A 288358-nucleotide genomic window follows, 5' to 3' on the forward strand; every position below is an offset into this window, starting at 1 on the left:
GGACTAAACCATTAATGTTAAGCCCTTCTTGTTTGTGAGATAAAACCCATAGTGGGTGAACAAACAGAAATATATACATATTTGTGCAAATTTGCAAATAAATAAGTATGTATAAAAAATTTCATAAATATATACATATAAATATACCAATATAAACGTATAAATATGTAGATCATAAAATTCAAATATAAGTTTCTATTGTCTAACCCTTCTAAAAAAACATTTGTATGATAATTCATCCCAAGTGAGATTATCACTAAAGTGTCAAGTGCTATATGTAAACATAATTTGCTGTAAACATTGGCAATATCTATCATTCAATTCCCACAATGTAACAAGGAGCAGCCATCAATGCTAAAGTGCAAAAAAGGAAAAAATGTTAAAGTGTAAAGTGCTAACAGAAATTGTTCGAAACTTGTTTAAAAAAAAGGGAAGAGCCCCTCCCTTTACATTTCATTAAACTGACTAATGTTACCACACAGTCCCATCCGTAAATGCAAAACTATAGAAACGTACCAATGACATATTATTCGTTTTTTGTTATCTCTGCAGTTTACATAAGACCGTATCTTTACTTCTTACTTTACCAAACAGTATATTTATTCTTGTCAGGATTAGGGCAGGGCTATACATAATATGAACTACAGACAAGTGTATAAATCCTCACTGGCGTTAAGACCCCCAGGAGTACGGCTGTTAAGTTCTAAGATATATCGAGTCTCAAGGATCCTCAATAGCCCATCCCTATTTCCTCCTCTCTTTAGAGGTGGCACACAATCTATTGCAAAGTATGTAAGGTGCTTGGGATCATTCCCATGCACCGCTTGAAAATGGCGTGCCACCGGATATGATTGCTCATTGTTAGAGATTGCCCTCAGGTGCTGCAGTATTCTCCTGTGAACCGGCAGCCGGGTACTCCCTACATACCTAAGTTCACAGGGGCACTGCAGCACATAAACGGCAAACTCCGTTTTACAAGATAACTGTTTGGTTATTAATACAGGTTCCTCTTTAAATGGGATGTTGTAACGTGTAGTATTGCATCCATTTTTGCAGGCCTTACAACTTGAACATTTTACAAAACCTTTCCTCAAATCCATAAAGGTTTTAGATATTGGAAGTTCCAAGTGGTTCTTTACTAGCCTGTCTGACATAGATGGCGACTTTCTGAAAGAAAACTCAGGTCTTTTGCCCACAATACCACCAATGACGGGATCCCCCGTCACCAGGTTCCAATTGCGGCTAAAGATACGCCTAATCTCGTTGTGTTGTTGGTTGAATGTAACCACAACCCTTGAGCTATCTTTGGAAATCTTTTCTTGTTCGGCATCACATTTTGACTTGGGAGCCAGGATCTGGGCCCTAGTCATATTGTGTGCACGTTCGATGGCCCTGGCTATGACTTTGGGTGAATACCCCCTAGCCAAAAAACGTGATCTGCTAGATTCCATGGCTCTAAGGCACTCCCCGTCATCACTACAAATTCTTTTTATACGTAGCATCTCCCCAAAGGGGATGCTTTGTATTAAGTGATGCGGGTGTTGGCTTGCTGCGTGTAGTATGGAATTACCCGCAGTGGGCTTTCTATACAATCTTGTCGCTAGGCTACCCTCATGTATGTAGACCTCTATGTCGAGAAAACAGAGCTGCAATTTACTCATGGTTGCACTGAACTCCAGATTCAGATCATTGTGGTTTAAAGCTTTTACAAATTCCTGGGCTTCCAGTAGAGTGCCTCGCCATATGAAGAAAAGATCATCAATGTACCTCACATAGAAAGGCACATGTTCCCTCATAGTGGCCTGATGCTGTACCATGAGGACCTGTTCCTCCCACCAGCCCATGTGCAAGCACGCTAGGCTGGGAGAAAAACAGGCCCCCATAGCTACCCCTCTAACCTGCTGATAAACTTGACTATTGAACAAAAAATAATTTTGCTCTAGACAGATCTTTATCATAGCAGTTAACATGGAATTGTGAGCTGAAAAGCTGATGGATCTCCTGTTCAAAAAGTAATTTACTGCCCTAATACCGTCTAGGTGACGTATAGACGTATATAAGGATGTGACATCTAAACTCATGAGTATGCAGTTCTGCTCCCAAACAAAATTGCCCAATTTTCTGACAAAGTCTGAGGAGTCCTGTATGTAAGAGTCCAAATTTTTTACACTGTCCTGTAAAAAATAATCAATGTAAACTGACATCTTTTCGGTGGAGCTGTTAATCGCTGAGATTATGGGTCTGCCTGGGGGGATATCAGTGTTTTTGTGAATTTTTGGGAGTAGATAAAAGGAGGGAATGACCGGGAATTCCTTCCTCAAAAACCCCAGCTCCTCCTTAGTTATCAAATTGCTGCTTTTCCATGCAATTAATTTGGCCCTCTGATCTTCCCATGCCAACCTTACAGCTCCCAAGTTGCTCCTTCTGTAACACGAGTGGTCTTGCAGTTGCTTTTCAGCTTCCTCAATGTACATCCGGCGAGGCCACAGTACTATATATGTATGTATGTATGTATGTATATATATATATATATATATATATATATATATATATTCACTGAAAAAACCATAGGTTATAGACCATATATAGTTAGGGATTAGCATTTAAAAAACCTTATTTTATTTGCACAAAACCATTGAAATTCCATATATAGTTAGTTGCACTAACTATATATCGCGGACCCGCAATCCACTGCTAATGATGTCACATATTACATCATTCATGACATGGTCAGTGACATCACTGATGACATCACTGATGACATCTCAAATGACATCACTGATGACATCACTGATGACAACACCCAGTGACTGTATGTTTCTGTAAAGTTAAAATATGTCTTACATATTGAAGAATGAGTGGATGTATAAGTGTCTGGATGAAGGATTTAGTAGGTGCATGACTGACTGTATGAGAGAATGATTAAATGTGTCTCACTGAGTGCATGGGTTAGTGATTAAAGTGTCTTAATTTGGCAATCATTATTTATGTTCTTCTGTAAACTGCTGCATGTTTAAATCAGTAGCTATATCAGTAACTATATGGGTTATTGAATGGTTGCCCAAGTATTTGTATGGGAGACTGAGTATGTGTGTGGGTGGCTGGGAGGTGTATAACTCTGTGCATAGATGTGTGAGCAGTTGATTCCCTAGGTGTATGGCTTCAAAAGTGCATGTAGAAACAGCTGTATGGACAGTTGACTGTGTGCATGAGTATATTGGTGAGTGAATGGATATCTCAGTTCTACATGTCAAAGTAAGTACATATGTAAAACACACTCCATGTGAGAGTTGACATATATAAATAACTGAACATAAGAGCCAGTGAATGTGAGAGTGGCTGTATGAATCATTGTGAACTTGTATCAAGGATTGTATAAGACAGTAAATATGTGTTAGTATATGTTTGAATAAGTAAGGTGTGTATAACTGTATAGTTGAGGAAATGGAGGTGTGATTGATTCTTTGCATGACTGACTAGGTGTGTGAGTAACTCCATGGATGTGTGACAGTCTGTGAGTGCCTGTTTACACTGAGTGTATCTAAGGTTATATTAGAGTCTGAAGATGTATTATCACATAAATGATATCATCAGTGATGTAATCAGTAATGTCAAATGAGATGTCAGTGATGTCATCAGTGATGTCATTTGAGATGTCATCAGTGATGTCATCAGTGATGTCATTTGAGATGTCATCAGTGATGTCATCAGTGATGTCACTGACCATGTCATGAATGATGTAATATGTGACATCATTAGCAGTGGATTGCGGGTCCGCGATATATAGTTAGTGCAACTAACTATATATGGAATTTCAATGGTTTTGTGCAAATAAAATAAGGTTTTTTAAATGCTAATCCCTAACTATATATGGTCTATAACCTATGGTTTTTTCAGTGAATTTTCAAGGTTTTGTAAATGCAAATTCCTAACTATATATGGTCTATAACCTATGGTTTTTTCTGTGAATTTCATTGGTTTTTTAAAAGCTAATATCTATAGCTGTAAAATATATTCTTTATTAAGTGACGTATCACATAGCCCGTGAGACGCCTCATGATGCATCGCATAACCGTGACATATCGTCTCTGCAGCGCAAACCAAACCCAAAACGTAAGCGCGCCAAAACACGCTTAAAGATATATATATATTTTTTTAACCTTAATTAGACAAAATCCACACGTGCACATATCACAAACGTTCAAAAACCACAATATGTCGGACTCCCGTTACGCTGCCGGTTAGCTGCCCGGTTAACGTACCAGGAAGCACCTTTACCGCGAAAAATCGCATTTTTTTTTTCACCCCCCAGGGAACTTTAATAGCCCCCTCATCAATCCTAGGGGTTCAGGAGGGGTCTGCCTTACCCCTTTCATTCATTTACACCTTTTTTCCACCTCTTGTCTCTCGATCCCACAGAGAGACAAGATGGCGGCCGCTCCAGACTGTTTACAATGATAACAGCCAATCAGCTTCTCCTCAGACTCCCGTTACACTGCCGGTTAGCTGCCCGGTTCGCGTACCAAGACGCGTCTCTACGGCGAAAAAATCGTATTTTTTTTTTTTGGGCCCAGCGTGGCTCTATAATATCCCCTCATCAATCCTAGGGGGTCAGAAGGGGTCTACCTTGCCCCTTTCCTTCATTTCCCCCTTTGTTTTGGCCTCCTCTTGTCTCTCGATCCTACCGAGAGACAAGATGGCGGCCGCTCCGAACTGTTTACAATGTTGACAGCCAATCAGCTACTCGTCAGACTCCCGTTACACTGCCGGTTAGCTTCCCGGTTAGCTGCCCGGTTCGCGTACCAAGACGCGTCTCTACGGCGAAAAAAACGGAATTTTTTTTTTTTTTTTTTTGGGCCCAGCGTGGCTCTATAATATCCCCTCATCAATCCTAGGGGGTCAGAAGGGGTCTACCTTGCCCCCTTTCCTTCATTTCCTCCTTTGTTTTGGCCTCCTCTTGTCTCTCGATCCTACCGAGAGACAAGATGGCGGCCGCACCGGACTGTTTAGAATGTTGACAGACACCGGAGAGCCAATCAGCTTCGCTTCCCAAAGTTCCGATAAGCGAAAAGTACGCGAACCGGATCGCTGCCCGGAGCGCTGTTACAGATATATATCTTGATTTAAACGTTAATTTCTCAAAATCCACTGAAGCACATATATTGAGACCTAGCAAAGGCACATCGGGCTAACAGTCCCTACAATTTTGCCAAGTTTCGTGCAAATCCATTCAGCCGTTCGAGCTAAAAGTGAGTCCAACCGCCCTATGGAAATTAACATGGGAAAAATGCGTTTTGGGACCCCCCTTTTTTCTCGGCCCCCCCTTGACGGAACCCCCCCCAAATTTTCAGGGGCTGCTCAGAAACAAAATGTGCCATTTTCCTGAAAATTTCAGCCCATTCCGTCCACAAACGCCAAAGTTATTAGACATAGAATTTTCAGAAATCCCATAGGGAAAAAATCCTAACTATATATACCTACTGGCGACCGCCAGTAGGTAATATATATATATATATATATATATATATATATATATATACCTGGTGTGGTTCTCCTTTCATTTGGTCACTGCATGAGATTATAGACTGGTAAAACAAGCTGCTTTACATTCCTTAAAGACAGAGGGGCAGATTTATGAAGGGCTTGCGCCACGTTTACGCCGCCGTTGCGTGACGCAACAGCGTGGAAACGTGGTGCATCCCTGCGCCCTATTTACAACGTGACGCATCTAGGAGATGCGTCACGTTGTACAGCACTGCGCCATGAGGAGGCGTTCCTGCGCAGGGGGGGGGGCGTTCCTGCGCAGGAACGCCTCCTGAAAGTGGCTGAGTGAAATCTATGAGATTTCACTCAGTCACTTTCAGGGCAATGCTGCGTCAAAACCCTGCGCCTGCCTGAAGCAGGCGTAAGGCTTGAGGCAGCATTGAAAGAATAGCCCCCCCAGAGCATTGCTGGAGCTGCGTCGCGCTTGCGACGCAACTCCAGCAATGCGCCACATTTCCAGCACAGATGCGTGACGCATCTGTGCCGTTTTTTCCCCATGGTGCGCCGCATCATAAGTGCGGCGCACCATGGGTGGCGTAGCTGTGGCGCACTGTGGTGCATGTTAACTGCCGCATCCCTTGGGAGTACTAGAACAGAGCCACCCAATAGTCCCACCAGGACTGGGTAATGTAAATCATATAAGCTAAATGTCCAGGTAGGAATCATTCACAGTATAAATTTTTAATCAACAGTGTCATAACTATGATCACTCAATTCAGGAGGGTAACCAAGGGGTTTCAACAACAACAAAAGTGAATAGTATCAAAAATATATTTTTATTTTTTCGTATAGTTTTATATATTTATCACTTTTTGTACAGAAATCCAAAAGTCTGGCAACATTAAACCACCAACGTCAAATATCACAAATCATAGGGTGGTATACAACACCTTTACCACATAATGTGGACACAATGAAAGGACCACATGCACAATCTTATATGTGCAACCTAATTCACACAGTGTTGTTTCAAGTGAATATATACAGTATGGTTGTATAAAAGGTGTTTAGGCGTCGACGTTTCGGTCCGTGTTGGTCACAAAGATCCGGAGGACCATCTTCAGGACAAAAAACGTTGCACAGGGGTATCTAATATAAACATAATTACATAACATTATCAGTGAAACCCTAGGGTACACGGAGATTTATTTGCAGCTCAAAACCAAAAACAAAGTGACAAAGCACTCGGTGTGGCATGCACCTTCAAACCACCACCAAGTGCACCTCAAACAACACGCTGATATATAAGTGCCAAAGAAAATGCCATCCATAGGACCACGTGACTAGTGCCTACATGTCTACATTACTAGGGTGCCAGAAAAATCAACACTTCCACCTCATAGAAATTTGAACGTGAGGTATATATCAAGCTTACATTACCACGTATAGCCTGTCTATAACTTACATGTAGTAAAAACGCCTCACAGGTCGTTCTGGAAAAACCAATAAATCAATGCATTAATAACGCCATGTGAGCTGGAGAGATAGTTATATAACTAAACATGCACGTGGAATCACTTACATACTAGTGGCCGCCCGAACCTCTGAAAGACAGACAAGTCCGTAATCAGGAGAATGCAGTCGCCAGAGTTACTTAGCATCCAATTATAACATGCCTCAAAAACTTACTTGACTAGCCAAGAGACGCCGGCTCAGAAGGAGTCCGTGTGTCTGCGCTGGTAGCACTCGCGGAAACCTTAATATTCCGCAAAATAAACAAAACCGTAATCAGGAGGCTGTACGCATCACAGGTACTTAAAGTCTAATATTTACTCATGCTTCAGACTTACTATGTTTGACGAGAGACGCCGGCTCAAAGGAGTCCGTGTGTCTTCTCCGATTGCACTCGCGGAGCCCTTCAGCTTCCGCAAACAACGTAAATAACGTTGAGCGCCATGACGTCACTTCGGCGGTGAGCTCGGCGGCCATCTTAGAGCGGTCTACCAGGCTAATTTATCTAAGGCTAACAGGACAGTGAAACGTTATTAACAAGGGGGGGATAACTAAAAAAGACTCAAAACTGAAATACAAAAACACATAAAAGTACTCTGCTCCACTCCAGTTACTGATGTATTATTACATACAGCCGTATGTAAAAGTCACAACTCGAAAAAACCTTACATTAAGGTGGCCAAAGAATGCCATTCAATAAAGGTATTCAACCCATTTTCTACAGTGTCGCATAACCAGATCAGTTTGTTTTCCCTTTGAGCAAGCAATTTATCCACATTGGGACGTCTCCTTGTACCCCTTACACACTCAATAACAAACCATTTCAGATCAGTGGGAGCATGTGACATGCTAATTAAATGCTCAACTAGTGGCGCCGTTTGGATTTTGCATCTAATGCGGGACTGATGTTGTGTTATCCGTTTCCTTATTTCCTGTGTTGTTTTTCCCAGGTAATACAGGCCACACGGACACTGGATGCAATACACCACGTTCTTGGACATACAATTAGAATGGTGTTTCAACGTAAACTGTCTCCCATTAATACAGCAGGTTTTTGTTACTTGTGTGGTCGCACAAGCTGTGCATCCACCACAGGGGAAATGCCCGACAATGGGAGCCAGGCCCCATAGGCTAGTTAGGGTATTGATCTTGGGTTCCCTATAGGCTTTGACCAAATGATCACGTAGATTCTTTCCTCTTTTGAAGGCAAATCTAGGGATGGCTAGTTGGGGTTCAACCTTTTGGATCAAATGCCAGTTGCGTTTGATAATTTTTGTAATTTCTGTGGATTCAGTACCAAAAGTCAGAACACAAGTTGTGGGTATTGTGTCTGGTATGATGTTAGGGTTAGGAGGTAGCTTTTTCTGTAGAAGGGCTTGACGGTCATAATACCAAGCACGTTTCATCGCATGCTTTACCAGCCGGTATGGGTATGACCGGGTCACGAGTTTTTCTTGTAAAATTTTTGCCTCCCTGAAATAGTCTTCCCTTTTGGTACAATTCCTTCGAATTCGGAGGAATTGACCGAAGGGGAGGTTGTCCCGTAAATTTCGGGGGTGGTGACTATTGTACCTCAAAAGGGTATTGCGTGCCGTGGGCTTAGTATATAAACTCACGGCAAGTGTCCCTTCAGCATGTATGATATTAAGGTCAAGAAAATTCAGGGCCTCACAGTTACTCTCCAGGGTGAATTGCAGATTTTCATCCTGTGTATTAAGCCATCCGTGGAATTCTTTCAACCTGTCTATACTTCCCTCCCAGACCATACAGACATCATCGATGTACCTTAAATTGTACCTTTTGAGGTACAATAGTCACCACCCCCGAAATTTACGGGACAACCTCCCCTTCGGTCAATTCCTCCGAATTCGAAGGAATTGTACCAAAAGGGAAGACTATTTCAGGGAGGCAAAAATTTTACAAGAAAAACTCGTGACCCGGTCATACCCATACCGGCTGGTAAAGCATGCGATGAAACGTGCTTGGTATTATGACCGTCAAGCCCTTCTACAGAAAAAGCTACCTCCTAACCCTAACATCATACCAGACACAGTACCCACAACTTGTGTTCTGACTTTTGGTACTGAATCCACAGAAATTACAAAAATTATCAAACGCAACTGGCATTTGATCCAAAAGGTTGAAAATTCAGGGCCTCACAGTTACTCTCCAGGGTGAATTGTAGATTTTCATCCTGTGTATTAAGCCCTCCGTGGAATTCTTTCAACCTGTCTATACTTCCCTCCCAGACCATACAGACATCATCGATGTACCTTAAATAGTGAACCAGATTGGATGCATAGGGGTTGTTGTCGTAGATAACTCTTTCCTCAAAATATGCTACAAACAAGTTCGCTATTGTGGGAGCAAAAACTGCTCCCATTGCCACACCCTTCAGTTGGACAAAGAAGTCGTTGTTAAAGAGAAAATAATTTTCTTCAAGAGCAAGTCTTGCACATTCAGTAATGAACCAAGTAGGAACTTGGTGAGGCCGAATACGAGTCTCTAGAGTGTTATAGATTACTTGTAGAGCCTCAGCCTGATGGATATTAGTGTAGAGACTTTCGATGTCCATTGTAGCCAGAATGTTGTGATTAGGGCTAAAATGGACACCCTCCAATTTCACAATTACATCTCTACTGTCTTGAGTGAATGACCTGGTTGTGGTAACAAATGGTTTTAAAAAATGATCTACGTATTCTGCCAAGGGTTGGAGAATAGACTGGCAGCCTGCCACAATTGGTCTTCCCCGCGGTTGCTGACTATTCTTATGAATTTTTGGTAGCATATAAAACGCAGGGATACTGTAGTCATCCTTATTCAGGTAGTCGAATTCCTTTTTGCTAAGCCATAACCCTTCCTGGCCTTTTGTGGTTAGAGTAAGGATAAGTTTACGGATCCTAGCCGTAGGATCACTAGAAGGTTTTTTGTAATGGTCTTGGTTGCTCAATTGTCTATGGGCCTCCTGATCATATGCAGTTTTGTCCTGCAAAATGATTCCTCCCCCCTTGTCAGCCGGTTTAACTACTAGGTCTTCCCGCTCTGACAAGGTTTTTATGATAGACATGTCATCCTTCGACAGATTGAATCTGACATACTTTCTATCTTGGAAGAGTTGTTCAATTTCAGTAAGTACCACATTTTCAAATGTGATCATCTCTTTTGGTATTAGGTTGTTGGCTGGGAAGAATGTCGACGGACATTTAAGGCCACTGATGTTGCTAGGCGTACTAGTAGTTGTTTTATGAAAAAAATGTTTCAATCTTAGGGTTCTAAAAAACCGATGAGCCTCAACTAAAATTGAGAACAGATCATTCCTATTGGTGGGGACAAAAGATAGCCCATGACTAAGAACTTCTATCTCCCTGGAATTCAACTGATGTGAGGATAGGTTAAAAATCGGTACAACTTCCATATTCGGGTGGTTGGTGGTGAGCACACCTATATTGTCAATAGAGTGTGTGGTTACCATTCGTAATAGTTGTTGCGTGTTTGTCTGAATCCCGGGGTGTACTGGTTCCTGAACCAACCTCGTCTCGGATTCCGAGCTCGTCCCCTGTGTGGCGTTTGGCCTCTTCCTAAAAAAGGTGTGGAATTGGTTCCTCTATTAGACCTATGAAAAGAGGCTGCTCTATTGTGGTTGTCGTCAGAGCTTGAAGAACCAGAGTCAGAAAAAGTTGTGTGTTTCGGTGCTGGATTATCTTGATTCCCTGTTTGTTGGAAAAAATCTTTTTTCAAGTATGGATAGGTGCGTTCACAGTTATAGTTCCTCAGGTCTTTTTGTAATTTTTCAGTTTTTTTCAGAATGTTAATACGTTGGAACTCAGCTATGGTCACGTCAAGTTTACTCAAGAAATCGTTTGCGTCAGTAATTGCTGGATCTTCGCGTATTTGTTTTTCCAGATCTGCAATTTCTGCCTTGATTTTATCTATCAGACGTGCCGCTGTCTCTATGCTAAGCACCATCCAACTTCTGGAACACTTGTTGGATACAAAGCTGAATCCAGTCTTGTATTCTTCGTCCTCTATAAAAATACAAGGTATATTCCGCACTTGTAGACCTATCGGAATGATATTATTGGAGAGGCAATCTCTTAAGAATTTCGCATGCAATTCTGTTCTAATCAATTTTTTATGGAGTCTTTCCAAATTATTACGTAGAGTACTCTGTGAGGAATTTAAACTACTAGCATTTGTTTGGGGGCCTAAGAGAGAAGGTCCGCCTGCAATTGTCTTGATGTAATTATCAGTATAAGTGATGGTTTCGAGTTCAGACATTTAAGAATTTCAACATATACAGTTAAACCAACAAATATATATCTATGGCACGATAATCAAAACATACAACAAATACAACATCAAAGAGCTGACATATATACTCTAACAGATAGGACAAACCACTTCTTAAAGGGCCCTTGCAGACAGCGTCTGCGCTTCACAATAGTACTAGAACAGAGCCACCCAATAGTCCCACCAGGACTGGGTAATGTAAATCATATAAGCTAAATGTCCAGGTAGGAATCATTCACAGTATAAATTTTTAATCAACAGTGTCATAACTATGATCACTCAATTCAGGAGGGTAACCAAGGGGTTTCAACAACAACAAAAGTGAATAGTATCAAAAATATATTTTTATTTTTTCGTATAGTTTTATATATTTATCACTTTTTGTACAGAAATCCAAAAGTCTGGCAACATTAAACCACCGACGTCAAATATCACAAATCATAGGGTGGTATACAACACCTTTACCACATAATGTGGACACAATGAAAGGACCACATGCACAATCTTATATGTGCAACCTAATTCACACAGTGTTGTTTCAAGTGAATATATACAGTATGGTTGTATAAAAGGTGTTTAGGCGTCGACGTTTCGGTCCGTGTTGGTCACAAAGATCCGGAGGACCATCTTCAGGACAAAAAACGTTGCACAGGGGTATCTAATATAAACATAATTACATAACATTATCAGTGAAACACTAGGGTACACGGAGATTTATTTGCAGCTCAAAACCAAAAACAAAGTGACAAAGCACTCGGTGTGGCATGCACCTTCAAACCACCACCAAGTGCACCTCAAACAACACGCTGATATATAAGTGCCAAAGAAAATGCCATCCATAGGACCACGTGACTAGTGCCTACATGTCTACATTACTAGGGTGCCAGAAAAATCAACACTTCCACCTCATAGAAATTTGAACGTGAGGTATATATCAAGCTTACATTACCACGTATAGCCTGTCTATAACTTACATGTAGTAAAAACGCCTCACAGGTCGTTCTGGAAAAACCAATAAATCAATGCATGAATAACGCCATGTGAGCTGGAGAGATAGTTATATAACTAAACATGCATGTGGAATCACTTACATACTAGTGGCCGCCCGAACCTCTGAAAGACAGACAAGTCCGTAATCAGGAGAATGCAGTCGCCAGAGTTACTTAGCATCCAATTATAACATGCCTCAAAAACTTACTTGACTAGCCAAGAGACGCCGGCTCAGAAGGAGTCCGTGTGTCTGCGCTGGTAGCACTCGCGGAAACCTTAATATTCCGCAAAATAAACAAAACCGTAATCAGGAGGCTGTACGCATCACAGGTACTTAAAGTCTAATATTTACTCATGCTTCAGACTTACTATGTTTGACGAGAGACGCCGGCTCAAAGGAGTCCGTGTGTCTTCTCCGATTGCACTCGTGAAGCCCTTCAGCTTCCGCAAACAACGTAAATAACGTTGAGCGCCATGACGTCACTTCGGCGGTGAGCTCGGCGGCCATCTTAGAGCGGTCTACCAGGCTAATTTATCTAAGGCTAACAGGACAGTGAAACGTTATTAACAAGGGGGGGATAACTAAAAAAGACTCAAAACTGAAATACAAAAACACAGAAAAGTACTCTGCTCCACTCCAGTTACTGATGTATTATTACATATAGCCGTATGTAAAAGTCACAACTCGAAAAAACCTTACATTAAGGTGGCCAAAGAATGCCATTCAATAAAGGTATTCAACCCATTTTCTACAGTGTCGCATAACCAGATCAGTTTGTTTCCCTTTGAGCAAGCAATTTATCCACATTGGGACGTCTCCTTGTACCCCTTACACACTCAATAACAAACCATTTCAGATCAGTGGGAGCATGTGACATGCTAATAAAATGCTCAACTAGTGGCGCCGTTTGGATTTTGCATCTAATGCGGGACTGATGTTGTGTTATCCGTTTCCGTATTTCCTGTGTTGTTTTTCCCAGGTAATACAGGCCACACGGACACTGGATGCAATACACCACGTTCTTGGACATACAATTAGAATGGTGTTTCAACGTAAACTGTCTCCCATTAATACAGCAGGTTTTTGTTACTTGTGTGGTCGCACAAGCTGTGCATCCACCACAGGGGAAATGCCCGACAATGGGAGCCAGGCCCCATAGGCTAGTTAGGGTATTGATCTTGGGTTCCCTATAGGCTTTGACCAAATGATCACGTAGATTCTTTCCTCTTTTGAAGGCAAATCTAGGGATGGCTAGTTGGGGTTCAACCTTTTGGATCAAATGCCAGTTGCGTTTGATAATTTTTGTAATTTCTGTGGATTCAGTACCAAAAGTCAGAACACAAGTGGTGGGTACTGTGTCTGGTATGATGTTAGGGTTAGGAGGTAGCTTTTTCTGTAGAAGGGCTTGACGGTCATAATACCAAGCACGTTTCATCGCATGCTTTACCAGCCGGTATGGGTATGACCGGGTCACGAGTTTTTCTTGTAAAATTTTTGCCTCCCTGAAATAGTCTTCCCTTTTGGTACAATTCCTTCGAATTCGGAGGAATTGACCGAAGGGGAGGTTGTCCCGTAAATTTCGGGGGTGGTGACTATTGTACCTCAAAAGGTACAATTTAAGGTACATCGATGATGTCTGTATGGTCTGGGAGGGAAGTATAGACAGGTTGAAAGAATTCCACGGATGGCTTAATACACAGGATGAAAATCTGCAATTCACCCTGGAGAGTAACTGTGAGGCCCTGAATTTTCTTGACCTTAATATCATACATGCTGAAGGGACACTTGCCGTGAGTTTATATACTAAGCCCACGGCACGCAATACCCTTTTGAGGTACAATAGTCACCACCCCCGAAATTTATGGGACAACCTCCCCTTCGGTCAATTCCTCCGAATTCGAAGGAATTGTACCAAAAGGGAAGACTATTTCAGGGAGGCAAAAATTTTACAAGAAAAACTTGTGACCCGGTCATACCCATACCGGCTGGTAAAGCATGCGATGAAACGTGCTTGGTATTATGACCGTCAAGCCCTTCTACAGAAAAAGCTACCTCCTAACCCTAACATCATACCAGACACAGTACCCACAACTTGTGTTCTGACTTTTGGTACTGAATCCACAGAAATTACAAAAATTATCAAACGCAACTGGCATTTGATCCAAAAGGTTGAACCCCAACTAGCCATCCCTAGATTTGCCTTCAAAAGAGGAAAGAATCTACGTGATCATTTGGTCAAAGCCTATAGGGAACCCAAGATCAATACCCTAACTAGCCTATGGGGCCTGGCTCCCATTGTCGGGCATTTCCCCTGTGGTGGATGCACAGCTTGTGCGACCACACAAGTAACAAAAACCTGCTGTATTAATGGGAGACAGTTTACGTTGAAACACCATTCTAATTGTATGTCCAAGAACGTGGTGTATTGCATCCAGTGTCCGTGTGGCCTGTATTACCTGGGAAAAACAACACAGGAAATAAGGAAACGGATAACACAACATCAGTCCCGCATTAGATGCAAAATCCAAACGGCGCCATTAGTTGAGCATTTTATTAGCATGTCACATGCTCCCACTGATCTGAAATGGTTTGTTATTGAGTGTGTAAGGGGTACAAGGAGACGTCCCAATGTGGATAAATTGCTTGCTCAAAGGGAAAACAAACTGATCTGGTTATGCGACACTGTAGAAAATGGGTTGAATACCTTTATTGAATGGCATTCTTTGGCCACCTTAATGTAAGGTTTTTTCGAGTTGTGACTTTTACATACGGCTGTATGTAATAATACATCAGTAACTGGAGTGGAGCAGAGTACTTTTCTGTGTTTTTGTATTTCAGTTTTGAGTCTTTTTTAGTTATCACCCCCTTGTTAATAACGTTTCACTGTCCTGTTAGCCTTAGATAAATTAGCCTGGTAGACCGCTCTAAGATGGCCGCCGAGCTCACCGCCGAAGTGACGTCATGGCGCTCAACGTTATTTACGTTGTTTGCGGAAGCTGAAGGGCTCCGCGAGTGCAATCGGAGAAGACACACGGACTCCTTTGAGCCGGCGTCTCTCGTCAAACATAGTAAGTCTGAAGCATGAGTAAATATTAGACTTTAAGTACCTGTGATGCGTACAGCCTCCTGATTACGGTTTTGTTTATTTTGCGGAATATTAAGGTTTCCGCGAGTGCTACCAGCGCAGACACACGGACTCCTTCTGAGCCGGCGTCTCTTGGCTAGTCAAGTAAGTTTTTGAGGCATGTTATAATTGGATGCTAAGTAACTCTGGCGACTGCATTCTCCTGATTACGGACTTGTCTGTCTTTCAGAGGTTCGGGCGGCCACTAGTATGTAAGTGATTCCACGTGCATGTTTAGTTATATAACTATCTCTCCAGCTCACATGGCGTTATTCATGCATTGATTTATTGGTTTTTCCAGAACGACCTGTGAGGCGTTTTTACTACATGTAAGTTATAGACAGGCTATACGTGGTAATGTAAGCTTGATATATACCTCACGTTCAAATTTCTATGAGGTGGAAGTGTTGATTTTTCTGGCACCCTAGTAATGTAGACATGTAGGCACTAGTCACGTGGTCCTATGGATGGCATTTTCTTTGGCACTTATATATCAGCGTGTTGTTTGAGGTGCACTTGGTGGTGGTTTGAAGGTGCATGCCACACCGAGTGCTTCGTCACTTTGTTTTTGGTTTTGAGCTGCAAATAAATCTCCGTGTACCCTAGGGTTTCACTGATAATGTTATGTAATTATGTTTATATTAGATACCCCTGTGCAACGTTTTTTGTCCTGAAGATGGTCCTCCGGATCTTTGTGACCAACACGGACCGAAACGTCGACGCCTAAACACCTTTTATACAACCATACTGTATATATTCACTTGAAACAACACTGTGTGAATTAGGTTGCACATATAAGATTGTGCACGTGGTCCTTTCATTGTGTCCACATTATGTGGTAAAGGTGTTGTATACCACCCTATGATTTGTGATATTTGACGTCAGTGGTTTAATGTTGCCAGACTTTTGGATTTCTGTACAAAAAGTGATAAATATATAAAACTATACGAAAAAATAAAAATATATCTTTGATACTATTCACTTTTGTTGTTGTTGAAACCCCTTGGTTACCCTCCTGAATTGAGTGATCATAGTTATGACACTGTTGATTAAAAATTTATACTGTGAATGATTCCTACCTGGACATTTAGCTTATATGATTTGCATCCCTCGGGATGCGCCAGTTAACATAAATCTGCCCCTTAGCCTGAAGGCTGCTCTCCACAGCTACCACTAGGATAGCTTTCTATAAGGTTTACTTTAACCCACCATTAATAAGGGGTCATTTGGACTGGTGCAAGGTGCCCACTAGAATAGTGGACAGCAGATGCTAGACCAACTTCTCACATTGGTGTGCTGATGTGGGATTCCAGCTTGCCATTGTTTTTACCGGATAATCTCAAGTGTGTGATCATTTGAAAACCACTAAAGGTACCAGAGGTACATATAATACAAGATTAAATACAATAAGTTCTACTGAACTTAGAGTTGTGTGTCAAGAGCTTAAGCACACCCTTTCTACAACTCAAGAGAGGTTTAGTAGGTAAACAACTGGAGTAGGTAGTGCATACACCACACCTCACTAGTTATGTGTTTAGTGGAAGGAACCTGTGGCTCTTTGCCAGATGTCAGTATGGTACAGACATCCAAGTATAACACATTCCCTTTTCTAGAGTTAAGGGCTCTGTGTACTATGAGGGAACTGAAGGCACCAAAAAATGCAACCACATAACATCTCAGAGAGGTGTTAATTCAGGATGACCTTAGAAAGGCTGCAGGGCCTGAGAGGGTAGCCAGTGGGGTGGATGCAACTGAGGGGGAAGAGGCAGGTGGTACCAATCCACAGGATTCAGACTCTGAAGTTGACCAGGAAAGTGACAAGGACCTAGACCTGGAGAACCCACCTCCAACGGAAATGGCCCTGTCTTTGTCCCCCCAGGAAGAGCTGGTGGTGTGCCTAGAAGGCCCAGATCACCTTCAGTGGAATCTGATCATTCTGATACATCAGTAGGAACTTATGTTTCCTCGAATAGGAGGGACACTGTCCCAGGAGAGGAGAGAGAAACAGCTGAGGTTTGAACAAGCCCAGCTGCAGATAAGGAAACAGACAGTAGCCTTAGAAAGGGAGTTCCTAGGCTTTGAAAGACAAAGGAAAAAGAGGGGACTAGAGTCCCATGGTGGCAGCAATGTCCCTAGAGTTAGGGATAGGTCTTATGACCATAAAAACTTAAGCAAGATTGTCCCTCCCCAAAAGAGAGGGGATGACATCCACAAATGGATAACTGCACTGGAGAGGGCCTGCGAAGTACAGAAGGTACCTCAGGGGCAGTGGGCAGCAATCTTATGGTTCTCCTTTGAAGACAAAGGTAGAGTCAAGCGCCTCACTGTCAGAGTAGAGGATGCTGATAATTACATTGTCATGAAGAGTACACTTATAGATGGGTTTAGCCTAACCACTGAGCAGTATAGCATGCAGTTCAGAGATACCCGAAAGGCACAGACTCAGGACTGGGTTGACTTTGTTGATTGTGTTACTAAGGATCTGGTGGGCTGGTTATTGGGCAGTAAAGTGTGTGATTATACAGGATTGTATAACTTGATCATGAGGGAACAGATTCTTAATAACTGTCAGAATCAGCTGTTGCATCAGTACCTGGTAGACTCTGATCTGACCTCTCCCCAAGAATTGGGAAAGAAGGCAGACAAATGGGTCAGAAACAGGGTGAAGCAGAAGGTACAGAACCAAGGTGGTGACCAGAAGAAGCAATATCATAATAAGGGTGGGGAGCAGGGTAAATACCAAAAGTATTCACAAGGCCCCCAAAAGTCTTCTACTGGTGGGGATTCCCAATCTTCTAAGAAAGGAAAAGGCCAAAAGAAACCATGGTGCAAAATCTGTAAGCAGAATAGCCATTGGACTAGTGATTGCACCAAGAAGGATGCAACTCAAACCAACATTGCCCCTAAGTCAACTGTTCTCCCTAGTTTAGCTTCAAGTGGTGGTACTCAGCAGAAGGGTGTAGTAGGGTGAACCCTGGGTACTGAGATTGGCTCTGGCCTAGTCAAAGTTCGAACTCAGGATGTGTTAGTCTGTGATGGAGGCATGGATATGTCCTCCTCTGTGAGCCTGAGTAACCTGGGAAAATACAGACAACAACATTGACATACACAAAGGGTATCTACGGGTCTAGAACCAGAAGTACCTAATGATGTCACAACAATTGTCCAACTCACTAACACACAAAATAAAGACTCACTAACAAACAAAATAAAGACTAAGGTAAGACACAATCAATCTATCGTACCCTAACACCCGACGAAGGATGCCCATCGGTCTCCACTCGGTACCGCACTTCATATACCTAATAGTATGTTGTGCTATCCTTTTGTTGTTACTAGATGGTGACTTAGAAGTGGGTGACGGGGTAGCGGTGCATGTGAAAAGTGATATATATACATCACTGGAGTTTATTATGGACTTTTTGTTGTGCTGTGGCCTAATAGGTCTCCACTACTGTTTCCTTTATACACTGACGTCTTATACTAGATTGGGGTTGGTGCATACGTGACTGTTATTAAGTGACCATACTTTACCTATTCTCTCGCAGTTGCATAGTGTCACTCTAAATAGTAAATAGCACAATTTGTTCATTATCCAATACCTGGTGTAACCCATCTTTTGGTCCCTAAATATCAATCAATCAGTGACACTTATAAAGCGCGCTACATACCCGTGGGGTCTCAAGGCGCTGGGGGGGGGGGGAGCCGCTACTGCTCGAACAGCCAGGTCTTCAGCTTCTTCCTGAAGGAGAGGTGGTCTTGGGTCAGGCGCAGGTCGGTCGGGAGGGAGTTCCAGGTCTTGGCGGCCAGGTGGGAGAAGGACCTTCCTCCTGTAGTCGCTCTTCGGATGCGGGGGACGGCGGCGAGGGCGTGGTTGGCTGATCGGAGGTGGCGTTTGGGAGCGTAGAAGTTGACTCGGCTGTTGAGGTAGCTCGGGCCTTGGTCGTGTAGGGCTTTGTGTGCGTGGGTGAGGAGGCGGAAGGTGATTCTTTTGTTGACGGGGAGCCAGTGAAGGTCTCGCAGATGTCCGGAGATGTGGCTGGTTCGTGGGATGTCGAGGATGAGTCTGGCTGAGGCGTTCTGGATCCGCTGGAGTCTCTTCTGGAGCTTGGCGGTGGTCCCGGCGTAGAGGGCGTTGCCGTAGTCCAGTCGGCTGGTGACGAGGGCCTGGGTGACGGTCTTCCTGGTCTCGGTGGGGATCCACCAGAAGATCTTCCGTAGCATGCGTAGGATGTTGAAGCATGCCGAGGAGACGTTGTTGACTTGCCTGGTCATGGAGAGGGAGGAGTCCAGGATGAAGCCCAGGTTGCGTGCATGGTCTGTCGGTTTGGGTGCGGTGCCCAGGGCGGGAGGCCACCAGGAGTCGTCCCAGGCGGAGGGAGAGGAGCCCAGGATGAGGACCTCCGTCTTGTCCGAGTTCAGTTTCAGGCGGCTGGTCGTCATCCACTCGGCTACCTCTTTCATCCCTTCGTGCAGGTTGGCTCTGGCGGCGGCGGGGTCGTTGGTCAGGGAGAGGATCAGCTGGGTGTCGTCGGCGTAGGAGATTATGCTGAGGTTGTGTTTGCGTACGATGGCCGCGAGGGGGCTCATGTAGACGTTGAAGAGGGTGGGGCTCAGAGATGATCCTTGGGGGACGCCGCAGATGACTTCGGTGGCCTCTGACTTGTACGGTGGTAGGCGGACTCTCTGTGTTCTCCCGTCGAGGAAGGAGGTGATCCACTCCAGCGCCTTGTCCTGGATTCCGACGTTGCTGAGGCGCCGTACTAGGGTGCGGTGGCAGACCGTGTCGAATGCCGCGGAGAGGTCTAGGAGGATGAGGGCCGCTGTTTCTCCATTGTCCATCAGGGCTCGGATGTCGTCGGTGGCGGCGATGAGGGCGGTCTCGGTGCTGTGGTTGGCTCGGAAGCCGGACTGTGAGGGGTCGAGGGATCCGTTCGTCTCGAGGAAAGCGGCCATCTGCTTGTTGACGGTCTTCTCGATGACTTTGGCTGGAAACGGGAGGAGCGAGATGGGGCGGTAATTCTTGAGGTCGGTGGGGTCCGCTGTTGGTTTCTTGAGTAGGGCGCTGAGTTCGGCGTGTTTCCAGCTCTCGGGGAAGATGGTGGTGTCGAGGGATGTGTTGATGATGTCTCGCAGGTGGGGTGCGATGACAGCGTCGGCTTTGTTGAAGACGTGGTGAGGGCAGGGGTCGGTCGGTGATCCGGAGTGGATGGAGTTCATCGTGCGGATGGTGTCTTCGGTGCTGATCGGGGTCCAGGCGCGGAGGGTGGTGGTGGGGGGTGGTTGTTCGGTCATGGTGTGCGTTGGTTGGTTGTTGAAGCTGTTGTGTATGTCCGCGATCTTGTTGTGGAAGTATGAAGCCAGGGAGTTGCAGAGGTCTTGCGATGGGGTGATGTCGTTGTTTCCTGCGCTGGGGTTGGAAAGCTCTTTGACGATGTTGAAGAGTTCCTTGCAGTTGTGTGCGTTGTTGTCCAACCGGTCCTTGAATGCTGTTTTCTTGGCGGCGCGGATCAGCTGGTGGTGTTTCCGGGTGGCAAGTTTGAAGGAGGTCCTGTTGTCCGGTGTCGGTTCCCTTCTCCAGACTTTCTCGAGGGCTCGGCAGTTCTTCTTGGAGCTCTTGAGTTCGTCGGTGAACCATGGGGCTTTCTTGCTGCCGGGTCTGCTGGGCGGGGTCCTCAGTGGGGCGAGTTCGTCCGCGCAGTTGCTGATCCACTTCGTGAGGTTGTCGGCGGCCTGGCTGGGGTTCGCTGAGCTGGCAGGAGGGTGCTGGCTCAGGGAGGTGGCGAGCTGGTCTGCTGTGATCTTGTTCCAGCTTCTGCGGGCGGTCTGTTGCTGGTGGTGGTGGGTCGTTGTTTTCTTGAAGGTGAAGTGGACGCAGCTGTGGTCCGTCCATTGAAGCTCTGTGGTGTGGCTGAAGTTGATGTCCTTGCTGGATGAGAAGACAGCGTCGAGTGTGTGTCCGGCGAGGTGGGTGGGGGTGGACACCAGTTGCTTGAGTCCCAGGTTGGTGAGGTTGTCGAGCAGGGTGCTGGTGTTGCGGTCGTTGTTGTTCTCCAGATGGAAGTTGAGGTCTCCCAGGAGGATGTAGTCAGCGGAGGGGAGGGCATGTGGGCTGACGAAGTCGGCGATGTCCTCGCTGAATTGTGTGCGTGGTCCAGGGGGTCGGTAGATCAGGGTGCCTCTGAGGGTGGTGTTCGGGTTGGTGTGGATCTGGAAATGCAGGTGTTCGGCGGTGGTCAGGGAGTTGTCGGTGCTGGTCGTGAGACGGATGGTGCTCCTGTGGATGATGGCGATGCCTCCTCCCATCTGGTTGGCGTTTCGGTCCCTCCGGACGATCTTGTAGCCCTCTGGGATGGCGATGGCGATGTCGGGAGCTGAAGAGGCGTTCATCCAGGTCTCCGTGAGGAAGGCAACGTCTGGAGCTGTGGTGTCGAGGAGGTTCCAGAGTTCGATGGCATGTCTGTGGATGGAGCGGGTGTTGAGCAGGATGCACTTGAGGTGGGTACTGCTGGTGTTCGGCTTGGTGGGTGCTGGTGCGAGGCAGGTCCGGATGCAGGTGAACTTGCAGGCGTGGCAGCTGAAGGGTCCGTGGGTACGTCGTGGAGAGGCACTACGACCCGTCTCCACTTCTTCTGTACATGCACTGCGGTGGCCTGTTTGTGGTGCACACTTTGTTTATATCACATGACTGTTGTCGTGATGATGAACATCTGCATCTGACTTTTTCCGCGGGTAGACTTATTGCAATGGACGCTTTTTTGACTTCAGACAAGCTTTCAGGGCAATGACTACAATTCCCAAGTCCCCCATAGCCGGTTGTAGTCTCGCGAGATTGCTCCGGCATTGTTACTTGTCTTTTTCATAAACCACGACCGGTTTTATTGTTTATAACAATATCTCGTTTTGGTTCCCATTTGAGCACCATTTGTAGTGGCCTTTATATGAGTTTTTTGATAATTATAACTCAAATATGGATGTATGACGTTACAACGCATACTTTTACAAAGCCTACCTTTACAACGTATTTTTTACACCGCAACATTCATTACAACGCATACCATTACAACGCATGCCATTACAACAAACTCTTTGAAACTACCTTTACAACGCATTCTACTACAACGCATACTACATTTACAACGCATACCATTACAACGCATAGCATTACATTGCATGTAAGGTAAGTATTGGATAGTGTAGGGGTAAAAATTACTATTCTAACTCCAGGGGGTGCAACCGTAGGGTAAGTGTTGGATAGTATAGGGGTTAAAATTACTATTCTAACTCCAGGGGGTGCAACAGTAGGGTAAGTGTTGGATAGTGTAGGGGTAAAAAATACTGGGGCATATTACCAAGCAATAGCGATAATTATCGCTATTGCTTGGTTAGAGACAAAAATTTACTGCAGCGCTGCGGCGATTTTTACCGCAAATAAACCTTGGTATTACCAAGGTTTAACGCAAATGCGGTAAAAATCGCCGCAAAGCATGAATATCGCTGAAAAGTCAGCGATATTCATGCATTAGCGAGCTAATGCTCTTAGCCATGTTATCCACCTCCCATTGGATAACATGGCTAAGAACTGCTCAGGGCAGGTGTTAGCTTTTGGAGATATTCCCGCTTAGCGCGAATATCTCCAAAAGTTGGTAATAGGAGATAGCGATGTTAGCGACTGTTTTCAGTCTCTAACATCTTGGCACGCCCACTTTGCATCTCATTAGTGATAAATATCACTGACATGCAAAGTGGGGCCCAAGATGGTCGCTATCTCCTACTAGCTGTCGCTAACTGGTGTTAGCGACAGCTAGGTAATAGGGAGATAATTTTATCTCCGTTTTCTTGGCTTTTAAAGCCAAAAAAGCGGAGATAAACCCCCTTGATAATATGCCCCAGTATTCTTTCTCCAGGGGGTGCAACAGTAGGGTAAGTGTTGGATAGTGTAAGGGTACTATGTGTTGTAATGCTATGCGTTGTAATGGTATGCGTTGTAATGACTGCGTTGTAATGGCATGCGTTGTAGTGGTTTGCGTTGTAGTGTCATGAGTTGTAATGGTTGCATTGTAAATGCATGCGTTGTAATGGATGTTGCGTTGTAAAAGTTTAGTTATAATGGTAGTGCAGTGTAAAAGTTTCGTTTTAAAGGTTTTTTCCTCTCAAATATACATCTTCTGTGATTCCGTACACACGTATCTGGGTGATGACTACAATTCCCAAGACCCCTTGTGCCTGATTCTGTCTCACGAGATTTGCTCACTCGCTCAGGTATGACTATTCGGATTTATCACAGACCATGACCGGTCGTATTGCCTGATACAACATACTAATCTGGTCCTCATTTAGCACTATTCATATTGACATTTTTTATTGAGTGTTTTGATGACTACTAAACGAGCATAGTTCCTCTGTTGGTCCGTTACTGATGACATCACTGACAGAGGTCATGTGAAATAGGACTAATCAATACCATTGTAACACAATAAATATGGCGCATGTCCTCACGATCGGTACCTCTACAGTCGGCTTAGACGCCGGCGTGAAGTACCGACATAGAGGTGAGTGCTTGCGGCGTATTTCCTTCTTCTCTGGCTAGCCAATTGATTCCATTGCTGGCATTACATTGGTGGTGTATTATATTTACTCCCCATACGTTGTGTACACAGGTACTGGTTTTTTCAGAAGCACTTGTTTTACCTCTATTCTGGCATCATCTACAATATTTCATGCTGGACTGTATCAGACAGGGCCATGTGTGTTTTGTTCTAGTTTAACAAAAGGTTTTGTTTTTTAATTGAGGATATCGTGCACTAACCTTCGTTTTTTTCGGGTATCCTTCATTTAGAGCTGTGCTTCTTCCTCCTGAGCCGCTGCCAGGTGGGGTGAGGCCAACTTTCTCCTTCACTAGAGGTAAGCAGGTCTTATTGAGTACATCTTGAATTTACCAAGTGTCTTTAGATGTGACTTTACTCTAACTTCAGCAGAAAGTTTCCATCTCTGTTAATGCTGGACCCATTTCGGATGGTAGCTGGATCATGATGTCTTGATTACACTGATTCTTTTAAGCACTTAATGATGCATACTTGACTTCTCACACATTGTTATCTTTTTCCCTCCAGTGGCACAAAGCGAGCCATGTGCAGGAAAAAGAGTGACACCTAATATTCCAGGTGATCATGTTCCTTTATTTTTTCCTATTTATTATTTATGTCACTTGCACATTTTAGCAGTAGCATCACTTACAAGGTCCTGAGGAAAGCAGGGACTATTTGTTCCATTTCTGCTGAAACATGTCGACCTTTAATATCTAGGCAGCTATTTGCTTTAAACTGCCTTATGCTATTCTGTTTTTAACCATAGAGGATTGAGCGTTAACCTGAATAAAGTATTTGTTGCTTGATAACCCTATTCTTATCTCACCACCAATCACTTTTCACATGCACTGCTACCCCATCACCCACTACTAAGAGACCATCTAGTCACAACACAAGGATAGCACAATGCACTATTAGGTATATGAAGGACACTCCATCGTTTCCTCAGAGATTACCTGCAGTACGTATGTGTGGCATGTCCTTGAAGGAGTCCCAAATGATGAAGGGCTGTACCGAGTGGAGACTGATGGGCATCCTTCGTAGGGTGTTAGGGTAAGATATATTGATTGTGTCTTGCCTTAGTCTTTATTTTGTTTGTTAGTGAGTCTTTATTTTGTTTGTTAGTGAGTTGGACAATTGTTTTGACATCATTAGGTACTTCTGTTTTCTAGACCCGTAGATACCCTTTGTGTATGTCATTGTTCAATTAGGGATAGTATCTATGATGGGTCTTTAAATATTTCCCTTTGGCCCCCACCCACCTTCTGTTTTTGTTGTTCAAGTACAGACAACAGCCTTTGATTAATGGAAAAGAGGCTTTGGCCTACAGGGACACAGGGGCAAGTGTCACAGTGGTGACACAAAACTTTGTGGACCCTGGACAGATCGTACTTGGTGAGACCTACCAAGTGACCAATGCTAGCAATGTCAGGACCAACCATGCCTGGCAGTTGTTAATTTCTCCTGGGGAGGGGTAACTGGCCTCAAGAAAGTTGTGGTAAGTACAGACCTCCATGTTGAATGCTTGCTTGGAAATGATTTAGAGACTTCAGCCTGGTCTGAAGTGGAGTTTAAGACCCATGCAGAAATGTTAGGGATCTCCGTACATGTGCTTGCTGTGACTAGGTCACAGGTCAAAAAGTCTAACACTGAACAGGCCCTGTATTCTGGAATAATGGACCAGGTGCCTTCCAAGAAAAGGAGCAGTTCGGTTAAGGCAGTGCCTTCCCCCTTGACTCAGTGTGAGGATCAGTCTCTTGAGGGAGCTGATTGTGAGCCTGAGGAAGGAACTGTCCCAGAGGTGATTGAGCCTGATCAGGTTGAGTTCTTGGGGACAGGGGGCCTTTTCAGGGCATATCTGAGTCAGGAGCAGCTGAGCAGCCCTTCTCTTGAACCTCCTCAGACAGCAAGCTGCTGCTGAGGCTGCTGGGAATGCTAGTGGAACCCATAAGATTTATTAGGACAATGGACTCCAGTACTCCTGAGACCCCAAGCCTGGTGCAGTCAGGAGGTCGGATATACCTCTGAAATTCAGGGGCTTCCTATTGACACTAACCCATGATATTCCTTTAGTAGGTCACCTGGGCCACAACAAGACTTGGGACAGAATTGTCCCTCACTTTCACTGGCCCCACATGTCTGAAGACACAAAGGAGTTTTGTTGCTCCTGTGTCACCTGTCAAGCCAGTGGTAAAGCAGGTGGCACCACAAAGGCCCCCCTGATACCACTACATGTGGTGGGGGTTCCCTTTGAGAGAGTGAAGATTGACATTGTTGGACCAATGGACCCTCAGACAGCATCTGGGTACAGGTTTATCATGTTGGTGGTGGACCATGCCAGTAGGTACCCAGAGGCTATTCCCCTTAGGACCACTACAGCACCTGTTGTGGCAAGAGCCCTCTTGAAAGTGTTCTCAAGAGTGGGTTTCGCTAAGGAGGTAGTATCTGACAGAGATGCAAACTTCATGTCTAGCTACTTGACTGCAATGTGGAAGGAGTGTGGAGTGGACTACAAATGCACCACAACTTATCACCCACAATGCAATTATTTAGTTGATATATTCAACAAAACCTTAAAGGGTATGATCAAGGGGCTCCCAGAAAAGCTCAGGCAGAGATGGGACATCCTACTACCCTAACGAAAAACTAAATTTATAGGGGGTCAAGGGAATATATTTACCGACCTGTCGACTCATTTCCCTAATAAATATCAACAAACACAATAAGAGAGAAGACAGGTCAAAGATGTACAGATGTACTGCAGACTGTGAGACTAGACAATAGTGGGTCCCATCTAAGTATCAATTGGCTGAGATATTCCCATCAGACCACCCAGTTGGCAGAGTTACATCATGTGGGATATTTGTAACAGCATCCATCCAGCCGCCCATGTCCATCAATTGATGGTGCGGATATGAATGCGAAGTATATACTCTAGCCAATCATATACTTGTGGGATGGTATTGAGGGAGTGAGGTGCAGTGCTGTGGTGAGAAACTAAAATTAGCGACACAGATCAAAAAATTATTATATTTTTATTCTGGAAATGATCTGTGTGCCAAGATTTAAAAACACGCCAGGTAGTGGAAGCTAATGACTGCACTATGGCGCTGTGCAGAATGATTTGGTCAACATGTTTCAGCCACTCGGTGTATTATCCGGCTTTCATCAGGACCTATGTTGGTAAGCTACTGCAGCAAGAGAACAAGTGTTAGTGAAAAGAAGAAAAAGAAAATTCTTACGTATCTGATGTATCTTACAGATACTATGAACCTGGAGCCCCAATGTTCATAAGGGAGATGTAGATACTATCTCTATCTGCGCATTGCGTGGAAATTGGCCTCACCTCACCCGGCGTCCGCTCGGGAATAGGAGGCCCCGCTCTGTCCGTCGGTACCTCACGCTGACATCCGAGAGGAAGTGGAGGTCCAATTTTAGTTTCTCACCACAGCACTGCACCTCACTCCCTCAATACCATCCCACAAGTATATGATTGGCTAGAGTATATACTTCGCATTCATATCCGCACCATCAATTGATGGACATGGGCGGCTGGATGGATACTGTTACAAATATCCCACATGATGTAACTCTGCCAACTGGGTGGTCTGATGGGAATATCTCAGCCAATTGATACTTAGATGGGACCCACTATTGTCTAGTCTCACAGTCTGCAGTACATCTGTACATCCTACTACCCTGCCTTTTGTTTGCATACAGGGAGGTTCCTCAGAAGAGGGTTGGCTACAGCCCTTTGAACTTCTGTTTGGGCATCCTGTAAGAGGACCATTATGTCTGGTGAAGGAGGGATGGGAGTTACCTCTCAAACCCCCTAAACAGGACGCTGTGTACTATTTACTTGGTCTCTGCGCCAGGATGGCTGAGTACATGAAAAAGGCAACCAAAAACCTTGAGGTTAGCCAGGAATTACAGAAAGCCTGGCATGACCAAAAGGCTGTACTGACTGTTTACCAGCCAGGACAGAAAGTGTGAGTGTTGGATCCTGTGGCCCCAGCAGCTCTCCAAGACAAGTGGAGTGGACCCCACACTATTGTTTAACAGAAGAGAGAGGTTACCTATTTGGTAGATCTTGGAACTCCCAGAAGCCCGCATAGGGTATTTCATGTCAACAGACTGAAACCATATGTTGACAGGGCAGACATGGGCTTGCTCATAGCTATTGATGAATGACAAGAGGAAGAGACCTGCTCTCACAGAACCCTGATGATGGGTCAGTGGATGGAGTAGCCTTGGCAGGCAGCTTCACTGACCAGCAGCAAACTGATTGCAGACAAGTTCTCAATCAATTCAGACATATGTTTTCTCTGACTCCAAGTCGAACCACTTGGCGCACTCATGAAGTGGACACTGGGGACAGTCTGCCTGTTTAAAATAAGATTTACAGGCAACCTGATCATGTCAGGGACTGTATCAGGACTGAAGTCTAGAAAATGTTGGATTTGGGAGTTAAAGAACCCCCAGATAGCCCTTGGGCTAGTCCAGTAGTCTTGGTACCTAAATCTCACACACAGGGTGGTAAGAGAGAGATGAGGTTTTGAGTTGACTACAGGGGTCTCGATGCAGTCACTAGAACTGATGCCCATCCAATCTCAAGAGCAGATTAGCTTATAGATATGTTGGCATCAGCCAAATTTCTGAGCCCATTTGATCCAACTGCTGGCTACTGGCAGATCAGATTAGCTGATGATGCAAAGCCAAAGACAGCATTTTTAACCCCTAGTGGGCACTACCAATTTGTGGGAATGCCCTTTGGTCTGAAGAATGCACCTGCCACTTTTCAAAGGTTGGTGAATAAAGTCCTAACAGGCCTGGAAGACTATAGTGCAGATATCTAGATGATATTGCTGTCTTTAGTTCCACCTGGGAGGTTCACCTGGTCCACCTGAGAAATGTTTTGGAGGCCCTGCAGAAAGCAGGCCTAACTATCAAGGCTACTAAGTGGCAGACAGGGCAGAGTCAGGTTGTGTACTTGTGCCACCTTGTGGGTGGAAGCGAGGTTTAACCATTACAGAGCAAAATCCAAACCATCATGGAATGGGTTGCACCAGATTCAGGTCAGAGCTTTCTTGGGCCTGACTGGGCGCTGCAGGAGATTTGTCAATGAGTATGGTTCCATTGTGACACCCCTGAATTACTTAACTTCTAAAAGAATGCCTAAGAAAGTTCAGTGGACAGTAAGCTATATAAAGGCATTTGATGAATGACCTGTAGGAAGCCATGTGCACTGCACCAATTCTGCATAGCCCTAACTACTTTAAAGAATTCATTGTCCAAACCATGGGTACTCACAAACTTTCTCTCGGGGGCCAAATTTGGTTTGTGTCTGAGGGCCACACCAGTGGGGGCGGGGTCAGTTGGGGAGGGTGCGGGGCTAGAGCAACAAAAAAAACTGACCATGAGGTTGATCACTGGTCCCTGAAGCAGGCACTTTCATCCACTGAGCCACCAGACCAGGCATACACACATCTCTCTCGCTCTCTTTCTATCTCTACCTCCCTCTCTCTCTCCCTCCCTCCCCCCGCTCTCTCTCTCCCTCTCTCTCCCTCTGTCTCCCTCCCTCTGTCTCCCTCACTCTGTCTCCCTTTTCCTCCCTCACTCTGTCTCCCTCACTCTGTCTCCCTTTCCCTCCCTCCTCCTCTGTCTCCCTCTCCCTCCCTCACTCTCCCTCCCTTTCCCTTCCTCCCTCTCCCTCTGTCTCCCTCTCCATCCCTTTCCCTCCCTCCCTCTCCCTCTGTCTCCCTCTCCCTCTGTCTCCCTCCCTTTCCCTCCACCCTCTCCCTCTGTCTCCCTTTCCCTCCCTCTCCCTCTGTCTCCCTTTCCCCTCCTCACTCTGCCTACCTTTCCTTCCCTCCCTCTCCCTCTCTCTCTCTCCTTCCCTTTCCCTCCTTCAATCTCCATCTGTCTCCCTTTCCCTCCTGCCCTCCCTCCCTTTCCCTCCCTCCCTCCCTCTCCCTCTGTCTCCCTCTCCCTCTGTTTCCTCCCTCCCTCTCCCTCTGTCTCCTTTTCCCTCCCCCACTCTCCCTCCCTCTTCCTTTGTCTCCCTTTCCCTCCCTCACTGTCCCTCTGCCTCCCTTTCCCTCCCTCACTTTCCCTCCCTCACTGTCCCTCACTCTGTCTCTATCTCCCTTTCCCCCGTCACTCTGTCTCTGTCTCCCTTTCCCTCCCTTTCCCTCTCTCACTCTGCCTCCCTTTCCCTCTCTCTCCCTCTCTCTCCCTCTCTTTCCTCCCTCCATCTCCCTTCCTTTCCCCCCTCTGTCTCCCTTTCTCTCCCTCCCTCTCCCTCTCTCCCTTTCCCTCCCTCCCCCTCTCTCTCTCCCTCCCTTTTCCACCCTCCCTCTTCGTCATCTCACCCTGCCTGTGTGTGCCCGGGCTGAGACAGCGTCCGGGCACACACACGCAGAGACGCACCCGAGCACTTCACAGGTCTTTAAAACACCATTCACATGTTAATGAGGCTGTGTTGTATTTAACCTTTTAGTGCCGCAGCTCCAGTATGGCTGGCCCCCACAGAGCAGCAGAGTCTCCGAGTCACAATGGTAGATGTCTGCAAGGTCCGCGGGCCACCAGGGAAGGCTTGCCGGGCTGCTGGCGACCCGCGGGCCGTACTATGAATACCCGTGGTCCAAACAGAAGCATCTGAGTTGGGGGTAGGTGCTGTGCTGTCACAATTGAATGATGATGTCATGACCAGCCAGTAGTTTTTATTAGCAGAAATCTGACCCCTAGAGAAAAATGTTGGTCAGCTATTGAGAGAGAGGCCTTTGCTGTGGTTTGGGCTCTGAAGAAGCTGAGGGCAAACCTGTTTGCCACTCACTTTACTGTTCAGACTGACCATAAGCCCCTCTTATGGCTAAAATAGATGAAGGGTGAAAACCCCAAACTTTTGAGGTAGTCCATTACCCTACAGGGGATGGACTATAGAATGGAACATAGACCTGGGAGTAACTATGCCAATGCAGATGGACTCTCCAGATATTTCCACTTAGAACAGGAGGACTCAACTGGTCAAGAATAGTTCAATGTCCCTGCGGTTGGTGGGGGGGGTTGTGTAGGAGATTAGGATCTGCTTACTACGGTTACCCCCACTTTATGCTGGTGTTTCACTGTTTTTCGACCTTAGTATGGCTGGGGCCCTGCTAACCAGGACCCCAGCCCAGCTGCTTCCTCTCTAAATTGATTGCATGTACTTTAGGGACACTCCTGATTGGTTACTGGGTTACCCTTGTGACTCCTTAGTATATGGTACCTTAGATACTAATGGCATACGTATCCCAGCGGCCTACCAGAAGCTGAAGCATGTATTATGCCAACCCTGGGAAGCCTTCCAAAATGGCACCACAGGTCTCTTACTGCAGCCTGGGTAAGGTGGTGCATGCACTCCTTACTAAGATATAGGCTACCTATATCTACCTTATATCCCTGACACATATAAAACTATAAGTCACTCCTATGGCAGGCCTTAACAATCCTAAAGGCAAAGTGCTTGGTTTTGTGTGAGAGGGTGCCCAAGCATGAGCTGAGCCCCTCTGCAGCTTTCTGTATCTATTATCAGTAGCTGTTCTGTGATGCAGCCAGACCATATACTCTTAAGTGCATTATAACCTCGCGGTAAATGCTAACTTTGGAATGGCTGCATGGAAACATGTCGTATTTGGTGCCAAACACTTTGGAATCCTACCCCCACCACCACTCCTGGCGTTTGGGATATGATTCCACCCTTCTAGAGGGAGAAGACATGTACATACTTACTTAAACGTAATAGTTTAACAGAATGGATGTCACAGCCACAGACAGGGGTCTGACAGGGGTCTTACCTTCTGCTGCTGGATGAAACTCCAGCAGGAGAGGCCTGGACAATAGGTTTCCTGTCACAGGGAGGTATAACCACCTCCCAGACAGGCTTTAGTGTATTGGGGCTGGGTGGGTTTATTCATAGAATGCTTTTTCGGACAGTGCTGGGGGCACACCTGGTGTCCCTGTGCATACCCCAGTTCAAACCGTTTGCAGTGGCACTCAGGCCCTGCTCTGGCGCAAAACAAAGGGAAAGGGTATAACCACCCCTACCTTGGGACCTCTCATAGGTGGGACCCTAGAATAAGTCCAACCACAAGCTTAGTATAAGTACAGGAACCCAGTCCATAGGACTTTAGATTACCCTGGACGAAACTCTGCAACATATATCCTGGAACTTCGACATTCTATTTCGAATAGAAGACAGAAGAATCTCCCTTGGGGTCAAGGAGTATCCCCCCTGTTCAAACAGGCACCAAAGAAGCATCTTACCGGTCTGCATTCCCAAGGCTCCTGCCAGATCCCTAGGGATTTGCGACACAGGATCCAGACTTCTCTGAGGCCGACCCGAGATCCCAGCAAAGCTGAGACCCGCAGCCCTCACGAAAGTACTCTGAATCATTATGAGCAGATTATAATTGCAGCAGAGAACATCTCAATCCAAAGATGCAATGTTCTGAACCCAGCAACACTGCTTCCTATTTCAGACAAGTGCTCTAAACACAGGGAAATTAGTGAGATTGATTATGAATCAATGTGAACTGCATAGAAATTACTAATTTGTGGTCACAGCCAAGAACAGACAGTAAAGATACACCTTTGGAAAAGGCTTATCTGACATGGCATGTTGATGGTTCTTGCTTGAGAGTTCAATATGGAGCATTTTGAGCTCCCTATGCAATATGTTCAACTTCTGAGATTCTAGAAATGTAACTCTATCATAAGTGGCAGAATTGGTTGCATTGAAAAGTGCTTGCTGTTTACCAGAGAATTTAAATATGATGATTTATAAAGACAGCCAGTATGGTTTTGGAGTTCTCCATGACAATCATCAACTATAATCGCAAAAGATATTAATGGCATTCTGTGGAGCTCCTATAAAGAATAGCGCTTATGTACTATATTTGTTGAAAGCAATACCCAATTCAAAGGAAATTACTGTTGTCCAATGTATAGCACACAAAGCTGGAGAGGAGCTGGTCACATTTGAAAATAAGTATGGAGACCAAATAGCAAAATATTGTGCATTGCAAGATGGGACAGTTGTACACAAGAGAAAATATAGAGAATCAATAACTAATTCAGTACAAAATACAGATAAAGTGAATTGTTCCTTTATATATTCAATACAGACTTCATTGAGCGAACTGAGAGAGTTACAAGAGGTTTCTTCAGAAAATGAGAAAAGAAAATGGGAAAGACCAGGCTAAAAAAACAATTATCAGGACTTGTTTGTGCATGCTGGGCATAAATATGTTTTATCTGTCTCAAAGTTATATCACATGTGTAAGTACTTTCATAACAGGACCCATGCAGGTTGAGAGAGCTTGGTTATAATATCCAAAAAGTAAAAGAAAGCACAGGTTTCCAAAAGGTTGCTGGAGATATTTGTTGTCAGTGTAGGTGTGCCATTTGAATAATCAAGGCAAAAGAACAATTACTTTGTGAATCATACAGCAAATTGGAAGGCCGATTTACAAGACTCCAAGCAGATGTTTTTGAGGTGCCAAATTGTAACGGTTTGAAGCACGCCTTGGAAGTCATCTTGTTTTCTAAATGGGTGGAAGCATACCCCACAAGAAGAGCCAATAGCCTTACAATTACTAAATTGCTGTTGAGAGAGTTAATACTCAGATTAGGACATCCTACCTCTATTGAGAATGATCATGGAGCCCATTTAAAAAAAATTGGATTTGGCAAATAATCTGCCCAGCATTTGAGATTTCAAAGTGGTTATTGACCAAAATCTTCTGATTTCATGGAGAAAGCAGATGGTATAAGCACCTTTGGGTACTGGAGAAATCCAGGTGCCCAGAGGGTTTGAGAGGTGATAGTAACCAGAGTATATCCTCCCTAGGTAAATTCAGATCTGTAGAGCCCCCTCTCCTCTTATTTATCCAAAGAGCTCCCAACACTGTGATCAAGCCCACCCCGACTTCTAGGGGTCGGGGTGATCCGATGATGAAGCATGACACCACTAGGGTGTGTGAGGGTAATATAAACAAAATAGTTTTTTTCCCTACATTCATAGTTGGGTTAGGTAAAACCTTACACTAGATAGTTCCCCTATATCTCTATTCTCTACCTCGGGTACAGTTTACTTTCTCACACAACTGACCACGACGAGGTCAATTGGAGTATTGTTTGTGATCTGAAAGCAAATGGCACTCTCATGAACAAACTGGCAACTGGTTTAAAGTGGCATGATGCCCTTCCTATGGTTTTGATGAGTATGGGAAGTACTCCTTACAAAAAGACTGGTTTCTTACCTCATGAGATTCTCATGGGTAAGCCAATGAGGGTTGTCTGTGTTCCTGCAGCTGCACTAGATTCTATAACTGATGACATTGTGCTAGATTATTGCAAGGGCCTGGCTGATATGGTGAAATCTGCCTGTAATCAGGTGAATGTCACAACAGAAGAATCCAGGTATATTGCGTGCCACAGCATCAATTCTGGAAATTTGATTGTAATTTGAAAACATATCAGAGAGAGGTGCTTAAAGGAGCGTTGAAGCGACCATATCAGATAATCCTGACAACAAACACTGCCCTCAACTGTGCAAATGGGCCACAGTAAATCCACACTGCTCAAACAAAGAGAGTGAGAGTAGCTGAAGTAGAGGATGTATCAGCTGTGCCTGAGTCAATCTCACAAAGCCAACTTCAGTGACAAGCTCAAGTTTGTGACATGAATCCATAGAAGACAATTAGGGAAAAAAACTGAAGAGGTGAAATTTCAGGTTAGAGAAAGCCCTGAAGAAGAACCTGTAAATCGTAAAGCCCAGGGTCAAAGTAGAGAACAGAGTAAAGAGCAGTTACAGTGCAAACGACAAATGCATGAGTCACAGAAAGAAGTAGTAGTCTCTGATCCAAACAAGGAAAAGGTATAGTTGAAGATCAGCTATAAAGACCCCAAAATGAAACTAGAAGTTCACCGTGAACAGAGCAGACAAAGAGAAAACTGATTAAAATTCAAGTTCAAGTTTGAGCTCAAATGAAAGTTCCTTGGATAGTGAAGAAACTCTAGTGAAGACTTGCTGAAAGAGAAAGAGTTGAGGAAGACATTCCAAGGAAGAGAAATTGTAAAAGTAAGCAGTGTCAGCCAGAAGAATAGCCTAAGAGACAAAGGGATTCTGAAACTCGCGGAAGTGAATCACCAATGGCAAAAATATCAATGGGAAAGAGCGTTCCAAATTAAAAATATGCCTCACCTGAAATGGAATATTTAGCTCCTGTTGTGGAAGAAGAAGAAGAAGATGAAACAATGTTGGATGATTATACACTTGTGAATCAGTGCCAGTACAAGTGAATCACAGATTGAGTTTAAAACAGAAGATCAGCTACCTTGAATCGAATAAAGAAGTGTTTTCAGAAGAATTGTTTTGAGACATCTGTTGATCAAAGTGAATTGAAAGTCATACAGCAATGAACCTTTCGAGTGATCCTTTGAAAAATAAAACTGAAAAAATTAGTTTGAGATTTTGTTTTGGTTATTGTAATAACATAAGAATAAAAAGAACAAAAATAATATTGTTTTAAAGATTATTTTTTTTAATTTTGGATTTTTACCACAATAAACTTTTTTTGCTCAGTAGAAGATTGAATACAGAAATAGTGTAAAATTATAGGGTTAGTATTATTATTAATAATAATAATAATAATATTAGTAGTAGTTAACTGGGACTGTTGTTGTGCTTACTGTCTCTTGTGGGATTTGCTTCAGATTGCTAGTTGTTGATGTTACTACTAAAAGAAATTGGTTAAACAGGATGTACCAGTGCATATAGAACATTAGTTATTGGATTTAGGGATAATGTGTATACTAAAATGATTAGAGAATATGTAGAAATAATGAAGGTTTGTGTATGCTACCTGTGTGCCTACCTTCCTACAACCGCTGGAGAGGGTTAAACTTGCGTACAGTTACCTATTTCTTACTCATTCTTTTGTAACTTATGCATTGCGATTTTCAATCATGATTGGTTCTTTCCCTTATTTGACTGATTTTAATGCCCCCAGGATTGGCCTATGGGACACAATAACAGAAAAATTAACTATGGTAAATGTTTTAGAATGATTGCACAAAACAAGTATTAAGCTAACACCAAACAAAGTTTTGCGTATCTTTTGAGTAGTTATGAGCATAATTTGTTAGAGAATGCAATGACAGAGGACTAAAGGTTATAGAAAACTGACAAGATAGGAGGTTGAATTAGAACATATAAAAGAGGAAGATGAATATAGATTTTCTGGTGTACATCCTAGATTGAAAATGGAAAAAGAGGGAACAGGTGAGTTATATAAGATAAGGTGTGGTTTTTCAAAGGGCGTTAGAGGTGAATTAGTAGGTGAGACTGTGTGAAAGATCTTATAAAGTTAGTGGAGACTATTTGTTAGATGGAGAACATATTTTCAGTTACATTTATTATGTCTGTGAGAAAATTGCTTTGTTCAATTTGCCGAGAAATTGGGTTGGTTCGTTTTCTTTAGCTTTTGTGTTTTCTAGGGACTATCATATGGATGAATAAGATAGTCAACATAGTTTGAAAAGAGTGAGACTTAGTTTTGGACAAGTAGCTTTAGCTATATTATGTGCTAATATTCCTTCTATAGACATGGCAATGAATGATGTGAAAAGTATGCATGTATCTATGGTTGTAGATAGGCTTGCAGTAGATACAGCAAGGTCCTTTAAGTTAGTAGATGCAGCAATGATGGCAATTAGGGCTATGGTGCTGAGAAATTATTTAGGCAAAAGAGGGCAGAGTCTGTAAGGTGATTTGAACCAAGAAATGAAGTAATCAGGGTTCCCAAGGCCTACATGCTCCGAAGATAACCCACTTACACTCAAGAACTGTTGGCACGGAAACTGTAAAAGGCAAAGAACAAGTTTATTAAGACCCCATGGGGTGGTGGTACACTCAAACAGCACCCTTCGGTAATGCAAGAGGTATCACACCGAACACCGGTGTGACCCCAATTTATATACAGTTTTGGGGCAATAAAAGATAGGCGGCACAAGTTAGAACACATTTTAAGGACATATATGGTCATGTTTTGGAATACTGCCAGCTCATTGGAGGGGCACAACTCCGCTGGTCAGTTTGGCGCACATTCCTAAAGGCTTACTGGTCAGTTGGAACTGCGCATGTGCAGGCTGACCAGTACTAAAAATAGCCTGTTGCTGGGCAGACTGAAGTGGTCAGTGGAACGGACAACGGACTAAAGGGCACGCCGGCCACGAGGCCGCTCATGGTCTAAGATGGCCGCCGCAACATTCAAAATGGCGTTTTCATATATAGCCAAGTTAAAGGAGGACAACGTGTAGGTTCAGCTAATCGCTAATGCGGCCATGCCAATTACGACAGAAATGCACGTTCATACTTGACAATAGTGGAATTGATAATTATTTTGTTACTAATCTAACTAATCCATCACATGAGATTACATCTTTAGAGGAATTTGGCTGATGGGAAACTGTAGGTTCATGGTTTAGGAAGTAAGGGAAGAGTTTTGGTAAAGTTGGATAATGGCTAGGTAATGTAGGTGGAAAGGCTTTCCAAGCTATGTTGGCCTCTATGATTACTATAATGATTTGTGCAATTATTATATTTCTTTTACTGAAAGTTCTGAGTGTATGGTTATCTGATAAAAAAAATTAAGGTAATGGTGAAAATAGTCTGAAGAAATGGAAATGGCCGATTGAGGTGGAATTGGAGAGTCTCAAGGAACAGGTTTACAACCAGATAAAAAAGGTAGAAGAAAATTCTCAAAAGCAACTCGAGAATATTACAACGTCTATTAACTGACGGCTGATTGATTTACTTTTATTAATGTGTTTTAGTGATTATTAAAAATCGATAAGTGTGGGAAACTGTCACAGCTTTTTCTAAAAGTGCAATTTTGGGTGATTAACTATTTTTGAATATTAATGATTTGTATGATGAATATATCCCTAATTAATGAATTATTAAAGCTGTATTTGAAATGATTTTATTTAGAGGTTTAGAAGTGTACTAGTTATACCACATTTTTGCACAGAGACATCATTTTATTAATATGGATGCTGCTTTGATGTTCTGTTCATCTTGCTCCTGCTGTTCTTCACCCTTCCCAATCAATGTCCCCTGCATATCTTCTCTCCCCAAAGTCTTCACTGAGGAAGGTTTACTGCGACACAACTGGGTATTTTACTTGGAGAGCACGTTTTGTGAATTAAACTTTCTTAAGGTACTAAATGTATTGTTCTGAAGTACATTTCCTTTGGAAGTTCCAATGTAGCCTTGCTTGCATATGCTAGTGTATGATTCTAAGTTTGAAAATGTTTCATATTGTGTTGTACATCTCTGGAGTGCACTGTTGTTGTGGAAGCTGATGGAATATTTCCTTTACCTCTCCATTTTAATTTGCTCCATGTGCGTTATTGTTAGTTATGCCATGCTGAATTCGCAGTTTTTTCCTATTTCCTACAAAATGTGCATACAAACCCCTGTTTTTTAGGGGAGGTGAGAGCCTTACTTTTATCCCAGAGTTGCTGTTTGTGTTCTTAATGAATTTGACAATTTGAATGTAAGACTTATTCCAATATTTACAATCTTTTTGTGCTGTGTTTGGGTAACAAAAGTGATGGAAAAAAGCACAATTTGTTTTTGTTTGTTATATATTCCAGCGCCAAACCTGTTTTCTATGCAAGTTGTCTAAAAGTAACACAAAGCAGCGTGAAGTTTTGCTCTGTGTAACTTAGCATCAAGTGGGCATTACATGGGTGGTACATGGGCGTTTCCATGCAACAACCTTTGCTTTTTAAAAACAAAATCCTATCTAACCAAAATCTGAGACAGGGCTTTGCATTAAAAAATAACACCACTTAAAAGCAGGCGTTAAAAGAATAAATACTTACATTTCTCCATTTATTTTTGACTATCCATATGTGCTCCACTATACAGCACTGATATAGAGTAAGAAAAGTTGTAAAAGTTGTCTAGGATTAGTATGTTGTACGTAACGGTAACCCTTCCAGTAAAAACTCAATGCTAGACTCATTTACAAATCCCTTGCACTGTGGCACACAAATATATGTGTGGTGCTCAGCAGCAAAATTCTGTGCCAGCGCTAGGGAGAGGGGATGAGAGTGACATAGCTCTGTAGATATGGTGCTTTCCTGCTCTTTCCTTTACACACAGTGCAGCGCCGCTTTTTGGGTCATTTGAGAATTTAGTAAACCTGGCCCTTATTCTTTTCCTGCTGAGACTGCTGCTTGCTCCATTTATGATTTTGTTGCCTGACTGGGATTTAAAATTCTTCTTATTTCTGACTACGCACTCTGTATCTAAGGCTTCATTGTATAATGTATTTTGCTGAATTAGCTATTTTGAATTTTGTGTAATAAAACCCCTTAACTAGTCCAATGATCTAGAACTCAGTTATGGAGAGGTCCCAGTCCATATTTATTACTTTTCTAAGTTACTTTGCAGGTTTGATGTTAATGAAGGTGATGATTCTTATTATAAGATCAAGGGTGCAGGAGCAAAGCTGCCAGAGACAAGTTTGGGGCAATCAAAATATTGGGGTGCAGCAAAATATCAGGCTTGTCTCCCACAACCCTGCATTCTAGGCCATTCATATGCATGTGGACCTTAGCTACCACTGCATTATGATGTTGTTGCTATTATGTAGATTGTTTATTCTGCTATTTTGTTGCCCAGGGTTTTGCTGCCCCTCTATATTCTCCAGCTCCCAAATATTAATGTCATCAGGTCAGTAAGGTTACATCCCTCTTTGCTGCATCTGGCATGGAGATATAATGTTAGTGTTTGGAGCACCATAGTAGTGTATCTGTGCCATATTGCTTTGATAGTTTTATTGGGCTAAAGTGAATGGTCCCTCTTGAGTGCAAAAATGCAAAGGTGAGAGACACCTGGCCTTGTCTACTAGCAGCTTTGCACTGATTTAAATGCTTAAAAAGTGGATATACTGCGCTCGGTTTTTCATAAAGCTGTAGTATGATGGATGCTCTTCAATTGTGCTTGATTGATAATATTATTAACTTTATTGCATGATTAATTACAATCTCACAATTCGAAAATCACCAATACACAACCAATAAAACATATCTATACAATCGAAATCCACTATGGCCCTCAATCAAGCGATACCCGCAATGACATAAAATACATTAAATACACAAATTCAATTAATCATTATTACAATTCATTAATACAAATCTTAAAAAAACTATTATTTACAGGTATAGGTTCATTACATTTGTGCAATATCTCATGTGCATTTGTTCTCTAACTACCAGCAACTCCCATTCTTACTATGCTCGAATCACTGACTTCCAATTTCTTTTCCACAAGGGTCATAAATTTTGCAAAAATTGTAATCATTACTATATACGTTGGCTTGAAACAAGCTAACAAGGCTTGTCTGCCTGATCGTATCCCTCTTTCTTGTGCTTGATTAGCAGAAGAACCCAGTTCATGGGTTAAATTTAAGGATCTCTAGAATTAGAAGTCTCCGAAGCTGCTTCTGAACCCGTCCAGGAGGAGAGTTGCAGTAGGACAGAACATAGGCACCATACCAGTCCTTATGGCACTGCTAGATTGACCTCTAGGAAAGTATGACAACATCAAGTAGGGTTCGAAGGGCTGATGGAAGAAATTATATTATTGAACCCTGAGCAATTGTGTTGATTTCTCACCAAAGCCGGTTTCAATGAGGTTGCGTACTTCACTAGTAATAGTAAATTAAGCTTGAATATACAAGGGAGCTGGTCCTTCCTACATTCATAGTGAAGCAAAGTCACTTTTGCACAGGTAGAATGAAGGAATCTTTCAGCTGCTTATGGACAATTAACTGTTAGGTGAATTAGTAGGTGAGACTGTGTGAAAGATCTTATAAAGTTAGTGGAGACTATTTGTTAGATGGAGAACATATTTTCAGTTACATTTATTATGTCTGTGAGAAAATTGCTTTGTTCAATTTGCCGAGAAATTGGGTTGGTTCGTTTTCTTTAGCTTTTGTGTTTTCTAGGGACTATCATATGGATGAATAAGATAGTCAACATAGTTTGAAAAGAGTGAGACTTAGTTTTGGACAAGTAGCTTTAGCTATATTATGTGCTAATATTCCTTCTATAGACATGGCAATGAATGATGTGAAAAGTATGCATGTATCTATGGTTGTAGATAGGCTTGCAGTAGATACAGCAAGGTCCTTTAAGTTAGTAGATGCAGCAATGATGGCAATTAGGGCTATGGTGCTGAGAAATTATTTAGGCAAAAGAGGGCAGAGTCTGTAAGGTGATTTGAACCAAGAAATGAAGTAATCAGGGTTCCCAAGGCCTACATGCTCCGAAGATAACCCACTTACACTCAAGAACTGTTGGCACGGAAACTGTAAAAGGCAAAGAACAAGTTTATTAAGACCCCATGGGGTGGTGGTACACTCAAACAGCACCCTTCGGTAATGCAAGAGGTATCACACCGAACACCGGTGTGACCCCAATTTATATACAGTTTTGGGGCAATAAAAGATAGGCGGCACAAGTTAGAACACATTTTAAGGACATATATGGTCATGTTTTGGAATACTGCCAGCTCATTGGAGGGGCACAACTCCGCTGGTCAGTTTGGCGCACATTCCTAAAGGCTTACTGGTCAGTTGGAACTGCGCATGTGCAGCTTGACCAGTACTAAAAATAGCCTGTTGCTGGGCAGACTGAAGTGGTCAGTGGAACGGACAACGGACTAAAGGGCACGCCGGCCACGAGGCCGCTCATGGTCTAAGATGGCCGCCGCAACATTCAAAATGGCGTTTTCATATATAGCCAAGTTAAAGGAGGACAACGTGTAGGTTCAGCTAATCGCTAATGCGGCCATGCCAATTACGACAGACGACCCTTTTAGCGCTTAGCTGAATCTACCTCATAGTGAACATAATCAGGATGCTCGTCCTCGATGTCTATTAACATGATTTGTGTCACTTCTTTATGAAGCATCATTTTGTCATGAGCAAGAGCTCGTCTTGATGGTATGCAAGCTGATAGGCACATAGAACATAAGGCTGGGCCACATTGAATACATAGGCATATAAAAAACATTGCTCCCACAATTGTACATAGAATCGTCAACAGTTTCCAGCCCCAGGTAGCAAGCATGGACCAGAACCATCCTGAAAGTGTCCAAGTTCCATTGTCCGGGTGTATCTCAGCTGCAATCTTGTGCAGCTTGGATATGGCATCATAAACAGATGGAGAATTGTCCGGAATGTATACACAGCAGCTGCTTCCGATGATTCTACATGCCCCCCCACGATCAGCCAAAACTACATCCAACACCATCCTGTTTTGGAGCGTAACAATTCTAGAAATCTGTAGTTCCTCAGTGATGTTTCCCAAGGCAATGGCAGTGTCATTCGCTACAGCCTCAACAACACGTGTCAGTCGTCTTATTTTCCGGCTGTTCAGTGCAGCCCCCACGAAGGAGAATAGTCCCAAATTAAAGTCCACATATTGTTGCAAGGCAGTATCAGTCTGGTCAATGTCATCCAGAACAATAGTCCGCTTAACCCTATTCAGGACGAAATCATGATATAAAGTATAATCATTGTGATACATTGGTGGGGCAATGAATACAGGAGGTAGTACAAACGATACATAGCACGTGCCCAACCATCCAAATGGAAGCTGATGGTAACCCTTCGTTCCACAAATAAAATAAGTATTCCGTGATGCTACAAATGAGATGCCATTCGGGCTATCAAAAGTGAGAGTAGTGTTACATTCGCTTTTCCCTACTGCAATCGAACCCTTATTTCTAATGCACAAATCGGCTTTAGTAGCGATAACATTAATAACATGTGCGCTGGATACATTAACATTTCTCTGGTTGCTGTACACACGTGGGGCAGACACATTATCAGGCCTGTACTCCTCCCATTCAAATCGGGTACCCTCAGCCCGCGGAAACCCATCCTTGTCATGGGTGCATACTTTGTTCAAACGGAAAAGCACCCCCCCTTTGGTTGGCCATCTCAAGGTAAAGAGGAGGGTGTACCAGGCGTTGCATGATCCATTGTGCGAAAACGGGAGTGGAATGAGTGGGGTGCCCCCTCTTTTCTGGTGCCCTGGCAACATCCCACACACCCAGCAATTTGAGGTATTGGTCATATTATGTGTGTGGTGCAGAATCTGAATAAAGCTGTTATTCAGATAAGTTTGCCAATGCCGTTCTTCGTGATAGGGTAATGTAAAGTGAAAATGTTCAGAGGGAGCCGGGGTAGTCGGCAGCGAATGTTCACGTACAGGTACCACAAGTTCAACTACCCAGGCTATTACAGCTATCACCACAATAGTCAGGACAAAGAGAAAGGCACCCAATACTTTTTTGTCTCGCGATGCCGTTGATGCCATAGTTCAGGAATGTTCGTGCAAAGTCTTAAATAACACAAATTGTTCACAGAGTCTCAGATACACGTGCGTGTATACCTAAAAAAAGAAAAATGCGGTGCTGAACTCCGAGGTAGCCGTTGTTTTCTTCTCCGGGCCAAGACGGGTGTCGCTACACTGGCAGAACTGATCCCCCCCCTTGGAATTCTCAGTTTCCGTTTCACAAACCTGGAGCGGTAACCAACCAGTCATTAAAAAATACAAAAAATCTTCTTATCGAGGACGCAAGTTGTAGCGCTCTCGTCCAGCAACAGCGTGGTCCGGGAAGGCTCCCTCAACTTCGGCCGAAGTCACAGCTGGGCTCTTTTCTTTCTCCAAAATCTCCTTGTAGTCGGTCAGCACAGCAGGAGTCACCAGATCCGGAGAGACACGGCGGCAGTGTGTCGAATGCACCCACCGCTTCCTGTTGGTCACTCGTACAGCGGTTCGGGTTGCAAGGAGGACCTGTTCGGGGCCCTTCCACCTGGGCTCCAGACTGCTCGCTCTCTCAAACGACCGGATCATCACGTGGTCACCAGGGCGGAGATCATGGCCCTCTCCAGCAGCGTTGTCAGGGAGCGCTTCTCGAACCTGTTGATGAATAGAAAGCAAATCATTTGTTAATCGTGCCAAATAGTCCTTCATCATAACACAAGGCACATCATGTATTAATCGCGGCTTAGGCACCCCCCAGATATTCATGGGGCGCCCAAACACCACCTCGTAGGGTGTAAGGCCAGTTCGTGAATGGGGTACTGATCTAAGAGAGAGCAGTGCTAGCGGCAAAGCGTCTGGCCATTTCAACGATGTAGACGCCACAATTTTGGCCAGCTTAAGTTTCAACGTAGCATTGTACCGCTCAACCAGACCTGCCGACTGAGGGTGGAATACAGCGTGGAACGTCTGCTGAATCCCTAACCCCTTCAGTACATACTCCACAATCTTTCCAACAAAATGAGGCCCATTATCGCTCCACAAAAATTTGCAAACTCCAAAGCGAGGAAAGAATTCCTTAAGCAACACCTTAGCTGTTGTCAAAGCCGTATTGTCTTTCGTGGGGAAGGCCTCAACCCATTTGCTAAAGGCACATACCACCACTAGGACATACTTCAGGTTGTTGCAGCGCTCGAGTTGGATGTAATCCATTTGGAGTACCTCAAATGGTGCAGAGGGTGGAACGAACCCTCCTTTCGGAGTATGGGTCCCCTTTCCAGGATTGTGTTGTAAACAAACCAGGCAGGTCTGCACTACTCTCTTCGCAGTATTAGCAATCTCGGGATGTTCCCAAACTCGTGATAACAGCCGAGTGATTGCAAGAGCTCCGACATGTGCCAGTCCATGCGTCATCTGGACCATCGCCTGCAAGTAAGCCGCAGGCAATTTCCATTTCTCCATGTCTTTGCTTCTCCAACAACCCTCGTCATCTAGTACCCCATCTGCTGCCCATGCCGCAAGTTCAGATTCAGTGGCTGATTTTTGAATGTCCAATATTTCTGCTCTAGCATCACTCCATCGCTCAGCCTGCGATTGTATCACATACATGGGGGAGCTAGTTCGGGACATAGCCGTTTGTCTCGCTATGCTGTCTGCAAAGGCATTTCCTTGGCCCACTTTATCCGTGATCTTTTTGTGGGCACTGCATTTTACTATCGCTACTTTCTTTGGGCCAAGCAACGCGTTTAGGAGATCACGCACTAGCTCTCCGTGCATAATGTGTTCTCCATGAGATGTCAAAAACCCACGCTCTCTCCAGAGTAGCCCGAAGTCATGCGCTACTCCGAAGGCGTACCGGCTGTCTGTATATATGTTCACACATAGGCCAGCACTCAATTCGCAGGCTCTTGTTAAAGCTATCAGCTCTGCTGCCTGAGCCGATTTTTGTGGTATCCTAGCTGTTTCTACCACTGTCTTAAGTGTCGTGATCGCATAGGCTGCGGAAGTCGTACCATCTGGCAGCCTTAAACACGATCCATCAACCCACAGTTCCCCATCCACATCTGGAAGTGGCACATCCTGTAAGTCAACACGACCCTTTGTCTGTTCCTCGGTCAGGAAAACACAATCATGATGTTTTTCTTCCTGACCCTCCTCGGCCGGATAGGGCAATAAAGTGGCAGGGTTCAGGGTAGCACATCTTTTTAGTGTAATATGTGGCGTCAAAAGTGTCAGCTCATATCCCGTTAGCCGTGCACTCGTGAGGTATTGGGTCTTTGTTTGATTTAGCAGAGCATCTACTGCATGAGGAACTAACACCAGCAGTTTGTGCGATAACACTATTCCCTCACTCTGTCGTATGGCCACTGCCGTTGCTGCTACCGCTCGAAAACACCCAGGCAACCCTCGTGCTACAGGATCCAAAATGGCAGAGAAGTATGCACATGGTCTCTGCTTATCCCCGTGTAGTTGTACTAACACTGACAACGCGCACCCATCATTCTCGTGCACGTACAATGTGAAAAGTTTCGTGTAGTCTGGTGTGCCTAACACGGGTGCGGAACAAAGGGCCTGCCTCAACTGTTCAAAAGCCTTCTGACATTCATCTGTCCATGCTAAGGGCATTGGTGTAGCTTTAGACAATAACGCTAGCAAGGGTTTTATAATGTGTGAAAAACCCATGATCCATTGTCTACAAAAGGACGTCAACCCTATGAAGGCACGTACGTCTCTCTGCGTGCAGGGGACTGGTGTGTCTAAAATTGCTTGAATTCGATCAGATGTTAGTGCACGCCCCTCCTTAGACAACAGATGACCGAGGTAGGTCACCTGGTGTCTACAGTATTGGAGCTTCTTTTTCGAAACCTTATGATTGTTCTGTGCCAAAAAGGAAAGCAACGCAAGTGTACTTTCTTCACATTGCGCATAAGTGTCAGCAGCAAGCAGAAGGTCATCCACGTACTGGATGAGAGCAACGCCAGACTGCAATTTAAACGAATCTAGCTGCCTTTTCAAAGCCTGGCTGTAGATGCTAGGGCTTTCAGTATAACCTTGGGGAACACGACAAAATCTATACGATTTATTATTTAACGTGAAGCCAAACAAATATCTGCTATCAGGATGAACAGGAATGGAAAAAAACGCATTCTTTAAATCAATAACGCTAAACGTGGTGGCCGTGGGTGGGACCAGCGTAAGCAAAGTCGTAATATCGGACACCACCGGGTATTGGGGAATGACAATTTTGTTGATCTCTCGCAAGTCAATAATAAAGCGATAGACTTTGTCGTCAGTATCTCGTTTAAGGATCGGAAGAATAGGGCTGTTGCAAACATTATAAGGGACCTCCTCCACTACCCCCGCAGAAATCAAATCCTGAACAATATGTGTCAATGCAATTTCACCTTCTCTCGAGATCTTATACTGTGGTACTCGTGGTAGAGGGGCCCCCTCCTTAACAGTAATGTGTATTGGTGGAATACGCATCTCTCCCACATCCGTATCTGAGGTCGCCCATAACGTATGCGGCAGAGAGGCCAAGGCTGGAATATCCGAGATGGCGTAAAACCTGTCGGGGTCTGGATAATTGTCATTCAGGATAACCCTCACTCCCTCAGGAGCGCAACGTATCGTTGCTCGAAAATATTGAAGCAAATCAATACCCAGAATATTATCTGGCGTATGGGGTGATAACAAAAATTGACCAAAACTGAAATATTTGTCAAGACATAATGCAAGGGGCTTTGACAATGGGCTAGGGGAGGGTGTGCCATCAAACCCTACGCATGTAATCATTTCGCCAGACAGGGGAGCCCTCGGAACCAAGTTTTTCGACAAAGCGCTACGTGTAGCTCCTGTGTCGACTAGAAATTGATCAGTAGAACCCAAAATACCCGCTGTTACATATGGACCCTGCTGATCTACCGGCACTTCAACTGATTCCTTACCCCATCCTACGCAGTCCTATGCATGCACATAATCCTGGTGCTCCACATCCGCACCCTCCGAAATCTGATATTGATTTCCTCTATCAAACGTATTTCGCTCATCCTGGCCACGGCCCCTCTCCTCAGCCCTTCCACGATCACTTCCGCCACCTCTCGCTCCCGTATAACCTCCTCTCGACCTACCGCCTCCTCGACCACGCTGACTACGCTGCTCACGAAGTACCGGACAATCTTCGGCCCAATGCCCAAACTCCTTACAATAAGCACACTGATCCTCTGCTATATCCGTACGACCATACGACGTATTCCCTCCACCTCGTCTACCTCTATCATTCCCTCTACTCTGTGTTCCCCGAACCTGCGCCAACATCACCTTCGTTTTCAATTCCTTCGCCTTTTTCTCAACACTTTCTTTAGCCTCCAATTCCTGCCGCTCATAATACTGAGCCATAGTTAACAAGGACGCAGGGGTCGCCGTGGCCCAGGAACTTTCACTCGACTTCAATCGTTTTGCAATCTCCGGTAGGAGATTAGCCACATACTTATCTACAAACAGATGCCAACCTGTATCGTCTGTTAAGGATTGACCACTGTAATCATGGAATGCCTCCTCGAAACGCGTAAAGAAATCTGAAACCGTTTCATCGGGTTTCTGTTTGCACGAAGTTAGCATAGTCCAATCGATCTTTTAGAGGGAACAAGCGTCTTTAATTTAATCAAGATAGCTGCCGGAAGATCTAGAATTAACTGACAAGGCTTACACGCCGGTTCCCTATCTAAATCGGCAGCATTTATTTCTTTCCATGTGCCCCCCAGTATCGTTTCATCATTATTTTTACGAATTTGTCTCCACATATCAGGTGGTAGAAATAGCCCAAAGAACACATCTATATCAACAAGAGTCATCACACAAGACGAAATAGCCCCTTCCACCCCTTCATAAAATGCCGCCGGATTTTTCCGAAGATCAGGTAGAGAATGTTTCAATGCCATAACATCTGCTCTATTCCAAGGCGTGTATACCCAGTTATATACAAAATACCCTTTCGCATCCTTTGACGATTTATCATCATCTGTACCTTCCCCTTTAGGTGGAACATACAAGGGCGCGGCTTCACGCATAGGCATAACATGCAACGCAGAACTCTTATCTGAACCACGGAGAGAACACTCCTTAATCTGCCCGTTATTCTCCAATTCGGACTCCTTTTGCCTCCTTTTCCGCTCCTCCCGCAATCTCGTCGTTTCGTCTCGCAGCCGGATCAGTTGCGTGAATAGGTCGTCAACATCTGCAAGATCAAATACACCTTTAACCAAATTCTCACGATACACTGACAACGATTTAGGTTCTAACGTGTCTGAAAGTTCACGATACGCGGCAACAACTTCATCTGCCAAACTAGATAAAAAATACATTAATTCAAGATCCGACCACGCCCTTTTCTCCGCAAGCAACTCATCCTGAGAGACACACTTCTTATTCACTTTACGAGCCCAACTACGTAAATGTGCGGACCTCTCCGCAGTAAACCTGAGAGCAGATACACCCTTCTGGTTCGACTTATCCTGTCCATCATCCTCCGGATCTGCAGCTGGTGCCGTCGGCGAAACGTACGGAGGCGGTGACCGATCTAGCAATGAAAAATCATCAATTTCATTATTAAGGACAGGATAAAGCGGTCGACGAATAGGAAATTGACCAGTCGTTTGCAATTTACGTTCCCGATCCTCCCTCTCTTTCTTCTCCTGAGCCTCCTTTTCCTCAAGCTGTAAAGCCTTATCCCGAGCAGCCTTGCGCTGCTCTTTGTCCGCCAAGGCAACTTCACGCTTCATACGCTCACGCACCGCTTTCTCCCACATTCGCACACAATCAAACATGTTTTGTCTAGACCTGCGTTGAAACAAACATTGTTCCACAAACTGTACTTTTCGTAAATCGAACGACCCATGTAGAGGCCATTGCAATTCGGGATCGGCCTTTGTATACTTATGCCATAATTTGCTGTACATAATAGGGGGAAGGCCAAATTTTATGTACATCTCCCTGTTCGGTGTTCCCTCTGGGGGAGCCGGCTGTGCTTCCGCTAACCTAATTGTGGTACCATTTCCCAAACAGCACATTCCTCGGAGTGTGCTGAAAACAGGCATGTTCAAAAAAGTATCACGAAAGCGTGACACCGTACAAAAATGGCACTTACAGTACTTCACACAGATGTGCCGCTCAGAGGAAAAAAACAAAGTTAGAGAAACATCTCTACATGCCTGCCTATGTGAAGTGCACTACACATATAAGTTCAAAATCACAAATTCACAAACGTTAGCTAACTCAAGTCAAATCACAAATCGTAGGACCTCGGCAAGCGTCCGAGGACTACCTTACCGATCACAAATCACAGAACTTCAGTAAGCGTCCGAAGACTACCTTACCGAACACAAATCTTACCCAAACTCTCAAATGTCCAGATTCCAACTGCCAAGGTCTTGTAAGCCAAATCGGCCAAACGGCACTTTCTCAGCAACGCAGACACTCGAAAACTCAGTCGGAGACCGGCGCCGCCTGGAAGGTCAGATCGGAAGGAAAGGAAAAAACACCGTGGCAGCCAAGACTCGGGTCACTCGTGGCAGCGCGCGTCCATGGCGAGTTTCCAAGCCTTCGTCACGACCTCTCCTTCGGGCATCCGAGTCACCGATGAGTCCCTTCGTGGTCGCCAATTTGAAGTAATCAGGGTTCCCAAGGCCTACATGCTCCGAAGATAACCCACTTACACTCAAGAACTGTTGGCACGGAAACTGTAAAAGGCAAAGAACAAGTTTATTAAGACCCCATGGGGTGGTGGTACACTCAAACAGCACCCTTCGGTAATGCAAGAGGTATCACACCGAACACCGGTGTGACCCCAATTTATATACAGTTTTGGGGCAATAAAAGATAGGCGGCACAAGTTAGAACACATTTTAAGGACATATATGGTCATGTTTTGGAATACTGCCAGCTCATTGGAGGGGCACAACTCCGCTGGTCAGTTTGGCGCACATTCCTAAAGGCTTACTGGTCAGTTGGAACTGCGCATGTGCAGGCTGACCAGTACTAAAAATAGCCTGTTGCTGGGCAGACTGAAGTGGTCAGTGGAACGGACAACGGACTAAAGGGCACGCCGGCCACGAGGCCGCTCATGGTCTAAGATGGCCGCCGCAACATTCAAAATGGCGTTTTCATATATAGCCAAGTTAAAGGAGGACAACGTGTAGGTTCAGCTAATCGCTAATGCGGCCATGCCAATTACGACAGAAATGCACGTTCATACTTGACAATAGTGGAATTGATAATTATTTTGTTACTAATCTAACTAATCCATCACATGAGATTACATCTTTAGAGGAATTTGGCTGATGGGAAACTGTAGGTTCATGGTTTAGGAAGTAAGGGAAGAGTTTTGGTAAAGTTGGATAATGGCTAGGTAATGTAGGTGGAAAGGCTTTCCAAGCTATGTTGGCCTCTATGATTACTATAATGATTTGTGCAATTATTATATTTCTTTTACTGAAAGTTCTGAGTGTATGGTTATCTGATAAAAAAAATTAAGGTAATGGTGAAAATAGTCTGAAGAAATGGAAATGGCCGATTGAGGTGGAATTGGAGAGTCTCAAGGAACAGGTTTACAACCAGATAAAAAAGGTAGAAGAAAATTCTCAAAAGCAACTCGAGAATATTACAACGTCTATTAACTGACGGCTGATTGATTTACTTTTATTAATGTGTTTTAGTGATTATTAAAAATCGATAAGTGTGGGAAACTGTCACAGCTTTTTCTAAAAGTGCAATTTTGGGTGATTAACTATTTTTGAATATTAATGATTTGTATGATGAATATATCCCTAATTAATGAATTATTAAAGCTGTATTTGAAATGATTTTATTTAGAGGTTTAGAAGTGTACTAGTTATACCACATTTTTGCACAGAGACATCATTTTATTAATATGGATGCTGCTTTGATGTTCTGTTCATCTTGCTCCTGCTGTTCTTCACCCTTCCCAATCAATGTCCCCTGCATATCTTCTCTCCCCAAAGTCTTCACTGAGGAAGGTTTACTGCGACACAACTGGGTATTTTACTTGGAGAGCACGTTTTGTGAATTAAACTTTCTTAAGGTACTAAATGTATTGTTCTGAAGTACATTTCCTTTGGAAGTTCCAATGTAGCCTTGCTTGCATATGCTAGTGTATGATTCTAAGTTTGAAAATGTTTCATATTGTGTTGTACATCTCTGGAGTGCACTGTTGTTGTGGAAGCTGATGGAATATTTCCTTTACCTCTCCATTTTAATTTGCTCCATGTGCGTTATTGTTAGTTATGCCATGCTGAATTCGCAGTTTTTTCCTATTTCCTACAAAATGTGCATACAAACCCCTGTTTTTTAGGGGAGGTGAGAGCCTTACTTTTATCCCAGAGTTGCTGTTTGTGTTCTTAATGAATTTGACAATTTGAATGTAAGACTTATTCCAATATTTACAATCTTTTTGTGCTGTGTTTGGGTAACAAAAGTGATGGAAAAAAGCACAATTTGTTTTTGTTTGTTATATATTCCAGCGCCAAACCTGTTTTCTATGCAAGTTGTCTAAAAGTAACACAAAGCAGCGTGAAGTTTTGCTCTGTGTAACTTAGCATCAAGTGGGCATTACATGGGTGGTACATGGGCGTTTCCATGCAACAACCTTTGCTTTTTAAAAACAAAATCCTATCTAACCAAAATCTGAGACAGGGCTTTGCATTAAAAAATAACACCACTTAAAAGCAGGCGTTAAAAGAATAAATACTTACATTTCTCCATTTATTTTTGACTATCCATATGTGCTCCACTATACAGCACTGATATAGAGTAAGAAAAGTTGTAAAAGTTGTCTAGGATTAGTATGTTGTACGTAACGGTAACCCTTCCAGTAAAAACTCAATGCTAGACTCATTTACAAATCCCTTGCACTGTGGCACACAAATATATGTGTGGTGCTCAGCAGCAAAATTCTGTGCCAGCGCTAGGGAGAGGGGATGAGAGTGACATAGCTCTGTAGATATGGTGCTTTCCTGCTCTTTCCTTTACACACAGTGCAGCGCCGCTTTTTGGGTCATTTGAGAATTTAGTAAACCTGGCCCTTATTCTTTTCCTGCTGAGACTGCTGCTTGCTCCATTTATGATTTTGTTGCCTGACTGGGATTTAAAATTCTTCTTATTTCTGACTACGCACTCTGTATCTAAGGCTTCATTGTATAATGTATTTTGCTGAATTAGCTATTTTGAATTTTGTGTAATAAAACCCCTTAACTAGTCCAATGATCTAGAACTCAGTTATGGAGAGGTCCCAGTCCATATTTATTACTTTTCTAAGTTACTTTGCAGGTTTGATGTTAATGAAGGTGATGATTCTTATTATAAGATCAAGGGTGCAGGAGCAAAGCTGCCAGAGACAAGTTTGGGGCAATCAAAATATTGGGGTGCAGCAAAATATCAGGCTTGTCTCCCACAACCCTGCATTCTAGGCCATTCATATGCATGTGGACCTTAGCTACCACTGCATTATGATGTTGTTGCTATTATGTAGATTGTTTATTCTGCTATTTTGTTGCCCAGGGTTTTGCTGCCCCTCTATATTCTCCAGCTCCCAAATATTAATGTCATCAGGTCAGTAAGGTTACATCCCTCTTTGCTGCATCTGGCATGGAGATATAATGTTAGTGTTTGGAGCACCATAGTAGTGTATCTGTGCCATATTGCTTTGATAGTTTTATTGGGCTAAAGTGAATGGTCCCTCTTGAGTGCAAAAATGCAAAGGTGAGAGACACCTGGCCTTGTCTACTAGCAGCTTTGCACTGATTTAAATGCTTAAAAAGTGGATATACTGCGCTCGGTTTTTCATAAAGCTGTAGTATGATGGATGCTCTTCAATTGTGCTTGATTGATAATATTATTAACTTTATTGCATGATTAATTACAATCTCACAATTCGAAAATCACCAATACACAACCAATAAAACATATCTATACAATCGAAATCCACTATGGCCCTCAATCAAGCGATACCCGCAATGACATAAAATACATTAAATACACAAATTCAATTAATCATTATTACAATTCATTAATACAAATCTTAAAAAAACTATTATTTACAGGTATAGGTTCATTACATTTGTGCAATATCTCATGTGCATTTGTTCTCTAACTACCAGCAACTCCCATTCTTACTATGCTCGAATCACTGACTTCCAATTTCTTTTCCACAAGGGTCATAAATTTTGCAAAAATTGTAATCATTACTATATACGTTGGCTTGAAACAAGCTAACAAGGCTTGTCTGCCTGATCGTATCCCTCTTTCTTGTGCTTGATTAGCAGAAGAACCCAGTTCATGGGTTAAATTTAAGGATCTCTAGAATTAGAAGTCTCCGAAGCTGCTTCTGAACCCGTCCAGGAGGAGAGTTGCAGTAGGACAGAACATAGGCACCATACCAGTCCTTATGGCACTGCTAGATTGACCTCTAGGAAAGTATGACAACATCAAGTAGGGTTCGAAGGGCTGATAGAAGAAATTATATTATTGAACCCTGAGCAATTGTGTTGATTTCTCACCAAAGCCGGTTTCAATGAGGTTGCGTACTTCACTAGTAATAGTAAATTAAGCTTGAATATACAAGGGAGCTGGTCCTTCCTACATTCATAGTGAAGCAAAGTCACTTTTGCACAGGTAGAATGAAGGAATCTTTCAGCTGCTTATGGACAATTAACTGTTAGGTGTCCGATAGTGGCTAATATTGTCACACAATAGAGGCACCCCATGTTTCCCAACTCAGTGTCTGCTACCGCTCCATGAACTGAAGGCCTCTGTAGATTATCCAATGTATTGGAGATGCCACAAGGTGGAGTTTTAAGGGTCCAGCTCTTCTAAATTAATCTGCATTCCAGTATCCCTCAGGACTGGTACTGCAAGTGTCTGTTGTCAGCACAAGCTGTTGGCCCCTGTTTGTTACAGACGAAAGCACCTGCATCTGTCACATTAAGTGTAAAGTCTACTACTTGTTAGTGTCCCTGATGTCAGTTGGTTCCCAAGTTTTCTCTTTATTTAGGCTTTTTTCAACAACTTACCTAGTCTTGCAGTAGAGTGATTCAGGGCAAAGCATCGAGAGAACACATATTAGACCAAATTTCAATATGAAGTGTCCAGTGACCAGCAGTCTCTATTGTGTGCAATGTGTATGACAATACTACTCAAGTAAACATTTTATGGTCAATTGTCAACTCATTTAGAATACCCTGTTGGATAGTGGAGAGGGAAAGTGAGAACAATCATACTCTATGTCCTACTAAATTGCTGGCTACCACTGCCACTGCTTTCTTTTCCAGAATAAAGCTGCTCAGATTCTGAAGCAGAATCTCCTTCTGTGTCAGATTCTAAAGTAAAAATTAATTCTTCCACCTATATTTACAAAAATAATTGTTTGGTGAAGCCCAAGTACCATTGCAAAGGGCCTGACTCACATCCAATGCTTGCTTTGCACAAGGTTGTTGTTTAAAAATATCCCAGGGCTAATTTTGCTACAAAGTTTTCCACATGCAATCACGTTCTGTGGAACATTATAGCCTGGGCGTAAGGGCTTTCAATGAATAGTTTCCACAGGCAATCCCTTTCTGTGGAACAAAATAGACTGGGCGACAGGGCTTTCAATGAATAGTTTTCAATCAATGGGTATTTAGAAGTCTTGGAAATTACCATCTTTTGTGTGATGTCCCCTCACATTTTTGCTTGACTGTTTATGCTGGCTGTAGAACTCTGTGCATGCTACTTGTGCTAAATATTTACAAAAGGTCCTGTGTTCCTTGTATCAACATGATGAAATGGAATTCCCCTAACTGGAATCTTTAATCTACCTATATTTTTCTAAAGTGTACCCACGACCTGTACATTAATGTCACCACTGAGCTGCAGGACACAATGTGCCACCCAATGCAGTGACGGGCCAAACAAGACTGCAGGCCTGCCAAGTGTAACTGATCAATACTAGAGGCCTTATTTATGAAGGACTTGCGCCGCCGGTGCGTCACTTTTTCCCATGTTAAAAGTGACGCACCGGCGACGCAAGTCCTTCATAAATAAGGCCCTAGTTTACCTCCAAATTCAACCTGTCAAAATAACCCCTTTTGACAGGCATAGGCCCTGCTTTTAAATATTAATACGTCACTCCAAAGTAGGCCTCACTGTTTATGAAGGCAGTGTGCATGGTGTTTAGGAGTAGGCTATGAAAAAGTTTAATGTTAATCATGTTCTTACAGAAGACCCCAAATGCTATTTTATCTGTATCAGGATTAGCTCTCAAATAGAAAAGCACTGGACTACAATATTACTTTTATTATTGCTATCTCAGCTTAGGAAACAGCTACAAAGTTTATTCCTGGACTTTTTGTAAAATGTTTACTATAAACCGCATTCATTGGTAATATCAAATTTTGTAGTAACTATTTTAGTACAGGTAAATTTTAAAAGTTGCCTGTTACCTGCCTATGATGTCTAGAAGCCCATCTGAATGAGCTTCCACCCAATATCCAAGAGCTCAAAAGCCCCTTTGATAAGGTGTAGATTTGCTCCCAAAGCTGACAAAAAGTCTTTCGGTGTGGGGAGGTGTTCTGTAAATCTTTAACAGGCTTTCCATCTGAGTTGTGCCAAGACAGGAACTCATTTAACTTCATAGGGGCCTATCGTGTCATGGGCAGATGTAGTTAACATAAACAAAATTGAATCCACTCAGGTAGTGGTAGTGGTCCCTAAAATGGTGGGGAGCACACAGTGTTGTTTTAAATACCCCTCACACACCAACAGGCCCCTTGGTGTCATGCTTCATCATTGGGGTCTTTGCACCCCTCTACGGGATGCGGCGTGCTACGACTCACGACTGCTTGGGAGCACTTGAAGTGTACTATGTGTTGGTGTGTGTAGGGAAAATAAGTGTGAGTGGTGAGGTGGTGAAATGTGATGGTTAAAAGATACCTGGCTCGTAGGGTGAAAAATAAAATGTATTAAGCCCTCGGCTGGTATCGTTAAAAAGGGTGCAGAGTGAGGTTGCTACTGTGTATTAAGGTACATCAACCTCAGAAAGTGCGTCGACATGTTTCGGAGTGTAAAAACTCCTTCTTCGGGACGCGGATATGCACAACTCTCCTCACATGTGGTGTAGGTGTAAAAGTGAGCTCTACAAAAATTTAAAATTAACTATAGGTGTAATGTTCCTAATAGTGTTTCAATATAGTAGTCTGTTGAGCCCAATTGGCGGTCATAGAACAAGACTTATAAACTAAGGCTAGATGGCCTCATGCGGCAACGGTTTCTGCAAGACCTGGTACGCTGCCTTCCCCTCAATGCGTCGGAGCCGCGTTGAGGGGAAGGCAGCCTACCGGGTCTTGCAGAAACTGTTGCCGCATTGAGCTGGAAGACAACCCCAATATCACGCAAAGGCTCATGAGGCCATCTAGCCTTAGTTTATAAGTCTTGTTCTATGAACGCCAATCGGGCGCAACAGACTACTATATTGAAATACTATTAGGAACATTACACTATAATTAATTTTAAATTTTTGTAGAGTTCACTTTTACACCTTCACCACATGTGAGTAAGGTGAGGAGAGTTGTGCATATCCTCATCCTGAAAAAGGAGTTTTCACACTCCGAAACATGTCGACGCACTTTCTGAGGTTGATGTACCTTAATACTCAGTAGCAACCTCACTCTGCACCCTTTTTAACGATACCAGCCGAGGGCTTAATACATTTTATTTTTCATCCTATGAGCCAGGTATCTTTTAACCATCACATTTCACCACCTCACCACTCACACTTATTTTCCCTACACACACCAACACATAGTACACTTCAAGTGCTCCTACGCAGTCGTGAGTCGTAGCACGCCGTATCCCGTAGAGGGGTGCGAAGACCCCAATGATGAAGCATGACACCAAGGGGCCTGTTGGTGTGTGAGGGGTATTCCAAACAACACTGTGTGCTCCCCACCATTGTAGAGACCACTACCACTACCTGAGTGGATTCCATTTTGTTTATGTAAATTGTTAGGGGAGACCAAATCCACTTTCCCTCTCCCTCCCTCCTTTGTTATACATTTATTCAGATGTAGTTAACACCTGGGCCTGCCCCCTTCCTTTGTCCACCAAATAAGCCAGACACCAAGCCCTATGGGAGATGATCTGCTCCGAGAACCAGTTTAGAGTCATCAAAGAGGTGGTACTCATTTCCATGGATACACTTCTAGGGTGAGTACTGGAGCTGTAGACAGGAAAGAAATGTTCTGTCATATGGCTTTTGACAGAGAGGGGCACTGTGGGATTGTTTTCAGTAAACCACACAAGCAAGAAGTGCTGCATAAATGGGTAGTAGGGTGCACTCAGCGAACCTCTAACCCATGCATTAGGCAGTGGCCAATAGTTTCCCTACCCACGGGCTGTCATTGGGCATGCATGTGGCATACCCAGTACCCTCACCGGATCAGTTCTGGGATTGTTTAACAACAAAAGAGGACTGGACCTGCTGTCTGTAATATAAAAAAAGCTCATACAATTGAACCTGCTCTCTTTTTTGTTCACAGAACAAAGAAGGGTCATAAGGCTGACCTCCTGTTTGGGCCAGAGGGACATAACAAACTTCAAGAAACCTTTGCCAGCATTCTCAGGTGACCAGTTCCAAATGGACGTCCCTTGGATCCTGCTGCTGAACTTTGGTAGAGTGAGTCTTGACCCCCAAGTGCTGCTCCCAAGGTCATGTTCCCATGGCTGATGTCAAAGTGTTCTACTCTTAAAGTGTCCTTAAAGCTGGAGCTTAGAAACCTTTTGCAAAAATCTTTTAACTGGTGGGGGACTAGCACCAACCTGCCAAGCTGATCCAACGAAGACTCGTTGCAGCTGTGCCCAAGTTTCAGTTTGCTTCCACTATGTTCCTCTGCCTAGCAGTAAATCTAATTCAGTGGAATGTCACAGAGAAGGTATGTTGCCTCATGGAGCCCTTTCCACTACAGTCTGGCGTATTGCCATGCTGGAAGTGTCCAAACTCCAAAAAGTGAAAAGTATCCAGCCAGCAAGGGACCTTCTCTGGCTGTCTATATCAAAATTCTTCTGCTTGGAGCTTTCTCACCAAACGTCAACAGCTTTATTAAGTCTCTGGAATGGAAGTCAAAATTCCTCAGAGGGACAAGGCAGCAGGCTGTGGCCAAAGAGGGGTCATCGGATAGCTCCTGAACAAGGTCTAAGTCTGAAAGTAAAACTTTTCACCAGGCTGAGCCTGGTCCTTCTACCCAATCCGCTCTCCATCATGGTCGGAGTAAACCATACCCTTGTCTTGGTCAAGTGCAACCAAGTTTTGGCGTTCGGTACCTAATGCTTTTTGGTGCTATTTTGAATGATAAACTTTAAAAAAACATATTTCTAGCTCTTCTGATTGGATGTTTGTTCATTTTGTGTCATTTAATTTAATAAAATGTACTCTATTTTTCGAATCTTGTTTAAGATTTTTCTTGTGTTGTGTAAGGACTTTATTATTCTTTGAGTACTGCATAAATACTTTACACATTGCCTCTAACTTAAGCCTGTCTGCTGTGTACCATAGCTACTAGGGAGTTGAGCTCAGGTTAATTGAAATACTTTAGGGTTGCAAGAGTTGCGTTTATTATTGGTGGTGCGTACTCACACCCCTCAACTAATACCGTAATTCCGTACAAGGAAGATTTAGTTTCCTTTCCCTTCCACCTCAAGATAGTATATTGCGGATGAATCCTAAAAAAACCAATAATGATATTGAACAGTTAACCACCGAAAAGGTTGCTTTTAGAGAAACCCATATGACAACAAGCCCCTCGAACAAGCATGCTCATACTTGTGAAACTGAAGAGAGTGATGAACGGTTTAAGTACAAGCATTGTGCTGCACACCCTACAGAGCAAGCAACATTATGATTACACCCTACAAAGCAAACAAGATCAGGATTATGGCCTAAAAAGTGACCTAGATCTGGATGTTTAGTAGTCATCTTGACACAGAACTCACGGTAAACTTTCTCTCAAGAGTCAGACACAAATCTGTTCAGCTACACCTCTCATTCTTTTCTGGAAGGATCTGGAGTCTCATCTCATCATGGAACTCATATCCTCAAGTAGCCAAAGCTATAATAAGAATGGACGAAATACTCATTCTATTGGCAAATTTTATTCAATATTGAACAAATGCTCCTGTTAGGTGCTGCTCTATGTGGAAACAATACTGGTAGCAGAAACGGCAAAGAAGAAAAAGCACTAGAATTTGCAGTGGTAATAAAATGTCTTTATTGGCTGCAGAATTAACAAGTTCCATTCATTTTGAAAAAACATTATACATTCCCAGGATTCATCTTATATAAAGATATATTGTAAGGATGTATGTTATCAGCAAATGTATAGATACTCTAATCACCACATCCTGTTGCTACATTGAGCAGATTTACATAAAGTTAATCAGCTGCATTTTCCCTCTGCATATTGAAGGTGATCAACATTTGGCTATTCTAAACTTAAACATTTATCATCAGCCTTGGCATATTCTAAAGGGGTATACATTTCAACATTTTTCACTGGATATTGGGCATTGTAAAAAAAATTGTGCAAAAAGAAATAATAGGATTCTCACTTTGAATGTTTGTTTTTCTTGAAGCGCAGGGCATTTTGATGCAGCAATGGTAGTGAAGAATACAAATGAGAATGGGCCATTATGTTTGATGCTTTCTTGCAAAGAGGCATACAATTCACACGAGAAAATACTATATTCATTTTGTATTTGCAAGCATTTTAAGAGGGTTTGCTTCTGCTCTGCAGTTCCTTTTGAAATAGTATGCTGAGATCAAAAAATAGAAAACTTGCTTTCGACATACCGCCAGTCACAGCTCCTTCAGAGATTCTGCAAAACAAAATGGATGTGTGTGTTTAATTGGCAATTTAGGCTCTTGAACCTCAGGAGAAGTCACTAAAAAGGAGAACGTGAAGAAATGCAAACATAGCCTATAGTGTCACAAAATATGCTTGAATACCCATAAGAAAGCAGTCACTTCACTATTTCTATTGCTAGTGGTTGAGGGTGTGTATTCAAGTATATGTTTATTGATGAACCAAATAACTTTGCATTCCATATATTCACACTTTTACTCATAAAAATGAATGTAAAATGACAAAGTGACTGTTGCTATATGATGTAAAGTTCACTCTTGGAAAGGGAATGTTATTAGAAGTTAGAATTATTAGTTTGCAGTGCTTCCTGTATTGTCTATATAGAGAAAAATATGTAACTTCATTAGCTTTGTAATGTTACACTATTTGCAATTTCTCATTTTCAAATTGATAATAGTTTCCTAGTTCTTTTTTGCCCTGTGTCTGAGTCTGAGCTTGCATGCGAAAAATCACAACAAAAATAATCCGAGTTCACAGGTCAGAAAGAACATAAGGTGGGAAAACACAATATTAGACGTCATTAAAAATATGGAAGTCTTGAAGACAATAATCGAGAATAGGGAAGTGTTGATTTGATTTTTAGTAACACTTTAAATCCCAAAGTTAAATTTCCAATGAACTTGCACACTGGCCATTACCGGTTGTGCTCAGTGGTGATTTTAATTTAAATTTAAATTTACCATATGATTGGTCATCTAAAGATCTTTGGGTTTATAAGGGCCGCAAACCAAAGGTATACAAGGCAGTTAAAGATCTATGTTGTATACATGGATTGGTAGATGTATGGCAATCTACCTCACAATATCCTCATGACTCTGGCTATACATTCTATTCATATCCACATCACACATATGCCAGAATAGATTTTTCCTTTCAGTCCAACTCCTTAAAAACCATAAGTAAAATTAATAAACTTCCAAAAATTCTTTCTGATCACAACCCCTTAATGTGTATAGTGGATATAGGCCCAGCCGAAATGGCATTGAGAACATGGACTTTTGAGAAATCTCTTCTACTTGACCCAATTTATTGCTCACACATGCGGGATTGGATCCCTAACTTTATACGGGATAATATCGGAAGCACAGGAATAGATGTGGTTTGGGATGCTTTTAAGGCAAGGATACGGGGGGAAACATTACAATATTCCGTAAAATCAAACCGTATAGCTCAAAGTAAGTCTCAGGCTCAACTGGAAGAACTCAGACAAGCGGAAGAAGGATTACTGAAGGCAATCAAAGGGCATGCTGGGATAGAAATAATCGAAAAAAAACAAAAACAAGTAGCAACAGCCAGGGTAGCTATTCTTAATGTTATTACAGCTAAAGCAGTAAAGAAAGCTACCACTAATCGGGAGATGGTGTATGAGGTGAACGAACTAGTTGGGCATCAACTTGCAGTTCGTATGCGTCAACTAGAGACTACCAATACAATTCATGAGATATTAGATCGTACAAAAGGTGTAGTCACTGACCCAGAAGACACTTCTTTCAATTTTACAGCACGTTATATACGGAGGGCAGTGACGATAACATAGAAAAAATGACAAAGGAATATCTAGATTTTATAAATCCTGCTAGTTTTTGTGAAACGGATCAAGCGGTACTACAAGAAGATCCAAATTTAGAAGAGATACAACAAATAATTAGGAATTTACCTAAGAGTAAGGCGACAGGTTGAGACAGTCTACCATCGGAATTTTTCCTAACTTTCCTGACGGAATTGCAACACATAATGTTGAAACTATTTGGTTATATTTTGAGAGGGGGAACCCCACCTAAATCCTGGTCTAGTGCAAAAATAATAATATTCCCCAAGAAAAATAAACCCCCGGAACAATTAGGTTCATATAGACCAATTACCCTCATTAATGCAGACTCGAAAATGTACTCGCAAATCGTTTGGCCCCAATTATTCATAAGGTTATAGCTAATTACCAACATGGTTTTGTCCCAGGAAGATCTACTACTGATCACGTACATAGAGTAATTATGCGGTTTGACCAATCAAGAATTTCAAGAGACCCTATGGCCCTCGTACTATTAGATGCTGAGAAGGCCGTTGATAGGGTCTCCTGGAACTTCCTTTGGGCAGCTTTGAAGAGGGTTGGGATTCCCCTAAGCTTCAATAAGGCCATACAACTATTATATGTCAACCCAGCAGCTATAGTTTCGGTTAATGGCAGCCTGACTAAGTCTTTTAAGATATCTAGGGGAACAAGACAAGGCTGCCCTTGTTCTCCTCTGCTATTTGCCCTGTATCTAGATTCCTTTATACAAAGACTGGACAATAATAGGGAGATAGAACCAATTCTAACACAAGATATCTCTACAAAAATTTTAGCCTACGCAGATGACATTGCAATCGTCACTAGGAATCCTGCAACAACTATGCTAGCTATCGTTGATGAGGCCGCCAAATTTGGGGCAATTGCCGGATATGCCCTCAATCAAGGTAAAACCCAAATTGTGATAAATGAAAATGCGGTTTTTGCAGACTCTAGAGTTACACCGAATGCAACCTACTTGGGGATATCTATTTCCGCAAAACTAGAAAATCTGGTTGATCTCAATGTAAAACCTGTTTTAAGGACTATGCAAAAAGATCTCCATAGACTTGATAACCTACATCTTTCCTTGATTGGTAGAGGGAATGCCATAAAGATGTTTTTTTTCCTAAATTGCTTTATTTATTTAGAGCAATATGCCTAGAATTCTCGGATACCTGCCTAAAGTCTATGGAACGTGCTTTTTCAAGTTTTATATGGGCCTATTCCCAACCAAGACGCGCATTAAAATTCCTCACTTTACCAAAGGAACGGGGGGGTCTAGCCTTACCAAATTTACGTTCCTACTATTGGGCTGTAACCCTGATTAATAGTCAAAAGCTTCTTCAAATTGAAATAGTGAGTGAGTTTTCTTGGGGTGAACAAGTAACTATTTATAAACTAATGATAGGTGAAAAAAGTTTAGGACATTTATGGCGTCATTTATATGATTACAAAAACAATGGAGGAGTATCCCCTCGACAGCAGAGAAAAAATTCTCTGGACGTAGGCTTAAGTGCTCTATTCAGCACAATATGCCCCAACCTATTAGCGGATAATGCATATCCTTGTAGAAGACCCCTCACTCACCAACCTAGTTGGTGACATGCTTCATCATCGGGGTCCCACCCCATAGGCCAAGGGCCTATAGGGTGTGCTGCGACACCTGACTACAGTGGAGCTGGTTAGTATTTTCTTTTATGTGTGCATAACGATCAAAAAGTGAGTTAAAAAGGGCCAAAACTACTCACTGCAAGTATTTATGCTTGAGTGCTTGAACCTTTGTTAAAAAATGTGTGGCACCTATGCCTAGTTAGGAAGACTTTGGTGTCAAGAGTAGTGTTTTTTTTAAAAATAGCCAAGTGTGCTATGTGAAGTGAGATATTTACAATGCTATTGATTAAAAAGGTCTACACGTTTCAACCATTGTATATATTCATTGGTTTTCGTCAGGACCGTGTTATTGAACTGGGTGGTCCACACACGCTAAGGTGCGTCCTGCCCTAGTCCAAGTTGGAGTACACAAATTGTGAACTCGTGTAAAATAGTGCGTTTTTCTTTTAGAGAAAAAACGCTTTGTTGCGGCACTACCGCTTCATGGGCACCAGCGCTAGGGGCACCTCCAGCCGGAACCAAGTAGGTTTTCCGCCTGATGATCAGAAGCTGCAAGAGACGGACTCTTGCCGTCTTGGAAGCGCTGGTGCCCATGAAGCGGTAGTGCCGCAACAAAGCGTTTTTTCTGTAAAAGAAAAACGCAGTATTTTACACAAGTTCACAATTTGTGTACTCCAACTTGGACTAGGGCAGGACGCACCTTAGCGTGTGTGGACCACCCAGTTCAATAACACGGTCCTGACGAAAACCAATGAATATATACAATGGTTGAAACATGTAGACCTTTTTAATCAATAGCATTGTAAATTTCACACTTCACATAGCACTCTTGGCTATTTTAAAAAAAAACACTACTCTTGACACCAAAGTCTACCTAACTAGGCATAGGTGCCACACATTTTTTAACAAAGGTTCAAGCACTCAAGAATAAATACTTGCAGTGAGTAGTTTTGGCCCTTTTTAACTCACTTTTTGATCGTTATGCACACATAAAAGAAAATACTAACCAGCTCTACTGTAGTCAGGTGTCGCAGCACACCCTATAGGCACTCGGCCTATGGGGTGGGACCCCGATGATGAAGCATGCCACCAACTAGGTTGGTGAGTGAGGGGTCTTCTACAAGGATATGCATTATCCACTAATAGGTTGGGGCATATTGTGCTGAATAGAGCACTTAAGCCTACGTCCAGAGAAATTTTTCTCTGCTGTCGAGGGGATACTCCTCCATTGTTTTTTTAATTAATCTCGGGGACCAGGAGTTCCCACCTCACATAAATAATTGTAAACTTCCCTCACTCTCTCTTTTGTTATTAAAGTCATTTATATGATAGCTATCGTAAAAAAGTACAATTTAAGCTGCTTCTACACTCATTTAAAATAGTACAAACAATAAGAAAAATTATGGACATTGGGCGAGTTTCATACTATACACTTTTTAATGATAATCTAGAACAGCCTGAAATATTTAGGGATAACTGTATGAAGAAATGGGAAGCAGCTGGAATTACACATTTTGGCAATCTCTGCTCTTCTACGGGGCTTCTCTCATTTGAAGAATTAAGAGGGAAAAATCAAATTAATAATCGAGATTTTTTCAAATACTTTCAAATCCGGGATTATATCACTAGAAGAAATCTTAGTGGAATTATTTGCAAAAAATGTGAGATATTTAAGGCACTGTCGTCCGTAAAAGTAAACTCTATTAGTGAAATATATACCCTATTAATCAACTTGGCGCCTGATGATATAGGAAAGACACATCGAAATGGGAAAATAAAATTGATATATCTTCCGAAGAATTTGGGAGAACTATGGCTATGTCACAAACTTGTCTATTATCCACCAAATTACAGACGCAATTTTGTAAAACTTGCTTCATGCTATATTATACTCCGGATAAAATTGCAAAATGGGGCTCCGGTAAAGGAACCTACTGTCCCCTCTGCCATACTTCTAATACGGACTGTGTACATATAAATTAAAATTAAAACTGGATATGGAGAGGTTTATCTCCGCGGTGGTGAAAAACCCCATAAACCTAAATATTGAAATTATGCTTTTAGGAGCGACAGACCCTAATTGGGCAGGACAAGGGGTGGAATTTATATTTATTTCAATGGCTGTTTTTAGAATGTTTATTGCTTCGGCCTGGTTAGACAAATATGCTCCTTCATTTCAACAATGGCTTGCAAGATTACTGGCCGCATTTAGATTGGAAATTGCAATTTATAAGAGGAAACGTAGAAGGAAACGCACTGTAGGCATGAAAATCTGGGCTCCGTTACAGGAATGGTGTGATTTGCAAAGCAATAACAATCCGTGATTCCTTTAAACCCAACATCGTGACATTTCTTTTACTGTTAGGGTACAATTATTGGGGAACAACTCTTAAAAAAGGCGGATATCTGATGGACGAATTCACGATTGCCTCTGTATTTGATTTTTATTGTGTTTATCTAGATTTAGTGTGGAATAATACTACATAGGGCAGCTGTGTGACTGATTAACCCGAGGTGACACTAAGTAATCCTTGGTGTTAAACATATGTATAATTCGGTTTATATGCTTTTCTTTTCTTTTTTTTTCTACAACTTTGCCTGACTATGGGGTGGGGGGGGGGGTTAGGGGGCTAAAGTGAATATTACCAATGCAAATGTATGTACTCAATGATTATAAAAAAGACAATAATTTTTTTAAAATAAATCATAAAGTGACAGATGAATGAAATGCTCTGCGCACATGTGTAGAACTCATTTAAAACTTTATTGGTTGAATGTGGCGAACTCTTAAAGAGGCAGAGAAGACATTTATGTTTCAGCAAAATCAATGGTTAGCCAAGCTCTGATGAAACAAGCCATAATGGACATGCATTACTAATGAAGATAAAATGACAAGGATTAATAAACAATACATTCATAAAATTGGTAAATTTGACATGAAGCATTGGAAGGCCTTAAAAAGAATTTCTGTAGAGGAAGACTATCTTAAGTATGTCAGCAGATATATGGTAATTTGTGGTGCCTTTGTTGCAGGTAGAAACCATTGATACACTGAAAATAGCAAGGGCCTCACCTTTCTCTCAAATCTGGGTTTACTGAGGTGACAAGCACCACACACACTGACAGGATGAGTCAGAGGTGACAACTCCATTTGCAGTGCCAAGTAGAGTGAGAGTCCGGCATGGCCAGAACCGCACTGTCTAGATCACACAGGTTCTGGTATATGGAAAAGGGCAAGTCTCCGCATTGCATCAGTACCGGGCCTTTCGCAAAATCCAAGATATCACCCTAGACCTAGACAGAAAGAGGATCCCACTGAATGAGATATTGCCTTGATCCACAAGGGTCTGATATTGCCCTGGAACTAATAAATGCTGATGAATGCCATGGGGTTAGGGGGGAGACTTCACTACAACTGCATTTTCTGATAAGGTTCACTAGTGAGAGCACTGGTATAATGAACAGCCTAGAGAAATGTAAGACTTGCTTGAGGTCCCATTGAAGCTTATTAGGCTCCACAGCCACATATATTGGGGGGTGACGCGTCTGAAAGTTCGAGGTGCAAAGAGGATTTCTTTCAACCACGTGGAAGGGCACCGGTAGGGGACAGAAGAGAAATGTCAGAGCAGCCAGAATTTACACAAAGAGGATGAAACTATCAGTGCTCTATTAACGTATTGCAGTCAGATCAGGTGGAGAAGACCTACATTATTGGGGAAATTGTGGAGATAGAAAGAAATGCTTGAAAGGCTACCAGGCAGTGCTTATGTTGTAAAAACATCAGTGGTTGGGGTGTCTTCAGGAGGCCTCCAGCAGCGCCACGTGTAGGTAAGAGCAGTGGGGCCGGGTGAGTGGGATTTCGATGAAGAGGGAAAATTAAATAAATAATGAATTTTCCCTTGTCATCGTCTGTCTTAATCCCCCGCCACCCCGCCCCACTGCCCCACCACTTTTACTGGCACAGGCTGCGGCTGGAGACCGTAGCAGCTTGCACCACCCATTCCTCAGCCAGCGCTGCTGGCCAGGTACAAACACACCTAACTTAACATAGGTATTTGTAAATTGCACGTTCACCCAGAAGTCTCTTGGCGCTGAATAACAGATGTTTATTGTTAACCAACTCAATGGTACTCATTCTAACCTGTGACCATGAGGTTGAACTCAGGCCCCTGCAATGGTCGCATTAGTCCACTGAGCCACAAGACCCAGCACCTAAGAACGTCAAACTCCTTCAAATGTGGCACTTCAAACTATCCCAGGCTCCAAAATCTATAAGAATGGCTTGGGTGGTCGGTACTAGTCATTTTAATGTATGTTAAATTCATAAACAACTGTTGTTGTGCTCATTTCTAAAACACACAAACAGTGCCACCATGTGGCAGACTGTCATAAGACCTGGTGTTGGCAATTAAGTGTCAGTGCTGAGCACTGGAAACCGCAGGCTCAAATTAAGCACTGTTACCAGGCAGTATCACAGGTATGGAGTGGGAGCAGGGCAAAGTGAGAAGCATAACCTTATGGCCTCATTTCATGAAAGGTTTTGCACCGCTGCGTAAAAACAGGATTGCAACACTTTTCAGTGCGTCCTCCTTGAGACATCATGTCACAAGGAATTACAGATACGTCGGTATTTTTGAAGTATCTGTAGGCGCAGTAATGACGCATTGCCAGAGTTTGCCACAAAAGTGACACAACTTCAGCAGTGGGTCATTACACATGGGCAAGTCCCATGTTAAATGCGGTTGCGTCGGTCATACGCCTGCTATGAGGCAGTTGTAAGAGTTTGACCTAGTAGCATCTTAGAAGTGGAGTAATGAAATGTCTAGATTTCACTGCACCACTTCTACGAGGTTTTTTGTGGAGTAACACACACCAGGCACACATTATTTCTGGTTCAGGTATAATGGAGCACAGGGCTTTACAAGGTAACACATCTGCTTTGATGTGTCACTTTGTAAATAGGTTGCAACATTGTGCATTTTTTACGCCGCTGGTGTGCTACAAAAGGAGACGCAAGGTGGTGGAAAGGACTCATAAATAAGACCCTTAGAGACCTAGATTATCCACTGAAGGAGTTGGACGCTGCAGTATAAAATCTGATTTTGTCGGTGACCAATGCATTCAAGGATAACACATTGCTCGATGTAAAAATTCAGCATTTTGATGACCTGATGAGGGGGCACCCACCTGATGATTTTGAAGGTCCCCCAGTCGGTCTGAGCTAGTGTTATTTTTTGGTCGTAGAGGATGTCATAGTGGCATAGGAGAAATAGGAATGATAGTGCATTTAAAGTTATTTTCCTTAACTGTGTTTAAAAGTGCTAATAGAAGCTTATTAAAACTAACAGTGTTTTGAGCAATGCACATAGAATTCATCTGCCACCACAGTGGAGGCTGTACTAAAACTGAAAAAGCATACCAATTTTACAGGGCACATGGCTCTGGGCCCTCTTTATACAAAATTCCAAATCGAAATTATATATAAGAAATTGATTTGCTCCCATCTATATTTTATCAGGCCAAGTTCCCCCCTCAAATGGCTCAATGTCTGCTTTTCTCATACTGCCTTCTGGAAAGCAAGAAAAGCAAAAAATAAGTGTTACAAAGCATTCATGTGTCATGATAGGAGTTTGCTATTCTTTCCGTGGGCATAGTATAGCAAATAGTTTATACCATTGGAAGAAATAAGTCCCTCCAGTATTGTGCCTACTATTGATTAGGTATTTTTTCCCAGAGATCCCAGACCACACTTTAGAATTATGCTGTCTAATTATAAGGAACATTTTGATTTTGCCCAGAAATCAGTAGTGGCTCTTCCGCTATAGTGGAGGATTGTCGCCCCCCTCCGCCAGCACCCTCCCAAAAACGTGAAAAATAAAATGGGTTTTATTGTTTTATTTTTCTTCGGTGTGCCGAGTCTTGGGAGTGGGGCCGGGGGGGGGGGGGTGACAGGCACTGAGTGGGAGTGGTAGGTGCAGTGCCTTCACTGCGCATTATGGTTTGGCCATGTGCAGTGAAGGTGTCTCCAAGCCGAGCTGCGTTGCCGGATTGGAGACAGGAGGCAAAGGCTCCAGGGCTCCCTGGGAGCATAAATCAAGGGTACTCAGTCCAATCCAGAGGCTGCTCTCATTACTTGCGAGTAGCCTTAGGATTGGCCGCAGGTAATTCTAGGAGCCTGTCTGCAAAGGACCAGGAGAGAGCGCAATGCAGCTGGCTGAAGGTAAGGTAAGGTATTATTTTTTATTTCTTTTTGTTTGTGTACTACATTGTCGTCACACTCCCCAGCCCACCATGATGTCCTGCAGCTTTGCAACTCATCCCAGGCAATAGCGCTGCTGCCTGTATTGAAACCAACTGTGTTTTGCATTAATCAGATCTCTTCACTATACCTCAGGTGCTGCAAATCTAGGGTGAGGGTGTGTTTTCACTTCTCTAGAGCAGCAGGGCCATTTGTGCAAGTGTCTGGCCTCTACAATTTCGGAAAAGTAGTTGTGCTAAAGTTATGTGCCTTTTAATGTCCCGTTAATGTTCTGAGTCAACAAAAGCGTAAGCTGTCTCTGGGGAAGCTGAATGAACCAATTTAGTGTACATTAACTGTATTCCGTTTGACTGTATGCAAACAACAAAACTAGGAGGGGGCATTAGGTGAAGTAGTAGAGCCCTAATTAAACTAATGTGGGCTATTTTGAAGTAAAGAGATAACTATTACCTAACTCAATTTTTAGACCTGGATTTATTACTGTCCAAAAATACAGTATTTCATTGAAAGCTCTAAACATATTTTACAGGCACTAGAGGTATTGTTTAAAACATTAACATGTTTTCTGTGGTGCCAAGAAAAAGTGTCTTTATAAGATAACAACAGTATCCAGTAAAAGTAAAAACATATACCAAGAAATTTTAAAATAGCGAAAGGGGCAATTGTGGTCACTCAATGTCACCCTCAGGGTTTCCTCAGCAATGTATTCCTGCTCGAGAAGAAAGGGGGCGGGTCCAGGTTGGTCTTGAATCTCAAGGAGTTCAATGGCTGGATCGTTTATCGCCATTTCAAAATGGAGGGTGTCCACCTATTACGCGACCTTCAGCAGGAATGGGATTGGATGGTCCAATTGGACCTGAAGGACGCATATTTGTCCATCCCCATCTATGCCCCACATTGGCGTTTCCTTCAGTTTCCCTGGCAAGGTGTCTATTATGAATACACTGTCCTTCCCTTCACAAAACTCCTTCGTCCTGTGGTAGAGTCCCTGCGCGCGCGAGGGGTACGTCTGATCGTCTATCTAGACAACATCATCCTCATGGCACAGTCACCTCAACTAGCGATTACTCATCTGGAATGGTCCATACCGCTCCTTCCGAGCCTCGGATTCATGGTGTACTCCCAGAAGTCAGTCCTGATTCCCAAGCAATCCATAGAGTTTCTGGGGTTTCAAGTGGATTCCCGCAGCTGCCAGCTTCTCCTGCACTCCTACAAGATCAGAGCGATCAAGAAAGAATTGAAATTGATTGTGAGCAGGCAGATTGTGTCCTTGAGGTCCATTGCCCAAGTAGTGGGGTTATTAGCCTCGTCGATCCAGGCAATCTTCCTGGGTCCCTTCTCTACCGCGCACTCCAATGCTTGAAGATCCAACATCTCCGCAAAGGCTTCGGTTATGCCGAAAAGATTCCTATTTCAGAGGACGCGAGGTTGAAAATGTTGTGGTGGTTAGATCACATGGGGACGTGGAATGGGAGAGCCATCTTCGACTCGAAATCCGAGGTAGTGATTGAATCGGACGCCAGCCGCTGGGGCTGGGGTGCCCGCTGCGGTCCGATCTCAACTTGGGGCCGATGGTCTTCGGAGGAACTCTCTCTCCATATCAACTGCCTGGAGTTGCTGGAAGGTTCGTTCGCCATCCACAGCCTTTCCCCGCAGAAGACAGACTGTTGCATCCTGTTGCGGATGGACAACTTATCGGCGGTTCGATACGTGAACAAGATCTCGTATCCTGGCCAAAATTGCCTAGGATTTTTGGCATTACTGTCTACACCACAGACTGTCAGTAGTGGCGGAATACCTTTCGGGACGCAAGATCGAAGTGGCCGACTGGCACTCTTGTTACTTACGGGAATAAAGCGTTTGGCGGTTACACCCTCAAGTTTTCCGATGCTGAACCTCTTATGGCGTCCTTGTCAGTTGGACCTATATGAGTCAGGTCTGAACAAACTGAATCGCTACTTCGGGCTCACTTCATCGGCATGTCCCAGATGCGGCCTCCTGGACTCGGACCTCCTACATGCACTCTGGAGCTGCGCTCATCTTACCTCGTACTGGTCTGCGATCACGGGTATGTTAACAGCGGCCACGGGCGAAACCCTCCCCACGACGTGGGAAGTATGCCTATTGGGACTCTACAAGAGAACCAAGCAGACCAAGCTACGGGCACGCTTCTGGGACTTGGGCCTCATTACGGCCAAGCGTCTTATCACACGACGTTGGAAGAGTCCTACCCCGCCGCGCCCTGCAGACTGGCGTCGCTCTTTTGCCAACTGGGCCTGTGCGGAGAGTGTGTCACTCCATAGAGAGGAAACCGCGGGCCTACGGAAATACCCGATCGCCCAGGACTGGGACGCTGCCCTGATTGCATATCACAGCGCGTGCACCCAAGCCGGCATAGAGTACCGACTCGACGCAGAACAGAGAGGGCCCACTTGATTGCTGTCTGCACCTGACACAGACTCCACCGCCCCTCTCCCCCCCCCTCCCCCCCTCCCGTCCTCCCCCCCGTCCCGCGCGCCTCCCCTCCCCCCTCCCCCCCCCGATGACTGGGGCCTTGCGCGATGGAGGTGTCCCCTGCCGCTCTCGCCCCCCCGCCGCTCACCCCCCCCTCTTGCCCTACGGCCGCGGCGACGCCGCCTCCTCCATTGTCCCCGCCCCTGCACGACCCACACAGGGTGCACCACACACAGCTAGGATACTATATGCACTACCACACACACGAATACTAGTATAACGGTTATTGAAATGTTCCTCCCCCCCCCCTGTTTTCGGCTACCCAGTTAATTCTTTTGGTTGACACAGAGGCCGTTCATACTATGCTCTTGATAACGCCCGACCACCCTTCCTCGTCTACATCTCATAGAAAGCTGCTTAGATGCGCCCAGGACTAGGAAGCGGGCACCCAGCGACCCATACGACATCGGAGGGTATGATGCTGCCTCTATCCTCGGCTACATTGACCAGGGAACTCCATTTCAAACAATGACTGTTGACTTTTCGTTTTGAACACGCTAGTTCCTTGTTGCAGTGCTATGAACTGTGGGCACTGCACCATGAGTCATTTCCTGGCACCGTCATTTATGAACTGATGCACTTCCACCAGCAACTGTTTGTTTTCACTCATGTGTAACTGATATGTCGACATGTACTATCTGCTGGGTTAATGTTTGTAGCAATAATCCGTTGTTCTGACACTGTATGAATAACTACTGGCTTATCTGTGAAACTGAATAAAGTTTGGGACCGTTGGTCTTAAAAAAAAAAAAAAAAACGAGTCAGGTCTGAACAAACAGCTCCCGGAGTTTTACAGCTGGCGCCCAGACTCTGATGCTTTGGTCTTGAATGCGTTCCTTCAGATGTGGCCCCAAGTCCGTTGTTATACCTTCCCACCCTTTGCCATGATCACCAGGGCACTGGCCCAGGCCAGGCGGCAATGGGTGGAATTGGTGTTAGTGACCCCTCTGTGGAGAGCACAGGCATGGTTCCCGATGGTGTTGGGAATGTCTTGTGCTGTACTAGTCCTCCTCCCTCAGAGGTGGAACCTGTTGCTGGACCCTCACAAGACCCCTTATCATCTAATAGATGTGGGTCAACTGCCACTTGTGGCATGGCGAGTTTCCGGGACAGATGGCACGTCCCAGACATTTCGGCAGACGCTTATTATTATTATTATTATTATGAGTTTTATATAGCGCCTGGTTACCAATAGGCATCCCAGCGCTCAACAGAGAATTAAACTACAGAGTAATGCGGGGGTTAAGCAGAAAACAGAAAAGTTTTTAAAAGCTTGCGGAACCGAAGCAGACTAGCTTCCGAGCGAAGTTGTAGGGGAAGGGAGTTCCACAAAGTGGCTACATTTATCGAGAACCTTCTGCCACCAGTTCTTATCTTCTTCACCCTCCCAACCTGCAAAAGATGTTGGTGGTCAGACCGGAGAGAACGGAGGGCCTTGTAGGGCTGAACCATCTTCCCCAGAATAGGTGGGCCTGCCCCCTGCAGGACTTTATGAGCGATACAGAGTGACTTGAACTTCACCCTGTCCCTCACAGGGAGCCAATGCAGCGCCTTAAGCGCAGGGCGAGCAGAATGATGTCTGGGGTGACCCGTCAGGAGCCTGGCGGCCGCATTCTGCACTTGCTGCAGTTTGTTCATGGTAGATTCTGGAGCACCCAGGAACAACGCGTTGCTGAAATCCAGCCGCGAGATGATAAGCCCCTGGATGAGAAGTCTCCTAGTGGCCGCTGGGAGCAGCAGTAGAATCTTCCGAGCCGAGCGGAGCAGGCCAAAGCACACGCCAGCAGTCTTTTTGGCATGGGTTTTAAATGACAGGTCCTGCTCAAGCCAAACCCGAGGCTCTTAATCTCCTGCTTGGGGGTGGGTACAGGTCCGAGGCAGTCGGGCCAGCTGCTGGGAGACAGAGATGGAGAGGTGTTTCCCAGCAGCATCAGCTCCGTCTTGGAGCCGTTGAGCTTTAATGCTGAGCTGCACATCCATGTGTAGATCTTCTCCAGACACGAGTGCAGCCGGTCAGGATGGTGAGCCGACTGGAAAAGGCCTACCACCAACTGAGTATCATCAGCATAACTGATGATTTTAATACCCAGCGGCAGTACCACACTCTCCAAGGGGGCCATATAAACGTTGAATAACGTAGGGGTCAATGAAGAGCCCTGTGGCACACCACACTGGAGAGGGATAGAAGACGATTTTTCATGGCCTTCCCATACCCGAATGTACGACCTTCCAAGAAGGAAGCAAACCACTTGAGGGCCAAACCGGTGATCCCCACCCCTGCCAGCCGTTGGAGAAGCACCTGATGGTCCACGGTGTCAAAAGCAGCACTGAGGTCCAGGAGGATCACTGCCACTGATCCCCCCGAATCCAAAATGCTCCTAACATTCTCCACAACCGCCAGCAGGGCGGTATCAGTCCCCTGACCGGGACGGAAACCGGTTTGGGAATCACCTAAGAGGGAGTTGACCTCCAAGAAGTCCGACAGGCGGCTGTTGACCAGCTTCTCAGCGACCTTACTAAGGCCCGGCAGCAGGGAGATAGGCCTAAAGTTGGCAAGGTCGGGGGGGTCCAGATTAGGCTTCTTTAAAAGGGCCTTCACGACCGCCCCTTTCCAACTGGGGGGTACTACCCCATGAGTGAGGGACAAGTTTATAAGGTCCGTCACTGGGCCGACAATGGTAGATGCAACCTGTTTTAGATATTTAACAGGTGCCGGGTCTTTCGGGGAGCCATTCTTCATGGTCCTCAAAATCGAGAGAACTTCCTCCATAGTAGCAGTACCAAAAGAGGCCAGCTCCACTGATCGCATCCTGCCCTGAGAACTGGGATTATCACCCAGGGAAGATGCCTCACCTGGGCGGGGAAGGGAAGCCAGTATGTTATCGATTTTTGTTTTAAAAAAGGACGCCAGTTCTGTGCATTTTTTGCGTGGGTCCTCATGGATGATCTGGGGTTCGGGGGTGTTCAGTAATTCCTTAATAACCCTGAATGATTCTTTAGAAGAGTTGGCCGCAGAGCCTATTCTCTCTTCAAAGAATCCAGATTTAGCCGCACGAATGGCGGATTTGTATACACTCAGGGCCTCCCGATATTCCTTCCGCTTCGTTTCACTCCAGTCTTTCCTCCAGGACCGCTCTAGCCTCTTGCATCCCTTCCTTAGGGATCTCAATTCGGGCGTATACCAAGGCGCCGAACCCACTCTCTTCCCCTTCATGAGTTGTTTCTTTTTGGGTAGGAGGATATCTAACGAATCCGTTAGCCAGATGTGTACATTCGCTTCCGCGACTAACGGGTTAGATCCAGGAGGGGGCCGCATTGCCTCCAGATATGCCGCCCAGGTGTCAATCGGGAGCCTCGACCAAGCTCTTTCCAAGGTATGGACCCTTGGGACCGTTGCAGCTAGATTATCAAATTGCCACACTGCGGACACCAAAAAATGGTCTGTCCAGGGCAGGGGCAGCGCCGGAGATGGATTAAAGTGGCCGAGGTTAGAGAATATAGGGTCCAGCAGGTGACCCTTCTCATGGGTCGCCCCCGGGTTGGCCAGAGTGATCCCAAACGTTTTGAGATCATCCAACAGATCTACTCCCGGGGCGTTAGAGGGGTCGTCAAGATGGATATTAAAATCCCCAAGGGCAACGAAGTTGGTAGTTGAGGAAGCAAGAAGTGTGGTTGTTTCTAGGAAAGAATTGGAGAAATTTCCCAGAGAACCAGGCGGGCGATAGATCAGCAGGCCCGTCAGAGACGCCGTAGATGACTTACGGAGGGTGAACTGACAACTCTCACAATCAGCCACCCCTCCGTTCTGAACCTTACAAGCAAGCGTGTCTCTAAAGAGGATAGCAACTCCTCCTCCCCTCCCCACAGGTCTGTCTAGGTGGGATATGAGATAGCCTGGAGGGAGTGCTCTGACCATATCAGGGCCCGAGCTGGGGGAAAGCCAGGTCTCAGTGAGAAACAACACGTCAAGCTCGTGGTCCAGAATCAGCGAATTAATTTCAATGGCGTGACTCAGCAGTGACCGGCAATTCAATAGCGCCATGGAAAGAGCAGACTTCACAGCAACAGAGTTATGACCGGTAATGCAGGCTCTGCACGGTAGAAATGGAGTAGTTACCTCTAGTGCGAAACAGCAGGTGGAAGGGTGGGACGGGCGATAGGACAAGAGAGCCTCCCGCTCATATTGATACCTATTGGTAGGTGGTGCCAAGGAAATGGGCATAGTAACAGGCCCTAGGCCCGTCCGGGCCCGGACGGGCTGAACTCTGGCGTAACTCCGGCGTCATTACGGCTTCCCCGCTGCGCGTGGCCACTGCGCAGCAGCATGGCTGCCTAAGTAGTCAGCGAGCAAGATCAACAAAGGACTACTAACACACTGCTCCCACTCACCAAAGATGGCCGCCTCGAGACAGGGCGAAGGACCCGCAAAGCGCGGTGAGTTTGCCTATTAGAGTGCGAGTAAAGGATGGCAGAGGTGGGGGTATGTGGGCCAGGCTTTTAAGAACAAGGGAAAAGTGCTTCAAACAAACTTTAAATAAAATAGCAAAACGGGAAGTTAAAAGCAGCGGAGCTGCCACCACACACACGCTACCACAATAGCGCCACACGCTGGAAAGAGCGCGCTGCCAAACTTGCCTTCCTAAGTAGTCAGCGAGCAAGATCAACAAAGGACTACTAACACACTGCTCCCACTCACCAAAGATGGCCACCTCGAGACAGGGCGAAGGACCCGCAAAGCGCGGTGAGTTTGCCTATTAGAGTGCGAGTAAAGGATGGCAGAGGTGGGGGTATGTGGGCCAGGCTTTTAAGAACAAGGGAAAAGTGCTTCAAACAAACTTTAAATTAAATAGAAAAACGGGAAGTTAAAAGCAGCGGAGCTGCCACCACACACACGCTACCAAAATAGCGCCACACGCTGGAAAGAGCGCACTGCCAAACTTGCCTGCCTAAGTAGTCAGCGAGCAAGATCAACAAAGGACTACTAACACACTGCTCCCACTCACCAAAGATGGCCGCCTCGAGACAGGGCGAAGGACCTGCAAAGCGCGGTGAGTTTGCCTATTAGAGTGCGAGTAAAGGATGGCAGAGGTGGGGGTATGTGGGCCAGGCTTTTAAGAACAAGGGAAAAGTGCTTCAAACAAACTTTAAATTAAATAGCAAAACGGGAAGTTAAAAGCAGCGGAGCTGCCACCACACACACGCTACCACAATAGCGCCACACGCTTCTGACTTCATCAAACAGGCTTGGTCAGATAATACCCACAAGCAGTATTCATCAGCATGGAATAGGTGGCGCAGCTGGTGTGTTCAACGGGACGTTGATTCCACTACAGCTGATGTCTCCATGGTCATGAATTCCCAGCTTCTTTGACTACCTCGGGCTCAGCGTATAGGACAGTTAACAATTTTGGGTCCGGAGTTTTGGCAGGACATTCTCCAATTGAGGGCAAACCAGTGGGGGAGCATCCCTTGGTTTGTAAATTACTTAGAGGCATTAGGATGGTCAGACCACCATGCCCCAAGTATTCGTTTCTGTCGGATGTGTCAGTAGTTCTCCGGTTCTTAGAAGTTTGGCCAGCGAACAAGTATTTACCTTGAAAGCAGCTTTCGGCCAAGTTGGCTATGCTCTTATGTCTAGTTTCTTGCAAACGAGTTTCCGACATCAGACCTTTGGATCTGGCTGGTCGCCGTTTTTCCCCAGAGGGGGTCACTTTTACTATCTCTAGACGCACCAAATGTAATTCTACCTCAGTGTCTTATCCAATGTTTCCAGATAATCCCAAATTATGTTCTGGTGCAATGTTTAAAAGCGTATGAGGTAAGTACCTCTGAATTTCGTTCTGATATGCAAGGTCAACTGTTTATTGCGCTGCAAAATCCTTTAAGGCCAGTGACTCCAGCTACTTTGGCAAGATGGGTACATTGGCTCATGAGTGAAGCTGGCATCGATGTATCAAAATTTGTCGCCCCTTCTGTTCGGGGCGCAATGGCGTTTAAATCCTTTTCATTGGGAGTAAGCCTCGCTGACATCATGAATACAGCCGATTGGTCAACGGAATCTATATTTATATTTTTTTATTACAAACCTATTGGGGATGTTGCATCGGTGGTGGTGGCTCAGCTTTGAACAAGCATAATCGGAGTCTCCGGTCCTGACATAGAATTAAAAATTTACGAACAACGGAGGCAAGGATTATCCCACCCAGTAGTTATGTGTTTATCCGCATATTCATACAGATGTGAAAGTACATTTTCTGTCTGTTTAACGCTCTAATGGCATGATATTAAATATCCCCCCCCCTGTGATATGTTTTGCTGTTGGTATATAGTTCAAGGATAATCGTTATTACGTAATTTTCCTTTTGTTTCAGATTCAAATGGCAAGTGAGAATCGCCCTTGTTGGCTTCAGTTTACCGCGAAGGGTGATTTTCCCTCTACGAAGTTGGTGTTTCTTCACCAGAGTTATGGATCAAGAGTTGGCTTATCGAATCCGAAATTTCCCTGTGATTCTTTGGATTATCTGGTTCTTATGAATGTTTTTTCTCACGAACGGTGTGCAAGAAAGAGGACGTGTGTGCCTCAGTGGGACATTATATAGGCACAGTCTCTATGGCTGGGCAGTACAGTGTGCTCATGGGACTTGTAGTTAATGATGATATGTTGAATAAAAAAGATTGTTTTTTATTGGCTGCTGTAATAAAGCAAAGAAAATAAGGAGCATAATCCTCACCTCCGTTGTCCTTAAAAGAATTGAAAATTCTTGTCTTGAATGTTCGCAAATTTTTTATTCTAAACGTTGTATTGCAGAACAGACCTTGTCATCTGTTTGCCACTTCATCAAGCTTATCAAACGAAATTGGCACATCAGGGCTTGAATGCCAGTATTGAAAGTTAGATATATATATTTTTTTAAACTGTGTATGTGACAACTTATGAGGGCACAGTTTAAACAGTTATTAGCACACTTTTATTTTGGATTGTAACTTCTTCAGTGTTGAAATTTTAAGTGGCAGAGTTTGTCATATCTATATTGTGAAGTGAGTAATGCAAGATTTATTTACTACAAGAAATATTGACTTCACTGATTTTGATACTGAGCTTTAATAATTTTCAGGGTGATCAATTCCAAAAAGTGTTCACTGCATTACAAAAAGAATTTAGAATTTATATTAGAGATTTAATTTTTCGCGTGCATGTTAATTTGCTTACAGTCATTTTGGTAATATTGTTGTGATACGGAAAAAAAAATGCAGAATGTTGCACAGGCACCTTTTTTATTGACAAGTTCGGGAGAAGCTACTATTAAGTGGCAAAAGTGGGAAAGAAAATGTAAGAACTATGCAAGAGTGTGTGGGACAAACTTAAGTGCGGAGCGAAAACATTCATTATTTCTTCACTGTCTTGGAAGAGAGGGTCAGGAAGTTCTTGAACATTTGCCAGAGCTTAGTGCTGCTGATCAGAGGACTTAGAACGAATATGAGATTTGAATTCTTCAATTATATTGACACTATCTGCCTGGTTTAAGTACTATTATGGAGCGAGATCATTTTGGTTTGCATGAACAAAAGAAGGATGAGTCTGTAGAAGAATTTGTCACAGGATTAAGAAAACGTGCTGCCTCATGCAAATTAGGTGGTGCAGTGGAGGAAAGTATTAGGGATCAGTTTGTATTAAAATGTACTCATTAGAAAATTAGAGATGAACTGTGGTTGAAGGATGAGCCTCCCTTAGATGAGGTTTTGGCTATTGCCTAGAAAGTAAAACACATGATGAAATGTGTTGATGAGTTAAGCTCGGAAAAAAACAAGTCTAATTTCATGAGTAATAGTGTTGAACAATTAGTGTGTCAAGTTAAAAATAAAACTTCAAATGAGGGAGACAGTGATGGAGACAAATCGTCTTGTGTTGCTTAAGGTGTCTCTTCACTAGATAACAATAGTCTGTTTTAGATGTGGGAGAACAGGTCACAGAGCAAATGCTACATTCTGCCCAGCTCTACATTTCAGTTGCAATGGGTGTGGGAGGAAGGGTCATTTTGCCAAGTGTTGCATAAGCAAGATAAAAAGGAGGAACCAGTCTCAAAACAAGGTTCAACCACAGGTAAAAGAGATTATGTATAAGGTAGATGATAAAAAAACCATCCTTCCCATGTTGTCACCATTGAAGGTGTTGAACTAGAAATGAAGTGTGATTCCTGCTCGCATCTCACCGTGATTTCCAAAGACATTCATGATACACATTTTAGAGAGAAAGTTAAACTTCTAAAAAATTATGTTTCTCCTGTTGGTTAAGGTGGTCTACCGATAAAAATGCTAGGGTAGTTTCTAGCATATATTGAAGTGAGTAGACGTTTGACTGCTGGTAAAGTATATGTGGCCAAGAAAGGGGATGCACTTTTAGGAAGGGCTCAACAACGTATGCTAGGTGTTTCCTTCAACACTAATGCTGTCCCCCTAGTCCAAGTTCAGGTGGTGGATGATTCCTTTTTTGTTGTTTTTTGTGTCCTCATTCTGTCAGTTCTCTTGTTGGGAACACCCTATTCCCAATTGCCAAGTAACAAAGCCTGGGGTAGAGCCATTCCTTCCAAGAAGAAATTTTTTCCTCTTCCAACCCTTCACTGGTATGCCCGTAGCAAAGAAGGGACTAGGAGCGACAGTGATTTTCTTTACTTAATCATTGAACCTCCTGGAACTTTGACTCCAAGCGACGGACATTCTCAACACTTCATCCTGACTGCTATGATCACAAGCTATATCTAACTGACTTGTAGAAATTATATTTTTAATACAATCTGATGAATGGGGGGATGCTCCTGATTTCCAGGACCTGCAAATCTTCCGTCTCCCCAGTAACATCGTGTGGAAAATAAATGTTGCGATAACAGTGTTGGGTCGAGTGAGACAGTCCTGACGTAGTCAAAAAATATAAGCATAGGGCTTACCTTGACTTGTAGGCCCGTTACTTCAGTCAAGAACTTACACAGCTCGATCCAATAGTCGGTGAACCTGGGGCATGTCATAAACATATGCATATCATCTGCCAGAGGGCTCATACATCATTGCATACGTACTGAGTTCCTGTGAATCTTGATAGTTTTCCTGGAGAACAATATACACTGCACATAGTGAAAAGGTGAGTATGCTTGGGAAAAGTGGGTTTTACCACCGCTCGGAGTGTTGCAAAAGAATCACGCCAGACCTCCTTGACGTTTAGATTGACTAGATCTTCTGCCCAAAGCTTTGAAATATCTGTGTTCAAATCATCATCTGCCTCTAGTCGAGTAAGATACCACAAAGAGACTTCCTTTTTGATAGGGCCAGTTTTAATCATCTGTTCTAGCGAACTTCCTTCCCCTCCCAGACCTGTCTTACCTACCAGGAGGAGACTTGGCAATATTTTAATCTAGTTAATTGACCCCTGGTGCATTGACTCAGGACTTCCCGGCTGACTAAAGATGATGCTGGTTTTAGGTCCCCCCACCGGTACATCCCTGCAGCTTTCAAGGGAAGACTGAGCAGATGTTTTAAACACTTAGGGGTTCCTGGTGAGTCCCAAATTGGCTCCTTGGAAGAATAGTAAGGAACTCCAAGTTTTTTCCGAATGAGCACCCTGGCTCTTAGTGCCCCTAGCAAAATCTTCAACCTCACTTTTAAAAAAACCTTCGGGTCTCCGTATTTAAACAAAAACTGATCCTGTCCATCCCTCAGTACATTCAATATTGACCCAAAAAGTATTCCTAGTGGAGACCTAACCACTTTTTTTAACAACATCAATTGAAATGTAACTCTGAGAAATCGGAGATTATGTTTTTTGGCTTCTCTATTGATAATATCTGGTGTAATAAGTGGTCCCAGGTTATGTCTCCCCCTACCTCCTCAGTGAAAACGGTAAAAAAATTAGGTTTCAGGCTTGAGAATAATCTATCTGTGAACTCCCAAATTCAATATGTAGTGGGTGCCTGGTTTGGAGTACTTAAGATGCTCAAGCAGTTCCTTCCTCTATTGGCAGTAGCACACAGGAAAATTGTGGTCCAGGCGCTAGTCACTTCTAGGCTGGACTACATCAAAGTTCTGTACTGGGTATCCCTGAATACTTGCTAAATCAACAACAGGTAGTACAGAACTGTGGTGATACTCCTGCTTGGCCCAAGGACTCGGATGTCCTCCACCCTGAATGCTATGCACTGGCTCCCGATCCGCAAGAGATTAACTTTTAAACCAATTGTTTTGGCCTTCAAGGCACTCCACGGCTCGGTGCCCCATATCTAAAGTAAAGAGTCCAATTTTACCACCCACCTGGTGCTTTGAGATTTTTCTGCGCTGCATCTCACGCATATTCCTAAATTCCATTGGGCACGTATAGGGAGTTGCTCCTTTCAGGTGCATGCCGCGCACCTCTGGAATAGTCTCACTAGACTATTCCAGAGCTCTTAGATTCATACAGGACTTTCTGTCCTTTAGGAAGGTATTGAAAACATGGTTATTCCAGCAATAGTATTTTTATCTCAGCGAGCATAGTGCATGTTCGTCAGCCATGACCAGGATGTTTTAGTGCCGGGACATTCAATCTAGTAGCTCTGCGCTCTATAAATACCATATAACATAACATAACATACAGAAGTTTTTTAAAATGAAATGCATACCAATATGTCATAAGATAAGGAAGAGCCAGCCCCCCTTTTCCAACCATCTTAGCTTTTACCAGGATATCCTTGATCCCTTAGAGGACCAGATAAAGCTACCAATCTTTTCCAGCAATGTAAATACCTCTCCTTTATCAAAAGGTAAGGGTATAGAGTTAAAAAGAAACTTATGTATCAACACATTTCCCCTTAGACACAGAATGGGCAAAAACCCTTTGATACATCTGGCCCATTATCTTTGGGAGGACAATCATTTTGATGAGGTTAGCCCTATTGTATATGTTTAAGGGCAGATTCACCCACCTGATCAACAACCTCCCAATCTCCTGACTTGCCTTCTTCCAATTAACTCTAGTCACGTCCACTAATTTCTGTGTGATTATATTACCCAAGTAGCGCATTTGCAACTTGATCCCCAGGGTTAGCCTAGGTTGATTCCAATCCATAATTTCGGTCTTCCCTCTGTTTCCCTTATACCCAGATATCCTCCCAAAAAGTTCAGCCTTAGCCATTAAATTTGGGATAGCCACCTCAGGGTTAACCGTATAAAGTAAAAGACCATCTGCATACAAAGCCAACTTTGCTACTAAACCTGCAAACTTAAACTGAGAGATGGTAGCATCCATTCTAATCAGGGAGGCTAACGGCTCAATATAGAGATTAAATAAAAGCGGGGACACCCCTGTTGAGTTCCCCGCATTATATTAAACCAATCCGATAGCTCCCCATTGACCAATACCCTGGCTCTAGGCAAACAGTACAGGTTTTGGACAGCTCTTACTATATTCTCTGGGAACCCCAAGATCTTTAAAACCTCCCAGAGGTAGGCTAAATGAACTTGATCAAACGCCTTGGTGGCATCAATAGCTACAACTGTTACAGGTAGATTATGGGCTTCTGCCAGCTCCACAACCCCAAGCATCCTGAATGTAAGCTCATTGAGCTGCCACCCGGGAATAAATCCTTTCTGATCTTGACGAATAACCCATTTAGTAATCCGAGTGACCCTAGAGGCCAATATCGCCGCAAACTTATAATGAGTGTTCAAAAGCGATATTGGCCTATAGAAATCTACTGCCAAAGGGTCTTTATTTGGTTTCAAAATTAACGTTACCGTAGTCTCAGCCCAAAACAATGGAGCTTTTTCCCCTTCCAGCAATATTTCGTTAAATAGGCATTTCAGCACTGGTACTATGCTACCAAAAAGGTTAGAATACATCTCAACAGGCAGACCATCTGGGCCAGCCGCCTTCCCCTTAGCCATCTTTCTCAGGTTAATTATTATCCCTGCCATTAAGGCCCTCTTTTGATCATCATTTAAACTAGGGAGTTCAGTCTTCCCCAGCCAGGCCTCTATTTTCGCCCTCCCTGGCAAAATACTGTCTTTATATAACTGAGTCCTGTTATCTATGAGCTTCCATGCCTATTTTTGAGTTGGTATCTAGTAGGGCACCTGTTTCATCATCTCTTAGATTACAAATTTAATTTCTAGATTTATCAGATTTGGCTTTCCAGGCCAGAAGTGCGACACTCTTCTCTCCATATGCAAACTGCTGCAACTTGCTAACTCTATCCAATAGCCTTTTATCAAGATCCCCTTGATATTCCGCTTGGAACTGTTCTAACTCTTTACCCAACAAAGAAACATTACTGGAGCCCTCCAATTATGCCGTTTGGAGCTCCTGTTCCTCACATTTAATATTTTTGGAGGGTTCCTCCTCTTGCTGTTTCATATCTCGCCTCTTTTCAATCATTATAGAAGTGTCTACAGCTCTTAGATATGCTTTAAAAGTGTCCCAGATTACTTGGATTTTTGCTGATCCTATATTAGCTTGAAAAAAAAACAAAGCATCATCTCTTATACTTAATACCGCCCTTTCATTTAGCAGAATAGTCCTATTTAGGGTCCACCTTTTTATACCAGACTTACTGTAATGCCGAAGGGACAAGAACACAGCCGAATGATCCGAGAGGATTGCAGGAAGATGTTTAACCTCTTCAACCTCTGTTAATAACTCCCGATCTACTAACAAATAATTGATACGTGAGTGGTGGCCATATTTTTTATAAGCATGGGCTGAAAATTCATTCAGCTCGCCGAATTTGCAACATTTTGGCAATTTTGCGATCCGCGAATCACATGAAATTGACAAACAATTTGCAATTCGCAAGTTGCTGAATTTTTTTGCTTGTTCACGCTTCAAAAATACAACCTCACCCATGCGGCGTTGACTTACCGTGATTCTGAGTTCGCCGAGTTGTTTTACTCCTGGTTTGCGTGCGCTGCGACATGTTGGATCTGGCTGCGTGATCTGGCGAGACTTTTCGACCGCGAGTATGGCATGGAGTCCCGCCATCTTGCACTGCAACACTTTGAGATCGGGAATACGTCATAAGGGCCCGCGATCACATATCGCGAGAGTAAACCATCGTGAATACGTAGATGCGACGTGCAGCTGACATCAGGCGGGAAATTTGAACCGCTCGCTTTCCTGAACTCGCAAAAATTGCAATTCTGCACAAGAAATCTATCGCAGGCAGCATAAACCTTCTGAAAATGATAATTTGGATCAGAATAACTCCTCAGATTGACATTTGGCTGCACCTTTTTGTGCAATTAGTCCATTTTTGGGGGGGTGGGAGGAAGGAAGTGCCCCAGAGTCTCCAACTTCCTGTTCCTGTCCAGAAGGCTCCTCTCAGTGCTTTGTTCATGTCCTGGTCACTTTTCATTTGGACCTGGAGCTGAAAGGATTACTCTTTGTGGCTGATGCCGGATATTTGTGTTTGAGGACTTTTTGTCTGGATCACTTTTGGATTTGAGAGTAAGTTGGTGTTGTTTGTTTGGGGCAGTGCAGCTGCTGCAACTACAATTTATAAACTTTTTCACAACTTTAAAAAATATATATTGTGGGTAGCCACAGTATCCAGTAGGCCCAGGATTAGTCATGGGTGCATGATAAAACTGTTTCTGTGAGTTTTGTTGAACTTAAATATCATTTACGGCATGGATGGCATGGAATTGAATAGCTCACTGTTATATGTGGAAGTTTTTTTTTAAATTTTGGGGTGTGTGTTAAAGCCACACTAACAATGATAGAAGGGAACTCGCACAGCAAAATTAATCCGTGGTAGAGGGTTGTAATGGGTTGAGGTGTGCTGCAAGAGGAAAACACTGTCTGGCCAGGCAGTGACAAGTGAAGAACTGAAGAGTAGCTCCCCCGCCTAGGGAGAGGACACCTCTGAGCACAACGCAAGTGGGACCAGTTGGTCTATTTCCATACACATATGGTAATTATAAGTTCATACGTCAGTTAAAGATTTCATCTTTCAGGATTTATTTAGACACATTGAAGAAAAGTCTTTGATTCCAAATCATAAAGGTAACTGTAATCCACATATGGTTCAATATGTTATTGTACACACATTATCACACAACCCGATGCATTTCGGGCGGAGCCCTTCGTCAGGGGATTACTCTACAAGAAAACCAGAACAGGACAATGATCACTTAGAAGTAAGGGAATTATTACAAAAAACTAAAAATTATTGAAACGTGAATCTGTTAGAAAAACGCGAGTGCAAATAAATAGCAGTGACCAAGGTAAGACCGAACCCGGTGTGTCAAAACTTCACAAGAAATGGTGAAACTAAGGTAACCAAGGAAGAGTCCCGAAAAATAGATCGGAAAAAAGTGACAGAAAAATAGCGTGGTAATCGAGAATAATGGCCCATACGCTAACGTGAGCTCTGAGATTATGCGGAACACCCGTGAGAGTAACGGTAACAAAAAACCAGTCAAGCACCAGGTAAAGCCGGAAAGAAAGAAAGCTCTAAAGTCCCAAGCACAGTACTTACATGTTTGGAGCTACGCTCAAAATTCGCGGAGTTCCAAGCGGAAAGGATCAGCCGCGAGGCTGTAGTGAGCCGGCATAAGAAGCAATGCATAGTGAACCAACATAGAAAACGGACTGGAACGTCCAAAAGAGAGTGTAAAGAGTAAAGGAGATAGCGGATACTACAAAGTCGCCATGATAGAGTGTGAAAGGTATACAGCCGAATCAATAGTAAGGGATGAAAAGAGATAAGTGATGTAAAGGTGAAAACGAGAAAGTAAGAAAAACAAGAGTATTCAATGCAGATATATTATAAATAACAGAGAAATTCCATCCGATCATTGAGCCCATGGGGGACTATCGTGGACAGAAAACGGATCCAAAAGTTCTCGCGTTTTAATAGAGTGTTCTTGTTGTTCACTGTGATCTGAACTTGTTCCAATATTTGATATTTCAGTTGTGCCACAGTATGTCTGTTCTCCGTGAAATGGGTGGCAACAGTAGACTTGAGGTTCTGGGTTCGAATATTGCTCTTGTATTCTAAGATCCTCACACGGATTTTTCTTTCAGTATGGCAAACGTAGCATTTGCCACAAGGGCATTTTAGAACATAAATAACATTACTGCTGTTACAGGTTGCGTTCACCTTGAGTTTTATAGAGTGGCCTTTCATAGGGTGGTTGATGGTATTTCCAAGGCTGCAGTTATTGCAGTTACTGCAATTATAACAAGGTTTCAGACCAGTGTAGATTGTGTTGGTTTTTTCTCTGCTGGGTTGACTCAGAATTTCTTTTAAGTTCTTGCCTCTAGTGAATGCAAACATAGGAAGTTGGCTGAATAATGCCTTAAAGTCTGGTTCCATAGATAGGATGGACCAATGTTTGCGAATGATATGTTGAAATCGATTAGATAACTTGGAATATTTGGAAACTACCACCATACGGTCAGACGGTGTCTTAGATTTGGGTTGCAATAATGTAGTTCTCAAACATTTCTCGCTCCTCTAAAGAAGATGAATGTAAAAAACAGATCAATATCATTTTGGATCGCCTCAAGGCACGTGAATACCCCACCCCCATACTTGACCTGGCAGCCGAGAGGAGCGAGAAATGTTTGAGAACTACATTATTGCAACCCAAATCTAAGACACCGTCTGACCGTATGGTGGTAGTTTCCAAATATTCCAAGTTATCTAATCGATTTCAACATATCATTCGCAAACATTGGTCCATCCTATCTATGGAACCAGACTTTAAGGGATTATTCAGCCAACTTCCTGTGTTTGCATTCACTAGAGGCAAGAACTTAAATGAAATTCTGAGTAAACCCAGCAGAGAAAAAACCAACACAATCTACACTGGTCTGAAACCGTGTTATAATTGCAGTAACTGCAATAACTGCATCCTTGGAAATACCATCAACCACCCTATGAAAGGCCACTCTATAAAACTCAAGGTGAACGCAACCTGTAACAGCAGTAATGTTATTTATGTTCTAAAATGCCCTTGTGGCAAATGCTACGTTGGCCATACTGAAAGAAAAAGCCGTGTGAGGATCTTAGAACACAAGAGCAATATTCGAACCCAGAACCTCAAGTCTACTGTTGCCACCCATTTCATGGAGAACAGACATACTGTGGCACAACTGAAATATCAAATATTGGAACAAGCTCAGATCACAGTGAACAACAAGAACACTCTATTAAAACGCGAGAACTTTTGGATCCGTTTTCTGTCCACGATGGTCCCCCATGTGCTCAATGATCGGATGGAATTTCTCTGTTATTTATAATATATCTGCATTGAATACTCTTGTTTTTCTTACTTTCTCGTTTTCACCTTTACATCACTTATCTCTTTTCATCCCTTACTATGGATTCGGCTGTATACCTTTCACACTCTATCATGGCGACTTTGTAGTATCCGCTATCTCCTTTACTCTTTACACTCTCTTTTGGACGTTCCAGTCCGTTTTCTATGTTGGTTCACTATGCATTGCTTCTTATGCCGGCTCACTACAGCCTCGCGGCTGATCCTTTTCGCTTGGAACTCCGCGGAGTTTGAGCGTAGCTCCACACATTTAAGTACCCTGCTTGGGACTTTAGAGCTTTCTTTCTTTCCGGCTTTACCTGGTGCTTGACTGGTTTGTTGTTACCGTTACTCTCACAGGTGTTCCGCATAATCTCAGAGCTCAAGTTAGCGTATGGGCCATTATTCTCGATTACCATGCTATTTTTCTGTCACTTGTTTCCGATCTATTTTTCGGGACTCTTCCTTGGTTACCTTAGTTTCACCATTTCTTGTGAAGTTTTGACACACCGGGTTCGGTCTTACCTTGGTCACGGCTATTTATTTGCACTCGCGTTTTTCTAACAGATTCTCGTTTCAATAATTTTTAGTTGTTTGTAATAATTCCCTTACTTCTAAGTGATCATTGTCCTGTTCTGGTTTTCTTGTAGAGTAATCCCCTGACGAAGGGCTCCGCCCGAAATGCATCGGGATGTGTGATAATGTGTGTACAATAACATATTGAACCATATGTGGATTACAGTTACCTTTATGATTTGGAATCAAAGACTTTTCTTCAATGTGTCTAAATAAATCCTGAAAGATGAAATCTTTAACTGACGTATGAACTTATAATGACCATATGTGTATGTAAATAGACCAACTGGTCCCACTTGCGTTGTGCTCAGAGGTGTCCTCTCCCTAGGCGGGGGAACTACTCTTCAGTTAAAGCCACACTAGCCAGTAGGCCCAGGGGTAGTCAGTGGTGCATGGACCAAGTCTTTCTGTGGGGTCTCTTGGATTTTTGGGTGTTGTTGTGGCGTGGTCCAGGGCCTGGCCATGTGGGCGAGGCCATTTTGAGGCCCGGTCTAGGGCCTGGCCATGTGGGTGGGGGTCTAGGGGCCATTTTGTAGCCAGGCGTTGTGCTTTGTGCCATAGGCCTGCACCCAGTATGCCTTGCTTTAATCCATTATGCCCTGGGGTACTCAGTGGTGCATGGACCAAGTCTTTCTGTGGGGTCTCTTGAATTTACAAAAAACATCATTTAGGGCATGGATGGCATTGGATTGCGGTGATTTTTGTGTGTATTTCGATTTTTGGGGTGTTCTTAGGGCCTGGTCCAGGGCCTGGCTATGTAGGTGGGGGCATTTTGAGGCTTGGTCCAGGGCCTGGCCATATGGGTGGGGTCTAGAGTCCATTTTGAAACCAGGCAGTGTGCTTTGTGCCATAGACCTGCACCCAATCTGCCTTGCTTTCATCCATTATGCCCAGGGGTAATTTAAACATCATTTAGGGCATAGATGGCATTGGATTGATGTGATTTTTGTGTGCATTTAGATTTTTTGGGTGTTCCTTTTGCCCTAGTCTTCTTGTAGTTGTGTTGGCCTACCCATGGTGGTGGGGGGATTATTGATGCCAGGCAGATTTTGCCATAGGCCGGCTAGCTTGCAGGCCTTTAGGCCTAGGGTTATGAATGGGTGCATGAAACAACTCTCTCTGTGTGGTCTCTCTTCTATTAATTTAAGCATCCATTTTTGATTAGAATTGTAATTTCTATTTTGGGTCTTTCCGTTTTTTGGGTGTGTTGTGTTAATAAGAACAAATGTCTATTTGCAATAGTATTAATTGAAGCACGACATATGCAACATTTATTTAACTGATATTCCTCTGGCTTCTTTGCTTTTACGTGCACAAAGACTGAGAACCAGGAATCATCCTCATCATCACTTGTTGTAGTGCCAGGAAGAAGTCCTGCTGGGGTGTGTGCACAACATCACATGACATCACGTGTGGCCACAGACAACTCTGCAACTCGTGCAACTGCATCCTGCTGTTCTGACATCTGAAGAAGATGGGCCCAAAGAAAGATAGCCATAGCTCCTCTACCAAGAAAGTTGCCAGTGCCACTGCCAGTAAGAAGGGGCAGAAGAAGCAAGTAGCGCCACTTACCAAGGAGACTGGTGTGCCAACCGCCACTTTTTTGGTGGAAAAAAAACTACGCCTGCAGCAGTGGTGTCCTCCGGGGACCAAGCTGGGAGCAGCACTTCTGCTTCATTGGTCTCAGTGCCACCACGACAAGTTAAGCCTTAGCCCATGAGTGCTGCATAGGCAGCCACTTTAATTGCTCTTTCACCATCGACCAGTGATGTTGGCGTTGACTCATCGCAAAGTAGCATCCAATTAACGCAGGGTGTAACTCATCGGACGAGTGTTCAATCACAACCGCAACGACAACCACAGGGGCAACAAAGAGAGGCGCAAGGAGAGGCGCAAGGAGAGGTGCAAGGAGAGGCGCAAGGAGAGGCACAAGGAGAGCCACAACTGCCCACAATACTTGTTCCTCCAGAAGGAGCGGCACATCAGGAAATCGAGATTCATGCAGAGGTATCAGCCGAGCAAGCCACTCCTGATGATCCATTGTCTTCCAGATCCCCAGCAAGGAAAAGAAGGGCTAGTACAACTTCGTCTTCAAGCCCCCTTCCTTCTGATGATCTATATCTTGATTGGCACCCACCAATTCAGTCTGAGAGGGAGGCACGCCATGAGTCCACAAAGCTAGGGAAAAGGAAGGTTCCCGCAAGGCTTTCAATTAGGGGTGATGAAGAAGAAGAAGTAGAAGTGGTGTATTCTGCTGCTGATGAAGAGTCTGACGATGACAAGCCAGTCATCACCGTCCTCACTCCAGCCCCAGCAGGCATTCAGCAAACAGACATCTTTATCCTATCCCGAAATGCTGCGCGGGAAGTGGGCGGCGTGGTACTGGTACCACCACCAACACAGGTAACTACTACACCAACAAAACCTACAGCTTCCATATTTTCTCTTCAGAAGGGCCGGCAGGGACCTCCATCCAGCTCAATCTCCATTACCTCAAGTAGTGGTGCTGTAAGTGCACAACAGAGTTAAATTCCACCACGCCCATCCTCCACTTCATCTGACATTGAAAGTGGCACCTCCACCACCACCAGAAATGTCAACTCCCCAGTTTGGGACTTCTTTAGTAGTAGCAAAAAGGCGGAAAACCAAGTTATTTGTTTGATGGTAAACAAGTAGTTAGTCGGGGTAAGCTTGGTAACCAACTATGGTACCGGAGGCTAAAGAGGTCATCTCCAAAAACACCACAGCATCCAGTGGGAGGCACACCTAAGTAACATCCGGAAAGCCAAAAGTGCAAATCCAAATGTAGCCATTGATATTGCATCTGATGACGAGGAGCTGATCGTGCAGGGGGGAGGTGAAGAAGCGAGAGACATTTTTTCTAGTACACACAGTAGCCCTGGTAGCAGCACTGCAGTGGTAGCACCCACACCCTCTACCCCAGCAACATCTAGGTGACTCAGTAAGAGTGTGGTAGAGACACCAATGCGAAAAAGTACATCAATGAGCCTAACTGGGTTGAAGAAGTCTGGATCATCATCATCACATATGAAAACGGTCCAGACCACCATTAAAAGCATGATTTGGTCGGAGGCGCCATTGGAACGCAACCACCCAACGGCACGTCTGTATAATGCAATGCTGGCTAAAATGTTAGCGCTGGACCTTCTCCCTTTTTCTTTCGTGGAAGGGGTGGGTTTTCTAGAATTTGTGTCAACAGTCTGCCCTAAATGGAAGGTTCCTAGCCGGTCCTATTTTGCCAGAGTTGCGGTTCCAGCACTACATCAAGATGTGCTTTTTTGAATCGTTTTTGGCCACCACAAGTGTGGCAGGGTATACTCAGACATGAGTCCCTTACTCACTGCACCACCAGGATTCAAGCAAGCCGGGCCGACGACGGCTGAAATGCCAGAAACCGGTCCCCGGAAGCTTGTTTCCTTTCTGGTGAAGAATTGGCTTGGTAGTTTGGTCTGCCCTGTTCCCATGAGGCACTGGGTCAGACTAATTTGCATATAGCCAGGTTCTGAACTGGGGTGATGCAGTGAGCTAAATAACGGTGATGGATCAAGCCCTGATCTCTTGACTGGGTAAGAGTGGTCTGCTTAATTCAGACACTCTGTTCATCACCACCCCCTTTTTTGAATCATTTTTGGCCACCACAAGTGTGGCAGGGTATACTCAGACATGATTCCCTTGCTCACTGCACCACCAGGATTCAAGCAAGCCGGGCCGACGACGGCTGAAATGCCAGAAACCGGTCCCCGGAAGCTTGTCTCCTTTCCGGTGAAGAATTGGCTTGGCAGTTTGGTCTGCCCTGTTCCCATGAGACACTGGGTCAGACTAATTTGCATATAGCCAGGTTCTGAACTGGGGTGATGCAGTGAGCTAAATAACGGTGATGTATCAAGCCCTGATCTCTTGACTGGGTAAGAGTGGTCTGCTTAATTCAGACACTCTGTTCATCACCACCCCCTTTTTTTAATAGTTTTTGGCCACCACAAGTGTGGCAGGATATACTCAGACATGAGTCCCTTGCTCACTGCACCACCAGGATTCAAGCAAGCCGGGCCGACGACGGCTGCAATGCCAGAAACCGGTCCCCGGAAGCTTGTCTCCTTTCCGGTGAAGAATTGGCTTGGTAGTTTGGTCTGCCCTGTTCCCATGAGGCACTGGGTCAGACTAATTTGCATATAGCCAGGTTCTGAACTTGGGTGATGCAGTGAGCTAAATAACGGTGATGGATCAAGCCCTGATCTCTTGACTGGGTAAGAGCGGTCCGCTTAATGCAGACACTCTGTTCATCACCACCCCCTTTTTTGAATCGTTTTTGGCCACCACAAGTGTGGCAGGGTATACTCAGACATGAGTCCCTTGCTCACTGCACTACCAGGATTCAAGCAAGCCGGGCCGACGACGGCTGAAATGCCAGAAACCGGTCCCCGGAAGCTTGTCTCCTTTCCGGTGAAGAATTGGCTTGGTAGTTTGGTCTGCCCTGTTCCCATGAGGCACTGGGTCAGACTAATTTGCATATAGCCAGGTTCTGAACTTGGGTGATGCAGTGAGCTAAATAACGGTGATGGATCAAGCCCTGATCTCTTGACTGGGTAAGAGTGGTCTGCTTAATTAAGACACTCTGTTCATCACCACCCCCTTTTTTGAATCGTTTTTGGCCACCACAAGTGTGGCAGGGTATACTCAGACATGAGTCCCTTGCTCACTGCACCACCAGGATTCAAGCAAGCCGGGCCGACGACGGCTGAAATGCCAGAAACCGGTCCCCCGAAGCTTGTCTCATTTCCGGTGAAGAATTGGCTTGGTAGTTTGGTCTGCCCTGTTCCCATGAGGCACTGGGTCAGACTAATTTGCATATAGCCAGGTTCTGAACATTGGTGATGCAGTGAGCTAAATAACGGTGATGGATCAAGCCCTGATCTCTTGACTGGGTAAGAGCGGTCTGCTTAATTCAGACACTCTGTTCATCACCACCCCCTTTTTTTAATCGTTTTTGGCCACCACAAGTGTGGCAGGGTGTACTCAGACATGAGTCCCTTGCTCACTGCACCACCAGGATTCAAGCAAGCCGGGCCGACGACGGCTGAAATGCCAGAAACCGGACCCCGGAAGCTTGTCTCCTTTCCGGTGAAGAATTGGCTTGGTAGTTTGGTCTGCCCTGTTCCCATGAGGCACAGGGTCAGACTAATTTGCATATAGCCAGGTTCTAAACTGGGGTGATGCAGGGAGCTAAATAACGGTGATGGATCAAGCCCTGATCTCTTGACTGGGTAAGAGTGGTCTGCTTAATTCAGTCACTTTGTTCATCAGCACCCCCTTTTTTGAATCGTTTTTGGCCACCACAAGTGTGGCAGGGTAAACTCAGACATGAGTCCCTTGCTCACTGCACCACCAGGATTCAAGCAAGCCGGGCCGACGACGGCTGAAAGGCCAGAAACCGGTCCCCGGAAGCTTGTCTCCTTTCCGGTGAAGAATTGGCTTGGTAGTTTGGTCTGCCCTGTTCCCATGAGGCACTGGGTCAGACTAATTTGCATATAGCCAGGTTCTGAACTGGGGTGATGCAGTGAGCTAAATAACGGTGATGGATCAAGCCCTGATCTCTTTACTGGGTAAGAGTGGTCTGCTTTATTCAGACACTCTGTTCATCACCACCCCCTTTTTTGAATCGTTTTTGGCCACCACAAGTGTGGCAGGGTATACTCCGACATGAGTCCCTTGCTCACTGCACCACCAGGATTCAAGCAAGCCGGGCCGACGACGGCTGAAATGCCAGAAACCGGTCCCCGGAAGCTTGTCTCCTTTCCGGTGAAGAATTGGCTTGGTAGTTTGGTCTGCCCTGTTCCCATGAGGCACTGGGTCAGACTAATTTGCGTATAGCCAGGTTCTTAACTGGGGTGATGCAGTGATCTAAATAACGGTAATGGATCAAGCCCTGATCTCTTGACTGGGTAAGAGTGGTCTGCTTAATTAAGACACTCTGTTCATCACCACCCCCTTTTTTGAATCGTTTTTGGCCACCACAAGTGTGGCAGGGTATACTCAGACATGAGTCCCTTGCTCACTGCACCACCAGGATTCAAGCAAGCCGGGCCGACGATGGCTGAAATGCCAGAAACCGGTCCCCGGAAGCTTGTCTCATTTCCGGTGAAGAATTGGCTTGGTAGTTTGGTCTGCCCTGTTCCCATGAGGCACTGGGTCAGACTAATTTGCATATAGCCAGGTTCTGAACATTGGTGATGCAGTGAGCTAAATAACGGTGATGGATCAAGCCCTGATCTCTTGACTGGGTAAGAGTGGTCTGCTTAATTCAGACACTCTGTTCATCACCACCCCCTTTTTTGAATCGTTTTTGGCCACCACAAGTGTGGCAGGGTGTACTCAGACATGAGTCCCTTGCTCACTGCACCACCAGGATTCAAGCAAGCCGGGCCGACGACGGCTGAAATGCCAGAAACCGGTCCCCGGAAGCTTGTCTCCTTTCCGGTGAAGAATTGGCTTGGTAGTTTGGTCTGCCCTGTTCCCGTGAGGCACTGGGTCAGACTAATTTGCATTTAGCCAGGTTCTAAACTGGGGTGATGCAGTGAGCTAAATAACGGTGATGGATCAAGCCCTGATCTCTTGACTGGGTAAGAGTGGTCTGCTTAATTCAGACACTTTGTTCATCAGCACCCCCTTTTTTGAATCGTTTTTGGCCACCACAAGTGTGGCAGGGTATACTCAGACATGAGTCCCTTGCTCACTGCACCACCAGGATTCAAGCAAGCCGGGCCGACGATGGCTGAAATGCCAGAAACCAGTCCCCGGAAGCTTGTCTCCTTTCCGGTGAAGAATTGGCTTGGTAGTTTGGTCTGCCCTGTTCCCATGAGGCACTGGGTCAGACTAATTTGCATATAGCCAGGTTCTGAACTGGGGTGATGCAGTGAGCTAAATAACGGTGATGGATCAAGCCCTGATCTCTTTACTGGGTAAGAGTGGTCTGCTTTATTCAGACACTCTGTTCATCACCACCCCCTTTTTTGAATCGTTTTTGGCCACCACAAGTGTGGCAGGGTATACTCAGACATGAGTCCCTTGCTCACTGCACCACCAGGATTCAAGCAAGCCGGGCCGACGACGGCTGAAATGCCAGAAACCGGTCCCCGGAAGCTTGTCTCCTTTCCGGTGAAGAATTGGCTTGGTAGTTTGGTCTGCCCTGTTCCCATGAGGCACTGGGTCAGACTAATTTGCATATAGCCAGGTTCTTAACTGGGGTGATGCAGTGATCTAAATAACGGTGATGGATCAAGCCCTGATCTCTTGACTGGGTAAGAGTGGTCTGCTTAATTCAGACACTCTGTTCATCACCACCCCCTTTTTTGGATGTGATTGGGGCAGCTTTGCAGAAGAGTGCTGTTCACACTATCCACCTGACAACAGTCATGTGGAACAGTTGCCAAGCCATCGATTACATGTGCATCACTGCACACTGGGTCTCTTTTTCGGGGGTTAGAGAGAAGATAGCTGCAGTTGTTGACAGTGTCACAATTTTTCGAGCTACTTAGAAACATGCAACAGTAGCTATATTTGCCATGGAGAAATCTCATACTGCAGTAAACATTTTGGAGGAGTTTAACAGTAAGGTCGTTGAATGGCTGCTGCCAAGAAGGTGAATGATTGGTTATGTTTCCACTGATAATGGCAGTAATATAGTTAAGGCCATGGCTGATGGTGGCAATTTTAGAGTGCCCTGTTTGGCGCACAGCATTAACATTATTGTTCAAGATTTCTTGAAAAAAGAAAACACAGTCAGCAAGTTACTGACCACCTGCCAAAGAATCTGCACACATTTCAGCCATTCTTTTAAGGCCCGGAAGCAGCTGAGGATCATTTAACATGACCATAGTGTGCCAGTCAGAGGACTCATCCAGGAGGTGGCAACACATTGGAACTCAACCTTCTACATGCTTGAGCATCTGTTTGAGCAGTACTTGGTAATCAATGAGTATGTCTTTCATGCACGGGGTGCTTCTATGAAAGACATGAGGCTAGAGGTGGAGGAATGGGACCTAGTTAAAAGCCTGAAAGACATGCTTCGTCCTTTTGAGGTCTTCACACGTGAAGTCAGCAGTGAGGATGGTACTTCCTATTGTTGCGGAAGCTAGAGCACCAACTGAAGGCAGTGTCTTCAACGGTCTGAGTTGATGCTGAAAAACAAGACGCATATCAGTTGGCGGAGAGCTTATTAAGCCACCTAGTTGACAATGCAAGGCTTAAAGCAATACAATCAGAACAACATTACATTTGTGCCACTATTCTGGATTCACAGTACAAAAAGGCACTGGCCAGAATACATTCATTCCTTTTTCTGAAGCAGATGTTTCCAAGTACAAACATTGGCTAGCTCTGTCAGCCACTCGGTTCGAAAAAGAGCAGCAGGAAATTGAAGGAACCACCACAAGTACTACTGAAGCTGCAGGCCATCCGGCGTCAAGGTCCACTTCTGTGGCCGAAGGCAGTCACTTTCCCTCAGAACCGTTACCGACACCAGCAACCATATCATCACCTGCACCAGGCCCAGCCATAATATTCACGGAAGCGGATTGGATAACTCATCAAGAGTTTGCTCGTTCCAGTTTTGATGCAAAGGCAACAGATAGTACGCAAAGTGGAGCACCCCTGGAGGACCTTGAGTGGATGGTGCAGGCCTATCTGGATGACCCAACAGAGGACTTCTTTGATCAGAACCCATTGGTGTATTGGTATGGGAAAAGGCTTCAATGGCCACTGATCATCAAGCTGGCTATAAATTATTTGGCTTGCCATCTCGCAAGCGTGCCTTCTGAACATGTTTTCAGTGCTGCTGGTGCTATTGTAACTTGAAAAAGGACCAGCCTCTCGTCCAAAAATGTGGAGAGTTTAACAATGATCAAGATGAATCAGCCCTTCATACCACCAGATTACAAAATATGTGAATCCATGCAGGAAGAAGAGGACACTGACTTAGGTGATGGAAGTTCTTCTCTGTTAGCTAACCTACTCCAGGTTCAATTCACATAGTTTGAGGATGAGCTCTACTTCCCTGACACCTAGGCTTGAAATACTTACTTTTTTTTCCTGCCCTTATTCACTTTTATTTCTGTGTGCCTTTCTTTGTTTTGCAACTTTTAGCACAACAAAACTTTAATCACAACAAATCCATCAGCAGCACTGTCTTTGTCTTATTTCCATATTGAAGGTGCCGCTGTCTGCATTCCTGAAGGTCACAGGTTCACTACTCAGTCATGCTCCTCTATCCTCCTCCTCAAGACTCCCCCTATCCATTTCCCTCAAGGCAGATGGCCGGATTATGCACAATCAAGAAACTGTTGCTTCGTAGACGAGTCCCCTCAAAAGAAGTGGGACTGGAATGACAGACTATGCTGACTGTTACTTTTGAAATTGACACAAGAGGCTGCCCTGTGGCCCTTCACTTAAGAATAAGATGCTGTCAAAAAGTGGAACAGGTAATGAATGATGAGATAGCATGCAGTGGACAACACTGGCTGTCTGGCTCTGATGAGAGCAATTGCTGTGTGTTTGTTGTGCATGAAATGAATCTTATGTGTTCTGTTATTATTTAATCTTTTACACACTAAATGTATCTTAAGTCTACTCTGTTTACCTTGTTTAATACAAATTTTACTTCTACTGCAGGGGTCACTACGTTGCATTTTTTAATATGGAAAATGTCCTTGGACTCACTGTGTGTAGACTGTGACTGCATGAACTGCACTTTCTCGGAAGACGGAAGACAGAGCACAAGCCAGAAGCCACACGGACGGGCGGGACGAGATCAGACACAGAGAGACAGGCACGCCAGGCTTTTCTGAGAGGGAACCAGGCACTCTGCCAATACCACCCGATCCCAAGACCCCCTTCTTGTTATTAATAGAACACGAAGCAAACAGAGGGTGTCCCCTGCTAAAACAGTAAACAGCAAGCGGAGAGGGACGGAAGTACCAACATTTCTTCAGGTGTGATTGCATCCATGCCCCCATATCTCTCAAATCAGGAATGTTCAATCAGGACTAACATTTTTCAAAGGGGATACTACTTCCAGGCCAAGACAGTTTCAAAACACCATCCATCAATGTACAATGCTTAGAGCGTTAAACCACACAAGAAAGATGATTTAAGGATCTATACATAAAGGCAACCATCCAGTGCCACTGTAGGAGAGTCATAAACAAGATTACAAGTCTTGATAAAGATGGCAATCATCTAAAAAGGCCATCGAAACGCGTCGACGCATACTAGTGCACAATTAAACCACCAAACTCGTCCCAAGAACATCGAAAAGAAGTCGGGTTTTGGTTTGAGTTAGATTGGATATTTAATGTGCATATTCTAATGACAAATTGTGACTGTCTGTGTTTGTTTAATTTCTCTCCCACCAAATGTCTGTCCTATATGTCTTTATATAACTTGAGCAGGTCTTTCTTTCGATTAATTGGTTAGTAATTTTGCATATACATGTTCCATTCATGTTTTTTAACAGATTTATGTGATGATGTTTTTTATTACTTCTGCATAGAGTTGTTTAACTCTATTTTTATCAAGTGTCGTGTTCACACAATTCGGAATTGTTAATTGTTTTAATAAAATATTTTTTATATTTTCATACAAATATTGTTGCCATGTTTATGATTTAACCTGTAGTTATACTTGTGTCCAAGACTAGTATTTGGGCTTCAATACCTATTGAACTGAGCCAAGGGATAGTCTTATTCATACTGTGTGACTGCATGAACAACATTGAGTTTGCCAACACCATGATGATGATCAGTCATGATGACCAAAGATACATAATAACTTCACAGTCACTCACTGAGATGGATGGATCATCATCGTCGATTTACAGAAAAACTATGGCCATTTTGTGAGTGACAAATAGGTAAACAAGTCAACAACAAACACAGCAGACCAACATGTCTCTCTAGTCGGGGTATGGAGTGGTCGAGCCAGTGTAATGTTATGCCAGAGTCCAGACAGAGGTTCATGTAAAATTGCCACTATGTGGCTTGCTGTATAAAATTAGATCTGCTTTGTCTGTCTGTGTCAAAGAGGTATGCTACATGGAGGTTGGTTCATTCAGTGATGCCTGCCTTGACTGTCTGCATGGCCCTGTCCTGCTGTGTGCTAATTATTATCCTGGAATCAGAGACTCAGAGTAGGCACATTAAAAATGATGCATGTATGTAATACTGTTGCCTCTGAAAGTGAAAGTGTTATTTTTGCACAACACACCGTACCCTATATTTTTCCTCCGGGGGGTTTTAATATCCCTTTCAGTTTTTCCATCGAAAATTACAGGCCGGCACTTACCCGGTGTGATGGGGAAAACATTAACTCCGGTTTACCATAGCAATCCGCAATTCCGCATCTGCCAGGCAGGCAGTGGACAGTGTGGTGGCCAAGATTAAAGGACGGAGCGCCCGATGGAATGGAGGAGTACCGCGAATAAGAGTAATGGCTGGATGCATGCAACTTCCCAATTTGACCAGGACAACTACAACATACAGCTACAGTATCCACTTCACTTATCCTTATCTTTTAAATAATGTTAGTGTTGTGGACCTCTATGAGTGCGACTCTGTGCGTTTGCTCTCTGCTTCTAATTCATCCCTACAGCTGTTTGATAAGTTTCTTTGCTATTTTTAAAACTAATGTAATGTACTACTAAGAGTTTATTCTCTCTGAGGGCAGATAGGCAAGTGAAATTGCGTACTTACTGCAGCCCTGTACTGTCTAATTGTTTAGAACTAATTAGTAAGTTGTAGTAAGTACTACTTTTCAGTAACCTAACCATCCATTTCGCAAACAAATTCATGCTTGCACTTCCTTTATGTCCAAAGATTTATTTTTCTTTATTTGTTGTTTGTCCATGCATACTGTGTTTCTTTTTCTCTCTCCAAAAAACTTTCCAAAAAAACCCCCATTCCCATCCATTTTTCAAACCCTAACCCTCTCCCCCCGGGCTGTGTGTTTTTTTTTGAGGTGTGACTAAATAACACCAATAATTCCACACGCTTGCTGGGGAGGATAAGGTCAAAAGCAACAGAAAATCAATTTCAAGGCAGGTCAAGGAATCCAAGGATATATTCTTATTCTGCTTGACACACACCCATGAGTATTTGCAAATCAATTCAGAATTTCATGTCCGCCATCGAGTGGATTCATCATCAACAACATCCTCCTACACGTGACTAAAGCTTACGCTGCTGTGTCCTTCAGTACTAGTTATTGTAGTAGCCATGATCCACGCAACTAGTAGTTAACTTTTGATTGAATACTTTTGCATTGCTTAGGCTACAATTTATGGCACTGTTCTTGTGTACTGTACTATCGTACTGTTCTAATGCTCCTCTCAGGCCACTCAATGTCTCATTTCCTTTTTTTTCATATGCTGCTACTGCCAGTGTGTACCACTACTACTACCACCACAACAATGCCATTTCATCCGTCCAGGATTCCATAGCTAACCTTAATCACCATTTGCCATGCAGCCAGCCCTGTGCCTAGGCCTATTCTCAAACACGAATCACAGGTAAGATAAGCATTTTGGGGGAGGAAGAATAATGGAGTAGGAGGAGAGGAGAGACTGACTGTAGTACTAGTAAAGTAGTAGGACAATTTAATTCACTAACTCCGTCAGTGGCACTTTTGTACAAATTTGGGCGATTACTTACACAATTTGAATCAACTAGCCAGTTAAGTTTCAGGAAAACAAACGTACAGTTAACTCCCCCTGCCTCCCCCACAAAACAGTAAAAACGTGTATGCTAAGTGGAAAATAAATATTTATTTAGACCCCAACAAAAATAAACTATCCCGCAAGACCCGACTCACCCCTTCCCTAACCCCAACCAATGTCCATGAAATAAATGTCCCCAAAAGTTCAAAAACCCCAATTCCCACCCCCCAAAAGTCTTTAAAAAAGGAGCAAGGGACAGTCTCTACTTTGGCCAGTGGTGTACTGTGGCCAGGTAGTCCCGCAGCTCTTTCCGGAGGGCCTTGAGCAGGACTTTTTGCCACTCCACCTCCTGCTCAAGGTGGGCCACTCGCAGGGTTAGGCGGTGCACACATGCCTTGCAGGTACTGTGGGGAGCAGCTGTTGGTTGAGCTGCTCGGCGGCGGCAGGTGGCTGCCAGACCACGGCGCCGTACCGCTGGAAGATTGCGCTGGCTGGATGACCCTGGGGCAGTGAAGGAGGATGCAGCTGCTGTTGTTGACTCCTCGTCCTCCTGAGCCACCAGCCGCCACTATTCAGCGACAATTGCCTCCAGCTTATGGCGCCTGGCCCGGATAGCCAACTCCTTCCTCGATGGTTTAGGAGTATCTATATGAAGAAAGAAAAAAATACTGTAACCAATACCTTTTAAGATTAACACAAAATATTTCAACATAAAGTTGTGTCACAGTAGCACTAGCAACTTGCAAGCACAGTACATAACATTTGTGGCATATATCTATCTAATGTCCCACTTCATTGGTCTCTGCGCTAACATTAGTGGGAGTTTCAGGAATTCTACTAGCACTATGGACTCACTACATTAGACTCAGACAGTACACCAGTCTTCTTCTTCTCTCTTGTTTAGCGAAATTAGTAAGTAAACTTGTGGAAGCCGGCATAATGCCAGCGCAGACAGCTTGCACCCAAGAAAAACAGACGCAAGCCATGATGACGCAGACTAATGTTACTGTTACCAGTACATGCAGGTGGGGAAGCTCTTACTTTTCTATTACGGGTGGCCCTGGCCATACTCTGTTACAACAAGGCTACTGCACAATTAATTTAACTTTCACCCTGTCCTGCCCCTGGCTACTACAAAAGGAAAATGAAGAAGATAATATGATCATATATCCCATCACATGATATTTGCTTATATAAGGATGACTTTAGGTACTTTGTTTTTATTGATTGAGTGAACACCAATAGGCCACACATGAATGACAGAGTTTTAAAAAAATTATTAACATAGGTAGTGAGTGGTCCCCGGAGGAAGGCATTTGTGACTTGACTTGATAATGTGAACTATACAATATAGATACACAATATATGCTGTGCTTGCAAACTACTGTTAGTCAAGGGAGTATTCTGAAAAATTACATCTTCTACTTTCCTCAGCTTTGCTTCTCTGGCACGGACGTGCGGTGTTACATGCTTTTCAAACTAACACTCTTCATCCAGTGACCGTCTACTCTGTCTACTCTACATACACCTAGGCTACCTATGAGGAAGATACTATCCAGGCATCCATCCATTCAAAGTAAATGTCAATCATTCTTCTTAATGTCTCAACTGGACAAACCTTACTTTTTCTCACCGACAAACACCCTTTTTTATTTTATTTTATAAACCACCACCCATCCATCCGTGCTTGACCCAAAGGATATATTGCGCACACATACAGTTTCTGATTCACCCACCCAGGCAGTCCTCTTTTCTTTCTCCGTCCACCCATCCTTGCTTAAACCAGCCATGCATCAGATTCCTACCAGCCACCTCTGCCTGCATTCAAAAACTCATATTATTCTTTGCCAGTCATTCATTTAACTCGCTCATCCTTCCTCCTTCCTTACACCCTTCTTTCCCTTTTCGTTCATCCCATCCATCAAGTTCATTTTTGATCTGGCTTGGCCTCTCGATAAAACGTTCACAGCTGAGTTGAAGTCAAATTTAGAGGAGGCCATTGGTTACTCGTCAACTCCCGCCGCTAATGCTATTGCAAATGTGAAGTCAAGGGTGACTGTCTTCTACCTGGTTGACAAAAACTTAGTTCTAAATTTTTAAGTCTTCTTAACAGTAAAGTGTACTTGTACTGTACAACATACACCCTGCAGGGAGCCTACTCTGCAATCTCAATAAGTAAGGAATATAATAGCTTACCACTGCCTGCCACTACCGAGGCATCCCCCACAGCAGTTCCTACTGGCACTGGTGGCACCGCATGCGCCCCTGGAGTGACCACCTCCACGCTGGCACTGGTGGTTGTATGTGCCGATGGTTTTCCACCTAGAAAAAACATTTCATATTTTTAGATGCCTTATACACCACTCCCTATTTTGTCTAGGAATGAAAACATTTTTTACTACATAAATAAATTTAATTATTTGTGACTCTCTAGTCTAAACTAAAAATTCCCCTTTCCGAAGGGGATGGTGTTTTTTTTTATGCTTAGCCATAACATGCTACACTTTTTGGCACAATTGATGAATGCTTGCTTTTTAACGCGCACCATTTTTATCATAACAGACAAAAGATTCCCTTCTACGAACAAGAGCAATATGTTACTCATCATCATCACCACCAGTACTTTAAGTTCCAACAAGGTGAGGGGTCTCCCAAAATGAATGTGTAAATCTGCCACTGTTCAATTTTCATGAGTTTACCGTTTCTCTTCTATGAAGTTGATTTTAATTAATGTTTTTATATAATGCACAATTGAAAATTAATATACAGAGTACACACAGAGCTAGTTGATTTACTTTTAATAAAGCTTAAAAACGTACATAGACTCTGTGGTTTTTGTTCATGAGTGAGTGAGCGAAAGGGTTTGCAATTAGCAAGCATGATTCCATGACTCTGAGAGGTCGGGACTCTGACTCCGTAGTCTTATGTTCTGGGTTGTATAATCATTGGGGATCATCGCTGCATTTGGGAGCTAAATAATGACTCTGACACACTAGCTAGTCAGTAGGGAGATTGGAGGTTCAACTTCTGTTATGACTGAGGTATGTGGAAAGTCTAACTGTGCCTATTATCACCAATGCCCTATTTCTTGTCCATAGTTATGTATGTGCAGAATAGTCCCTGCAACAGTAGTAGTATGTCCTCCTATCCAATCAAAAAGTAAACTAGTATCTTATTCTTGGTGGCCATTGACATTTTATTGTTGGGAATTGTCAAAGCATAAACATTAAGAAGACTTCAATAGACATTATGGACAACCCAGAGGACTGCACTCAGGGCCTAGAGCTAGTGATGAATAGGAGTTTTGTTTAACACCTTTTGCCAACTGTGCAAGATAAGCTTAGCTAGCTACACAGACAGACTAATAATGATAAATAGTAGTAGCACAGAGAGTCATAGTAGACACAGGATAAGAATTTAGAAACAGTCTACAGGAAGATCATAGACGATTTAGGAAAAAATAGAATTATGATGAACGTTTAGAATATATAGGTGCTGTAAAAGTTATTGAAGTATAATTATTAATATTAACAGGAAAACTTACTGGGGCCAGCAGAAGAGCCCTAGGTGGACCGATCCTGGCCTTCCTGCTCCGCCGGCGCCGCTACCTCTGTCCTCTTGCCCGTGGGAGGTGCTGATGTATATGAAAGAAAGACACAAACATGGATGATTGTTGTCAATGAAATCAAACATTAAAAAAACAATAAAAAATTATTTCGGGGAAATAAACAACAATTGCACTAAATTTATTGAACTATCTGATGTGGTCTACTAGGATATTAGTATTGCTGGATTCGCGTACTGTCTACTTGGAAAGGTATGTAATTCACTAAAACAACTACAAAAAGGTTCTACTAGGACTGGCAGCACTCAGCAGCAAGCAAAGTGAGAGACACAGTCAGTCATGATTGCAGACCACTAAAAAATTTCCTACTAAAGAAAAGTTATAATATACTCAGCCTATCAATCCACCGCCACTATCTCTTCTTAGTGGCAGGAGTACAAAGGAAGGACTGGACTTGAGTCTCTAGTCTCTAGCATTACGCAGTTCTGTAAAGTACACTCATACATAATCACTCAGGCCAAATAAGCACAAAATTGAAAACAAGTAAGCATAGTAGCACCGCCACTGAGCAGGTGAGCACCTGCAATCACAGAAGCTTTTGAGACATAATTTACCTGCAATGTAATCGGCAGCATTCTTGCTCTTCGGAAAAAACATATAGTAGCAATATAACACAGAGCAGAAGAAATCAAAGTAGTTATTAAAGAGCTACTAGTACTCAACAAGCCCAGGGATCTTGACGCCAAGCAGGTCGAGCAGGTCTTGTTTCCAGTCCAGTATGTCGAACCACTGGTGTGTCACCTGGTTGTAGATGCGCCGGAACCCTGACTCCCGATACATGGCCCGGCACACCTTACCCCATAGCTGGTGACGCTCCCGGAGGCCGTACCCTGGACTGGGCCTGACACCTGCTGCGATGGTCTTGGGGAAGTGGTGCTGCACAAAGAAGATGAGTGCGGCCACCTCCACCTCGCTGAAGATCTCCCTGGGACTTGCAGACGCCCCCCTTAAACACCCGGCTGCGAGGTGCGGGACTCTTCCCCTTGGAGTTCTTGCCGGCTCCCTTTGCCATGGTCCTGGGTTAAAGGAAAAATAGGAAAGAATAAGGAAAAAGTAAATAAAAGAAAAGAGAGAGAGAGAGTTACAAAAAAGTAGTTATTAAAGCAACGAAGAGTAGAAAAAAACACAAAATATAGATGTACAAAAATAGAGAGATAGATAGTGAGTAAAAAAGATTTTTAAAATAGTTCAAACAAAGGATTACAGAGATTCAAGCAGGATAGAAAAGGCATGCCCAGAACTCTAGCAATGAATGAAAAACAAGATGGCCACGCCCATTGCAACCGCGTGGGTAAGTTTGCACGATATTTTCCTCGTGAGCATGCTAAAACGGACGCAAGCACTCAATATGCGACCCGGAACAGGAAATGCACAACGCGAGTATGCAACTCGTGACCTGAAACGGAAATACGCAACTTGAACAGTGAAAAACAAGATGGCTGCGCCCCAATGCCACCGCATGAGTAACTTCGCAATCGCCGCAATGAAAAAAATCCTGCGAACTCGCAAAAATAAAAAATCCGCAATCTCGCGAAAGTTCACGTATTTTGTGAACCGTTAGTATGCTTTAGCGTGAATTCGCGTACCGCGAACTCGCCAAATTCGCCCATACTTCATTTTTTTACTGTAAAAGGTGAAATCTTTTGTGTCCCCATCTTACTTCTCCATATGTCTACCAAATTTATATCTTGAATCATGGTCCTAACTACCGCCGATTTTTTTGGGCGGACAGACATATTTAACTTTGTAAGTTCTATCCATTCCCTTATTTTGTACTATATTAAAGTCACCCCAGTTAAAACAAGAGCACTAGCCAGTATTAGACATGCTTCAAGCATAATTAAAGCATCTGGAACATCATCGTTCGGACCATAGTATTTGGCGCAGACTATTGGCATCCCCTGTATCTTCAGGTTGGTCACCAACCATCTCCTGGAAGAGTCTGTCTGATAGCTTTTTAACTTAATGCCTGAATAATTTCATATATTGACTGCCACACCTCTTGTGCTGCCTCTTTGGTCTGAGCACAATGCTTCCTGGACCCAAATCAATGTATTAAAGGCAGTGCCACACTCACCCTTTTATAAATGAGTTTCCTGAAGCAGGATAATATTAGCCTCGCTATTCTTAAGGAATTCTGAGACCCGAGACAACCTCTTCCAGGACTTGTCTTCATAACCCACTCCCCCTCTGAAAAGAGTCAAAAGACCCTTAAGGATCAGAACCATGCTGACATATGACAGAATAAAGATAATTTTTCCATGTTTCCCTCATGCTCCCACCACCCCCTGCAACCTACCACCCACCCACCTTAGGGAACCCTCCTTCCTACCCCTAGGCGAAGGGGAACCCAAACCAAACCAAAATACAAAAAAAGGGTAAGTAATACTTATACATAAGATAATCCTCTAACTCTCTATTCAAGCCTTTATTCTGAGCCTTTCATCTGTGCCAGCAGGGAGTCCACCTCTTGTGGATCACTAATATTGTTTACTTTGTTCCGCCACATTATCCTCAGCATTGCAGGGAACTTGATCTGTACCTGGGCCCCCTTACTGCGTAAGTCATTCATTTTTGTGCCCAGCTCCCACTGCCTCTGGGCTTTTCACTTATGCATATCAGATCGAATTTCTTAACTGAGGTCTCTAAACTTCAAAAAACGATCCTTCAGGGCACCTCCCAGAACTAACTCCTTGACCGAGAAAGAGAGAATGTTTATCAGTATTTTCCTTTGGGTTATTCTTTCCAGGGCTTAGCCTGAATGGGTCTCTATGCACCCTTTGTATTTCTCTGTCCCTATCAATATCCAACCTGTCCTGAAGTAAACCACCCAACAAGTTACACACAAAAACTTTGATATCGTCTTTTTCAGAATGTTCGGCGATATTCAAGAGCCGCACATTATTGAACCTAGCTTTCACTTCAAGCCTCTCCAGTTCCTCTTGCAACAGCTTATTTTGCTTTTTAAGCCCCACACCTTCACTGGTATTTACAGCTGTTGCCACTGACAATGACTTCACCTCGCCTTCTAAAGCTGCAGTCCGTTGGGCTATTCCATCTATTTTCTGTTCAAGTGTCCCACATTTTTCTTTGATGTCCTTTTCAGAATTATTGAATTTAACCAGGATATTTTGTATCAGAGTACAGAGCAGATCTGCCAACTGATTTTCTGAGAAAGACTTTTCCTGTAGACAGTGATCCGACCCTGAACTCTCACCGTTACTCTGGCTAGGACTGTTACCTTCATCCCCCCCACCCGTTATATCATTCTGAACTGCTGGAGTATGGGGTATGATTTCTTCTTGGTTTTCTGCCAATGGGAAAAAACTGTTTTCCAGCCACAATGGCTCAACTTGGGATAATTGTTCCACAGCCTTACTTTCCACCCCCTTTGCAGAACCTGCAACCTGCTCCATGATTTGAAGTAGGACCTAAGGGAGGGGGAGGTTTAGGGAAAGGACGCGTCTCCCTAGCCCCACACCTCTTGGTTCTCCCAGTCCTTCTAGCTGCTTTATTAACAGGGGTTACTGCTTGAGGCTCTCTTACTGCAGGGACATTTGCTGTACCTGCAGCACCTTTCTTCTCGGGCACAGAACGTAGGAGATACCGTTTCCTAACCGGCTGAAATTGCGCCTCCCTAACATCAGCAAACCCTGAAGCTTTTTTCTCCCCTGTGTGAGCTTGGATTGTGAGACTCCCACATCTATCCCCTTCCAACTCCCCATTCCTTAAATTCACACAGGAAGGGAAATCCTGGAGGGGAGGTCATTTTCGATCCACCCCCACTTTACCTTGACCTTTGTGCTATATCACTGTTTCTGTGGCTGAATCTTGTCTGGGAAACGAACAGCCGATCCCTCTCGACCTACTGTATGCTCCCGGTAAACTGAATTTGAGCCTCTACCATGGTTGGCTGCCAAGATTACAGGTCCAGCAGAGGCTGTACAGGCTCTGCCCCGCTTGAGCCCAATCAGCGCTGTCACCGCCCAGGATCTCCAAAGAAACGGCACCACCCAGCACCAATTTCCCTGAGGGTCGGGGCTGTCTTCCGCAACCATGTCTGTGCCCATATGCTGACACAAAACAAAACTCTCGAGTTGACTGGTGCTCACGCCTATTCTTTGCCACTACAGCGTACCATGTTGTTACCCATTACCAGAAAGCTTCACATCCATGGATTCTCCACTCCTCTGCTCAGGAGCTCTCACGACTGACGTCAACCAGCCGCCATGTTCCCCGATCAGGTGGTGGATGACTCTGTTGCAAATTTGGCAGAATGCTTCACTGATGTTTTTGAAGACGAATTAGGGTATCTGAAAGGGTATAAACCACATAAAGTTGAGAGAGGGTGCTGTCCGGGTTGGTGCTAAGGTCAGGAGAGGGCCTTTGAATGAGCAAACCGGTGTGCAGAAAGAGATTGAACGTTTGGTCAACATGGCAGTCATTGGCAACGAAGTGGCTGGCTCCAATAGTTGTTCCTAAGAAGACCAGTGATGAGATACGTCTCTGCATTGACTTACGCTCACTCAAAAAAGAGTAAGTTTGTAGTGATGATGGTCTACACAGGTATGTTGTAATTCAGGATATTTTATTCATGAAGATAACACGTAGTAAAGTTCAGAACATCAAGTTGTTAAGCTGTAAATCAGAGCCCCACCAGGAGCTGCCTGTCAGCTGCTCAGCCCATGACCAACTGTCACTTCACCTCTCTGAGTCCCAACATTCCGAGGCCTCATCAGACCCCAACATTCTAATGAGTCAGAGCACAGGCACTAGCTAAGCAGGGGTGGTAAAATACCTTACAATATAAATGCAGGATACAACATGTATCCCTTTTCCTTCCAACAGAAGAACAAATACAAAATATGATAAAAGATAATGAGAGTGAACAAAGGACAGATAGCAAGGAAGGAACAAGGGAGTGACATGGAGAACATCAAGGAAAAGAGCAAGCAAAGCAGAGCGAGGAAAAAGATGAGAGAAGACAAGGAGGTAAAGGTAAGGTGTTAGTAAGAAAAAGGAAAACCCATCCTCACCAACAGCAAAATAGAAAGAAGGAGAGAGAGAGAAGAAAGGGAGGAAATACGAAATAGAGAGAGAACAGACTTGCCAAAGACAACCCCCAAACATACCCACTGGCCAGGCAGGCAAGAAAGGAAGGAAGAATAAGGCATGACGCAACCCGGACACCAGCCTACACACAGACACAAAGATGAGGGAATAACAGATATCATCCTGAACAGGGAAGGAAAAGAAGAAAATGCGAATGTGGGAAGGCTGGAGACACAATACGACAACAAGCAATGTAAATCCAGAAACCAAGGATGAAAATGATGTATGACATCACAAGGAAAGCTGGACGAAATGGAAAACAGAGAGGAGGCAAAGTAGATACATACAGTATAAGTAATACTTGCCCCCATTTTCAATTAGACAATAACAATACAATATAAGTGTAACATTACGGTATACAAAACAGCAAAGTAACAATGTAGAAAGACAATATCAGCCAATGGGAATGAATCCCATGACCATCCTCTACTCCTATAAAAGGGTGTGAGGAGCACCTTAAATGGGACTGTGACCCATAGTGTGAAAGTCCGTGAAAGGATAACCCCTGTGTAGAGGTCACATGTAGAAAAAGAATGGGACAAAGACCCATAAGACGCATCCTGTGTGAGGGTAGCGAAGTGAGCGTAGATGGGACTGAAACCCATGTAATGGTGCCCCGAGTAGGGGTACCTGTGTGTAGCCCATGTAGGCAATAGTATGTAGGCAAATGGGGCTAGAACTCATTCACATCCCTGTGTAGGGAACATATTGTGAACATGTAAATAGAAACATGGACACTAAGAAGGAAAGTACCCAGAGTCCATACATTCAAGGTGTGGCCCATGTAGGCAAGGGTATTGTAAGCAGAAAGGACAAGAGCCCTTTGCCATCCCTATGAAGGGAAACATAAGGTATAGTACATACATGCGTAAAGAGACAAATGAACCACTGAGAAAAAATTGTCCAGAGTCCAAGAGCGTAAAACACAGTCCCAATGGTGGGTAAGTATGAATAAGACAATCCCCACAATAAATGTTTCAAAAGCCAAAAATAAAATGCATAAGGTGGAAACCTGCAAAACATACAATTGGCAAAAATGCATCCCATTAACATTTGCTGACTGTCAAAAATAATGTTGTGTGTGTCACTGTAGACCTGTTTCACACACTGGAGCTGATAAGCAGTCAGGTTTCGCAGGGATAGTGAATAGTTGACAAGTGTCTTGAAACACACATGAGCATGGGCATTTCGAGGAGTGCGAATAGCGATAGCCACAAAGTGTCATCCAATCTTGCCGGTCAAAGAGTGTGTGAAAATCGGCACCATAGTGTTCAACACTTCTATTCAATAGGTGATAAAAAAAACAGCAAAGATAAGTCTGTGCCGCTTGTCGGCACCGTTGTGTTGAAAACCTCCCTTTACTGGATATAAAACAGCAGAGGTACATCTGTGCCTCTCATTGGCACCATTATGTTATGCACTGACCAGGAACGCATTTCGGTCAGAAGAGATACGATATACAATGCGCTGTGCCCAATGGCTCCCAGCGCGTTGGTGCAGGCAGACACCCACAAGCAGTTAGGACAGAGTTATGAGCCTGACGTCATAGATGGTTTGTGAGGAAAATCCAAGTGGACCTCTAAGTGAGGAAAACAGCGCGTGCAGAAGTCACTCAAGAAGAGCAACGGAATTAACGGTAATAACTGCCGCAATACCGGTAAGGCAATTCAATTATGTAGAGAATGGCAGGGCTGGTATGTAAATGCGCAATGGAGACATGAATGCGCCGGCAAATAAAATTACTTGAATCTCCAGGCAGAACTTGTAAAGCGCGATGAAATGAAGACAATCTTATTAAGACACCAACCAGAATAGTGTCCAAAATATCAATGTCCCAATTGGTGAAACTCCACTATGCAAACATCAGATAAACACCTACCAGGCACAGGAAAATAGTAGGCATAGTTTTAGGTCAGCACGAAGACCTGTAGGAATTCCTCTTCTGTCAAAGACATACCACGTATCTTCAGTGTCAATTACTGCCAAAGTTATCCCTCACCTGTATACATCAGATTTGCCTCTCAAAAATCACAGGAACATGGTAAACAACATTTACCACAAATCTTTTTCCCTGCCGGGAATCACATCCAGCGCACCCCCCTCCGCAAGTCGTTGCTCCGACTTGCAGAGTAATGGTATGCAGAATCACAACGCGGTCGTTGTAACGACCGTGTTGTGATTCCCTGCGGGTAAAAAGACAGCAGGATAGTAACATACATTCCAGGAGCACGGTAGATGAGGGGAGAGTTCAGCATGATGTATGTGGCACAGGTGGAAGCCTTTACTCAGTAGATGATGACACAATAGAAATACGTGGAGAAATATCACAGCAGCCACACTAGTGCAACCCCAGACGAAAGTTAGCAAAATGTGCACAAGGTCAAGAGTTCGGTGAGCAGGTGCTGAGGTTCACACAGCATAATGTAGTAAGAAGGCATATCGTTCAGCAGCCACATCTTAACACTGTTGGAAAATCAAGATGAAACAAACAGCTGTCTGTAAGTTGTAGAAAGCGTGTGGCAGTGTTGCAGAATGAGATAGTAAAGCCAAAGTCCAGGATGAGTAGAGGCTGAGCAGAGCACGCCTGGCTAGGGCTGTGCGATGGGGAGGACTGGTGGGGCTGTAGGGCACAGTGCTTCATCTTATGTGTGTTGTCTTCTTTTCTTTTCATTTTGATGGTAGTTTCTCGCTGGTATTCGTTCTTCATGTTAATTGTAGAGCATACTTGTTTCTTGCTGGAAATGTTCCTTTGCTGTGGATACCTCTGCATTTGTACATTGTGGTAGTAGCCACTGTAGTTTCTGTAGATTGCTCCATCTCCAGGTCCACCTGTGTTCGCCAGGTACCTTAGATCCGCTTGCAACACGTAGTAAAGTTCAGAACATCAAGATGTTAAGTTGTAAATCAGAGCTGCACCAGGGGCTGCCTGTCTACTGCTGAGCCCATGAACAACTGTCACTTCGCCTCTGAGAGTCCCAACATTCCGAGGCATCATCAAACTCCAACATTCTAATGAGTCAGAGCACAGGCACTGGCTGAGCAGGGGTGGTAAAATACCTTACAATATAAATGCAGGATTCTACATAGTTGTTGAAAGTTTTCCACTGCCCAACATAGATGAGTTGGTTGGCACTTTGGTGGGAGCAAAGTACTTCAGCACCCTTGATCTTGCATCATCCTATTGTCAGGTGAAATAAGATGAGTCTTCACAGGATTTTACAGCCTTTGTCACTCCCATGTTAACTTTAACATTTTTAAGGATGCCTTTTGGGCGTGTTGTGCTGTGTCTGTTTTTCAACATATAATGTTGAATGTTCTGAAAGGTCTTTCAGGTGTGAAGTGCTATCAAGTTGATTTGTTGATTTATGGTAGCACCAAGGCAGAGCATTACTCAAGGGTTTGTGCGGTTTTTTAATGTCCGAGAAAAGTTGGTTTGACCCTCAAAAAAGAGAAATGCAAGTTTGCAGTTGAGGAAGTAAACTATCTAGGTTATTGTATCTCTGGACAGGGTGTTTTTCCAAAAAAGAGCTTGTTGACTCCATTGTGAACATTAGTGAGCTTTCTAACAAGGAGGAGTTGTTGTCTTTTTTAGGAATGGTAGAATTTTACTCCAAGTTCATTCCGGGGTATGCAGATAAGACACAAAACCTTAGGAGGTTGACAGGCAAGAGTGTTGTTTTTGTTTGGAGTACTGAGTGTGCCAGAGTGTTTGTCTTTATCAAGGAGAAACTGAAGAAAGCTCCTACTTGCCAGCTTTTGTGTCATGTGAAGAGACTATCATTTTGACTGATGCTAGTGCCCAAGGTTTAGTAGCAGTGTTACTTCAAAAGAAATGCGACATTGAAAGTTTGATTAATAGTGCTTCGAGATGTTTGAGGGGCTTGGAGATTAATTATTTTGTAATCGAGAAAGAATCTTTGGCCATCTTTTTGGCATTAAGGAAGTTTAGAAAATTGGTTTGGGGTACCAAAGTGAAAGTCCTGTCAGACCATAAACCTTTAAAAGAGGTGTTTTCAAAAAAGGTCTGGATTCTATTTCTTCAAGGATTAAGAAGTGGATTATTTTACTTCAAGAGTTTGATTTTCATGTTGATTACATTTCAGGTGTAATCAACAAATCTGCTAATTGTCTTTCTCGTTCAGTACATGAAAAGAGTTCTAATTTGGATGAAGAAATTCTTGTGGATGATGTGATAAATGTCTGCGAGATCACTTTGGGTGCGAAAGATGAGTCTGAGTGGCAAACCAAAATTGGTGATGATCTTGATATCACAAAAGATATTGAGTTGCTTCTATTGGAAAATAACAGACATCTTGAGAAGCCATGGTTCTTAGTTGGTGAGGAATTGTCTGTTGTGGATGGTGTGCTTGTTCGGGGTACAAAACTTGTTCCACCATTGGGTGTGTGTAGTAGGCTTCCTAATCTTGCACATGTTGGACATATTGGTGTCTTGAAAATGAAAGAGTGTTTGAGAATGCAATTTTGGTGGCCAGGGATGGATAAGGAGGTTGAGAGGATGGTTTGTGATTGTCTAGATTCTTGTACTAGTGATAAAATATTGAAAACCAAACAAATGCCCTTGGTCCGAAGGAGTTTACCTGATCATCCTTGGGATGAGATAGCTATTGATATTGTTGTACCTTTGCATGGTGTTAGTGACACTCCTTATTTGATGATTGTTGTTCTTGATCTTTACTCTTGATGGATTGAAGTGGCTTCTGTCAGAGATTTTCGTCAACGAATGTGTTAAGGTTCTTGGAGGAAATATTTAAGAGGGAAAGCTTTCCCAATTGCATTCTCTCTGATAATGGGACACAGTTTGGTTTTCTGAATTCCAGTCCTATCTGAAAGATTGCAGTATTAACAAAAGAGAAGTTCTATTTACCATCCAGAAACTAATGGAGCTGTGGAAAGGGTTAACAAGACTTTAAAGGAAAGCATACAATTGGCCAAGGCAAATAACTTGAACTGGAAATCTGTCTTGCAAGACAGGATCACTGCTTATCGCATGTCTCCTCATATGACCACAGGAATATCTTCCTTTGAGTTATTCAAGGATAGAGCTTCAAACTCTAAGTTATGTCCAGGATGGATGAGTTTGAACAAGGGGTTGGAAGATAATCAAAATGATTGAAGACAAAGAGAACTTAATAAACAGTTGACAAGGATATTGTATTTTGATGTTAAGAAATGTTCCCTATCTAATGATGTTAATGTTGGTGATCATGTGAAGATTAAGTCAACTGTAGGTTGTCAACCCTGGTCAAAATACACTAAAGTCAGAAAACTTGTCCAACATTTTCAAAAATGCGGTGAAAACTGATGATGGCAGAATTTGGAATAAGAATCGGGTGGTGTTGGTCAATTTTAATTTGGTTTCATCCTCTAGTACTAGGAATCTCACTTGCTCTTCTTCCTTATCAATTAATGCTGATTCCTCTCTGATGGGTTCACATTCCTTGCCCTTTACTGTCATAGAGGGGAGTCAGAGGATCCGTAGGTTACCTTAGTATATAAAGGACAGAGGGCCAGATGTATCAAGATTCCGTTTTGCGAATCCTAAATAGCGATTTTTTTGCGAATATCTATTTAGAATTTGCAAAATGGAATGTATGTACAAAATCGCTATTTTTTAGTGATTCCTTATTATTCTTTATTTGCGAATTTGCATTTTGCGAATTCGCAATAAAGAATAATTTCCAATGCATTCCTGTGGGCCAGGAGGCCCATAGAAATGATAGTGCAATAATTCTCAAATTGCGAATTTCGCAATTTGCTAATCGCAATTTGAGAATTATTCCAAGGGTGCAGGGGTGTCTCAAAGACACCCTGCTGCACCCCTGAAATTTACATGTGTGTGCATGTGGCACACATACATGCCCTATGGGCATGTATGTGTGTCACATGCCACCCTCACAAATGCCAAATAGGGCATTTTTAAAAGAAATCACAAATTACCACCAACAACAAGTTGGTGGTAATTTGCGATTCCTTAACACAAAATCTCAATTTCAAAATGTTTCAAACATATCATTTAAGGAATCGCAATAATTTGCGATTCCTTAAATTGCGATTTTATCATACATAAGAAAAAATGCAAAAAGGCCGTTTGCGAGTCGCAAAAGCCTTGATTCATCTGGCCCCATGTTTGTTAATTACTCTTATGTATTAAGGACTATGTTGTTTTATTCTTTTGTTCTCTTCTCTTTTGTTTTGTTAAATATATTATTTGTTGTAAAGACTGAAGATGTGTGACCTCATGCTGAGTTCCATACAACATCTTACCTTTTCATTCTATGTAGAATTCTACTGTGAAGATTCTTTGGTTGTCAGTTACTGGAAGCTGTTGATGGCTGAGGTGAATAAACTGGACCCGACTTCAATTCTGTGTATGATTCTCCTTTACATGTGCAAAAGACACCACATAGTCTTTTTTTTAATTTTTAAAACCTTTATTATAAAAGAGCACACAGCTATTCAGCCTAACATCCCGGAGGCAAGGCAGCATAGAACCAGGAGAACAAAAGTGCAAGGTGATTCACATCAGAACATTGCAGGTTGTTTTTTATTTTTTATGAAAGAGAACTAAAACCAAGAAAAGAAACGCCCAGAGGCGCGTGAGAGTGGCAATGGAATCATCAGAGCTGTCAGGGAGTCGGCAGAAGGCAGAGGAGGACAGGTAGAGAATCGATAAAGGAGGATAAATAATAGGATGGAAGAGGGGAGAAGGAAAAAGCAGGAGCAGTACAAACAGCATAAAACAGTTGGTGTCACAGGTTACGGTGATAAGTGTTCGTCCAGAGGGACAGGTTCTGGCGGCAGGCACACATCGCCCCTGTATGCATTCCATGCCCCCCACACTTTATTCCATGTCTGGGGCCTCCCCCTGGCTACATAGACCGTCTTTTCCCGGAACATGCACCAATCCATGTTGGCTTTCCATTGTACCACCAGGGGGGCTGCAGCAGCACCCCATTTTTGAGCAATATCTCGCTTGGCAACCATATTGCCCAGGGTCACCCAACGAGTCTGCGCCGTGTTGTGATCAGACGGTTCCCAAACGTTGAGGGGACACCTCCGAGCCTCTGCAGCCAAACACCACCCCAGTCACCTCCCCCATAATCCGGTGCACTCTCGCCCAGTAGGGGGCAATGACGGGGCATTCCCACAGAATGTGTAAAAAGGTTGCGAGGGCACCACAACCTCGACGACAAAGTCCGTCGGGTGAGAATCCCATATGCAAAAGTCGAGGGCCGGTGACATACACCCGGTGCAGAATCTTGAATTGCACCAGCCGGAGACGGGAGGAGATAGCTGTGAGAAGTTGGCCCGATATGCAGCGTTCGCTATTCTAGCGACCACTATGTATCGTTCCAAACGACCCTTATGGTGATTGGTTGTAAGTCAACCTAGACCAGCTATCCTAGTAGCGTGGATACGAGCAGTCTTCGGGCTAAACTCTAGAGGGCGTGTTAAGCCAGCTGTAATACCATCACATACCCCTTGAACACCAAGTGAAAGGACACCACACAAGTGTTATGAAAATAAACAGTATATTTATTAAGAATCACAACAGCCCTGGACTCTTTATGAGGACAGGGTACTAAGCACAGAACAAAAGCTCTTAGAAAATACTTCAAGTGCACAATTTAAAACAAGTGCCCGAGTGCACCGAAAGTCTTGTGGTCTCGGGCGGACCCGGTAAGGCAAGTCGGAAGCGAGGGACTCGGGACCCTAGAGTAAGGAGGCTATGCAGGCACCGAAATGCCGAAGTTGCCTAGCCACGAGGGCTGCGGCTGCACAAGTCTTACAGGCGTCGGGGTCTTCGCTGACGAGCCAGGAGCCGGAAGAAAAGGAGTTGCTGGCCGGCGACCAGTGATGAATAGTTCGTAGTGATCCAAGCCTGGACCAGTGATCGTTGATACCTGAAAGCAGAGGGGACCAAGTTCGTACTACTAGCCAGTAGTCAGAGGGTACCAGGAAGGCACCGGATGGCCGTCACCTCGACTAGGTGAGTGGGCGACGCTAGGCTCTGCAGTCTCACGGACCAGGAGGCGTTGTCGGTGACCAGGATGGAGGTGCGAGCTGTCCCACGAAGGTTGATGCTGTCGGCGTCGCTGGGCCCAGGATTGGGGCAACAAGCCTTGGCAGATCTCAGGGCCACGTGGGGGGCCTAAGATGGCGTCTTGAGTGGACCAGGAGGGTCCGGGTTGCTCCTCTCGAAAAAGGGAGCAAGGGCCGATCTGGAGCAACCAGACCAGCAGCGTTGGTTGTCGGATGTCGTCAAAGAAGGGCACCAGCCAGCGGCTAGTGACCAGACAACGTGCTGAGCAGCGAGCAGAAGGGCCCCACGCAGATCGTGGAGATGCTGGGAGACTGCACTTCGGTGCTGGAGCTACTCAGGGTCGGGGCTTCTCGGACCCCAGAGCACTCACCAGAGAATTGCTTCGATGGTCGTGCTGTTTAAGAAAGCGTGCAGGTTTTGATGATGGCCGGTCCCTCGAGGTCTCGTCGCACCCACAGATCTCAGCTGAGCTGACGACGTGGGTAGAGGTCAGAGGTGCCAGGGAAGCCAGTTCTCGTCGAGCTGGGCCGTCGGATCCTTGAGGAAGGACTTGCAGCAAACCACAGAGTTCTTAGATTGTGCCTGCGGATGCAGGGTGACTACTCCTTAGCCACAAGGGAGAACTCTTGAGAAGAGTCTCAAAGTCCTTTCGTAGAAAGTATTCTTGATTCAAAGATGATCTAATTTGGAAGGGTCCCCGCTCCGGCCTTTATCCTAAAGAGAGGGGCGGGTGCATGACTAGGTCCTGCCCTAAGGGTGGGACCAGGAAGGGGGGTAGTTACACCCCTCTCCCCCTGCTGGACTTTCCCCAGGTCAGGGGCTGCGCGCCCCTGGAACTGGTTCTAGCCGGCAGATGCGTAGTGAGCACCGGGGTGCCACTCCGCAGTCACCTTCTTGCAAAGCCCTACCTACCCAGAATACACAAACCCTGTCTGGGACGGTGCGAACACCGCCCTTGACAGGAAACCCTTTGTCCAGGCTCTCCTCGCTGGAAGGACTCCCAGCAGCAGGAGGTCAGACTCGTGTCTGTGGTGGCAGCGTCCATTTTGTGGAGCTGAGGCTTCAGTTGACTTTAACCGGGGTTCACAGTTACGTACATGTCGTGTCCCTCTAGAAGGGCGGAATGCTAACCTCGTCGCCAGGAATGGTGAGAGGGCAGCACCCCGATTCGTATGACACCTTACTCGACATGTCTTGATAACGCGATACCGAAGTTACCGATATGATACGCGTTATCATGGAACAGCCATTGGGTCTTGGTTCCGCAAGCTGCAACCGGGCTCGGCTCGTGCCAGAGCCCAATTCACACGGTTCCATGCACTCTGCCTTCAGGGTTGTCAAGGCCTGCCATAGGAGTGACTGATAGGAACTCGGGTGTCCATTTTAAGGTTAGGTATAGGGATACTACACCTACAGCAACGGGCGAGTACGCCACGTGGCCCCAGCTGTCGTGCAGCCAGTTGTGTCAGATTTAGATGGCCATCCAGGGATGGCATATTACATGCTTCAGCCCCTGGTAGGCCCTGGGGGCACCGATGCCCTGAGTTACAGGGTCTGACAGGGTGGCCCAGTTCCAATTGAGTAATGCACCTAGGGTACACACAGCAATTTAGCGAGAGAACAGCTAGGCTGTGGGTCTGATTAGCAGGCCCACAGCCCGAGAAAGTCGTAAACCAATGAAACAAAAGCAAAAAGTCCGGGTGATCATAGGATTGCAGACCCTACTCTCCTACATGACCCCCCCAAACGTTGGGACAATAAGCTAACCTTGACCAGGTGAGTCTTCTTGTTCTAAGTGGAAATACCTGGAGAGCCCATCTGCATTGCCATGATCAGTGCCAGGTCTATGCTCCACTGTGAAGTCCATCCCCTGTAGGGAAATGGACCACCTAAGCAGTTTGGGGTTTTCACCCTTCATCTGATTTAGCCATAGGAGGGGCTTATGGTCGGTCTGAATCTTGAAATGAGTGCCAAACAAGTATGGCCTCAGTTTCTTCAGGGCCCACACCACAGCGAAGGCCTCCCTCTCTATAGCGGACCAATTATTCTCTCTGGGGGTCAGCCGTCTGCTTATAAAAGCAATGGGCTGGTCATTACCATCAAAATTCAGTTGAGATAGAACAGCTCCCACACCCAACTCAGAAGCATCTGTTTGAACAATGAATGGTTTGGAGTAGTCTGGACTCTTGAGGATAGGTGCCGTGCACATGGCCTGTTTTAGGTCATCGAATGCTTTTTGACAGCTCGCTGTACACTGAACCTTTTTTGGCATTTTCTTACTCGTCAGCTCATTGAGCGGAGTCACAATCGATCCGTAATTTCTGACGAACTTCCGGTAGTAACCAGTCAGGCCCAAGAAAGCTCGAACCTGAGTCTGGGTGGTTGGAGGAGCCCAGTCCCTGATTGACTGTATCTTGCTCTCCAGTGGCTGAACTTGGCCTCCACCGACGAGGTGGCCCAAGTATACAACCTGTGTCTGCCCTATCTGGCACTTGGTAGCCTTGATAGTGAGACCTGCTGCTTGCAGAGCCTCTAACACTTTCCGCAGGTGGACCAGGTGATCCTCCCAGGTGGAGATAAAGACAGCGATATCGTCAAGATACGCCGCACAGAAGTCATCCAGCCCGGTGAGAACGTGATTCACCAACCGTTGGAAGGTGGCAGGTTCATTTTTCAAACCAAAGGGCATCACCACGAACTGATAATGCCCACCAGGGGTAGAAAATGCGGTCTTAGGCTTGGCGTCCTCAGCTAACCTGATTTGCCAATACCCAGCTGTCAGGTCAAACGTACTTAAGTAGTTGGCCGAAGCCAATCTATCGATAAGCTTGTCTGCCCTTGGTATTGGGTGGGCGTCAATCTTAGTGACTGCATTGAGACCCCTGTAGTCTTAGCAGAACCTCATCTCTTTCTTACCGCCCGGGGTGTGAGGTTTCAGCACTAGAACTACGGGACTAGCCCAAGGGCTATCCGAGGGTTCAATGACTCCCAGCTCCAACATTTTCTGCACTTCACTCTTGATGCAGTCTCTAACGTGATCGGGCTGCCGGTAGATTTTACTCTTGACGGGCAAGCTGTCACCAGTGTCAACCTCATGGGTGCACCAATTGGTCTGACTGGGTGTTAGAGAGAACATATGCCGGAAGGATTGAAGAACTTGTTTACAATCCTCCTGTTGATGTTCGGAGAGGCTGCCACAAAAGACAACACCGTCTACCGATCCATCGTCAGGATTCTGAGTGAGCAGGTCGGGGAGAGGGTCGCTCTCCTCCTCCTGTCCCTCATCTATGGCCATGAGCAAACTCATGTCCTTCCTGTCGACATATGCTTTGAGCCTGTTGACATGAAGCACCCTGTGAGGGCTCCGGGGAGTTCCAAGGTCGACCAGGTAGGTGACCTCTCCCTTTTTCTCCAGGATGGTGTAGGGCCCGGACCATTTGTCCTTGAGTGCTGCTGGGGCCACTGGCTCCAACACCCACACCTTCTGTCCGGGCTGGTAAACAGTCAAGACAGCCTTTTGGTCATGCCAAGCTTTTTGGAGTTCTTGGCTGGCCTTAAGGTTTTCGGATGCCTTCTCCATGTATTCAGCCATCCGCGAGCGGAGGCCAAGCACATAGTCCACTATGTTGGTTGCAGGCTTTTTGAGAGGTCTCTCCCATCCTTCCTTCACCAAACACAGGGGTCCTCTTACAGGATGCCCGTACAAAAGTTCAAAAGGGCTGTAGCCAACCCCCTTCTGTGGGACTTCTCGGTAAGCGAATAAAAGGCAGGGGATCAGGAAGTCCCATCTACGCCGAAGCTTTTCAGGTAGTCCATGAATCATCCCTTTCAGGGTCCTGTTGAATCTCTCAACAAGCCCATTGCATTGTGGATGATAGGGTGTAGTGAACTTGTAGTTGACACCACATTCCTTCCACATAGCAGTTAAGTAGCTCGACATAAAGTTTGCACCTCTGTCGGAGACGACCTCCTTAGGGATGCCCACTCTGGAGAATACTCCAACTAGTTCTCTTGCCACAACAGGCACTGTAGTGGTCCTAAGGGGAATTGCTTCAGGATACCTGGTGGCATGATCCACTACCACCAGTATAAACTTGTGCCCTGATGCTGTTGGTGGTTCCATGGGACCGACGATGTCAATCCCCACCCGTTCAAAGGGCACCCCCACCACAGGCATTGGTATAAGGGGTGCCTTTGTTGTGCCACCTGACTTACCACTGGCTTGGCAAGTGACACAGGAGCGGCAAAACTCCTTGGTATCTTTATTCATGTGAGGCCAGTGAAAGTGCGAGACAAGCCTGTCCCACGTCTTCGTCTGGCCTAAGTGTCCTGCTAAGGGAATCTCGTGGGCCAAGGTAAGGAGGAAACCACGCTGAGACAAGGGGACGACCAGCCTCCTGGTCATGCCAGGCTTGGGGTCTCTTGCCTTAGTGTACAGGAGTCCATCTTCCCAGTATACCTTGTGGGTACCTGTGGCGTTCCCAGCAGCCTCAGCAGCAGCCTGCTGTCTGAGGGGTTCAAGAGAAGGGCAGTCTAACTGGTCCTTCCCCAGGTCCTCTCGTGTGGGTCCCCCTGAGCCCAGAAACTCAACTTGATCAAGTTCGAGTTCTTTAGGTTCAGTTTCCCGCAATTCCTGGAGGTCAGCCTCCTCTGAGACCTGATCCTCGACCTGGGGCAAGGGGGAAGGCGAAGCCTTAACCCGACTGCTCTTCTTCTTGGGTGGTGTCTGGTCCGTTGTTCCAGGATCCAGCACCTGTTCAGTGGGGCATCGTCTGACCTGTGACCTGGTCACAGCAAACACGTGTGCTGGCAAGCCTAACATCTCCATGTGAGTCCGTTGCTCCACTTCTGACCATTGTGATGACTCCAAATCATTGCCCAACAAACAATCCACTGGGAGGTCTGAACTAACAACAACCTTTTTCTGGCCATTTACCCCTCCCCAGGAGAAAGCAACAATCGCCATACTATGACTGGTAGTGACGTTGCTGGCATTGGTCACCAGGAAATCTGTACCTGGCATGATCTGTCCAGGGTCCACAAAGTTAGGCATCACCATGGTGACCCTGGCACAAGTGTCCCTATAGGCCTGAGCCATTCTTCCATTTATTAAAGGCGTCTGTCAGTATTTGCCCAAAGTATTGGGACTGACATCAGGGGATATATCCACATACCCTGTACAGACAAGGACAGCCTGAGTGAGTGTACCAGCTAAGCTGTCACACCCCTCAGAACACAAGGTTAGCCCAACCAGTCCCTTGGGAGGCGCACTACTACTGCTGGCTGTACTAGGGGGCACAGGTGCCTTAGGGGCTGCAGTAGCAGGAGTCTGCCCTCCTTTCTTGGTGCACTCACTAAACCAGTGAGTTTTACTTTTACAGTATTGGCAACACCTTTTCGATTGGCCTTCTTGATTCTTCTTTTTCTGGGAAGCCTGACCCCCCCCCCTCTTTGGGTTGTTGGGGACCTGTCGAAGACTTCTGGTCAGTTTGTTCCCCTTTCGAATCTTTACCCTTCTGGTCTGCTTTCTTCCGACCACCCTGGTTCTGGCCCTGGTTTTGCTTAACCCTTGTTCTGACCCATCTGTCTGCCTTCTTTCCCAATTCTTGGGGAGAGGTCAGATCCGAGTCGACAAGGTGCTGATGCAACAACTGGTTCTGACAATTGTTTAAAATCTGTTCTCGCATGATCAAATTATACAATCCTGTGTAATCAGTAACCTTACTGCCCAGCAACCAGCCCTCCAAAGCCTTAGTGGCACAATCTACGAAATCAGACCAGTCCTGAGACTGAGTTTTCTGGGTATCCCTGAACAGCAACCTGTACTGCTCAGTGGTTAGGCCAAACCCATCAATCAGTGTGTTCTTCAGGATCTGGTAATTGTTAGCGTCCTCGACTCTCGTAGTGAGGAGCTTATCTCTACCTTTACCGTCAAAGGAGAGCGACAAGATAGCTGCCCACTGACTCTGGGGGATGCACTGTACAGTGCAGGCCCGCTCCAAAGCAGTAATCCATTTTTGGATGTCGTCCCCTTGCTTAAAAGGGGGCACTATCTTATTCAGGTGCTTAGTGTCTAAACTCCTGGGTTCCCGTGGGGGAATGCTGCCACCAGTGGGAATTGTCCCACTCAACTCTTGCTCTCAAACAAAGGCGAGTCTCTCTTTGTCTAGGGCAAGTTCTTCCCTCTCGATCCGCAGATTGACTTCCCTCTCCTTTGCTTCGTACATTCTCCTCTGAGGTGATGTCATCCCTCTTCGAGCAGAACCTCGAGAGCCATTGGTTCGAGCGGATCTGTTAGAGCCTCTCGACAGAGACCTAACTCGTCCGTTCCCAATGTTAAGCTGGCCCGAGAGAGGGCCCAGGGGTCCCCTAGTACCAATCTCGTGCCGGCTTAAGTTGTCCTGAGTTAGCTGACTAACTATGACTGGACCTTTGTCTGCCTCGTCCCCAGATGTCTCTGGCTCCTCGTCCTCCTCTTCACCCTCGGCGGAGTGATGGATAAGGTCAGGGTCACCTCGGGTTCCCTCGAGGGGAGGCATCTCCATTTCTGGATGAGAAGGGTCGGTGTTACCCGCCCTCCTTGCATCATAAGTCTCCAAGAGACCAATCAGAAACGGAATGGTAGGGTTTGCACCCTGTTTTAACTTCCGAGATGTACAGATCTGTCGCATCTCGTGGAAGCTAAGTGCAGCATATCTGGAGGTGACCTGTGGAAGGTCGACTGACACAAGGGGAGACTCAGAGTTTCCTCCTTTGTCTGACATGCTGCTTCTAGTGTGGTGTAAGTGATGCACCTACCTACACTATGGGTTTACCTACTGATCCCTTGCTAAGAGTTGTAGCCAAGGTGTGCTAAGCCTTGAGGAGCTACAACAGCTGGTTCAGTAGAACTCAGAGTATTCTAAGCTAAGTTATATGCACCTGGAGTACTTATGTGATCTTTCACAGGATATTCTTAGGATACGCGTGGTAAAACAACAGCAAGCTCAAATCCCAACCGCTGCTCACCAATGTGAGAAGTTGGCCCGATATGCAGCGTTCGCTATTCTAGCGACCACTATGTATCGTTCCAAACGACCCTTATGGTGATTGGTTGTAAGTCAACCTAGACCAGCTATCCTAGTAGCGTGGATACGAGCAGTCTTCGGGCTAAACTCTAGAGGGCGTGTTAAGCCAGCTGTAATACCATCACATACCCCTTGAACACCAAGTGAAAGGACACCACACAAGTGTTATGAAAATAAACAGTATATTTATTAAGAATCACAACAGCCCTGGACTCTTTATGAGGACAGGGTACTAAGCACAGAACAAAAGCTCTTAGAAAATACTTCAAGTGCACAATTTAAAACAAGTGCCCGAGGGCACGGAAAGTCTAGTGGTCTCGGGCGGACCCGGTAAGGCAAGTCGGAAGCGAGGGACTCGGGACCCTAGAGTAAGGAGGCTATGCAGGCACCGAAATGCCGAAGTTACCTAGCCACGAGGGCTGCAGCTGCACAAGTCTTACAGGCGTCGGGGTCTTCGCTGACGAGCCAGGAGCCGGAAGAAAAGGAGTTGCTGGCCGGCGACCAGTGATGAATAGTTCATAGTGATCCAAGCCTGGACCAGTGATCGTTGATACCTGAAAGCAGAGGGGACCAAGTTCGTACTACTAGCCAGTAGTCAGAGGGTACCAGAAAGGCACCGGATGGCCGTCACCTCGACTAGGTGAGTGGGCGACGCTAGGCTCTGCAGTCTCACGGACCAGGAGGCGTTGTCGGCGACCAGGATGGAGGTGCGAGCTGTCCCACGAAGGTTGATGCTGTCGGCGTCGCTGGGCCCAGGATTGGGGCAACAAGCCTTGGCAGATCTCAGGGCCACGTGGGGGGCCTAAGATGGCGTCTTGAGTGGACCAGGAGGGTCCGGGGTGCTCCTCTCGAAAAAGGGAGCAAGGGCCGATCTGGAGCAACCAGACCAGCAGCGTTGGTTGTCGGATGCCATCAAAGAAGGGCACCAGTTTGCGGCTAGTGACCAGACAACGTGCTGAGCAGCGAGCAGAAGGGCCCCACGCAGATCGTGGAGATGCTGGGAGACTGCAATTCGGTGCTGGAGCTACTCAGGGTCGGGGCTTCTCGGACCCCAGAGCACTCACCAGAGAATTGCTTCAATGGTCGTGCTGTTTAAGAAAGCGTGCAGGTTTTGATGATGGCCGGTCCCTCGAGGTCTCGTCGCACCCACAGATCTCAGCTGAGCTGACGACGTGGGTAGAGGTCAGAGGTGCCAGGGAAGCCGGTTCTCGTCGAGCTGGGCCGTCGGATCCTTGAGGAAGGACTTGCAGCAAACCGCAGAGTTCTTAGATGGTGCCTGCGGATGCAGGGTGACTACTCCTTAGCCACAAGGGAAAATCTTGAGAAGAGTCTCGAAGTCCTTTCGTAGAAAGTATTCTTGATTCAAAGATGATCTAATTTGGAAGGGTCCCCCTTCCGGCCTTTATCCTAAAGAGAGGGGCGGGTGCATGACTAGGTCCTGCCCTAAGGGTGGGACCAGGAACGGGGGTAGTTACACCCCTCTCCCCTTGCTGGACTTTCCCCAGGTCAGGGGCTGCGCGCCCCTGGAACTGGTTCTAGCCGGCAGATACGTAGTGAGCACCGGGGTGCCACTCCGCAGTCACCTTGCAAAGCCCTACCTACCCAGAATACACAAATCCTGTCTGGGACGGTGCGAACACCGCCCTTGACAGGAAACCCTTTGTCCAGGCTCTCCTCGCTGGAAGGACTCCCAGCAGCAGGAGGTCAGACTCGTGTCTGTGGTGGCAGCGTCCATTTTGTGGAGCTGAGGCTTCAGTTGACTTTAACCGGGGTTCACAGTTACGTACATATCGTGTCCCTCTAGAAGGGCGGAATGCTAACCTCGTCACCAGGAATGGTGAGAGGGCAGCACCCCGATTCGTATGACACCTTACTCGACATGTCTTGATAACGCAATACCGAAGTTACCGATATGATACGTGTTATCATGGAACAGCCATTGGGTCTTGGTTCCGCAAGCTGCAACCGGGCTCGGCTCGTGCCAGAGCCCAATTCACACGGTTCCATGCACTCTGCCTTCAGGATTGTCAAGGCCTGCCATAGGAGTGACTGATAGGAACTCGGGTGTCCATTTTAAGGTTAGGTATAGGGATACTACACCTACAGCAACGGGCGAGTACGCCACGTGGCCCCAGCTGTCGTGCAGCCAGTTGTGTCAGATTTAGATGGCCATCCAGGGATGGCATAATACATGCTTCAGCCCCTGGTAGGCCCTGGGGGCACCGATGCCCTGAGTTACAGGGTCTGACAGGGTGGCCCAGTTCCAATTGGGTAATGCACCTAGGGTACACACAGCAATTTAGCGAGAGAACAGCTAGGCTGTGGGTATGATTAGCAGGCCCACAGCCCGAGAAAGTCGTAAACCAGTGAAACAAAAGCAAAAAGTCCGGGTGATCATAGGATTGCAGACCCTACTCTCCTACAATAGCGACCTCCTTAGGGGAGGACACTGCACTCTGCCAATCCTCATCGTCAAGTTCCAGGCCGTCTGCCACCCATTGGTCCCGCAAGCCTAGGAGGAGATCAGTGCGAACATTAATCAGTTTTTTATAGGACAGGGAAATAGCACTGTCAGGTATATGGCCATCCAGTATCCTGTCCTCTAAGGGGGAGCTTTCGGGGATCTCTCCCTCCGTCGGCCTGGCAGAGAGCAACGCGTGTCTCAGCTGGGCGTAGCGGAAAAACTCCGAATCGCCCAAACGGTATTCGGCCTGCAGCTGAGGAAAGGTCTTGACTTCACCCATAGTAACCATATCGTCCACCCTGGAGATGCCTATGAGGTCCCATTTGTCGAAGCCCTTTGTGTGCCACAGCTTACCCAAGATATCAGAGTCATACAGTGGGGTAAACCTGGTCAGTCTGCCCTGCCAGCCCTGTGCTTTAGTGATCGTCCGCCAAATGTGAACCGCTGCCTTGGTCGGGCCTGACAGCCGCCGATCGAAGGACCTTGAGTACAGGGCCCGATAGTAGTTCCCACCGCTTAAGAGCCACCTGTCCATTGCGTAGCCGGGACTTTCAATAGGGCCATAAAAGCCGTGGTTGAGAGCAGTGAGCTGAGAGGACCAGTAGTACCGACGCACATCCGGCAGGGCTATGCCTCCATCGTACCACGGTAACGTAAGCTTCTGGATGGCGACGCGGGGTCGACCATCCCAAAGCAAGGCCCGTTGCAGACTCTCAATCTCCCAAAAATAGCGAGCCGGAACCGGGTCTTGAGTGTTCTGTAAGGCATATAGGAACCTGGGCAAGGACATCATTTTGAAAAATGCTGCCCGGCCTAGGAGAGAGAGCGGGAGTCTGCGCCAGCTATCCACGTCTCTCCGCAGCCGCTGGAGAGGGGGGAGCAGGTTGTGGTCGTATCGCGCTTTAGGACTCCCGAAATGTATATTCCCAAGTACTTAAAGCCCTGTCCGGCCATCTGGATATTGCAGCCTCTGGGGAGGCGTGGTGTGTCCCCCTTTAGGATGTAAAGAGAAGACTTGGCCCAGTTGATGACCAGGCCAGAGTGACGGCCAAAAAGCCTGAGAACGTCGCAGGCCACAATGAGCGACTTGCAGGGGGAAGTGAGATAGAGCAGAATATAATCTGCGTACAGGAAAACTCTATCTTCAAAGCCCGGGGCCCAGGTAATGCCATTTTTAAGTCCGGGTGTGTACGCAGCATGGCCGCAAGCGGCTCGAGAGCCAGGGCAAACAGGAGAGGCGACAGGGGGCAACCCTGCCTGGTACCTCGGTGAAGGGCAAAGGACGCCGACATGCGGCCATTGACTGTGACATTAGCCAACGGACAAGCATAAAGGAGTTTCACCCAACTCACAAAGACCGGTCCAAACCCAAGCTTCGCCAGCACAGCCCAGAGGTAACTCCACTCAAGAGAGTCAAAGGCCATCGTGGCGTCAAGAGAAGCAAGCACTGCCGGTTCCTCGAGAGTGTGGGCTCTGGCCATAACACCATGGAGCCGACGCAGGTTAAGGGCAGTGTTCCGGCGGGGAATGAAACCCGACTGGTCCGGGTGCACTAAATCACCAATGACTCCAACCAGTCGATTAGCAAGCAGTTTGGCAAGGATTTTAGGCTCCACATTGAGGAGAGAGATAGGGCGATAGGATCGACACACGTCCCTTGGTTTTCCCTCTTTGTGAATGACCACAATGGTGGCCAGCCTCTGGTCCAGGGGAAGTAGGCCCTCTTCCAATGCCTTCAAAAACATAGTCCGCAGGTACGGGGATACCACATCCGGTCGAATTTTATATAACTCGACCGGGATGCCATTGGGACCAGTCGCTTTACCCGACCTTAGTGCACGGATCGCTAAGGCGATCTCGTCAGCGGATATATCTCGATCTAAGTCAGCACGGTCCTCTTCAGGAAGACAGGGAAGGTCAATCGTCAAGAGGAATGCCGCAGAGTCAGCCTCAGAGCGGTCTGAGGTGGAAGTGTAATCAGCAAAGGACTCGGCAACAGCACTCGGGTCCGTGACGATAACCCCGTCTTCGCCCAAGAGCTCAGGCACAACGCGGCTAGCCATCTCGCACCTGTCCAGCCAAGCCAGCAGTTTCCCAGCTTTGTTGCCAACGTCGTAAATACGACCTTGTTGTTCCTTGGCCAGGGTAAGGGCAGCATTCGTGGCGAGATCATGGTATTCCGCCTGTTTAAGGGAAAGGGCATGCAAAAGAGAGGGGTCGGGCTCAGGCCCCAATCGGGACTCGAGGCGCAAGACCTCCTCTTCAATACACGTGAGGTCGGCATCTCTGACTCGTCTGGCCTCCGCTATGAGAGCAAGAGCTTCCCCCCTTAGCACAGTCTTAAATGCCTCCCACAAGGTAACAGCCGAGCCAACTGAGCCCACATACTCCGAGAAGTAGAGGTCGATGGCCTTAGCAAGGAGGGTACGAGTTTTGAGATTGCGGAAATACCATGGGTTAACCGCCACCGGCCGGTCAGACAGGACGACGTTAAAATCAAACAAGACCCACAACGGGGATTGATCAGAAATGCCCCGTGCCAAAAACGGGCCTCAGACACAGCAGGCGCGTGTGCAGCTAAGGTAAAGACGTAGTCTATACGAGAAAGACTACCATGGGCACTCGAAAGGAAGGAGAAATGGCGGAGCGCGGGATGCAGAAGTCGCCAGCTGTCCACTAAACCCATGGAGTCAAGAAAGGAAGGCAGCCACAGTTGGGAACTGCGGAGATCTCTCGGCGGATGGCGGTCCAGGGAGCCAGAGCAGACTGAGTTAAAGTCACCCCCCATTATCAATAGACCATCAGGCAAGGACAAAATGGCGCCACCAAGGTCCTGGAAAGTACCAGATTGTAGGCCTGGGGGAACATAAACCGAAAGTAGCACGAGGGAACGCCCTTCCCATCTCCCCGCCACTGCAGCGAAGCGTCCCCTCTCATCAATCACAGTGACGTCTATCTCTGGGGGAAGGGACGCACGCACTAGGATTCCCGCCCCCCGGGAGCCCGAAGAGAACCCAGAGTGGGCCACCATCTTGTAGCCCTTACGGTTAAGAGCTTTGCACGAGTTTCCAATCAAATGCGTCTCTTGTAAGAGCACAACATCGGGCATATGTCTCTTAAGCAGTTGAATCACCACCCCTCTCTTAACACGGTCACCCAATCCATTCCAACTGATCACTTTCAATTTCCTACCCCCCATCGTCCCGTAGTCTGCCCCACCCAACCCCAACAAACCCAAACAGCAAGTGAAGAACAGCAGTAAACATGACCCATTGCCTAGAGGAAAGAAGAGAGAAAGAATGAACAAACAAAGAAACTTGCATAACTGCACCCCCCACCCTGCACCCCTGCATCAGACTAAAAAGCCCCCCCAACCAGCAGTGTGCCTGTCGCCCCATAAACTATTCTACGAAAAGTCCCAGAGGAGTAAGGAATCTCCACGAACACCTCCCGCCACCCTCCATGTAATGACAGGAAAGTCGACAGAGCCACTTAAGAACAGTACCGACAGTCTCATGAAGCGGGGTCACCAAACGCCGAAGTTATACAGTAGAGCTAAGTCTCATAGATCCAAGCCACCAGCTGCACCTCCATCTTGTCCATCTTGAGCGTCCCGACGCGGCGACAGAGTGTCCAACCATTCACTCACATTCTCGGCGAAGTCAAAGAACAGGGCGCGGCCCTCATGTTCAAACCGGAGTTTGGCAGGGAACATCATAGAGTACTTATATCCCATGTCTCGCAGTCGCCGTTTTACACCCGCGTAACTCTGACGCTGTCGCTGAACAGCCCTAGTAAAGTCTGGATAGAAATGTATTTCAGCGTTCTGGTACTTAAGCGGGCCATGCCGTCTGGACGCCTGCAGGACCGCATCTCGGTCTCGGAAGTTGAGAAGCCGTGCCACGATGGGTCTAGGCGCCACGCCCGACTTCGGCGGGCCGCCCGGCACCCGGTGGGCACGCTCCACAGAGAAAAAGTTACTAAGACCAGACGGCGCCAAATGGGTCTTTATCAGGTCCTCCACAAAGAGGTCCGTCGCCGCTTCCTCCGAGCCCTCCGGTACACCGACAATGCGGACGTTCTGCCGCCTGGCGCGTCCCTCAAAATTCCTCCAGCCGCCTTGAGAAATGTTCCGTAGTCATCCGCAGGTTCCGGACCTCGGTTTGCAGGTCCGAGACGTCGGCTGTGAGGCTGGAGGTCTTAATGTCTAGTGTCTTCACTCGATCATTAGTCTTGCCCAAGTCGGCTCTGATGAGAGTCAGATCAACAGCCATAGTGTCCACCTTGTGGGTCAAGATCTCATGTTGTTGCTGCATGTCGGCCCGAAAACTGGTAATGGCCCCCATAATGTCGCTTAGGGTAGGCTCGGAGCCGTAAGGCGAGCCCGTCGATGGAAGGTTTTTAGCAGAAGACCCCGTGGCAGGCGGTGTCTTCGGCTGGACATACCGCTCAGTCCTATTCTGTTGCGTCAGTGCTTTTCCGCGAACGCCTTTGTTCGACGTCTTGTCGGGGTCCCCTCTGCCCGCCATGATGGTTCCGATGAGGACAAAGGGCCGCGCCAGCCAAGCCCGAAACCAGCGAGCCAGGGAGAGAGTCCGAGCTAGACAGGCAGACCAGGCCGATGGAAGCGAGCACTGTAGACACTAGCACTCCGCCAGCAGGTACAGCAGGCAGTCACTACGCAGTCCAATCGTGCGGAGTGGCGGAGACCGGAGAGACAATGGCACAGCCCTGGCACGGAGTTCAACTCGACGTAGCTCAGCATAGGAACCACCGATTCGAAGGCGGAAGGCAGCTCCCTCCTCAGTAGACCACCAGCAGTAAGAATCCACCCGCGTGGATCAGGATTTCAGACAGGATATATGAGGAGGATTGGAAGGTCCGCGGAGCTCCGAGCTTACGCGGCCATCTTGGTTGCCCGCCAAGCGCCTCCTCGACACCACATATTCTTAATGAAAAAAATCTTCCTAAGCATTCAGCAATTTGAACCTCAAATCAATTTTGTTTACATAACTAATTTGTATTGAGCGGTTGAAGGCCGTGATCAATTCTATTGAGCTTTGTTTTGGTAGATGACAGTGCATTATGGTCTCTGTTTTGGAAGCTGCTGAAAATTAGGATTAACAACCAAAATACTATTGTACATTGTCAATATTGAGGCCAAGGGCTGCACAGGCATGATTTACCAAGGGCCCGAGGTGCTAGCAAGGTCATGAGCAGAAACAAGTCATAGGGGTTTGAGACGCTTTTCAGGGTGCTACAAGTGCTTCTAAGGAGTAAACGTTCATTTATTTGTTTTTCAAGTTTCGCCTTCTTTACACAAGACTCTTTTGACACACAGCTCACATTCTTGCTGCACTGGTGGAAGGGAGCTACTTTGAGAGGTAATTTCTACAAATATATTGTTGATCCTTCTGTTAAAAACTTTCAGACCCACATGTAGGTGACTGGGAAAATAAAAAGTACCCACAACATTCTCCGTGTGCTCAGGCCGTTTTTCTAAGTGGAAACATTTAGTTTGTGATGTTTGGCCTTAAGAATTCAATTGAGAGTGTGTCATTGGCATTTGTGAAGAATGTAATGTTCATTGATTAATAAGGATTAACAAAGACATTGTGGTTATTCTTTCATCTGTTTTAAGGGCTTTGTCTCTTTTTGCGGCTTGGCACTCTGGACTGTAAGATGAAATAACTGGTGCTTCTTCTTTATATGTCAAGGGCATTCCCCACTCTTCATAGTGGAACAACCCATCACACTAATATGATCACTGTGACCATTCAATGGTTGGAATTGAGAAGATTAAACTTTGGATGTGCTTTTGCATTAGCCTGTAGATTCAGCCCTATATGAATGACAGAAAACTGCCTAAGTCGCTCACATCCATCCGTTTCACAAAAGCTCTGCGGTGGAAGACGAGCACCGGTAAACCTGCCTGTCTGGCTCCTTTCTATTGACACAAACATTCCAGTCATGTGATTTACCTTAGCATCACTCCTGCTACTAACGAGCTGGCAGCAGCATCATGGAGGAACACCATGTTAGTAAGATTTCAGTATTATGATGCAGAATTAGGAAAGTTAACTGCTAAAAATATATTAGCAGATAATGTGGCATTTTTGCTAGATCCCAATATCTTTAGTTAAATTTGTTTCTGTTATTTGCTGCATTTTAATTCCACTGATGTTATATACTTTTCTTATCTTTAAATCTTTTTCTTAAAAATATTTAGATTTAGATTGAGTAAATGTTCACTTTTTGAGACTTGCCATTCCAGTCATATTAAAAGCAGTTTTGTATTTCCATTTCTGGTTTTCACTTATCCCTTTACTTGGAACCATTTTTATCTTAATCCAGTCCCTAACTTCAAATATGTATATATTTCACCTCTAACACTTTTCTTTCCAATAGCGTGCTTTGTATATCACTGATTACAAGTATGTGATTTTTCTTATTAATTGACAATTGTTTGTGACTGTTTCACACCGTTTTCGGTAAATACTCAAGCAGTATGAGAGCACTGGCAATGTAAATCACTAAAAGAGAACTTATTCACTCATTTACAATGACATATCACAACAAGAGGGACGTTTTAAGTAAGAAATAGACGCACCAATGGAAGGTGGTTCAGCAGGTCCTCTACTGTGACAACTTCTTACTTCTCTGAAAAGGTTGGCTCGCTGAGATCACTCACATCTCTTGCTGGGTCTTGCTTACTGTTGCAGGGAAAGAACATAGGTTTTAGTACATGGGTCAAAGTTTGTCTCAATATATGATGTGCTTTCTTTAATGAAAAGAAAAATATCTATTTGGTACAACACTTTGTTGAGTGCTTGAATAATAATAAGAAAGTACATATTTAAAGTTCATATTTAGAGAATACATGAAAAACAATGCTTTATATATGTGAAGTATATAGTATATATATGTAAAGCATATAGTCAGGGCTTCACTGAGAACACCACAGTGAGAAATTGAAATATTAATTGGGGGTGGATGCTAGCCCATCACCAATATTAAGACTAAAGTCACTAATTTGTTAGGTACAGGTAAAGGTTTCATAGCATGAGCTCAATCCCTGATAGTTATTGCGTAGGAAAGTCAGGTTTAACTTTGAGAAAATGTGGAAAGTATTTTGAAATACCAAATCAGTTAAAGAGTTGAATACTCCACACCATAAAGCTCTCACTCCAAATTATAAAATTATAGTAATATGTAGTTATTTAAATGACACCAAATCAACAAAACTCTAATGAAGGGGATCAGACATATGAATTTGTACACATTTAAGGGAAAATAGCACTAAAAAGCACTAAGTGCTACTTGTGGTCAATGGTTGTGGTGGAACAGAACTTAGGTTTGATTTTAGGCGGACCGCAATAGGGCCCTGGTCCTGTACAAAACGTAGATTATCCTCGCAACTGGCTGATAGTAGGGAATATTTTTAAGTCCCAATCTGAAAAGGGACTTTGTTGTTTTTCTGAGAAAAAAACTCTTCTTTCTTCACACAGGGTTAAACTAAATCTCAATCTGATGCCATAGAACTGCCAATCGGATACTTTTAGGGTTGACCCCTTCAAGGTCTGAAGCAAAAAGTTCCCAAATTTCTTTAGATACCCACACAACCACAACAGAATTCTTCCAAGGCCCCCAGGTCCCCAGGGGGAGCACTTAGAGACTCTTATGATGCTAGGTAACAGAAAAGACCAGGTCCAGTTGTTTCCAGTCACCAGGGAGTCTTTACAGGAATGTCCTCTTATGTTTTATTTTATTTTATTGGAGTCACACAGGGAATCAGCCTTATGATCCTTGGAGATCTTTCTGACCTTGAAGTTCGAGTGCAAGGGGATCCAGCCTTCTCAGGTTCTTTTCACAGTTGCCATGTACAGGAGGTTCAGCCCACTTGGCATCCTTTCACAAGTCCAGAAGTCATCAGAGGTAGGTTGGGTGAGCGTTCAGCTTTGTGGGGCTCACACCCCTAAGGGTGGGGAACATGCTCCAACACTTCTAGTTTTTCTCTGTCCAATGGAGTAAAGGCTTCCAGGAACTGGCCTACCCAATTTTGCTGTCGTTACAATTTGCTAAACTGCAACCATGCCCAAAATGGAATGTGTTAAAGCAAATCCAAGATTATTAAGGTCTTCAGCTCCACTAAACCTGGGGTCCAAGGCTGGAGGTTTAAGTGGGAAGCATACTCTGGTAATTCTAGTGTCCTCTTACATCTAACATTAAAATCCAGTTTGAAGCATGCACTTTTCTCACAACAAACCCAGAGACAGATGTTTGGTAGGACAAAAGTAGTGTTCCTCAGCAACCAGGCACAGAAAACATAAGAATTATCCAGGTATCCCGGTCTCTCCCTTTAAAGTGTGGCTCGCCAGACCTGTCAGGCAAAATTTGATACTGTGGTGTCAACAGAACACCAACCGGCCCAACCCTGCATATTCTTCTGAGCTTTAAGTAGTAACCTCTGCCAATTCAGGTCAGTCTATTGGATGCTCCTGGAAGGATATTCAGACTTCTATCACATCCTTTTCCGGGCTGAGCACAGGCTAGAAATTGACCTAGGCTCATGCTAATTACCCTTCTGGAACCCCATCAAGCAAAGGGCAACTTTCAAAAAGGTACTTTTCCTTAATATTCAGTAAAAGTCAGACTTCACCATTGAATTGTGTTTTTAATGACTATTAAAATAGAGGCAAATACTTTTAATAGAGTCGTCTGTCCTTCGCAAATCGATTATATTTTACTGGATGTAAATCTGTGGGACGAGAAGACCGGTATGTTTGTAGGTACCACGACTGACAATGACCACAATCCTTTGTGTATGACCATGACAAACCTGTGGGTTCTTACATTAAGTCCCATGATTAGTAAGGCAACATCTTGTATTACCAATACCATCCCCTCTAATTGTAAGAGGCATATTAAGTGGGAAAGTGTCCCTTTGCATGAAGAAAATCTGTTGGCCATTCGCTAAGTCTTGTCTGAGAAAACAGCGGAACCTTGTGTTATGACCACAGATAAATCTAAGTGTGATATGATCTCCAAAGTTCATGCCAATACTGTGCAAACACTAAGCTCGTATTTCCAGGCTCCACGCAATGACGGGACTTGTCGTGTCTGCCAACATAGACAAAATTTGTGGTACACTTTAGATTGCAAGCTAAAAAGACAATCTCTGATCCTAGCAATTAGAACAAAAAATTGCTCTAGGGTCAAAATGGCTAGGAAAGACTACAAATGTAGCTTTACACAAAGCAAAGATTGAGTGGGACGAGCGACATTGGTCAGAGCTGAAGGACGCTAGTCAGGAAAAGAGCAAGAGTCTCTTCTGGTCTCTGGTGAGTCGTGGAGCCAACAGGGACGTAAACATTGTATCCAATAATATCACTTACTATGATTGGCATAATCACTTTGCAAAGCTACATTCCTCTATTGAGGATGGATGTCTGGAGGAGCTATGCGGCACCCCAGACATTCCTCCGATAGGGAATGATAGAGACCCTTTCTCGCGGGCTGAAATAGAGTCTGCGATTTTAGTCCCTGCTAAGGCCCGCAGACTGGATGGTCTGCCAGGAGATTTATTTTTGTTTGATTCCAGATGGTGGTTGTGCTATTTTTACTTATTGTTTAATGCCATTGCTGCAGGATGCCCAGTTCCAGATTCCTGGAAAAGCGCAGAAGTAGTTCCCATTTACAGAAAAGGTGATAAGGAAGACCCTTCAAATTATAGGCCCATAAGCTTGACTGATATAAAGCAAAATGTGCTTAGTAGGGTTTTCCTGCAGAGAATAAAATCTTGGTGTGATGAGGAAGATAGCCTCCCACAATACCAGGCAGGTTTTAGGGCCAATACCGGGACGATCGATCTGGTTTTTAGGCTAATGCTCATATATTGGAAAGTGGTTTTAATTGGGAAAGGTAGCCTCTATATGGCATTTACTGATTTTAAAACAGCTTTTGATCTCCTACCGAGGGCCAAACTGTGGCAGATTTTAAATGATATGGGCATTCCTCCACTAATTCTTAACTTACTAATCCGTCTTCATGAGGGTAACTATGCTCAGGTTAGACGGGGTGCCCAAGGTCAGTTAACAAAGCGGATTTCTGTCGACAAGGGAGTGCGCCTGGGTTGTGTGTTGGCTCCCACCCTGTTCTCCTTGTATGTAAATGGGGTGGTGAAGTTTCTACAGGAGGATCCAGCGAATGCGCCTATTTTAGTGGGTGACAAAGTGCCAACGCTCCTATTCGCTGACGACACCTTGTTGGTGTCAAAGACTCCAGTTGGGCTTCAGAAATTGTTGTTTTGATATAAGTCCTTTTGTGATGCACGGGGCTTAGTTATTAGTACCACAAAGACAAAGCTTATGGCTTTTAACCCCCTGAAATCTTTTAGGAACAACTTTACACTAAACGGTACCCCTCTGGAAAGAGTCGGGAATTTCGAATACCTAGACATACGACTCTCAGATAAAATGCTTTGGAGGCCGCATATATCTAAAATGCTTCTGAACCATAAACGTGTGACCGAGGCAGTAAGCAGAGAACATCGCTCCTCATATAGTAGGCCAGTTGCCCCTGTGCTCGCAGTTTATGAAGCAAAGGCAGTTAGCTCGGCCATGTCTGGGGCCGAGCTATGGGGGTTTGAAAATGTGGATGAAATAAGTAGGTCTGAGCACACATTTCTGAGGGACTTGGTAATGCTTCCCCGCAACACCCCATTAACACCATTAATGTATGACATGGGTAGGCGCCCGTTTAGAGCAATTGCCAGGTTACGACCATTGCTTTTTTGGGCTCGCCTGCGGTGCACTGAAGAGCTTACCAACTATGCTGCAGCTCTAACAGAGGTAATAAATTTGGATGTAAACTATAAGGTCAAGTGGCTATCGTATGTGAAGAAAGCTGTGATGCAACTTGGCCTTAGAGACTCAGGGGACAGCCAGACTCCCTCTAGTAAAGTGGAACTCAAGAGATACTATTGGGATTGGATATACAGGCAAGAACTATGCAAGCCAATGTTGGGAAGAATGACAGAGGAGTTCTTCCTGTTTAAAGAAGCTAGAAGCTTGGAGCGCTACCTAGTTGTGATCCAGGTCCCACGAGATAGGACTCTATATATCCAGTTTAGATATGGCACGCTTCCTGTTAACACCCGAAAGGCAAAGTGGCGTACAGCCGAGAACATGACAGAGAGTTGCCCATGCTGTGGAGCTCTGGTGGAGTGTGTTTCCCATGTCTTGTTTGCTTGCCCTGCTTATAATAAATCTAGGAGGAAATGGTTAAAACCAATATGTAGAGACATGGGCCCCCGCGATTACCGTCAGCCATGCTTATTTTAGAATCTGATTCCAGTGTCCTTTTTTCATGCGGAGCGGCAAAGTTTCTAGGTCAAGCCTGGCAAATCAGAATCAGAGCCCTACAAGGTGTGTTTTTAATGTAGATATTTATGACTCATTACTTGCGACTAAAACTATATACCATCTGGAATGTTTTACAACCTCTGAAAACTGTCAACTATATAGATAGCACTTGTACTTTATACATTGTTTAATGAGATGGATTACGCCACTCATGTATATAGTGTCCCAGACTTAAGCTTTTTATAAAATTTGTTTTATGTTTTTAAATCAAATATGCTGCTATTAATTTTATGTCAAGATTTTTTAACAACCATCTGCACAGTACTGCAAGACTCTATCCTAAAATTTAGCAAATATTGTTTTATTGTATAGATGCAATTTGAAGCTTTTATGATACATGCTGTCGAATAAAGCTATTTGAACTGAACTGAACTATTAAAATAGTGGTGTCATTATTTTTCTAGTCGTCCCATTCTGGGATATAATGTTAGTATTTGAATCTGTACACTGGTATTCTACTTAGGACAGCTAGGACTGCTACAATGAAAATCACTTTTAGGGCCATGTCACTGTCGGCACATGTTAATATTCATTTTCTACACTTTCTACTTTTAAATACTATGCAACCCACCCTCTTGGCTACAAAGCTGACATAAAGGCATATTTAAAAGGGTGGGTTTTGCCTGTTAAAAAAGGCTTATTTTAACAGGTAACAAGGTAGGCTTAAATTGCCGAAGTCAAACTATAGTGATAGGCCTGAAACCATGTTGTCCTTGTTTCCTTGTTGCAATAGTATATGGCACAGTAAGTGCTAAATATCAAGAAGTAAACAAGAAAAACTAGCTACTAGTACAGTATACGTGTAGTATGTGTCTGCATAGGTAAACCGATTGGTTTTATATGAAGGCCCTCACCCACCAACCTAGTTGGTGGCATGCTTCATCACCCACCCAAGTGGGTGCTGCGATGCCTGACTACAGCGGAGCGGGCTTGTTATGTGAGTGTGAGTGCTAGTGCGTTGAGTGAGGCTTTAAAATTCTGTCCTGGGGTCCCAAACAGTTAATTTATTGGTGGGCCCCTGGCAGGGTTAAAAACAAAGGCTTCAGGACGTGTAGGGATGGGCTTAAGTTCTCCCACGTCCAGTGTGGTCTACTAGTTTCAGCCAGGCCTTTTTTCTAAACTGGCTTTCTTCAGGATCTTTTTTTGTGTGGGGGTGGTACAGGGGTCTTGTATGCTGTCAGTACCCTGTATGTGTAGCACACGCTAAGGTGCTGTATTTGTGAGAGGTGTTTCCTCTCCTTTTTGTACCTGTAGGGAAAGAAAAATGGGACAGGACAAACACAGACACATATAGTTAAGAACACGTGAGTTTGAGGTGAGGAAACAATGGGGGAAAAGTGCTATACAAGAAAGTATATATTTTGTTCTCTAACGACTGTATCAACAAAATATTTGCTGTGCTAGGCTCGCTGTTTTAACAGCTTTCGGGATCAAAGTGAGTTGTATAAAAAACATATTTTTACCACAGTTTTTTAATTTGCTTGAGAGATAATCAAGTTTTCCTAATTTTTGTGGTTTCAACCTACTTGCAGTTTGTGGTTAGAGACAATACACTCAGTGAATCATTGTTGAAAAGACCTACCCTTTCTCTTCAAAATAGAAAAATCACTCAATGCTTCACGGTTTCTTCAGAGAGAATGTTTTTGTCCTACCTCAGCAGCGATGCCCTTGGTTAAGAATGACAGAAATGGAAGCTGAAAATGTCTGGCTTTTGTGGACTCGGTAGTGCAGAATCATCATGTTCCATCAACTGAGGTAAATATAAAACCCATATTGCTGCAAATTTTGATGTGCTCTTTTTTAAAGTGAGGCCAGCTTTCCTGTGTCATGGCCATAGTTCTTCTCACACATAACTGTTCCTGTTCATTTAAACTGTCTTGATTTAACTTGCTATACAAGCTTACATTTTGGGAAATGTTCACATAATCCTGATTCTTGTTGCATTATTTTTTTGTCAGTAGATAGCAGTAACATGTTATCACTTGTCACAATATTGACAAGTGAGTGTTTGTTGTTCACAGAGGAAGTCAAATCCACAAATACTTCTATTCTCTACTTTGAAAGTGGTTCCCACGTACACTTGTACAATATGGCTTTGTCACCCAAAAAGGACTTTATTAGCAGTATATGCGTATTCAGAATGCCCTTCCTCTGCTAACCTCTTGACTGCTAGGGCATTACGCTCCCCCCACCCGATGTTAACTCCTTTTTTATGTTTGGTGAAGCTGGTGGTTAAACCTTTATAACTTTTGTCCACAAAAAGCATGTACTCTAAATCTGCACCATTTTTTCCAACATCCTGGGGATTCTAAAGGTATCAGAGGTTTGAAGATTCTGCCCGTGGGAACCACGAAAATAATCAAAATGTAGGTACATTTTGGGGCATATTATCAAGCCTGTGCGCTAAAATTATCGCCGCTTTATCGGCCGAAAACGGCCGATAAAGCGGCGATAATGGGCTTGATAATATGCTCTATGGAATTCCAATCGAAGCCCATGTTAGATGTCTTCACATCTAACTTGGGCTTCGATTGGAATTCCACAGAGCATATTATCAAGCCCATTATCGCCACTTTATCGGCCGTTTTCGGCCGATAAAGCTGCGATAATTTTAGCGCACAGGCTTGATAATATGCCCCTTTGTTTTTTGGGAAAGGTGCTGTGCTAGAGCATGTGTGTTTCTAAAAATGGCATCAACAAAATGCATGCTGTGCTAGGATGACCATCGTCCTAGATTGCAAGCACAAGCAGAGTTGTATTAAAAAACACTTTTTTTTACCACTTTTTACCACTTACAATTTTTTCATTGTGTACTGACCATGCAGCAATTTATATGGTAGAATTAAATGAATGAAAACTGGATATGAAGAAACCTTAGATTTCTGAAATGTGCATGAGAGACTGAGTTTAGGAACAGTGGTTATTTGTACACCTTTGAATTTAGTTTTATCCCAGCTATCATGTTAATCAGGGAAATTTTCAAAATGAGTTCTTTCTTACACATTTGCTTACATTTAGAAACAGAACAGGCTGAGAAATTCAATTAGTAATAAAACATGTTCTACTGTTCTCTAATCCCAATCATCTCCTCATCAAAACAGCTACATGAAAGGCAGGGCTTAGCACCCCAAAACACAACATGGAGACATCACATTTAACCCAGGAAAATAAATGTGGGTTGCTTCAGAACTCGAGCCCAATCTTAGCTGTCACCCTACAAAACTTTTTTTTAGGAAACTACACAAAGGAAGTCCAAGGTGGGGTGCCTTGTTTTGCTTTGAAGAAGGTTTCTTACACATAGGGCCCTGCAAACCTCCAACTATTGCAAAAAAAAACACTTTTCCCAAAATTCTGTGTACAAATGTTGTGTAGGCTTCAGTGATCTGAAAAACTCTTAACCCCCAGCATTTACACACTTTTCTTGATAAAACGGTACCCCACTTGTGCAGCTATGCCTAGCACTTGCAACACATAACACCTAAAAGTACAACATGGGAACATAACATTTAAGAGAAATATGGTCCGGTTTGGCGATGTTCTTAGCTGCAAAATGCGGATCCAGCAGCCACCCAGGGACACCCACCAAATGCAGATTTGACTCGCATGCATCTCATGGCTTTTTTTTACCCATAGAGCCTTGCAGATCTCAAACTTTGGCGAAAAAGATGCATGTAAATCTCTAATTTCTATGAGAGAAAGTTCAGGAATCTATGGGGACCTACCAATTTCTTATCACCCAATGTTCTCATGGATCAAACCAGAGACAATGAAGTCCTTGCGAAGAACTGAAAGTGTATAATCAGTCAGGGTTTCTAGTTTGTTAATACTGTCTTTGGTACCTCAGACAGGAAAGGTTTCTGCCTCACCTTGTATTGAGAAGATTAGTTAACTCAGTATCCAAAGCAGGGCAGATTAAAAGGCATGCTCAAACCCCAATCTGAAATTCATGGCATCTACTTCGTAAACAAGAAGGAGCCGAAGTTTAACATCTTTGCCCCAGCACCAAACTCCACAATTCTAGCCCCTGCTATTCCTGTTCTGCACATAAATAATTTGCAGGGCACTCTTGAGGTTGACTACTAGAACAAAAATCCTCAGAACAGACCATACAACTTGGATCCTAAGAAACATGCAGAACATGTGTTAGAAATTGGGTTGCAGGTTCACTGAGGTGTGAGCCCTGGTCAAGCAACAACCATAATCCTCTGCAGGGTAAGCCACAAAAAGTCACTAAATAAACCTGTGTTTAACAGTGGGAAACATGGAACAAAAAGCAGTCAGGCTTAACTTGGAGGCGATGTGTAAATTATTTATGCAGCCCACAAACAGTATTAATGTATAAACACAACACAATACATGTCCCACACCAATTTAGACAAATATGGTACATTTAAATACATTATTTGACACTAACACAACAAGAATCCAATCAGTAGAATTGGAGTCATGAATTGTAAAAGTTTTTAGTAAAAAATACCACCTAAAATATCAAAGCACCAACCGCGGATATCTATTCATGCCAGACCAGGTGAAAGTCAGAAAGTAGGTCTGACCATGATAGAGCGCAGTTTGGACACAAGAAGTGGATTCGGCCCGGTCAGCGCTTACCTTCAGACTTAGAAACATTCTTGAGAAAAATTATCTTAGAAAATAAAATTCAGCAGGGTTAAGGCTGTAGGAGGTGTCCAGTGAGGGAGTGTTGTAGCCATACAGCCTTGGGTCGAGGCCGCAGTGAAGATTTCTATGCTCTGACTTATTCTTCGAAAAGGAAGTCGACAATCTCCATTGGGAATAGGCAGAGGGCTGTAGCTGAAGATAGTGCCAAGAGGTCATATAACCCTTTGACAAAGGGCAATTGAAATGGAATTGCTGCTGTGAAAAAGAATGTAGTGGGAGAAGCTGCAAAAACAGGTAGGCAATGCACATCTGGCAGAAAGTTCTCACTTCTCAGAGCAGATTTTAGCAAACATTTCCCCACTTTGGATTTTGGCTACCTAGGCAACTTTAGTACCACTTCCAAGGGTCCAGGAGTCAAGTGACACCACTTGAAGAGTCCGGACTCACTCAGGTTGGGTACAATTGCAGGTTCAAGCACCAGGACAAATAGGGAAGCGATGCAGCAAGCCAGCAGTCTAGTCTCAGGCGAAGCTAGAGCTTGTGGCGCCCGGGGCTATCCCTCAGATTGCCACCCATGGCATCGGCAGCCCTGTGATTGTGTGTGCTTAAGTCTCGGACTCGAATTTTAAATCTCACCTCACTGTCAAATTTCGGGGCCAAATATTTCTCATGTATATCATTGGAATGCTATTTTTTCATTGGTCTGATAACTAGTGCAAGTAAGTGTTAACTATCTAAACTCGCAGTTGTAGAGGGCTGTGCACAGCACCACGGAGATTTACAATTTTCTGTTGAGTGTTTCTTTTAATTTATTCAGTTTTCCATCAACAAAAAATCCAGAGAACTAATATTGCAGCATAGTTACAGTTGACACAGACAGTATCATTTAGGTATGTGTGGTGGGTTTAGAGTTTAGACAGGGGAGCCAAATGTGTACTCTCAACTTCGTGAGGAAAAGAAGAAAGCACAAAAACCCTTCCTCTGTCGTATACGTTACTACTACACAAAAGTTCATGTGTGCAGCAAACAGCGGAGGGGGTTTCAGTCCCAAGTCTGATGCAACCCCTGTTCAAAGGGACTACTGTCAGGTCCAGTCAGTTCTGACAAGTGTTCACTATTGGGTGAACTTGTGAGTCCAATGATTTCCCCTGCTCACGCTCCACACTTGTATCAGTGTCTCCCAATGTCATTGAGTCATAATGTACACTGCTATGTTAACATTGTGTACCAAGAGTTCCAGGCATGACAATGGTGAATAATTCAACCATGTGAATCTATGAAAGATTTAGTATTAGAGAAGACATGCTTAATATTTTATTATTTAAAATCCATTTAACATTTACTAACTCTGCATCAAGGTCTGCTTTTATAAATATCTAAATTCATCGTAAATGGGCAAATAAGCAACAATTGGGCTAGATGTAGATAAAAAGGTTTTACAGATTCTAAAATACCGAATTTTACCGATTCTGTATTTTAGAATTGGTAAAACCTATGTAGGTAATTATTCGGTATTTTTTCGAATGTCACTTTTTCGAATGTCATTCATTCCTATGGGCCTGGAGGCCCATAGGAATGAATGTCAATTACCAAATGGGTAAATACCAATTCGGTAAAATTGTGAAATGGTCAAGGGTGGCAGTGTGTTACTTTGACACCCTGTTGCACCCCTGATTAGTGCTTGTGTGCCATGTGGCACACATACATGCCCTTAGGGCACATGGCACAGGTGTAAATGCACATATTTGCATTTACATATAAATTTGTTATTTACCACCAACTGATAGTTGGTGGTAAATACCAAATCCTTAAAGCCCTGTAGCACTGTTTACAATGCTACCTACATTTCAAAATGCAGATTCAGTAATTTTACCGAATCAGTAAATTTTACCGAATCTGTAAATTTACTGATTCGGTAAAATTACTGATTCGGAAAAATTACCAAATCTGTATTTTTTCATGCCCTACATCGCCCTGTGAGCTCCTTGCCACCTGAACTGTTGCTGCGGACGGAGAGGCATCACCCCCAGAGGACATTCTGCCTAATTGCTGCTAAGGGGATCTGACTGAGAAAAAACCACACGCCGCACGGGACTCCAGAGACCAGGAGCCCGTGCGTGTAGTAACCTGTGAGGAGCCCCGCCTCTCTGCACACCGGGGCTTGAAAGCAACTCGCCGGACCCGCTGGTGCGGGTCCTGCTTCGCCCTGTGAGCTCCTTGTCACCTGAACTGTTGCTGCGGACAGAGAGGCATTACCCCCAGAGGACATTCTGCCTAATTGCTGCTAAGGGGGTCTGACCGAGGAAAAACCACACGCCGCACGGGACTCCAGAGACCAGGAGCCCGTGCGTGTAGTCACCTGTGAGGAGCCCCGCCTCCCTGCACACTGGGGCTTGAAAATGATGGAGCGAGTTTCAGAATTGATTTTAATCCGGCTCGTGATGTTAATCTCCCATAACATGACTAATTTTATTAATGAGTTTTTGCATGATTTGTGTTATTAAATCAACTTAGAGTAAAATTCAACACGCTATTACACACGGGACTAACGTTATGTGCTTTATGTTGCATTTGCAAGTATGTTTTGTAATTCATAACTCATGTTGTTTTGTTTGTCCTATTGTCTTGGTCAAACACTAAAGCAGCTGATTAATTATTGGCATGTGCTTATTATGTATGTGCTTTTGTCTATGTTGTGTCTGTTCATCTTTTTCAGATATATGAAGAATCCTGCTGAACTTTATGAAGAATGGTAGATATTATAAAATGCTGCTTTATTTGTGCTTATGCTAGGTAATATATATTAATGGGTTAACATTAGCAATGGAGGGTGAGTAACAGAACAACTTTCATGATCTGTAATTAATCATTCTTTTGTGTTTGTTTGAATACTAGCCCGAGTGAAAGGTTTGAGGCCTGTGATTTTTGAAGTGCTTTGGTTAGCCTGACAGAGATGAGCCAAGCACAGCCATGTTGGAAAGCTTTTTTTCAAAAAGACATTTCTTTGAATAAACTGAAGTCAAAACAAGAACTGTGCAAAATGTGCTCTGAAAAGTTATTTTCCAAGGCTAAGGAAGTGACAAGCGGAGGATCAGCCGAGCTATGGAGGAAACTGTGAAATGATTTAATAAAAAGTATCAAACCTCGGAAGCCGGTGCCGCTTCACGTGAAAGGGCAATGGCAATGATGTTCTCGTGTGTTGAAAAAGTGGCCTTAGGATGGTCTGACGACTAGCAACCAATCAGGTTGCTGAAAGTCATTAAAATTATTACATTTTAGTTAGAATAATGAGTTAGAAAGGTATAAAAACTAAGCCCTTTGAGAGGAGCGGGGCTGACTGTTCCTGAGGGCGAAGTGCTGTCCGTTTTCCTAGGACACGTAAGAATGTTTTGTTAAATGTCTTTTCCTTTGCAGGTCAGAAAGCTAACATAGGGATTTAGGTTATGTTTGTTTAATTTCTTTCATGATGCAATCCTGAAATGCCAGACTTTTGTGCCATTTTCTAAACTGAAATAAAGATACTGTTTTAATTAAAAGTTTGCAAATAATAAAATGAGCAAATAAAAGGGATTTGAAATTCTATGCTTTAATTTTTAAAAATAAAAGACTTAAAACGTCAAGCTGGTCTTGATTATTTTAGTTGTTACCATTAGCTGATTCATTGGCCAATAGTGGCATAATTAAATGTTTATGTTAAATCCGCCATGGTTTAAAAGTTATACTGCAGTTGTATATAATGTATATATAAATTTAGATAGTTTCTTTAATTAGGCCACATGAATTAGTTTCTCAATTTCTGTCTCAGTTTTATGGGCCTTGTGAGTTTTATATGATGGTGAGTATTAGGTAGAGTGTAGTGTAGTGTCTTGAGACGGAAATTCTTTATGGGCGCTGGATTAAATCTTCTGGTAGCAGAGGATGGTTGCTATGGTAACTGACATGTTACATGTTAATTACATAGGATACATGTCTAAAACATGTTGTTAAGTTTGTACAATTGTTGTATGTAGTCGAAAGGATTTTTCCTGCAGTGTGAAAAATTCCTGGTTATTGCCGGCAAGAGTAGTGTGACGGAGTTACACAGTGCATTTGATCTGTTTCAAAATTGTGGTATAGAATATATCACAAGTGTTGCGGACGAACAACACAAGTTTAGGGACCTTAGATGTGACTGGTTAAATGTATAGTGAGGATTGTCTATAAAATTGTAGCATTAAGTATAGGGACCTGGTGAGTCCGTTTTAAAACTTTCTGTGAAAAGAGTAATAGAACTATTCAAGCTTGAGTGAAGGGTAAGGAGGCGTCGTCTATTCTTACTAGCGTCTGTAGATTTCTATGGTTGGTTAAAGTCCTGCCAAGATTACGTATGTGTGTGATCAGGGTTTTCCATTTTTGAATGTGAGAGTTTGTGAAAATAGCGTCGTCTATTTTATGAGAGAGGAATTCTGAATGACTGTCAAAAACTATCTTTTTCAGAGAAACAGACAAATGGTTTGTTTATTTGTAGTTACTAACTGAAGTTCATTGAAAAAGAATTGTTTAAAATGGCGCTGTGAAAAGTTTTTGTGAATTAGGGGTGAGTTTACGAAGTGACACACAGCGAAGCTGCAGCGGCAGTGTACGTCATTTGCTTCGCACTGTGATTGGCTAACATACGTCACAGCAAGCGCACTGATTGGTTCACGTGATAGTGACGAGCTGATAGCTGATTGGTTTGTTCTGAAAACAGTATTTCTATTGGTTGAGCAAGGTGGTGACGTAGCTTAACCTGATTGGCTTGTTGGTGTCTTTCACGCATGGATTGGCTAGAATAGCGGAACATCAAGAAAAACATTACGATCATTTTAGAATAATCAAATTTGTTTAAAAGACATGAGTTATTGGTACGATAAAGAGAAAATGAAGCCTTTATGGTTTCAGAAAATGAAAAATGTATTTACGCCGGACAAGAAAATTGAAACGCGTGCTGGAAAATTACTTCATAAGTATAAAACACCTGCAGCCTATATGGAAGGTGAATATGGTTATCATACTGTAATTTGGTTTGAAAATTGGATGCATTATACAAAAAAATGACGGCGTATTTGACTGGCCGGAGGATGGGTCATTTAATATGAAAATTTTGAGAAACCTGAGAGAAAAAATGATGGCTCTTATGCCGAAGCCAAGACCTACACAATTCGAAGCTTTAGTTGAATGGGAAGTTGAGATGATGGAATTAGAACGTGAAAGCAAATGCTCAGCACCTAAATATTCAAAATATATTGTAAATAGAAAAACACATGAGGACAAAGTGAGACGCTGGAGAAAACAGGACATGTATGATGGTCTGTATCCAGTCAGAATAATGATTACTGAAGAACCAGGTCAAAAGAAAATACAAAAGAAAAGTAGACTTGATGAGGAATTAGATGATGCAGTTTTAGAAGACATTTATTCTACTAAACGCAAACCGCCACTTTATCAAGCAGATTCACAGTCCACCCCCAGAGTTTCTACAGGAAATTCTCCAAGTGCACCTGCAAGGGAAGCTGATGAAGGTTCACCCAGATTTTTAAAATTACCTGAGAGGGTAGGGTCAATAAATAGTTCTAGTACACCCAGAGAAAAAAGAATTCCTGATCAGAGAAATGATTTTCTGAGAAACAGAGAAAGACTTGCTGATATGCCGGAAATTTCAAATCATAATAGAGCAAAAGAAGTTTTAATTCAACAATTAACAAAAGGCATGGAAGAAGTGACAGTACCAGTAACAATTGGTCCTGTAGTACCAGTTTTTGAGCAGGGAGAAAATAGACATTCAGCTCTGACAGTTCCATTAAATGCAGAAATTCTAAAAGTGGCTGAGAAATTGTATTCGGAACTTTCGGAAATTCATAGGGAAAAATCTGTAATGCCAAATTTAGCTTTTAATCAAAGCTTGACAGGTTGTCAGACACCATATGTAGCAGAATCTGATTCAGCTACTTCAGAAAGAAGTCTAAATAAAATAGATTTAATGCAAAGTGCATTATCTCCAGAATCTCCTGAATTCAAAAAGCTTGATGTTGCTAAATTAAAAGCTGATTTAGAGGAATTAATAATTGGCACAATTGGTACTGACAATTTAAGATTGTATCAGGATGATGAACTTCTTTTTACTTGCAAAAGCATTCAGTGGAAAACGAAAAACAGGTATGAACAACTGGAAGAAATGGATGCTGAATTGGAAATTGGCTTAAACAAACAGAAACATTTGCAGAAACATTACAGAGTGGACTTTTCTGAAAAAGATATTGATAATCTCAATACTTCTAGAAGAATATCTCATATTAAAGAATTGATAGTTTTCCTTAAAATATTAGGTGAATTAGGTAATTGGAGAATAAAATGGTCAAAGAATAAAGATCAGGACAAAAGAGTCAGAGGTGAAACAGTTTCTGAATTTCCGATGAGGGAAATAGCAGGTGGGGGGCATGTGCATGTCCCTTGGTCAAGGCAGGATATTCTGTTGTTTACAAATGATTTTCCTCGGCTGAGAGAAAAGCCTGTGGAATGGTATCACCAGGTAGATAGATTCATCAAGGTGTCGAAAGTTCTGTGGATCGATCTAGATGGATTCTTTAACATTGTTGTCCCATCAGATCTTTGGACAGAATGCAAAATTTCTGTGAGTTGGCCCAAAGAGGAACCTGCACAAGACACTATTACAGGTGCCCCATCGAAGGATGTTATGGAAATATACAATAAAGTAATTTATTGGCTGAAAGGGAAAATTCCCCCAAAAGAAGTAGATTGGGTTAAGATTGACAGAACAAACCAGGAGCCAAAAGAGTCAGTACATTCATTTTATGAAAGATTACTGTTAGTCTTTAAACAGTAGAGTGGCTATGAAAAATTAAGTGAAAAAGACATGAGTCACTTTATTTACAGATTTGTTTTTGGCCTGAGACCTGAAATCAGTGAAATGATTAAACATGGAATTGTGAGATGGCAATCACTTTCAGTTGATGATATCCTGAGAAAAGCAAAATATTGCAGTGATGAGATTGATGCAAAGCAGAAAAACCTTAAGGAAAATGCTATGTGGGCACAAGTGAAAGTAGCTGAGCAACAGCAGATGGCTTTTGATAATAAAAATGTGTATCAGAATCAAGGCAAATGTAAAAATAATTTTATTAACAAACCTAAATTTAATGTGAATATTGAAGAGCTAAAACAGAAACTCCCATGTTTTAATTGCGGCAAAATTGGACACTGGAAGCGCGAGTGTAAAAATCCGCACAGAAATTTAAAAAATACCTCATTGAATTCACAGAGTGAGGTAAATCTGCAGCAACAGCTACAGCAGCAGTTAAACGAATTAAGTCAGCAGCGACAGCTACAGCGACAGGTCGCCAATCAGCAGAGTCAGATTCCACAAGCACCATTTCCAAATTGTGTAAACACTCAGAGGTATACACCAGAAACTGGTTTCTGTGGAGATAATCAGGTAAACCATTTGTCAAAAACGAATGCGCCAAATGTTTCTCAACAATTCTGGTTGAAAGATAACGAAGTGAATGATTCATCAGATGATTACGCATGACAGTGCCTGAGAGAGGAGAAAGAGTGTGTGCTTGGACCCACTCTTGAGGTAGACCAGGCTGGTCCATTTGTTAATGGTAAAGTGAATGATGTTGATGTCACTTTTCTTGTGGACACAGGTGCTACCCGTTCTACTGTCAGATCAGTAGAAATTGAAAACCTTCCTCTCTCTGGTGAGTGCATCCAAGTTGTAGGTGTAGCAAATCAGCAGATTAAAACAAATCTAACTGAGCCTGTAAAAGTTGAAATTGGGAATTATAAAGATAAACACAGGTGTCTAGTTTGTGACAGTAGTCTTGTAAATTTGTTAGGTTGAGATATTCTTTGTAAAATGAACTGTAGAATTTATTGTTCACCGGATGGTATTGAGCTACAAACTTCAGAAGTAGATGGTCTTTACAAATTGACAATGTTGATGGTCGAAGAGGAAAGTAAATTATTTCCTGCTTTTGACAAGAACAATTTGCCTGAAGAGCTTAAAAAGCCATTCAATCCAGAAATTTGGGACTTAACTGGAAATGATATGGGTCTCATGAAACATGTGGATCCAGTAAAAATCACTGTAAAACAAGGAATAGATTTCCCGAATGTTCCTCAGTATAAAATGAAAGCTGAAACAATTGAATGAGTCATTCCAGTGATAGCAAAATTCATTAGTCAAGGTGTTCTAAAAGAGATTGAGAGCAGCCCATGTAATTCACAAATTATGGGTATCAAAAAGCCAAACGGAACTTACAGAATTGTTCAGGATTTAAGAAAAATTAACCAGATTGTTGTTCCATGTTGCCCAATTGTTCCAAAACCTGCGGTAATTCTTTATCAGATTCCGCACGATGCAGAATGGTATACGGTCATAGACCTATGTAATGCCTTCTTTACAGTTCCACTGCATCTAGAAAGCCAACAAGTTTTTGCGTTTAGGTTCCAAAACCGCATTTTAGCATGGTGTCGTATCCTACAGGGGTATACTGAAAGTCCATCTATTTTTAATCAGTTATTAAAGAAATCCCTGGAAGATCTGATTTTACCTGGAAATTCAACATTAGTCCAGTATATTGATGACTTGCTTGTAGCAGCAAAAACACGAGAAAATTGTGTAACAAATACCGTTACCCTTTTAAATCGATTGGCAGATGAAGGACATAAAGTGTCACCTGCAAAATTACAGTTTTGCAAGCAAGAAGTAAAATATCTTGGTCACAGAATTGCAAAGGGAATCAGACAAGTGACTATAGAAAGAATTAAAATGATTCGAGCAATACAGCCCCCAACTACACAAAGACAGGTCAGAATGTTTCTGGGAATGGTTGGTTATTGTCGTCAGTGGATTAGTGGATTTTCGGTAATTGCAAAACCACTGCAAAAACTGACAAAAGCAGACATAAAAGATCCAATTAGATTGACAAAAACTGAACTAGAGGCTTTTGAAGAATTAAAAAGAAGTTTGTGTGAAGCTCCAGCTTTGGGAATGCCAGACTATGAAAAAGAATTTGAGTTGTACTGCAGTGAAAGGGAAGGTTGTGCACTGTCAGTCTTGATCCAGAGACATGGAAAATTGAGAAAGCCAATTGCTTATTTCTCAGCTGCTTTGGACCCTGTTGCAAAGGCTTTGCCAGGTTGTTTAAAAGCAGTGGCTGCAACAAGTGTAAGCCTTGAGCAGAGTGAAGGAATCATTATGGGATTTCCTGTAAAGGTATATGTACCTCATACTGTTGAAATTCTTCCTACCAGAAGCAAGACTCAGAATTTAACAAGTAACAGATTGACAAAATAAGAGAAAACAATTCTGGGATCAGATAATGTTTCTATTGCAAAACGTGTGAATTTAAATCCTTCCACATTATTGCCGGATGGTGTTGTTACTGAAGTTAATAATGAAATTGACATTGATCATGAGTGCCTGGATGTTGTAGATTACTGCACCACCCCGACAGGATATAAAAGTTGTTCCTCTGCCTGAATCTGATTTGGTTTACTTTGTTGATGGTTCCTGTCTAAGAACAGACAAGGGTATTTTGAGAGCAGCATATTCAGTATGTACAGTCTCAGATGTTGTAGAGGGTTCGCATCTTGATGGAATTCGTTCAGCCCAAATTGCAGAATTAGTTGATCTAATTCGAGCCTGTGAAAATGCAGAAGGGAAAAAAGTTACCATAGTGACTGATAGTCAGTATGGGTATGGCGTAGTTCATGACTATGGTCAGCTCTGGTCTCAAAGGGGTTATTTAACTTCGGCGGGAACGCCAATCAGAAATGCAAAATTGATCAAGAGATTGATCGATGGCATTCAGTTACCAGAACAAATTGCTGTTGTGAAATGTGCGGCTCATAAAAAGGGTGAAGACTATATTACGAAAGGTAATGCAGATGAAATTGCAAATGTAAATGTAAATGTACAGGAATTTATATAGCGCAAATCACCGAGCGGTTTCTAAGCGCTTTCCTGGTAGTCCCCTGTGAGATAACCCCGGCAGGGTATCCACAAGGTGAAAGCCAGGCATCCCACCGCAAGGGGCCATTGTGGAGATTAAGCAAGCTATTGCCCAGAGTCGCAGAGTATGAACCCGTGAATCAAGTAGGCACCAGAGCGAGAATTGTCGAGTCCATGGACATTTTAGGACTCAAGACCCCGCCGAGCCGGGAATTGAACCCTGGTCCCGGGCTGACCTCTGCTTCCAGTTCTGCCTCCTCTAACCAGTGAGCCACACTTCTCCACGCATTGTGCAAAGAATAATTATTCAATCAATCGGGAAAAAGACAAAAGTCACATTTTGAACTCTCTCATGCTAATATCTGTAGCTGAAACCTGGCAGGGAATAAAGGAATTACAAGATGAGGCAGACGAGGAAGAGAAAAACACATGGTTAAAAGCAGAGTGCAGACAGCGAGAGGAAGATGGAGTTTGGGTCTACAAAGATGACAGGCCATTAATGCCGAATTGCATGATTGCTGACATGGCACGGATGTACCATTGTCCAGGGCATTTAGGAAGAGATTCCATGATTAGATTATTCAGAGTAACATGGTTTAGTCCAAAATTCAGAATCATTGCTGAGTCGCTTTGCCAAAGATGTTTGACCTGCCAACAAATGAATCCTAACAGGAAGACTGTTGTGAGTTTGGGAACCATAGGACGGGAGGGTGGTCCTTTTACCAGGTGGCAAATGGATTTCATTGACATGCCACAACATAATAATCTCAAATATGTGCTTGTGTTTGTTTGCCTGTTTTCAAGATGGGTGGAAGCTTTCCCAATTCGTCACAATGACTCAGTCACTGTGGCAAAATTACTGCTGAGGGAGATCATACCTAGATATGGTTTTCCAGTGACTATTGAAAGTGATCGTGGAACGCATTTTGAAAACAGACTGTTAAAATTAATTTGTGAAGCTTTGGGAATTGAGCAGAAGCTACATTGTGCATACAGACCAGAAGCATCAGGTGTTGTAGAGCAGATAAATTGAACAGGATTTCAAAAATGTGCTTAGCTACAGGAGTAAAGTGGACAGACGCCTTGTCACTTGTTTTGATGTCTTTAAGGAGCACTCCTGAGAAAAAGACAGGCCTTAGTCCACATGATATTTTGATGGGTAGAGTTATGAGGCAAGCATTTGTTCCAGTTGGCAAGCTTTTGAGTATAAATGATAGTGCAATTATTGAGTACTGTCAGAATCTTTCTGATACAGTTAATTCTGTGTTTCACCAGGTGGGAACAGATGTGTTTACAAAAGAAAAAGAACAAGCTCATGATCTGTTACCTGGAGATTGGGTCAGAACAAAAGTACATCGAAGGAGAAACTGTGTAGTCCCTAGATGGCAGAAGGCAAGACAAGTAATTCTTGTTACAACTAATGCTGTAAAGTGTAGGGGTTTGAAAAGGTGGGCGCATGCAAGCCACACCATTCGTGTACCACCTCCTGATAATAATTCTGATGAAGAAAGTGAAACAACAACTGATTCAGATTCAGAAGAAGATCCTGATGGTTCAGAGTCTGATGATCAGCAAAACGATCAGGCATTGAATGAAAACGATCTGGAGATTGTGATTCTAGATCAAGAGAATGAAAATCTGTTAGAAAACGAATCCCAAGCAGAAAAAGAGGTTTCGGAAGCAGAAAATTCTAAGCAAGATGATAATCTAGTCCGGGAAAGTATTGAAAAGCAGAAGAGTAGCTCTGAATGTGGGAACAAGAGTTCTGAAACTGGGAAGCTAAAGGTGATCCCTGAAGCAGAGGAAGAATTATCAAGTACCAGCTATAAGGATGACGTTCCTGATGGAGTGAAGCTGCCGAGTAAAGAAGTTCCTAGGTACAGATTTGAGGTCTCAGAAACAGATACAGACGAGAGTGACGAAGGTTCTGAAATAAGAGAATTCAGAAAAAGATCCTGGAAAGCTGAATGCAATGAAACTGTGCCAAAGAAGAAAATCTTGAAGAAAGGAGATATTTGGCCTGAAGAAAATTTAAAATTCAAATTGATAAAGAAGTCAAAAGAACAGGTCAACGAAATCTCAAGTCAGGGAGCTGACTCTGAAAAGAAAAACGAGAAAGGTAGAAAAATTGAAGTAATTAGTGGAAAGGCAAAAAGAGTGATTAAACCAAATCAGAAGTATAAGTCTTCAGAGTGGACATGCATCATAATCCCGCCAATTGTTGAAGTTGAAAGTAGCAGTCAGGAGGATTTGGAAGAAGCTAGTGACAATGATTGAAGTTGTTTTGTTTTAAAATAGGGTTTTAATTCCTGGCATAAGGCTGAAGAAAATGTGTTAGGTGACACAAGGTCGAAGAAATTGTTTTAGCTGGAAAACACATTCATGTGACGCAAGGTCGAAGAAAAGCTGTTTTAGGGTTCTAAAAAAAAGGGGAGATATAGTTTACTTACATTACTTACATTTTTGATACATTTTTACATTTTTGATACATTTTTAAAATGTTTGTTTTTGAATTTTAAAATGCCTAGTTCTGATACCACAAGGTGTTCCATTTTGAGAAGGTGTTGCAAAATGCCTTCAATTTGTGTGATTCTTTTAATACTGGTTTGGTTAATTTTAGCTGCAGTTTACCCTTTTGGTATTGATAAGAAGAAATTTAAGACTAACATGACAAGTAAGGCAGAGACTAAACAAGAAAAGCATGCTGGCAAGTCTAACAGAGTTATTGAGCATAATCCAGAGATCCATCAAGATAGATCTGTTGGAGATTTTTCTAGCAATTCATTCTTAAGGCTTTTATCTGAATATGTTAAAGTGATGAATGTAAAGGACTGCTATGTCTGTGTGAAACTTCCTGCTTCTGTCTCAGAGGGGGTTACTTATAACATGTTACCCCTTACCTATGGCATCACTTGCAGTGTAGTATCTAGTATGTTTTATCAAACAGGTCGTCTGGAGTACTATTACTCAGACTTTGATGAGGTTTTTGCAAACCTCAAAGTTGTAAATAGCTTAAACAAAGTTAAGCCTGCGAAGCAGATGAGGGAATTCATTTTGGTAACTAATGAACTTAATTATGAATATGCTTATAGAAATAATTTAACATGCAAGATGAGAGCAGAAGAAAAGACTTTCCTGAATATGGTTGAGGAGAGAAGGGCAATTTATAAAAGAAATGAGGTGCTTAAACATGCTAAGTCCAAATTCTGGCAGATGGAGGATGCCAAGCTTAATGGTGTTAATACAAATGCAGCGATTCACATTGATGAACCAGTTAGTGGTAAATTTTGTATTAGAAGAGATAACACACTTTATGATAACTTCTTTTTTGGTGCTAGTCAATGTGAGGATACCTATCGTATCATAGGGGGATGGGGATTTAAAGGTGGGAGAGATCCTATTTTTCCTGGAATTTATTTTATCTGTGGTAACAAAGCATATTTTAGTCTCCCAGACCATTGGTATGGGACGTGCTACCTTAGTTTAGTTTTTCCAAAGATTTTCCATGTCGACAGAAATGAGAAGGGCGCCTTTGAATTCGGTGAACACCTGAACAGGTTTAAGAGGGAAAGCTTTACAGAAGTCATGGGAGACATTTTTGGTGCGATTATTCCCATGGTTGGAATAACAATGAATTCAGTGAAGATAAGAAAGGTTTCCACGATTGTAGACAGGTTGTCAACGGATACTGCCAGCGGTTTCCAGTTAGTTAATACAGAACTTGTTGCTACTAGAAGCATGGTTATGCAGAATCGTTTTGCATTAGACATTCTGCTTCCAAAAGAGGGAGAAGTCTGTGGAGTCCTGCATGTCCAGCATTGTTGTACTTATATTCCTGACAAGAGTCGGAATATTGAGACCCTTATTAAAAATATCACTGAGTTTCATGCTGAAATAGAACCTATGGAGGAGGAACATTTTACCGAGCGATTAGGCAAAAGAATTCAGGCAATTAAAGAATGGTTTTCAGAAATTGGCAGCTCAATCATTGGCAAAGTGCTCTGTCCAGTAATTGTCATCATTATGGTGATACTTTTGTTAAAAATTAGTTGCATGATCCACAAGAGAAAGACGCATCAGAGGGAAAAGAAGAGGATTTATAAACTTAGAAGAGAACAGGAGAAGGAATATGAATTAGAAGAAATGCGGAAGGATCAATATGGAGATAAGGAACAAACTGCTGAAACAGGGGTTTAGGGAAACTAATACAGAAGGAGCTCAAGATGTGATGTCTCTAAATTGGGTTCAACATTTTCTAAATTTTGGGTGTTGTTTGGTGATTTTGAAATCACCAGATGAGGGAGTTGATAGAGCGAGTTTCAGAATTGATTTTAATATGGCTCGTGATGTTAATCTCCCATAACATGACTAATTTTATTAATGAGTTTTTGCATGATTTGTGATATTAAATCAACTTTAAGTAAAATTCCACATGCTATTACACACGGGACTAAAGTTATGTGCTTTATGTTGCATTTGCAAGTATGTTTTGTATTTCATAACTAATGTTGCTTTGTTTGTCCTATTGTCTTTGTCAAACACTAAAGCAGCTGATTAATTAATGGCATGTTCTTATTATGTATGTGCTTTTGTCTATGTTGTGTCTGTTTATCTTTTTCAGATATATGAAGAATCCTGCTAGACTTTATGAAGAATGGTAGATATTATAAAATGCTGCTTCATTTGTGCTTATGCTAGGTAATATATATTAATGGGTTAACATTAGCAATGGAGGGTGAGTAACAGAACGACTTTCATGATCTGTAATTAATCATTCTTTTGTGTTTGTTTGAATACTAGCCCGAGTGAAAGGTTTGAGGCCTGTGATTTTTGAAGTGCGTTGGTTAGCCTAACAGAGATGAGCCAAGCACAGCCATGTTGGAAAGCTTTTTTTCAAAAAGACATTTCTTTGAATAAACTGAAGTCAAAACAAGAACAACTGTGCAAAATGTGCTCTGAAAAGTTACTTTCCAAGGCTAAGGAAGTGACAAGCGGCGGATCAGCCGAGCTATGGAGGAAACTGAGAAATGATTTAATAAAAAGTATCAAACCTCGGAAGCCGGTGTTGCTTCACGTGAAAGGACAATGGCAATGATGTTCTCGTGTGTTGAAAAAGTGGCCTCAGAATGGTCTGACGACTAGCAACCAATCAGGTTGCTGAAAGACATTAAAATTATAACATTTTAGTTAGAATAGTGAGTTAGAAAGGTATAAAAACTAAGCCCTTTGAGAGGAGCGGGGCTGACTGTTCCTGAGGGCCAAGTGCTGTCCGTGTTCCTAGGACACGTAAGAATGTTTTGTTAAATGTCTTTTCCTTTGCAGGTCAGAAAGCTAACATAGGGATTTAGGTTATGTTTGTTTAATTTCTTTCATGATGCAATCCTGAAATGCCAGACTTTTGTGCCATTTTCTAAACTGAAATAAAGATACTGTTTTAATTAAAAGTTTGCAAATAATAAAATGAGCTAATAAAAGTGATTTGAAATTCTATGCTTTAATTTTTAAAAATAAAAGACTTAAAACGTCAAGCTGGTCTTGATTTTTTTAGTCGTTACCATTAGCTGATTCATTGGCCAATAGTGGCATAATTAAATGCTTATGTTAAATCCGCCATGGTTTAAAAGTTATACTGCAGTTGTATATAATGTATATATAAATTTAGATAGTTTGTTTAATTAGGCCACATGATTCAGTTGCTCAATTTCTGTCTCAGTGTTATGGGCCTTGTGAGTTTTATATGATGGTGAGTATTAGGTAGAGAGTAGTATAGTGTATTGAGACGGAATTTCTTTATGGGCGCTGGATCAAAAGCAACTCACCGGACCCGCTGGTGCGGGTCCCGCTTCGCCCTGTGAGCTCCTTGCCACCTAAACTGTTGCTGCGGACGGAGAGGCATTACCCCCAGAGGACATTCTGCCTAATTGCTGCTAAGGAGGTTTGACTGAGGAAAAACAACACGCCGCATGGGACTCCAGATACCAGGAGCCCGTGCGTGTAGTCACCTGTGAGGAACCCCGCCTCCCTGCACACCCTCCCTGCACACCGGGGCTTGAAAGCAACTTGCTGGATCCGCTCGCACGGGTCCCGCTTTGCCCTGTGAGCTCCTTGCCACCTGAACTGTTGCTGCGGACGGAGAGGCATTACCCCCAGAGGACATCCTGCCTAGTTGCTGCTAAGGGGGTCGGACTGAGGAAAAACCACACGCCGCACGGGACTCCAGAGACCAGGAGCCCGTGCGTGTAGTCACCAGTGAGGAGCCCCGCCTCCCTGTATACCGGCACATATACCCATATCCAGTTCACACATCGCGGGACGCGCGTGGGACCAAGCCGGACGAAGCCCCTACAAAGGGCGGACAGTCTGTGACAGTCCAAGACAGGCAGGGGCTGGGCTGGGCCACCCCTTTAAGCCGTTGTGGACTAGCAGAGGTTAAGTTAGGAAAGGTACTGTTATAAGCGGAAAGATCACCGGTTGTTGTAGAGCGGATCGATAAATTATCTTAGTAAGCTTGGTGTGGTATTAAGGGTGATGGGGAAGAGGAAGTCAACCGAAGGGGGTGCGGATCAGCAGGCTAATGGGAAAAAACGGAAAAAGGTTAAAAAATCCCTAAATGCTGCACCCAATTGTGTACTGAGTAGTATTGAACTATTGGTTGAAGAATGTTCGGAAATTTTATCAGATGCACCGAATGTACCAAGTGAGAGCCCAATTGCCCCCCGCAAGTTAATGTAGTTCAGAAGCGGGGTAAAGTAGTAATTCCGGCAATCTTCCAAAAAAAAGCACAAAATGTGGTTGACATTCGTGTATCTCCAAAAATATCGCAGGTGCCCAAGTCTATAGAATCCCCAGGTGGGGGAAATACGACCAACGAGGGAGATGGCATGGTACATACAATAGAGGCTGATGATGGGGATGGGCAGGAGGTGGGAGATGGAGCTGGGATAATTTGTTCTAATAGATATGCTGCATTGGAAGGTGAATCAAGGGAGATAGGTGATGTTTTGGCACAGGGCCTAAGAAAGGATGACCAGAGATTAGAGAGCATACGAAGTTGTCAAAATTGCCAGAACTTAAAGATATTTTTTTAGAGAAAATGGGCGGTCTGGAGGAGGAAATGGTTCAGATAAGGAAACTACTGAAGGACCTAATTAAGCAGAGGGTTGAATTGAATTTATTGCACAGTTAATAAAAACTCACAATATTACAAAAATATTTACACAAAAGATAAAAAGTCTTTAGACTATGTAAAAAACTTTTCCAAACAAGAAGATATTGCACATTAGTAAAATGTCAATTAATGAATTAATAAGTCTTCCTGTTGGTCACAGCTATTAATACTTATAGTTCTTATGGTTGTAAGGTTCTTGCAGAGTTCTCTGTTCTCCTGATGTGATTAATTGTTTTGCCCAACAGTCTATAATTTTTATGGGTCTTTAAGGAAGGCTACTTTTCTCCAGGTGCGGTTGGTTTTTCGCTTCCTTGTGTTATTTCATTTCATTTTTTGGCCACTATTTCAAAGTATTTAACTGTTCTACAGTTTAACTGAGTCTCTTCAGGGTTGAAACAGAGCATCACTGCTTGCCTGCATGTTCTTACGCCCTTCTGATTCCATAGGGGTCGGAGCATGGAACGCCTTACATCCACTAAAGCTTTGCAAATGCAAATAATATGTATGAGATCCTCCTTCGCAGATTGACAAAGGCGACATTCGATTGATGGATCAGGCCTTTTCCAAGGTGCGAGTTGGCGCGCTATGGGTATGTTGCCTAAGCGCATGTTTAGGAACTTGTTTTTTGTTTTTTGTGTAAGGCCCCTTGATAGATATTCTTGTGGCTTTGTGGCTCCGTACCGGTCAAGCACAACCCATCCATGCGCTCTCCTGGTTAGGGTGGCTCGGTCCTCAAGTGAGGAGACCAGTTTGATGACCTTCGTCACCGCTTTCTTAAAGGTTCCAAAGTCCGTTCTTGTTTCCCAGAGCGTATTTAGTCCTAGGCTCTCCAGTGAGTTTATTAGGTAGGCCCTTGCTGGTGAGATTTCTTTGGCATGAAGCTCAGTCCATAAGTTGGCGTTTAGGGATCCTTGCTCCGAGTTTTTAATTTTGCGCCAGCTTTTTATATATTGACCTTTCCTCTCCACAGATTGTTTCGATAGTCCAAATTCGAGGCGAATTTGTGCGGGCGAAGAATTTTTAGGGAGATGGAAGATTGCCCTATATGCGCGACTGATAGTATTGTCCAGAGTACTTGCATCTTTGCCTCGCATTGATTCGCTGCCGTAGGAGAGCATAGGCTGTAGGCAAGCTTTTATTACCTGTAAGAGTGGCGCTAATGTTCTGTCGGGGAGAGCTTTATGTAAGGGCCTTATTGATAGTTGAAAGGTCATGCCCTTCCGGCGGATGGCCTCTAGTTGCTGCTTGGAGGAGCCGTTGCCCTCAATTATGACTCCTAAGTATTTATATGAGGCCACCAGTTAAAGTCTTTGATTGTCCAGGTACCATGCGGGTTTCCGTTTTTTGTTGTAGTTCATCGGCATGACTTTAATTTTGTTTAGATTAATTGATAAAGAATTTACTTTTGAAAATGTATTGGTTCTATCCAAAAGGTTTTGGAGGCCAATAGGAGACCGGCTGATGAGGGCCAAGTAATCTGCGTAAAGCAGATTTGAGAGCGTGATGTTTCCTAACCGAGATGCACGTGATGTAACTGTTTTTAGCTCTTCTGGAAGGTCCGCGAGGAAGAGGTTGAACAGTGTTGGCGCTAAGACGCAGCCCTGTTTTAGTCCTTTACTGGTCTTTATTTTTCTCGATAGGTGTGTGCCAGCTCCCAGTTTTATTTGGACCCATGTACCGGTGTGCAAAATTTCCAGTTGCTGTGGAAGGGGGCCGGGGATTCCCCATGAGCTCAGCTTCCGCCATAGTTTGTGTCGATCTACATGGTCGAATGCGACGCTGTAATCAATGAAGCACACGAACAAGGAGCTTTTTGCTGTTTTTGCTGCATCAGATAGTAGAGTTAGCGCCATGATGTTGGTTAGGGTTCCCTAGCCCATCTGGAAGCCCGTCTGTGTGACTGGGATGATGTTCTTTTTTGTTGCCCATGTTGTTAGATCCTTCAAGATGAGGCTTGCGTAGTACTTTGCCTCTACGTCTATCAGGGCAAACAGACGGTAGCTACTTGGGTCGATCCTTGCACCTTTTTTGTATATTGGGCTTATTATCGAACCACTCCAAGATGCTGGTATTTTTCCTGTTTCCCTTGCTTCGTTGAATACTGGAATCAATGTAGTGCACCAAAAAGCTGGATCCTGTTTGTATAATATCGGAGGGATCCTGTTTGGTCCAGGGGCCCCCTCGAGTTTTCCCTTCGAAATTTGTTTAAGAATAGTATTGGTTGTTTCCTGAGCCGATAATCCAGATTCTATTTTTCTAGGCTCAACTATCTTAGGACTAACTTCGTCCTCTGCTGGAGTGTGGGGCCCTGTGGTTTTCTTTTTGAGCTCTTGGTTTGGTTTTTTGGTGTGTATGTCATTTTTGTCCAATCGGTGGAAAGCTCCCTCTTCCGATTCTGCCCCTCCGGCTTTGTTCATTGCGTGGTCATTTGTATTAAAGTGGGTTTTTAAATAGTTTGCCCAGTCTGATTCCGGTATTTCAGAAGTAATGCCGCTGTGATCTGGCTGTTGAAGCCTGTGGATGGTTTTCCAAAAGCTAGAACTATTCTTCTGTTTTGAATTATGTAGAATTTTTGCCCAAAGTTCTTCGTTCAGATCCCGTTTCCTTTGCCAAGTTTTCTTTTGCAGCAGTGCTTTTGACCTGCGTAACTGCAGTTGAATTTCCGAATTGCTTGGATCTTGCCGGAGTTGTTTGAGGGTCTTTGTTATTTCGAGCTTAATATTTTTTGTTTCTGCTGTTGTAATTTTGCCAAACATAAACCTAGTGGTATTCCCTTTTTGAACTTTCTTCCTTGTGGCATGCTTTTCTCCTAGTGTTGCTGTAAAATATTCCCACAGGATAATGGGGTTGTCGGTTGTATGAGATATTTCCTGTATTATTGTTTTTGCACTAATTGCAAGAATTTCTATGTCCGAGGTCTTGCATCGTAATCGTTTGTAGTTAGCGTTATATTCTGTGCACATACTGCTGATTTCTACTGCTTCGTTCTTACAGGTCAATGCCAAATTTGCTTCTAGCGGTAGATGGTCGCTCTGAGCTCTATCTCCTATCTTAAATAAATGTACTTTGTCGTACAACGAGAGTGTTACTAGAATGAAGTCTAGATGGGATGAGGCAATTGACAAGTGGTATGTTGGTACTGGAGGGATATCCTCTTTAAATCGTCCGTTGAGAACGCGCTGGTTCAATTTCTCTAGGGCTTTTAATAGCTGAGAGGCAGTGTTGCTATGTTTGTGTCTGGAGGGGATTGTTTGAGTTGGAATTTTCCATACTGTATCCATTTCCTGCGTGATGTCGTCAGTGGTCTGTTCGCCGAAAAGCTGGAGGTTAAAATCGCCTGCCAGTAGTATGTTATCTATTTCTTCCTCCTCCATGAGTCTTGTTAGTTCTTGGACTAATTCGTTTGACCCTGACTGTTTATTCTTGGGGTGAATGTATGGGTTAACTACAAGTAACTGATGGCTTCCTTGGTTTTTTCCAATTGTGAGTGATATTGCCTGTATTGCGTTCGGCGGGGTAATGTTTATGCTTGATGATTTAATTTCTCCTATAACTGATATTGACGTGAAGATTACCAAACCCCTGGAGCAACGGCCATACTGTGATTCTATGCGGGCCGGGTATGTCCAGGCTGTATATCCTTGCAGAGTTATGTCATTGGGCTCCCATGTTTCCTGCAGGAGGATCAGGTCAAACGATTGCAAGTAGTTCAATGTTTCGGGGTCCTCCAGTTTGTCGGCTAGTCCATTTATGTTCCAACTGCAAATATTGAGTTTATCTTTGTTTTTATAGAAACCCACTGTTTTGGTTACTAGGTCTGACTTTGTTTGTCAGTTGGTGTCACTTCCTGTTATTGTACGAGTTATTGTTTCTTTAAAGGGGGCTGTTTGTTGAAACATTGGACTTTGCGGTTTCCTCAGGTGCTTTTCCCGTTCTGGGGAGTAGCTTCGTGCTCCTTTGAGTATTGATTTAACCGGTGGGGATCGTTTTTCCTTCCAATCTTCGAGTAATGGGGTGGGGTAAGCTGGTTTTATTTCTAGTTCAAGCTGAATTCCCCACTGGGAGAAACGAGGTACGTACTTCAGAATTGATTTTGCTAACTCCCTGGTTTTCCACGTGGCCCTTGTTTTCTCGTTGCCTTGTATATTAGTTGCTGTATGGAATTCAATTGATAACAAGTCTGAGGTGTTTGCAGACTTCAGTTCTTCTATTGAGTTGATTCTTTTAGTATGTTGCCCCTGTTTAGGATATCTACTCTTCCCTTAGACTTATATTCCGGGATGAAGAAGATTGTTTCTGGGTCTATTTCCCTTGTGGGCAACGTTTTCTGATGGGGCTGTTCCTGAATTGTGTTTGTTCGCTCTGAGTGCTTGGTGTTCTGTTCGTTTAGTTTGCACTTTGAAATGTCCTGTTGAGATTGGTCACTGGGAAGCTTGTCGCCGGTGTTAGCAATACATAAAGTCTGAAGATTTTCTTTAATCGGTGTCATCTTCGTCTTCTTACAGGTACACCGTGTTATAGAGTTGTTCAGAATCGTGTCGTCTTTGGTGGACTTTAGTTCTCCCTGATCTTCTGTTTCTTCCTCCGGATTTATCTTCTTTTCCCTAGATTGGCCAGCCGATTGCCCAAGTGCCGCCTCAATTTGGTGTTGGACTATTATCTCGGTTCTGCTTACTGCCTGTTTTCTCTCTGGTTAGTTTATTGGACCCGTACTGATAGTAAGGGTTTCTAATCCTTCTGTTGGCGTACCGGTTGAGGGCAGGGGGGTTTCTGGTTTCTGTGGAGGGGGGTTGTCTTTCCTTTGAGGATCGACAGTTACTAGTTGCACCATGCCTTCCTGTCCTGTGGAGTTCCAGTTTTCTCCTTGGCAGTCCTCGTTGACCTTTCTGTTGCGCCCCTTCCTTTTTTGCATACGACGCGCCCATGCGTTCTGCATTATCCCTGGTTCGTTAATTTGTCCAGTTATGAGAGTGTTCTGAAAGGTCTTTTCTACTGAGAAGATGGCATTTTGAGTTTGACCCACTGGCGGGTTAAGTTTTTGCATGTCGGTAATTTTTTCTGGAGGTCCTGCCTTTGTAGGAGATGGCTTTGCCGCGTTTGTTATTAGGTCGGGCCTCTCTAGCCTAACTTCTGCTTGGGGGGGTTATATGGAATTTAGTTTTATTTCGTCCAGAAGATTACTCAGCATCGTAGGTAATGATGATAACTTGTTGATTATTGACGAGCAGATACTGCTGGTACAGCAGGTTCTGTCGATTTCAGTTAATTTTACCGACTCCTGTCCTCTTTTAATGAGTCCGTTCAGGTCAGCTTTTTTCCTATCTATCCCCATTGTGGCCTCTGCTAAGCTTTGCAGAACGGATAGTTGTAAGTCCATCTTGTCGGATTGGTACTGTAAGGCCGTTGAAGATAGCTGTATTGCGTTGAGGAGGGTGATCCAAAAAGTATTGACTGGGTCCGTGGTCCTCGCTGGAGGCGGGTGTGAGCTTTCTTCGTTGATATTGTTGGTGGGCTGCCTGCCGTTATATGCTGTCTCCAGGTCGATCCATTCTTCCGAGGTCAGGAAGGTCATATCTTTAGTTGGCGAAGAAGTTGATGTGAACAATTCGTGATCTAATTTTAGCTCTAGATAATCAGAGGTCCTTGTGTTGGTATGAAACTTTGGCTCTATGTTTGCATGGGAAGTTTGGACTAGATGGTCCACGTGTTCTCTGATTTTTTCGTCCTCTAATGCTGCATCTTGAGTGGAAGTGGAGTGGGTTGTTGTTACATGCTGGTTACACGGGTTGCTTCTTGGGGGCCCTAGGTTCCCATTGAGTCCTTTTGCTTGATTGTTCGTTGGAATGGGTGATTGTATCGGGCTTGATGGTTGCAACTCCTCTGAGTGTCCCGTTTGTGTCCGTGGCTGACTGATACAGGCTTCCTTTGGCGGTGTCCTTGGTTGTTGATGAGCCAGATTGTCCCTATTTCCTGCTCCGTGTCCAGTTGGGGTAGTTGTTTCGTTTGGCGTTGGTGCCATATGGATCTCTGCTATGATGAGGCCTGTGTTTGTGGGGCAGGCTTTGGACTCACTGACTGGTTGCAGAGGGGATTGGAGACCAGTTATAGAGTTATTTGAAGAATAGATTGCGTTCCCTGGGTTTTTTAGGAAATTGAATTTAGTGTAAATTTTTGGCTGAAAGTTGTGTTTTGTTTCACTTTGTGGTCCTGATAGTTTGATTAATTGTTGATTGTTTTTTCGTTTATGGCTCTTGCGCCTCCCTTGATTTGGAGATGGACTGCTATTTGTTTTATTGTCCCTGGTCTTTTCAGATACTGAAGTGGGACTGGCCTCTGCTCCCAGTCTTGGTCTTGGTCCTTCTGCCTGCCTACCGAGTGGGTTGGTGCTGGGTCCTTCGTCGACACCTTCCAACGAGGTTTCATGCCCTATTGTGTTTTCAGATGCATTTATTCCACCAGATGTCGGTTCGGTCTGCTTAGTCAGCTTGGTCAGCTTGGATGTGCCGGCTGGCTCTGGGCTTGTTGACGTGCTTGTGTTGTTCCGTTTCCGTTTATTAGGCTGGGTCGCTAGAGGTCTTCTTACCCTTCCAGACCTCATGGTGGTCTGCCTCTGTCCTGCTCCCTCCGCTCCCTTCACCGTTGGCTGTCCAGCAGGCCGGTATCACCCCGCACTAGCCGTTCGATGGCTCTGCTGTGGGAAAAGGCTGGGAAGGCTGACGGTACGCCGCTATTCTCTACACTTGCACTTGTGGTCACGTCTCCTCTTGGCTGCTCTTCGGGTCGAATGGGATTTTGGGGTGGGCCTGCCGCCTGCTGCGTGCTTTTTCTTCCCGTGCTCTCCCCCAGAGGGTTGGCAGGTACTTGCCTGCCCTTAGCTGCTCCTGGCGGTGTGGTGAAATGGCAGGATGGCAGCACGAGCTCGAGTGGTTCAGGGACCACGCAAACTGGGACACTGAGCTTCCACGCTACAAAGTTGCTCCCAATGCTATTGGGGTACTGCCAAACACTACCAGAGGACACGGCTGCCGGGAGGGAGGGTGGGTGAAGCAGCTGGGGAGAAAGGAGAGGGAGCAGCGACAGACTAGCGGCTACAGTGGGAAAGAGGGGCTTAGAGCGCTCCGCCAAGATGCGGCCCCCTTACCGTTTCTCGCCGCTTGCTTGCTGCTCTGGACGCCGGCCTCTCCTCTCGCAAAACCTCCGCCTCCTGACCGCTTGGTGCGCTTGGCCAACCCACTTGGTCCGCTTGGCCCGCTTGCTCCGTTTTCCGTTTTCACTTCTCCGCCTGGCTCGGCGCTTGGCACAGGGCTCTGCTCCTCGCACAACTCTTCACCTCCGCCCCCCCACGGCTCAGAAAGTTGCGGAAAACTCAGCTCTCGGTCCCGGTCTCGGTCCGCTGTATCCTCTGTGTCCAGCGCTCTGCCAGCTGCTCCCTGTCCTGTGGGTGGGTGGTTGAGGTGAGGCTCGGGCTCAGGCGCAGGCACAAACACCAGCTCTGCACAAACTCCGGCTGGAGCCACAAACAAACATAGGCTGCTGCGATGAGTTGAGAAAGCGGCCGCTCAGCCCTGAAATGCGAGAAGTGCCCCTGGTGCCGAGACCGTTATTTGCCGATTTTTGCCGATGACAATGCTGTTGCCGACAGCCGCTACTCTCCCTAGCTGCCGGTGCAGGTGCGGCTGCGGTACGGCTTTCTGATTTCCGATTTTCGGCGTCTCCGCTCTACTGCTGCTTTTCGGCGTCTCCACCTGCTGCACCCTCTGCAGTTTGACCTTGCTCCTCCTCTTCCGTCTGCAATCACTCAGAAAGGAGTGGAAGTTAGCAGGAAGAGAGTCTGAGACTAGAAGGACATTAATTAAGCAGAGGGGAAAACATGATCCAGGTAACTCCCAACTAGTGGCGCCGTCCTTATTGACAAGTGGTCACATTAATCATGCAGCTCCAAAATGAGGCACTAAAACAATATTCCAAACAGGTTGAGGCTCCCCAAAGGCCCTGCATAGGGGTACGGCTCCTAATACAGTAAGATCTTTAAATATAGGGGCCAAACAACTTAGTGCTGTGAAAGCAGCAGAGGGGAGGGTAGATAAAACATTAAATCCAACACAGAATGATGGAGGGTTAGGGGAACGGGACAGTGCTTTCCCTAGCTCTTATGCAGGTGCAGTAAAACAGACGGGACCACTGGCAAATTCCCAGCGGGGGAAAGAAAAGCTGCCCTGTGTCCCATTGGTGCTAAATAAAGTCCAAAATGTGAGGGCAAACGTGTGGCCAAATAGGTCCTTTGGTCAACCAATATCTTATAGACCTGCTAACACCGTTGTCTACTTGACGGGGGTTCCTAAGTTGAATCACAATGTGTATGAGAGCAGGGACTCTACCTGTAATAAAGTTATTCACTGGTTACACCATGAAAGAGGATGTAGGTCGATTATTAGGGAAGACCTAATGAAAGTGCAAAGACTATCTTTGGTTAACTCAATTACTGACTGTATCGAAATACATCTTAGGGATAAGACATTAGCAGAGAACTTGGTCACCCTGGAGTATTGATCAACCCCGCCTACACACTCGAACATACCAATTAGACAGTCGCCTTGGTGGTCAAAAGATAATGGTCAAAATGAGTCAGTTCTAAATATGGTGGATTGACTATGGAAAGACAACCAAATCCTTGAGCCGCTTGATACTATCCCAGCCCAAGGGTCAAAGAATACGAGTCCGCATATTGTAAGTCCCGGACAGAGGGAGGGGGTAGCCAACAAGGGTAATATGCATCCCTGGAGGATTGAAGCACCAGCTAGCAACATGCATAACATCAAAAACTGTGTAGATAGGGGATCACTCCCTAATCCCAGTGCCAAAGGTTTAGCTCCTGCTCACAATAATATTAATCTCCTCTCATGGAACATAGCAGGGCTACAAAAAAAGTTGGCGATCCCCAAATGGAATGACTTTATAGACAAATTTAATATCTGTATGTTCCAAGAGACGTGGAGCGTGATCCCAATTTATAAAAATGGGTATGCTACATACTTCATTCCAGCAACTATGGAGGGGAGAGGACCCCCTTCGGGTGGCCTACATGTATGGATCAGTGTGTCACTAAATTGGGTTGTTACCGTCCATAACCTACCCTCAGAGGATATATTATACTTATCTCTTAAAGGTTTGAGTGGAGGTAAAACATTAGAATTGTTTTGCGTATACGCAGGGGTATCCATGGTGGCAAATCTTCACCGACAATAGCGCTATTGGACTCAACATTAGCTGATATTTCGCCTAGGTCACAAGTGATAGTTGGGGGCGATTTTAATTGTACATATGAACCCCTAGCCGATGACGAGGTATTAGGTCTTAGCGCAGATGATTGGAACCAGGCTATTCCTGCCTTAACCCTGGAACCTATTAAGAAATGGACGGCTAGAGCAATTCAAATGAATGCTCTAACGTTGGAACGCAATTAACGGGCACTGAATGGGAGGACTGCTTCTGACGCTAATGGGGCTATGACATTCAATAGAATAGGTAGACAATCCCGAATAGACTACATATTATTGAACACCCAATCATGGAATAACTTAGTGGATATGGAGGTCGTACAATCACAGGACAGTGATCACAACCCACTTTGTATGGAAATTAACTGGGGGCCCGAGAATGGAATTAGGAGCGGACCACTGATGATCACTAAGGAAGTGACCCCTACAAATTGTAACCGGAAGCTGAAATTGAGTAGAGTAAAATGTGAAGAGGGTAAATTAAATAACATTAAGGAGCTTGTTGTAGCAGGAACTACAGCCCGTTCACTCTGTGGGCTAGTCCAGCCTAATGCTTTAGATCTTACATTGACTGATTCGTATAAGACCATGATGGATAAAATTAGCATGCTTTTCATTGTACGGGATAGTAGGGGACAGATTAGATTAAAACAAAAACCCCAGAATGGCAATCTTTGGTATACGGTTGAGTGTAGGGAAAAAAGGAAATTCATCACAAAATCTATAAAAAGTAAAGACACTGCTGCAGTAAGATTAGCCAGAAAAGAGTATGGCAGGGCTATTAAAGTAGCTAAGAGGGAATGGGAGGAGGAACATTGGCAGCAACTTAAGTTAGCTGCCAGTGGAAAAGACTCAACTCTATTCTGGAATTTGATCAAGGAATTAGACAGGAGAGGGACAGAGCCAATAACTAATCACATCACTGAATCACAGTGGCACTCCCATTTTGTAAAATTGTATTGTGGAGAAGAAGATCTAAGACCAACAAAGAGGTTAGATAATGGACTGAATTTGGAGGCGATAAAACAGATGGAAGTCTTCACCCCTCGGGAAGTGCAGGATGCAATCGCAAATATAACACCAGGCAAGGCTGCCGGGCCAGATGGGTTGCCGGGCGATTTGCTTCTACATGACCCGGATTTATGGACCAATTTCATAGTCCTTGTACGGAACCTAATTCTGTATGGACACCCCGTCCCGGAATCATGGAAGGGTGCGGAGGATGTTACCATATATAAGAAAGGGGATAGGGAGGACCCTGCCAACTACAGACCTATAAGTCTGATCGATACAATCCAGAAGGTAGTTGGCAGGGTCATCGTGACTAGAATAGGGACATGGATCAATGACAATAATATCTTGACACACTTTCAGGCGGGATTTAGGCAGAATGTGGGCACGATGGACCAGGTGTTCAGGTTCTGTGCGGTGTACTGGAAGACTGTGTCCATCGCGAAGGGCAGTCTATACTTAGCCTTTATAGATCTAAAAACCGCATTTGATGTCATTCCTCGTGACAAGCTTTGGAGGGTCTTGTCGGATATGGGGCTTCCGTGTCACCTCTTGCAGATGGTTGTTAGACTCCACGAGGACAATTATGCCAGAATCCGTTGGGGGAGCCAGGGCCAGTTAGCAGAGGGGTTCGCGAGGGCTGTGTGATGGCCCCAACATTGTTCTCCCTTTTTATCTCTGGGGTGGTAGACCATTTGAGGGAGGACCTTGCCGATGCCCCAGTCCTGGCTGGGGAAAAAACACCTACCCTACTCTTTGCGGACGACACCCTCCTGATGTCCAAAACCCCATCGGGTTTGCAGAAACTCCTTGACTGCTTTAGTTCATTTTGTAATGAACAAGGGCTAACTGTAAATACTGCAAAAACAAAACTGATGATGTTATCCTCTAAAAAAAAAGCCAGGAAGATTAACCATACCCTAAACGGGTCAATACTAGAGGTGGTGGAAGAGTTTGACTACCTGGGAGTCAGGTTGCGTAATAATATGAAATGGGACTCCCACGTAGCAAAAATGCTTTTAAACCTAAAAAGGGTCTCAGGTATTATCCTGAGGCACCAACGGTTGTCCATCAGTAGGCCAATAGCTGCAACCCTTGCGGTCTACGAAGGAAAGGCACTGGCCTCTGTGGTCTATGGCTCAGAACTGTGGGGTGTGAGAATGTAAGGGATTTGATAATGGCTGAGAATAAGTTTGTGAGAGATTTGGTCTCACTTCCTCAATCAACCCCATTGAAACCCCTGTTTATCGACATGGGCAAGCGATCAATTGCAGACAAAGTATGCCTCCGCCCTTTACTGTTTTGGGTGCGACTGAGAAGGACACCTGAATTATCAAAATATGCCTTGGTATTGGATGAGCTGATTGCCCTGAATGTCTCAAATAAGATAAAATGGCTAAACAATCTGAGACAGTTGGTCGTGAGCTTAGGAATTGTTGAATTCTGGAACTCCCAGTCCCCGCCCAATAAACAAATTGTTAAGAAAATATATTGGGAGTGGGTTGACTCAGAGGAATTAAAAAGCACAAAGTGGGGGCAGTTGATGAACCAATTCCTTGAGCATAAGCCAATGAGGAGGTTAGAGTTCTTTTTGGACTACATACAAATTCCAAGAGATAGATCCTTCTTCTTGAAGATGAGATATGGTATACTCCACCCTAAACAGTTCACAGAGGGGTGGAAAGGAGTGAGGGACTACGATCTCACTTGCCCTGGCTGCCCATGTAAGAAAGAATCCCTGCCACATTTCCTGTTTGTTTGTAAGGCCTATAAGCTTCCTAGAGCAAGATGGTTGAAACCTGTGTGCAGGGAAATGGGCGTCAGAGATTTTAGGGTTGTGCTGCGTATTTTTTTATCTGATACTACATCACTGTATATTGTTTGTGAGATTGAAAAAGTACATGGCCAGTGCTTGGTTCATATGGTCTAAATTGTTATGTAATAACCAAAACTAAATGCCTACCCTTTGAGATGATTGAATTTTATAGGAATGCACCTTCTCTGTAATAATTTTTAATTGTAAATAGTTTTTAAAGTCTTTTTAAGAGATGAAAAATGTAATACTTGTAAATTGGTTTTATGTATATCGATGTTCGTACTTTTATGATATGAAACATATCGAATAAAGTATTACAACAGTATCCAAATACAGGTCGGTAACGGCCGTAAATCGGTATTTTCGGCCGTTACCGACCGATATTTGGATACCTACATCTGGCCCTATATTCTCTGTGTCTGATGCAGGGTGTGCATCACACTTTTTGCCAATGTTTTTTACTAGAAACATTAGCCAGGATTTCATTACTGCTCTATTACACAGTTCGTTTATGATCATTCTTTGTCAACAGAGGCATATGTTTGATAAAGAAAACTTCAAATTAACATCATTACACAGCTCTTCCAAGTTTGCTTCTCTTCGGTGTTCTATCTGTTGTCTATATCCTATTCAGAGGAAACTTATTTCATATTGAATAGCCTTGATCAGTGTTGTTTTTTTAAGGTCAGAAATCATTTCCAGAGGTAGAATTCCACTTTATCTGATTTGGCTAGGAAAATAGGAATTTGATTTTCACTTGTGTAGAGCACTAAAGACAGTATTTTTTGTGAGAGCACCTTTAAAATAAATAAAAAGTCTCTATTATATAAAGTTTTTAAATACTGAAAAATACCACGCCCAACATAATTTTCCTTAGCTAAGTGATATTGGGCATGAGGGGACTAAGGAAAGGTATTGGTTACTGTAATTCGTAAATATTGATAGCTCTCAGGGCTTTAAGTGGGCGGGTCTCACCGGTGCTGAGAATCAACAGTTTTTTAAAGGGGGCCTCGAAACGGGTCTTTATCGGGCTCTAGTTTGTTCACTTGCAAAAGCACTCACTTCTCACTAGTGGAGAAGTTACGGCATGACGTCATGCCAGGTGAGCATTGTAGGGGAAGGGAAATCCTTTAGAGAGAGAGTCATTTTCCCTTTGGATTTCCCTTCTCTTTTTGAAACTCAGGAGAAGCAACATTGACGTGGTGTCACCAGGGCTTTAAGTGTAAGATTTTTCAATATTATACATAAGCCAAAGTTGCTGCTTTTTTATCTTATGCAACTAACAATCATTGACAAAGCCAATAGTCCTGACTTGTTGTAGGTATGATGTTACTTGTTGTATCATATATCTGGATACAATGACAGAAACAGCAAAATACAAGTCGGTGGCACACTAAGCTAAACACTGATTTTTAGCTGACATGTTTTAAGTCACGCCCTTAATTACACTGGCCACACCCATGTCCCTTCGAGAGACCCCCTCCCCCCCAGTTTTTTCATCCACCTTAAAGCCCCGATAGCTCTTACACACCTATGGAGTTTGTTGTTTATCTGCCGCTAATGAGAATGTAAATCTTCTGCTCCAATGACGATTAATTTGTTTAAAATTGTATTTATTTATTTCTTGGGCATAATTAGCTAACTAATCAAACAAGTACTCCTTTTTTTCTTTCCCCCTCCCCTACTCATTTTCCCTTCTTTCTCACATGAGTTATTCAAGATGTTGCTACTTCAGAGCGACTATGGGACATCTGGAAATCTCGGCGAGTCTACATCTTTGGCTGAAGCTTGACACATCCTTAAACACACTGTCGACACTGCCAATATGAACACCAATAATACCCAGGTGTGGCAGTGTGAAAAGAAAGGAAACACATCTGTCACTAAACATTCCGATAGCACACCAGTAAGCACACTTCAGTTCATCATCTAAAAAGCTGCCACATTCAATGTACAGCAAGATTTTTTAACTGGGCTGTCTGTCAGATACTGAACATGGAACAACAATTTGCAATGTTCTTGTCATTTCCTGGGCTGAATAGAAGATTTGAGTTGTTTAATTTAATCTTTGGCTACTTGGCTCAATATCTGCCAGAATGTTTTTGAGTCCTTCTCAAATGAGTTAGTCGCTTACATTAAAACCGACAAGTGAACGTCCCCTAAGTTTGGGGTGTATGACTATGATCAGGAGAGCAACTTAAGTAAAGTAGGTCCGCCTATTAGGCCAGGTGGAATGTGGAAATTACACTGGGGCGTCCCAGGCGTGGGCACGGAAGTCACGGCTCACCTGAAACAACTTGATTATTCTGAATTGAATTGTGGGGACGCAACTGCTCGTCTGCTCTCCTCTGGCTGATGGACAAGACACGAACGACCGTGAGCAGAAAATTCTCCTGATGCCTGCAGCAAAATCCTTGTGGTGCCTGAATACCAGAAAAGAGGAGCGCGCGTGGTGGTCATGGAGCGCATAATGCGTCACTGCAGTGCTACTTTTCAGCGCAACGCAAGGGCTGACCAAACATTAAGCCCTGGGCCGTCATTGGTAGCGCTTTCGGGGGCTACATGATTGACGGCCCCGGGATGGGACCCACCACAACCACAAACAAGGTACATTGCAGGTAGCATGATTTGCAATTAGGCGCGCTTGCTCTTCCGCAAGCGGGCCCGAGTGGCGGAGGCGGCCTTTAATAATTTATTTGGGGACACTGATACTACTGTAGTGTCCGTGAGTGTCCCCAAATAAATTATAAAGGCTGGCACCATGTGCCGCGGCCCCCACAAAAGTGCCACCTGGGGTGGACCTCCCCCACCACCCCCCTAGCTAAGCCACTGAGTCTAGTAAAACAGCAGTCCAGCAGAGTGCAGTCCTTCCAGCAGCACAGCAGTCCATATTTCTGGCGGAGTATCCACAGGTCAAGAAAAATACTGAAGAGTTGGCATGTGAGGTCCTACTTGTATTACTTCGAGCCCTGGTTCTGGTAGGTGGGAAAAGCTTCTAGACAGTGGCTTTAAAGTGCATGACATTTCTTGACTGTAATGTCCTGGCTCCAAGCTGGCTGCAGTGACAATGCAGAGTTGTTAGGCCCTTTGTTTGAAGGCTTAGCACAGGCAAACAGTTTTAGGTGCGGCTGTGCTCAGCTTCAGTGACTCCATTAGGTATTTGTGAAGCGTGCTACTCACCTGTGAGGGTCTCAAAGCACTAGGGGATAAGGAGGGGGTTTGTGCAGCTCCATATCATCCAAAGAGCCAGGTCTTGAGGCTCTTTCTGAATGCTGGCAGAGAGGGGGATCATCTGATGCTGAGGAGGAGTCCATTCCATGTCTTGGTTGTGATGTAGTAGGCTCTTCCTCCTGATCTGGCTCTGCAGATGCGTGGAGTTTTGGCCAGGGTGAAGTTGGCAGTGCCGAGGCTTCTCTTGGGTGCATAGAAGAAGACTCTTTTATTGAGATATTCGAGTCCGGTATTGTGGAGGGATTTGTAGGAATGAGTGAGCAGCTTGAAGGTCACTCTTTTTTCAAAATGGAGCCAATGGAGGTCTCGTAGCTGCTGGGTGATGTGGTCTTGTCAAGGGAATCCGAGGACGAGTCTGGCGGCGGTCTTTTGGAGGGTATGGAGTTTGTGGAGTAGGGATTTGTTGATCCCGGCAAAGAAGGCATTTCCGTAGTTCAGTCTGCTGGTCATGAGTACGTGGGGACAGCCTTTCTGGATTCGGGGGGGTCCATTTGAATGTGTTGTGGAGGATGCGGAGGGTGTTGAAGCACTGGGAGGAGATGGCATTGATCTTTTGGGTCATGGTGAGAGACGAGTCGAATATGATGCTGTTGATGCGGGCATGGTCTGTGGGTGTGGAGGGGTTGTAGAGTGCCGTGGGCCACCAGGTGTACTCCCATGCAGAGAGCGTAGATCCATGGACTTTTGTTTTCTCAGAGTTGAGTTTCAGGCAACTGGGAAGCAACGTTTTTAATTCCTTCCTGGAACCAGTGTCTGGTGGTGTCGGGTTCCTTGGTGATGGAGAGGATGAGTTGGTTTCATCGGCGTATAGTATTATTCTGAGTCCATGGTTTCTGATGATGGCGACAAGGGGGTCAATGGAGATGATTCTTGGGGTACTCCGCAACTGATCTCTGTGGGTTCGAGAGGGGTGGCGGGCGTGTGATTCTTTAGGCTCAGCCAGTAAGGAGTGAGCAGACCCAGGCTAGGGCAGTTCCCTGAATGCCAGCTAAGTGGAGTCTTGCGGTGAGTGTGTGGTGGGAGACAGTGACGAAGGCTGCGGAAAGGTCTAATAAGTAGAGGACCACTGATTGCCCCCATCCTGCCAGCAGATGGCACATTGAGGCACACCTCAATCCAGTACAATCTCCAGGTGCAAAAGGGCTAACAGCAGAAAAATTGCATCTTTCTAAAAGTGGCATTTTTAAAATTGTGATCAAACATCCAACTTTAACATTAAAAATGGGCTCTTCAACACAATTCCAAAGACACCAAACTTAAAATAACTACCAACTCTAAATTGGAAATTCTAGAATATTAAATGTAATAATGAATTTCCAATGTACTCCTATGGGAGGAGTAGGTCTTACCGTAGTGAAAAATGTATTTAGGACCTTTTCATTAATAGGACATGTAAAACTTAAAAGTACATGTCCAACATTTTTATTACATAGCACCCTGCCCAAAGGGCTGCCTGAGGCCTGCCTTATGGATGCCTTGTAAGTAATAATAGGGTAGTTTAAGTGTTGGCAAGGAGGTTTGAATGCCAACTGAAAATGGTAGTTAAAAACTGACATCAGGCTGCAGTGGCAGACCAGGAACATGTTTTAGAGTGCTACTTAAGTGGATGGCACGATCAGTGCTGCAGGCCCACCAGTAAAATTTAATTTACAGGACCTATGTATATGGTACACCACTCTAAAATAGGTGTATAGGTACATTAAATATGCCAACTGGGTATAAGGCAATTCCAAAGACACCAAACCTAAAAAAACCACCAACTCTAAATTGGAAATTCTAGAATGATAAATGTAATACTGAATTGCCAATGTACTCCTATGGGAGGGGTAGGCCTTACAGTAGTGAAAAATAAATTTAGGACCTTTTCACTAATAGGAAATGTAAAACTTAAAAGTACATGTCCAACATTTTTACTACAGAGCACCCTGCCCAAAGGGCTGCCTGAGGCCTGCCTTATGGATGCCTTGTAAGTAATACCAGGGTAGTTTAAGTGTTGTCAAGGAGGTTTGAATGCCAACTGAAAATGGTAGTTAAAAACTGCATTTTGGCTGCGGTGGCAGACCAGGAACATGTTTTTTTTTTTATTTTCGAAAACCTTTATTGTAGAAAAACAGGGTACGGTACATCAGTGCAATACGTTCGCCCAATACAATAACAGGTGATTGCATACGTAAAGTGGCACCTTCCCGTACACGTTGATGTTCATTTGTGCGAGAATGAGTTAAAATCGAAACTTAAATACCAACTTCCCCCCGCCACCCCACAAAAGATACATGCATCATACCAAGGTCCTGTGGCGACAGATATCAGACTAAACAGTAGAAGCTTTACAGGTATGTCCATATACTGAGTTGGCGTTACTTATGACATGTGAGTGCAGTTCAGCTGTGGTACATCAACATTCTGTGCCTTGCAATTAAAGTCTCTGAGCAGTCTGAGCCTTTCCAGTTTGTTCAGTGGCATCTCTAACGTGGTAGCCCGAGTTGCTTTGACCAGTAAACTGCAGTGTGTGTGAGAGCATATCAATGTACGAGTCAATGGTCCATCTGAACGTCCCTAGCTAGTGTGTCCCTGTCCTCCCCCGATTTCGCCGCCTCCCCCTCCCGCATCCTGAGAAGGTAAGTTGTGAATGGTCCCCAGACATCTTTTGGGCGCGACTTCTGTGGCAGTAGTTCTGCATAATTGTGTAGGTGGTCCTGCCAAGTGGTCATGGTCAATAGCCAGGACTTAAACTTGGGGGCACATCCTCTGCCCCATTTTCACACTACCTGGCATTTGGCTAGGAGTAGAGTCAGGGCCAGAAATTTTTTATGTACAGTCGCGACGTTGTGTGAAAGGCCTAGTAGCGCTGCCAGAGGACAAGGGGTTATCTCTACCCCTAGCATGTCCGTCAGACCCTCAAAAACCTCCGTCCAGTATTTGTCAACCGCAGGACAGGTCCACGCCAGGTGGAAAAAATCCGCTCCCTCTCTCCCGCAACAATAGCATCTATTGTCCTCTCTGAGGTGGAACTTGTGCAATTTAGTGGGCGTATAGTATAAGCGATGTAAAAATTTGAAGTGCAACAAGCGCAACCTGGCATTCCCCGTAACTGCACTTGTGTGTGAGCAATTGACCTCCCATTGTTCGTCTGTCAGTGGCGTATCCAGATCCCTGTCCCAGTCTGTAGGCGCTCATAGTGTGGTAGTCCTTGGAGCATTTTGTATATGTTTGTAGAGCAGTGACACAACGTGTTGCGGGGCATCTTTCTGCAGGAGAGCATGTAGGGGAGCGAGGGTGTCAGGTTCATCAGGGAAATTAGGGGTAACTGCACTCACGTTTTGACGGAGCCGGGTGTACAGAAAGGTGTCCATGACGTGGGGGGGTGAACCCCAAAGAATTGGTGTGCAGTGCGGAATTGCCCTTGGATATACAGGTCGCCCCAGGTGTGATATGCGAGCCTAGTTAGCATTTTGCACCCGATCTCTTCACAGGTGACCTGTATCCGAGGGTCACTCTTCAGAGGCATTCGTGGTGAGTACAGGAATGGGTTCCCCATTGCAGTGGGTAGGCGTTTCCACGCCGCCACTGTACAATCTACTGTGGAGGGGTCACGCTCCCTTTCCCCTACGACAGTGAAGATATACCCTGAGGAGTTGACTGGCCTCATGTTTCAATCTTCTACCGCGAGATGCGTCATATAGGGCTGTGGATGAAACCAATAAGCAGAGAAGCAACTCTGTGCGCAGTCATAATATCGCCCGAAGTTGGGGACTTCAAATCCCCCTTGGTGATAAGGCAGCATTAGTGTAGTTAGACTGATTCTCGCCTGCTTCTGCCCCATATAAGCCATCTTAGCTGGGTTTTGAGTGCACTGAAGAAATGCTGCCCCGGGTTGTATGGGATGTTAGTAAATAAATATAGGAGTTTTGGCAGTATCACCATCTTAATGAGGGAGATGCGACCCGCCATTGAGAGTGGGAGACGTATCCATTTGGTGAAGTTATCAGTGATTTTATCCTATAGTGTAGCCAGCTTTTTGATAGTGGCAGCGCGCCTAAACAAAATGAGACTCACATAGCTGAATTTGTTTGTAGGGCTATATTGCCCGTAAACCAATCTTATTTATTTAATAATGCACTGTGGATTGTCTAGAATTGGGGTTGGTCTATGGTCTCATGATATTCATTTTACCCTGTTCTTGTATCATAGATTTTAATTTTTTTTAATTATTTTATTGTGTAACCATTGAACTGCAATCATGTGTATAATTTTATAATTTTACCATGTATAACAATGAATTTTGTATTGCTTTTATGGCTTTTATTAACCGAAATAAAGAAACTTGACTGACTGACTGATTTCATCCAGGGCAGTCCCGTAATTGGCCCTAATCAGGGTATCTTGCTGCCTGGTAATACGGACCCCTAGGTATTTCAATTCTTCAGTTTCCCAGACAAGCGGGTAATCTAGCTGGTACGGGAGAGTTTTGTCCGTTAGGGGAAACACTGCAGATTTGCTCCAGTTTATTTGTATTCCAGCAATGCCACCGAACTTCGTTATTTCGCGCAATATGGGATTGAGGTTGTCACTAGGTTTTTTGACGCAGAGTGTCATGTCATCCGCGTAGAGCGAGATGAGTAATTGTCTCTCTGGGTAAATTAGCGCCCTATGGTTGTGATGCTGTCTAAGTTTTTGCCGCTAATGGTTCAATGGCCAACGCAAATTGGATCGGAGACAATGGGCAGTCCTGATGAGTTCCCCTGTTGATGCTGAAGGAGGAAGATCTGGGCCCGTTCAGTAACACCACCGCCCTAGGTTGGTAGTATCCAGTCCAAAAAGCTGAAGGGCATTCCCATGCGCTTCAACACGCTGAGCAAGTAGTCCCATTCCAGCGGATCGAACGCCTTTGTGGCGTCCAGGAATATAGCGGCTGCCTCGCAATTGGGGTCAATGTCCTGTAAAACCGCATATAGTGTACACAGGTTATGTGATGTAGCACGATTGGGTACGAACCCCGCCTGGTCTGGTAGGACCAGACGCTCCATAAGGAGATTAAGGCGCATAGCCAGGACTTTTGCCAAGATCTTGATGTCGGTATTTAGCAAAGACAAGGGTCGGTATGAGTCGCATTGTTCGGGGGGTTTGCCGGGTTTAAGAAGGGATGTGATCAGAGCGTCTCCCATAGTACTAGATAAGCTCCCTTCCTCTAACGCTGCATAGAAGACCTGTTTCAGGATAGGAGCGAGTTGGGGGGCAAAAGTTTTTATAAAAGTCAATCGGAAAACCATGCCAACCGGGGGCCCGGCCTGACTTTGTCGCCATAATGGCCTCCGTGATTTCATCAAGTTCCAGTTCTAGATTTAGAAATTTTTGTTGAGTTGGTCCTAGCCAGGCTATGGCGGTGTCCCCCAAGTAAGCGTTCAAGTCGACCGGTGCGCTCCTGTGTAAAGTGTAAAGTGTGTATTAATAATCCCTGAGGATGCGGAGTTGGTCCGGGAGGTTTCTGTGCATGGTGCCATGGTCATCCTGTATTTCTGTGACGTAATTCACAAACCTAGGAGGCCTAACAGCTGACGCTAGTGCTTTCCCGAGGCGGTCACCTTCCCCGTAAATACGTGCGGTGTGTGGCTTCCCGCGGAACTTCCATTCCCTGTCTGCTGCCGCTTCGTATTCAGTTAGCTTGTCTCTCAGCTGGGCTTTTATCGCATGGTTTCATGGGTCATGTTCTATCGTGTGTTCCAGTTCGCTCAGTTCAGATTCCAGTTTCCGGAGATCACCACGCAAAGATTTAAGGATTCCACCCCCTTTCGCCAGGCACCAGCCCCGCACAGTGACCTTGAACGTCTCCCATTCTATCGTGATGCTGGACACGGACGTCAGGTTGCGTTCAAAGAAATCTTGCATGTCCTGCTCTAATTCAGCCTTAAAGGCAGCGTCATGGAGGTGAGAGGGATTTAGTCGCCAGCTAAAATATGGGGAGCAAGCTACGGGTATCTGGAGCTCCACCAAAACCGGGGATGGTCCGAGAACGTGCGGGTCAGATGTGTCGCTTGTTGCAGCCAATGTGACATCCCTGCCGTTAGAAAGACATAGTCTAAGCGCACCCAGGTGGAGTGAACTGCTGAGTAGTGGGTGCCTTGTTTGAGTGTGGGGTGTTTGTATCTCCAGGCATCTAATAGGCAGTGATCCCCTACTATATCATTTAGCATCCTCTGTGAGACCGTGTAGTGCGACGGGAGGGGGTTTCACCTGTCTGTTTTAGGGTGTAGCGCAGTATTGAAGTCCCCCCTAGAATAACATACGTGATGTCTAGTGCTTGTATCTTGCCCCATAACAAGAGTAGGGCATTGGGATCATCAACGCTAGGGTCATAGTAACTCGCAAAAAGGACATTGTGTGAAAGCAGACGCCCCCATACCATACAAAATCTACCATCAGTGCCGGAGTCCATTCCCTGCAGTGTGAACTCCACTCCCTGTTTGATTAGTATGGACACTCCTCTGGAGTAGGTGGAATAGGAGGCGAAGCCGCGGCATGAGGCCCAACGGGATGCAAATTGAGGAGTGCCCCCAGGTGCCAGGTGTGTCTCTTGCAGAAGGGATACTGTCACCCCGTGCCTGTCTAAGTAGCCCAGTATTTGTCTCCTCTTCCTGGGGTCACCAAGGCCTCGGACATTCCGAGAAGCCACTGTTATGCGTCGAGGTGCCTGCGGGTTACTTGTCGTCGTCATGGTGGTGCATGCAAATAATTACATAAGAAAAGGTATTCAATCTCCCCTCAGTACATGGCAATGCAATTTTCAGGACAAAAAAAAACCCTCCCACTCCGGCTCCCCCAACTCGCCGAGCATATTATCCCCTCCCACCAACATTAACCACAGTTCAAAAGTCCAATTAGGCCCCATTCTGACCTGCAGCGTCTCCCGTAGGTAGTACATGCTGATCAGAAAAAAAACACCCACGGCCAACGACAGCCCCCCCAACTTGCCGGGTATACTAGTCCCCCCTTTCTCTTTATCAGAGTAATCCCCATCTAACAGTCAATCTCCAGAGTAATCGGGGGCTCGCCCGTCTTGAGAAACACTAGCGGCTTGCGCCTTGCCCTCTCTTCACCCTTGTTGCACCAGCCAGCTATCACTCCAACTAGGCGATCAGCATCATGGGACGGGGAATAGTGACCGTGCAGACCATGTCGCTTAGGAAGTGTTAGTAGTTATACATCACCAGATCGTAGTCGGCGTTTTGCTGCACAAGCAATGTGTTCAACATGATGGACTTCTGCACAGCTCCGAAGGTCATTCCGGTTGGGACATTGGTGAGGGCGATCGGAAACAGTCTCGTGCCACAGCCTCTCTGGATACCGCCCTGTGATCTCTCTTGATGTAGTCCTCCACTTGCTGGGGATTAGTGAAAAAATTTTGGCGGCCACGGTGTGTGATTTTTAGTTTTGCGGGGTACATCATGGCGTACGGAATTTCTTGTTGCTGGAGTTTTTTCTTCACGTTGACGAATTTCCATCTGGCCTCCTGTACTGTTTGGGTGAAGTCAGGGAAAAAGGTCAAGGTGGTATTTTCGTAGTGAACCTGACCCTTCTCCTGTGCTAATCTGAGGACTGTGTCTCTATCTCGATAGTTAAGGAAGCGCATAATAGGCCGAGGAGCCGCTCCCATGGGTGGGCGTCCATTCAGTGATCTGTGCACTCTTTCTATTGCCATATGTGCCGAGAAGGAGTCTCTGCCAAATAGGTCGATGATCAGCTTCTCCATGAAGTCCTCTAGGCGGCCAATGTTTGTCAATTCAGCCAGACCCAAAACGCGAACGTTGTTTCGTCGTGAGCGGGCCTCTAAGTCTTCATTTTTATCCGCAATTACTTTCAGGAGTTTATCCATTTGTAGTACCCGTTCCCTATTCGCCACTGCGCCATCTTCCAGCTCCGATACTCTAGACTCAGCCTCAGTAAGCCTGTGATCATGGTGCTCAAGCTGGTTGACCACTGTGTCCATTCTGGCGTTCATGGCGTCTATTTAAGCATCGATTGATGTTAGGCTCTGTTTCATGCTCAAGAGGAGAGATTTCCAGTCTTCTTCTTGATTGCTTTCGGCTGTATGATCAGAGCGTTCCTCTGTTGGGACATTCTGCGCCCTGCGAGATTCAAACGTACATTGTGCCTGTTTTGCATCATTACGCCCCATGATGGTTTTGCTTTTCAGTAGTGCAGGGGATTATTCGGCTAGCAACAGGAATATATAGCGCGTTAAAGTGTCGTGAGTCTGTGGCGCAATTGACAGCAAGGTAGGGTTTGCTGAGCGTCTTAGTGCAGACCGTGAAGAGTGGACCCCGTTTGGGACTTAGGAGTATCAAAACAGGCGCTGTCACCCTTAATCTCCCAGGTGGGTTGCTTAGAGGCTGAAGGCGGCTAGGAGGGAGGTCACAGATGCACCTAGGACGTGTGCAGGTAAATAACGCTAAGTTCTGCTCTCACTCGCGCTGCGTGTGGGAGGGGGGGATGTCTCGCCTGTCATCCATCATGGTGTTTCAGGAGTCCCCTGATGCAATAGCAGTTATCACGTGACCCGTTGGAGTGCCCGTCTCAAAATGGCGGTATATGTACCTCGCGCCACTCCTGTAATGGCGGCCTGCCCAGTAGCGAATCTGCACGGTAATTGCTGCTTCCCCCGCTCTGCATCCAGGGTCTCAGAGGTGCAGCTCACGGTTCTGGCCGATCTGGATATAGTCACTCGCTCCGCAGGACCCCCGCAAAGCTCGGGGATAGCAAGTCGAGAGGTGGCCCCCGGTATTCGCCGCGCGCCTCTCACCTTAGGGGCTGATGATTACTTGGGCTGCAGGGAGGTGTATCGGTGTGGGCGGCAGGTCAATCCCAGCCGCGCCGGAGGCAGAGCCGCCTGCCACAGGCATCCACAGGTAAACGGGGCTCGCAGTCAGTATGGCACTACACAGGCCTAGCGCACCGCGGCCTTTCCTACCTCCGCGACCCGACCAGGCACCTCCAGTCCTCTGCAGGCAGCTCTGTACGGATCTTCTTCTGCCCCTAATTCTGGGAAGGCAGCGTTTCGGACTGCACCGGTTGCACCCTCGGAGTCAGCAGCGGTAAGGCTTTCAACTCATGTCGGTGTGCAGCATCTTGGTTCCTTTAGGATGAGACTTCAGGATCTCTTTCTGCCCGGTCTGGCAGGAGCCTCACTGGTGTGCGGCCATCGTGGTCGTGCACCACCTAGCGCCCCCCAGGAACATGTTTTAGAGTGCTACTTAAGTGGATGGCAAAATCAGTGCTGCAGGCCCACCAGTAAAATTCAATTTACAGGACCTAAGTATATGGTACACCACTCTAAAAGAGGCTTATAGGTACATTAAATATGCCAACTGGGTATAAGACAATGTAATCATATTTTAGGGAAGGAACACAAGCACTTTATCACTGGTTTGCAGTGGTAGAGTGTGAAGAGTCCTTAGGCCAACAGCAAAAAATGCTGCAAAAAATTGTGCTGCTGAGGCAAAATGTCTGGGGGAAGACCACCAATAGGCTGACATGTTTAACACACAACATCCCAGAACACACTGCTTAAATACATTAACTGCTTTCCTTCCTCCTTTACCAGTGTATAGCTTCCAGTGCCCACTTGACTCTCGATTTAGCACAAATGTAAAACTTCTGCTTTCATTCAGGCCACATTTGACAAGAACTTTTCATTTCACCAATGTCTGTGTATTGTCTTCTCTGACATCTATAACAAATCCAAAATGCAGTTGCCAGGGTACTGGTGTGGTCCTGTAAATAGGAATGCATTTCTCATCATAAGACACAATGACTCTACATTCAGAAGCAAGTTATATTCAAAACAATGTGATAAAATGTGGAAATTACATTAAAATTAAGGGTAATCAGTATTACATATTTTCAAACCTGAGTTTTCAAAAGAGAGCCATTATATTTATACTAGCAGCCCGTCCCGACGTTGTCCGGGTAGGCTTTGCCAGGTGAAAGGTACTCACCAGCATTGCACACCCGTGACACGGGCAGCTCCTTTCTCTCTCTTACGAATCCCCCCTTTTTGCCCACTTCCCCTCAAACTACCTGGCCTTCTGTTCTGAGCGCCTCAGGTTCACCTGTCCCGGCCATCCACTTGCGCGCCTACCCCCCCCCCCCAAACCTCCTGAGCCCAGTCACCTTATCCTCACACCATCACTTAAGTACACTCATCCCAGACTTCCGTCATGTCAGCCCACTCCCATGTGTACCCCATCACATCCTCAGCCTATTACATTAACCCACGTCACCTCAATCAATCAATCAAAGACATTTATATAGCGCACTACTCACCCAGAGGGTCTCAAGGCGCTTGGGGGAGCGGGGTCCGCTACTTCTCGAACAGCCAGGTCTTGAGCTGCTTCCTGAAGGCGAGGTGGTCTTGGGCCAGGCGGAGGTGGGTCGGGAGGGTGTTCCAGGTCTTGGAGGCCAGGTAGGAGAAGGATCTTCCTCCTGTGGTGGCTCTTCGGATGCGGGGGATGGCGGCAAGGGCGTGGCTGGTCGATCGAAGCTGGCGAGTGGGAGTGTAGAAGTTGAGGCGACTGTTGAGGTATCTTGGGCCTTGGTTGTGTAGGGCTTTGTGTGCGTGGGTGAGGAGACGGAAGGTGATTCTCTTGTTGACCGGGAGCCAGTGCAGGTCTCTCAGGTGTTTGGAGATGTGGGTGTGTCGGGGGATGTCGAGGATGAGTCTTGCTGAGGCGTTCTGGATCCGCTGGAGTCTCTTCTGGAGCTTGGCGGTGGTTCCGGCGTAGAGGGCGTTGCCGTAGTCCAGTCGGCTTGTGACGAGGGCCTGGGTGAACGTCTTCCTTGTCTCGGTGGGGATCCACCGGAAGATCTTACGTAGCATGTGTAGGATGTTGAAGCAGGACGAGGAGACGGCGTTGACTTGTCTGGACATGGAGAGGGAGGAGTCCAGGATGAAGCCCAGGTTGCGTGCGTGGTCTGTTGGTTTCGGTGCGCTGCCCAGGGCGGGGGGCCACCAGGAGTCATCCCAGGCGGAGGGCAAGGAGCCCAGGATGAGAACTTCCGTCTTGTGTGAGTTCAGTTTCAGGCGGCTGTTCATCATCCACTCGGCTACGTCTTTCATCCCTTCGTGTAGGTTGGTACTGGCGGTGGTGGGGTCGTTGGTGAGGGAGAGGATCAGTTGGGTGTCGTCGGCATAGGAGATGATGTTGAGGTTGCGTTGGCGTGCGATGGCCGCAAGGGGGCTCATGTAGACATTGAAGAGGGTGGGGCTGAGCGAGGAGCTTTGAGGAACGCCGCAGATGACTTCGGTGGCTTCTGATCTGAACGGGGGTAGGCGGACTCTCTGTGTCCTTCCGACGAGGAAGGAGATGATACATTCTAGTGCCTTCTCCTGGATTCCGACGTTGCTGAGGCGCTGCACTAGGGTGCGGTGGCAGACAGTGTCGAACGCCGCAGAGAGGTCTAGGAGGATGAGGGCCGCTGTTTCCCCGTTGTCCAGCAGGGCTTGGATGTCGTCCGTGGCTGCGATGAGGGCGGTCTCGGTGCTGTGGTTGGCCCGGAAGCCAGACTGCGAGAGGTTGAGGGATCCGTTCGTCTCGAGGAAGGCGGCCAGCTGCTTGTTGATGGTCTTCTCGATGTCTTTGGCCGGGAACGGGAGGAGCGAGATGGGACGGTAGTTTTTGAGTTCGGTCGGGTCCGCTGATGGTTTCTTCAGTAGAGCGCTGAGTTCGGCGTGCTTCCAGCTCTCCGGGAAGGTGGCGGGCTCAAAGGAGGTGTTGATGATGTCCCGCAGATGGAGTGCGATGACAGCGTCGGCTTTGTTGAAGACGTGGTGAGGGCAGGGGTCGGTTGGAGATCCGGAGTGGATGGAGTTCATCGTACGGATGGTGTCTTCGGTGATGGTCGGGGTCCAGGCGCGGACGGTGGTGGTGGGGGGCGATGGTGCGGTCATGGGGTGCGTCGGTTGTGTGTTGAAGCTGTTGTGTATGTCTGCGATCTTGTTGTGGAAGTAGGAGGCGAGGGAGTTGCAGAGGTCTTGAGATGGGGTGATGTCATTGATTCCGGCGTTGGGGTTGGAGAGCTCTTTGACGATGTTGAAGAGTTCCTTGCTGTTGTGTGCGTTGTTGTCCAGTCGTGCCTTGAATGCAGTTTTCTTGGTGGCATGGATCAATTGGTGGTGTTTTCGGGTGGCAAGCTTGAGGGTGGTCATGTTGTCTGGTGTCGGGTCTTTGCGCCATGCTTTCTCGAGGGCTCGGCAGTTCTTCTTGGAGCTCTTGAGTTCGTCGGAGAACCAGGATGGTTTCTTGCTGCCGGGTCTGCTGGGAGGGGTCCTCAGTGGGGCAAGGTTGTCTGCGCAGTTGCTGATCCACTTCGTGAGGTTGTTGGCGGCCTGGCTAGGGTTCGCTGAGCTGGTGGGTGGGTGCTGGCTCAGGGATGCGGCGAGCTGGTCGGCTGTGATCTTGTTCCAGCTTCTGCGTGCAACCTGTTGTTGGTGGTGGTGGGTCGTGGTTCTTCTGAAGCTGAAGTGGACGCAGCTGTGGTCCGTCCAGTGGAGTCCGGTGGCGTGGCTGAAGACGATGTCCTTGCTGGATGAGAAGACGGCGTCGAGTGTGTGTCCGGCGTAGTGGGTGGGGGTGGTCACCAGCTGCTTGAGACCGAGGTTGGCGAGGTTGTCCAGCAGGGTGGTGGTGTTGTGGAGGTTGTTGTTCTCCAGGTGGAAGTTGAGGTCCCCGAGGAGGATGTAGTCAGCGGAGGGGAGGGCGTGCGGGCTGATGAAGTCGGCGATGACTTCGCTGAATTGTGTGCAAGGTCCCGGGGGTCTGTAGATGAGGGTGCCTCTGAGGGTGGTCTTGGGGTCGGTGTGGATCTGGAAGTGCAGGTGTTCGGCGGTTGTGAGGGTGTCTTCGGTGTTGGTCGTGATGCGGATGGTGTTCCTGTGGATGATGGCGATGCCTCCTCCCGTCTGGTTGGTGCGGTCCCTCCGGGAGACCTTGTATTCGTCCGGGATGGCGATGGCGATGTCGGGTGCTGAGGAGGCGTTCATCCAGGTTTCCGTGAGAAAGGCAACATCTGGAGATGTGGTGTCGAGGAGGTTCCAGCGGTCGATGTTGTGTCTGTGGACGGAGCGGGTGTTGAGCAGGATGCACTTCAGGTGGTTGCTGCTGGTGTTCGGTTTGTTGGGTGCTGGTGTAGTGCAGGTCCGGTTGCAGGTGAACTTGCAGGAGTGGCAGCTGAAGGGTCCGTGGGTGCATCTCGGTAGCATCCGGGGATTCGGCCACTGTTGAGTGCGTAGAGTTCGGTGGCGTCGTAAGTCCGGCGGATGGGCTGGTGTCTGCGGGGGCCAGGGGTCCTGGCGTTGGGCGCGGTCCAGGGCGGATGGACGCAGACGGTCTTACCTTTGGCGTGCCTGCTGTGCGTCAACGCTGCGCGTTTGCCACTCTGCCATAAGTGGAGAGTGGGGGGCGGAGCGAGGGAGGAGCAGCTGGGAGGCGGGAGCGGGCGGCAAATGGGAAGGGCAGCCGAGGGAAGGGGGCAGGGCCGCAGGGGGGCAGCGGCGGGGAGCGGGGAGGGGCGGGAAATGCGGCTGGGGCTGAGCACAACAGGGGCAACAGGGGACAAAGGCGATGAACAAAGAAAACTATAAGCCACAGGGAGGGGATACAATCACAGAGAAACAAAATAAAATGAAAGTACAATTCGCGCACAAATCGGAAGGAAAAACGGAGGATTACAGAGCAAGGCAGGGCAAGCAGCAGCGGTCGGGGGCCAGGAGCACAGCTGCAGGCAGCGGCGGCCCTCGGCGGGAACCAGGGGCACAGCTGCGGGAAGCGGCGGCACTCGGGGGCAGCCTGAGCTCACACAGGAGGAGCGAGCGCAGTGCGTGGGGTGACCGACCTCTTAATCTCTACACCCTCCCAACCGGTCAGTTACACTTGATACCTCAGTCATACCCCCCACCTCATCCCACCCATGTCCTTGCTTACAGTGTCACGTCTTCAACGTACCAAAAACGTACATTTCTTCACCCTACCAGGAACTCCCTTACCTTTCTTCAGTCCCCTTCACCCCTCCATTCACTCTATACCCTCTCACCATCATAGCCCGCGCCATCCTCGAGGGCCGTCTCAGCCCCACGGCCCCACTTTCGCCGCCGCTCTCTTCACTGTGATGGTGGCGGACATTGCACTGAACTGGGTGTCGGTTCCGCACTCCTCCCCACGCTCCTGTCCGGACGCCGAACGCCGCGTTTACGTAACACCACGCCCACACGCCATTGCGTTGTATGCGGCCATGACGCCGATCGCCGCGTTCATATCACTGTATGCATATGCCCAAGGACTACTTTTCCCCTAACGTTCTTTCCCCCCTAATGTATATGGTGTGGTGCTGTATATCCTATGTCCATCTCCTGGACCTCCCCTTTCAAATGCTGTATTGGGTGTTGTGATTGGTGGTGTAGTTCTGGAGTTTACCCGCCTCAAAGGATCACAGTTCTCTCTTTATAATAGTAGTATAGATAAAGGTGTATCCAAAAGATGAAAGCTGTGAAAGGCCGATGACTTGATGAAAATTATTTCTTATAATAATATCACCATCTACAATTATCTACATCCTTCAAATCTTCATAGGGAAACTGTATTGGTACCAATCCATTCAACTTTTATGCTCAGAAGAAAAAAGTCTGTAGCAAGTCCCTTGCTTTGCTTGACAGATTTCCAGTTTTGCCCGGTCACTAAGTTCCGCATAACAAATGGCCTGTAGTAAGGCTTGGTAATACGTGACCAGTATTACTAACAATACAGGTTATTACCACACCTTAACTGGGAAATTACAATTTTAACATCTGCAAAGAAAAATAGCAGGATGAAAACACAGTAAGCACAGTGATGTCTGTATGTCTTCTTCACATTTGCTGCTTTCAGACCATGAAAGAAGCACTAGGATTGGCTAGAGCAGGCTCTCCATAGCTTCTAAGGGCACTGGAGGCCTGCACTTTCTATAACCCAGCTGTCTAAGACAGCTAGGGTAGAGAACTTTAAAATGGATATGTCTGGCTGTCCATCCCAAGATGGCCTGCCAAGGAGACATGTGCATTTTAAAGCACACAGTACCCTGCAGCTGCCACTCTGCAGCGCTGGCCCTGCCCCGTCCTGACACTTATTGTAGGGCGGGTTGCTGAAAAATAAAGCAGTAATAAGTAAACTTTATTGCCGTTTTATGTTTCAGCTTTGGAGCTCCTGGAGTGACAATCTGCTGCTCAAATGAAGAGACGCCCCTGCTCAAGGCACTCATGTTTTCTGTTGACAAACAAGAACTATTAAATAAAAATAAAATGCATAAATAAATGCATTTCATGGACATCCAATGAATGAAAATGTATTATGCAATTAAAATGAACATGTTAACTTTGTTAAATAACTGTTTTATTAAATACGATATTTCATTGTTATAATGATCCAATACCTTTGTTGTCCTGTAAGCACAGAATCTAAATACTTCTTTAGAGCCCCTTCCGTCAGAAGGCGGCCATAATTGTCAGTGAACACACTGTCAGAATGGCGTTTGACTGGCGTCTGGTCATTTTTGCTGTTTTGGAGAGAACATATGAGAAAATATATATTCATTTAAAATTTGACTTTAGCTGTTGACTTTGAGATGTGTAGCAATGAGTGAAAATAAGCAAATGGCAATTATTTTGTGGAGCACCTGAAGTAACTAAATGGAATTTTGCTAGTAATTTACAAATGATGCTATATGAAAAACATCAGATTTTATACTCAGTTTAGGTGTAAAAATTCATCAAATATCTGTAACTCTAAATTCAACACTTAGTTTTCATCAAGACATATGGGGCCATATGCAGGTAAAACGGGTTTTGCGATTCTCAAATTGCGAATTTTAGGGAATCACAATTAGAAAATCGCAGAAAGCAATGTAGGTAGGATTAGCAAAATATTTTGCGAATCCCACATATTCCTTATTTGCAAATCGCAAATTGAGATTCGCAAATAAGGAATACCATCCCATTAATTCCGATGGGCTATAGGAATGAATGGGAAGACATTCTCAATTTGCGATTCCTAATCAGAAAATCGCAAATTGAGAATGCAATTTCAAGGTCAAAAGGGTGTCAATAGGACACTCTGTTGCACCCCTGAAATAAGCATGTGTGCACATGTGGCACATATACGTGCGCTAAGGGCATGTATGTGCGCCACATGACACTTTGAAAAATGCAAAAAAGTGCAATTTTCAAAGTAAATGCAAATTACCACCTAACCTGAAGTTGGTGATAATTTGCAATTCCTTAAGCCAAAATCTCACAATTTGGGTGCTTCCTACATTGCATTTAAGGAATCGCAATTTGGGATTCCTAAATGCATTCGCAAAATAGGGAATCGCAAATTTTGCGATTCCTTATTTTGCAATTGGGTTTTTGTCTGTTACATAGCACACTGCCAAAATTGCGAACGCAAACCCTGCGAATTTCAGCGTTTGCGGTTGCAATTTGGCTTCCTACATATGGCCCATGGTCTTTTGGTTTTCACTTACAAAATATTACCTGCATTTAACACCAGTCTCACAGTCAGAGACAGCATGAAATCACAACAAATGTGAAACTTGTCACTTTCATTCCTGTAATAGGAAAGCTCACCTTTATTTGATCTCCTTCTAAGTACCTTCTTAAGATCGGTCCAACAAATGCCCTCCCCACAGATCTAATTTTGTGGCATTAAAGTTTTTCTTCCACCTCTTTACAGCATACTGTGTGGGGCAATGGGTCATGCCACTTCAGATATTTGCTTACTTCATGGTGAGTTCAAGTAAATCCCTTTAGTCAAAAAAGAGTACTTATGATAGACTGTTGGACCTCTGGGATAAAGCCTGAAATTCTAAGCCAGGCATGCCTACGTAAGAGAATGCTGGTGTTGATTTGTCTTGCTGCTGTGTCCGCAGCATCAAGAGCACATCTAATAGAACAATTAGACATGAGCTTTCCTTCTTGAACTAGGGCTTGTGCCTTTTACTTATGTTCATATGGGAGATACTGAAGTAGACCTTCCATTTCATCCCAGTGGGCCCTGTCAAATCTAGCTAAGAGGCCCTGTGTGTTGGCAATGCACCAGTGATTAGCAGCTTGTAGAGTTTCTCATTAACCAGAGGGGTCAAGAAGCTTTTACTCTTTATCAGGGGAGGAGCATCACCGGATTTCTGAGTTTGAGCATTGGAAACTACCATGGAATCAAGGGAGAGCTGTCATTCAGTAAATACCAGATCAGAGGGTGATGGTTTATATTTTTCATCAACCCTCGGCATTAAGATTTGTACACAAACCGATCTTTTAAGATGTCCTCTGCATGTCTCATCATGCCTTTCAACATAAGTAGACTTTGACTAACTCTATGTGAAGACCCGACTGTTTCAAATAAAAAATCATTATCTAAGGCCTCCTGGTTCAGTGAAACCCAATGATGTGCTGCTGCTAGGAAAATTGCTCCAGATAAGATACGTTATCATCTGGAATTGAAGGTTTTGTAGGGGATAGGTCTGGAACATTTTCCAAGGGTGCATCAATATTGTAATAATTCCATGGGTCTGTAGGCAGATGAGCATTGTCATCATCATAAATCAGGCTGTGTGTGAGGAGATCCCTGTGGTGTTGAGTAATGGAACATGGTTTTGTACGTAAAGAGACTTGCTCGAATTCAATCCTCTCGGATTAAAAGTTAACGTATTAACCAACATATTTTGCATTACTAAAAATGCACCACACAACATTTATAGTATCTTGGGGAAGCTTGCATATGTGCTTTTACTAACCATAATTAGTTTGTATTAAAATGGCCGCCGCAACGCGGAAATTTCACTGTGCATGCGTCTGTTACACTCATGTGACATGACATACTCTTTGCTATGGTGAGAAAACTTTGTTTCTGCGCACTAGTACTAAAGATGGCTACTTTATGTTTTAACGTGCTAATGCTTGCTTTGCTGCTTTTACTAAACTGTTCATTTTCTCTAACAATTAATGCTGTAGGTAAAATAAAGTAGTGGAATAGAGTAGAGATAAGTGATATACAGTACATTCATTTATTCTTTGTTCTAAGACTGTTTCTTTTCTACTTTGCTATTAGCGCATATTACGGACCTGATCCAAATGTTCTGCTTCTATTTTATGAAGTCTTGCGACTGCGCAGAAAGGCTCAAGAATCCTCAAGTCATGGCATTGACATGCTGCCAACAAAAGTCTTGTCAGCAAATCTCTGGGAGCCTGACCCGATGACCTTGCAAGAGGAAATTGAACTGTGCTCGAAACAAATACAATAAGAAATATTGGTGAAGCATCCATTGTTGGGTGGAATAAAAGTGCATGGGAAAATAAAGTTATGTCAGGGAACGTTAATTTGAATATTTAAAAGGAATGATATAATTTTGACATGGTGTGGTGACCCACTCCTCGTCATTTGTCCAATCAAAATTGGGTACACACAACTTGCAACATTGGGGGGTGGTACACTGTCTGTCACGATTCCGGAAACCTCAGGATCAGGGTGATGCCGAAAGGGGTCCACCTCCTGATTTCCCCACACTCTGACTGTACAAATAACACAGAGCGTAGAGGTAATCAAGCGAGGGATAAATCAGGGAAGGTAAGGAAGGGGTCTGGAACGGATGGGATAGCTGAAATGACAAGAAGGAGAAGATTATCACACCAATTCTGACTACTCTCATTCAAGTCTCGCTAGTGGAACGATACATACCAGTTAAATCAGGAGGAGGACCTCTTTCCTCTAACCTTAGATACTTCTCTAGACCAGAGGGCTCCCTACAAGAAAACCACTTGTTATTATGTATTCCAATACTTTCATCAAAGCATTCAAAAAGACCACACCTTCACCACACATACCATATACTGCTTCCTTTGAGTAGAGTATAGATTTCTCCAGTAACCCAGTTATTATAGTTTATGGTGCCGCAGCAGTTCCAAAACAATGAAGATCAGTAATCCATGATATCCTCTGATAATACACTTTCAATTCATCCAAGGACAAAGATATAGTTCGATTTAATGTTCCTAGCTGGGCCCAACTATATATGGAACACTAACAAAAAAGAGAACAAAAATGCTGCTTCCTCATCCGAGGCTTACCAGTCTTCCCATCATTATAAGAGTTCTGAAATGTGGTTGCACGAATTTTTATGTCCTCAGCAACCTGAACAAACACAGCTTCAGCTGCCTTCACCTCGCGGCAGCCGCTCGCGGTAAAGTCCAATGCACCTTAAGTACTTCCCAGAGCGGACACGCTCTGTAATTCACTAGTCCCAAACGAAAGTGCCCATAGCCACGAGCACCCTGAAACCGGGAATCTTCCCTCGCGGCAGCCGCTCGCGATCGGGAATATCTCCTTTAAACTCAGGAAGCCTTTTTTCTCCACCGCGTTTCACCAACCCGGCGTCTTCCTGTAACTGACAAGATTGTCTTTCTACGCGGCAGCCGCTCGCGGACAGAAAGCAGGATAAGGGAAAGCCTTCCCTCTCGTTTCTCGTTTGGCAACACTTGAGAAACTTGCCATGCAGAAACTGCAACAAAATATCAAATCCAAGACTTTGATTCTGGAAACAAACAGCTCTCAACACAGGGAACACGACCACACTCGTTTTCCAGATTCCAAGGAGTAATCATTTACAGCGCCATCTAGTGGTCATCACCATTATATAGACTCTGTTCACTGTCAGACTTATGGGATTTGTAGTCCTGTAGGCGCATTACTCGAATCCTGACAGTATGCCCTCCTCAACGGCGCCTTCTAGCACCAGGTTTCCCAGGATTCTGGGCATAAAATCGTCGAACCGCAAGAGGGGCATGTACTTCAGTACAGGGTTCCCAGGAGTCATCCTCCGAGTCGTATCCTTTCCATGATATTAAATACCACAGCTTCCCTCGTTGGTATTTAGAGTCCAAGATACGACGCACCTCATATTCCAACTGGCCATCTCTCATCACTGGAGGGACCGCTTGACGTCTCCCAGTTCTCGCGGGTTTCAACAGACTGCAATGAAAAACCGGATGGATTCGTAAGGATGCTGGCAACTTCAGTTTGTAGGCCACAGGATTCACTACCCGCAGCACTTCATAAGGTCCAATGAACCTAGGATGGAAGATACTGCGGTAGCGGAAACGAATGTTTTTGGTCGACAGCCACACCTTATCCCCCACTTGGTATTCAGGACCCTTCTGACGACGACGATCTTCCCACTTCTTATACGAAGTTTTCGCCCTTTCCAAGTGCAGCTGTACCCGTCTATAGATCTTCAGCAAAGCCTTCATCCTGGCAGCAACAGTGGGATGGTTGTGCACTTCGCTAGGGATAGTTACTGGCAAGATGTTAGCATGATAACCTGTGTTGGCCCGAAAAGGAGATTCCCCCGTAGAACTATGCCAAGCGTTGTTGTAGGACAGTTCGGCTAACCATAATAAAGAGACCCAGGAATCCTTAGCCTCTTCGGCGTAGCATCTCAAATATTTCTTAAGCGTTTGATTAAGCCTCTCGGTTTGACCATCCGACTGGGGGTGAAAGCTCGTAGACAATGCATCCGTTACTTGTAGCGCCTTACACCAAGTATGCCAGAACCTGGCGACAAACTGCGGTCCACGATCCGAAATGATGACTTTAGGTATTCCATGCAACCGCACCACTTCCGTCATCAACAACTGCGCGGTTTGGGCAGCCGTTGGAAGATTGCGACAGGGAATAAAGTGTCCCATCTTGGTCAGGCTATCCACCACTACCAGAATGGCATCGCAACCCTTATCCATTGGTAGTCCCAGCACGAAATCCATGCTTATCGTTTGCCAAGGTCTAGAGGGGGTAGGAAGAGGCATCAACAACCCCTTACTCCTGGTTTGTTCACTTTTAGCTCTTGCACAGATTTCACACTGCTCAATCCAAGACTTTACATCCGTCATCATTCCTTCCCACCAGAATTGTCTTTGTATCGCCTGTAGTGTTTTTGTGTGTCCCGGATGACCTGCCACCATGGCGTTATGACACCAGTTGAAGGCCATCAGACGTAATTCATGCGTGGGAAGAAACAGAGCATTATTTCGCATTGGTAATCCATGTTTCAGTGTTCGATGTTTTTCTTTACCCGCCCAAACCTGCCACTGTGATGCGGAACGTTGTTTACGTACTGCTTCCAGGAACATCTCAACAGTAGTGGCACACACTACTCTCTCCGGAGGCAGAATCGACAATTGTTCTCCCTTTGATGATGCTCCGGGATCCAATTGGCGGGACAAAGAGTCTGCCTTTCGATTGTCAGCCCCAGGACGAAAGGTAATAGTGAAGTCGTATTCTGCGAAGAATAACATCCAACGCATTTGACGTTGCGACAGGTGCCTAGCAGTCTTCATAAATTGCAGATTGCGGTGATCAGAGAACACAGTAACAGGATGTTGACCCCCCCCACCAATCTATTGAAGGTTGTCATATAGGTTATTAAATCCTTTCTCCCTTGACGTAACCCCAACAAATCACGATCTGCACTAAGGGTGGTAGCCCTTCTGTCAAACACCCTCTCAAACTCCCTACGGAATGCATTCCAGTCTGTTAACAAAGGGTCGTCTTTGCGCACCAAAGGAACTGCCCAATTCGCGGCCTCCCCTGTCATGTACGATATCGCGAAAGCCACCCTGGAATGGTTGGTAGGGAAGGAAGCCGGCCTACATGAAAAATGCAAAGTAATCTGCGTCAGGAATGTCTGGATCTTAAGAGGGTCCCCTGCATATCTCTCTGGACTAGCCAATGGTATCGGCGGGGGCACCGTGACCTGTATTTGGGGTACTCCTGCAGAAGCATCAAAAGGGTTTCTGGCCTGCCTATCAAACCTTTCCTTCAGAGCAGTAGTTTCTGCACGAGAATTCACCAGCTCCTGCTGAACTATAACTAATGCCTGCATGACTTCTTCGAGTGTGGTCATCTTTCAGCACACCCTGACCGGGAGGTTCACTATTTTCTTGGGTAAATGATTCTGTCACGATTCCGGAAACCTCAGGATCAGGGTGATGCCGAAAGGGGTCCACCTCCTGATTTCCCCACACTCTGACTGTACAAATAACACAGAGCGTAGAGGTAATCAAGCGAGGGATAAATCAGGGAAGGTAAGGAAGGGGTCTGGAACGGATGGGATAGCTGAAATGACAAGAAGGAGAAGATTATCACACCAATTCTGACTACTCTCATTCAAGTCTCGCTAGTGGAACGATACATACCAGTTAAATCAGGAGGAGGACCTCTTTCCTCTAACCTTAGATACTTCTCTAGACCAGAGGGCTCCCTACAAGAAAACCACTTGTTATTATGTATTCCAATACTTTCATCAAAGCATTCAAAAAGACCACACCTTCACCACACATACCATATACTGCTTCCTTTGAGTAGAGTATAGATTTCTCCAGTAACCCAGTTATTATAGTTTATGGTGCCGCAGCAGTTCCAAAACAATGAAGATCAGTAATCCATGATATCCTCTGATAATACACTTTCAATTCATCCAAGGACAAAGATATAGTTCGATTTAATGTTCCTAGCTGGGCCCAACTATATATGGAACACTAACAAAAAAGAGAACAAAAATGCTGCTTCCTCATCCGAGGCTTACCAGTCTTCCCATCATTATAAGAGTTCTGAAATGTGGTTGCACGAATTTTTATGTCCTCAGCAACCTGAACAAACACAGCTTCAGCTGCCTTCACCTCGCGGCAGCCGCTCGCGGTAAAGTCCAATGCACCTTAAGTACTTCCCAGAGCGGACACGCTCTGTAATTCACTAGTCCCAAACGAAAGTGCCCATAGCCACGAGCACCCTGAAACCGGGAATCTTCCCTCGCGGCAGCCGCTCGCGATCGGGAATATCTCCTTTAAACTCAGGAAGCCTTTTTTCTCCACCGCGTTTCACCAACCCGGCGTCTTCCTGTAACTGACAAGATTGTCTTTCTACGCGGCAGCCGCTCGCGGACAGAAAGCAGGATAAGGGAAAGCCTTCCCTCTCGTTTCTCGTTTGGCAACACTTGAGAAACTTGCCATGCAGAAACTGCAACAAAATATCAAATCCAAGACTTTGATTCTGGAAACAAACAGCTCTCAACACAGGGAACACGACCACACTCGTTTTCCAGATTCCAAGGAGTAATCATTTACAGCGCCATCTAGTGGTCATCACCATTATATAGACTCTGTTCACTGTCAGACTTATGGGATTTGTAGTCCTGTAGGCGCATTACTCGAATCCTGACACTGTCCTGAAAAATGGTATAACTAGAGTAGGCTTAGCTAATTAATTTGTCCCACTTGTCCGAATAGCTGACCTGTCACTGACCCAACGCACTCAATAGGCGATCGAGAGCAGATGTGCTGGCGGAGCACTCTGTCAGAAGATTCGATAACCCAATCGGGGTTTGGCTGTTAGCTGCAGAGAGGGGGTGATGCAGGCGTAACCCTGGTCTTATCCTGAGGTGAACCTGTCCCCATCCAATTTGGTCGTACTTGTCCTGATTCTGGTCTGCACCTGTCTTACCTTGCTGGCACCTGCATTTTCAGGGTTCTGTCCTTTGTCCCAGCCCGTGGCCAGGGTTGGTCTTCACACCATTCTAGGTAAATATAACTCGCTAGGGAAAGGTTAAAGTATTGCTTACCTTTTCTCCCCTTCCTATGTTTCAATGCTTAAAGAAAATTTTGAAATATTTTCTCATCATCTTGCTTTGATTTACTTTTTATTTGAACAAGCTTTGATCAAATTTGCATGGACACTGACTTTTAAGAATTTACTTAGATAAAGTGTTTAAAAACTTTTCTGAGTCTATGATTATTTTATATAGGATATGTTATCATAAACTACCTATTTTCTTGCTAACTCCCTTTGATCCCTTAGGACTTTAGGTACCGATGTAAGGATTGGTAAGTCAAGGTATACAGGGTAAAGGTCCTAAGAGTAAAGTTAATAATATCCTGGTATAGAGCATGGATTTTCACCTGTTTCAAGATATTGTTATATTTATGGGCCCAGGTGAACCCCGCGCTCTATCAGTATTTCTTTTAGTAGAAGTATGATGGTTAGGGTTTAGTTAAGATAGGTAGTTAGTTGTGTTTTGAATATTGAATTATATTGAATGTATATTGATTTATTTTGAATTTTATGTATTAACCAAAACCGGTTTTATTGTTCTATGTTTGTTTTGGAATCCCCGGGGGCAGAATAGCAGGTGGTAAATGAAAGCCACACTGCAGTGAGGTCACTTGCCTAAGGAAGAAAGTGCATGGTTAAAAAAATTTCTGTATAAATGTGTGAATAAATGATAGCAAAGGAGTTCGCTGGTGAAACTTTTGCCTTATATCACCTAGAAAGGGTATGCCCGAGGGAATAGCAGGTTCTCTAATGCTTGTATGAAGAGTAGGTGGAAGGGATCTACTCGTAGTGTAGGAAGAGTAAGCGGAAGGGATTTACTCGTAGTGTGTGCAAACCTACTTTTCTTTTGAATTAGTCACTTTGGCACAGTGGTGAATGTTTCTACTTTTGCAATTAATGAAAAAGCCCGAACTGCCAAGCCATGTCTTCCTAGACCGGAAACAAGCTTCCTAGGACTGGTTTCTGGCATTACAGCCGTAATGGCAATTCGGGCTGGACTGTTCCCATGAGGCACAGGGTCAGACTGATTTGCATATGGCAATGTCTGATCTTGGGTTGCAGAGTGGGCTAAAGAACAGTGATGGTTTAAACCCAGATCTGTTGACTGGGTGTGAGTGTTTGATTGGTTCAGATGCTCCGTTCATCATCCCCTTTTGTTTCGCTTTGTTCTCCCTAAGTTGGCAGGGTATGCTCAGATGTGAGTCCCTTGCTCACTTGGCCAATGGATTCAAGCAAGCCTGGCTGAGGACAGCAGTAATGCCAGAAACCAGTCCGAGGAAACTTGAATCCGGTCCAGGGAAGTCATGCCTTGGCAGTTTGGGCTCGGCTGTTCCCATGAAGCACAGGGTGAGACAGATTTGCATATGGCAATGTCTGAACTGGGGTGGCAGAGTGGGCTAAAGAACGTTGATGGATTAAACCCAGATCTGTTGACTGGGTGTGAGTGTTTGATTGGTTCAGATGCTCCGTCCATCACCACCCCCTTTTGTACCGCTTTGTTCGCTATAAGTTGGCAGGGAATGCTCAGACGTGAGTCCCTTGCTCACTTTGCCACTGGATTCAATCAAGCCTGGCTGAAGACGGCTGTAATGCCAGAAACCAGTCCTAGGAAGCTTGAATCCGGTCCAAGGAAGGCATGGCTTGGCAGTTCGGGCTGGACTGTTCCAATGAGGCACAGGGTCAGACTGATTTGCATATGGCCATGTCCAAACTAGGGTGGCAGAGTGGGCTAAAGAACGGTGATGGATTAAACCCAGATCTGGTGACTGGGTGTGAGTGTTTGATTGGTTCAGATGCTCCATCCATAACCACCCCCTTTTGTACCACTTTTTCACCATAAGTTGGCAGGGTATGCTCAGGCGTGAATCCCTTGCTCACTTTGCCACTGGATTCAATCAAGCCTGGCTGAAGACGGCTGTAATGCCAGAAACCAGTCCTAGGAAGCTTGAATCCGGTCCAGGGAAGGCAGGGCTTGGCAGTTCGGGCTGGACTGTTCCCACAAGGCACAGGGTCAGACTGATTTGCATAAGGCCATGTCTGAACTGGGGTGGGAGAGTGCGCTAAAGAACGGTGATGGATTAAACCCAGATCTGTTGACTGGGCATGAATGTTTGATTGGTTCAGATGCTCCATCCATCACCACCCCCTTTTGTACCGCTTTGTTCGCCATAAGTTGGCAGGGTATGCTCAGACGCGAGTCTCTTGCTCACTTTGCCACTGGATTCAAGCAAGCCTGGCTGAAGATGGCTGGAATGCCAGAAACCAGTCCTTGGAAGCTTGAATCCGGTCTAGGGAAGGCATGGCTTGGCAGTTCAGGCTGGACTGTTCCAATGAGTCACAGGGTCAGACTGATTTGCATATGGCCATGTCTGAACTGGGGTGGCAGAGTGGGCTAAAGAACGGTGATGGATTAAACCCAGATCTGTTGACTGGGTGTGAGTGTTTGATTGGATGAGATGCTCCATCCATCACCACCCTTTTTTGTACTGCTTTGTTTGCCATAAGTTGTCAGGGTATGCTCAGACTTGAGTCCCTTGCTCACTTTGCCACTGGATTCAAGCAAGCCTGGCTGAGGACAGCGGTAAAGCCAGAAACTGGTCCGAGGAAACTTGAATCAGGTCCAGGAAAGGCATGGCTTGGCAGTTTGGGCTCGACTGTTCCCATGAGGCACTGGGTCAGACTGATTTGCATATGGCCATGTGTGAGCTGGGGTGGCAGAGTGGGCTAAAGAACGGTGATGGACTAAACCCAGATCTGTTGACTGGGTGTGAGTGTTTGATTGGTTCAGATGCTCCGTCCATCACCACCCCCTTTTGTACCGCTTTGTTCGCCATAAGTTGGCAGGGTATGCTCAGACCTGAGTCCCTTGCTCAATTTGCCACTGGATTCAAGCAAGCCTGGCTGAAGATGGCTGGAATGCCAGAAACCGGTCCTAGGAAGCTTGAATCCGGTCCAGGGAAGATATGGCTTGGCAGTTTGTGCTGGTCTGTTCCCATTAGGCAAAGGGTCCGACTGATTTCCATATGGCCATGTCTGAACTGGGGTGGCAGAGTGGGCTAAAGAACAGTGATGGATTAAACCCAGATCTGTTGATTGGGGGTGAGTGTTTGATTGTTTCAGATGCTCCGTCTATCACCACCCCCTTTTGTACCGCTTTGTTCGCCATAAGTTGGCAGGGTATGCTCAGACGTGAGTCCCTTGCTCACTTTGCCACTGGATTCAATCAAGCCTGGCTGGTACCGGCTGTAATGCCAGAAACCGGTCCTAGGAAGCTTGAATCCGGTCCAGGGAAGGCATGGCTTGGCAGTTCGGGCTGGACTGTTCCCATGAGGCAAAGGGTCAGACTGATTTGCATATGGCCATGTCTGATCTTGGGTGGCAGAGTGGGCTAAATAACGGTGATGGATTAAACCCAGATCTGTTGACTGGGTGTGAGTGTTCGATTGGTTCAGATGCTCCGTCCATCACCACCCCCTTTTGTACCGCTTTGTTTACCATAAGTTGGTAGGGTATGCTCAGACGTGAGTCTCTTGCTCACTTTGCCACTGGATTCAAGCAAGCCTGGCTGAAGACGGCTGTAATGCCAGAAACCGGTCCTAGATAGCTTGAATCCAGTCCAGGGTAGGCATGGCTTGGCAGTTTGGGCTGGACTGTTCCCATGAGGCACAGGGTCAGACTGATTTGCATAGGGCCATGTCTGAATTGGGGTGGGAGAGTGGGCTAAAGAACGGTGATGGATTAAACCCAGATCTGTTGACTGGGTGTGATTGTTTGATTGGTTCAGATGCTCCGTCCATCACCACCCCCTTTTGTACCTGTAGTTACAGGTAACAGACCCGATAGAAGGTATTTAGGGTTTGCGCAAGAGCAGTACATAAGAGGGAGACTTTCATGATGTACGGAGAAAAGAGAAAAATGTCATTTATTAAAAAGATGAAAAATGTCTTTAAGAAAGATGAAGTAATTAAGACAAGAGAAGGAATAATTATTCCTCCTCCGAATACACCTGCATCCTACATGATGGTAGAGAGGGGCTACCACACCTGCGTGTGGTTAGAAAATTGGATGGATTACACAAAACATGATGGAGTATTAGCATTTTCCGAATATGCTACCTTTAATGGTAGAATTCTGCACAATTTAAGAACTTGCATGAATGAGTTAGATCCCAGAGGGGGCGTGGCTTGGATGCCGAGGAGGTAGGCAGCGTGAGCTCGGAGCTCCGTGCCCGATCCCGGAAAATATCCTGAATATCTGATCGGACCACGATGTAACCAGTATCATCCGGTACTGGAAGGCACTGCGGAGGGCCCGGGGCCCGCGGAAGACGACACCGAGCCATTCCACAGCGATATTTTGGCTTGGAAAGTTGGACCCAGGCGAGAAGTCGCGGACCCCAAAATGGCGGCGAGGGCATGAGACTCTGAAGCGACGGAGACATCTGCCTGGAGACCTGCTAAGGACTGCTCCCTGGTGACACAGGGGTGTTGACGGCTGCATCGCGCCTCTCCCCCCAGGTGCTGAGTGGACCTTGGGCGCGCCCTCGGGCGGAGACTGGGGACTCCCCCTGGTAGGGGCGACGACAGTGCGATAGTGACCCAGCGACGAGAACCCTGGGCCCCTGGCACGACTGGCGCCGGCCGGGCTGCGGTCATTCAGTGTTTCCTGCGTTTTGGAGATAACTTCGGACCCGGGAGCCCTGCTGTAGGGTGGAACCCAACGGCAAACGGAGGACGTCCAGGACAGTACCCGAAGGCCACCGAACGAGCCGGCCCAGATGGGGAAGACGAAAGGGAAGGGAGATGGCGCGACCGATACTGAGGCCGCGGAGGGAGCGGAGCGAGACCAAGCAGCATTGCAGCGGATGCAGGATCGTATCCTGGAGGCCATCGCCACCACGAAGGACGCCCTGCAGCAGGATATAGCTCAGGTGGCGACGGGTTTGGGCCTCCTGAAGGCCGACCATGACAAACTTAAGGACAGGGTGAAGTCCGTGGAGACCACGGTTAAAGAATTAGCCCCGGGCCAAGCCACAATGAAGGCCCAGATAGCGGACGTGATGGACCGTCTGAAGGTGCTAGAAAGGAGGGCCGAAGATGCGGAAAACCGAAACAGGCGCAACAACGTTCGCCTAGTGGGCCTGCCGGAAAAAATCGAAGGCGACGACATGGTGGGCTACCTTGATAATTGGTTGCGGACGGAGGTGGCACCGGAAGGATTGTCCCGCTTCTTCTCCCTGGAGCGGGCACATAGAGTTCCAGCGCGCCCGCCAGCCTTGGGCCTTCCTCCTCGCCCAGTGGTGTTTAAGTTGCTCCACTACCGGGACAGAGACTGGCTCCTACAGAGGGCGAGAGAAGCGGGGCCATTTCAAGTGGATAACAACAGAGTCACCATGTTCCCGGACTATACATTTGAGACGCAGCGGCTCCGGGCAAACTTTCTGTCCCTCAAACGGGAGCTCCGCCAGGAGGGCATCAAGTACTCCCTGTTGTTCCCTGCCAAGCTAAGAGTGGTGGTGGATGAGAAAACATTATTCTTCACGACCTCCGCGGACGCTTGGGACTGGTGGGACACTTATAAAGCGGGTACGGATGGTGCTAAGGCCAGGGAGGAGGAGGCTAAGGTGGCGCAACCGGTCAGGCAATCCCAACGGATCAGGAGGAACCGCAAGAGGACCGGAAAACCATCGGTGTCGCAGACGGAGGCGGAGAGGCAGGCGGCACTGCAGGCGGTAGTGGACTTATCTAGGACCGCCAGGAGTCGGTCCGGGAAGGGCACGGAATCGGAAGACCCGGGCACGGGCTCAGAGACTGGACAGTCAGAATTTGGTGGAGCCCGGGGCCCTATTGTGACGCCGCAGACTTCGGGGGAGATACTGGAGGCGTGTTGAACTGAACTGGTGGAGTGAACTCGTTGGTTGGACACCGGGGCACTGGGCCCGCAGCAATGGAACGTTATTGATTGAGGTTTTGGGGAGCTGTAAGGTGGGGATTGTGGGATGGAGTGCACGGGGCTGATTTGTTTTGAGGTTACATTGCATTGAGCCACGCCTTACTGGCCCCTAAGGTCACCGCAGTGGGGACTGCGACTATTGCCGCCTTTCCTTGAGGGGTGGTCGGGAGTGTTGGTTTGGATGGGGGTACTTCCAGTTGCGGGGGGCCTGTCCTGGGGGGGTGGGAGATGCGAGCAGTTGGGGTTGCTCGGGGGGTAGTTGTTGTTGGAGGGGTTCAGCTTCCTGTTTGGAGAGGGTGGGTGGGTGGACCCGTGGTCGCGGGACTTATGCGGACATTGTTCTTTGCTCTTTGGTCCGGTTGTGTAGGGGGGGATGGCTAGTACTGGGGCGCTGAAATGTGTGACCTGGAATGTGCGGGGTATGCAGTCCATGACGCGCAGACATAAAGTCCAGGCGTACCTCAAACGTAGGGGGGTTCATATAGCTTTCCTGCAGGAGACGCATCTTAACAAGCAGGAGGGGGCTGCTCTGCAGAGGCGCTGGAGGGGGCAGTTATTTTACACGACATTTTCGGCTTTTGCAAGGGGGGCACTGATTTGGATACGGGCGGGGGTCCCCTTCCAGGTCTCGAAGTCAGTGGTGGACCCGGAGGGCAGATATGTAGCGGTGGAGGGGAGGCTGAGAGGCAGGGTGATATCTCTCTGCAATGTGTATGCTCCTAATGTAGACCTACCCGCCTTCTTGTCTACCATCTCGGGCAAACTGGCGGGTTATTTGGCAGGGCCGGTCCTTTTGGGGGGGGACTTCAACTCGGTTGAGGATGTGTTACTAGATAGATCCCATCCCCCGCTGCGCGCGTCCCCAGTGCATAGGGTCGCTAAGCATAGGTTGGAATGGCAGGAGAGCTGGGCCCTCACGGATGCATGGAGGGCGTTGCACCCCACCACTAGGGACTATTCCTTTCACTCGCACCTACATGACCTGCACGTGAGGCTGGATGCGTTTCTTGGCTCGGCGTGTGCGCTCCCCGCGGTGGGAGGGGCGGAATACTTGGCCAGGACGCTATCGGACCACAACCCTTTGTTGTTATCTCTGGACTGGATGGTGACTGTTAACTGCGTGCCAACATGGCGCCTGCAACCTGACACCCTGGATGACTTGTTGTTCAGGGAGGCCCTGGGTGAGCACATTGAGAGATATTTTGAGGTGAACAGTGGCTCGGCCTCCACTAGGGCGGTCGAATGGGATGCGTTTAAGGTGGTGGTGCGGGGACACTGTATTGGACACACGGCAGGGGCTCGGAAAACACTGCTGGATGACTTAGATAAGGCTGAGACGCGGCTGAGGGACCTAGAGAAGAGGCGCCCGAATCACCCTGAGTTGCAGGAGGGGCTTAGCGGGGCACGGGAGGGGCTGGCGGTAGAGCTAGAGCGGCTGCGCAGTTTTGATCACAAGGAATACATGGCAAGGGCGCATGCGGAAGGTGATAAGGCGGGGTCGATGCTGGCTTGGCTTGCTAACCCCGTCCGGAGGGGTGTGCCGATCATGGGGATCCAGGAGCCAGGGGAGGAGCCCTGCCACACTCAACCCGGGATCCTGAATAAGTTTCGTGCTTATTATGAGGGGCTCTATGAGAGTGGTGGAACGGGAGGGGCGGACGAGCTTGAAGAGTTTTTGGACGGGTTACAGTTGCCGCGAGTGGAGGACTCGGAGGCGGAAGAGCTAGGTCGGCCCATCTCTCTTGGGGAAATAGGTTGTGCTGTAAAGCAGATGGCTAGAAATAAGACCCCGGGACTCGACGGACTGCCAATCGAATTTTATGGTAAATACCTAGAGCACCTTGCCCCACGGCTGCTCGAGGTGTACAACGAGGCACAGGCGAAGGGCCGACTCCCGGGCTCCATGTGCGAGGCCCTCATGATCCCGCTCCTGAAACCGGGCAGAGAGAGTGCGGCTCTGTCCTCGTATCGTCCGTTGTCTATGTTGACGACGGACTACAAGATCCTCAGTAAAATTTTGGCCAACAGACTGCTGGTGCACATGACAAGCCTGGTTCACGGTGACCAGTGTGGTTTCATACCAACACGCAACACCACTCATAACATTCGTAGGCTCACGAGACTGATGGGTGCGGACTGGCCTGACGCCGTCTCCCCATTTGTCCTCTCCATTGATATTGAGAAGGCATTTGACAGCCTTGAATGGGGGTACTTGTATGAGGTGATGCGTCGCTTCGGGCTGGGGGACGGATATATAAACTGGACCAAGGTCCTGTACACCGAGGCGGTAGCAAGGGTTCGGGTGGGCACACTGATCTCGGGACAATACCCGATTAAACGTGGCACTAGACAGGGTTGTTCCCTATCCCCGCTCCTATTCGCGTTGGCGATGGAACCCTTCGCGGCGGAAGCCAGACTGGGCCGCCACTACGCAGGCTTATCATTTAGGGGGAGACCGCAATTCATATCCCTGTACGCAGATGACCTGCTGATGTTTTTGGCCGATGCGGGCCCCGAACTTCAGAGGGCGCGGCAGCTACTGGGGCAGTTCGGCCGGTTGTCGGGCCTGAGGGTCAACTGGCCCAAATCCTGTCTGTTCCCCCTGAGGCCGGGTGAACCGTGCCCGCTCACTGCTCAGGAACTCCGGTGGGAGCCGCGCTGCCTGCACTATTTGGGGGTCTATGTTTACCACACCCCGTCCGACCTCCTGGATGGCAATATCACTCGCTGCATCAACGCTCTGCGGGGGTCCATGGACTTCTGGGCAACTCTGCCGTTGTCCCTGGCGGGTAGAATCTCCCTGCTTAAGATGATAGCCCTGCCCAGGCTTTTGTACTATTTTAGAACGCTCCCGGTGTGGGTCCCGAGTTCTGTTTTCAAACGCCTAAGGTCATTGGTCATAGCCTTTTTGTGGGGCACGGGAAGGAGGCGCATAGCGCTCGACACCCTGTTGCGCCCCAAAGATGATGGAGGGATGGCGGTGCCGGATTTTGAAGGATACTACTTGGCCGCGCAGCTGCAGACCTTTACTCAGGAGGTGGCGAGGGTGTATAGAGGCCCCGAGGACGCGAGGATGGGAGGTACCCCGCGACATGTGCTGGCGTATATTACGCTGCACCAGAAGCTCCGGGTGGGAGACCTGACGGCCGAGGAGCAGACGTTCCGGCTTTGCTGGGACCGGGCCCGTAAGCGGGCGGGTGTCCGCTTTATGTATGCCCCCGAAATTCCGCTGGGGATGGTCACCGCCCTCCCGCATGGAGGCGACTGGTCGCGCTTACTAGGATGGGAGGAGGCGGGAATACAAATGTTGGGTGACCTTTACGAAGATGGGGTTTTGCTGCCGTTCCAGGGCCTGCAGGAGCGTTTTGACCTTCCGAGGGGCGACTACTTGCTGCACGCAGCAGTCACAGGCGCCATGCAAGCTCACTGGGGGGAAGGGCTGCAGGAGCCAGGCACCTCGATGGCCTGCCAGTACACCATGATGGCGGCGGGAACCTTTAAGGCTGTCACGTGCTTGTACGCTAGGATGCAGCGGGAGGCCTTGCAGCCTTTGGCGGCCCTGAAGGCCAAGTGGGAGCTGGACCTTCAGGTGGAGATACCAGACACGACCTGGGGCCAGTTGCTAAGGCGGGCACGGAAGAGCTCGAGAAATGCCAGGTTTCAATTGATTCATTTCTATATCATCCACAGGGCATACCTCACCCCCGGGAAAATCCAACAGTATTTTGGGGCGACCGACGCTGCCTGCCCCAGATGTAATACAGTTGGGGCGGATTTGTGCCATATGCTGTGGGATTGCCCCTCTCTAGGAGACTATTGGCAGGAAGTTGGGCGGGCCCTTAACGTTGGGACGGATAGGGATATCCAGTTTACCAAAGCGGTTGGTGTCCTCCATTGGTTCCCGCACACGCCTAGGAACCAGATGACTAGTAAATTTATGGACTTGGGGCTTATTCTGGCCAAGCGGGAGATCACAAGGAACTGGAAGTCCAAAGCGGGGCCCACGTATAAAAGATGGTATGGGGAATGCCTGAGATGGGCCGCGTGTGAAAGTACCTTACGGTACCAGATGGCATGGGGGTTGAATGATGAGAAAGCTCTGGAAAGGGCGACTGCATGGGAAGTGATGGTGCAGGCGCTTCGGGATGTGAACGATGAGGGGCAGGATGGCGAGAGCGAACTGGACGGGGCGGACCCCATCACTACACAGGAGAACACACCTTAGTGAAAGATTACTTCCTCCTGCATCACACCGGACACTTTTACACTGTTAGTCCAGCGCAGAGCGACCAAGGGGGAGGGTGGGTAGGAGGCTGCTTTGGAGGGATGTTGGGGTACCGAAATTTGGGGAGGGGGAGGGGTGAAAACCGCAAAAGCAACCCAGGGTTATTTGCTTAAGGAAGCGATCAGGCATTGTAAGGAGCCACAAGAACTGGGCAGGGATGAGGTCAACCGCGTCAAGGCTGAGGTGACCCCCCGAATGGAGATCGACTGGAGCATACTAAGCCTGTACATGTTGTATTATAACTGATGATTGTATTGTCTGTACATTTATATTGGTGATGCAATAAAAATGATGTTAAAAAAAAAAAATGAGTTAGATCCCAGACCTAGATTAACTCAGTATGATGCATTGAAGGAATGGGAAACTGAGGCTTTTGAGCGAAACCGACCCAGAAGTAACCAACATTGGAGTAAGTTCTATCCTAGATTTCCCAAAGAGACAATCAAAAAGCAGATGAAACAATTGATACAGTCCATTTTGGTAGAAGGATTATATCCTGTATTTGCTATAGGAGAAGTGTCAGGAAGTAAAAGTACAGAGAAACCAAAAAATTTGATGAATAGTGGTGATTCAGATGATGATTATCTAGAAGATTAGTTAATGAAAAATCCACTACCTTATCATGAGGAACCAAGCAGAGTGAGTCCAAGTGCTCCATTTCTTAACCCACCTTTGGTCCCACAAGTAGTACATGAGACTTCTTTAGAAAGGATATTACAAGAAAAAGAAAGAGAAGCAATAAAAAAACAGAGAAGTGAGTTAATTCAGAAAATCTCCCAGTTAAATACTAGTCCTGAAGCCTTAACTATTCCAGTAACTATAGGTCCTGTGGTCCCACAGTATGGAGATAAACAGACTAGTGCTAAACCTCCCGTCTTGACTACACCTGTAGTACAACCAAGAAAAGAAACAGTGATAGTTGATGATCAAGCAAGTGAATGTCCGTCAGTGATTTCCTTAATGGATTTGCCGATGCGAGAACCTGAGAGTGGCTCAAACAGGAAAAATACTCCCAGTAATTTTAGAGAGGTACGAATGGAAACATCCTCAGGTACAAAAAAAGCTACTGTAGTAACTCTGGAAGAAATAGAAAGATGGTCTTGAGAAATAGAGAAGCCAAAATCACAGCCAAAGGTATTGGATATTTTCAAATTAAGGGTTGAATTAGAAGAAATGATTGCTGGAAATCTAGGATTGGACAGATTGAATACACTCAATGAAGATGAATTGTTGTTTATATGTCGAAGTATTACTCAAAACACTAAAATATTTCATAAAAAAATAACGAATATAGCTGCTGACATGGGAATCGATATTGGTAAATCAAAAGTGTTACAAACACGTTATCGATTTGAATTTTCTGACAAGGATTTAGAAAATATGAATGTGTCAGGACGGAAATTGCAGATTAAAGAATTGTTGTCATTATTGCAAAAATGGGGTGACTTAGAAAGGTGGAAAGCCAGATGGGCAAATAAAAGGGAAGAAGCACAAACAAAACAAACTGCATCTTAATTTTTGTTTTCAAGAACCAGAAAAGGTAGAAAGGTTATATCCAGTGAGAGTAGTACCAGGAGGTGGATATGTACATGCCCCATGGCCCCAGCAGGATATTTTATCATTTACAAATGATTTCCCAAAACTTAGAGAAAAACCTGTAGAGTGGTACAGGCAGGTTTAAAGATGTTTGAAGGTTTCAAAATGCTTATTAAAAGACTTAGATGGATTATTTGACATTGTTGTTCCTGTCGATTTATGGACAGAATGCAAAATCGCTGACGATTGGCCTAATGATGAGTACTCTAGAGACCCAAAGACAGGAGCCCCATCAGATGAAGTAATGAAAAAATACAACCAAGTAATAGTATACTTGAAAGGAAAGGTACCCCCAAAAGAAACTGATTGGACTAGAATAGACATAACTACTCAGAATATGGATGAATCTGTCCATGCATATTATGAACGCCTTTTACAGGTATTCAAGCAAAACAGTGGTTTGGAAAACATTGAAACAAATGACATGACACATTTTATTTATTGTTTTGTGTCAGGATTAAAGCCAGAAATTTCACAAATGATTAAAGATCATAAGATTTGTTGGGAGGGAAAACCTATAGAGGAAATTCTAAAATATACAAAGTATTGTGGAGATGAAATTGATAATAAACGAAAGAATCTAGAAGAGCAAGTAATGTGGGCACAGGTAAAATTAGCAGAACAACAGGAACTCCAGTTAAGTCAAATGAAAAATAATCCAACTCAAGGAGAAGGAAATGAGGGGAAACCAAGGGGGAAGTTCAATAGAGATGAAGCGAGAAATACATTTTCCTGTCAGGGGTGCGGAAAAATGGGGCATTGGAGAAAAGAGTGTAAGGCTGTATTGAGTAACACTGTCCAAAATGATCATTTGAATCCACAAACGCAGAATGGGGTGTCAAAAAAGCATCAGCAACAGGTCATACAGAACCAGCTACTACGTGCACCTATGCCAGATTCTGGGAGCCAAGCAAAATACAGTTTGGATACCACAAATTGGGAGGGAAGTGGAAGGAGAGACGCAGTGACATCACAATTTCTTTTGAATTACGCATTTTTCGAGAAAGAAAGTTTCTGACGGTGCCTGAGAGGGGAGGCGAGGAGTGCATACTTGGCGCATCCTTGCCGGTAGATCAGTCATGTGCATACATTGAGGGAAAGGTTGAGGGAAATGATGTCACCTTTTTTTTGGATACTGGCGCTACCCGTTCTACTGTGAGAACAGCAGACGTTCCAAACCTACTCTCTTGGGAGAAGCGATCCAAGTAGTGGGCGTTTCTAATAAACAAATTAGTACCCCAGTAACAGAATCAATGGAAATTAGAATAGGGAATTTTAAAGAAATGCACAAGTTTGTTGTGTGCGACTCTAGTCCAATGAACCTATTAGGAAGGGACTTGTTGCGTAAAATGAATTGCACAATCTTTTGCACCCAAAGTGGTGTAGAGATTCAAACCCCAGACAAAGATGGAGTATATAAATTGATGTTAGCAAAGCAAGAAACAGAAAGCAGAAAGATCAATTTAAATGACTTACCAGAAGAATTACAGCATACAGTGCATCCTGCAGTATGGGATTTCACTGGAAAAGATGTAGGACTAATGGCAAATATTGACCCAATAAAAGTGACAGTGAAGGAGGGTGCAGTTTACCCAAACACTCGACAGTACAAAATGAGCCCAGAAATAAAAGCAGGTGTTGAAGCAGAAATAAACCGTTTATTCAAGCAAGGGGTTTTAAAAGAATTAATGAGCAGTCCATGTAATTCGCCTATAATTGGCATAAAGAAACTGAATGGAAAAGACAGGGTCGTACAAGACCTGCGCAAAAAAGTAATAAGATTGTCGTCCCATGTTGTCCAGTTGTGCCAAATCCTGCAGTGATTCTGTATCAGATACCATGGGGAGCCGGATGGTTCAAGGTGATTGACTTGTGACATGCATTTTCCTCTATCCCATTACATCCAGATAGCCAATATCTTTTCTCGTTCAAATTCGACAATCATGTGTACGTCTGGAATCGTGTCCCTCAGGGGTACATGGAAAGTCCATTGATTTTTAATCAGATTTTGAAAAAATGTCTTGAATCCTTGGTACTTTCTGGACAGTCTGTACTTGTGCAGTATATAGATTACCTATTAGAGGCCTCTAAGACCCGAAATGACTATGTTGTGGACACCATTGCATTGTTGAATCATTTAGCTGAGGGAGGACATGAAGTGTCACCTGAAAAGTTACACTATTGCACCAATTCAGTGCAATATCTGGGGCACCAGATATAATAATAATAATAATAATAATAATAATAATAATAATAATAATAATAATAATAATAATAATAATAATAGGGGGTCTTGTAAAGCCCATGGTGACGCCAGACGGCGTGTCCCCACGCTGTGATGCAAGCGCTAGCAGGAAAAGGTGCTAAGGTGGGAACCCACTACCGGGCATAAAGAAATGTTTTTAGCTTGGCTCTGAAAATGGGCTCTGAGGGTTCCAGGCGCAACGCCACAGGGAGTTTGTTCCAGCTAGATGCAGCCAGATACCTGAAGGACCTGCCGCCCATTCTTGCTTTGGACACCTTAGGAATGGACAGGCGTCCCGAGCCAGAGGATCTGAGGGAACGAGAAGGCTTGTATTGTGTCAGGAGACCCTGTAGGGGGAGAGATGCCCTGCCGTTGATAATCCGATGACAGGTGCATAGTGCTTTAAATTCCACCCTACTTCTCACCGGGAGCCAGTGTAGGGCCTGGAGCGCGGTATTTGAAGCTGATCTTCTGGGCAGTCTGAGAACCAACCGGGCTACGGCATTTTGTAAAACCTGCAGGCGGCTCAAATTCTTCTCGAGAGTCCCCAGGTAGAGCAGGTTGCCATAGTCCATCTTGGACGTGACTAGTGCATGCACGAGTGTTTGGCGGGCTTTGATAGGAAGGAGCTCTAGAACCTTCCTGAGGGTCTTGAGGATCCCGAAACAGGAACCAACCACACGATTGACCTGGGGTCCGAAAGTTAGGTTGGAGTCGAACCAAACACCTAGATTCCTCGCCTCCTGGCAGGGGATTGGTGTTGGTCCTAGGCAAGGTAGCCACCACGCTGACGTCCTGGCCGCTCGGTCTCCCCCCACCACCAGCACCTCAGTCTTGCCTCCATTGATAGAGAGAGGTGTCAGAAGAGGTACCTCAGAAAGAATCAGGATAAATAAAAACATGAATCTACCACAAACCCGAAAAGAAATCTAAATGTTTCTTGGAGTTGTGGGTTACTGCAGGCAATGGATTGTAGGATTTGCAGTCTTGGCTAAACCCCTGATACAGATGACAACAAAGGGAGCAAACGACCCAGTAGAGTGGGATCACAAAAGCATGAGTGCTTTCCTGCAGCTGCAAGAATGTCTATGCTCAGCTCCAGCCTTAGAGATGCCTGATTATTCAAAGGAATTTGTACTTTTCTGTGATGCACGTGACTATTGTGCATTGTCGGTTCTGACTCAAACACACCGTCTAATGAGACGTCCTGTGGCATATTTTTCTGCCACACTGGATCCGGTGGCATCTGCATTGCCAGGATGTCTGAAAGCAGATGCTGCAACTTGCACAAGTCTTGAGCAAAATGAATCTATTATTATGGGACATCCTGGAACTGTGTATGTTCCACATGCAGTTGTGATTTTGTTAACCAGAACCCAAACTCAGTACTTGACCCCTAGTCAGCTGACTAAATATGAAAGAATCCTCGTCTTGACCCCTAGTCAGCTGACTAAATATGAAAGAATCCTCGTGGGTGCAGAAAATTTGACTAGTACCCGATGCACCATCTTAAATCCAGCTACATTGTTACCTAATTCACATTTTGAAGAACTAAAAGGGGAAGTCAAGCATTATTGCATCGACCTCACAGAGTACAGTTCTAAACCCCATCCAGACATAAGAGAAGAACCATTATTAAAATCAGAATATAAGTTATTCATAGATAGTTCATGCATGAGACATGAGAAAGGAGGATTGATTGCGGTCTACACTGTCTGTACATTATGGGGTCCAATTGAAGCATCCTATTTACCGGGTGTCAAGTCTGCACAAGTAGCCTATTTAATTGCATTGACAAGGGCTTGCAAATTTTGGAAAAATGTGAGAGTGACCATATACACTGACAAAGAAAAACCAAAGGAAATGATGGACGGAGCATTGACAATACAAGCACTCACCCCCAGTCAACTGATCTGGGTTTAATCCATCACCGTTCTTTAGCCCACTCTGCCACCCAAGTTCAGACATGGCCATATGCAAATCAGTTTGACCCTGTGCCTCATGGGAACAGTCCAGCCCGAACTGCCAAGCCATGCCTTCCCTGAACCGGAAACAAGCTACTGAGGACCGGTTTCTGGCTTTTTAGCCGTCTTCAGCCCGGCTTGCTTGAATCGAGTGGCAAAGTGAGCAAGGGAATCACGTCTGAGCATACCCTGCCAACTTATGGCGACAACAAAGAAAAACTAAAGGAAATGATGGATGGAGCATTGACAATACAAGCACTCACCCCCAGTCAACAGATCTGGGTTTAATCCATCACCTTTCTTTAGCCCACTCTGCCACCCCAGTTCAGACATGGCCATATGCAAATCAGTCTGACCCTGTGCCGCATGGGAACAGTCCAGCCCGAACTGCCAAGCCATGCCTTGCCTGGACCAGAAACAAGCTAGCGAGGACCGTTTTCTGGCATTGCAGCCGTCTTCAGCCCGGCTTGCTTGAATCAAGTGGCAAAGTGAGCAAGGGACTCACGTCTGAGCATACCCTGCCAACTTATGGCGAACAAAGAAAAACCAAAGGAAATGATGAACGGAGCATTGACAATACAAGCACTCACCCCCAGTCAACTGATCTGGGTTTAATCCATCACTGTTCTTTAGCCCACTCTGGCATCCCAGTTCAGACATGGCCAAATGCAAATCAGTCTGACCCTGTGCCTCATGGGAACAGTCCAGCCCGAAATGCCAAGCCATGCCTTCCGTGGACCAGAAACAAGCTACCGAGGACCGGTTTCTGGCATTTCAGCTGTCTTCAGCCCGGCTTGCTTGAATCCAGTGGCAAAGTGAGCAAGGGACTCACGTCTGAGCATACGTTGCCAACATATGGTGAACAAAGAAAAACCAAAGGAAATGATGGACAGAGCGTTGACAATACAAGCACTCACCCCCAGTCAACTGATCTGGGTTTAATCCATCACCATTCTTTAGCCCACTCTGCCACCCCAGTTCAGACATGGCGGTATGTAAATCAGTTTGACTCTGTGTCTTCTTACTCTCTATATGCCACAATTTTATATGTCATCCTATTGAGACACTGGTTGGTGTTTGTGCATCTATTTATAGTTATACCTTTCTAATTAGACGCAGACTTGTCTTAAACATAACATTTTTGTGCACCTCTCTCTAGGTTTTATAACAACATTTTTGAAACCTGCGGAATGGAGTTATACTGAGTACAATACCTTCCACTCCCAGATATTTTATACAAGGTGAGCTAATGGGGACATTTCCTTTCAGACCCGGTTAATCTTTGTTAAATTTTTGGAGTTCTTTCTTTGAAGAGTATAGAATCTAGCCCTCACCCCCTGCCAATATCGGGCTTTCATCCTGGCAACCTGCATCGCCCCCGTCAGTGGGACACGTTCTTATGTCATGTGTTGTTCTATCAATCTTAGAACTGCACGGTGTGGCATGGTTGTCGTTTACCTAACAGTCTGGAAGGTGGTACTGTCTTTGGAGGATCCGAAATTTCACATTCTATTCACAGACGTTTCCACACTATTCTTGGTAGGTTACCTCTATCTTATGTGTGGATTATTTTACCTTCCATAGTGGATATCTATTCTGTAGGCACAGGGAAATACCGTGATCTGTCCATGACCTAGGCGTTCACGTATTATATGAGATAACAATTACAGCCTAATGTATTGTATGATTTTCAATGTGATGCACATAGCATTTTGACGGTTTGGGTTTAATTTGTTGAACCTAATTGTGTTTCACTGTTTATACATGTTTGGCTCCCAAATTCTCAATTTTAAAATATTATTTTTCAAATTTTTTAACTTTTAATACTCAATCTGTATAAATGAAGGATTTATGTTTGTAATTATTGTATTGGCTTTCCTTTAGCTGTACTTATATATGTCTTAGTTCGTATATATTATATATTTATTATATTATTTGTTTGTCACTTCCAGCCTTGAAAAAGTCTCAGAAAGAGACGAAACACGTGTCGGCGGTGTGAGCTGGGAAGTTTTAAACTTATACATATGGATTCTCAATAATGAACTGAAAGAAAATTTTGTCTGGATCACTGAGTCCGGTGTTATTCGACATAGAAATCTGTTTGGATTTATAGATACAGTGGTTATGACAATTAATACTCAGGGTTTATTTCTCTCCAAATGAGATATCTAGGATTACCTAGATCACACTAAATTGATATTACGTAGAGTGCTTTCGTAGCCTTTTCTTTAACTTTTCTCCTCATGGGAACAGTCCAGCCCGAACTGCCAAGCCATGCCTTCCCTGGACCGGAAACAAGCTACAGAGGACCGGTTATTGGCATTTCAGCCGTCTTCAGCCCAGCTTGCTTGAATCAAGTGGCAAAGTGACAGTCGGTATCGTTACGGAGTTGTGCACGACTTTGGCCAGCTTTGGATGCAAAGGGAGTTTCTGACTTCTTCGGGTACGCCTATTAAAAATGGACATTACATGAAAGATTTACTGGAAGCAATTTAGTTGCCAAAAATAGTGGCTGTGGTCAAGTGTACTGCTAACCAATCTGGAAATGACAAAGTGACAGCAGGTAACCGATATGCTGACCAACTAGCCCAGCACTGTGTAAGACACCAAATGGCCATAAATAAGAAAATGGATGCATGTGGAAACAGCTCCCAACATATGTTGCTTGCAAGAGTGAAAACATTGGAAGAGGTGAAAGATTTACAAAATGAAGCAGAAACCAAAGAAAAGGAAGAGTGGGAGAAAATAGGATGTCGAAGAAGGGTTGAGGATGATGTCATTGTTTACCTGGATGGGAGGCCTGTTTTACCAGATTGTATGCTTGCTCCTATGGCTAAGATGTACCATGGAGATTCCCATATAGTCAGGAACGCAATGAATAGATTATTCAGACAGAGTTGGTTCAATGCGAGGTTCAGGAATGTAGCAGAGAGTCTTTGCCAGAGGTGCATAACCTGCCAACGAATGAATCTTGGAAAACGAACTGTAGTGTTGCCAGGAAAGATTAGAAAGGCTGAAGGTCTCTTTATACGACTCCAGATTGATTTCATCCTGTTACCACCTTGGCGAGGAATAAAATATGTCCTTGTCATTGTCTGCCTGTTTTCAAAATGGGTGGAAGCTTACCCCACTTTCAGAAATGATAGTCTCACTGTAGCCAAGCTTAATCTAAGGGAGCTCATACCTAGGTTCGGTTTTCCATTAACGATTGAATCAGACCGAGGGTCTCATTTTGATAATGAAATAATTTGTCTGCTCGGTGAAGCATTCCAAATTGAGCAAAAACTGCACTGTTCATACCGCCCAGAGGTTTCTGGAGTGGTAGAACAACTGAATGGCACAATCAAGTCACAATTGGGAAAGATGTATGAATCTACCCGATTGGAGTGGTCTGATGCTTTACCTCTTGTTCTGATGGGACTCAGAAGCATCCCAGAGAGAAACACTGGCTTGAGCCCCCATGAGATAATCATGGGAAGAGCAATGAGGCAGGCATGGGTACCAGGACACAAGCTGATTAACATATCTGATGATTTAGTACTCGAATACTACAAAGAGCTGGCTTACCAAGTACGTTCTATCTATCACCAGGTTTGGGAAGACCCTGTTGCCAGAAAATCAACTCCAGCACATGATCTGATTCCAGGTGATTGGGTTGTAATAAAAGAACACACCTGAGAATCTTGCCTAGCTCCAAGGTGGGGAGAGCCACATCAAGTGATACTGGTCACCACCACAGCAGTAAAGTGTAAGGGAATTCCAAACTGGATCCATGCCAGTCACACAAAAAGAGTGACAGAACCTGAAGAAGTCGGCGCTGAAGGTTGAGCAGCTGTGGGATCCCAAGAACTTGGTCCCGTAGTAGTTGATGAGGAACAACCAAGCGCCAGGATGATTGTATTCCAGTAGCTGAAATACCTGAGGAGATCATAAGAACAAGAAGTCAAACTTATCTAGATAGACAGAGTGATAGTGAGGATGAGTCAGGAATAGAAGAATGTACTCAGATTACCCAAACAAGAGCCAATAGTAATACTGAGGAGGACCAGATAAGGAGAGATCAATATTCTCAGACATTTGAAACTCCAGCCAAAAACTCTGCGACTGAGAAGAGACAGATAGGTATTAGGGCGAAAGCTCAGGCAGAAGATAATCAAGAAACTCAAAGACCTGAGCAGGACCAGATAGGTGTAGAAAAACGTGTCCTGGAGGAAAAGGCGAACAAAGTCAAAAACAAAGTCAAACTCAGTTGATTCCTGAACAAGGTCAGATTAGAATCCAGGCAGAAGAAACAAAAATAAGACCTGGACAAAGTCAGATAGAGAGGGACACAGAAGATAGCATGGAAATCGATGTGCCACAACGGAAGGAAAATATAAGAGCATATGAAGAAGATCAAAGCACAGTGCCAGCTAAAAGACTCAGAAAAGGAGATAAGTGGCCTAGATATGTTAAAAGACTGAAATTTCAACTCAAAACAATAAATGAAGAACCAGAACAAGTAAATGAAATATCGAGCCAAGCTGGACCATCCACAGAGCAACCGAGAAGGAGGAGTCAGCGTTTGAAAAGACTGAATAACAAGTGCAGAGGCCCTGAGTGGACCTAAGTCATCCTTGAAGATTTCAAAAAACTTAGAAATAAATGATGAAAGTCATGATGAGCTGATTGTTGATCCGACTGACGAACTACGCCCACCTCCGCACTCCGCGTAGCCCCACTACGCAAACACCACTGGCCGCCAGCCCCGCCACCCGCCTCCCTCCCGCCCTCCCTAAATACTTTAAATTAAAGGACTCAAATCATTTAAAACGCACTTACCTTGCCCGCCGCTGCCCGCCGCGTCCCCGGGGCTCGCTATCTTCCGTCTTCTTTACTAATGCGCATGCGCGGGCGGCCGCGCATGCGCATTTCTCACGAGAAAATGCGCATGCGCGGCCGCCCGCGCATGCGCATTAGTAAAGAAGACGGAAGACGGAAGATAGCGAGCCCCGGGGACGCGGCGGGCAGCGGCGGGCAAGGTAAGTGCGTTTTAAATTATTTGAGTCCTTTAATTGAAAGTATTTAGGGAGGGCGGGAGGGAGGCGGGTGGCGGCCAGCAACGCTCCGTCTGCGGAGCGTGCGTAGTGCCGCCTGGCTACGCCCGCTCCGCAAAATGCGGAGTAGGCGGCACTACGCACACTCCGTGCACGGAGCGTAGCTGGTCGCCCACCCCTAGAATTTACCCAATAATCCGCAAATTCGCAAGCTACGACTTATTTTGCTTGGTCGCGCTTGAAAAATACAATATCGCGCGCTATGTGTTGTCTTACCGTGATTCTGAGTCCGCTGAGTTGTTTTTCTTCAGGTTTTGCGTGTGCGGCGCCATTTTCGATCTTGCTGCGTGATCGCGCGAGAGTTTTTCGAACGCAATTATGTTATTGTGGCTTGCCATCTTGCACGACGACAGTTTGACAAGGCGAGTACGTCATAAAAGCCCGCGACGGCGCGCAGCTGACTTCCGCCGGGAGATTCGAACAGCTCGCGTTCCCAAAATTACAAAAATTGCAATTCTGCACAAGAAATCCACCGCAGGAAGCATGAACCTTGTGAAAATGATGATTTTGATCAGAATAACTCCTCAGATTGACATTTGACTGCACTTTTTGGTGCAGGAGTCCATTTTTTGGGGTGGGGTGGGAGGAAGGAAGTGCCTCAGAGTCTCCAACTTCCTGTTCCTGTCCATCAGGCTCCTCCCAGTGCTTTGTGCATGTACTGCTCACTTTTCATTTGGCTGTTGAGCTGTAAGGATTACTTTCTGTGACTGCTGTTGGATTTGTATTTGAGGACTTTTTGGACTTTGGAGTTTGGATCACTTTTGGACTTGAGATTTTACAAGTAAGTTGGTGTTGTTTGTTTGGGGCATTGCAGTTGAGGCAACTACAGTTCTAAAACTTTTTTCACAACTTTAACAAAATATATATTTTGGTGGGTAGCCACAGTATCCAGTAGGCCCAGGGTTAGTCATGGGTGCATGATACAACTGTTTCTGGGATTTGTTTTTTAACTTAATTCTCATTTATGTCATGGGATTTTAGCTCACTACTTATATGTTGATTTTTAAAAAAAAAATTGGGTTGCCTGTAAAGCCTCACTAGCCAGTAGGCCCAGGTGTAGTGAGTGGTGCATGGGCCTAGTCTTTCTCTGTGGTGGGGGTCAAGGGGCCATTTTTAAGCCAGGCAGTGTGCTCAGGCCAGCACCCACTTTGTCTTGCTTTCAACCATTATGCCCAGGGGTACTCAGTGGTGCATGGGCCTTGTCTTTCTCTGGGGTGTCTTGAATTTAAACATCATTGAGGTCATGGATGGCATGGGTTTGTGGTGATTTTTGAGTGTTTTTCGACTTTTTGGGGTGTATAACTGATGTTCCTCTGGCTTCCATTGCTTTTAGGTGCACAAGAGAACCACCAGTGCCAGGAGGAAGTCCTGCAGCTGTGTGTGCAGCACAACGTCACGTGACGTCACGTGTGGCCACAGACAAGACAACTCTGCAACTTGTGTAACTGCGGCCTGCTGTTCTGACATCTCAAGAAGATGGCCCCAGAGGAAGTTGGATGTAGCGCCTCAGCGAAAAAAGTCACCAGTGCCACTGCCAGTAAGAAGGAGCAGAAGAAGCAAGTAGCACCACCTACCAAGGAGACTGGCGTGCCCACCGACACCTTTTTTGGGGAAAAAAACTACGCCTGCAGCAGCAGCGGTGTCCGCCGGGTACCAAGCTGGAAGCAGCAGCTCCGCTTCATTGGGCTCAGTGCCACCACGCCAAGTTAGGTCCAAGACCACCATGAGTGCTGCTGTGGCAGCCACTTTGGTTGTTGAATCACCATCGACCACTGATCTTGGCTCATCACAAGAAAGTACCATCCAATCAACGCCGGGTGTAACTCAGATGATGAGTGTTCAACATCCACAGCCACAAACACAGGTGCAAGTAGTACAAGTGCAAGTACATGGGCAAAGAGAGGCGCAAGTACAGCCGCAAGTAGAGGCGCAAGGAGAGGCGCATGGACAGGTGCATGGAGAGGTGCGACTAGAGGTTCATGGAGCGGCACAACTGCCTACAGCGCTTGTTCCTCCAGAAGTAGGGGCACATCAGGAAATTGCTATTCAAGAGGAGGTATCACCCGAGGAAGCCACTCCTCCTGATGATGATTCATTGTCTTCCAGATCCCCAGCAAGAAAAAGGTCAAGGAGGGCTACTACTACTACAAGTTCTTCTTCAAGCCCCCTTCCTTCTGATGACCTTGATCCTGATTGGAAGCCACAAATGCAGTCTGAGAGTGAGGCACGCCATGATAAGTCGACAAAGGTAGCTAAGCCTAAAAGGAAGGCTCCCGCAAAGCTTCGACTTATGGCTGATGACGACGAACAAGAAGTGGTGTCTTCTGCTGATGAACAGTCTGACGATGACCCAGTCATCACAGTCGTCACTCCAGCCACAGCAGGCATGCAGCAGACAGGCATTTTAACCCTAGCCCGAATGGCTGCTGAGCGGCATATGGGTGGCGTGGCACTGGTACCACCAGCGTTAACTACAACGCCAACACGACCTACAGCTTCCATCTTTTTTAGTCAGAAGGGCCAACATGGACCTCCATCCAGCTCGACCTCAAGTAGTGTTGCTGTAAGTGAACAACAGAAACAAATTCAGCCACGCCCATCCTCCACTTCATCTGGCGTTGAAAGTCAAAGTAGCACCTCCACCTTCAGCAGACATCACCAGTCCCTAGTTTGGGACTTCTTTACTGTTAGCGCAAAGGCAGAAAACATGGTTGTTTGTTCAATTTGTAAAGCTTGCGTTAGTCGGGGTAAGCTTGGTTCCAACCATGGCACCGGAGGCCAGAGAGGTCATCTAAAAAAACACCACACTATCGAGTGGGAAGCACACATGAGGAAGTACGAGGAAGGCAAAAGAAAAACAAATCGAAATGTATCCCTTGATATTGCATCTGATGATGACGAGAATCTGATCATGCAGGGGGGAAGTGAAGACTCGACAGACATTTTCTCTGGTACACCCAGTACCCCTGGCAGCAGCACTGCAGTGGTACCGCCCACACCGTCTACCCCTGCAACATCTATGAGGCACACTAAGAGTGTTGGAGAGACACCAATGCGAAAAACTACATCAATGGGCCTAACTGGTTTGAAGACGTCATCATCATCATCACGTAAAATGATCCAGCCCACCATTCGCGCAATGTTGTGGTCGGAGGGGCCTTTGAATGCAACCACCCAACGGTATGTCGGTATAACGCAAAGCTGGCTAAAATGCTAGCGCTGGACCTTCTCCCTTTTTCTTTCGTGGAAGGGGTGGGGTTTCTAGAATTAGTGGCAACAGTCTGCCCTAAATGGAAGGTTCCTAGCCAGTCCTATTTTGCCAGAGTTGCGGTTCCAGCACTACATCAAGATGTGCTGGAGGTGATTGGGGCAGCTTTGCAGAAGAGCACTGTTCACACTATCCACTTGACAACATACATGTGGACCAGTTGCCAAGCCCTTGATTACATGTGCATTACTGCACACTGGGTCTCTTTTGCAGGGTCTTTTTCAGGGGTTAGAGACAAGTCAAGTGCAGTTGGTGACCTGGACACAGTTTTTCAAGCTTCTAGGAAACATGCAACATTAGCCATGTATGCCGTGGAGAAAAGTCATTCTGCAAAAAACATTTTGGATGAGTTTAACAGTAAGGTCTCTGAATGGCTGCAACCAAGAAATCGCATAGTTGGTTATGTTTCCACGGATAATGGCAGTAATATAGTTAGGGCCATGCAGGACGGTGACTAATTCAGAGTGCCGTGTTTGGCGCACAGTATAAACCTGGTTGTTCAAGATTTCTTGAAAACTGAAACCCAAGTCAAGAAGTTACTGTCTATGTGCCAAAGAATCCGCACACATTGCAGCCATTCTTTTAAGGCCCGGAAGCAGCTGAGGAGCATTTAACATGTACGTAAAGTGCCAGTCAAAGGACTCATCCAGGAGGTGGTAACACATTGGAACTCAACCTTTTACATGCTTGAGCGTCTGTTTGAGCAGTGCATGGTAATCAATGACTATATCTTTACAGTAGGTTCTACTACTAATGACATGAGGCTAGAGTCGGAGGAATGGCAGCTAGTTAAAAGCCTGACAGACATGCCTCGTCCTTTTGAGGTTTTCACGCGTGAAGTCAGCAGGGAGGACTGTTCTTTGAGCAAAGCTATCCCGTTGTTGCGCATGTCTGAAGGCGGTGTCTTCAACGTTGAGAGATGATGGTGGAAAGCAAGCTGCATATCTGTTGGCGGAGAACCTATTAAGCCGCCGAGTTGCCAATGAAAGGCTTCAAAAGATACATACAGAACAACATTACATTTGTGCCACTATTCTGGATCCACGGTACAAAAAGACAGTGGCCAGCAAAGCATTCGTTCCTTTTAATGAGGCAGATGTTTCAAAGTACAAACGTTGGATAGCTGTGTCAGCCAGATGGTTTGAAAAAGATCGGCAGACAATTCAAGGAGCCGTCAGAAGTCCAACGGAATCAGCAGGCAATCAAGCGTCAAGTTCAACTTCTGAATCTGTGGCCGAAGGGAGTCACTTTCCCTCACAGCCGTTAACGACACCAGCAGCAACCCTATCATCATCCTCACCTGCACCAGGCCCAGCCATAATATTGTCGGAAGCGGATTGGCTAACTCATCAAGGGTTTGTTCGTTCCAGTGCTGAGAAGGCCACAGATGGTACGTAAAGTGGAGCAACCGTGGAGAACCTTGAGTTGATGGTGCAGGCCCATGTGGATGAGCCAACACAGGTCTTTGTTCATACCAACCCATTGCTGTATTGGTACAGGAAAATGGCTCTATGGCCACTGATCGCCAACCTGGCTCTAAATTATTTGTCTTGCCCACTCGCAAGCGTGTCTTCTGAACATTTGTTCAGTGCTGCTGGTGCCATTGTAACTTCAAAAAGGTCCCGCCTCTCGTCCAAAAATGTGGAGAGGTTAACACTGATCAAGATGAATCAGCACTTGATACCACCAGATTACAAAGTACGTCAATGCACGCAGGAAGAAGAGGACACCGACTTAGGTGACGGAAGTTCTTCTCTGTTACCTGACCACTCCTGTCTCAAATCATGGAATTGGAGGGCGAGCTCTACTTCCCTGACACTGAGCCCTGAAAATGACTTCCTTTTTTCGTCTTATTCACTTTTATTCCTGTGTGTCTTTCTTTGTTTTGCAACTTTTACCACAACAAAACTCTAATCACATAATCTCAACAAGTCCTTCAGCAGCACTGTCTTCATCTTATATTCCTTATTGATTTGAAAGTGCTGCAGTCTGCATTCCTGAGGTTCACAACTCAATCATGCTCCTTTATACTCCTCCTCCAGACTCCCCCTATCCATTTTCCTCAAGGCAGATGGATGGATTACGACGGGTCCCCTCAAGTGGGACTGAAATTACTGACTGACTACACGTTTGCTGATTGCTGACAGAGTTACTTTTGAAATTGACAGGAGAGGCTGCCCTGTGGGCCTTCACTTTTCGAAGAAGATGCGGACAAAAAGTAGAACAGGTAATGATTAATTGAGAAGATTGCATGCACTGGACAGCAATGGCTGTCTTGCTCTGATGAAACCAATTGCGTTTTGTTTTTTGTGCATGAAATGATGATGCATATGTCTTGTCTTAGTTATTATCTAACCTTTCACACAGTAATTGTAACTCATGTCAATCAACAACTCTTTTTTTTTTACCTTGTTTAATTAAAATTGTACTTCAAATTCAGGGGCCACCATATTGCATTCCACAAAATATACAAAATGTCCTTGGAGCGGACTCACTTGCCAATATACCATGATGATTGATTAAATAATATATCTTTTTTCTTTACAGTCACTCACTGGGATGGATGGATCATCAGCGTCGATTTACGGAAGAACTATGGCCAATTCATGAGTAGCAAACAGGTAAACCAGTCTACCACAACTACTACAGCAGGACTAAATGTCTGTCTATTCGTGGTATGTATTGGTCGAGGGCGAGGCAGTGTACTGTTGTTGTTATGCCAGGCAGAGTCCACTCCAGACAGCAGTTCATGTAAAATTGGGGCTATGTGGTTTGCTGCATACAATTAGATATGCTTTGTCTGTCTGACACAGAGCCTAGGTATGCTACATCAGGTTGCTTCACTCAGTGGCGCCTGCCTTTACCCTCTGCATGGCACTGCCTCAAGCTTGGGCCAAACATCCATTATGTTTGCAAAATTTGCTGTTTTTCTGTATTTCGCAAATCTCGCGAAAGTACCGAAAAACGCAAATTCTTGAGCGGAACTGATTTTTGGCCCCTGCTTGCGGCAGGGCCATGCAGACGCTCAAGGCAGGCACCACTTAGTGAAGCATCCTCCTGATGTAGCATACCTAGGCTCTTTGACACAGACAGACAAAGCATATCTACGGTTTACGGTTCAGTGCTTTTTACTAGGCTTTTTGTGTTTAAGTTGGTATGGTTCACCTGATTCTAGGGCTCGGGCCCGATGCAAGCTCGTTCATATTGATGTTGGCAATGTTGTAGGGGGGTTTGGTGTTCTTTGGTCCAGAATTGGCAGAATTTTGGCCTTTTCGGGTGTTTTGCAGGCGCGTGTGTTTGGGTGAAAACTAAGTGAAAACTAGTCGTAGACCTTCTTCTTCTTCTTCAAAGAGCGCAGTGGTTCGACTTTGTTCTGCTTTGCTGAAATTCTTGTGAATAGCTGGAACAAGTGACTGTCCAGGTGAGTTTCAAGAGGATCAAAGTAGTGGAAGTGGTGAAAACAGCAATGTTTTGTGAACAGCGCAATTTGCCATGTTTTGAATATACCAGTATTGCTTGTATTTTGGGGGCTGTTTGGTGGTGTTCTGGATTTGTGGGGGAGGGTGTGGGGGTCAGGGAGCACTGCTGGGATAGCATAATTTTTATTGGAAGTGATTTGAAGAAAATCCATGGTGGGATAGAGGAGTTAGGGCCTAGCTGCAGAGCGCCTTTGGACCGATGTTGACTGGTTAGCTGAAAACTTTCTAAGTATGAGTTATTGCATTTTTGCTTTTTGCCTGTTTACGGGTGTTCTGCTTTTTTGTGGGTGGCTGCAGCGTTCTGGGGGCATAGCTCGGAAGGTCTAATATCGGAATCAAGTGTTTTGGACCAAATCCATGGTGAAAAAGATTTTGCGTTTTTGCTCACTTGCCTGTCTTTGGGGTGCTGTTTGGGGGGCTTTCAGGTTTTTGTGGGTGAGTTTTGGGGTCTGGGAGCACTGCTGGCACAGTCTAATGTTGATTGCATTCGTTTTTCAGGAAATCCATGGTGGAAAAGGGGAGTTAGGGCCTAGCTGCACAGTGTATTTGGACTGAATTGAAGGTAGTAGGCCCAGTTTTGCTTTTTGCCTTTTTGGGGGTGTTCTGTTTTTTTTGTGGGTGGCTGCAGGGGTCTGGGGGCATAGCTCGGAAGGTCTAATATCGAAATCGAGTGTTTTGGACCAAATCCATGGTGAAAAAGTTTATGTGTTTTTGCTCACTTGCCTGTCTTTGGGGTGCTGTTTGGGGGGCTTCCAGATTTTTGTGGGTGGGTTTTGGGGTCTGGGAGCACTGCTGGTACAGTCTAATGTTGATTGCATTTGTTTTTCAGGAAATCCATGGTGGAAAAGGGGAGTTAGGGGCTAGCTGCACAGCGTATTTGGACTGAATTGAAGGTAGTAGGCCCATTTTTGCTTTTTGCCTGTTTGGGGGTGTTCTGCTTTTTTGCAGGTGACTGCAGGGATCTGGGGGCATAGCTCGGAAGGTCTAATATCGGAATCAAGTGTTTTGGACCAAATTTATTTTGCGTTTTTGCTCTCTTGCCTGTCTTTGGGGTGCTGTTTGGGGGGTTTGCAGGTTTTTGTGGGTGGGTTTTGGGGTCTGGGAGCACTGCTGGGACAGTCTAATGTTGATTGCATTTGTTTTTCAGGAAATCCATGGTGGAAAAGGGAAGTTAGGGCCTAGCTGCACAGCGTATTTGGACTGAATTGAAGGTAGTAGGTCCGTTTTTGCTTTTTGGCTGTTTGGGGGTGTTAAACTTGTTTCCGCCTGGGTTGACGGGTCTGGGGGCATTGCTGTGATAAAAGTGTTTTAGATAAAATCGGAGGTGAAAACGTTTTTAACTTTTCAGAGTTTTCGCTCACTTTTGTGTTTTTGGGGGCCTGCTTGGGGGGGTTCCTGGTGTTTGTGGGTGGGTTTTGGGGTCTTAGAGCAACGCTGGGTATGGATACTTTTGATTGCAAGAGGTTTGACGGAAATCTATGGTGGCAGGGGAGTTAGGGCCTAGCAGCAGAGCGCGCACGGAGTGATCTGGGAAATATGCAGAAATATGTCAGTGCCCTTTTTCCCATTTTTGCTTTTTGGCTGTTTGGGGGGGTTAAACTTGTTTTGGCCGGGGTTGATGGGTCTGGGGGCATTGCTGTCAAAGTCTAATACCGGATAAAAGTGGTTTGGAGAAAATTGGGGGTGATAACGTTTTTCCATTTTCAGGAATTTCGATCACTTTAGCGTTTTCGGGGGGCTGTTTGGGGGGGTTCCTGGTGTTTGTGGATGGGTTTTGGGGTCTTGGAGCAACGCTGGGTATGGATACTTTTGATTGCAAGAGGTTTGACGGAAATCCATGGTGGCAAAGGGGAGTTAGGGCCTAACTTCAGAGCGCGCACGGAGTGATTTTGGAAGTAGGGCAAAACATTTCTAAGTCCCCGTTTTTGTACTTTTGCTTTTTGCCTGTTTGGGGGTGTTAAACTTGTTTCCACCTGGGCTGACGGGTCTGGGGGCATTGCTGTGAAGTTCTAATACCGGATAAAAGTGTTTTGGATAAAATCGGAGGTGAAAAAGTTTTTAACTTTTCAGAGTTTTCGCTCACTTTCGTGTTTTTGGGGGCCTGCTTAGGGTTCCTGGTGTTTGTGCATGGGTTTTGGGGTCTTGGAGCAACGCTGGGTATGGATACTTTTGATTGCAAGAGTTTTGATGGAAATCCATGGTGGCAAAGGGGAGTTAGAGCCTAGCTGCAGAGCGCACACGGAGTGATTTTGGAACTAGGGCTAAATATTTCTAAGTGCCCGTTTTTCCATTTTTGATTTTTGGCTGTTTGGGGGGGCGGTTAAACTTGGTTTCGCCTGGGTTGACGGGTCTGGGGGCATTACTGTGAAGTTCTAATACTGTATGAAAGTGGTTTCGAGAAAATCGGAGGTGAAAAAGTTTTTCCATTTTCAGGCATTTTGCTCACTTTAGCGTTTTCGGGGGGCTGTTTGGGGGAGTTCCTGGCGTTTGTGGGTGGGTTTTGGGGTCTTGGACCAACGCTGGGTATGGATACTTTTGATTGCAAGAGGTTCGAAGAAAATCCATTGTGGCAAAGTGGAGTTAGGGCCTAATAGAAGAAAGCCTTTGACACAATTTTTAACTTAGGGCTCGTTAGGGTTAGCAGTATTGCATGTGTTTGGGGGAGTTCGAGATTTTGGCAACTGGGTTCTGGGGTCTACTCTTTGAGCACTTGTCGAGAAATTTCTAATTTTGGTTGCAAGTGAGTTGAAGAAAATACATGGTGGGAAAGGGGGGATTTGGGCCTACTTTACATTCAAAGTACGTTTTGTCACAATTTTCCACTAGGCCTCAGACAGGTAGCAGTATCACACGTTTTTTGTGGTCTGATTGGGGGTAATCTACATTTTAGCGTCGGTGTTTAAGGGTCTGGAAGCACTGCTGGGAAGGTCTAATTTTGTTTTAAAATCGTAGTTTACACTACACCTAGCTTGAGGGGAAAGATCCGCAAAATTCGCCCATACTTATTTATCCTTCAAAAGGACACTCAGAGTACGCCCTTTCGAAACTATTGTCCTGTTGATTCTGAAACTGAAAGTGTGACTTTTTGCACTACACAGCGTACGTACCTTATATTTCTTTCTCAGTGGTGTTTTAATATCACTTCCTGTTTTTGCATCAACATTTACAGGGCGGCTTTCACCCTGTGCAATTGAAAAAAGGATGAAGTCAGGCTTCACATTAGCGACACGCAATTCAGCATCCGCCAGGCAGGCAGTGTACAGGGTGTCTTCTGGTCACCAACATTGATCGACGGAGCGTTAGATGGAATGGAGAAGTACCGCAAATAAGAGGAATGGCTTGATGCATGCAACTTCCCAAATTCAACAGGACAAGTACAACAACATACAGTAACAGTATCCATTCATTTCTATTTATCTTTTAAGTAATGTTATTGCTGTGACGTTCTATGAGTGTGACTCTGCATTTCTTTGCTCTCTGCTTCTAAATCAATGTCTCCAGCCATTGTATAGTTTTACTTTGCTATTTTTCAAACTATTTTAATGAACAAAGTGTTTCTCTGAGTGCTGGGATAGGCAAAAACGCATAATTAGTGCAGGCCTATACTGTCGCATTCTTTCATTCATTAGAAAGTACTACTTAGTTTAAGTAACCTAAGCATCCATTGAGCAATCAACTTCATGCCTGCAGAAGTGCATGCACTTCCTTTATGTCCCTTAAAATATTTATGGATATCTTCGTATCCAAAGATTTGTTTATCTTCATTTGTTGTTTCTCCATGCTGTTTTTTTTTCTCTCTCAACAAAACTTTCCCAAAAAAACCCATTCCCATCCAATTTCAAAACCCTAACCCTCTTCCCCCGGGCTGTGTGGTTTTCATTGATGTGTGAGTAAATTACAGCAATAATTCCACACACTTGCTGGGGAGGATAATGTCATAGCAACTGAAAATGAAATACATTTCAAGGCTGGTGAAGGAATCGAAGGATATATTCTTACTCAGCTTGACACAGACCCATGACTATTGGCAAATCAAAGCAGATTTTCATGGGCGCCATCAACTGGATTGATCATGAAGAACATCCTCCTCCTACACGTGGCAAATGATTACGCTGCTGTGTCCTTCACCTTCAGTACTATTTCTTGTAGTAGTAGCCAATGTCAAATTCCACGCAAGTAGTAGTTATACTTTCCATACTTTAGCATTTGTAAGGCTACATTATGGCACTGTTCTAGTGTATTGTCACGTGCTATAGTATCTATCGTACCGTTCTAATGCTCCGCTCAGTCCAATCAAGGTTTCAACTTCTGTTTTTTCATATGCTGCAACTGCCACTGTGTACCACCACTAGTACCATCGCAATGATGCCATTTCAACCACCCAGGATTGCCATCCTTAATGGCCATTTGCCATGCAGCCAGCCATGTGCCTAGCCCTATTTTCAAACACGAATTACAGGTAAGATAAGCGTTTGGGGGGAGGAAGAATAATGGAGTAGTGTGAGAGACAAGAGACTGGCGGTAGTACTAGCAAAGTCCTAGGACAATTGAATTCACTGACTCTGTGAGAGGCAATTACTTTTGTAAACATTTGGGCAATTACTTACACAATTTGAATCAAGAAGCCACTTAAGTTTCAGGAAAACAAACTTACAGTTCACCCACCCCCTCCAGCCTCAACTGCAGTAAAACACGTATGCTATGTTTAAGTTGAAAGTAATAATTATTTATATCCCTAACAAAAACAAACTATCCCGCAAGACCCGACCAACCCCCCCACCTAACCCCAACGAATGTCCATGAAATAAAAAAAAGTCCCCAAAGTCCAAAAAACTCAACTCCCAATTCCCACACCCAAAAGTCTTTAAAAAAGGGACAAAGGACAGTCTCTACTTCTCTAATGCCGCCGGCGGCGTACTTTTTGGGCCAGGTGGTCATGCTCCTTGCGGAGGTTCTTGAGCAGGATTCTCAGTTTCTTCTGCTCCTGCTCAAGGTAGGACACTCTGAGGGTTAGGCGGTGCATGCGTGCCTTGCACCTGCTGTGGGGGGCAGCTGATTTTTTTGCTGCTTGGCGGTGGCGGGTGGCTGCGGTACCACAGCTCCCTACCGCTGGAGGCCTGTGCTGACTGGCTGACCCAGGAAGCGCGGAGGAGGATGCAGCTGTCCCTGTGGATGTTGTGGTTGAGTGCGTGTCCTCCTCCTCCTGGGCCACCAGCCGCCGATATTCGCAACAGTCACCTCCAGTTTCCGTTGCTGGGCCCGTCTAGCAAGCTCCGTCCTTGACAGTTTGGAAGGAGCATCTATATGAAGAAAGAAAAACATAGTCTGTAACCAATGCTCTTTAAGATTAACACAAAATAATTCAGCAGAAAGTTGTGTCACAGTAGAACTAGCAACTTGCAAGCACAGTACATAACTTTTGTGGCCTGTATCTATCTAACTTCGGACTTCTTCAGCCTTGCTCTAACATTAGTGGGAGTTTCAGGAATCAATTCTATGAGCACTATGGATTCAGTACATTAGAGTCAACTATGACAGTACACCAGTCTTATTCTTCTTCTTCTCTCTTGTTTAGCGAAATTGGTACCTAAACCTCTGGAAGCCAGCATAATGCCAGTGCAGTCAACTTGCACGCCATGATGGAGCGGAGTGGTGTGGCTCACTGGTTAGAGGCGGCAGACCCGGAAGCAGAGAACAGCCCGGGACCAGGGTTCTATTCCCGGCGCGGCAGGGTCGTGGACCAGGGTCAGCGGACTCGATAATTCTCGCCTCGGTGCCTACTCTAACCAAGGCGTGTGAGAACAACAGGAGAAAACCCATAAACCTCGTTGGGATGGGTGTATCATGTGAGTAAAGACAATTCCTAACAGGTATTATGTGAAGGCAGTTTTGGAAATGTATCCAATATGCATTACAAAGAAAGGAAAACCAAGGAGTCAAATGCTTTTCAGAAAGGGTAGTCTTATTTTCAAAAGCAAAAGGAAAAAACTTTCAAGGGTCAATACAGTTAAAGCAGCACTGTACAGAGTGGATCTTGTGACAACCCGGTGACACTTGGTGCAAGTGCTATATACAATCAGTGACAAGTGGGTGTGCAAGTGTTAAAAACAACAGCAAAGGCGACGCAATAATCAGGGTATAAACATCAAATAATGGCCCCAACAGAGACAAGTAGCAATCACTTGAAACACAATTATTTGTATGGGAGCACAAGACGTGAAATGCGTCGTAAAATTCAAGCTGTCTAGTCGACGGCGCTTCGATCCCCATTAGTCGGGATCGTCATCAGGACGGGGTTGTCGATGGGAACAGTGACTTATTCCTCAGGCAGGAAGGCGTAGTTGGAATCCTGTTTTTAGAGACTCGATGGTCCAAGGTTACTGAATGCATTTATTGCCTGCAACCCGTTTGACAGCAGAGCCCCGGATACGGCCTACAGCCCTGATTCAGTCAGGCCTCGCCAGTATTACTCGCTGCCCAGACGGAAGAAACATTCAGTAACCTTGGACCATCGAGTCTCTAAAAACAGGATTCCAACTACGCCTTCCTGCCTGAGCATAAGTCACTGTTCCCATCGACAACCCCGTCCTGATGACGATCCCGACTAATGGGGATCGAAACGCCGTCGACTAGACAGCTTGAATTTTACGACGCATTTCACGTCTTGTGCTCCCATACAAATAATTGTGTTTCAAGTGATTGCTACTTGTCTCTGTTGGGGCCATTATTTGATGTTTATACCCTGATTAATGCGTCGCCTTTGCTGTTGTTTTTAACACTTGCACACCCACTTGTCACTGATTGTATATAGCACTTGCACCAAGTGTCACCGGGTTGTCACAAGATCCACTCTGTACAGTGCTGCTTTAACTGTATTGACCCTTGAAAGTTTTTTCCTTTTGCTTTTGAAAATAAGACTACCCTTTCTGAAAAGCATTTGACTCCTTGGTTTTCCTTTCTTTGTAATGCATATTGCATACATTTCCAAAACTGTCTTCACATAATACCTGTTGGGAATTGTCTTTACTCTAACCAAGGAGCACACTCTGCAACTCTGGGCATTAGCTTGCCTCATCTCTACAACGGCCCCCCACATTCACCGGGGATGCCTGGTTTCACCTTGGAGATACCCAGTGGGGACCATCTCACAGGGATAGCCAGGACGGGTTCCCCAGCGGTCTACAGCACCACGACGCCTCAGGGCAGCAGTGCGCTTTACAAGGCCACATAGATTACATTACATTACATGATGACAGAGGCTTGCGTTACTTTACCAGTCCAGTACATGCAGGTGGTGAAGCTCTTACTTTTTTATTACGGGTGGCACTGAGAATACTCTGTTACAAGGGCTACTGATTAATTAATTTAACTTTCAACCTACAGTGCCAATGACTACTAGAAAAGAAAAATGAAGATCAATAATATGATTATCTATCCCATCACAGGATATGTATTTGATTACATATGGGATGACTTTAGGTGCTTTGATTTTTATTGAGTGAACACTGATAGGCCACACATGAATGACAGAGTTGTACTAAAATTATTAACAGAGGTAGTGAGTGGCCCCCGTAATGGACGGATATATGCTGTGATTGCAATACAAAGTAATGCTACTATTCATGGTAGTATTCGGAAAAATTACAACTTCTTTTCCTTGCCTTTCCTACACTGGAACGGACGTGCGGGTGCGGTGTTACATGCTCTTCAGAGTAACACTTAGTTCATCCAGTGACCATCTACTCTCTCTACATACACATATGCTATCTATGAGTCAGATAGTACCATGATCCAGGCATCCATCCATTCAAAGTAAATGTCAATCATTCATTAATGTCTCAAATGGACAAACCTTACTTTTTCTCATGGGAAAAGAACATTTTCATTTTATTTTGGAAACCGCAAGCCATGCATCCGTGCTTGACTTGCTTTTGAATTTCAACCAAAGGATATATGGCGCACACATACAGTTTCTGTTTCACCCAGGCAGTCCTCTTTCCTTTCTCCTTCCACCCATCCTTGCTTCATCCTTCAACCGGACATGCATCATATTCCCAGCCACCTCGGGCAGCATTCAAAAATACGTATCATTCTTTGCCAGTCATCATTACTTTTAACTCGCTCGTCCTTCCACACTTACCTACACCCTTCTTTCCCTTTTCGTTCATACCATCCATTAAGTTCATCTCTGATCTGACTTGGATTCTCGAAAAAACTTTCACAGCTGCGTTGAAGTCAATTTAGAGGAGGCTACTTCCTGGTTAATAAAAACTTAGTTCTACATTTGCAAGTCTTCTTAACGGTATAGTATACTTGTACTGTACAACATATACTACAACCGGTCAAGAGAGCACACTCTGCAGTCTGCTATCTCAATAAGTAAGGAATAGAATAGCTTACCACTGTCCGCCACTACCGTGGCATCCCCCACAGCAGCTTCCTCTGGCTGTTGCACCGCCTCTGTCCCAGGAGTGACCACCTCCACTCTGGCCCCGGCACCAGTGGATGGTTGTGCCGATGTTCCGCCTAGAAAATACATTTCAGATTCTTAGATGCCATATACTCCACTCCCTAGTATTTTGTCTAGGAATGAAAAAATGTCACTACAACTACACAAACAAATGTAATAATTTGTGACCCTCTAGTCAAAACTAAAAAATTGCACTTTTTTTTAGGGAAGGGTGTTGACTCGCTACACTTTTTGGCACAACTGATGAATGCTTGCTTTTTAACATGCACAGTTTTTCTCATAACAGACAGAAGCTTCCCTTCTAAGAACAAGAGCAGCATCAGATCATCATCAGTAGGACAGAGTCAGCAACGATTCAGCACCACAAAGAAAATTTGAAATTCCAACCAGGTGAGGGCTCGCCCACAATTAATGTGTGAGATCACTAAGCACTTTTCCATTTTCAATCAACCGTTTATGTTGTATGATGAACTTGATTTTAATAAATGTTTTTACTTTTAATAAAGCTTTAAAACTTACAAAGACTCTGTGGTTTTTAGTAATGAGTGAGTGAGCAAAAGGGTTTGCAATTTGCAAGTATGAGTCCGTGGCTCTGACAGTTCAGGACTCTGACTCCTTAGCCTTATGTCCTGGGTTGGATAATCATCACTGGGGATCAATTAACGATGAATTAGGGAGCTAAATGACTCTGTCACACTAGCTAGTCAGTAAGGATATTGGGGGTTCAAATTCTGTTAGGACTGAGGTATGTGGAAATTCTAACTGCGCCTATTATAATTGATAAACAATGCACTATTTAGTGTCCATAGTTCTGTTTGTGCAGTTTGTCCCTGCAACAATAGTAGTATGGATTGTCCTCCTATCCAATCAAAAAGTAAACTAGTATCTTATTCTTTCTTGGTGGTCATTGACAGTTTATTGTTGGGAATTTTCAAAGCATAAACATTTAGAAGACTTCAAAAAACATTATGGACAATCCAGAGGACTGCACTCAGTGCATAGAGCTATTGCTGAATAGAATGGGAGTTTCGTTTAACACCTTTTGCCAACTGTGCAAGCTTAGTTAGCTACACAGACAGACTAATAATAATAATCTAGTAGTACCACAGGGAGTCATAGAAGAGGCAGGATAACAATTTAGAAACAGTCTACAAGAAGATCAAAGATGATGTAGGAAAAATCGAATGTGGAACGTTAGTAAAAAATAGGTACTCTAAAAGATAGGGAAGTATAATTATTAATATTAACATGAAAACTTACTGGGGCCAGCAGAGGAGCCCTCGCCTGACCAATCCTGTCCTTCCTGGTCCTCGTCCGCCGGTGCCGCTTCCTTCTTCTCTGTCCTCTTGCCCCGGGGGGGGAGCTGATGTACAACATGAAAGAAAGACCCAAACATGGATGATTGTTGTCATCCAAATCAAACATTTCAAAAGAACAATAACACATTATTTCGGGGAAATATCAAATAGACAACAATTGCACTACATTTATTGACCTATTTGATGTGGTCTACTAGGATATTAGTATTGCTGGATTTGCGGACCATCGACTTGGAAAGTTATGTCACTCACTAAACAAACTACAAAAAGGTTGGACTAGGACTGGCAGGCAGCACTACGCAGCACTCAAAGTGACAGACAAAGTCCATCATGATTGCAGACCAGTGAGAACACTAAAACGTATGTTTCCTACTACATAATCAGTCATTAAAATACTCAAACTATCAATCCACCACCACTATCTCTTCTTAGTGGCAGGTGTACAAAGGAAGGACTGGACTTGAGTCTCTAGGGGCAGATTTACAAGTCCCTTGCGGCTCTTTTGCTCCATCGTTGCGTGACTTTTGTGACGCAGCGGCAGCGCTAAAGAGGCACCATGGTGCGGGGTATATTAACATCATGACTGTTAGACCTGTCAGCCTTAGGGTGGTCTCCCCTACATTTTTGCCCTTTTTGCCTCCCATTTTGACCTTACACTTTGTTGGACTTAGGACTCTGGGCGCCTCACCACTGCTAAACAGTGCTGAGGTGCGGGTGCTCTCCCCTAAAAACCTTGTGAGGCTGGCATATCGGCCACAAGCCACTGCTACTGCAGTAAGGCTAATCCTCCATAGGCTAATATTGGGAACCTCTCCTTAGGGGATAACTTCTGACAGGGACCTAATAAGTCTGTCATGTTTGGTCTTGTTGGACTCGGGGCGGGGAACCCTTTCTAATGATATATAGGGTTTGGGCATTACTACGCCAGGAATCCCACTTTTATAAAGTGGACCTTTTCCTGCCTGCACTTAGATTAGGCTGCAGACTCCCCCCTCCCCTCTGCATACTGATAGCCTGCCTGGGTTGGGAGGTGGGAGTGGTGATTCACACCTTCTTCCCTGAAATGAGCTGTAATGGGCTGCCCACTGTAGCCTTTACGGCCTGTCTCTCGTCACTGTGACAGCTAGGTCAGGGAAGGCAGGGAACATACCAGAACTCCCTGGACTCTTTCAAAAACCCCTGCCCCCAGACCCTTCCAGAGACTTCTACCACTTTCTAGCCCTTAGACTGAAAGATATATAAGAGAGGGTCCTGGCCTCACTTCTTGTTACACTGCTGGACCTGGAAGAATCCCTGCTGGAGTGAGGACTGCTGCGCAAGAGGATTGCCACTGGGAAGGAGGCTGACTGCTCCAAGGAACTGCTGCCCCACAACCTGCTGAGCTGCCCTACTGTCTGCTGATCCTGCCCTGCATGGGAGACTGCAACATCACCACCAGAGTGTCTCCACAACATCCCAAAGGAACTACTTTTCTTTGAACCACATTTTAAGGAGTCTTCAACCTTTTAAAGATTGCCTTTTTGGGACTGCACCCTTTTTAAGCTAAAGGAAACTACCTGTCCTTGGACCACAGTGTTTTAAAGACTGTCCTTTGGAACAGCAACAACACTCTCAAGATTTGCCCGGCAACGCTGTGCCTTGGACCACAGTGTTTTAAAGACTGTCCTTTGGAACAGCAACAACACTCTCAAGATTTGCCCGGCAACGCTGTGCCGGCCCTCAGCACTGCTTGCCCCGTGATCCTCCCGAGGGCTCTGTGATTGCCTCTGCTTCTGGCGCAAGCCGACTGAAACTGGCCCTGAGGTCACCGCCACTGGGACCGGAGCGCGCTGTGTTGCGCTGAGAAGCGAAGCGCTGCGTGGCCGGAGGCTCCGGACTTGGAGGCACTGTTAAGCGCTGTGCTAAAGGAGCGCTGTGTGGCCGTGACCCCCACCCGTGCAGCGCCTGCTGAGCCCGAGGCCCCAGGGGGAGAGGAGCCTCGCACCCGCGCCCGCAACCACCACCCCAGGTAACGCCTCAGTGCAACCAGGCTGCTGCGAGGGGGCGGGGTGCGGGTTGGCCGGGTACCTGGAGTGTAAGCTTTGTGCTTGGCTGGGAACCGTCCTTCACTGACCGGCCTACGGGGGCATAATTACTTGGTAATTGACATTCGGGCATTTTTTAGCATTACCAGCAGCGCCTGGGCAGCCGCACTTCCTACACTGGGAGCATCATTTCTATGAGAGGCACACTTATTATGCTACAAGGGAACTTTGGCCTAAGAACCTTCCCCCAGTGAATTTTGACCATAAGAACCTACCTCAAGTGAACTTTTGCCATCCAAGGACACTGCGAGAAAGACATTACCAACAGGAGCCCTTGGCACACCTGAGCTTTTGGTGATTTGATCAGGCCTGGGAACTGGATTCATTCTTATTGATTATTGATCTTGCTTGGAAACTGGAATCCTTTTTATTATTTATCTTGCCTGGAGCTGGATTTACCTGCTTTTGGTTCTTGCATATCTTTTAGATAAAGAAATTCTTATTCTTATACAAAACTGGTGTGGTGTTCCTTTTGTGAGTGTTTTTACTATGTCATCGCCGTTGTGTGTTGCACAAATACTTTACACATTGCCTCTGAGGCTACGCCTTTGCTGCTCTGCGCCAAGCTACCAGGTCGGAAGCGGTGGTCCCTACTTGGACTAGGGTGCATACCCCTGCCAACTAGAGACCCCGGTTCTAACATTGGTGATCGAGCGGTGGGATAGGACTTGTGCTTGTGTAACACCACGCAGCGACGCAGTATACACCACAACCCTACACCTGACTCCACTGAATTTTTGTCTACCCTCTCCAATTGGCATTTTTTTTTTTTTTTTAAATTCTCCCTGACTGGCTGCTCTTTTTAAAAGTCCTTTGGCCTAAGTCCCATTTGATTTTCTCCAAGAACGTCTGAGGTCCTACCTGGCAAGATGGAATTTGAGCTGGCCAACTTGGAAACTTACACGGCAACGCAGCTCAAGGAATTCTGCTAGGAGAAAAGGGTGCCCTTTAAGCGAGGCACTAAGAAGCCAGATCTTCAGAAAGCCTTGAGGGCATGGGTAACGGCCCACCCAGAAGGAGATGGAGAAGGGGACGGGCAGGGAGCGGAGCAAGGGGCCACAGGAGAACTTGACCTACTGCCCTTGGTGGAAGATGGCAACTTGTTACCAGGTACAAGGGTACTTTCCAGGGCAGGCAGTAGTGTGTCAGTAAGGACCCTGTCCTCAGAGGAATTGGAGGACAGGAGAGAGGAGAGACAGTTTAAATTGGAACTCACCAAATTGGAAAGGGAGCGTGAGAAAGAAAGGTGGGCCATGGAGGAGAGGAAACTTCCCCATGAGCTCAACCTGAAGGAACTGGAAATTCGAGCCCTACAAGCAGGGACGAACAGCATCAAGAGTGGTGGCAGCATACCTACGGAAGCTTCACGTGAGTCCAGGGTCTTTATGCCTAAAGATGTGATGGCCAGTTTTAAGGTGGGGGATAATATTGATAAGTAGTTAGCTGCCTATGAGGTGTCACTAAGAGCCCATGGGGTCCCAGAGAGTCACTGGGGGGGTGGTCTGTACAAGTACATACCTCCGGAAGTTAGGGACACACACCTTAGCCTAGAAAAGGAAGACCAGACCAACTATTCTGTTATGAAAGAAGCATTGCTTAAGAGGTTCGGTCTTACCCCTGAGAGGTATAGGCAGAGGTTTAGGAATAGCCACAAACTTCCCACACAGAACTGGGTAGATTTCCTGGACTACGCTAGTAAAGCTTTAGAGGGCTGGGTGCGGGGCAGCAATGTGCATGACTATGAAGGATTGTATAACTTGTTTTTAAGAGAGCACCTTCTAGAGAAATGTTTTCCAGAGCTGCGCCAACACCTCGTTGACCGGAAGTTGACCAATCCTAGGAAGCTTGCGGAGGAGGCAGACACCTGGGTCAGTACCAGAGTGTCCAACAAGGGTTCTGGGGGGGACTCCCAAAGGAGTGGTCAGGGTTCCCAACAGAAGAAAGAGGGGGGAGACAAAAAGAAAGAGTTCTCCAAAGGCCCCCAAAATAATTCACAAGGGAAAGGGTCTGGGGCCCAGCCCCAATCTGGCCACCAGAAGCCCACTTATCCTGACAAAGGTCAGCAGCCCAGAACTGTCCGGTGCTATGAGTGTGGTGAACTTGGACACTACAAGGGGGATCCCAAGTGTCGCAAGAGAGCACCACAGGCCACTGGAGGTAAAAACCCTGGGGTGGCTAGTGTAGCGCTTGGGGAGGAGCTGTCCCTAGATGATGGGAGTGAGGGGGCAGGGCTTGTCCTAGTGTCTCTGGGAGACAGTGAGATGGTCCCTAAGGTCCATGTGCCCTCAAATACTACCAAGTATAGGCAGTGAGTCACCCTCAATGGTCGGGGGGTGGAGGCCCTGAGGGACACAGGTGCCAGCATGACTATGGTAAGGAGTCAGCTGGTGTCCCCCGAGCAAGTTATTCTCGATGAGTTCCACCCAGTTGTGATGGCTGACAACAGGGGGGGTCACTATCCCATAGCGCAGGTTCCATTTGAGTGGGGAGGGGTTTCAGGCCTTTTAAGAGTTGCTGTGAGCCCTGCCATGCCAGTGGACTGTCTGTTAGGGAATGACCTGGAGCATACTGCCTCGAAGGAGGTAGAGCTCAAGGCGCATGTGGAGATGCTGGGGTTACCGGAGTGGATTTGTGCTACCACACGGTCTATGGCTGCCCGGAAAGGGAGTCAACCAGGGCTGGAGCCTGGAAAAATGGCCCAGCCAGCTGCTAAGAAGGGAGGAGCCCAAGGGCGTGGGAAGCCCGCCCCGGGGCAGTCACCCCGTGAGAGGGATGGGGCACCTGAGGAGGTTGTGCCGGAGTCCACGGAGGGAGACGTTGCTCCCTTGGGGGACCTACCTACCCCTGCAGAGTGGCAGGTGGAAGGAGGGCCCACCAGGGAGGAGTTTTCTCAGGCACAGAAGGAGTGTCCTACCCTTGAGGGCATGAGGCGACAGGCCGAGGCCCAAGCAGCAGGCAATGCCTCCGCGAAGTATCATATTTACTGGGAGGATGGGCTCCTTTACAGTGAGCCCAAGGCTCCTGTGCATGGGTCATCAAGGGCCTTAGTGGTCCCCCAGTGCTACAGAGCCTTTCTTTTGGAAGTGGCTCATGAGATCCCATTGGCAGGACACTTGGGCCAAGACAAGACCTTTGCTAGGCTTGTCCCACATTTTTATTGGCTGCAGATGAGGATCTCCTCAAATACATTCTGCAGGACCGTCTGACCTGCCAAGCTGGTGGGAAAACAGGGGGTAAGCTGAAGGCTCCCCTGGAACCACTACCTGTCGTTAGCACCCCCTTTGAGAGGGTGGGCATCGACATTGTTGGGCCTATGGATCCACTGACTTCTTCTGGTCACAGGTTTATCCTGGTGGACCATGCCACCCGGTACCCGGAGGCTATTCCTCTGAGAACCATCACTGCACCTGCAGTGGCACGGGCCCTGATGGGGATTTTTACCAGAGTGGGTTTCCCCAAAGAGGTGGTGTCCGACAGGGGTACCAATTTTATGTCTGCCTACATGCAAGCCATGTGGAAGGAGTGTGGGGTTACTTATAAGTTCTCCACCCCCTACCACCCACAGACCAATGGTCTCGTGGAGAGATTTAACAAGACCCTAAAGGGCATGATCAGGAGTCTGCCTGAGGGCCTGAGGAAAAAGTGGGACATCCTCTTGCCCTGTTTGTTGTTTTCCTACAGGGAGGTACCGCAAAAAGGAGTGGGCTTCAGCCCTTTTGAGCTTTTGTACGGTCACCCTGTTAGGGGACCTCTCAGTTTAGTGAAGGATGGGTGGGAGAAGACTCCCAGGAGGCTTCCCCAAGATGTAGTGAGCTACATGCTGGCCTTCCGCAGCCAAATGGCTAAGTTGTGGAAGCAAGCTTCTGACAACTTAGAGGCCAGCCAGGCGGTGATGAAGGAATGGTGCGACCAGAATTCTCACCCCGTGGAGCTAGAACCTGGACAGAAGGTGTGGGTCATGGAGCCTGGGGAGCTTAGTGCCCTCCAGGATCGCTGGACTGGCCCTTATGAGATATTGGAAAAGAAGGGTAAGGCCACTTACCTAGTGGACCTTAAGACCCCCAGGCAGCCCCACAGGGTGCTACACGCCAACCGCCTCAAACCCCACCATGAGAGGTCCGAGCTCACCTTACTGATGGTGACTGATGGGGCCGAGGAAGAGGAAAGTGAACCTCTCCCGGACCTCTTCGCTTCCAAAGAGAAGGATGGATCGGTGGAGGGAGTGGTCCTCTCCCCATCCTTGACTCCTGAGCAACAGAGGGACTGTCGCCAGGTCCTGGGGCAGTTCGCCTCAGTGTTTTCCCTTATCCCTGGGATCACCCACCTGTGTACCCATGATGTGGACACAGGAGACAGCCCCCCTGTCAAGTCCAAGTCTTACAGGCTGTCAGATAAGGTAAAGGCCAGCATCCAGAGTGAGGTCACTAAGATGCTGGAGTTGGGAGTGATAGAGCCCTCCAACAGCCCTTGGTCCAGTCCGGTGGTTCTGGTACCAAAAGCTGCCCCACCGGGCACCACATCAGAACTTAGGTTCTGTGTGGATTACAGGGGACTGAACTCTGTGACCAAGACTGACGCTCATCCTATCCCGAGGGCGGATGAGCTCATTGACCGGCTGGGGGCTGCCCAATACCTGAGTACCTTTGACCTCACGTCAGGGTACTGGCAGATCGCCCTAACAGATGAAGCTAAAGAAAGGTCTGCCTTTTCCACCCCAGAGGGCCACTACCAGTTTAGAGTGACGCCCTTTGGACTGAAAAACGCTCCAACCACCTTCCAGCGGCTGGTGAACCGTGTCCTCTCCGGTTTAGAGGCCTTCTCTGCTGCCTACCTGGACGACATAGCTGTCTTCAGTAGCAGCTGGGAGGACCATTTGGGTCACCTCCAGGAAGTGCTTCAGGCTCTGCAGCAGGCAGGCCTGACTATCAAAGCTAGCAAATGCCAGATAGGGCAGGGGTCGGTAGTCTACCTAGGACACTTGGTAGGCGGGGGCAAGGTGCAGCCCCTACAGGCCAAGATAGAAACCATCCTGGCCTGGGAGCCTCCCAAAACACAGACTGAGGTCAGGGCATTCCTGGGCCTCACAGGTTACTACCGCAGGTTTGTCAAGGGCTATGGCACCATTGTGGCCCCCTTGACGGAGCTAACCTCTAAGAAACAACCTAGAAAAGTGATCTGGACAGAGGCTTGCCAAAAAGCCTTTGACTCTCTAAAGCAGGCCATGTGCACCGCTCCTGTGCTCAGGGCCCCTGACTTCTCCAAAGAGTTCATTGTCCAAACGGACGCCTCAGAGCATGGCATAGGGGCAGTACTTTCACAACTCAATGAGGAGGGACGGGACCAACCAGTAGCCTTCATCTCCAGGAGGCTGCTCCCCCGAGAACAGTGGTGGAGTGCAATAGAGAAGGAAGCCTTTGCAGTGGTCTGGGCTGTAAAGAAGCTGAGGCCATATTTGTTTGGCTCCCACTTCCTGATTCAGACTGACCACCGGCCCCTCAGGTGGCTCATGCAAATGAGGGGCGATAATCCCAAATTGTTGAGGTGGTCCATTTCCCTACGGGTGCTCTCCCCTAAAAACCTTGTGAGGCTGGCATATCGGCCACAAGCCACTGCTACTGCAGTAAGACTAATCCTCCATAGGCTAATATTGGGAACCTCTCCTTAGGGGATAACTTCTGACAAGGACCTAATAAGTCCGTCATGTTTGGTCTTGTTGGACTCGGGGCAGGGAAGCCTTTCCAATGATATATAGGGTTTGGGCATTACTACGCCAGGGATCCCACTTTTATAAAGTGGACCTTTTCCTGCCTACACTTAGATTAGGCTGCAGACTCCCCCCTCCCCTCTGCATACTGATAGCCTGCCTGGGTTGGGAGGTGGGAGTGGTGATTCACACCTTCTTCCCTGGGATGAGCTGTGATGGGCTGCCCACTGTAGCCTTTACGGCCTGTCTCTCGTCACTGTGACAGCTAGGTCAGGGAAGGCAGGGAACATACCAGAACTCCCTGGACTCTTCCAGAAACCCCTGCCCCCAGACCCTTCCAGAAACTTCTACCACTTTCTAGCCCTTAGACTGAAAGATATATAAGAGAGGGTCCTGGCCTCACTTCTTGTTACACTGCTGGACCTGGAAGAATCCCTGCTGGAGTGAGGACTGCTGCGCAAGAGGATTGCCACTGGGAAGGAGGCTGACTGCTCCAAGGAACTGCTGCCCCACAACCTGCTGAGCTGCCCTACTGTCTGCTGATCCTGCCCTGCATGGGAGACTGCAACATCACCACCAGAGTGTCTCCACAACATCCCAAAGGAACTACTTTTCTTTGAACCACATTTTAAGGAGTCTTCAACCTTTTAAAGATTGCCTTTTTGGGACTGCACCCTTTTTAAGCTAAAGGAAACTACCTGTCCTTGGACCACAGTGTTTTAAAGACTGTCCTTTGGAACAGCAACAACACTCTCAAGATTTGCCCGGCAACGCTGTGCCTTGGACCACAGTGTTTTAAAGACTGTCCTTTGGAACAGCAACAACACTCTCAAGATTTGCCCGGCAACGCTGTGCCGGCCCTCAGCACTGCTTGCCCCGTGATCCTCCCGAGGGCTCTGTGATTGCCTCTGCTTCTGGCGCAAGCCGACTGAAACTGGCCCTGAGGTCACCGCCACTGGGACCGGAGCGCGCTGTGTTGCGCTGAGAAGCGAAGCGCTGCGTGGCCGGAGGCTCCGGACTTGGAGGCACTGTTAAGCGCTGTGCTAAAGGAGCGCTGTGTGGCCGTGACCCCCACCCGTGCAGCGCCTGCTGAGCCCGAGGCCCCAGGGGGAGAGGAGCCTCGCACCCGCGCCCGCAACCACCACCCCAGGTAACGCCTCAGTGCAACCAGGCTGCTGCGAGGGGGCGGGGTGCGGGTTGGCCGGGTACCTGGAGTGTAAGCTTTGTGCTTGGCTGGGAACCGTCCTTCACTGACCGGCCTACGGGGGCATAATTACTTGGTAATTGACATTCGGGCATTTTTTAGCATTACCAGCAGCGCCTGGGCAGCCGCACTTCCTACACTGGGAGCATCATTTCTATGAGAGGCACACTTATTATGCTACAAGGGAACTTTGGCCTAAGAACCTTCCCCCAGTGAATTTTGACCATAAGAACCTACCTCAAGTGAACTTTTGCCATCCAAGGACACTGCGAGAAAGACATTACCAACAGGAGCCCTTGGCACACCTGAGCTTTTGGTGATTTGATCAGGCCTGGGAACTGGATTCATTCTTATTGATTATTGATCTTGCTTGGAAACTGGAATCCTTTTTATTATTTATCTTGCCTGGAGCTGGATTTACCTGCTTTTGGTTCTTGCATATCTTTTAGATAAAGAAATTCTTATTCTTATACAAAACTGGTGTGGTGTTCCTTTTGTGAGTGTTTTTACTATGTCATCGCCGTTGTGTGTTGCACAAATACTTTACACATTGCCTCTGAGGCTACGCCTTTGCTGCTCTGCGCCAAGCTACCAGGTCGGAAGCGGTGGTCCCTACTTGGACTAGGGTGCATACCCCTGCCAACTAGAGACCCCGGTTCTAACATTGGTGATCGAGCGGTGGGATAGGACTTGTGCTTGTGTAACACCACGCAGCGACGCAGTATACACCACAACCCTACACCTGACTCCACTGAATTTTTGTCTACCCTCTCCAATTGGCATTTTTTTTTTTTTTTTAAATTCTCCCTGACTGGCTGCTCTTTTTAAAAGTCCTTTGGCCTAAGTCCCATTTGATTTTCTCCAAGAACGTCTGAGGTCCTACCTGGCAAGATGGAATTTGAGCTGGCCAACTTGGAAACTTACACGGCAACGCAGCTCAAGGAATTCTGCTAGGAGAAAAGGGTGCCCTTTAAGCGAGGCACTAAGAAGCCAGATCTTCAGAAAGCCTTGAGGGCATGGGTAACGGCCCACCCAGAAGGAGATGGAGAAGGGGACGGGCAGGGAGCGGAGCAAGGGGCCACAGGAGAACTTGACCTACTGCCCTTGGTGGAAGATGGCAACTTGTTACCAGGTACAAGGGTACTTTCCAGGGCAGGCAGTAGTGTGTCAGTAAGGACCCTGTCCTCAGAGGAATTGGAGGACAGGAGAGAGGAGAGACAGTTTAAATTGGAACTCACCAAATTGGAAAGGGAGCGTGAGAAAGAAAGGTGGGCCATGGAGGAGAGGAAACTTCCCCATGAGCTCAACCTGAAGGAACTGGAAATTCGAGCCCTACAAGCAGGGACGAACAGCATCAAGAGTGGTGGCAGCATACCTACGGAAGCTTCACGTGAGTCCAGGGTCTTTATGCCTAAAGATGTGATGGCCAGTTTTAAGGTGGGGGATAATATTGATAAGTAGTTAGCTGCCTATGAGGTGTCACTAAGAGCCCATGGGGTCCCAGAGAGTCACTGGGGGGGTGGTCTGTACAAGTACATACCTCCGGAAGTTAGGGACACACACCTTAGCCTAGAAAAGGAAGACCAGACCAACTATTCTGTTATGAAAGAAGCATTGCTTAAGAGGTTCGGTCTTACCCCTGAGAGGTATAGGCAGAGGTTTAGGAATAGCCACAAACTTCCCACACAGAACTGGGTAGATTTCCTGGACTACGCTAGTAAAGCTTTAGAGGGCTGGGTGCGGGGCAGCAATGTGCATGACTATGAAGGATTGTATAACTTGTTTTTAAGAGAGCACCTTCTAGAGAAATGTTTTCCAGAGCTGCGCCAACACCTCGTTGACCGGAAGTTGACCAATCCTAGGAAGCTTGCGGAGGAGGCAGACACCTGGGTCAGTACCAGAGTGTCCAACAAGGGTTCTGGGGGGGACTCCCAAAGGAGTGGTCAGGGTTCCCAACAGAAGAAAGAGGGGGGAGACAAAAAGAAAGAGTTCTCCAAAGGCCCCCAAAATAATTCACAAGGGAAAGGGTCTGGGGCCCAGCCCCAATCTGGCCACCAGAAGCCCACTTATCCTGACAAAGGTCAGCAGCCCAGAACTGTCCGGTGCTATGAGTGTGGTGAACTTGGACACTACAAGGGGGATCCCAAGTGTCGCAAGAGAGCACCACAGGCCACTGGAGGTAAAAACCCTGGGGTGGCTAGTGTAGCGCTTGGGGAGGAGCTGTCCCTAGATGATGGGAGTGAGGGGGCAGGGCTTGTCCTAGTGTCTCTGGGAGACAGTGAGATGGTCCCTAAGGTCCATGTGCCCTCAAATACTACCAAGTATAGGCAGTGAGTCACCCTCAATGGTCGGGGGGTGGAGGCCCTGAGGGACACAGGTGCCAGCATGACTATGGTAAGGAGTCAGCTGGTGTCCCCCGAGCAAGTTATTCTCGATGAGTTCCACCCAGTTGTGATGGCTGACAACAGGGGGGGTCACTATCCCATAGCGCAGGTTCCATTTGAGTGGGGAGGGGTTTCAGGCCTTTTAAGAGTTGCTGTGAGCCCTGCCATGCCAGTGGACTGTCTGTTAGGGAATGACCTGGAGCATACTGCCTCGAAGGAGGTAGAGCTCAAGGCGCATGTGGAGATGCTGGGGTTACCGGAGTGGATTTGTGCTACCACACGGTCTATGGCTGCCCGGAAAGGGAGTCAACCAGGGCTGGAGCCTGGAAAAATGGCCCAGCCAGCTGCTAAGAAGGGAGGAGCCCAAGGGCGTGGGAAGCCCGCCCCGGGGCAGTCACCCCGTGAGAGGGATGGGGCACCTGAGGAGGTTGTGCCGGAGTCCACGGAGGGAGACGTTGCTCCCTTGGGGGACCTACCTACCCCTGCAGAGTGGCAGGTGGAAGGAGGGCCCACCAGGGAGGAGTTTTCTCAGGCACAGAAGGAGTGTCCTACCCTTGAGGGCATGAGGCGACAGGCCGAGGCCCAAGCAGCAGGCAATGCCTCCGCGAAGTATCATATTTACTGGGAGGATGGGCTCCTTTACAGTGAGCCCAAGGCTCCTGTGCATGGGTCATCAAGGGCCTTAGTGGTCCCCCAGTGCTACAGAGCCTTTCTTTTGGAAGTGGCTCATGAGATCCCATTGGCAGGACACTTGGGCCAAGACAAGACCTTTGCTAGGCTTGTCCCACATTTTTATTGGCTGCAGATGAGGATCTCCTCAAATACATTCTGCAGGACCGTCTGACCTGCCAAGCTGGTGGGAAAACAGGGGGTAAGCTGAAGGCTCCCCTGGAACCACTACCTGTCGTTAGCACCCCCTTTGAGAGGGTGGGCATCGACATTGTTGGGCCTATGGATCCACTGACTTCTTCTGGTCACAGGTTTATCCTGGTGGACCATGCCACCCGGTACCCGGAGGCTATTCCTCTGAGAACCATCACTGCACCTGCAGTGGCACGGGCCCTGATGGGGATTTTTACCAGAGTGGGTTTCCCCAAAGAGGTGGTGTCCGACAGGGGTACCAATTTTATGTCTGCCTACATGCAAGCCATGTGGAAGGAGTGTGGGGTTACTTATAAGTTCTCCACCCCCAACCACCCACAGACCAATGGTCTCGTGGAGAGATTTAACAAGACCCTAAAGGGCATGATCAGGAGTCTGCCTGAGGGCCTGAGGAAAAAGTGGGACATCCTCTTGCCCTGTTTGTTGTTTTCCTACAGGGAGGTACCGCAAAAAGGAGTGGGCTTCAGCCCTTTTGAGCTTTTGTACGGTCACCCTGTTAGGGGACCTCTCAGTTTAGTGAAGGATGGGTGGGAGAAGACTCCCAGGAGGCTTCCCCAAGATGTAGTGAGCTACATGCTGGCCTTCCGCAGCCAAATGGCTAAGTTGTGGAAGCAAGCTTCTGACAACTTAGAGGCCAGCCAGGCGGTGATGAAGGAATGGTGCGACCAGAATTCTCACCCCGTGGAGCTAGAACCTGGACAGAAGGTGTGGGTCATGGAGCCTGGGGAGCTTAGTGCCCTCCAGGATCGCTGGACTGGCCCTTATGAGATATTGGAAAAGAAGGGTAAGGCCACTTACCTAGTGGACCTTAAGACCCCCAGGCAGCCCCACAGGGTGCTACACGCCAACCGCCTCAAACCCCACCATGAGAGGTCCGAGCTCACCTTACTGATGGTGACTGATGGGGCCGAGGAAGAGGAAAGTGAACCTCTCCCGGACCTCTTCGCTTCCAAAGAGAAGGATGGATCGGTGGAGGGAGTGGTCCTCTCCCCATCCTTGACTCCTGAGCAACAGAGGGACTGTCGCCAGGTCCTGGGGCAGTTCGCCTCAGTGTTTTCCCTTATCCCTGGGATCACCCACCTGTGTACCCATGATGTGGACACAGGAGACAGCCCCCCTGTCAAGTCCAAGTCTTACAGGCTGTCAGATAAGGTAAAGGCCAGCATCCAGAGTGAGGTCACTAAGATGCTGGAGTTGGGAGTGATAGAGCCCTCCAACAGCCCTTGGTCCAGTCCGGTGGTTCTGGTACCAAAAGCTGCCCCACCGGGCACCACATCAGAACTTAGGTTCTGTGTGGATTACAGGGGACTGAACTCTGTGACCAAGACTGACGCTCATCCTATCCCGAGGGCGGATGAGCTCATTGACCGGCTGGGGGCTGCCCAATACCTGAGTACCTTTGACCTCACGTCAGGGTACTGGCAGATCGCCCTAACAGATGAAGCTAAAGAAAGGTCTGCCTTTTCCACCCCAGAGGGCCACTACCAGTTTAGAGTGACGCCCTTTGGACTGAAAAACGCTCCAACCACCTTCCAGCGGCTGGTGAACCGTGTCCTCTCCGGTTTAGAGGCCTTCTCTGCTGCCTACCTGGACGACATAGCTGTCTTCAGTAGCAGCTGGGAGGACCATTTGGGTCACCTCCAGGAAGTGCTTCAGGCTCTGCAGCAGGCAGGCCTGACTATCAAAGCTAGCAAATGCCAGATAGGGCAGGGGTCGGTAGTCTACCTAGGACACTTGGTAGGCGGGGGCAAGGTGCAGCCCCTACAGGCCAAGATAGAAACCATCCTGGCCTGGGAGCCTCCCAAAACACAGACTGAGGTCAGGGCATTCCTGGGCCTCACAGGTTACTACCGCAGGTTTGTCAAGGGCTATGGCACCATTGTGGCCCCCTTGACGGAGCTAACCTCTAAGAAACAACCTAGAAAAGTGATCTGGACAGAGGCTTGCCAAAAAGCCTTTGACTCTCTAAAGCAGGCCATGTGCACCGCTCCTGTGCTCAGGGCCCCTGACTTCTCCAAAGAGTTCATTGTCCAAACGGACGCCTCAGAGCATGGCATAGGGGCAGTACTTTCACAACTCAATGAGGAGGGACGGGACCAACCAGTAGCCTTCATCTCCAGGAGGCTGCTCCCCCGAGAACAGTGGTGGAGTGCAATAGAGAAGGAAGCCTTTGCAGTGGTCTGGGCTGTAAAGAAGCTGAGGCCATATTTGTTTGGCTCCCACTTCCTGATTCAGACTGACCACCGGCCCCTCAGGTGGCTCATGCAAATGAGGGGCGATAATCCCAAATTGTTGAGGTGGTCCATTTCCCTACGGGTGCTCTCCCCTAAAAACCTTGTGAGGCTGGCATATCGGCCACAAGCCACTGCTACTGCAGTAAGACTAATCCTCCATAGGCTAATATTGGGAACCTCTCCTTAGGGGATAACTTCTGACAAGGACCTAATAAGTCCGTCATGTTTGGTCTTGTTGGACTCGGGGCAGGGAAGCCTTTCCAATGATATATAGGGTTTGGGCATTACTACGCCAGGGATCCCACTTTTATAAAGTGGACCTTTTCCTGCCTACACTTAGATTAGGCTGCAGACTCCCCCCTCCCCTCTGCATACTGATAGCCTGCCTGGGTTGGGAGGTGGGAGTGGTGATTCACACCTTCTTCCCTGGGATGAGCTGTGATGGGCTGCCCACTGTAGCCTTTACGGCCTGTCTCTCGTGACTGTGACAGCTAGGTCAGGGAAGGCAGGGAACATACCAGAACTCCCTGGACTCTTCCAGAAACCCCTGCCCCCAGACCCTTCCAGAAACTTCTACCACTTTCTAGCCCTTAGACTGAAAGATATATAAGAGAGGGTCCTGGCCTCACTTCTTGTTACACTGCTGGACCTGGAAGAATGCCTGCTGGAGTGAGGACTGCTGCGCAAGAGGATTGCCGCTGGGAAGGAGGCTGACTGCTCCAAGGAACTGTTGCCCCACAACCTGCTGAGCTGCCCTACTGTCTGCTGATCCTGCCCTGCATGGGAGACTGCAACATCACCACCAGAGTGTCTCCACAACATCCCAAAGGAACTACTTTTCTTTGAACCACATTTTAAGGAGTCTTCAACCTTTTAAGGATTGCCTTTTTGGGACTGCACCCTTTTTAAGCTAAAGGAAACTACCTGTCCTTGGACCACAGTGTTTTAAAGACTGTCCTTTGGAACAGCAACAACACTCTCAAGATTTGCCCGGCAACGCTGTGCCGGCCCTCAGCACTGCTTGCCCTGTGATCCTCCTGAGGGCTCTGTGATTGCCTCTGCTTCTGGCGCAAGCCGACTGAAACTGGCCCTGAGGTCACCGCCACTGGGACCGGAGCGCGCTGTGTAGCGCTGAGAAGCGAAGCGCTGCGTGGCCGGAGGTTCCGGACTTGGAGGCACTGTTAAGCGCTGTGCTTAAGGAGCACTGTGTGGCGGTGACCCCCACCCGTGCAGCGCCTGCTGAGCCCGAGGCCCCAGGGGGAGAGGAGCCTCGCACGCGCGCCCGCAACCACCACCCCAGGTAACACCTGAGTGCAACCAGGCTGCTGCGAGGAGGCGGGGTGCGGGTTGGCCGGGTACCTGGAGTGTGAGCTTTGTGCTTGGCTGGGAACCGTCCTTCACTGACCGGCCTACGGGGGCATAATTACTTGGTAATTGACACTGGGGCATTTTTTAGCATTACCAGCAGCGCCTTGGCAGCCGCACTTCCTACACAGGGAGCATCATTTCTATGAGAGGCACACTTATTATGCTACAAGGGAACTTTGGCCTAAGAACCGTCCCCCAGTGAATTTTGACCATAAGAACCTACCTCAAGTGAACTTTTGCCATCCAAGGACACTGCGAGAAAGACATTACTAACAGGAGCCCTTGGCACACCTGAGCTTTTGGTGATTTGATCAGGCCTGGGAACTGGATTCATTCTTATTGATTATTGATCTTGCTTGGAAACTGGAATTCTTTTTATTATTTATCTTGCCTGGAGCTGGATTTACCTGCTTTTGGTTCTTGCATATCTTTTAGATAATGAAATTCTTATTCTTATACAAAACTGGTATGGTGTTCCTTTTGTGAGTGTTTTTACTGTGTCATCGCCGTTGTGTGTTGCACAAATACTTTACACATTGCCTCTGAGGCTACGCCTTTGCTGCTCTGCGCCAAGCTACCAGGTCGGAAGCGGTGGTCTCTACTTGGACAAGGGTGCATACCCCTGCCAACTAGAGACCCCGGTTCTAACAGTGACGCATCTGGGAGATGCATTACATTGTAAAGCCCCGCGCCATCAGGGGGCCTTCCAGCGCAAGGGAGTGCGTTCCTGCGCAGGAACGCATCCTAAAAGTGGCTGAGTGAAATCTACAAGATTTCACTCAGTCACTTTTAGGCCAATGCAGCGTCAATTAGTCAAAACCCTGTGCCTGCTTGAAGCAAACGTACGGCTTGATGCAGCATTGGGGGGATAGGGCACCCCGGAGCATTGCTGGAGCTGCGTTGTGGTGGCAATGCGCTGCCTTTAGGGCACAGATGCGTGACGCTTCTGAGTCGTTTTTGCCCCATGGTGCGCTGCATTGTAAAAGCGGCGCACCATGGGTGGTGGAGGCGTGGCGCACAATTACTGGCGCATCCCTGCTAATTTGCAGGGATGCACCAGTAATTGTAAATCTGCCCCTTAGTGTCTAGCATTACGCAGTTCTGTAAAGTACACTTATACATAATTACTCAGGCCACTGAAATGAGCAAAAAAAATCGAAAACAAATAAGCATAGTAGCACCGCCACTGAGCAGGAGAGCAGTGCACCTGAAATGCAATCAGAGAACATTTTGAAACATAATTTACCTACAATCTAATCAGCAGCATTATTGCGCTTCGGAAAAAACAAAAATTTGAAATATGATAACACATAGAGCATGAGAAAACAGAGTAGTGATTAAATAGCTACTACTACTCACCAAGCCAGGGGATCTCGACGCCTAGCAGGTCGAGCAGGTCGTGTTCACGGTCCAGGAGGTCGTACCACTGATGCGTGGCCTGGTTGTAGGTGTGCCAGACCCGAGAGTGTTGCTGCATGGCCCGGCACAAATTCTCCCACCACTTACGATGCTCCCGGAGCTCGAACCCACTAGCGATCCTGCCGCCTGCAGCGATGGTCTTGGGGAGGCAGTGCTGCACATAGTAGACCAGTGCGGCCACCTCCTCCGCGCTAAAGATCTCACGGGCTGTTACTTGCTCCCCCCGCAATCGCCCGCATAGGAGCCGGGTACGGGGTGCGGGACCCTTCCCCTTCTCCTTCCCGGCTCCCTTTGCCATGGTCCTGTACAGCAGAAAGAAAAGAAAAGGAAAGAATAGGGAAAAGGAAAGTAAAAAAAATATTTTTTAAAGTAGCTTTAAAAGTAACGAAAAGTTGAAAAAACACAAAATATAGATCTAGAAAAAAAGAGGGATAGATATAGAGTAGAAAAGATTTTAAAAAGTCCAAAGAAACAAAGGATTGCACAGATGAAAGGAGGATTAGAAAGCATGCACAGAACCATAGCAATGAATGAAAAACAAGATGGCTGCGCCCATTGGGGACCGCGTGGGTAAGTTTGCGCGATTTTTCCCCCGCGAGAACGCAAAAACACGCGAAACTGGTAATAGCGCGCCGCACACAACGCGACATTGCAAATAGCACCCGGAAACGGAAATAAGCAAAGCGCACAAGATGGCCGTGCCCATGTACGACCGCATGGGCAACCTCGCGGTCGGTGCGCTGCAAGAGGGCCGCGAATAAGCAAAAAAACAGAAGAACACGCACAAAAAAAGGAATCCGCAAATTCGCACGAATTCGCGGATTGCAAGTTCGATTTCGAGCGAATTCCAGCCCCACGAATATCGCGAAATTGCAGAAAAACGAATTTTGCAAAACTGAAAGCACATAGCAGGTGCAAAAGTTCAAGCTAATTTGTAACCATTCCCTGTAGTGCTTCCTGAGGGGCCCCTCCAAAGTTTAGTTGCCTACTTGCAACTATTCTCTGACCCTGCTCTGACCCTCAAAGCAGGGTCAGAGAATAGTTACAAGTATGGCACAATGCTCCTGTAAAAAAAATTAAATTGCAACAGGAAGCACTTACAGCTAAGGAAGCAGGTGCCAGGCTTGAAGCTCAAATTCAGTGACACATTAACCAGCCCCAAATGAATTCATCTCAGTTGAAGCTGGGAAGGTGTGCTTTGCTTTCCGCCCATAATCTACAGTGGTGAACAAGAGGCTGGTAGTGGTGAACCAGAGGGTGCTGTGATAAACCAGAGGGGGACAGTGATGATACAAAGGGTGGCAGTGGCAAACCAGAGGGTAGCAGTGATGAACCAGAGGATGGCAGTGATCAACCAGAGGGTGGCAGGGATGAACCAGAGGATGGCAGTGATCAACCAGAGGGTGGCAGCCTTGAACCAGAGGGTGGCAGCCTTGAACCAGAGGGTGTCAGTGATGAACCAAAGGTTGGCAATGATGAACCAGAGGGTGGCAGGGATGAACCCGAGGGTGGCAGGGCTGAACCAGAGGGTGGCAGTGATGATCCAGAGGGTGGCAGTGGCAAACCAGAGGGTGGCAGTGATGAACCAGATGGTGGCAGTGATGATCCAGAGGGTGGCAGTGGCGAACCAGAGGGTGGCACTAATGAGCCAAAGGGTGGCAGTGATGAACCAGAGGGTGGCAGTGGTGAACCACAAGGTGATGAAACAGAGGATAGCAGTGATGAACCAGAGGGTGACTGTGGTAAACCAGAGGGTGGCAGTGATGATCCAGAGGGTGGCAGTGGCAAAACAGAGGGTAGCAGTGATGATCCAAAAGGTGGCAGTTACGAACAAGAGGGTGCTGTGTATGAGAAGTTGGCCTGGTATATGATGATCACTATTCTAGTGAGCACCTTGCACCAGTCCAAACGACCCTTATGGTGATTGGTTGTAAATCAACCTTATAGACCAGCTATCCTAGTAGTAGCATGGACAAAAGCAGTCAGGCTAAACTCAAGAGGGCATGTGAAGCCAGCTGTTACCATATGCAATCCTTTAAATACTAAATGAAAGGACACCACACAAGTTATATATTATAAAATATATGTATTTATTACTAGAATATTCCCCTTGACTCTTTATGAGCAGAGGAGCACAAGCCTTTAAAAAAGAACACAGTATAACATACAATAAGATGCACAATTATGGATAGGCTGGGTGGCCACTCAAACCATATATTAAGAAAGTGGTATAAGTACCACGTGACGAACAATGAACACGCCTAGGGCCTAAGGAATTGCTGGGCCTACACTGGACTAATGAAGGTTAGGACATAGGAGGCCCACAGGATGCGGGTGCAGTGTCTATAGGCAACCGCGTTTACCATACTAGTCAATGGTGCGTAAAAATCTGAAAGTTATAGGTTTAGGAGTCTTCCGACTGGACATGAACTTAGCCACTAAAAACTAGGACACTAGAGGTGTAAACCACTATAGGAGCACCAGTGTAATCTCGTTACCTCACCCACAGGAAGCGGGTGCATAGGTGCCAAAGTGCGTCGGGTTTCTTCGTGAAGTTCTATGGAGCCTGGAGGCAAAGATGCTGCAGGCGGCCAGCAGAGAAGAGTCCGGTTGGATCCAAGGGTGGATCGAAGATGTAGAGTACCTGAAAGCAGAGGGGACAGAGTCTAGGTCACTAGCCAGTGACCAGGCCTGGATGGAACTAGGACGGAACCTGGCAGTGTCTGGTTGCGATCAGGTGCTGTAAAGTAGTTTGTCTCCGCTGCCACGTGGACCAGGAAGGATCGAAGATGACCAGCTGGTGTACACAAGCTGTCCCACAAAGGCTCTTGCTGTCGGTGGTATCGGTTCTCGAATTGGAGTCACCAAACCTTGGCAAATGCAACCCAATCAGGACTCAAAGATGTCTTCTAGATCGGACCGGGAAGGTCAGATGGATGGCTCCTTTTCAGGGAGCTAGGGCCAGTCTGGAGCAACCAGACCAGCAGTGCAGTTTTGATGGATCATTGTCACAGAGGCCACTAGCCAACGGGCAAGCGACAGGACAACGCGTCGAGCAGGAAAAGTGCAAAAGGGCCCCACGCAGCACTCGGTGAGTGTGGAGGGGTGATCTTTGGAGCACAGGCTGAAATCCCCAAAGCACAGCATCGAGGGTGCCTCAGGAGCTGCACAGGAAGCACTTCGTCAACTTTTCAAGATGGCTGGTCACACATCTCTCATCGCCTCCATGGGTCTCAGCTTTGCCAGGACTGTGGATCGGGCTGTTGGATGTCTGGGAGTCTGGGTCTTGTCAATCTTTGTCGTTCGAGCTCCGGCGGGAGCAACGGCAAAGAAAGTCTCGATGAGCTGATGGTGCCTTCTTGCACAGGGTGGCTACTCCTTGACCACAAAAGAGATACTTCAGTCTTCCACGTCGAGTGGGATGTCGTAGGGTCCAGAGTTTCATTTCAAAGTTTCAGTCAGGATGATCTGGTTTGCATTGGCACAGCTCCTACCTTTATTCCAAATCTAGGGGCTGGATCTCCTGCTAGGTCCCTCCTATAGGTGGGACCCAGGAAGGGGGTGGTTACACCCCTTTCCCTTTGTCCAGTTTCGCGCCAGAGCTGGGGCTGGAGAGCCCCAGCACCGGTTTGAACTGGATATTTGAGCAGAGGCGGCGGGTTTCTGAACTGGTGGAACGTCGCTGTGTTGGTTTATCGTGATCAACAAACTAGGTTACTACCGTGGAAATATTAGTCTTTTGGGATTTTGAATAATCTATATCCATACCTTCAAATATCACGGATTCGTAATTTAAGATTGCAGACATAATAGAAGGAATAATTTTTTTGTAAGCATTGTTTATGCACACATTGCACTAGATGATGGACAACTTCGTGGAATATATATACCACTCTTAACATGGAGTTTGTTGTGGGGAGTTGGATATAAAGGATTTTCCCATTTCCTGTTGGATTATACAGCGCTTGGGACAGCTTTCTTGCCCTGAAGAAGTTTTGTTTCAGAACGAAACGCGTTGGCTGGCTTTTGTCTAAAATGGAATATTAAATAAGCATTGAAACATACACCAAGACTCAGCGTTTATATACAAGGAGATTAAGAGAGTTACCTATCTCTCTCATCTGATTGGACTGACTCACCAAGCGGTGCTTTTCCAAACCGTACACAATACCGGTTTAAACTGGATTTGCATGGGACACCTTGTGTGCCCCAGGCAGTGTCTAGTTTCAGTCAGCCCTCCCTGCCCCAATCCACTATCTCCTGTCTGGGGAGGTGTAACACCTCCCTGCGACAGGAAACCTATTGTCCAGGCCTCCCCTGCCAGAGTTTCGGTCAGCAGCAGGAGGCCAGACTTGTGTCTGTGGCAGCAGCATCCATTTTATGATGCTGGGGCTCTGGTTAGATTTAACCGCGTTTAAGCAAACTAACATGTCTTCTCCCTCTCGAAGGGTGGAATGCTACCCCCGTCACCAGAACTGGCGAGGGGGTAGTATTCCAAAGCGTATGACACCTTACACGACAGGTTTCAATAAAGCCAAACCAAAGTTAGCAAGTAACCGCGAGGATTATAATGCACTTAAGAGTATATGGTATGGCAATATCCCAGAACAGTTAAAGGACATGGTTCCGAAAGCTGCAGACAGGCTCAGCTCATGCTAGAGCACCATCCCACATAAAACCAAGCACTCGGCTTCCAGGATTGTTAAGGCCTGCCATAGGAGTGACTTATAGGTGCATATGTGTCCAGATATAGGTTTAGATATAGGTATACTATATCTAAGCAAGGGGTGATTATACCATCTTGCCCCAGCTGAGTGATCAGCCAGTTTTGTCAGTTTGGATAGCCAGCCAGGGGTGGCAAAAGATATGTTGCAGCCATTGGTAGGCCTTGGATGCACCTATGCCCTGGGTATCTATAGTACTCTGTACAGGGGCTGATAAGGTGATCCAATCCCAATTGGTAATATACCTAAAGTACATGGATATGAATTTTACAGTGAGAGCAGATGGTCTGGGGCCCTGATTAGCAGGATCCCAGGCCAACTAAGTCGAAAACCAGCTAAACACTAGGCAAAAAAATCTGGGGTAACCATAGTCAGGTATCCACCTTCGTACACTGTGATGAACCAGAGGATGGCAGTGATCAACCAGAGGGTAGCAGGGATGAACCAGAGGATGACAGTGATCAACCAGAGGGTGGCAGTGATGAACCAGAGAGTGCTGTGATAAACCATAGGGGGACAGTGATGATCCAGAGGGTGGCAGGGGCAAACCAGAGGGTGGCAGTGATGAACCAGAGGGTGGCAGTGATCCACCAGAGGGTGGCAGTGATGAACCAGAGGGTGCTGTGATAAACCATAGGGGGACAGTGATGATCCAGAGGGTGGCAGTGGCAAACCAGAGGGTGGCCGTGATTAACCAGAGGGTGGCAGGGATCAACCAGAGGGTGGCAGTAATGAACCAGAGGGCTGCAGTGATGAACCAGAGGGTGGCAGTGGCAAACCAGAGGGTGGAAGTGATGAACCAGAGGGTGGCAGGGATGAACCAGAGGGTGGCAGGGATGAACCAGAGGATGGCAGGGATGAACCAGAGGATGGCAGTGATCAACCAGAGGGTGGCAGTGATGAACCAGAGGGTGCTGTGATAAACCATAGGGGGACAGTGGTGATCCAGAGGGTGGCAGTGGCAAACTAGAGGGTGGCAGTGATGAACCAGAGGGTGGCAGGGATGAACCAGAGGAGGTCAGTGATCAACCAGAGGGTGGCAGTGATGAACCAGAGGGTGGCAGTGGCAAACCAGAGGGTGGCAGTGATGAACCAGAGGGTGGCAGTGATGAACCAGAGGATGGCAGTGATCAACCAGAGGGTGGCAGTGATGAACCAGAGGGTGGCAGTGATGATCCAGAGTGTGACAGTGGCAATCCAGAGGGTGGAAGTGATGAACCAGAGGATGGCAGGGATGAACCAGAGGATGGCAGTGATCAACCAGAGGGTGGCAGTGGCAAACCAGAGGGTGACAGTGATGAACCAGAGGGTGGCAGGGATGAAGCAGGGGATGGCAGGGATGAACCAGAGGGTGGCAGTGATGAACCAGAGGGTGGCAGTGATGAACCAGAGGGTGGCAGTGATGAACCAGAGGGTGGCAGGGATGAACCAGAGGGTGGGGGTGATGAACCAGAGGGTGGCAGTGATGATCCAGAGGGTGGCAGTGGCAAGCCAGAGGGTGGCAGTGATGAACCAGAGGGTGGCAGGGATGAACCAGAGGAGGGCAGTGATCAACCAGAGGGTGGCAGTGATCAACCAGAGGGTGGCAGTGGCAAACCAGAGGGTGGCAGTGGCAAACCAGAGGGTAGCAGGGATGAACCAGAGGATGGCAGTGATCAATAAGAGGGTGGCAGTGATGAACCAGAGGATGGCAGTGATGATCCAGAGGGTGGCAGTGATGATCCAGAGGGTGGCAGTGGCAAACCAGAGGATGGCAGTGATAATCCAGAGGGTGGTAGTGGCGAACTAGAGGGTGGCAGTAATGAACCAGAGGGTGGCAGTGATGAACCAGAGGTTGACAGTGGTGAAACACAAGGTGATGAACCAGAGGAATGCAGTGATGAACCAGAGGGTGGCAGTGGTGAACCAGAGGGTGTCAGTGATGATCCAGAGGGTGGCAGTGATAATCCAGAGGGTGGCAGTGGCAAACCAGAGGGTGGCAGGGATGAACCAGAGGATGGCAGTGATCAACCAGAGGGTGGCAGTGATGAACCAGAGGGTGGCAGTGATGATCCAGAGGGTGGCAGTGATGATCCAGAGGGTGGCAGTGGCAAACCAGAGGGTGGCAGTGATAATCCAGAGGGTGGCAGTGGCGAACCAGAGGGTGGCAGTAATGAACCAGAGGGTGGCAGTGATGAACCAGAGGTTGGCAGTGGTGAAACACAAGGTGATGAACCAGAGGAATGCAGTGATGAACTAGAGGGTGGCAGTGGTGAACCAGAGGGTGTCAGTGATGATCCAGAGGGTGGCAGTGATAATCCAGAGGGTGGCAGTGGCAAACCAGAGGGTGGCATTGGTGAACCAGAGGGTGGCAGTGATGAACCGGAGGGTGGCCGCGATGAACCACAGGGTCGCAAACAGGCTGGACACATAGAAACAACATGGTCGCGACCGTTGCAACCACACAAGTAAGGTCACGTTCCCGAACTTTTACAAAACCCTCGCGAACTGGCAAAAACAGTAAATTCACACGAATTTGTGAATTTTGCGAATTGCGAGTTCGCTTTCACACGAATTCGCGGATCGCGAATTCGCAAATTTCACCCATACTTAGTTTGGACTGACATTAGCTATACCTTACTTGATGGGCAAAGATATGCAGAATAACACTAATATAGATGAACAAATTGATGTACCTAAGAAAGCAGATACACATGTAAATGAGAAAGCAGTTAGTCTTAAGCAACCTAAAGTAGGATTAGAAGCATCAGATGAGGTAGATTTACATGATAGAAGAGCTAGAAATAGAACAGAATTAAATATTTTTGCTAATTTGTTAGTGCATTATGTAGAAGCTATGGAGATAAGTGATTGTTATGTGTGCATGAATTTGCTCACATCAGTAGCTGAAGGGGTTACATACCATCATTTACCTCTGACATATTGTATTTCATGTAGTATTTTAGCTAGTCTGTTTTACAGAACTGGAAAATTGCAATATTATTATTCCAATTTTGATGTAATATTTTCTGAAGTTCCTTTATGTAGAAATTTAAATCGCATTTCTAGCACTAGAGACTCTACACATTTTATGGGTGATTATTTTCTAACAGTAGGATCAATAGATAAGCTGAAGCACACAAAGACAATTTAACATGTACATTACACTCGAAAGAAAAGATTTTTCTAGATTTAGTAGAGAAAATGAAACAGGATTTTCATAGAAAAGCCTCTGATCCAAAACAACAGATTCCTAAATGGGCTGGAAATTAGGAGTTTACCTCTAATGGCAAGACTCAAGCTGCTGCGCTGCTGGATTTCGAAAAGAAAGGAAAACTATGTCTCCATAGAGAGAAAACAGATTATTATAACAATATATTCATTGGTTCCAGTAAATGTGAACACAATTTCAAAGTGATTCGGGGTTGGGGGTTTCAAAGATGGAATTGAACCTGTGTTTCCTGGAGTTTATTATAATTGTGGGAACAAGGCCTATTTTAAGCTGCCTGATCATTGGTATGGGAGTTACTAGTTCAGAATAGTATTCCCAAAGGTATACCATGTAAAGAAAATTACTGGAAACAATAAAGAAACTAATGAACTAACACGCAGTAAAAGAGCGACGTTTGCTGAAATAGTAGGTGATATATTCAGTGCATTAATACCTTCAGTGGGAGTGGTTCTGAACACTCAAAGAATTTGCAAAATATCAACAGTGATATATCGCTTATCGACTGACACTGCTAGTGGTTTCTTGATGATCAATACCGAATTAGTTGCGATAAGATGAATGGTTTTACAAAATTGACTTGCTCTTGATATATTATTGGCAAAAGAGGGCGGAGTCTGTAGAATGTTGAAGATGCAACATTGTTGCACTTAACTTCTGGATGAAAGTGTTGAAATAAAGAAATATGCAATAAACATTACACATTTGAGAGAAGAATTAAAACTACTGGAGGGTGAAAGTGCATGGAAAAGACTAATAGATGGTCTCTCCTCTGTAGGTAATTGGTTTACTAATGTAGGTAAGAGTTTTGTAGGTAAAGTACTGATGCCAATGGTAGGGATAGCCCTACTGATTTTAGGGTTAATAATGTTGCATATGCTGTAAGCACAAAAAGGCATACAAAATAAATAAGAAAGGAAAGAAAAGAAACTTCAATGAAATTGAGCTTGAAGAATTAAATGGAGATACCTATGGAGGTATAAAAAGATGAAAAACTTCCACATGAATAATTGGAAAAGATCTAAAAGAATGATTGAAGAAATAGAAATGGGTAACTGTTGAAGGTTGGCATCCGTTTCTGTAATTTGTGATGATATAAATACCATCAAAGAGGGGATTGATGGAGCAAGGTTTTGTACGTAAAGAGACTTGCTAGGATTCAATCCTCTCGAATTAACAGTTAATGTATTAACCAACATATTTTGTATTACAAAAAATGCACCACATAACATTTATAGCATCTTGGGGAAGTTTGCATATGGGCTTTTACTAACCATAATTAGTTTGTATTAAAAAGGCCACCGCAACGCAGGAATTTCACTGCGCATGCGTCTGTCACACTCACGTGACATGACTTACTCTTTGCTTTGGTGGGAAATCTTTGCTTCTGCGCACTAGAACTAAAGATGTCTACTCTATGTTTTAACGTGCTAATGCTTGCTTTGCTGCTTTTACTAAACGGTTTGTTTTGTCTAACAATTAATGCTGTAGTTAAAATAAAGTAATGGGAATAGAGTAGAGATAAGAGGTATACAGTAAGTTCATTTATTCTTTGTTCTAAAACTGTTTCTTTTCTACTTTGCAATTAGCTCATTTTACGGGCCTGATCCAAATGTGCTGCTTCCATTTTATGAAGTCTTGCAACTGCGCAGAACGGCTCAAGAATCCCCAAGTCATGGCATTGACATGCTGCCAACAAAAGTCTTGCCTGCAAATACCTGGGAGCCTAACCCGATGACCTCGCAAGAGGAAATTGAACTGTGCTCGAAACAAATACAATGTTAAATATTGGTGAAGCATCCATTGTTGGGTGGAATAAAAGTGCATGGGAAAATAAAGTTATGGGAGGGAACGTTAATTTGAATATTTAAAAGGAATGATATCATTTTGACATGATGTGATGACCCACTCCTCATCATTTGTCCAATCAAAATTGGGGAACACACAACTTGCAACATTGTGGGGTGGTACACAGTCCTGAAAAATGGTATAACTAGAGTAGGCTTAGCTAGTTAATTTGTCCGACTTGTCCAAATAGCTGACCTCTCACTGACCCAATGCACTCAATAGGCGATCGAGAGCAGAGTTGCTGGCGGAGCACTCTGTCAGAAGGTTCGATAACCCAATCGGGGTTTGGCTGTGAGCTGCAGAGAGGGGGTGATGCAGGCCACACACTTTAGCTGTGGGTGCCGGTCTTATCCTGAGGTGGTTCTGTCCTGATCCAGTTTGGTCGTACTTGTCCTGATTCTGATCTGCACCTGTCTTACCTTGCTGTCACCTGCATTTTTGGGGTTCTGTCCTTTGTCCTAGCCCATGGCCAAGGTTCGTCTTCACACCATTCTAGGTAAATACAACTCGCTAGGGAAATGTTAAAGTATTGTTTCCCTTTTTTCCCTTTCCTATGTTTCAATGCTTAAAGAAAGTTTCGAAATATTTTCACATCATCTTGCTTTGATTTACTTTTTATTTGAACAAGCTTTGATCCAATTAGCAAGGACACTGACTTTTAAGAATTTACTTAGATAAAGTGTTTAAAACTTTACAGAGTCTGTGGTTATTTTATATAGGAAATGTTATAATAAACTACCCTTTTCTTGCTAACTCCCTTTGATCCCTTAGGACTTTAGGTACCGATGTAAGGATTGGTAAGTCAAGGTATACAGGTTAAAGGTCCTAAGAGTAAAGTGAATAATATCCTGGTATAGCGTATGGGTTTTCACCTGTTTCAAGGTATTGCTATATTTATGGGCCCAGGTGAGTATGGAAATTGAGGCAGGTGAACCGTGCGCTCTATCACTGTGAAGTGGATGTAAGCCTGGCAGTATTCCTAATCATGCATCTATTCATGCACAACCAGGTGAAAGTCACAAAATAGGTCTGACCACGATAAAGCACAGTTTGGATACAAGAAGTGGATTGGGCCCGGTCAGCGCTTACCTTTGGACTTGGAAAAATTCTTGAGAAAAATGGTCTTAGAAGGTAAAATTCAGCAGGATTAAGGCTGTAGGAGGTGTCCGATGAAGAAGTGTTGTCGCCATATAGCCTTGGGTCAAAGCCGCAGACAAGATTTCTGCGCTCGGACTTATTCTTTGAAAGGAAAGTCGACAATCTCCATTGGGAAAAGGCAGAGGGCTGTACCTGAATAAAGTGCCAAGAGGTCATATACCCCTTTGGCAAAGGACAGTTGGAATGGAATTGCTGCTGCGGAACAAAACATAGTGGGAGAAGCTGTAAAGCCAATCTGACAGGCGATGCACATCTGGCATCTGGATAGTTCTCACTTCTAAGAGCAGTTTTTAGCAAAAATGTCCCCACTCTGGATTTTGGCTATCTGGGCACCTTCCAAGCATCCATAAGTGGAGGGGCACAATTTGAAGATTCAGGACTCACTTTGGGTACAGGTGCTGGTTCATGATGGATGAAGCCTTTTGTGTCTCTATGGCCGGAAACAGGAGGCCAGTAAACTAGCCCTTTTGAGTCGCTCTAGAGGTCCTTGGACAGTTGACAATCAAATCTTTGTTCCCAGGCAGAAGGAGGCAGAGCAACAATGACAAATAGGAGAGCGATGCAGCAAGCCATCAGTCTAGTAGAGCAGCAGTCCAGCAGAGCAGCAGTCCTTCCAGCAACATAGCAGTCCTTCTTTCTGGCAGAGTATACATAAGTCAAGAAAGTATACTCAAGAGTTGCTGTGTGAGGTCTTCCTTGTATTACTTCCAGCCCTGGTTCTGGTAGGTGGGAATAGCTTCTAGACAGTGGCTTTAAAGTGCATGACATTTCTTGACTCTAATGTCATGGCTCCAAGCTGGCTGCAGTGACAATGCAGAGTTGTTAGGCCCTTTGGTTGAAGGCAGAGCACAGGTCAATATTTTGAGGTGGGGCTGTGGTCAGCTTCAGTGACTCAATTCGGTATTTGTGAAGCGTGCTACTCACCCGTGAGGGTCTCAAGACTCAATTCGGTATTTGTGAAGCGTGCTACTCACCCATGAGGGTCTCAAGGCACTGGGGGATAAGGGAGGGGTTTGTGCAGCTCCATATCATCCAAAGAGCCAGGTCTTGAGGCTCTTCCTGAATGCTTGCAGAGTAGGGGATTGTCTGATGCTGAGAAGGAGTCAGTTCCAAGTCTTGGCCACGATGGAGGAGTAGGCTCTTCCTCCCGATCTTGCGCTGCAGATGCGTTGGGTTTTGGCCGGGGTGAGGTTGGCAGTGCAGAGGCTTCTCTTGGGTGCATAGAAGAACACTCTTTCATTGAGATATTTGGGTCCGGTGTTGTGGAGGGATTTTTAGGCATGAGTGAGCAGCTTGAAGGTCACTCTTGTTTTGATGTGGAGCCAATGGAGGTCTCGATTTAGCACAAATGTAAAACTACTGCTTTCATTCGGGCCACATTTGACAATAATTTTTCGTTTCACCTAGGTCTGTGCATTGTCTTCTCTGACATCTATAACAAATCCAAAATGCAGTTGCCAGGGTATTGGTGTGAGGGTGTAAATATGAATGCCTTTCTCATCACAGGACACGATTGACACTACATTCAGAAGCAAGTTATATTCAAAACAATGTGATAAAATGTGGAAATTACATTAAAATTAAGGGTAAGCAGTATTACATATAATTCAAACATGAGTTTTTAAAAGAGAGACATTATATTTATGCAAAGGTGTATCCGAAAGATGAAAGATGTGAAAGGCCGATGACTTGATGACAATTATTTCTTTGTGCTTGTTTTCTTATAATGATATCCCCACCTACAATTATCTACAGCCTTCAAATCTTTTATAGGGAAACTGTATTGGTACCAATCCATTCAATTTTTATAATCAGAAGAAAAAAGTCTGTAGCAAGTCCCTTGCTTTGCTTGACACGGACTGGTGGTCATTTCTTTATCAGGGGAGGAGCATCACCAGATATCTGAGTTTGCTCTTTTACGAGCATTGGAAACTACTAGGGAATCAACGGAAAACTGTCATTCAATAAATACCAGATCGGAGGGTGATGGTTTATATTTTTCATCAATCCTAGGCATTAGGATTTGTGCACAAACCGATCTTTTAAGATGTCCTCTGCATGTCTCATCATACCTTCCAACATAAGTAAACTTTGACTAACACTATGTGAAGACCCAAGTGTTTCAACTAAAAACATCATCAGCTAAGGCCTCCTTGTGCAGTGTAACCGAATGATGTGCGGCTCCCTTGAAATTTGCTCCAGATAAAATATGTTATCATCTGGAAGTTAGGGCTTTGTAGGGTATAGGTCTGGAACATTATCCATGGGTGTATCAATGTTGTAATCATTCCATGGGTCTGTAGGCAGATGACCATTGTCATCATCATCATCATCATCATCATCCCCGTCTCCAAAATCTGTCTGTGTGTGGGGAGATCCCTGTGGTATTATGTGAACTGGATCTAAGCCTGGCAGTATTGGTAAAGGTGAAGTCGGTTGCGGCGGTGGAGGGGATGGCAAATGTATAGATCCTGTATCAATGTCTTTTTCTATTTTTGAGGGCTACGTTGTCTTGAGATTTGGCAAATATGTGTCCAGTATCTGGATTAACATAAATGTTCTTCTGTTTTAGATCCAATCTGTCTTTCATAACATCAAAGATTGGTTCCGGAGGGCCGGACCCCCATTTACTTGCAGCCTTACCACTCAGACACAGGGAAGACCCATGGGTCTCCAAAACACAGGCATGTACGGTGCGGATGGTACCGACGCGTACACACTGTAGTGGGCGCACTTGTCCGCGACGTACCCATTCATTCAATGGGAGCCCATGTATGCATTGTACGACTGGCTCCCATTGACCACTATGGGAGTCCGACCGAACCGAGTCCGACAGCATACGGCCGCATCGTACTCGCTCAGTCAGACTGCAGGAGTCCGCTTCGGTCGGAAATCACCTTGGATCCAGCTCGGTCAGAGTGTTTCCGACCGAGATCGGAATCGGCCCCTTAGTGTAGGACGGGTTGCTGAAAAATATAGCGGTAGTAATCAAACTTTATTGCCATTTTTATTTTTCAGCTAGGGAACTTGTGGGGCAACACTCTGCTGCTGAAATGGATAAGCCAACCCTGTTCAAGGCACTTGTGTGTTCTGCTGACAAGCAAGAATTATTAAATAAAAATAAAATGCATAAATAAATACATTTAATGGACTTCCAGTGAACGAAAATGTATTATGCAATCAAAACAAACATGTTAACATTGTTAAATATCTGGTTAATTAAAAATATTATGTTTCACTGTTATAATGATCCAATACCGTTTTTGTCCTGGAAGCACTGATTCTAAATAATTCTTTAGATGCCCTTTCGCCAGAGCGGTGCCGTAAAGGTCTGTGAAATCAGCGTCAGAATGGCGTTTGGCTGACGTCCTGTCATTTTTGCTGTTTTGGAGAGAACATATGAGAAATTATATATTCATTTAAAATTTGACATTATCTGTGCACTGTGAAATGTATAGCAATGAGTGAAAATAAGCATGTGTCAATTATTTTATGGAGCCGCTAAAGAAGCTAAATGTAATTTTGCTAAAAATTTACTTATTCTCTATGAAAAACTACTGATTTTGCACTCATTTGAGGTGTAATAATTCGTCAAATATCTCATACTCTAAATTCAACCCTTTGTATTTCATTAAGCCATATAGTCTTTTGGTTTCCACTTACAAATTATTACCTGTATTTAACACCAGTCGGACAGTCAAAGACAGTATGAATTCACAACAAATGTGAAACATGTCAGTTTCATTCCTATAATAGGAAAGCTCACCTTTGTATGATCTCTTTCTAAGTACTTTCTTGAGATCAGACCAAAAAATGCCCTCCCCAAGGATCTATTTTCGTAGCTTACTTGACCTATTGTTTAAGTGTATAATGCCTTTGTGCCCCAGCGTGTTTTTCAGGTCTGGATTTTTTCTAGACTTTTTGATTTTAATGACATTTTTTATAAAATATACTTATACTTTCAGCAGCCCTCTTCATCTACTGATCAGTTGTGTCGTTCATGTTTTTCTTCCACCCCTAACAGTATACTGTGTGGGGAAATGGGTCATGCTACTTCAGGTATTTGCTAACTTTACAGTGAGTTGAAGTAATTCCCTTTAGTCAAAACATAGTGTTTATGGTAGACTGTTGGACCTCTGATGTAAATCCTGTAATTCTAATCCAGGCATGCCTATGTCGAGAATGCTGGTATTGATTTTTCTTGCTGCAGTGTCACAGCAGCATGAACACCACATCTAATAGAACAATTAGACATGATCTTTCCTTCTTTAATAAGCTCTTGTGCCTTTTACTTATGTTCATATGGGAGGTACTGAAGTAGACCTTCCATTTCAACCCAGTGGGCCCTGTCATATCTAGCTAAGAGGCCCTGTGTGTTGACAATGCATCGTTGATTAGCAGCTTGTGCAGCTACTCTTTAACCAGAGGCGTCAATCGGCTTTCATTTTTATCAGGGGAGAAGCATCACCAGATATCTGAGTTTGCTCTTTTACGAGTATTGGAAACTACTAGGGAATCAAGGGAAAGCTGTCATTCAATAAATACCAGATCAGAGGGTGATGGTTTATATTTTTCATCAACCCTCGGCATTAGGATTTGTGCACAAACCAATCTTTTAAGATGTCCTCTGCATGTCTCATCATGCCTTTCAACATAAGTAAACTTTGATTAACACTATGTGAAGACCCGAGTGCTTCAACTAAAAAAATCATCAGCTAAGGCCTCCTTGTGCAGTGTAACCCAATGATGTGCGGCTCCCTTAAAATTTGCTCCAGATAAAATACGTTATCATCTGGAACTTAGGGTTTTGTAGGCTGTAGGTCTGGAACATTATCCATGGGTGGATCAATATTGTAATCATTCCATGGGTCTGTAGGCAGATGACCATTGTCATCATCATCATCATCATCATACCCGTCTCAAAAATCTGGCTGTGTGTGGGGAGATCCCTGTGGGATTATGTGAACTGGATTTAAGCCTGGCAGTATTGGTAAAGGTGAAGTCGGTGGCGGCGGTGGAGGGGATGGCAAATGTATAGATCTTGTATCATTTTTTTTTTCTATTTTTGAGGGCTACGTTGCCTTGAGATTTGGCAAATATGTGTCCAGTATCTGGATTAACATAAATGTTCTTCTGTTTTAGATCCAATCTGTCTTTCATAACATCAAAGATTGGTTCCAGAGAGCCGGACCCCTATTTACCCGCAGCCTTACAACTCAGACACAGGGGGAGACCCATGGGTCTCCAAAACACAGGCATGTACGGTGCGGATGGGACTGACGCGTACACACTGCAGTAGGCGTACTTGTCCGCGACGTACCCGTTCATTCAATGGGAGCCCATGTATGCGTTGTACAACTGGCTCCCATTGACCGCTATGGGAGTCCAACCGAACCGAGTCCGACAGCATACGGCCGCATCGTACTCGCTCAGTCAGACCGCAGGAGTCCGCTTCGGTCGGAAATCACCTCGGATCCAGCTCGGTCACAGTGCTTCCGACCGAGATCGGAATCGGCCCCTTAGTGTAGGACGGGTTGCTGAAAAATATAGCGGTAGTAATCAAACTTTATTGCCATTTTTATTTTTCAGCTAGGGAACTTGTGGGGCAACACTCTGCTGCTGAAATGGATAAGCCACCCCTGTTCAAGGCACTTGTGTGTTCTGCTGACAAGCAAGAATTATTCACTAAAAATAAAATGCATAAATAAATACATTTCATGGACTTCCAGTGAACGAAAATGTATTATGCAATCAAAACAAACATGTTAACTTTGTTAAATATCTGGTTAATTAAAAATATTATGTTTCACTGTTATAATGATCCAATACCGTTTTTGTCCTGGAAGCACTGAGTCTAAATAATTCTTTAGATGCCCTTTCGCCAGAGCGGTGCCGTAAAGGTCTGTGAAATCAGCGTCAGAATGGCGTTTGGCTGAAGTCCTGTCATTTTTGCTGTTTTGGAGAGAACATATGAGAAATTATATATTCATTTAAAATTTGACATTATCTGTGCACTGTGAAATGTATAGCAATGAGTGAAAATAAGCATGGGTCAATTATTTTGTGGAGCCGCTAAAGAAGCTAAATGTAATTTTGCTAATAATTTACTTATTCTCTATGAAAAAACTACTGATTTTGCACTCATTTGAGGTGTAATAATTCGTCAAATATCTCATACTCTAAATTCAACCCTTTGTTTTTCATTAAGCCATATAGTCTTTTGGTTTCCACTTACAAATTATTACCTGTATTTAACACCAGTCGGACAGTCAAAGACAGTATGAATTCACAACAAATGTGAAACATGTCAGTTTCATTCCTATATTAGGAAAGCTCACCTTTGTATGATCTCTTTCTAAGTACTTTCTTGAGATCAGACCAAAAAATGCCCTCCCCAAGGATCTATTTTCGTAGCTTACTTGACCTATTGTTTAAGTGTATAATGCCTTTGTGCCCCAGCGTGTTTTTCAGGTCTGGATTTTTCCTAGACTTTTCGATTTTAATGACATTTTTTATAAAATATACTTATACTTTCAGCCAGCCCTCTTCATCTACTGATCAGTTGTGTCATTCATGTTTTTCTTCCACCCCTTACAGTATACTTTGTGGGGAAATGGGTCATGCTACTTCAGGTATTTGCTAACTTTACAATGAGTTGAAGTAATTCCCTTTAGTCAAAACAGAGTGTTTATGGTAGACTGTTGGACCTCTGATGTAAATCCTGTAATTCTAATCCAGGCATGCCTATGTCGAGAATGCTGGTATTGATTTTTCTTGCTGCAGTGTCAGCAGCATGAACACCACATCTAATAGAACAATTAGACATGATCTTTCCTTCTTTAACGAGCTCTTGTGCCTTTTACTTATGTTCATATGGGAGGTACTGAAGTAGACCTTCCATTTCAACCCAGTGGGCCCTGTCATATCTAGCTAAGAGGCCCTGTGTGTTGACAATGCACCGTTGATTAGCAGCTTGTGCAGCTACTCTTTAACCAGAGGCGTCAATCGGCTTTCATTTTTATCAGGGGAGAAGCATCACCAGATATCTGAATTTGCTCTTTTACGAGTATTGGAAACTACTAGGGAATCAAGGGAAAGCTGTCATTCAATAAATACCAGATCTGAGGGTGATGGTTTATATTTTTCATCAACCCTCGGCATTAGGATTTGTGCACAAACCAATCTTTTAAGATGTCCTCTGCATGTCTCATCATGCCTTTCAACATAAGTAAACTTTGATTAACACTATGTGAAGACCCGAGTGCTTCAACTAAAACAATCATCAGCTAAGGCCTCCTTGTGCAGTGTAACCCAATGATGTGCGGCTCCCTTAAAATTTGCTCCAGATAAAATACGTTATCATCTGGAACTTAGGGTTTTGTAGGCTATAGGTCTGGAACATTATCCATGGGTGGATCAATATTGTAATGATTCCATGGGTCTTTAAGCAGATGTCCATTGTCATCATCATCATCATCATCATCCCCGTCTCAAAAATCTGGCTGTGTGTGGGGAGATCCCTGTGGGATTATGTGAACTGGATTTAAGCCTGGCAGTATTGGTAAAGGTGAAGTCGGTGGCGGCGGTGGAGGGGATGGCAAATGTATAGATCTTGTATCATTGTTTTTTTCTATTTTTGAGGGCTACGTTGCCTTGAGATTTGGCAAATATGTGTCCAGTATCTGGATTAACATAAATGTTCTTCTGTTTTAGATCCAATCTGTCTTTCATAACATCAAAGATTGGTTCCAGAGAGCCGGACCCCTATTTACCCGCAGCCTTACCACTCAGACACAGGGGGAGACCCATGGGTCTCCAAAACACAGGCATGTACGGTGCGGATGGGACTGACGCGTACACACTGTAGTAGGCGTACTTGTCCGCGACGTACCCGTTCATTCAATGGGAGCCCATGTATGCGTTGTACGACTGGCTCCCATTGACCGCTATGGGAGTCCGACCGAACCAAGTCCGACAGCATACGGCCCCATTGTACTCGCTCAGTCAGACCGCAGGAGTCCGCTTCGGTCGGAAATCACCTCGGATCCAGCTCGGTCAGAGTGCTTCCGACCGAGATCGGAATCGGCCCCTTAGTGTAGGACGGGTTGCTGAAAAATATAGCGGTAGTAATCAAACTTTATTGCCATTTTTATTTTTCAGCTAGGGAACTTGTGGGCCACACTCTGCTGCTGAAATGGATAAGCCACCCCTGTTCAAGGCACTTGTGTGTTCTGCTGACAAGCAAGAATTATTCAATAAAAATAAAATGCATAAATAAATACATTTCATGGACTTCCAGTGAACGAAAATGTATTATGCCATCAAAACAAACATGTTAACTTTGTTAAATATCTGGTTAATTAAAAATATTATGTTTCACTGTTATAATGATCCAATACCGTTTTTGTCCTGGAAGCACTGATTCTAAATAATTCTTTAGATGCCCTTTCGCCAGAGCGGTGCCGTAAAGGTCTGTGAAATCAGCGTCAGAATGGCGTTTGGCTGACGTCCTGTCATTTTTGCTGTTTTGGAGAGAACATATGAGAAATTATATATTCATTTAAAATTTGACATTATCTGTGCACTGTGAAATGTATAGCAATGAGTGAAAATAAGCATGTGTCAATTATTTTGTGGAGCTGCTAAAGAAGCTAAATGTAATTTTGCTAATAATTTACTCATTCTCTATGAAAAAACTACTGATTTTGCACTCATTTGAGGTGTAATAATTCGTCAAATATCTCATACTCTAAATTCAACCCTTTGTTTTTCATTAAGCCATATAGTCTTTTGGTTTCCACTTACAAATTATTACCTGTATTTAACACCAGTCGGACAGTCAAAGACAGTATGAATTCACAACAAATGTGAAACATGTCAGTTTCATTCCTATATTAGGAAAGCTCACCTTTGTATGATCTCTTTCTAAGTACTTTCTTGTGATCAGACCAAAAAATGCCCTCCCCAAGGATCTATTTTCGTAGCTTACTTGACCTATTGTTTAAGTGTATAATGCCTTTGTGCCCCAGCGTGTTTTTCAGGTCTGGATTTTTCCTAGACTTTTTGATTTTAATGACATTTTTTATAAAATATACTTATACTTTCAGCCAGCCCTCTTCATCTACTGATCAGTTGTGTCATTCATGTTTTTCTTCCACCCCTTACAGTATACTTTGTGGGGAAATGGGTCATGCTACTTCAGGTATTTGCTAACTTTACAGTGAGTTGAAGTAATTCCCTTTAGTCCAAACAGAGTGTTTATGGTAGACTGTTGGACCTCTGATGTAAATCCTGTAATTCTAATCCAGGCATGCCTATGTCGAGAATGCTGGTATTGATTTTTCTTGCTGCAGTGTCAGCAGCATGAACACCACATCTAATAGAACAATTAGACATGATCTTTCCTTCTTTAACGAGCTCTTGTGCCTTTTACTTATGTTCATATGGGAGGTACTGAAGTAGACCTTCCATTTCAACCCAGTGGGCCCTGTCATATCTAGCTAAGAGGCCCTGTGTGTTGACAATGCACCGTTGATTAGCAGCTTGTGCAGCTACTCTTTAACCAGAGGCGTCAATCGGCTTTCATTTTTATCAGGGGAGAAGCATCACCAGATATCTGAGTTTGCTCTTTTACGAGTATTGGAAACTACTAGGGAATCAAGGGAAAGCTGTCATTCAATAAATACCAGATCAGAGGGTGATGGTTTATATTTTTCATCAACCCTCGGCATTAGGATTTGTGCACAAACCGATCTTTTAAGATGTCCTCTTCATGTCTCATCATGCCTTTCAACATAAGTAAACTTTGATTAACACTATGTGAAGACCCGAGTGCTTCAACTAAAAAGATCATCAGCTAAGGCCTCCTTGTGCAGTGTAACCCAATGATGTGCGGCTCCCTTAAAATTTGCTCCAGATAAAATACGTTATCATCTGGAACTTAGGGTTTTGTAGGCTATAGGTCTGGAACATTATCTATGGGTGGATCAATATTGTAATCATTCCATGGGTCTGTAGGCAGATGACCATTGTCATCATCATCATCATCATCATCATCCCCGTCTCAAAAATCTGGCTGTGTGTGGGGAGATCCCTGTGGGATTATGTGAACTGGATTTAAGCCTGGCAGTATTGGTAAAGGTGAAGTCGGTGGCGGCGGTGGAGGGGATGGCAAATGTATAGATCTTGTATCATTGTTTTTTTCTATTTTTGAGGGCTACGTTGCCTTGAGATTTGGCAAATATGTGTCCAGTATCTGGATTAACATAAATGTTCTTCTGTTTTAGATCCAATCTGTCTTTCATAACATCAAAGATTGGTTCCAGAGAGCCGGACCCCTATTTACCCGCAGCCTTACCACTCAGACACAGGGGGAGACCCATGGGTCTCCAAAACACAGGCATGTACGGTGCGGATGGGACTGGCGCGTACACACTGTAGTAGGCGTACTTGTCCGCGACGTACCCGTTCATTCAATGGGAGACCATGTATGCGTTGTACGACTGGCTCCCATTGACCGCTATGGGAGTCCGACCGAACCGAGTCCGACAGCATACGGCCGCATCGTACTCGCTCAGTCAGACCGCAGGAGTCCGCTTCGGTCGGAAATCACCTCGGATCCAGCTCGGTCAGAGTGCTTCCGACCGAGATCGGAATCGGCCCTTAGTGTAGGACGGGTTGCTGAAAAATATAGCGGTAGTAATCAAACTTTATTGCCATTTTTATTTTTCAGCTAGGGAACTTGTGGGGCAACACTCTGCTGCTGAAATGGATAAGCCACCCCTGTTCAAGGCACTTGTGTGTTCTGCTGACAAGCAAGAATTATTCAATAAAAATAAAATGCATAAATAAATACATTTCATGGACTTCCAGTGAACGAAAATGTATTATGCAATCAAAACAAACATGTTAACTTTGTTAAATATCTGGTTAATTAAAAATATTATGTTTCACTGTTATAATGATCCAATACCGTTTTTGTCCTGGAAGCACTGAGTCTAAATAATTCTTTAGATGCCCTTTCGCCAGAGCGGTGCCGTAAAGGTCTGTGAAATCAGCGTCAGAATGGCGTTTGGCTGACGTCCTGTCATTGTTGCTGTTTTGGAGAGAACATATGAGAAATTATATATTCATTTAAAATTTGACATTATCTGTGCACTGTGATATGTATAGCAATGAGTGAAAATAAGCATGTGTCAATTATTTTGTGGAGGCGCTAAAGAAGCTAAATGTAATTTTGCTAATAATTTACTTATTCTCTATGAAAAACAGATTTTACACTCATTTGAGGTGTAATAATTCGTCAAATATCTCTTACTCTAAATTCAACCCTTTGTTTTTCATTAAGCCATATAGTCTTTTGGTTTCCACTTACAAATTATTACCTGTATTTAACACCAGTCGGACAGTCAAAGACAGTATGAATTCACAACAAATGTGAAAGATGTAAGTTTCATTCCTGTAATAGGAAAACTCACCTTTGTATGATCTCTTTCTAAGTACTTTCTTGAGATCGGACCAACAAATGCCCTCCCCAAGGATCTATTTTCGTAGCTGACTTGACCTATTGTTTAAGTGTATAATGCCTTTGTGACCCCAGCGTGTTTTTTCAGGTCTGGCTTTTTCCAAGACTTTTTGATTTTAATGACATTTTTTTTATAAAATATACTTATACTTTCAGCCAGCCCTCTTCATCTACTGATCAGTTGTGTCATTTATGTTTTTCTTGCACCCCTTACAGTATACTTTGTGGGGAAATGGGTCATGCTACTTCAGGTATTTGCTAACTTTACAGTGAGTTGAAGTAATTCCCTTTATTCAAAACAGAGTGTTTATGGTAGACTGTTGGACCTCTGATGTAAATCCTGTAATTCTAATCCAGGCATGCCTATGTCGAGAATGCTGGTATTGATTTCTCTTGCTGCAGTGTCAGCAGCATGAACATCACATCTAATAGAACAATTAGACATGATCTTTCCTTCTTTAACAAGTTCTTGTGCCTTTTACTTATGTTCATATGGGATGTACTGAAGTAGACCTTCCATTTCATCCCAGTGGGCCCTGTCATATCTAGCTAAGAGGCCCTGTGTGTTGACAATGCACCGTTGATTAGCAGCTTGTGCAGCTACTCTTTAACCAGAGGCGTCAATCGGCTTTCATTTTTATCAGGGGAGAAGCATCACCAGATATCTGAGTTTGCTCTTTTACGAGCATTGGAAACTACTAGGGAATCAAGGGAAAGCTGTCATTCAATAAATACAAGATCAGAGGTTGATGGTTTATATTTTTCATCAACCCTCAGCATTAGGATTTGTGCACAAACCGATCTTTTAAGATGCCCTCTGCATGTCTCATCATGCTTTTCAACATAAGTAAACTTTGATTAACACTATGTGAAGACCCGAGTGTTTCAACTAAAAAAATCATCAGCTAAGGCCTCCTTGTGCAGTGTAACCCAATGATGTGCGGCTCCCTTGAAATTTGCTCCAGATAAAATACGTTATCATCTGGAAGTTAGGGTTTTGTAGGCTATAGGTCTGGAACATTATCCATGGGTGGATCAAAATTGTAATCATTCCATCATTCCATCATTCCAAAATCGGGCTGTGTGTGGGGAGATCCCTGTGGTATTATGTGAACTGGATCTAAGCCTGGCAGTATTGGTAAAGGTGAAGTCGGTGGCGGCGGTGGAGGGGATGGCAAATGTATAGATCCTGTATCAATGTCTTTTTCTATTTTGAGGGCTACGTTGTCTTGAGATTTGGCAAATATGTGTCCAGTATCTGGATTAACATAAATGTTCTTCTGTTTTAGATCCAATCTGTCTTTCATAACATCAAAGATTGGTTCCGGAGGGTCGGACCCCCATTTACCCACAGCCTTACGACTCAGACACAGGGGGAGTCCCATGGGTCTCCAAAACACAGGCATGTACTGTGCGGATGAGACCGATGCATACAGACTGTAGTGGGCGCACTTGTCCGCGACGTACCCATCCATTCAATGGGAGCCCTTGTATGCGTTGTATGACTGGCTCCCATTGACCGCTATGGGAGTCCGACCGAACCGAGTCCGACAGCATACGGCCGCATCGTACTCGCTCAGTCAGACTGCAGGAGTCTGCTTCGGTCGGAAATCACTCGGATCCAGCTCGGTCAGAGTGCTTCCGACCGAGATCGGAACCGGCCCCTTAGTGTAGGATGGGTTGCTGAAAAATATAGCGGTAGTAATCAAACTTTATTGCCATTTTTATTTTTCAGCTAGGGAACTTGTGGGGCCACACTCTGCTGCTGAAATGGATAAGCCACCCCTGTTCAAGGCACTTGTGTGTTCTGCTGACAAGCAAGAATTATTAAATAAAAATAAAATGCAAAATAAATACATTTCATGGACTTCCAGTAAACGAAAATGTATTATGTAATCAAAACAAACAAGTTAACTTTGTTAAATATCTGGTTAATTAAAAACGTTATGTTTCACTGTTATAATGATCCAATACCTTTGTTGTCCTGGAAGCACTGATTCTAATAAATTCTTTAGAGCCCCTTGCGCCCGAAGGCGGCTGTAAATGTCTGTGAAATCAGTGTCAGATTGGCGTTTGGCTGACGTTTGGTCATTGTTGCTGTTTTGGAGAGAACATATGAGAAATTATATATTCATTTAAAATTTGACATCTGTGCACTGTGAAATGTGTAGCAATGAGTGAAAATAAGCATGTGTCAATTATTTCGTGGAGTGGCTGAAGAAGCTAAATGTAATTTTGCAAACAATTTACATATTCTCTATGAAAAACTACAGATTTTGCACTCATTTGAGGTGTAATAATTCATCAAATATCTCTTACTCTAAATTCAACCCTTTGTGTTTCATCAAGCCATATAGTCTTTTGGTTTTCACTTACAAAATATTACCTGTATTTAACACCAGTCGGACAGTCAAAGACAGTAAGAATTCACAACAACTGTGAAACATGTCAGTTTCATTCATGTAATAGGAAAGCTCACCTTTGTATGATCTCCTTCTAAGTACTTTCTTGAGATCGGACCCACAAATGCCCTTCCCAAGGATCTATTTTCTTAGCTTATTTGACCTATTGTTTAAGTGTATAATGCCTTTGTGCCTCAGTGTGTTTTTCAGGTCTGGCTTTTTCTAAGACTTTTTGATTTTAATGACATTTTTTTATAAAATATACTTATACTTTCAGCCAGCCCTCTTCTTCTACTGATCAGTTGTGTGTTGCAACTAGCACTTGTTAAAAGCGATCCCTATCCCTTGTTCCCTTCCTCTTCCCCCTCCCTTATATTCTATGTTGGTACATTCCTCTGGGCAGCCCGGCGCTCGCTATGGAATGTTGACATAGCTGCCGGGCTTCCAGTGTGACAAGCTGACGGCAGTCTGTTGAGTTATTCCAGTAATAAAGAAACTGACAACAGACCCTTGTGTCCCTCATCACTACATTTCTTGGCGAGGAGGAGGAGGAAACTGGGCCAGGGACAGTTGACTGCCGTTTCCCTGGTGTTTATTGAGTGCTTGTCAAGGATAAAGAAGATTAACGGAGCCTGTGAGAAAAGAACAGATCAGCGCGAGCGACCCATGCCGGCTGTCACAAATGCTGAAAAAGCTTAACAAGTAAGGTGACACAGCGTTATAAGGAAAACCAAGATCAGAGACTATTGAAGAAATATTTTTCACTTGGTGTGGGTTGTCGACTTGTTCGAGTGCCAGGTCGGGCACAGCGTTATTAGTGCTGACTGGGCATGTTAATAAAATAAGAGGAGGAGCGGAATCGGGGCTGTAAGGGGTCGGGTGATATCTTACATTCGGGTGCCGTGTCGGGCACAACCCGCTATATGAGAGGAGAAGTGTGAAGCAATCCAGTCAGTGAGAGCGGTGGTGTTTAAGTAAACATACATTTTTCATGAAGGAAGGGGAGTCAGCGGAAATAATTTTCTCGTTTCCTGCTGTGAGGTGCCTAGAGTTCTTACCCACCACGCAGCCCCTGCGCGTTAAGTAAACAATGCGTTGAACGAACGTTGAAGCTGAATTTCTCGATTACAAGCTCCAAGCACGCACAAACCAACGGTGCGCTGACTAAACTTCTACGCAAAGCAGCGCGCTCACCGGCAGACTTCCTGAGGGAACATTCGGTGAGTTTGGTGTCAGTTCCTCGTCTCTGTGTGGGCATTAAGAAGAGCAGCGTGGAGGCGTCCGAAGAGTTTATATCCTTTTAAGTGCTTGCAGAGAGGCCTCTGCTCTAATTGAAAGTCGACTCCGTCCTGACAGGAACATTTCGGAGGGGAAGTCTCTTCACAGGAAGTTCCCGCCAGCTGAGGGGGCGACAAGCTGTTCAATTGGATCTGAAATCCCGACCAGTAGAAGCAGAAAGGGGACTGCATGAACACCCATGCTAATGTGAATTTTACTGGTGATACTAGAACTAAGTGGCTAAGTAGGAAAAGTGAGGTTTTAAAGTATTCACAAGTGTAAACATCCCTGCTTATAACAATTGTAGTTTGAGGTAGAGAGTTACGCCCATTTCTGGTGGTATTTTTGCTCCTATTAGAGAAAAGAGAAAAGACAGACCTATAAGGATTTTAGGAGTTTTATGGCAATGGCAGGAGCAGGAATGAGCCAACCACCACCTTTCCTCAATGAGTTAGGAGAACCGGTTATTCCCTGGAGAAGGTGGGAAGGCATCTTCAAGTCTTACCTAATAGCCATTGGGGGTAGCAACTACACTAATATACGTAAACAACATATATTGCTACACAATTTAGGCACTCACAGGAGGAAAATATATGAAGATGTAACAGGGAGATTGATTGAGGATGAGCAAGAGGTGGTGGAGGAAGGTGTCAATGTTTATGAAAGCACGCTGAGGGAATTAGCGGCTCACTTTAAGGAGAAAATAAACGTGGTGATGGAATGGCATAAGTTCTTCAAGAGAGTGCAGAAGAGGGAGGAGAAAGTGAGCAATTATATAGCGTTATTGAGAGGTTTGTCAGCCACATGTGAGTTTGGTCAACTCACAGACTCTTTAATAAGAGACCAACTGGTGAGGTGCACCAACGACACAAAGACACAAGAGGAATTGCTAACTAAGAACCCTAACCTAGAGGAAGCAATAAACATAGCTAAGGGCTTAGAGCACACGGCACGTTGCATGAGGGAAATGAAAACACCGGAGGGGACCAACAGAGAGAGGGCTGAAAACAAATCTAGTACAGAGAGTGAAACGGTCTGTAAAGTAGGAGACAAGAGTAAAGAGGTTATTCGCAGCAAGCCCAGTTCCACGGTTTGTTATAAATGTGGTAGTCCCAATCACTTGGCTAATAACTGGAAATGTCCCGCAAGGAATGTACAGTGTAGAAAGTGCAACAGGTGGGGGCATTATTCTAAAGTGTGTAAAGCTCCGGGCAAAGCAGTGCATGTAATTGAGGAGTCACCCCAGGAAGAGGAAAGGGAAAAGTTTTATGTTTTTCAAGTGGGGGATGAGGAAGATAACAGTGATGATGTTTACCCCAAATGTGATGTCTTACTTGATGGAGTGATGTTTAGTATGTATGCAGACTCGTGCTCCACATATACTTTAGTAGACAAGAAAGTGTTTGAAGATAAATTTGCAAATCATCCTGTAAAATTGATGCCACCAGACATTAGTCCTAAGGGTTACAACGATGGGAAAATCTCCCTGGAGGGCATGGTGACCATGAGAATCTCATTTAAGGATAGACACACAGTAGGAAAGGTGTATGTGTCCACGAGAGGCTCGACCCTACTGAGCTGGAGACACCAGAAACAGTTGGGGATTACATTGGATCCAAACAACAAGGAGCAGGTGTTGCTGATTGACCCTGTAGGAATATCAGAGGATCTCACCAAAGAGTTCAAGGAAGTGTTCAGTGACAGATTGGGTGTATTTAAGAACTACATGCACAAGATAGTGCTAAAGGAGGGAGCGGTACCAGTGGTGCACAAGACTAGGTCTATACCTTTGCGCATGAGAGAGCCCCTCCAGCAGGAACTTCAGAGGCTAGTTAGAGAGGGAGTCATCACAGAAATCGAGAGCTCAGCATGGTTGGCTCCGATTGTCATCATGGCCAAAGATAAAGGAAACAGCATAAGACTCTGTGTGGACCTTAGGGACCTGAATGCGAATATCCTTGTGGACAGGTTTCCCCTTCCCATGGATAGGGGAAATGCTAAGCACGATAAGGGTGGCCAAGTATTTTAGCGTGCTGGACCTATCCTCTGCCTATTACCAAATCAAGCTCCACCCGGATTCCCAAATACTAACAGCATTCACCACCCCATTTGGAAATTTCAAGTTTCAGAGAATGCCATTTGGTTTGGCATCGGCAGCTGCTGCTTTCCAAAGAGTCATGCAACATGTGTTAAAAGACTGTAGGAACACTATCTGTTTTCAAGATGATATACTGATCTTTGGAGGTTGCGAAGAAGAACACAATGAAATGGCTAGAAGAGTATTGGAAAAGTTGAAAGAGGTAAGTTTCACCACGAAGCCCTCCAAATTCAAACTAGGAGTAGGTTCGGTGGACTACCTGGGACACACCCTGTCAGAAGACGGCATCAAGCCAAAACATGACCTAGTGAAGGCAGTAGAGGATGCTCCCACTCCCAAGAGTAAAGAGGACATACTATCCTTCCTAGGCCTTGCGGAATATATGGCCAAATTCATTAAGGATTTTGCAATGGTGTCGCAGCCGCTAAGGGACTTGATAAAGAAGGACAGTGTTTTTGAATGGGGAAAGGAACAGGAAATGTCTATGAAGAGCATAAAAAAAGCAATTATTGAAGCCCCGTATATAGGGAAGTTTGATCCCAATGGTGCAACCCTCATCTCTACAGATGCCAGCAACAGAGGCATCGGGGCAACGCTGGCGCAGAGAGAAGGCAACAAGATAAACGTGATAGCCTTCGCATCAAGAACCCTCACATGTTCCGAGAGAAAATTACTCGACCATAGAGAAAGAGGCGCTAGCTGTCTTTTGGGCCATTTGTCACTACAAGTTTTTCATCTGGGGAATTCCATTTGAAGTACAGACCGACCATAAACCTTTGGTCTCCCTGTTCACCAAGAAGGACATGGAAAGCATGACACCTCGAATAGCAAAATGGGCAGTGGGTCTACAAGCCTACAACTTCAGAGTATCCTACATACCTGGACAGCAAAATAGAGTTGCTGACTTCCTATCGAGAGCACCCACAAATGGAGAAGAGGAAGAAGAAGTGATAGGTAGCTCTATCCTGGAGGTGCGTCTAGCGGCAGTGGAAAAGGTGTCATGGGAAACCCAGATGGAACAAGACGAAGTGTTGAAGAAGGTGAAGAGGCACATACTGACGGGATGGCCAAAGAAATGCAAGGACACAGAGACAGAGATTCAGCCATATTGGAACGTGAGGGAGGATCTGTCAGTGGAAGGAGATTTCATACTAAAGTCAGGGAAATTAGTCCCTCCAGAGGCTGTAAGAAACAAAGTAGTGGAACTGGCTCACGAGGGACATTTAGGAAGAAGTTTGTGCAAAGCCAGACTTCGTGCAGACTACTGGTTCCCTACAATGGACAGAGAAATGGAGGATAAGGTGCGTGATTGCTACGCATGCGCCCTGAGTGACAAAACTAAGATCACGAGGTGAGCACTGCTGTCACCAGTTGAAGTACCGGAGGTACCATGGAGCAAGTTAGGCTTCGATATAGCAGGTCCCATCCACAGCAAAGGGCCCCAAGACTGGTACTTATTGGTCCTGGTGGACTACTTCTCCAGCTGGATAACCTGCAAGACCGTCCACAATGTGAGCACCAAAGTGATAGTCGATTTCCTGAAAGAGGTGTTCACACTAGAAGGTATACCCTCAACACTGGTGACCGACAATGGTGTGCAACTGATCTCAGAAGAAATGAAGGATTTCCTCAAAGACTGTTCTGTGACCCACATTCGCACACCCCTGTATTGTCCCAAAGCAAACGGAAAGGTGGAGAGAGTCAACCGAATGCTGAAGGAGTGCATACAGTTAGCCAACCGAGCAGGAGAGAATATTGAGGAAGCCATAAGGGACATGTTGTGGGCAAACCACACCACGTCGAAGTCCACTACAGGATGCACACCCTTTGAATTGCTGAGGGGAAGGAAAGCTGGCACAAAACTCACACCCGGTTGGATGGGGAGAAAACAAATAAAGGAAAATGATCACCGAGAGATTAATAGGAGAATCGAAGACAGTCAACGGAAATACAAGGAATGGAATGATAAGAAGTGGGGAGTGAAGGAGAGAGAATTTCAGCAAGGACAAGGTGTCTATGTAAAGAAGCCTGAGAGACTATGGAAGGGGGGTGACAAGTTCTATGCCTCCAAGACCATCCAGCGGCAAAATAGGAACTTTGTGGTCGTGGATGATGGTAGACTATGGAGTCATGATCGGGTGGTTCCCGCAGAAGGGGGGAAACCCAAGGTAGTCATGAGAAGTGCAGGGCGGGGAGACATCAGCGAAAACATCAGACAAGACAGAAGGAGCGATAGGTGTAGGATCTCTCCTCAGTGGCACAAACAGTACATAATGAGATAGTCACATATACAATATACATAGGGGTCTAGAAACACCCACTGTCATACCACTGGTTAATTTTCTTCTCTGTTCTTTCCTTAAGGAGGATGATGTGTTACAACTAGCACTTGTTAAAAGCGATCCCTATCCCTTGTTCCCTTCCTCTTCCGCCTCCCTTATATTCTATGTTGGTACATTCCTCTGGGTAGCCCGGCGCTCGCTATGGAATGTTGACAAAGCTGCCGGGCTCCCAGTGTGACAAGCTGACGGCAGTCTGTTGAGTTATTCCAGTAATAAAGAAACTGACAACAGACCCTTGTGTCCCTCATCACTACATTGTGTCATTCATGTTTTCCTTCCACCCCTTACAGCATACTGTGTGGGGCAATGGGTCATGCTACTTCAGGTATTTGCTAACTTTACAGCAAGTTGAAGTAATTCCCTTTAGTCAAAACAGAGTGTTTATGGTAGACTGTTGGACCTCGGATGTAAAGCCTGTAATTCTAAGCCAGGCATGCCTATGTCGAGAATGCTGGTATTGATTTCTCTTGCTGCAGTGTCAGCAGCATGAAGAGCACATCTAATATAACAATTAGACACGATCTTTCCTTCTTTAACGAGCTCTTGTGCCTTTTACTTATGTTCATATGGGAGGTACTGAAGTAGACCTTACATTTCATCCCTGTGGGCCCTGTCATATCTAGCTAAGAGGCCCTGTGTTTTGACAATGCACCAGTGATTAGCAGCTTGTGCAGCTACTCTTTAATCAGAGGTGTCAATAAGCTTTCATTCTTTATCAGGGGAGGAGCATCTGAGTTTGCTCGTTTATGAGCATAGGAAACTACCAGGGAATCAAGGGAAAGCTGTTATTCAATAAATACCAGATCAGAGGGTGATGTTTTATATTTTTCATCCCAAAGGACAGTTGAAATGTGTTTGCTGTGGAGAAGAACATAGAGGGAGAATCAGGGAAGCCAACTTACTGCCAATGCACATCTGGAGGGTAGGTAAATAGGATGGACCAGAGTGTTTCAAATAAAAAAACATCCTGGAAGTGGAAGTGAGGGTTTTATAGGGTATAGGTCTGGAACATAACGCATGGGTGGATCAATATTGTAATCATTCCATGGGTCTCTAGGCAGGTAAACATTGTCATCATTATCATCATCATCCCTATCTTCTAAAGGAGTTCCCTGTGGTGTTATGTGAAGTGGATCTATGCCTGGCAGTACTGGTAAAAGTGAAGTCCGTGGAGGCAGTGGAAGGAATGGCAAATGTATAGGATTTGCAGCAATGTCCTTTTCTTTTTTTAAGGGGAATGTTGTCTCCAGTGTCCCGTGAGCCATGTACATCTTGGAAGGAGTTTTGGCCAATATGTGTCAAGTATCTGGATTAATATAAATGTTGTTCTGTTTTGGATCAAATCTGTTTTTGTTTTTATGAAGTCAAAGATTGGTCTCCGAGGGTCTGAAATATGGTCTCTCGAATTTGGTGCAGAACGTTTTGGTGCCAAACTGGACTTGTCCTTAGAAGTGGAAGGTTTTGGTTCCAAAGCAGTTTTTTTCTTTCGAAGCAGAAGTTTTTGTCTGCTAAGTACATTTTTGTTTTGGGTGGGAGGATTTTGGCTGGGTTCCAGATTTGTCTTTTGGAGTAGAATGTTTTGGGTCCGAAGATGATTTGTCTTGGCACGATATCGAGCCGGAAGGATTGACTATTTGTTTTGGTGCCATGCCCGAGGGAGGGGAATAAGAAATGTTGTCTCATGCCTACCAATGCATGAAGGCAGAGGTGGTGCAGAACCTTATGTTTAGTGATGGTCACCTTCTGGGGTACGGATGTGTTGGTACCCATGACACTCTGTCCTGCTGGAATGTCTTCTGACTTGAACTCGTTCTCGAGGTTGGAGTTGGATTCTTCAACCATGAAGGCCTCATCTTCTTCTGCGGTTCAGCTTCTTCTTGTTCGGACTCTTGTCGGAAGAGCTCTGACGTCTTTTGAGTGCTTTTTCACTGCATCTCTCATCCTCTAGCCCGATGATCTAGAAGAGTCTTTTTCGACCTGAACGAACGACAAGCCTTGCAGTCTTCTTCCTTGTGCTCCAATGATAAGCACAAAATACAGACCAGGTGTAGATCGATGTGAGGGTACTTCGAGTGGCACAGAGGACAGAACTGAAATGGAGTCAAAACCATCAGCAGTGAGATGGATGGACATGTCTATGTCCGGAGGCAGCCTACGATGTATTCAACCAAAGATGAGAGATTTTCTGATTGAAAGGATATGCGTAGAAAGGGAAAAATGTGCGATAGCAATATGTCAAGGGTATAGTGGATTGCTCACTGAGGGGAACCTGAAGGATGGTACCGAACCAGAGACCAGCAATACACGTCCGAACCAGATGATGGAAAGAAAACAATCTAACAATGGAGTGGATGACCATACACACTACCATTGAAAGGAGGAGTCACCTTACCGCGTGACTAG

This window comes from Lissotriton vulgaris, chromosome 6 (genome assembly GCF_964263255.1).
Source record: "Lissotriton vulgaris chromosome 6, aLisVul1.2, whole genome shotgun sequence".
Classification (NCBI taxonomy): domain Eukaryota; kingdom Metazoa; phylum Chordata; class Amphibia; order Caudata; family Salamandridae; genus Lissotriton; species Lissotriton vulgaris.